A 286,390-nucleotide genomic window follows, 5' to 3' on the forward strand; every position below is an offset into this window, starting at 1 on the left:
CTGGTAACTTTTTATTGGATACCAGACATCGTGAATTTTACCTTGTTGGGTGTTGGATGTTTTTGTATTCTTACAAATATTCTTGAGCTTGTTCTGAGATGCAGTTAAATTACTAGAAATATTTTGATCCTTTTGGGTCTTACTTTTAAACATTTTTATTTTATTTTTTATTTATTTGTTTTTTTAAAGATTTTATTTATTTATTTTTCCCCCAAAGCCCCGGTAGATAGTTGTATGTCGTAGTTGCACATCCATTCTAGTTGCTGTATGTGGGACACGGCCTCAGCATGGCCGGAGAAGCGGCGCGTCGGTGCGCGCCCGGGATCCGAACCTGGGCCGCCAGCAGCGGAGCGCGCGCACTTAACCGCCAAGCCACGGGGCCGGCCCTTTTAAACATTTTTAGATGGGACCAGAGCATCATTTAGTCTAGGACTAATTATTTCCCACAACTGAGGCAAAACCCTTCTGAGTACCTACCCAATACCCCATGAATTAGGAGGTCTGGCTGAAGAGAATAAGAACTATTCCTGGCTCTCTGTGAGCTTCAGAGATTGCTCCCTCTAATCCTTTTGAGTGGTTCTTTCCTGAGCTTCAGGCTACTCTCCTTACACCCATGAGTTCCTCAGCACTTAGCTGAAGATTTGAGGAGAGACCCTCTGCAGATCTCTGGAGCTCTCTCTCTGTGCAGCTGTTTCCTCTCTGATACTCCGTCCTGTGAACCCTAGCTGCCCAGCCTCCTGAGCTCCTCAGCTCAGGGATATGAGGTTGGCCTAGGTTCCCTCTCCCTTTTAGAAAGTGTCATAGGGCTCACCTTGTTGGTTTTCTGTTTCCCAGGGATCACTGTCCTTCATTGCTTGATGTCCAATATCTTGAAAACCATTGTTCCATATATTTTGTTGTAGGAGTTCGTTGTTTTAGTAGTTTCAGATGAGAGGGGAAATCCAGTCCTTGTTACTTCATCTTGGCTGGAAGCAGAAGTTATGTTATTCTTTTAGTTTGAAAAACTCTTTGAAGTCCTCTGGAGCCCTTGACTGTACCCAGCCAAGTTGCTTGTTATCAGGCCAGAAAAAGGGATGCCTCTTGAAAAGGCGTTCCAACATAACTACAAGGAGTCATTCTAGGAGAGACAGGGCCCTCTGCTTTTCTTTTCTGGCTCTTGTCAAATCTTTGGCTTTTATTTTTGGACTCAACTTACTATTTCGCATTTCTTTGGTGGTGAAGGTTTGTGGTCTCTTCTACTTTGAAACAACACCTCTCAGCTCACTTGAAATCTTGCAGTTTTTACTTGGTTCCCACTGAGACCCTGTTTGTGTATTTAGGTCACCGAAGTCTTCTACATCTGAGGCAAATTAAAGTTTCTCAGTGGTATTTACAGCAACCAGTCTCTGCTCCTGTAGAGAACCACTAACCCAAAGACACTGTGTTCTACCTTGAAGATGAATTGCAGACATACTTTTAAAAGGCAAATCCCGCATTTCAAGGGTGAATAAAATACCACTTAACAAAGCAGTCCAGCTGGTTAAATTTAGGACAAGAAAAAAACCTGACCCAAGAATATTCTCTGGCTTTGAGCCCAGGGTATTTTTCCTTTTAGAGTGAACTTGGTACATTTTCATTCATGTGGAACTGTTGCCTCCCAGCATTTTATTCTGTGATGGAGGGTCAACAATGACTGCCTTGTTGCTAAATTCAGTGGACACTTCACAGTTATTAGCCTACCTGCCCTCTCAACAGTATTTGACACTGTCGACGATGATCTCTTTCTTAATACACTCCTTGGCTTGCTTTTTCTCTTTTTGGCCTTTCTTCCTCTGCTTGTCTTTTCAGTTGGTACTCTTGGTTCTTTCCTGAGCCTTCTTCTCACACTGAACATTCTCCTTGGGCTCTCTTATCCACACCCATGGCTTCACTGGGAAATTCTAAATCTATATTTCTAGCCTAAGTATCTTTCCTGAATTTCAGCCCAGTAGATTCAACAGTTCACTTGACATCTTCCTGTGGACAGCACATAGGTAACTCACCCGTAGCAGGCTCATAGTTGAACTCATCATGTCTCCCCTCAGTTCAGCTCTTCCTCCCATGTTCTCCATTTCTGTAAAGGGCACTTCTAAACATCTAATTTCTCAATCCAGGATTCCTTGCATTTTATCTTCCAATCAATCACTAGCTCCTGTTGATTCTGCCTCTTTCCATCCCTACTGCTACTACACTAGTTTGGCCACTATCACCTTTTACCTGGACTACTGGAAAAGACTTCACCTAACAATACTTTCTGCTTCCAACCCTCATGCCACCATCCCCCGCCCCCCCAAACCATTATTTCACACTCTAGCCAGAGGGATCTTTCTAAAACACAAATTAAAGCTTTTTGGGATCTTGCTTAAAATCTTTTGACAACTGTCCTTTGCTCTTAGGATAAAGCCCAAGTTCCTTTTAATAATATATGAAGCCCTGTATGATGTTTACCTTCTTGTATATTATTTCTTGTATATTACTGCCTCCCACACACTCTAAGTTCCCTGCCACACTTCCCCTTGTTCAATTCCTCAAACTACAATGCTTCTCTCATTTTCTGGCCTTTGCATGTTTTGTTCTTTCTGCCTGTAACCCTTCCTTCGCCTCCTTTGCTTGGCTAAATCATCCTTCAAGTCACTTTCTTTGAAAGGTCTTCTCTGACTTCCTTTATCATCTCCGTCTGCCCAGCTCCCCAGGCTAAGTGAGATGTTAACCTGTGTTTCCCAAGGCTGCCATGTTTCCTCTGTTGTAACACTCATCCAATCTCCCACTAGATTGTAAGCTCCATCTTGGTCACTTCTGCATCCCCAGTGCTCAGTGTAAGGCTCAGTACAACCTAGGTGCTTAGCTTAGCAAACATTTGCTGAAGTGAATTTTAATGTGTCAGTAGCCATGGAGGTCTCAGTCCTACTGGTTTGCCTAGCCACCAGGAGCAGGAGGATTGGTGTGGAACATGACATTCTGTGGTGGTTCTTTGGCTGGATTCTTATTTCTCCTAAATTTCTCTGTTTATTTACTACTTTAGCAATCAGATGCAGTTAACCGCTCTGAACATTAGTTGCCTCATCAACAAATACATATGCTTGAACTTCCCAAGGGCAAATGGTGGGACCAAATGATTTTTTTCTTTTTTTGTTATTAATATTTTATGCATTAGTCAATCACATTTCCTCTCTTGTGCAATGATCATTCATGTTCTTTGGTACATTTATATTTTTCTTACTGATTTGAAAGACTTCTTTGTACATCTATACATATTTGCCATATATTTTATAAATATTTTAAATTCATTTTTTAATTTAAAAAATATTTTTTTTATGGCTATAGAAAAGCTTTTAATTGTTTTGATTCCATTCTTAGTTCACTTGCTGTTCAAAAGTAGGTAATGGGCCAGATGTGGCTTATAGGCATAGTGTGCCAACCCCTGCACTAATATGTTCATTAAATTTGAACAATCTTTGCGTTCCTGGAAAAAAATACCACTTGATCATGAATATACTGCTGGATTTGATTTGCTAATATTTTATTTGGGATTTTTGTGTCTATATTTAGTTAGATTGGTCTAGCAGAGATTTCAAACTAGTTATAGGGCAGAAATATATTTTATTTGGCCTACATAATATTTTTTAAATTTTTGAATGAATAGCTAATGTTAAAAAAATTGGGAGATATTATACTGAAATTGGAGATGTCTTTAAAAAAAGGAATGTGGCAAAACTGAGAGAATATGGGCCCAGTTTTGTCACATTTTTAATAGATCTTCTGTATGTGTGTTTTCTATTTCATTAATTTCTACTCTCATTTTTATCTTTGACATTTGGTCTATAGTTTTCTGTTGCTAACCTTATCTGGTTTTTGTCTTTGCCTAGCCTTGTACCTAGCACTGACAAATCTTCCAGTTTTTTTCCAGTTCTGGAAAAGTTCAAATTACATAGGCATTATCTGTTTCTTGAAGGTCTTATGGAATTGGCCTCTAAAACTATCTGGGTCTTCTATAATTTTGTCAGGTAGAGTTTTGATTTCCTTTTGTATTTTACATGGTTAGTGATCTATTAAAAATTTCAAACTCTTGTATCAGTTTTAGCAATTAATGCTTTCTAGAAAAATCATCTATTTTTTCCCCCAGATTTTCAAAGTTATATAATAAGGTTGCAATGGTTTTCTCTTACAATTTTAAGAATTACCTTTGTTTTTGGCTATCTTTCTCTTTCCTAAACTTGTTTATTTGTAGTTTTCTTTGTTTGGCCCAAGTTCTATTTTATTGGTCTTTTCAAAGAACCAGGCTTTGGTTTTATTGTTGAAGTCTATTTTTTAAAAATAAATTTCAACTTTAACTCTATTATTTCATTTTAAAATTTTCATCTGAATTAACTTGTTCCTTTTCTAATTTTTTGAAATGAATTTTTAGTTTAAAAAATTTTGAAAACCTTTCTTGTTTTCCAAATAAAATCCTTTTTCCCCTTGAACTTCCTATTCTGTTCCATTGATCTCTTTGTTTTCTTTCTGGTACTATGTTATTATAATACTATTTACCATCTGGAAGTCCTAGTCCCCTTTATTATTATTTTTCAAAAATTGTTTGGATATCGGGCCAGATGATATCTTAAAGGCACTGATTCTTTGATAGCTAATATGAAAATGCACCCAAATAAATCCCTTAAGTTACTTCCCTCTGAACCCAAATAGTCCTTATTCTTCTAGATAGTCAGTCTTTAAAAATGCCTATAATCAATCTTTGTATGTGAATGTGGTGTATGATGTGGTATATTTAAGTGTTTTGTGTGTCATGTGTGTGTGCCTGTGGGGTGTGTGTTTATGTGCTTGTGCCTGTGCATAGGATGCATGTATAGTGTGTGGGGTATGTTTGTATATATGTGTGAGGTGTGTACAAAGTGTGTTTATTTGTGTGGTGTGTGTGTATGTATACGGTGTGTGTGTGCTGTCAACTTAAAAAGCAAATTTGCCTGTTATTTTATCCTCAAAATGAGTTTATTCAGGAATAGCCAAAAGAATTGCAATTCAGGACGTGCATGCTATGGCAAACCATAGGCAAATCCAGAAAAGAAAGGAGGGGAGCTGCCTTTATAGAGAAAAAGGGGGAGTAGGAAGGGCTGTTCTAAAGGAAAGTCCATTGAGGGAAAGGAGCAGTTCAGGGTGGCATTGGCTTCTTATTGGCTGAGCTGCAGCATTTCTCATTGGCTGGGCTGTTGCCAGGAAGGGAGAGAAATCTTCCTTCAGTAATAAAGTAGTTTTACTTCCTGTCCAAGATGCAAGCCTCTGTGGCTTCCTGTTTGGTATAACTGAAGATGTGTGATAGGGCATGAGAGCTCCCCCTACAGGCCTTCCCAGTCCAATTTAGTTAAGCTTTCTTTTATTACTTTCCACAGTATGTATATGATGTATCTGTGTATGTACCTGGGAAGTGTTATGGTATGTATGTGTATGTGTGCAGAGTATGTGCAATGTGTGTTTGTATTGTGTGTGTAGTATGTTTATGTATGTGGGGAGTGTGTGAGGTGTAAGAGAGATATCAAGGCCCATATCTAGCGGGTGCTAGAGTGCTCAGGGCATGTCAGAAAGCCAGGCTTGGTCCTCACACTCCCCTGCCTTCTTGGGGAAAGCAGGGCCATAACCTCCATCCTTTCTGAATGTTCCCTGTGGACAGCAGTGTGGGTTAATAGGGCCAGTCTCTCCTGGAGAGCCACTGCCTAGGCTCCCACTCACTTCCGTCCTCCCTCTCCTGAGAAAAGAGAGACCTGCCCCGTTAAGAGAAGGAAGCTTCCATTGCTCTACTAACTAAGTAAAGAAGGCCTTACCGTTGGTGATGAAGGTGGTGGAGATAGTGCCACTAGAGGGGTCAGGTCAGGATCAGGGTGGCAATGGGGTTCCCAAATAAATAGGTTAGCTGCTAAGTGGGGCAGAGGAGTCAGGAAGCGACATGCAAGGCAATGGGACCTTTGTCCCAAGTGGGGGTGAAGTGCCCACTGTGGGCCTCAGTCTTTTCTGCCCCAGGCCACATTCAGATAGTACAACTCTGTCCAGCTCTCCTGCCAGCTCCCAACCTACTGAGTGTGTACCTGCAGGTCGCTCACAGCTTCCTGAGCCCATGGTGGTCTTCCCCAGTGCAGGCTCTACAGGGGTCCCTGACAGAGCTGAGAAGGGGCCACTGTCACCCTGGGCACATCACTCTCTCCTTCCCTGTGGATCTCCCTTTGCCCTGGCTCTGGAACACCATGCTTTCTAATTCCTGTTGGGAGTGAACACCCCTCTCAGGGAGCATCCTCAGGCCCTGCCTAACTCATGCTCCCATCCTGCTCCTGCAGGTCTACAGCACCTCCAGCCTCAGTGTCCTGTCTGCATCCTGTGGCTTGAGCCTGAGGTTCCCACTTTCCCTGGCCAGATGGAGTGGCAGAGCCAGAATATCTCCATGCCCAGAAAGGATGCCTGCACTCAGACTTCCCCAGCCAGGAGGAGGATCCGGCATGCTCAAGTCCTGGGTGCAGGTAAGTCCATCTGCCGTTGGGTTGGGGCCAGAGGAGCAGGCTTGCCCCTGCCAAGGGCAGTGCTCACTCATGGTGTGGGGGTTGGGGAAAGAGCAGAGCAGGGTTTCACAAAGTGCCAGGATTCAAACGATCCACTGGCCTTTATGTGACTCATTTGCCCTTGACCACTAGTTTGCTGATTTCGGGGCGCCTTCTCCAGTTTCTACTCCCCACTGGTGGCCAGCTGGCTCTGTGGCATCTAGTTTCCTTACCTGCCTCAAGAAGGCAGGTCTGCCACCTCCACTTGCTGTTGGCCATGGGGCAGGTGTGGAGGCCAAGGAAGAACAGAAGGAGGATGGCTTTGGGGCAGAGGGGCCTGGGTTCAAATTTCAGCTCTGCCAACCTTGGACAACTCACCTTGTCCCTCTCTGCCTGAGGTTCAGACTTATCCCTGGTAAATTGGGGCTACTACTTCCTAGGGTTACGGTGAAGATTAAATGAGATGATGTGTGTAAATTGCCCAGCGCAGCCTCTAGTACTCAATATGTATAACTTTTCTCCCCATTTTCTCTCTTGCACCCCCAATCTCGTCTTGAGTGGATTACCGAGCCACAAACATCCATTTGGCAACTTCTGACACTTCCCATTGTTCGATTTACATAAGACCAGCAGCTTTCCCTCCCACAGCAGCAACAGAGATTTGCAGAGCAGATGTCTTGGTGTGAAACTGCTCCCGGGAGGCATCCCATGAATGTTTGCCGACAAAGCAGCGCAGGGCTGACTTTCCTTCCAGCTCTGCCTTCTCACACCAGGCTCTGGAGATTGAAGGCGCCTACCCACTCCGCGTCCTGTGTGTTTCCGTCCCAGGCCTCAGATGCTGGGGGCCTGTCCTCCTGTCCCATGGCACCAGGCTGCAGATGGAGAGCTGTAAGGCTGGCTGGAGCAAGCTGCTCTGGTCTGGACCTGTGCCAGCCTGCTCTCATCCAAGAGGAGGCTCACGAGGGAGATGGAGAGGGCAGGGTTCGGGAAGGGGCTGCAGCCTGGTGGGGGCGGCAGGTCCAAGTGTGGAGAACACTTTTCCAAATCCCTCTGCACTGGGCCAGGAGGATGCTCCTTTGTCCTTGCTTGGGTTGGGTGATTACAGGTCTAAGCTTCAAAGCATGTTACAAACCTGGCTAATTGCTGGCCTGGGGGAGCTGGGCGAGCAGGCCAAGCCCGCTGGAGTGGGCACGCCAGGGGCCGCGGGCCTCTCATGGGGCTGGCACTTCTAGCCTGGGGCCGTCCTGGAGCCAGGAGCCCTGGTGTGGCCGCCCCGTCCTGCTGGCTCCTCGGGGAGGGCTGCGTCCCTCGCCGAGGCCTCCTCCCCTCTGGCCCAGAGGCTGCTCGGTCAGGTGGAAGTCTCCCCATTCAAACCGGCGCGGGCCAATCAGGGGCCGGCGCGCTCGGCCCGTTCAAACGCGCGGCTCAGTCCGGCCTCCCGCTCCGGCCTGGCGCCCGCCTCGGAGACGCTGGCGCGGGGGGCGGGTGAACCTGCTGCCTCGGTTACTGGGGAGCAACACAGACGCCTCGGCTTACAGGCGCTCCTGCCCGCCGGGAGCGGGCCGCCATGGAGCGCTCCCTGCACCGCGTCTCCCTCGGGAGCCGGCGCGCCCACCCGGACTTGTCCTTCTACCTCACCACCTTTGGTAAGTGCCTGCCACGGCTGGCTGCTGCACCCTGCGCTCAGCGCCCAGAAAGGGCCACCCCGCGGTGACAGCTGAGGCCGGGAGCAGGAGATCCTTCTGTTTGAGGGGCACCGTCTCTGGCCCCTTCCTTCTGTGGTTGCCCAGGAGGGACTCAGAGCACAGGCTCAGGTGGGGCAAGCCGCCGGGCACCACCTGCTGCTTGGCCACTGGCACCAAGTGCGACTGGTTTCTGCCTCACTTGGCTGGAATAATTATGCCCCAGTTAATCTTTCAGAGACTCGGTTTGTCACCACTGCGTTTCCCATTAGCAAGCAGCTCAGGGTTGAATCAAGGTCTTGTTACTACATTTCAAGGTTTTCTCCGTCCTCTTTCCTTTGGCTCAGGGACAGGACAGGTGCCAGGTCAGCCCAGGTGGCCTTGGCTCCTTCTGGACTCACCTTGGAAGCCTGCAGTATGACTGCTTCAGTGGATATCTGACCCCCAGGAGAGATGAGAGAATTCTCTCTTCCAGGAGCGACCAGGCTCTCGGGAGGGTCACAGGGCTGTCGTGGGGGCTTGAGGTTGAATGAAATGGGCAGTAGGCACCTGCCCCTAAACCCTTAGATAGCAAGATGGGTTCCCCCAAATAACACCGGGCAGCAACTGCCCCAGCGGTCCAAGTAACCATAGTAAAGATAACAGGCCTGTCCTAGAACACTGCGCTTCCCAGCTCTCCCTTTCCTCACTGGTTCTGCAGCTCCCTGTGGAGAAGAGCTTATATTTCCTCTGTGAAGACTTGAGATGCAGAGGGAGGAAGGTCTCCCCGTGAGCCAGGGGCAGAGTTGGCACTGAGCTCAAGCCTGCTGAGACGACCTGTCCAGCACATTTTTCTCTGGAACTTGTATACAGTTTTCTTTCTGAAGGTTGGGCCAGTTACTGCAACATAACTGGACTTTGACCAGATTTCAAAGGCAGAGCACCCACGGAGTTAGGCTCTCCCTGGGATTCTGGGTCTCCGACTCTCAGGCCTGCCTCTCTCAGCACACTTGGCTCTTCACAACCTGCCTGTTTCTCTAGGGGCAGAGAGAGTGATGGAAAAGCAGTGGCTTGGCCCCTAGAAATGGCCTGTGGTCTGGCATCCTGGAATTCACTGGTCCAGTTGGTAGAAGAGAACACGGAGCGTAATTAACTAGTCACCGTTTGCTGAGCACTTACCAAGTGCTGTGCCTTGTGTCACGTGCTCTATCTGTGTTAATCCTCCCAGCCCTTGGAGGCAGTCCTTATTTATCCCATTGGGATGTGGGACTCTACCAGACAAGAGAGGTTTCTGGGATGATCTGACTTCATAGGGCTGGGGTGGTCAGGAAAGAGTGTCAGGGAGCTGTGAAGCCCCATTACCTTGGCTGTGTCCTGATTAAAAAGTAGAAATACATTTCATTGTTTTTTTCTCCTTATTATTATACGATATATTCATTGTTGAAAACTTACTGAAAAGAAGAAAGTGAAAATCACCTGTAATCTGACTCGCCAGAGAAGACCGTTGTTAACATTTGGGTTTATATCCTTCCAGAGTTATTTCTCTGTGTGTGTATGTGTGTGTGTCTAATTTTAACAAAGTTGAGATCCTATTGTATGCACAGTTTTGTAACTCATTTCTTTTCCTTACTGGGATGATGTGACTATTTCCTTGCATCAGTCCATATTCTTCTACTGAATTAATCTTCCTGCCAGATCTGGGAAGTCGGGGAGGGTCCAGCCCAGCAGGGAGTGGATGCCCTGCTCACTCCAGCCGTGGCCTCAGGGCTGGGTTGGGTGCGTATCAGTGAAGGTTGCTCTTTGAACCGGTGACTGTGACCTGAGTGTGCAGCGGGCAGGCAGGAACCTGGCGGGGTGGGGAGCCTCCTGCTCTTACATCTGCAGTCTCCTCTCAGATCTCTCCGAGGACACTGATTGACACTGGAAAAGTTCTCTCCTGTTTCCTGCATCAACTCTTGTTTCCCTGACAAATGCTGCTCCTCTGGCAGGCTGCTGATTTACACTGAGTGATCTTTGCTTGTCTGCTCATGAATGAAGATTCTTATCAGTGGTTACCAAACCTGGCCAATTATCAGAAGCAGCTGGGGAGCCTGTTAAAAACACAGATTCCTAGGATCTTCTCTCAGAGATTCTGGTTTAATAGGTCCGGGGTGGAGCCTGAGAATCTATAATTTTAAGAAGTCATAGAAGTATTTTGGCGATCAGCCAGGTTTGGAAGCTATGGATTCAGAGCTAACATGGAATCCCTTGTCTGTGAAGGTCTTTGCTAAGTTTTCCTCAGTTCGCTGGCCTTTCCCTGGCAGGGCAGGTAGCCCGCGGGCTTCAGCAGTGGGCTTTGCCCTGGTAGACCAGATGAAGGTGCTGCCCGGCTGGTAATTTCTTGAGAACAAACATTTAAAGGGAGCTTAAACATCTCTGGAAATATAAAGACACAAAATTGTTTTGGCCAAAATTCCCTTCAGCGAGAGTACTGTATGGCACATGTGGTTTATGTATTGTGTGTGTGTGCGCGCGTGAGTCCAACCCCTTGTTGGCCTGACTTCTAAGGTAGTGGCCTGGCTTCAGGGGAGGGGAGTATGTAAAGCAGGGCTAGAACCCAACTACTCCAGAGGGATTTTTTTCTTTATTTATAAGAACTGCTGTAATTTGAAGGAGCCATTATAAGGGTGCATAAGGTTTTTTTCCCCTTCAGGATTATATCTTTTAATTTTATTAATAGATTTGTTAACATGTTATTTAAAAAAATAGCTTTATTGGGCCGGCCCCGTGGCTTGGCGGTTAAGTGCGCGCGTTCCGCTGCTGGCGGCCTGGGTTCGGATCCTGGGCGCGCACTGGCGCACCGCTTGTTCAGCTATGCTGAGGCCGCGTCCCACATACAGCAACTAGAAGGATGTGCAGCTATGACATACAACTATCTACTGGGGCTTTGGGGGAAAAAATAAATAAATAAAAATAAATAAATAAAAAATAAAAAAAATAAAAAAATAGCTTTATTGAGATATAAATCACATACATATAATTCACTCATTTCAAGTGTACAATTGAATGGTTTTTAGTACATTCACAGAGTTGTGTAACCATTACCACAGTCAGTTGTAGAACATTTTTATCACCTCTAAAAGAAACACTGCACCCTTTAGCTTATTACCCCCAATCCCACGACTCCCCCCACCCCCAGCCCTAAGCAATCACTAATCTACTTGTGTCTCTGTAGATTTGCCTATTCAGGACATTTCCTATAAATGGAATCATATAACATGTGTTTTTTGGGGACTGGCTTTTTTCACTTAGGATAATGTTTTCAAGGTTCACTCATGTTGTAGCATGTGTCAGTACTCCATTCATTTTTATGGCTGAATACTATTCCATTATATAGATATACCACATTTTGTCTATCCATTCATTAGTTAATGGGCATTTGGATTGTTTCTGTCTTTTGGCTTTTATGAATAATGCTCTGCTATGAACATTCATGTACAAGTTTTTGTGTGGACAAATGTTTTCAGTTCTCTTGGGTATATACCCAGGAGTAGAATTGCTGGGTCAAATGGTAGCTCTATGTTTAACTATTTGGGGAACCACCAAACTCTTCTGAAGTGGCTGCACCATTTTACATTCCCATCAGCAGTGTACGAGGGTTTTGATTTCTCCCCCACCTCACCAACACTTGCTATTATCTGAGTTTTTGATTCTGGCTATCCTAGTAAATGAGAAGTGGTATCTCATTGTGGTTTTGATTTGCGTTTGCCTGATGACCAGTAATATTGAGCATCTTTTTGTGTGCTTACTGGCTGTTATTGTATTTTCTTTTGAGAAAAGTTTATTCAGATCCTTTGCCCATTTTTAAATTGGGCTATTATTTTTAGTATTGAGTTGTAAGAATTCTTTACATATTCTAGATACAAGTTACATATCGGATATATGATTTACAAATATTTTCTCTCCATCTTTAGGTTTTTTGATCCACTTTCTTGATAGTCTTCTTTGAAGCTCAAACGTTTTTAATGTTGATGAAGTCCAATTTATCTATTTTTTTCTCTTGTTGCTTGGTGTCATATCTTAGCATCCATTGTCAAATCCAAGATCGCAGAGATTTACCCCTGTTTTCTTCTAAGAGTTTTATAGTTTTGGCTCTTTCATTTAAGTCTTTGATTGATTTTGAGTTAATTTTTATATATGTTGCGAGGAAAGGGTCCAACTTCGTTCCTGGGTATTTGGCTATCCAGTTGCCCCAGCATCATTTGTTGAAAATGCTGTTATGTCCCCATTGGATGGTCTTGGCATCCTTGTTGAAGATTATTGACCACACATACATGGGTTTATTTCTGGACTCTCATTCTATTCCATTGATCTATTTGTCTATGCTTATGCCAATACCACACTGTCTTGATTACTGTTGATTTGTAGTAAAGTTTGATCAATTGGGAAGTGTGAATCCTTCAATTTTGTTCTTCTTTTTCAAGATTGTTTTGGCTGTCTTGGGTTCCTTGAATTTCCATATGAATTTTAAGCATCATATATATATATATTTTTTGTGAGGAAGATCGGCCCTGAGCTAACATCTGCCAATCCTCCTCTTTTTTTGCTGAGGAAGCCTGGCCCTGGGCTAACATCCATGCCCATCTTCCTCCACTTTATATGGGACGCCGCCACAACATGGCTTGACAAGAGGTGCGTCAGTGTGCGCCCGGGATCTGAACCAGCGAACCTCGGGCTGCCACAGCAGAGCGCGCGCACTTAACCACTTGCACCACCGGGCCGGCCCCAAGCATGATATTTCATATAGAAAATAAAAACCCAAGTTCACAAAAGTGTTCAGTAAATATTTAAAGAATATCTTCTTGAAGGGCCGCCAACTTATTAGCTTGCCTGAGGCAACAAATTTATTAACCTGCCTGGGATCTCTGGTCTGGGGTCTGGATGTGGTAAGTGGTCACAGGAGAGAAGAGGTTGCTTTTCCTCCAGGTGTCTGGGCCAGGAGGTGACAGGCAGGCTGGACCTGTTCTGAGGGCTGCAGGTAGCTGTGGACATTGGGTGACACAATCTAGTTCTCTTTAGAACTGTTATCCCCAAATGAACCTGCAAGGCGAAGGCTGTGGGGAGCAGCTCTACGTGCCGGCTCTGGAGAAGTGCCTGGAATCTTTGGTGTGCCAGAGAGAAGTCAGGAAGATGTGGTTCCAAAGGCAGAGTAGACTAAGGAATGTCATTAATTTGCTGGGCATTTTCTTTGTTTTCCTCTATTTGTTGTGACCGTAGAGTGTTAGCTGGGACCCCATCCCATTTCTTTCTCTGCCTCTCGTTAGAAGCCACAGAGATAAAAAATCCATTTTCTGTAGTGAGAATGCAGCTTGGGAACAGATGCCAGCCAGCTGCTCCGTGTGTTGGGCAGTGTGAGGGCAGGCCCTGAAGTGGAGGCCTGTGACATGCTCCTGCCAGCTGCCCCTGGCTTGCCCTGCTGCTCTGAGCTGGGAACATTCCCTGGGCTTGTCTGGGAAACCCATCCAACTGTTTCTCAGGAGCTCATCATGTGGTGGTCAGATTCCTCAGCATTTATTGGCTTATCTGTCATTTGAGGTCCATCTGCTTGGGAGCGTTCAGAAATTCCTCAAAGTTTCTGGCCTGTTGATAGCCTTTTGTTCTTTTTTTCCCAATTCTGCTATATATATATTTTTTTCTTAACCTTTCTTATTATGAAATATAACACATATTGAAAAGTATCTCCCTAAATGATGTGTAAAGTGATTTATCGTAAAGCAAATACCTGTGTAACTTTCACTGGGATCAAAAATAGAACATTGCCATTATCCAGAAGCCTCATGTTTGATAGGTAGTTTTTTTTTTCTTTATCATTCAGTTCAAATATGTTCTAATTTTCATAGTCATTTATTCTTGAACCCATGGGTTATTTGGAAGTATATTTCTTTCTTTTTTTTTTTTTTTTTTTGTAAGGGCGATCAGCCCTGAGCTAACATGCATGCTAATCCTCCTCTTTTTGCTGAGGAAGACCGGCCTATTGCCAATCCTCCTCCTTTTGTTCTTCCCCAAAGCCCCAGTAGATAGTTGTATGTCATAGTTGCACATCCTTCTAGTTGCTGTATGTGGGACATGGCCTCAGCATGGCCGGAGAAGCAGTGCGTGGGTGCGTGCCCGGGATCTGAACATGGGCCGCCAGTAGCGGAGCGTGAGCACTTAACCGCTAAGCCACGGGGCCGGCCCTGGAAGTATATTTCTTAATGTCCAAATATTGGGGATTTTCTAGTAATAGTTTTAGCCTTTATTTTATGTTTTGGTTAGAGAGCATGCTCTGCCTCCTTTTAGTCCTTTGGTGGCTCAGCATATAGTCAATTTTTTTTCTTTTTTTGGTAAGGAAGATTGGCCCTGAGCTAACATCTGTTGCCAATCCTCCTCTTTTTGCTGAGGAATATTGGCCCTGAGCTAACATCTGTGCTGGTCTTCCTCTATTTTGTGTATGGGACACCGCCACAGCATGGCTTGATGAACAGTGTGCAGGTCCGTGCCTGGGATCCTGGCCCGTGGAAGCGGAGTGTGCTGCGAACTTAACCACTACGCCACCAGGCCGGCCCCAGATAGTCAATTTTTATAAATGTTCTGTGTGTACTTGAAAACATCTGCAGTAGTTGTGTATAGTGTTCTTTGTATATATCAGGTTTAGGTCAAGTTTACTAATTACGTTGTTTAAATGTTCTGTATCCTTGCTGATCCCCCCTCCCCCATTTGTTGGATCAATTATCGAGAGAGGTGTGTAAAATTCCTACTATGATTGTAAATTTGTCTATTTCTCATTATAGTTCTGTCAGTTTTTCCTTTATATATTTTGAAGCAATATTAAGAGCATACAAATTTAGAATTACGAAGTCTTCTTTTATTGTTATGAAGTCTTCTCTTTATTTCTAGTAAAGTCTACTTTTCCTGACATTAACATAGCTACCCAGCTTTCTTTTGGTTAATAATTGCCTGGCCTATCTTTTTCCATCCTATTTCTTTCAATATTTCTGTTTCTTTATCTTTTAGGTGTGCTGTGTCTATTACAAACTGCAGGCACAGAGTTGTTGTGACCAGAAACCAGGCAAGGAAAGGGTTAATGAAAATCTGATCCATCACTAAACATAGTCTGTCAAATGTTTTTTAGAGGAGAAAACTAAATGTGCTGTTTTTCAGAAGATAATGTCCTGGTTTTTGCAGATGTTGCCATTCTGCAGTGAAACTTACATGGGTGCAGCAAGACCCCTGCAAATTGCTCCAGCTCTAAGTGTCCAAAAGTCACCTTGGACCTGCTATGCAATGGCGTGGTGCATTGAGCTCATTATGTAATTGCTTTGAACTCATTATGTAATGGCCTGCACATGCGCCCTCATTAGGCCCAGTTGTTACACAGTTGTAACACATCCTCTGCACTCCGGCGTGTAAAATCTCTAACTGCGCTAAGCTCGGCGTGGGGGGTGGGCACTGTTTTGGGAGCTATCCCTGGTGTTCTCCATTGCTTGTGCAAGCAATAAACCTTTTTTCTTCACTCGCTTCAGCCTTGGTTGTGCTTTTCAAATCCACACTCACCAAGAGACAGACCCATTGAGTTTGGTTACATTGTTATTTTATTTCTTAACGCAGACCTAGGATGCTATCTTCCTTCAAAAAGATCTCTATTTGCTTCTGTCAGGTGCTTGAGGTCACTAGCAGTCTGGGATGATCTTAATTCAGTGTTAGGGACTGAGATTATTGGAAGTTGAGATGCAGCCCCTTGAGGAACTCTGTCTGATCACGTTCACTCTGTTCCTAAGGAGCAACTCTTTAGGGTTCCAACCCAAAAAAGTAGGGGCTCAGAAAGACCAAACTTCTTGGCAGGCACTGGTCTCCAACTCCTGTTCCTCTGGCCCAAAGAGGCAGACAGGAACTCTGCTCAGCCTGTCAGCCTTTCAGTCACCTCTCTGGAATTTGAAAACACCCCTAGGAGAAAATTAGCACAGAAAAACATTAAACTTAATTCCGTGGACCTCCATCCCTCCCACCAGATCCTACTTGGTAGTTCCTCTCTATCTTGTTACACCTCCAAGAACCTGCTTTTAAATATTTAGTCTAGCTTTTCTAGATTCCCTCGGTGGGTCTGTCATCCCAGAAATAGGAGGTCCCCACATATGTTTTGTAATTTTTCTGAGTTGTTTTCTTCCTTCCTTCCTTTCTTCCTTCTTTCCTTCCTTCCCTCCCTCCCTCCTGTTTGTCATTTCAGTGGGAATGCTTTTTATTTGACAGGTGCTTCACATATATTAGTTCTCAGTTTTGCAACAGCCCTATTAGGACTGTATTATTATTATTCTTTCCACTGTACAGATGAGCAAACTGATGATGTAGTGATTAAGGATCATCGGTGGTGGAACCAGGATCCAAACTAGTTCTTACTGACTCCAAAACCCATGCTTCACTCATAGTTCTGTGCTTCCTTTCCTGAGTTTTCCATATTTAACTTGTTCTGCTGGAAAACTTTATTCGATAGTGAAAAAAATAACACGTGTAAAACATAATGAAAATGAATGATTGACTCCGTTGTGTGGCTTCAAGCTATCAGCAAGCACATAACAGATACTCATTATTATAACATAACATATTTGACTATGGAGAAAAAGTCTGTAATATGAAATAGATAAGGATACTGAGTATAAAATGTGGTAAAACTGACAATTTTGGAATTAAAATTATATGACTTATGTGATTTAAAAAAATCATTACAATAAAATCTAAAGGAAAATTGTGAAAGGCAGAATAATGTGAATTTTCTATATATGTTATAGTATTGTACACAAATGTATATAAAAGAAAACCATTTTCTCTGCAGGTGAAGCATTTTCATGAATGTGCTGGGTTGTCCATGGGGTAATATGGGACAGTTCTAGATTTTGCAGCTTAGTAGTAATGAATATGGTTTGAATCTATCAAAATTCTTTGTTAAGAAAATCAAGAACCTCAAAAACGTGAGATCTTCTGTTTCCTTAGTCATAATACACTGATTTATCTTAGAACTGTAATTTTCTTAATTTTTAAAATTGGAAAATTGCCTTAGAATTGAGATCAGATTTATGTCCCCCAACTGTAGAGGCAATATGGGTATATATTAGTTATCTATTGCTTCATAACACATTATCCCAATATCTACTGGCTTAAAAAAACAAACATTTACTCTCTCACTGTTTCTGTGAGTCAGGACTTGGGCAATGGCTTAGCTGGGTGGTCTTTGCTCAGGGTCTCTCAGAGGGGTTGCAGTCAAGATGTTAGCCAACTTACGCTGGCCAGCGCAATCTATTCCTGGAAGGAAAAACAGTGTGGGAGCCCACATTAATATCAGGTTTCACAGGAAGCAGAGAGTCAAATGGAGGGTTGAACTGACCCATCGTAATTTTTATCCCGCCACAGCAGCCCCCTGCTCGCTTTCGCTCTGTAGGTACTTCTGCCAGCGGGCACCCTCACAAGCCAGGGCCACTTCTCCAAATGGAACTCAAGATTCTCCCTCTTCAAAACAACAGACGCTTGAAATTTCTCCAGGGCTGTGTCCCAAGAGCTGTGTGGCTCCCGGTTCCCCAACACCACTGCAGCCTGCCGTTTCTCCCTTAGAGGGCAGAAAGTGAAATTGCTAAACATGTGTAACCCTCTCTCAGCCTTAAGCAGGCTGTTGGTGGGTGAGGCAGCTGAGGACCACAGAGAGAGGGGGTGCCTGGCAGCTGGCTAGGCTCCCTCCCTCCCTTCTGTACACATAGCTTAAGGTACAGACTTGTCCCCATAAATGGAGGGAAAATCTATGAGTGTTGGTGGCTGGATAGGCTCCATGTAGACCCAACCTCATTTGTATATTTGTCCTCATATCATCCCCCTCCCTGTGACTTTCAACACATGACCTTCTTAAGTGGGGAATTGGTTTTGGGGCAAATTGGCTTTTGGGATGACAGCTGCTTCATGCTACAGCTCATAGCTGTGTTCTCTGCACACCCCCGGGTGGCATGGGCTCCCTCTAGGACACATTCCTGCCCTCCCCTGAGTCCAGCAATGGTGTGCGGCCCCCATCTCCTTGCTTCATTTTCTGAGTATGTCTCTTCTGACTGTCCTGAGAGTCAGTCCACCTTCCTGCGGTCCTCTACTGAGTGAGGTCTGCCAGACTGGAGTTCTTTAGCTTCCATACTCTTTTTTTCACAGTGCCCCTGAAACTCCCAAGTTCTGTGCCCAGTGGAATGTGAGTTCATTGCCTTCTCTGCACTTTGTGAAGCTCACTCTCATCCAGTACTTTTCCTGCCATGTGGGGCCCTGTCTGTTCTCCCTTTGCCTCTGGGCCCCGGCTCCCTGGTGCACTCTTGCAGCCTCTCTGGGCACCTGTCACCACCACCCTTTGCAGACAGAGTTGGTGCCCAACTGCGGCCCAGGGGAACTGGGGACGTGCCCTCTTCGGGGCCCCTAAGCGCCCCGATGAGGATGACTTCAGGCCCGTTAGCATGAACGTTCCTGGGTACTCTCTGACCTGGGGAGAAAGTGGGGATATGGACAAGACCTGAGATTTGGGAGGCTTGTGAGGGGCTTGATTAGCTGGTACGTAGACCAGCTGAAGGCCCCAGGGGTTCGGCCTGCCTTCCCCTTCACCTGGTGGTTTATTTCTCTAGACTTGGGGGCATTTCTTGGAGCCTACCCTCTCTTTGGCTTCCTCTTGGCTTCTCAAGCAAGGCTGTGGCACTTGTCCTGTGTCTGATGTCTCACTCTGCTCCGGAACCCCAGAGTTGCGTGGGCAGATGCAATGGTGCGTATTAGAGGGCTGTGAGTGTTCTAGGAGACCACCTTGGTGCACAGCAAAGAGTGCTGGAGTTGGAGCAGAGTTCTGGTCGCCAGTTCTGGCTCGGCCTACCCTGGTCACTCTGGCCCAAGTCACCTTCCATCGCTGGGCGTGACTGTTCCAGCTGCCGCATGCAGAGGTTGGGCAAGATGGCTTCAGGAGCCTCAGACATTTGATGGAAGGGGCTAAGGGAGGAGAAAGAGAGGACAAGCCTGGCCAAGGGAAGGGTCTCATTCTCCATCTTGCCCTCATCTATGAGCCCGAGGATGGGCTGGGGTGGGGTGTGTCCTGCGCTGGGGGTCTGGAGCCTGGTCTGCTGGGTTTGCTTTCTCTGCTGTAACAGGGTTTAGGGCACCCTGACCCTCCCTAGGAGACCTGCTTGGCAGAGCCTGGAAGGGGAGCTGCGTGGAGCTGCTCAGACTCATCTGACTTCCGAGTCAGTCTTTGCCCCAGGCCCATGCTCCGCTCCAGCTCCCCCCCGGCCTTGCCCAGGCCCCTGTCCTAGCCTCTGGACTGTGAGTTCCCTGCGGGCGGGTGGGCACCGGGCTGTTCAGATCTGCCCTTCCTCACTCTGCCTCGTGCAGGTGCCCAGCAAATGTTTGTCAAATGAAATTAGTGACCATTTGCATTGGGAGATTTCTCCATCCTGATTTCTGGGACAGGGCTGTTGGTGGGTGATAGTGTTGTGCAGCTCAGTGGTTTCCATGGCTTTGGAAAGCTAAACGTGTTCGGGCCAGCGCTGGCTTTGCACTGGTAATAGTTTCAGAAATAATGTTTTGTGTTAAACATAGATGCTTTGGGTTGATGAGATGCGATCCATGACTGCTGGCCTGTTTGTCTGTTCCCAACCTCCCTCTCCCACCCCACCCTGGATCGGGCAGGTTTCTCAGCTCTAGGGAGCCCCAAAGTGGTAATTGCTCAGACCTTGAGCTAATAATACTGTGTATTCCCCTGGTATCTTTCATCCAAGGACTCCTCCCCCTCCAGTGTTGTCTGATCCCCACACACCTTGGCGAGTGTGATAACCCCTATTATTAGCAGCACCTCACAGCGGGCACGTTGTGGCTCTGAGAGAGAGCAGGGTAGTCCAGGCTGGCACTGGAACCGGCCTCCTCGGCTTCTAAGGTCAGTGTCCTGGGCAGGAGAGCCGCAGGGATTTCTGATGGGTCAAGAGCTGGACCAGGGTTTGCTGGAGCCTGAGTTGCTTGCGACTGTAGCTTAAATACCCAAAAGTGCACGGAGCAAATGGTTACAGGGTCACAGTGGTTGGTGGACTGCTGCAGAGTTATCAGATGCGGACCTTCCCTCCTTTCTGAACCCTGCCTGCCCTTCCTCCAGCCAACAACAAAGCACAGGCCCCAGCTACCATCCCAGTTTCGTGGGGCACGTCCAGAGATGAATGGTTGGGATGATGAGGGATGTCTCACTGTGCCATGAGGAACGGTGGAAGGACTGTAGACTTTGGTCTAGAGGAGAGAGCCCAGAGACTGCAGAATGAGGTCCAGTCAATGAAAGTTACTGAGGGGCCACTTTTGGCTCAATAAAGATGGAGCATTGAACAATCAGAGCTATCTCAAAAGGGAAAGGGCTCCCATTGCAGGAAGTGAGCTCCCCATCACTGGAGGTGATCAAGCAGAGGCGGATGACTGCTAGACAGTGTTGTCATGGACGGAGCAGCTGCAAAAGCTTTCTGGTTGATGTGTGGGGTCACTGCAGGCTGGGAGGCTCTGCCCTTCTTGCCTCCCCAACACGTGTACACTGGGTGGATCGAGTTCAGTGGCTTCTTGAGGTTCCAGGAAGAGTCTATTGACTGAGAGAAGATTTTTCAGCATGTCATTGAGGGAGAGGAGTGTGGTCCTCTCTCTCTTCTCTGTTAATGCGGAGGGCCATTGGATGTCTGTGAGGATGACCTGATGTTTGGTTTTGTTTTTATATTATCTTTTTTTTTTTAAAATAAAAATTGGAGAAGCTGGGGGAGAAGCCCCATCCAGCCCATCATTCTTCACCTGCTTTCCAGCCCTGGACCTTCTGTAATTGTCACGGTCATCACAGTCTCCCCTCGTCCCTCATCCTTCTCTTCCTCCTTTTCTCTCTTCCTTCTTCCCTTTCTCATCTTTCTTTGTCTCCTCTTTAGTTTATTGCTAGTTATAAGAGCGCTAGAGTTCATGGATATATTTGTATTGTTAAAACAGTCGCAATAGCAATAGATTGAAGTTCCTCTTGACTTCCCTTCTCTCCAATTCCCAGTCTCTTCCCTAGAGATGATCACTCTTTTAAATTTGGTATCCTTTCAGAACACACAATACATACACACACACACGCACACACACAGAAAAGTATATACCATTTGTATTGTTTTGCAATTTGCTTGTTCCAGTTAAAAACTCGTCTCAACCATGTTCCCAAGCCAGGACATACAGAGTTCCCCACACTATTCCATAGCACAGCTCTCGATGGTTCATTTAGCCATTTTCATAGTGATGGATCTTTCCGGTGTTTCCAATTTTTCACCTGCTGGAGCACCAGCATTTGTGCACACATGAGTTTTTGTCGATGATGGTTACCTAGAAATAGAATTGCTAGGTTGAAGGATATGCACATTTAAATTCTAACAGATATTGTGGGAAGTTACCCTCCATTTACACTGCCTCCAACAGGGTATGAGAGTATCTGTCTTCCTACATCTTTGCCTGTCTCTGACACTTTCTGTCTTTTAAATTATCTTCCGATCAGATTGGTGGAAAATGGTATTTTATTGTTAATTTGCGTGTCCCAGATCTCTATGAGGTTGAGCATCTTTTCGTATGTTTATTGGCCATTTTGTCTTCTCTGAATTTTCAATTCAATGTCCTTTGCCTGTTTTTTTTTTATTGTGCTGTCTCATAACTTTGTTTATAATACCTTTAATTGTAACAGACATTTTAAAAATCTTATGGCGGGGCCGGCCCGGTGGTGTAGTGGTTAAGTCCATGCACTCCGCTTAGGCGGCCTGGGGTTCACAGGTTCGGATCCCAGGTGTGGACTTACATGCTGCTTGTCAAGACATGTGTTGGTGGCATCCCACATGCAAAATAGAGGAAGATGGGCACAGGGACCATCATCCTCAGACAAAAAAGGAAGATTGGCAATAAATGTTAGCTCAGGGCCAATCTTTCTCACCAAAAAAAAAAATATTATGGAGTCAGATTTATCCATCTTTCCCCTTGTGGCCTCTGTATTTTGTGTCTTGCGTTTCTCCAGGCTTATAAACATGCTCAAAGGTTCTTCAGTGTGTCTAGTCCAGGGCTCCTCAACCTTAAATATGCATGCGACCCCCTGGGGATCTTGTTAAATTGTAGATTCTGATTCAGGAGGCCTGGATGGGGCCCGAGATTCTGAATTTCTAACTATTGTACAGATGCTGCTGATGCTGTTGGTTCTTGGACCACACTTTGAGTAGGAAGACTCTATGGCAAGGTCATAGAAAACCTCCTTAGGGCCGGCCCCGTGGCTTGGCGGTTGGGTGCTCGCGCTCCGGTGCAGGCGGGCCCGGGTTCGGATCCTTGGCGTGCGCTGGCGCGCCGCTTCTCCGGCCGTGCTGGGGCCGTGTCCCACGTGCAGCGACTGGAGGGATGTGCAGCTATGGCATGCAACTATTCACTGGGGCTTTGGGGGGAAAATAAATAAATAAAATCTTTAAAAAAAAAAAAAAAAGAAAGAAAACCTCCTTAGCTTTTCTTTAGGGAGGTCAGGATTCTGTGGAAGGGTTGGGGTGATAGCGTTGACTTTGAAGGATCTCTCTGCCTGCAGCTGATCTTTTTTCTTTTGCTTTTCCCCAAACTCCTTTGTCCCGTGTCCTTGTGTTGTTATTGCCTTCCTAGAACACGACTAGCTGTCTGTCACAGCTGGAGGGCTTTGGCTGACCTCCCTCTCTCCCCATGGACTCCTGACCAAGGCCAAGGATCCTTAACTCTCCAATCTAGGCTCACCGTAATGTGGATGCAACAACTTATCCAGCTGTCCAACAGTGAGAGCTCTCCAGCATTGACCTGGGCCGCATTGTAAAGTAGTGAGCTCCCTGTCACCAGAGAGGTGTAAGCGTAGGCTGGAGAACCACTGCTGGAGGTGTTGTAGAAGGGACTCCTGATGGGTGAGGAGGCTGACCTAGATGGCTTCTGAGCTCCCTTCCAACCCAGAGACTGTATGAATCTTTGAATCACTTCACTTGAACAAAAGAGCATTCCCGACACTGTGACTCCATTTATCACCCAACAAGGAGACGAGGTGAAGTTGTTTCTGTTGTTGTTTCCTTAGGTCAGCTGAAGCTGTCAATTGATGCCCAGCACCGGGTTCTGCTGCTCCACAGTGAGTATGGGGCCGGGCGATGAAGGACCTCTTGTGCCATCCAGAGGGTTTTATACTTCACCTGCCCGTTTATCCATTCGTTCATCCTTCCATCCAGCACACAAATAGTTACTGAGCTTCTGTCCTGGCTCCCACTTCCTGGATGCTTCTGTTTGGCCCAGCAGGCCCTGCCTACCTCTCCAGCCTCCCTGGCTCTGCTGCTAAAGGCATCCTCCGCCCCTGTTCTGTCCGGTTACGTGTGCCACTCTTGAATGCATCATGCTTGCTCGTGCCTCTGTGCCTTTGCACCCACTGTTCCTTGTGTCTGGAATAGCTGGCCTTCTTTTCTAACTCCTTTTGAAAAATGACTCTCCCTCCGTCTGATTTTGTAAGAAATCTGCCTTCCTTCATCATCATTAAGACTCAGGAAGGAAGGCTCATTTTGCCTGATGTTTTCCCCTCCAGGAATCACCCCTGACCCACCTGCCCGGCCTGACTGTGTTGCTTCCTCTCTGGGTCTCATCACAGCCCTGGCTGTATACACTGTGTCATCCTGGGCCGTCCAGGGTCTTTCTTCCCCACCACACTGGGAGTGCAGTGCGGGAATGGCCGTGTCTGCCTCACCTCTACTGGGGGCCGGGGAGACCCGGGGGTTCATCAGGCCTGGATCCTGCCCTCAAGAACCACGCCCTGGAGGGAGAGGATGCACACAGGAACGGTAACTAGGATACCAGGCAGAGCAGACCAGCAGGCGCCTGGGGTCCTCCGGTCCTGGCTTGGAGGGGCCCAAGGTGAAGTTCCCAAGGACCAGCAGAGGGGGGTTCTTTGCCCGCCAAAGCCTGACTCCAGCTGTGCAAACAGTTTTTGCAAAAATGCATGTTGGCCTCACCGCTCCATTTGTCCTGCACAGTTTGCTTTGGCTTCACCCCAGTCTCGGGCCCTTCATCCCTTCCAGCCTGTTCCCACTCCTTCCTTTGGCTTCCCGGGCCTCACACCTCAGGCTCCGGGAGCTCCGTCAGAGCCAAACCCTAGTGCTCCATCAAAACTGGACATAAAAGAAGAAAGGAAAGAGGCTCAGCTTTTGGCAGGTCTGCTGTCTGATTTCTGTAGACCTCAGGCACACAGGCTTGTTTCCGTGACCCGACCTGCACCCCACCCAGCCTGTTCCTACCCTTTATATGCCATTTCTTTCTTTAGCAAACTTTTGTTGAGCGGTGACTATTCGTCAGGCACTCTACCAAGCACTTTAGTCACAGTATTTCATTTGACCGACACAACCACCGTGTGAAGTGGATATTACTATTACTAACCCATTATTATCACTAACCCATTAAAAAATGGCAAATTCAGTCTCAGAGAGGTGAAGCAGCTTGCTGTGGCTCACATGGCTAGTAAGTGGTGGAGCTGGGGTCCATGTTTGGCCCTCTCTGCCTCTGGAACCCACGCTTTTGCCTGCTGTGCTGTATTGTTGGTCAGCCACGGCGCAGCTCCTGTGCAGGGTAAGTTCTCCAGCTTGGCCCCTCCATCCCAGGAGGCAGTCTTGTGTGGTGGAAGGAGCACTGGGCTGGGAGTCAAGAGGCATGGATCTAAACCTAGCTCTGTCATTCCATTGCTCTGTGACTTTGGACAAATTTCTTACTGCCTTTGGCCCCCCCTCATAGCCTCGTCTCCTGTTAAATGAAGAGTTGGACTCAATAAATTTTACATTCTCCTCCAGCTGTAAGATTTAGTGAATTGAATGCACCTATAATGCCTCGGTGAGGGTGCTGCCTGAGTGTGGGTGATGATGGGACCAGAGGGGGGTTAATATCCAATGGTTGTTATGCAGATTAAGGGCCTGGTAACGATCCTTCCCACCCCCCCAACCCCAACATTTTAATTGTCTGTTTAGTCATAGAAGGCAAGGGCCTGATGAGCAGAGAGCCGGGCGTCTGTGATCCCTACGTGAAGGTATGACGAGCTGGAAGTGGGGGTGGGTATGGGTGGGGTGGTGGGTGGTGAGGGACATGTCACTGGATTGAGTCCCAAGATCCTAGCACAACTGTGGGTCTGGGGCCATCTGAGGTGGCAGCTACTGCCTCATCATTTGGTCAGTAGGCATTTATTAGGATTAGGCCCAGTGATGAGGCCCTGAGCTAGGACAGACCCCTTGCCTTAGCCTGGCTTGGTCCCTAGGGCTTCCTGCAAGAGCTGGAATCTTATAGGTGATCTTGGTCATCCACATAGGTGAGCACAGTGAGCCTGTGGATGACGGAAATTCCTAGACAGTCCCAAGCTTGCTCATGGAAAGCAGTATCTTTATTGCACTCCTACCTAGAACTAGAGGCAAGATGGCTAGGTTTGGGTGGTGGAGTGGGGGGAGTGTCTCTGAGGGCTGGAAGATCCATCTGAGTGGGGCCCTTGCCGTGAAGACAGAGGCCCCATGAGGCGGGGGGCCTACTTCCAGCCAGAGCCAAAGGCCAGGCGCCTCTCAGCGTGTGGCAGCCAGGGTGCCAGGTGCAGGCCCCAGTGAACCTCTGCATTCTTCCTGAAGCCCCCAGGCTGGTCAGAGGCCTCTGTGGGTGTGGACATGATCAGGAGCAACGTGGGAGCCTGAGGCAGCGGAAGAACAGCATTAGGATGAGAGCATGGATTGGGGGCCTTGGCAGAGGCAGCCCTGGAGCCTCTTGTGAAGGGAGCGCTCAGCAGCTGCTGGGAACCGAGAAGAGAGGAGGCCTTGTGCTTTGAGGGAAACTTCTATGCTTGGAGGAAGAGCAGAGATGGTCAAGTTGTACCCCATCTCTGGCTGGGCCTGTGGCTGCCTACTTGGTACCACTCATGATGGGGCCCTGTCCTTTCCTCCAACCCGGGGCTCCCCATTCTCTCCCAGCATCTGACTGAGGACCCCACTCTGTCCTCTGCTGAGGCTGGGTTGAGGGACCCCTGGGAAGCCTTTAAGTTGGAGATGTGCAGAGTCAGCCGCCGCCCTAGGAGATTCCATGGCTCCGAGATCAGCTAACACTTACTTGTCTCCAATTCAAGATTTCTTTGGTCCCCGAAGATAATCGAATACACTGTCAGAAGACGCAGACCATTCCAGACTGCAGAGACCCAGTCTTCCAGGAGCACTTCTTCTTGTAAGAGTCTGGGGCAGCCGAGCCCTCGAGGGGAGAGGGCAGGAGTGTTTATCTGGAAACCGCTCTGCTTGCCAAATCTAGAACTAGATCTAAGCAGAAAAACAGTGACTTCTAAAGGATGGCTTTGTTTTCTCGTCCACTTGTGTCCTTGCATCCCTGGCGCCCAGCCCAGCAGCGAGGTCTGCAGTGATAAGGTAGTGCTTGGCTGCTTCTCAAATCTACCCTGCCCAGCCTGAGGCTGGCAGCCCTGACGAGCAGGCAGTTTCCCACTGTGCCCCGGCCAAGCTGTCTGCTTTAGCAGAAGGAATTTTCCAAGCTGAAGGATGTTTTGCCTTCCCACCTGCCTCCTCCCTTTTAAAACTTGCTAACATCTCTGAGCCCTGGCTTCCTTATTTGTAAAATGGGGCTAATAATAGGACCAGCCTCAGAGAGCTGAGGTGTAAATGAGACAGCATAACCCAGAGAGTTAGCCGTTATTGTTTTGTTGTTGTTATTATTTCTTTCCCTCATCCCTGAACTCTGGGGACAATGGGAAGGTAATGGACATTTTGTATTTGCCTATTAGTGGAAATTAATAATATTTTGTATTTCTCCTTACAACACAAGGTAATTTTGCTTATTGTAGAAAAAGAGAAAATAGAGATAAGCAAAAAGAAGAAAAAACACCACCAGCCCTACTACTCAGGGATGTACCTGGTTTTCTTTCTTTTTAGATCTTGAGTTTGTGTGGGTGTGTATGTCTATGTGTGTGTTTACAAAAATGGAATTGTTCTATAATATTGGGTGGTAACCTTTTTGTCCCTAACAATGTCATGTAAACTCTTTTATGTTTGTAAATACCTCCCAGGCTATTTGTGCTCGAGTTTATTTAACCAGCTCCTTACGGCTGGATGTTTAGGTTCTTTTCAAATTTTGCACTTATGACGGACTCCATGGGTCTGGCTTGGGGCTCAGCCCAGCTGACACTCTGACTGTCTGGTTTGCTCTGCAGTCCTGTCCAAGAAGACGATGAACAGAAGCGCCTTCTGGTCGCTGTGTGGAACAGGGCAAGTGGCTCCAGGTGAGGGAAACTGCTGAGCTGGAGGAGAGATCCTGCTCTGGGCTCGTGGGTGGCAGCCGGGCGGCCAGCATTCAGCAGGGGGCTCAGTTAGTGCTTGTGGATAAATGAGTGGTAGTGGCAACACTAAATTTGAGAGGCTGCCACCCCCGAGCAAGTCCCCGTCACTCAGGTGATGCCAAGGGTCCTGTTACCCAGGTGCCTTTGCTGAGTGCACTAGGTGGCCAACCGGGCTGCCAACCAGCCTGCATGTGATTCTGCTCTCGAGGCATCTCCTTTCAGGAGGGGACACCAGGGACAGCATGGAGCCAAATTACAGTAACGACGTGCACGAGCTCAGTTGCACAGGAGTAGAAGCTCCATGAAAAATGGGCCTGTTTCTGTCTTAGTCACCACTGTGCCCAATGCCTAGCATGTAGATGTTTAGTGAATATTGGCTGAATGAATAAAAGAATGAAATGAGTAATAGGACAATAAGTGTGGGAGGAGAAAGAGTTCACCGTGGGCTGAGGTGATCCAGGAAGGCTTCGTGCAGAAAGGGGGATTTTGAACTTGGGGCCGAGATCAAGAATAAGAAAAGGGAGAAGGTTGGAAGGGGCCTTCCAGGCAGGGGCACAGCGTGAGCAAAGGCAAGGAGGCAGGAATGCGCATGGTGGGCTCAGGCTGCCGCGAGGAGGCCAGTTTGGGAGGTGCAGAAGTTTTGTGTGGGAGAATCCAAACAGGCCGATCTGGCAGGCAGCGCAGGACACGGGAGGCCAGATACGGTCATTAATAACGGCGGCTGGTACAGAGCAGGAGGGCTGGGGAGGTGAGGGCGAGAATCGGCTGCTGAGGAGAGGAGGTGAGAGCTTGACTGACGGCCACGGCCGGCTGTGAGCAGCAGGGGCTCATTCGGCTGGCGCAGCCCGAGAAATCTGGGAGACCCTGTGGCCAGTAACATTTGCCGAGTAATCACAGAACCACATGGTGACCGAAAATGGTGAATGAACATCCGCTCAGCTCACCAGCTCAGACCCAGAAAATATTTTTCGGTTCAATGCTTTTTAGTACTCTAAATTTTATAGCTAGTATGCTTTTTAAAGTCGAGCCTTATTCAACCTTCGTGATGAGGGATTTACCTTTTAATAGAGCAGGGACTTTTTGTCATGGGGCTTAGAGTTCTGTAGACCTCGTTCACTGAGCTGCCATTTCCTGGGTACCAGTGTGGCGACTTGTAGGTGCTGGGGACACTTGGGGTCCCTCAGAGACTATCCTGCTCTTGAGAGGATCACTGATAGAGACTTGGGGGTGTGGGTGAGGAGGAGGGCATCACGTTGATCACAAGAGCAACCATTTACTGGTGTGGACCATAAGCCAGGGGTTAACCATACATTATCTCATTTAATTCTTAAAACAACTCTAAGAGGAGTATGTTTTTATCTTAATTTTTCAGAAGAGGAAACTGAAGCTAAGAGAGGGAGTGACTGGCCCAAAGTCACACAGCCAGTGAACGTAGAGCCAGGATGGGACCCCAGGCACTCAGACCCCAGAGTCTTTACTCTCAACGTTATACAGTACTGCCTCCTGGAAAAGAACAGAAGAAAGAACCAGTGGAGGACAGAGGGCAGGGCAGGAGTGGGGAGGGATCTTCAAACTCACTGGTGTTGCTGGAGGGTCAAGTACAAAGTAGGGTCTGGCAGAGATAAGATGAAGAGGTTGGCATAAGACATATCGGATGATTCTGTAGGTTTCCTCCGCAGTGTGGGTTTTCTCCTAAGGGCGAGTGGTTGTCAATCCTGGATATGCATCAGAATCACCTGGGACGCTTGTGAGGAACACAGGTTCCCAGGTACCATATCAGATTGAGTAAATCTGAATCTTCATGGGCAGGGCCTAGGAATCTGCATTTACATAAGTTCTCAGCCTGAACCTCATGGAGCCAGCTTGGTGTTTGGGAATCTGGTGATGGGGAGATACTGAAGGGTGTTGAGGAAGGGAATGACAGATGGGTATTCTAGATCTATCATTCTGGTAGGTCTTTGGAAGGTCGGGGAGGAGCTGGGAGATTCTTGTGATCTGTGAGAGAAATGGTTTAGGGATAGAGGGGAGAGAAACAGACCCAGGATGTATTTAGGAGATTAAATCAATAGTACTTAGTGGTGATTTGGCTGTGAGAGCAGTGGGAGAAGTCAGGATAACTCCTGGGTAGTGGGTGGTGTCCCCACCTAAGCCAGAGTGACCTGGAGGGAAGAGGGACCAGCTTTGGATGTGATGAGGTGCCTGGAGAGCAACCTGGGGAGAGCTGTGTAGGAGGGCTGTCTTTGCTGACCTCGAGCTCAGGAGAGAGGTGTGAGGCCGTGGTAGGGATGTGGGGGCCCTGACCATCAAGGCAGAGGGTGAAATTCTGAGCAGGTGAGACCACCCAGGAAGACAATGAGTGCCAAGGCCCGAGGGTCAGCATCCTGTGTTTGGAGAGGTGGACACAGGAAGGCAGAGCGCTGAAGGGGACAGAGGAGGAGTGTCAGAGAGACAGAAGGACTCTGGTGAGCCCACTGCGTGGAGACGAGGAGCAGAGCAGGCGCTGCAGACAGACAGCAAACTCGGGGAGCTGCTGTTCCCTCCACCGCGATCCGCCCTCCTGTGAGACCAGAGCGAGCCTAGCCAGGCAGAGAGCTGCTGGAGGAGAAGCCAGCAGTGCAGCTCATGGTTTTGGGAGGGAGAGCGAGGCTGGGGAAGGTGAGTCAGCAGCAGCTAGGCAGCGTGACAGAGGCAGCGTCTCCACTTGTTGCCTATTTTGGGAAAGTGAGAGTCCTTATTAAACAAAACACAGCGGAGCTCGTGGTCCCAGTCCTGACCCAGAGCTCGAGAGGGACAGAGTGGGCTCAGACAGGCCTGCTTTTGGAACAGATGACCCTGCCGAAGCTGCCAGCATCACAGGGATGGGCTCAGCCGGTGGGAGGCGCAGTTTGGATCCGTCCCTGAATGAGAAGGCCTCTGAGCTGGAGGAGGCGGACAGAGCGATGGCAGGCAACCTCTGCCCTGCCGGACACTCAGATCGAATTGTGCTTCTCTGAAGGACAGACATTCAACTGATCAACGTGCAAGACAGTTACGGAAGGAAGGAAACAAACATTTATTGAACTCTTCTCTGGGCCAAGCACCTACATGCATTATCTCATTTAATCCTCATAACAACCCCAGAGGTAGGAATTATTATTATCCCTCTTTGAGGGACCCTGAGGCTTGTGAAGGCTAAGGATCTTGCCTGAGGTTATATAACAGCTCCTGTTTATTAAGCACTTACTAGGTGTGGGCATTAATCTCAGCGCACTCAATGCATTATCTAATTTAGTCCTCACAACACCGTACAAGGTAGGTATTATTATTGTCACTCTTTTACAGGTGAGGAAACAGAAGCACAGAGACGTTAAGTAGCTTGCCCAAGGTTGCATTTGGTGAAAACTAGATGCAAGTCCAGGCAGTCTGGCGCCAAACCCGTGTCCCCGTAACCACATTGTAGTGCACTTGACCGTCTCACACAGGTGATAATGACTGCAAAGCCACATGCATTCTGTGTCAGTACATTTGTTCATCAGGCTGCTTCCCATAGCATTTATCGTGTAGTTTTATACAAATCGTCCAGCTGAGGACGTGGCGGTTACATTTTGAAACTGATGGGAGATAAAGGAGAAGCATCTGTTTCACGAATTCTCAGGGTCCTTCCAGTGATGGCTGTGAACTTGTATTAGAGAAACAAGATGATCTGCAGAAAAGTTCTGGGGTAGGGCTGGACGGTTGAAGCTTGTCAGGGTGATCACAGCAGGGACGGAGGAGAGCTGGGCTCAGGGAACTCAATTTTGGCTGGGCTCCGACTTGCTGTGAGGCCGTGGGTGAGTCCCTTCCCCGCTCTGGGCCTCCGTTTCCTCATCTGTAAGATGCAGTGATCTCTAAGGTTTCTTTCGGCTTGCAGGTTCTGTGAGGTTTTAGACATTTTCAAACATATGCAAAGGTAGAAAATATCATATAATAAACCCTCAGATACTCAGCGCAGCTTCATCAGTTATCAATATATAGCCAATCTTATTTCATCTATGCCCCCACCCCACTTTCCTCTCCTCCAGTGGATTATTTTTGAGCAAATTCCAGACATCATCTTGTTTCATCTATGTATATCTCTAAAAGATGGCTTAAAAAAACAACCACAGTGCCCTTATCACGCTTAAAAATTAATAGTAACTCCTTAATATCCTAACTCCTAACTATGAAACTGAACTATTTAAAAGCTTTGTTGAGCCAGCCCTGATGGCCTAGTGGTTAAAGTTCAGCATGCTCCGCTTTGGCGGCCTGGGTTCGGTTCCTGGGCACAGACCTACACCACTTGTCTGTCAGTAGCCATGCTGTGGCAGCGGCTCACATAGAAGAACCAGAAGGACTTACAACTAAATACACAACTATGTACTGGGGCTTTGGGGAGGAACAAAAAAAAAAGAAAGGAAGGTTGGCAACAGATGTTAGCTCAGGGTGAATCTTTCCCAGCAATAAATAAATAAATAAATAAAAGCTTTGTTTGATGATATAGTGAAATCCAAATTGAAGCTTTGAGTATCAGTTATAGCGTTTTCAGGACTTGTGGCCAGAGAACAATATTAGAGAGAATTGTAATGTTATGCACTAAGTTAAAACAAAACAAAACACACCCATGTTTGAAGAACATAATCATTTATGCTAATAGTTTCTACGTGTATGGAGAGTCTGCTTGCTATGTGTCACCCACTGTCCTGGGCCTCCTAAGTGTACTCTCTCCTTTAATCTATTTTATAAACGGGACCTCAGTGCCAAGTACAGTGCCATAACATTGGAAAGCTTGTGACCAGAGATGGGGACTGAACCTAAGGAAAGAAAAAATGAATGGAAAAATATCCATTCAATTTAAGCCATCAAATTAAAAATAAATTGAGCATAACTGGTGTAATCCTGTAACAGAAATAGTTTAAGGCCCCTGAGAGCGAGAATTAAAGTGCATTCCCTCAAAATAATGCATGTTCATTTTGCAGTGGGTCTCCGACCCTCTGCTCAAAAGTATACTGAGCCAAGTACTACTCCTCGTGAGTATTCCATGAAGCCTTGCCTCTGAGCCTCTGTACTGGCTGTTGCCTCTGCCTGAATGCTCTTCCTTTCATTCTCTCTGGCTTAACTCTTTAGGCCTTCTTCGAGCATCTCAGCCCTAAACTACCTCTTGTGTCCCCGAGCTTTCAGCATTTGTTGCCCGCACCGTTCATCTGTCAATGTTGCCCTGTCTAGTGACATCTCTTCTATTGCTGTCTTGAACTGCTATTTAAATTCCTGCATATTTGGCTTGTTTCCTTAATGCTGCGGCTCCTTGCCCAGTGCCTGCCAACCACGGGCATGATGGATTCATCCATTTGTCATCCATTTGTCCACTGAGTGTACCAGGCCCTGAGCTCAGGGTTCAGCATTCACAAGTAACCAATGCTTGGCCCCTGGGACTTTATGCTTAGCGAAATTTCAGACAGTCTCCAGGGCGAGCAGTGGTTTCCAAGTTTATAAGCTGACCAGTGTATTGCCGTGTTCTCAGGTTGCATATAAAAGAAGTCTTTCTTCCTCTAAAGATTTTTCAAAAGCAGGCTTAAGAAGTAGCTAATTGAAGAACACTTAGAGAGAGGTTCCTGCTTGTGGACATTAATTGTGACAATTTACTCTGCCTATATTATCATGAAATCGTTGGAGGCCCCTTAGCAGGAAGCAAAACTCATGGGAGGCTCTTAACCATTTAGCATTCTCTAAGCACCAGGGAATGAAAACTCCACTTACTGAAGAGTGGGGAGAGGCAGCCTTTATTACAGCTAAAGCAACGTGCCTGGAGATTTAGAAAGTTGCAGCCATACCCAGTGTGAAAGAAAACTGTAGCCAGGCAGTGTGGGCCCCTAGATACCAGCTGGGTTGACAAACAAAATCAAATCAGTGATGAGGACTTGGGCAAAGTCTTGACAAGGCTTTTCTGGAATGGCAGCTTAGATCAGTGTCTGCTGCTCGTGCTGGTCACTGCCCCTCCGTTAGTGCTGACCTGGCCACTTCCCAGGAGGGAGGAGCATTTGTTTTCGGTGGTGGGCTGGAAAGGTGGATGTGGAAGGGTCTCTTTACTGGGGTGACTGCACTGTCCTCTTTGGGTAGATTATTAATATGACCTTGTATGATGGGAGGGGGCAGGGAAGAGGGGGGAGCGGGTGGATCCCAGGGTACAGGAAATGGGGGCAGGGCGAGAGAGCAGAGGGGAGCAGAGTGAGAGTAGCTGGTGAGGCACAGCCAGGAGCAGGGTGTGCATCTGCAGGGCAGGTGCGCCAGCTCTGAGGGTCGGTCTCCAGCATCCTGCATCCCTGCCCCTCACTTGGCTTGGCTGCCTGTGAGAAGCCAGTTTTGCTTTGCTTAGGACTATCAGGTGGTAAGCTGCCACTCTTACCGGAGAATCCAAATAATATGTATTTATAGAGACCTTCTAGACCACTGGTCCTTGACTGGGGCAGGCATGGGCCGGTGCCCTGCAGGACTCCTCGGACAGCTTTCTCCAGACTCGCATGCCTGGACCCCACCTTGGACCTACTGGGTCTGGATACCCGGGAGCGGGCCCTGGGGCATAGGACATGGACAGGTTCTTCAGGGGGTTCTGTGTGCACCCCTGTCTGGAGCCACTGGCCTCGCCCAGGCCCCTTAGACCAGGTTCCAGGGAGGCACATGTCCAGGGAGTTCACTACCCATCCAGGCAGCTCATTCCATCTTTGGCTCTGACGTTGTGCCTTCCACAGAACACGGAATTCCTCATCTAGGTGGGTCCCTGAGATACTGAAGTCAACCACCAGGGTTATGCTCTAGTCTAAGTACCATGTTGTTTCTTGATTAATAGCTATTAAACCGTTCTCCGAAGGGGTCTGAGTTGGTGATGTGCTAAGAGGGAAGAGAACAGAAAAAAAAAAAGCGCAACTCTAGTGTTAAGATAAAGATGTGATAGAATAGAAGTACTTTCAAATACATTTACACCTTTTTTTTTAAATTACAAAAGTAGTGCTTGTTCCCTGTAAAAATTTGAAAACACTGAAAACCCAAAGAAGAAAACAAAAACTCCTCTAATCCCACCTGCCAGATACAACCGTTGTTAATATTTTCATGGGTGTCTTTTTCATTAACAACTATTGTTAATATATTTGTGGGCGTCTTTCTCATTAAACTACAAATTTGTGAACTTCCTTTTCTCTCGCAGTAGTGAGATTATTTTCTGCATTTCGTTATTGTTAATCTCTGCCATCATCATTGAAAGCTGCTGGGTGGCAGTGAGTCCTGGAGTGTTGGGCATTGACGCAATAGTGGACAGTCTTCAGGAAGTTTGAATTACTCTTAGCTGAGAAGGACCCGACAGAACTCAGGCTGCTGCCACAGTGTGACATCCCCACGAGGCGTGACCCTGGCTCATGCCACTTGCCCAGCTGGCAGCCAGGTCACGTTGGTCTCGATGATTTTTATGTTGATTTGGACCTTGGTCTGAAACTGTCTGAGACCTGCCCAGGTCCGACCTGAACCCCAGGCAAAGCTTCTTGAGCTTGAAGTCCTGTAACTTTTCTCCTCGATTGAGCATCACCAACTGATATGGGAGCTGAAATTCCCTCTGGGGCCCGGCTCTTCAGATCTGCCCAGCCCCAGAACAGTTAAAACCTTGGAGGTAGCTCCGAGCTTCTGTGGTTGGTGGAGGTAGTGCCCACGGGACCCTACTACTAAGTAGTCCTGTGACTTCGGGAAAGGGCCAACTCTGAGCCTCAGTTTTTTCCTCTGTGAAATGGAGAGAAGTTGGAAGGATCTTGTCCTAACTCACAGAGTTGGGAAGATCAAGTGAGATGATGCGGTGCTCACTTGATAATCGACCTTCCGGTATAGCCCAGTGACAAGGTGCTGACTCAAACCTCTGTTGTTCTCCCAGACAGAGTGGCCTCATCGGCTGCATGAGCTTCGGGGTGAAGTCCCTCCTGACTCCGGACAAGGTGGGTCCTAGGGAAGCTTCTGGCAGGGCCATCCCACCTAGGCCAGGGCTGGGACATGCAGGGGCCTTTGTCTGGAAGCCACTGGGCAGGGCTTCTGCCTGTGAGATGATGCCCCGCTGAGACAGGTGCCCCACAACGTGAATAACAACGCTGTGTTTTTGTCACCTGTGTGACCAAGAGTTTGGGTCTCCTTTTTGGTTCCTTCCTGTCCGAGAGCAGTTGTTAGGCAGCCACACGTCCTCCCAGGAGGCTCTGGGTCTGGTGTCTGCCATTGAGGACACTGGCAGGTCCCTTGGAGCTTGGAGCATCCTGGGCCTGCCCTGGAGGCGGAGGGCCAGCTGCTTCTCGTGGTCCGCTCCAGGGGTCCTCTGGACGTTGTCCACAGGCTTGTGTTTCTGGGCCTCGCAGGTGCTCTGGGATGGAGTGAGCATCTCCTCTGGAGCTTTCCTTCAGGCTGGGTGAGGACTCTTTGGGATCTAGAGGCCCCTCCCTCTGGGTAGCCCATCCCTTATCCATCTCTACTCTGCACTGCACCCCCCAAACTGGAGGCTTTTGAGCAGGGGAGGGACGTGCTTCTTTCGCACATCCCTGGAGATGTCCTGGTGGCCTGCTGCGTGGAGTTGCCAGGTGGCCCTGCCACCAGCAGCTTCGTGTCCTGGAAATGAAGTCTGGGGTAGGTGGCTGAGGACCCTGTATCTTGCATGTGGGTCTCAAATGTCTTGTCTTGACTGCAGCCTCAGCTTGCTTGCCTCTTGGGAGATGTTCCCCCCAGAGATGGCTCAGGAGCCTCAGGAGGCCTACTTTCTGGCCTCTCTATCCCTCCCTCACTCCTTCCCTTCTGTTCTGTCAACAAATTTATTGGGCTCCTACTGTATACCGGGCACAGTGCCGGGTACATCAAAGAGCCTGTGCACAGCCTAGTGGGGGAGGGAGGCATGCCAGTAGATGGCTTTCCTCCAGGACAGGAAGCTGCAGGAATTAATCAGAGGGGACGACCAGCTGGGCCCGGAGCATCAGGGAAGGCTTGCTGGAGGTGCAGGCATGCTAGCTCCCTTTGGGGCAGTGAGGCTGGAGTGTCTGTCTCTGCAGAAGTGCTGCTCCTGAGGGACGCTCTCCAGCTGCTCTTTTTTTTTTTTTTTTTGGTGAGGAAGATTAGCCCTGAGCTAACATCCGTTGCCAATCCTCCTCCTTTTGCTGAGGAAGATTGGCCCTGGGCTAACATCCATGCCCATCTTCCTCTACTTTTTATGTGGGACGCCTGTCACAGCATGGCCTGACAAGTGGTGCGTAGGTCCGTGCCGGGGATCCGAACCCGCGAACCTCAGGCCGCCGAAGTGGAGCGTGCCGAACTTAACCACTAAGCCACCAGGCGGGCCCCATCCAGCTGCTGCTTTTTGAGGGGGGTTGGTGGCTGCCTGACCTGTGCTCTCTGCCTCCTCTGAGCATGTCACACCTTCTCTCACGACAGGAGGTCAGCGGCTGGTACTACCTTCTGGGGGAGGCCCTGGGCAGGACCAAGCACCTAAAGGTGGCCCGGCGGAGACTGCGGCCCCTGAGAGGTGCGTGCGCACCAGCTTCAGCTTCTGCCCAGACACGCTGCTCCCCACGCCCCACCCCGCCCCCTGCCAGTGGCTTCACACTTCCCACCCTCCCTGGGTAGTACCATCGCCCCTGTGTTTTGGGGCGCCTGTCACCCCAGGCTGTGATCAGCCCAAGGGTTCAGGGACTTCTCACGAGCACCTGCTAGAATGCAGGCCGCCAGCAGCCTCTTGGCCACGACACCTTTATTTAAGTGGTTAGACTTTCCTCGCAGAGGGTTATGGGCCTGACCGCGCGTGGTTCAGCTCCCCGCCCCCCTAGCTTGTGCATGGCCCCTTCCCAGGCTCCGTGGTCTCACGATCCCCCGGCCTGCCTTGCTGACCTTGGGGCGCCCACCTCTGGGGACAGGGTGCGTGGGCCCTGCCGTGAGTCCTGAGGCTTGGATTTGTCATCCCCTTCTGTTCTGTCCTTCCCACCCATGGTCCTGACTCCCGAGCCCCTACCTGGCCTGAGCCTGGGTGTCCCCACATCCCAGAGGCCAGCAGTGACTTAGGTGGCCACGTGAGCCTGGCATCCTGGCCTTGTCCTCTGGGTAGTCTGTGGAATGGACCCTTATATGCCAGCAGAAGCTTTCTGACACTGCTCTGTCACCTTCCAGACCCCCTGCTGAGAATGCCAGGAGGCAGGGACACTGAGAACTGGGAGAAACTCAAGGTAGGTGGGGCCAAGCTTGGGCAGGACTGACAGGACCTGAGCGCCTGCTTCTGGTCACGCCTTGGCCCAGGAGACCCCTAAACTGGGCAGCATCTGGTGCCTGCGAATCAGGTTCACTTGGCGCTTGGAAACTCAGCAAGTTGCGCATTTTTGAGAGATTGTTGTGCTTTTCTCCGATTACTCATGCTCAGGGCAGGGGTGGGGAGAGAGCCAGGCCCCGGCCCCTGGAAAAGGAGGAGTCTGGATGTTACTGACTTTCAGTCTCTTGAAGCCGAGTCCTCCCTTTCCCACAGCCCCTTTGGGCCCTGGCTTCCCCTGGCACTGTGCCTGAATTACCTGCTCAGGTGAGGCCTGCTTGGTGTCAGGGAGCAGCCATGAGTCTCAACCTGAGACCGACAGGTTCCCACTCCAATAGGGCTTTGAATCTAGAGAGAGCCTTCACATGGGGGTTTTGGAGAAGTCCCCCAAATTCATTCCCTCTCTCTGTAGGACCTGCCAGGTGAGCCATGTTTTCTCTGACAACTAAGGGAGGGAGAAGCAAACTGGCAGTGACTGAGTAGCTGCCCTGTGCCTGGTGCTGTTGTTACCAAATTTCATCCTCACGGCCACCTCTGACATGGTTGTTCCTCCCCCATCTCAGAGATGAGGGGGACATGTAAGGTTCAGAGATGTTAGGTCACTCCCTGTGGCCACACAGCCAGCAATGGTGGAGGCAGGATCTGAAGCCAGGTCTGGCCGCTTCCTAAGTGCCCTGTCTGCCCTGCCTCCTACGTGTGGGTTCCTTGGGAAGATGTGACGTTGGTATTTTCCATGACAGTATCTTATATATAGGTGCATTAGAATCTACAAAACATTTTCTCCTTCCTTGACTCAATTCGTTCACTCACTCATTCATTCATTAAGTATTTATTGGACATCTGCACCGGCCAGGCCCTGGGTGCTGGGACACAGCCATGAACAGTCAAATGTTCCTGCCCTCATGGGGAGTACAGTCTCGAGCTGCACTGTCCACTATGGTAGCCACCAGCCACCTGTGGCTACCGAGCACTTGAAATGTGGCTAGTGTGACTGAGGTCCTGAATTTTAAATTTTATTTAATTTGAATTAATTTAAATTGACCCCACACATGTGTCTGGTCACTACCGTATCAGATAGCATAGTGTTAGAGAAATTTGCCAGGCCTCTGTTTTCTGTGGCTTCTTTAGGAGTTTAAAAGCTTTCTTCTAGCCTAGTGGGGGAGCTGTGAAGACCTTTCTCCCCCATTTTGTCCTTGCCAAGCATAGAGAGGATGGTGACCAGGGAGCCTCGCTGGTGATTTGTGGGAATGACACAGACATCCACACTGCAGGTTTCTAGGTAGCTTGAGAAAGTCCTCCTTTGTGCTGGATTCTGCACCCAGGTCCTGACCCCTGGGGGCGTTGTTCTGAGGTGCATTTGGTTTTCCTGGGCTTACAGACTCAGAGATGTCCATAGGACTCAGCAAAGTTGGGGGGATTGTCAGAGGCTTGGTTAGGGCAGGGGGAGAGCCCCCAGAGGTCACCTGTTCAACTCTCCCATCGTGCACATGGGGAGATGGAGGCCCAGAAACTTGGGTGACCTGCCCACTGTCGTGCAACCAAAACTGGCTGTACCAAAGGACATTCTCTGGCATCAAGGCCGTGAGTGGCTGGGTGGGTTTCCCCAGGGGCTCCGCGGTGGGTGTAAGGGGGGCTAGGCTCAGCAGGAACTGCTCTACACGGCAGGGAACAAGACCGAGTTCTAGTCCCAGCTCCGCCCTCCCTGCTCTGTGACCTTATCCGCTCCAGGCCCTACTTCTTCATCAGTAAAATGAGGAGGCTGGATTAGCTGGTCCTGGGAAGTCCCTTCCCGATTCGTCTATGTATCGTCAGATCCTTAAAGCAGTCCGCTTACGTGGATGAGGAAACTGATTTTTAGGTAGCTTCTGAGTGACAGGCGGGTCCTCAGACTCCAAATGTTTCGTGTCCCCTGTCTTGAGATGGGGTGTCTGCGGGTGCAGCCCCCCAAGGTGTCCTTTGTTCTTTAGGCTGGGTTCATCCCCTGGATTTGCTCCCTGGGACCCTGGGATTTGCAGGGGGAGGCGGTGTTGTTATAGAGCAGCCGTGTTTTCTGCCTGGGTTCCCCTCCAGCCAGGGGTGTTTGTGAGAACATTGGAATCACAAAGTGGCCCATGGCGGAGAATGCAGCCAGAACAAAGGCGCCCTCTCCCCGCCGGGGCCCGGGGAATACTAACTAGTTGACAGGAATTTTAATATAAAACTCTCCCTCTTCCTTGTCATTCTGAGGTTTCAGGAAGCCTTCGGGCTTATCGTGCAGAGGCACACGGCACAGACAGGGCTTGGGGAGGTGAGAGGTGATTTCCTGCCATTCTTCTGCGGGGCGGGCTTCCCAGGGCGGTCATGCCAGGCTGACGGGGCGCAGTGCGGGCTCCCGCTGCTGGGGGGGAGAGCTGGGTTTTCATGGGGCGGCAGCCGAGGCAGGACCTGCAGCCATGAACCGCTTCAATGGGCTCTGCAAGGTGTGCTCGGAGCGCCGCTACCGCCAGGTGGGTGCTTGGCCCCTTGTGGGGTGCGTGGGGTGTCACTGGGGGTCGGGGATGGGGGCTCACCAGAGCAGGACTTCTCTCCCTGCAAGGCTTTCCTTGCCCCCTCCTGCTCCTTGCAGGTTCATTTTGATCTGGGGGAGGATAGAGGCAGGAGCTGGACCCGAGGTCCATCCTTTACCTGCTGCCCGGGTCTGCATGATCCTAACCACTGACTGGGTGGTGTCCGGGGTGAGACTATCTAGTTGATTTTCTGTTATTTTTATTTCCGGGGAGTGTGGGTTAAAAAAAAGCATCCCAGGCCTGAGATTGGAAATGGCTAGGTTGCTGAGTGGCTGTGTCTTTTGCTGACTTTCCCTATTTCTAATGGGACGGCAGTGCCCGTCTTGCATTGTGAGTGATTATGAGTGTTTTTGCCTGTGCTGGTGTGTGCTCGTATGTGAGATAGGATGTTTCTTACACGCACGCGTGGTTTTTTTCCCCATAGCCTTGAGGCTTTGAGGCAGCCCCGGAGTCCTCTGATTCTGAAGCCCAACTTCACTGGGAGGGTCTGGCCTCTCAGCCTCCAGTCTTGGGATGTAGGGCAGTGTGGGAGTGACGGTTTTTTAGCCCCTGAGCCTCTTCTGGAACTGTGATGGACATTTTTTCTTATAAAGAAAGGCATGGGGTCAGGGAGGATGACAGCAAGGGATGTCCAGATTTTGGGAGGGACAAGCTGGAAGGGAGTTCAGGAATGATTCTGATTTTAAAAATATAGAAAAGTCCCTCTGTATGTTTTAGTGACCAGATTGGGATCTGGGTCCTGACTCCTTCAGACAGGTGGTCTTATGTCCCTGGGAGATAGATGCCCAGAGGGGCCTCCTCCACTGCGGCCCCGCTGCCGAGGGACCCGCCTGTTCTTCTTGCGGTCCCCCAGCTCTCAGCTCCTGCCCTGCACGGTCCTGCCTTGCATGGCCCCGCTCTGCCCTCCTCCCCCTCCTGGAGCTGGGCAGAGCCCCTGTGACACCAACTCGGTGGTGGAGTGGTGAGGCAGAGATGGCACTGGGTGGGAGGTGAAGTCCTTGGTCACCCTGGGACTACGGGCCAGAAGACCGGGGTACGCTGGGAGTCAGAGTGGGGCCAGGCGTGAGTGCGGGGTGGGCCTGGGGCTCAAGTTCAAGATGGATGCTGTGCTGGAAACCAGTGCACGGTTGAGAGCACCAGCTTTTAGCCGACCCGGGCTCCAGTCTAGCTCTGCCCCTCTTCAGCGAAGGCTCTTGAGCAGGACACTTCACCTCCCTGAGCCTCAGTCTCCCTGTCAGTGGGATGGGGATGATAATGCCCAGGATGACGCTGTGAGAGTAAATGGAAGGTTGTGGATAGAGTGCCTGGCACAGAGCCTGTGTGTACCCATAGGAAGAGTTCAGTAAATGGTGGCAGTGGGGGATTGAAGTCTGGGCATGACAGAGGATCAGAAACCAGGCAGGAGGGCAGCAGTGAGCTGTGGGCTTGGGTGAGATCTGGGAGCAGTGGCAGTCCTCGCCCTGGACAGGAAAGCTCGAGAACCACCCCCAGGAAGGAGGGCCTCTGCCAGGAGCCACTGAGGTCCCTGAGTCAGGGCGGGGCTTCTCCCCTCCCCTCGTGACCCTGAGGCCGGAGGTCAGAGAGGAGGACTGAGAGCTGGGGGCTGCCACTTACTCACTTCAGGCCTCAGTTTCTCTCTCTGTAAAATGGACGGGCTAAATCTAGCCCTGCGTTCCCCTCAGGGCTGTAGTGATGATCAGGTTCTTTGGACACTGTCCCCTCAACATGGTGAGTGCTCACGATGGACAGAGTGAAATTCTGCTTCCTTCACACAGTCCCACCCCTCACACTGAGCCAGGAGAGGACCTTGCTTCCTGACACCCTCTCCTCTTCCCCTCCTTCCCAGCCCCCAGCTGGGTGGGACTGTTGCCTGGACTGGCTCTTCTTAGGCTGGTGCTCAGGAAGGTGAGGGGGCTTCAGTCCACGGTCCTGCCTGGACAAGGAGGCCAGGGTGTGGGAGGGGGGGCTGTTTTGCTGGAGCACATGCCTTCTCTCCAGATTCACGCTGGGACCAGTCCCCAAACTGTCAGCATTTGGCTCACGGGCACTGGAACCTGTTTCCAGAGCCGGCACCCAGGCTGCAGGGGCTGTGGCCCTGGATGGGGAAGGCGTGGGGACGTGCCAGCAAGATTTGGAATCCCAGCTTCTGCTCGGGTCGAGGGTCAGGTTGCGAGGCCTCCTGAGATCCCTGCTGGCCGCACGGAGTGGACCCGGCTCCTGACATCTTCCTTCGGCCTCAGCCTGGACTTTCTGCGTTCACTCCAGAGTTTGTTTTTCTTTCTTTCTTTCCATTTTTTTCTCTTCCTGTCTTAGCTGTGTGTTTTCCCAGAATTCTTATGGGAACGGGGTATTTTCCTGCCCCCTCCCCCTTCCCCTTGTCTGTCAGATTTCCTGTTTTACAAACTCGCTTTGAATCCAGGCCCAGGGCTGGTGGGAAGCAGAACCTCAGGGGCCTCCCTGGCGGCTTCCAAGGCCTTGGTCACCCTGGGCCCTCCAGCCCGCCCCTTCCTCATGCCTGGCTTTTGGGACAGCTGACAGGTGAATGCCAGGTGCCCAGCCTTGAAGAGACAACCCTAAAGGAAGGAGACAGAAGTCTCCTGACAAGGTCGGTGGCCCTTGACCTTTTCCAGGCTTGCTGAGCTGGCTTCTCTCTCAGCCTGCCTGGGATACCCTCCCCCTGGCTCACCAGGGCCCCCTCCACGTCCACTTCTTCTGGGGAGTCTCTTGGGACTCCACTGAACCCCTTTTCTGACTTTTGCTCCCTGGTCTGTTGCTGTCGTACACCTGTTCCTGGCAGCCTGGAATGGCTCTTTGGGTGGACAGAGGCTGGGCCTCCTGCACCCCACCCAAAGCCTAACTGGGGGCGCACAGAGGAGGGCACAGCAGGGCTGAACTGGACTGAGCCAGCAGACCGCACTGCACCCTGATGGCTTCCGGCGGCTGGTGGGATGCTGCCAGGCCGTCCTCGCTACCTTAGTGTGTGCTGAGTTCCTGCCGTGTATCGTCCAAAGTCAAGCACAAAGGACTGTTCCCAGCACCGTCCTCGTGTTTTCTCCTAATGCTTGTCATGTTCTGCTTTGCTTTGGAGAGATTTGTGAATCCTCATGCCCTCTGGGATCCAGAGACCAAGGTCTCATGCCTTGGTACCTCAGCAGAGCCTGGCATGTAGTAGGAGCTTAATAATTGCCTGTTACTTTGCAAAGAGCATCCAGGTGGCAGGGCCCTTTCAGGGGACTTCTGAAAGTAGGGGTTGTGGACCTGCTGTGCCCATTGGCCTCAGCAGCTACAGTGAGGTCAGTGGCTAGTTGAGGTTCAGCGGGGAAGCCTGTGTCCTCACCTGCCCCCTCATCTGGGAGCCCTCCCTGGATGCCTTGAGACTCCAGCGATGGACTGCCCTGAGAACCCCAGCACTTGTCCCATGGCCCTTAGCCTGAGGTTGTGAGTGTGCGTGTCCCTGTCTTCCCTCCCTGTGCTCTGGGAGGGCAGCAATGAGGTCGACTTAATCTCCGGGCCCTGAGCACAGGGCCTTGGGCTGATGCTCTGTGAACCCTTCGGGGAGAGGAGGAAGGGACTGAGCAGGCAGCAGACCACAGGTGAGATGGAGACGTGTGGGTCCAGGGGGCCCTTTGATAAAGGGCTGGGCTGTATGTCAGCGGGGACCAAGGAAGGCAAGGTTTGCCCTTCCAAGGCTCTGTCTGTCCTGGGCCCTCCCACATGGGCCTAGGTTTGCCTCCTGAGCTCCCAGCCTTCCTGCTTGGCCCACAACCCAGTGCTCAAGATGCCTGGGCCGAGATAGGGACAGCAAGGGGCTGGCCAGTCTCCTTCTTGGCTCTAGCTCCCTTGGAGAGGAGGGTGGCTCTGGGGTGGGGCCTGTGGGCTTTGCAACCTTGGAGCAGAGGCAGCAGCCTCGTGCGTGGCTTCTGGGAGTAACTGGGCAGGGCTGTGTCCTAGATCACCATCCCGAGGGGGAAGGACGGCTTTGGCTTCACCATCTGCTGTGACTCTCCGGTCCGAGTCCAGGCCGTGGATTCTGGTAAGTGGCTGTTTCAGCTGATGCCAGCCCCGCTCGCCCGCCCTGCACCTGGGCTTTGCAAACAAGACATTGGAACTGAGAGGGGAGCCTCAAACTGAAGCAAAGTGTCCTGGTTTTTGGAATCGCAAAGGATAATATTTTTAAATGACTACAGATGAAAACTGAGGTTTATGAAAACATACCCACTCTTTTTTTTTTTTTTGTCTTTATCAAAATGAAAATAGATTTTTATATTTTGTTTCCCAATCATTTCAAACAGGAACTAAACCTATATTTTCAGTCATGGCTGCATGGGAAAAGGAGAGTCATTTATGAGCTCTATTTGTTATCGGTATTTTATCCTATTCCAAGCCTGATTAGCACTTAAAAATAGCCATTCCGTCCCTATTTCTCACAAAGAAAAGGCATCTCCTAATCGTAGAGTGAGCATCTTAAGAGGAGAAGCCAGGACTTGGTGATCTGGGTGTCCCCCTGTGCCTGCATGAGGTTGGCCTTCAATTAATGGTGTTGGAGGAATGAATGAAGTGTGTGAGCCTGGCAACAAGGAAGGGTTCTCAAGGGGGTGGGAGGCCTGGGGAGGTGGGGCACGGCAGAGAGGTGAGCCAGCACTGGGGTGAGCAGGCAGGGAGGAGATGAGGGCAAAGGGGTGCTCCCTTTCAGACCCCGAGAGCCACCAAGGTCGGCCCTTATGTCACAGATGAAGAAACAGAGAGGGGCAGTCCTGGTCTGAGGTCACCATAAGCAAAGGACCCCAGGTCCTTTGAGGGGGTCATGGGCTTCAGGAGCCCTTGAGTGGCTTTTCTTTGTCCCTGCAGGGGGCCCTGCAGAGCGGGCCGGACTTCAGCAGCTGGACACCGTGCTGCAGCTGAACGAGAGGCCCGTGGAGCACTGGAAATGCGTGGAGCTGGCCCACGAGATCCGGTGACCGGGGGTGGCGGGCGGCTGGGGCCTCAGGCTGACGGCACACCTCCCCTGCCTGGCCCTGGGCACACTGTCTTACCCCTCCCTCCTTTGCCCAGCTGTGAGCAATTCACCTTGCTCCTCAGGGAATCAGTTTCTTGTCCTGAAAATGGAAGGTTCAGGCCCAGAGCAATTTTGGATCCCAGAGCCACGCAGCTGGGAAGAAGCTCTCAAACAGACCCTGTCCCTCATGACGTAGCTCCAGGGGGTCGCTTTCTACTTCAGCTAGTTACTTCTGCTAACTCAGAGCTAAGCCCAGTGTTTTCTGAGGACGTATAAATGTTGCAAATGTTTCAATTGCACAATTAAAAAAATTATTCTTTAAAATGTCTGGGTCCTCTAAATTTTGACCCTCTGGGGTAAAGCCCTCAAGGCCCATTTTAGGTTTGCTTCTGGAATGACCCGATGACAGGTTGCACGTCGGTGGCTTGCTTGCTCCTCCTTGCTTATTCTTTGCCCACCACAGACATCGCTAATTGAGTTGGGTATTCTTTGTTGTTTAACCTGGCCTTGGCCTCAGTCCTTCTCAGCCTCTGCCAGTCAATTAGAGTTGACCTAAGGGGACCCCTCTGCTGTCTCTGCTTTAGAAGGCCTCTTCCCTCTCTTCCTGCCTTGACACTGGGGGCTTCTCCCCCATCCGCCACGCTTCCTCTCTGCCCCTGCAGGCCCCTACCCTGGCTGACTTGGGTCTCCCCCAAATTCAACTTCTCTCCGTGATCCCCAACTTCCAGGAGCTGCCCCAGCGAGATCATCCTGCTCGTGTGGCGCATGGTCCCCCAGGTCAAGCCGGGGCCAGACGGCGGGGTCCTGCGGCGGGCGTCCTGCAAGTCGACGCATGACCTCCAGTCGCCCCCCAACAAGCGGGAGAAGAACTGCACCCACGGGGCCCAGGCACGGCCGGAGCAGCGCCACAGCTGCCACCTGGTGTGCGACGGCTCGGACGGGCTGCTGCTCGGCGGCTGGGAGCGCTACACCGAGGTGGCCAAGCGCGGGGGCCAGCACACTCTGCCTGCGCTGTCCCGCGCCACTGCCCCCACCGACCCCAACTACATCATCCTGGCCCCGCTGAACCCTGGGAGCCAGGTATGGACAGCTGTTGGGGGAGGGTAAAGGGCACGGGTCCCTGTGCGAGGCCAGGAGGACACCAAGACTCAAACTTGTGTTGTGAGGAGCCTGCAAGGAGCTGGGGTGTGGAGCAAGGAGGCAGGGTGTGTGTTAGCTCTGGCCTCTGCAGGGCTGTCCTGGGTAGAGAGAGCAGAGGGGTCTTTGTGGCCTCAGGGCGCAGATCCAGGACCAGGGGCTGTCATAGGCTGGGAGGCTTCACCTCGAAAGAAGGAAGAGCTATCTGCCAGTCTGCGCTTTTCCACAGTGGAGTGGGCTGCGTGGTAGGCAGTGAGCCCCCTGTCATAGGAGGCATGAGAGCAGACACTGCATGATGGCAGGGTGGGATGATGGAGTGCCGGCCCCAAAACGTTAGTCCCATGAGGTACTCGGGGAAAAAGGTGTTCTGAGGTCAAATAAATTTGAGAAGTATCCCATGCTCTCTTCCTTTTCTAGGAGATTCCCAATGCATATTAGCCTATTCAGGGCTCTGAGGGCACTCTGTCATGAAGAAGGTGGTTTAACCTTGTGTAACTGAGTAGTTCCCAGACTCCCCTGATGGTGCACCCTTTGTGGCAGGGTTGTTAGCATCCCACAGTGCCAGGGTTCCATGGAACGCACTTTGGAACAAGTTGCATAAAGGAAGTTGGGGACTCAGCCAAGGGCTTAGACTTGATGACAGCTAAAGCCTCTTTCAACTCTACTATTCTGGAGGATTCTGTGTTCCCTCCAAGCCCCGCCCCCAGTTCCTTAGCAAGACTGCTGTTTTCACTCGTGCCCTGAGGTGCTCCCAGGCTTGGGGTGAGCAGCCTGCCTGGTTGTCCTGCCCCGTTCCTGGGGCTGAGGTGGGTCTCCTGTCTTTCCCTTGCAGCTGCTGCGGCCTGTGTACCAGGAGGATGCCATCCCTGAAGGTGAGTCTGGCCTCTGCTGCTGTGCCCTCGGAGCCCCAGAGAGATGGTGTGGTCAGTTGGGAGGCTGGACCCAGCCTCCTCCTCTGAGTTTGGAGGCCTTCCCAACGGAGTCAGGATCTCCCCACATATTGACACAGACTGTTTCCTCGTGGTACATATTCTTCCTCACTGAACCAGTGTCTTTCTTCCTGGGAGCCTGGACTAAGAAGGAAGAGAGGAGATCGTACCAGAGCAGCCTAAGAGGTGGTGTTCAGGGCTTAGGCATTCAGTTGACAGTCATCCAGTTTTACAGAGGAACCAGTATTTTAGGTGCTGTAGGCAACATGATCGGGCCTGCATGGAAGCAAGGCATGGAATTTGGAGATGGGAGGTTTCAAGTTGGAGTTCTAGCTGTGTGACTTTGAACAACTCATGTGCCCTCACTGAAGCTCAGTTTCTTCATCCATAAAATGGGCCTGATAATCCCCACCTCAGAGGGTTGCAGGAGGATTAAAGGAGAGAATGGTTGTGAGCAGTAGCCTGTGTACTGAGAGATGTGACACAGAGGGGAGTTGTCTTTGAAGTACACAGATGGCTCTGCTGTTGGAATGGATTTGATTCCTTTGGCCTTCAAATCCTGGACCTATTTTTTAAGAGCCAGGGAGAGAAGTTGGGCTCAAAACCAAGTCCTTCTCCCAGGCAGTCTGAGATCAATCTTGATGCTGGGTCTGGCTGGGCATTCCTTTAGGCCCTCTATGCACCTGCCAGAGACTTCTGACTCGTATCTGGAAGGTTGAGACCAGCCTTGCCAGGTGGTCTGCAATGCCTACCTTGGGCGTGCTGAGCCCTGCCGCTAGTGCCTCCGGAATGCCCTTTGACCTCCTTCCCTGAGAGTGGCCTTTTCCCAGCCACTTGCCTTTGCTTCCTTGCTGTCCCCCTTTCTCAGTAGTGTGGAGACCATGCTTGCTTAGAGCAGGTACTTGGAGGAATCCCTGTCCCTTTTGGGGAAATGGGCTCCCATCAGGCTCAGAGTTGCTGATGGAGAATGATGCTCCTTCTGTCCAGGCTAGGGCATTTGGGCTGTTGGGCCTGGTCTGTTGGAAACGAATCTGTGTTCCTTCTGGAGAGGAGTCTGATGGTGATTCAACACTGAGTTTTTAAAAAGCTTTTATTGGCTCGCTGCGGTAGAGTGGAAAGGCCACTGCTCAATGGTGACTTCGTTAAGGGTAGAGCCTGGGCCGGCTGATGTCTGTGTGTCCAGTGCTGGAACCAGGAATAACTCAGTGGAATTTTGGGTTCTCAGCTGATCAAAGGAGAAAGACTCTGGTTGCCTCTAAGGGTTGCAGGCTGGTCATGGAGTCCGAGGGCTGGAGAGATGTCTCCCCTGCGGTGGGCTAGTGGTCGAGGATTGATCCCCTCTCAGCCCGAGAGATGCCTCTTGGTGTCCTCCCAACCTGTATCCGTGTTTTGATTCCCCTCTGAGAATATAGTACTTGGCGAACCAAGAAGGGCACAGTCATCTAAGCTGTGGGGAGAGGGACAGTAAGGAAATGACGACGATGTTAGTAACAATGGTAACTTTTGAATGCATTGTATTAAGAATTTGACCTTACTTCGTTTATTCTTCATAATAATAATCCTTTTGGTATCCAAGGTCATCTTTGCTCTTTACCAGGGATCAAGTCTTCATAGTTCCCAGTCCTGGGGTTCAGAGGCAGGGGAGGAATTCAGGGCACGAAGCTTCCCTCGGACACACTTGGGGTTCTGCAGAGGCTAAGGCTGTCACCAGGGTGCCGACTTCTGTCCCCTCCTCTGGCTGGGCTGCCTGGCCCCCTTTCAGGAGGGAGGGTTGAGCCATCCTGAGTTGAATGGGGTCTGGTGCCCTTCTGGGGCCCGGGGCGCCTGCCGCCTGTGGTTGGCATGTTCCCTGGGGCCGCTGGTACCCTTGGCATTGTCCCCTGCCCTGTGAAGGGGGCTGGGTCTCAGATTCGCCACTGCTGGGGTGGGATGGCTGCCAGGGCTCGCCTTGGAAGCCAGAGCAAAGCCTAGTAATTACTGTGTTTGGTCAGTGAAGCAGGTGTTAGAGCAAAAAGGGGTGATATGGGGGTTTTGGCCAGAGGCTGTAAGTGGGAGCAGGTGGGGAGTCAAGGAGTTTGCCTTTACAGACTTCAGTAGTTGGGTTGCAACCTGGACTGTTTTAAAAAAGATACTTTAAAGTATCAGTTTTGGAGAGCCATGCCCACTTGCCCCACAGTATCAAGGGGTGCGTGGAGATGGGGCACTAGGGCATGACTGTCACCTACATTGAGTTGATCCTGCTTTGTACCATTTACTGGCCAAATGACCTTGGGCAAGTCACCCAACCACTCCAGGCCTCGGTTTCCTCATCTATAAAATGGAACTAAGCAGACCTTTCCCACCTGAGGACAGAGGTATGTGTCAGGTGGCTTATTCATGACTCTCCAGGCCCAAGGGTGGAGATTCTCTGACAGCCCTGTGCAGCTGGGCTATGGAAGGGAAGAAATGGACTCTCTTAAAAGTTTGAGAGCGGGGGACACAGGGCCCAGATTTTGGCATCGGCAAATTGTACCCTTCTTTAATTTTCCTCTGTTTTGCCTCAGTCCCTTGTTGTCAGTCCTGTGTGGTTTTGCCCTCTCTGGTCTAGGCTTGGTTGTGTTAACTCAGCCTGTCTAGCTCCAGGCTGACCTTGGGCCCCAATTCAGAGTGTGGTTTGAGGCCCAGCAGCCCTGTCCTAACACCAGCCCTGATGGGGGTTATTGTTGGCTTGGGTTTGTAATAATCCCTCCTGCACTCACACTCGGGTACCATTCACCCAGCCGTTTCCCATCAGGTCTCCCGTGTGAGCCCCCCGCCAGTCCTGGGGCAGGCAAGGCGGCAATCTGTGTTATTTCCACTTAGCAGTGGAGAAAACTCCGGCTCAGAGGGGGAAGGACCCTGTTCAGGGTTGCACAGCTTGTCTCTGGGGAAACGGGCTCAAGTTCAGATGCATTGTCCAACTCAAATCCATGCAGAGCTTGAGACCCAGGGTGGGTTCTTTCAGCAAAGGGGCCAGGGCCTGGCAGCACAGACCCCTCTGGGGCTGATGTCCAGGGCCAGATCAGATGAGCTGTGTAACTGCTTCCATGCCTCTGTCCCCCGACCCTGCCCTTGTCCTGGGCTCATCAGTTTTCTGCTCTTCTCTAAGCGACTCCCCGAGGAGGCAGGAAGTGGTTTAAGTTATCATGGTTTGAGTGCTGCCCCAAGATAAGGCTGTTATCTGTGGTCACTAGTGGGGGAGTCAGCTTGTTTTCTCACCCTGCTCGGTGAGAAGGGGCATAGGTGGGCGGAGGAAGCAAGTGTGAAACCTTCCGAGCTGAGTTTTTCCTCTGAGGCTGTGGACTTCACGTTGGTGGGGAGCTTCCCCGAGATGTAGCTCGGGTCAGGCCACCTGTTTAGCCCCTGGCTGCCAGGACTGGGGGCGGCGGAAGGAGACCTGGGCCCCGGGACGTGGGCTGGGCATGCGCGTCAGGGAGGGCTGGTCGGCTGCCCACCTGCTAGTAGGAACTCTTGGAGGGGGCCCAGGCACGTGCAAAGCCTGAATGTCCTGGATTTTGCCTCCTACCTGCTGCGTCCAAGAAGCCCCAACTTGTTCGCTACTCTGTGTTTTGCTCCTCTGCCCGTTGGATAGGACCTAATACAGACCTGTATGCCACCCCTGTTCAGGATGAGGGTGTCCGACCATCAGTGTCCCCTTAAAGAGGGACCCCCTGCAGCCTTCTGCTCTGTTCCCTGGGGCTGTTTCTCTCTCCCTCTCCTTTTTCTGATTAGAATAATTTGTGAGTTGGTGGCCAAGCTGGAGTACCTTCTGGATGCAATGAAGCCTAGGATTCCCGGAGTCCCTGGGGGCACCTGATACACTTGCTTTTCCAGGTGGAGGAATCACAACAGCCAGAACCACGACAAGTTTGCAGCTGACTTTTATTGCACACTGTCCAGGTTCCAGGCCTTGTGCTAGGGGCTTTACTTGCAGCATCTCATTTACTCTGCACGGCAACCCGGGGGGCTTGGTGCTATTGTTGCGGCTGGGGAAACCAAGACTCTGACGGGGGCAGTGAGTCCCTGAAGGTCAGCAAGCTGGTAACTAAGGGAGTGGGATTTGGACACAGCTGGTGCTCTTTCCCGATGCCTTAAGTGAGCCAGGCCGCGCCAGCTCCCTTGGCTAATAGAGGGCAGACCCCGACACATCCTAGGAGAGTCCACTGTCTCTGCTCCCACCACAGAGATGAGACGAGATCTCCTGTCCCTTTGTCTGTGGGACCTGGGAGGCGATGGAAGGGGCGAGCTGCGCTGGGCATGTGCAGGGAGCGCTGGGGATGGTGGCAAGGGGGAGAGCAGCTGCTCGGCCACCCGGGACAGTCGCTGCTCTGCTCCAACTGATTGCTTGTTCTATGTGGAACTGTGGGCCTGGTGAAGTCAGATCTTGTGATTTTTCAAGTAGGAGAGGTTGCCTGATTTTGAAAAGTACGAGGCCAAACTGATAAGTCTGACTCAGGCCCTGGGTCACCAGATGTGGACTGCTGCCTCCATCATAGTTGGTGGTTCCCAGCCCCGTCCTAGCCCTGGAGTGGCTTGTTTACATGTCAGTGTCTCTCTTGGAGTCTGAGAGGGTTCCTTGAGGCCCGAGACCCTTCTGAGGCCTCCGTGTCTTCTCAGCCCCTGCACAGGGCCTGGCACACAGGGGATGCTCAGTAATCAGCTGTTGACAGACTGAGGCTGTGTGCCCTGTCTCTGCAGAGGGGGTGCCTTTGCAGGGGTGACAGAAGTGCCTCACGGTCCCCATCTCTGTTCCCCAGAGTCAGGGAGTCCCAGTCAGGGGAAGTCGTACACGGGCCTGGGGAAGAAGTCCCGGCTGATGAAGACGGTGCAGACCATGAAGGGCCACGGAAACTACCAGAACTGCCCGGTCATGAGGCCGCACACCCCACACTCAAGCTATGGCACCTATGTCACCCTGGCCCCCAAGGTCCTGGTGTTCCCTGTCTTCGTTCAGGTGAGCTGGTGGCTGGCCCCAAGGGCTCCCTCTGGAGGAGGTGAGGAGGAGGAGGATCCTTCACCCTGGGACTCGGGGATGGTGCCTCACTCTAGAACCGAGGGCCTCCTTTTGGGAAAGACAAACAGCTTCAGGTGCTCAGGGTTCTGGGGGTTATAGCGAGGGAGCAGAGGTTTCCAGGAGGAGTAACAGGAGAGTGGGAGCAGGAAAGCTGACCACAAAGGTGTCCCCTCCCTGTCCCTCTGACCTCCCCTTTCTCTGGGGGACAGGCCAGGCACCCTCGAGCTGCTTGTTGTGATGTCCCAGGGCCTGTGTGCTGAGGCTCCTCCTTCCTGGCTTATCCAGTGGTCTGTTGGTTGGAAATGACCAAGAGAGCCTTGAGGTCAGGCCTCTCGTCTGGTCTCCCTGGTCTTAGCAAACCTGTCTGGCCAGTGTTAGCTGGCGTTTCCTCTAGATTCATTTAGATCTCCCTTCTCCTCCTCCTTCTCCCTCTTCTTCTTCCCTCTCTTCCAAACCTTTATTTATTCCATCACCCGGAAATAACCAGCGTGAGCATTTAGGTGTCTTTTCTGTGTGCACATATGCATTAAAAAAATCATACAGATCTTATGGTACATTTTATATCCTGTTGCCTTTTTTTTTTTTTGTGAAGAAGATCGGCCCTGAGCTAACATCTGCCAATCCTCCTCTTTTTGCTGAGGAAGACTGGCCCTGGGCTAACATCCGTGCCCATCTTCCTCCACTTTATATGGGACGCCACCACAGCACGGCTTGATAAGAGGTGCGTCGGTCTGCGCCTGGGATCTGAACCGGCGAACCCCGGGCCGCCGCAGCTGAGTGCACGCACTTAACCGCTTGCGCCACCGGGCCAGCCTCTCCTATTGCCTTTTTTAAGTGAAAAACGCAGCATGAGCATTTCCTACAGCATCAAATATTCTTTGAGCCTGTGTTGCGTCGTGGTTGCATGTGCTTCTATTATATGGATGTACCATATTTATTTACCCAGTTCTCTATTCAGAAACTTATGTTTTGTCCACTTGTTTTGCTGTTGTAAATAACTCTGTGATGAAAATCCTCGTGCATGAATTGCCCCTCTGATTATTTTCTTGGGAGAGATTCCTAGAAGTGAAACGACTGGGTTATGGGGCATAAACATCTTATTCTTTTCTTTTTTTTGTGAGGAAGATCGGCCCTGAGCTAACATCCATGCTAATCCTCCTCTTTTTGCTGAGGAAGACCGGCTCTGAGCTGACATCTGTTGCCAATCCTCCTCCTTTTTATCCCCCCAAAGCCCCAGTACATAGTTATATGTCATAGTTGCAGATCCTTCTAGTTCCTGTATGTGGGACGTGGCCTCAGCATGGCCGGAGAAGCGGTACATCGGTGCGCACCCGGGATCCGAACCCGGGCAGCCAGTAGCAGAGCGCGCGCACGTAACCGCTAAGCCAGGGGCCGGCCCCTGGAGCATAAACATCTTAAAGGCTCTTTATACATATTGACAAATTGCTTTCTAGAAAGACTCTATTAGTTTATCCTGTCATCAGCGTTATAGAGGTGACACGGCCCCAAGGGCTTCATTTCTGACCATGCCTACCTTCTCTGGTCTCCCTGGCATCCCATTCTGGGCCTGTCCCCATCCAGTGGATCTTAGAACTCACACTGCGTTAGGACGCGGTGCATCTCTGGCAGGCGGCCTCTTCCAGACAACTGTGTCGGCAGGGCCTGGCCTTGGCTTTGGCCTTGGTCTCTTCTCTTTTTTGGGATGTAACCACAAAGGTCTTAACATCCACGGGGGTTATTTTTCATTCTCATTTTAAATTTTTACAAAAAATTAAAGTTAGTTTTTAAAAAGTTATAAAAACTTTTAAATTGTAAAATACATAAACCAAAAATGGCATAACACTCAAATATATAGTTTAACAAATAAAGTGGGTATCCACGGAGATATAGACTAGGAATAGACCACTGCCACCATGCCAGAAGCTGCTTCTCTCTCTCCCTGATCCTGATGCCCACCCTCCCCACCAGACGTGCCCACCAGCCTGACTTGGTCATAACCGTGTCACTGCTTTTCTTTGGTTTTATTGTGTATGTGTACTTGCCTAAATGACCTTTTGTTGAATGTGGTTTAATGAAACCAGACCTCGTATGTTCTTTCTGGCCTGGCTTCTTTTGCCGCACGTTATTTGTAAGATCCACCTGTTGTTGTGTGGCTTTGAGATTTGTTTCCTTATCTTTCTTCCAGTAGCTTGCTTGGTGTCAGGTGCCTAGAAGCCGTGTCATAAATATGCATTCAGAAGGATAAGTCTTGCTGGGTAATCCAGATCTTAGGGAGCGTCCTTGGGGCTGGGGGTTGGGGGGTAGTGGGGGCGGGCTGGAGCTCCTCGGTGGATGGGGCAGGGAGATGGGATAGGGTGAGTTTTGGGTGAGAATTGGTCCCTGGAAGCTGACGGCTGAGAAGGACTCGGTGAACTCAAGTGTGTTACGAATGTAGAGCAGGGACTGGCCTCGCCTTGAAGGGACTCAAGTGGCCAAATCTGGGGACCTTCCGTGAGGCATGAACAGGATGGACGGGGGAGTGTGGGGGCTGGGAGGGCCCAGGAGCCGGTGTAGTGGGCGAGCTGAGAGGAGGCCTGCAAAGGTCTAAACACGTGGTCAGACTTCCTGCCAGAGCTCGCGGCTCTCATGGTGAGGCTGGTGGGGAAGGTGGCAGCAACAGTTCCGCCCAGGACGAGAGTGTCTGTCTTTCTGTTTCCATCTGTTTATGAGGGGGCGTGTGGCTTCTTGGGGTGAGGGGAGGGCTCAGCTGGTGGAGAGGATTCTTTCTCTGTGCCTGGCTTGGGCAAACTGCCTCCCCCCACCCCCAGCATTTCCATCAGCCCTCCTGGACCTGCCCACTTTTGTCTCTAGCCTTTAGATCTCTGTAACCCTGCCCGGACCCTCCTGTTGTCGGAGGAGCTGCTGCTGTACGAGGGGAGGAACAAGGCTGCTGAGGTAAGACTTACACACGCGGTTCCGAGGTGGGGTTTCCTGGTGGGCTTCGTTAGCCATCCTCTGAGCCCCTAACTTTTCTCTCTTCCTGATGGTCTTAGAATTCAGAAATGTCAGGGTAGGAAAAACCTGTAAAGTCTTCCATTCCCCTCCACACCCTCCTTACCAAATGGCTACCCAGCTTTTTCTTGTACATTCCCAGCGATGGGGAACTCACCACCTCTCAAAGCTGTTCAGTCCACCTTTGATGGTTAAAAAGTTTTCCCAACCCCGAAAGACATCCCATCGTCTATGCCGACTTCCCCTAAGGAGCGGAAGAGATGGCGGTTCACCCCAGCTGTGATGAATGACTTTGTGGGTAAGAAGATTAGAGCTGTGAGCCAAAGAGAATTTTTAGAGGAGCATCCGCTACCCAGATTTTCTGGGTCTGTGTTAACCCAAATCCCAAATCCTCTTCTGAGGGATAAGTCTGTGACTGCTCCTGGGCTCAGCTCTGCCAACAGAGGCCTGGGTGGGGAGACCATGTCATCTTCCTGGGAGCCGGCCCCTGCTTATCTCTGATGGGGGGAATTTCACTCACCCACACAGTCCCCGGAGCTGGCCAGGTTCCAGCACAGTCCCATGAGCTTAAATCTACTCAGGCACAGAAGTTGGAGCCCTGGGATCTGACTGGGCTACCTGGGGGCCTCAAAGAGAAGGTAGGGGGCTTGCTGCAGATCAGGCCCTGACTCAGTGCTGGCAGTGTGGCTTGGCGGAGCTGAGTGGCAGCTTGGGGTGGTCAGAAAGATGAGGAAATTTGGAAGCAGGAAGCGTATAGCCAGCTCCCGCTCTGCTGCTGGCTCACTTGTGACTTCTTTCTTCCTCAGTCTTCTCATCTGAACAGTGGGTGAGTGTGTATTGGAGGCAGCTGAGGTTGACTGATCTCTAGGGGCCCTTTCGGCCTCAACATTCTGGGACGTTACGTGTAATCATGGCTAAAGCAGGAGGCCGTTTTTGTTTTGTTTTTTAAACAAGTAGACCAGAACGCATATATTCCAAATGAGCATTGTCTTTTTCAAGGGAGCTCCCTGGGAGACTGCATGCTTATGTCTACCACACTCGCATTGCTCACTACATTTCTTTGGGAACTTTCTTAAGAACCTCGCTCGGCGTATCCTCTGAATTGCCTCCGTGGCAGTAAAACTTCATCTGTTGAGGGGGATTTGAGTTTTAGGAACAAGAAGTCACTTGGAGCTGTGCTTGGTAGTAAGTGTGGGGTGCAGCTAAGTCAAGTGGCCAGGGGGCAGAAAAGTGAGGTGTAGCTATAAATTCACAAGACTCAGAAGAAGGCAGCCACCCCAAAATACACAAATATGTCTAAATTTGCTCTTTGTTTGTCGGCTCACCAGTAAGTCTGTGAACGCTGAGCACTTACTATGTATCCTCACTGTGCATGCATTTTACACACCGGGTCTCAATTAGCTCGTGCAGCTCCCCCATGAGAGGCACAATTGTCCCTACTCTATGGATAAGGAAACTGAGGCTCTGGTGAGATGAACTGGGACCCGAGCGTCTCAAGGCTCATAAGAGACAGAGCCAGGATTAGCACTCGAATCTCTGGCCCAGCAGTGCTTTCCATGATCCCATGATGCCTCTGGCATGTCTGTTTCAAAACAAACTAGCAAGCACGAGCTGCAGCAATAGGCTGATTACTGTTACAGTCTGTCACAAAAATCTTTGCCTGGTGGATCTTTGGAGCCTTAGAACGAAGAGACCCCTTTTGAAGGTTGAAAGAAGTGGTTTGAAGACAAGTAAAGACATTTCTTTTTCTTGAAATATGCTGGGAAGCCGATGTGTGGATCTTGGTACCCTATCATGTTATTCAGGCCAAAAATATAAACCAATTCAAGAGGGGCTGGGATAAGTTTGTGGAGTAGCAGTGTTGTTGGGCCCTCAGGAGTCGTCCATTCTGATTGCTTCTCTGTAACTTTCTAGCTCATGGTTTTCCAGCCACTTCTTGAGTCCCTAGAGGCAGCCCCTCCAGGCATCCGTTTTGTTACCGGAGAGTGCTACATTGTAGAAAGTTCTCCCTTATGATGAGCAGAAATCTTTATTCCTGGAACGTTCCCCCTTGATTCTTTGTCCCATCTCTTCTCTGAGCATGCTCCCATTTGCTAATGTCTGTGAGCTGATCCAGCCCCACACTGTGAACGGCCCTCCTCATACCCCCTCCCAGAAGTCAGAAACTTGATTAATGTGCCCTGAGATCAAATCAGCATTTGGACTAGCCTCATTTATACATTCAAACAATAGTTACTGAGCATCTACAATGTAGTCAGGCCCTGTGCGAGAGGTTCCATACTATGGGGCACAAGACAGACACACCCTCACTTTATGCACTGACTCATTGATTTACCATTAATTGGGCACCAAGCTCTTTTCTGCAAACACTGCCCTTAGGCAAGATTCCAGAGGAAGCTTGGTGAGGGTTCCTTGGGAGAAGTGACCCTCCGACTCACAAGGATTTCCTAAGCAAGCGATCCCTCAACCCTTGACCTTTTGGGAAAACAGATGTGTCCTTGGAGCAAGTGTGGGGAAGACACGTGGGGGCTCCCATGGCCTGTTGTGGAAGGCAGCAGGTACCAGGGCGAGCAAGGCCAGCAGGACGCCAGTGAGATGGGAGAGGGGCCCACCTGCCCTCCCCTGGCATGCTTGCCCCCTGCCCTGCCTCCAGCTTTGTGCCAGCTCTGTCCTTTCCCTGACCCGACCTTTGGGGAAATTCTTCATTCATGCCTTAATCACTTCCCGTCTAGACCACACTCTCAACTCTGGGCCAGAGCAGCAGCCTGGGCTCTTTCTCACCTTGCCCGTGACTTCTCCATCCAGCCCTCTCTGGGCCTGGGCCATTTTTTGACTTCTAAGGCTCCCGACAGACTGTCTCCTCCAACCCTTCCCCTGCCAGCTTCCCTGTGAGTCCCCCTGGAGTGGCTCGAGGGAGCCTGAGGGTTTGCTTGTATTCAGAGCCTTTTCCTTTCCGCTGCGTGTTTTGAAGTCCTCTCCTCAGACAACCAACCCCTCAAATCCTTCTCAACTCTCCGATCATTTTCTTCCCCTCCCTTAACTTCACTTTTTTTCTTTTTTGGTCTCCTTGGCTCCTCTTTTTTTTTTGGTCCCTGCTTGGATTCTTTAACAATCAGGGACAGGACAGGTGTAGGCTATTGCTACCTCTCTGTACAGTGAGAGCTTTGGGGTCAGCCAGACCTGGGCAATGGTCCCTGGCTGTGTGGCCTTGGACAGGTCACTTAACCTCTCTGTGCTGCAGATCCTCATTTATAAATGAGGGCAATGATGTTGTTGACAAGTGAGGATCCACTGAGCAGAAAGTTAAGTGCTCAACAAACAGAGGCTTCTGTTGCGCTGTGTTGGGTCAGGGCTATGGTGGGAAGTGGGTTGGAGAGAGTCATGGCCAGGATCCCTCCCAGTCCAGGGTTCCATCGTGTTGGGTCCCCATTGGAGAAGCCAGGGCCCCTGAGAGTCTCGTGCTCAAGGATGCCCCCTCTTGGCTCTGTGGCCCAGATTCCCTCTTACCTCTTGTGTAACCCTCAAGAAGCCAAGTGGTCCTTTGAAAAACATTTATATACTTGCAAAACACAGATGTGACAGATCCTCATTGCCATATGATGCAAACTAAACAGAAATATATGCAGTAAAATTCCACTCTCCAGAGTGAAATGTGGTAAGTACCTTAGACATTTAACAAAATGTATAAATAAAAACAGATTTACAGTTTTATTTTACCAAATTTGGATTATCCTCTAGATATTTTTGCACATTGTGCTATTTTGACTTATGATGAACAGATTTCCATTTCTGCACACAAAGCTCTACTTTATTCTTTTAATAGTTGCATAAAATTCTACATATGAAAGTAACAATTTATTTGATCCATTCTCTCTTGATGGGTGTTTATGTTTTTTTCTTTTTTTTATTACAAAAATGCTGCTGAGGACATCCTTATGGGTTCATATTTATAAATCACTGTATTTCTATAAGATAGAGTCTCAAGCGCTGGAGGTGTTAGGTCATCTTTAACAGTCTGATAGCTGTATGTCGACGTATTGGCTTTTTAAACTTCAGCCACAAAATCACACCCCCCAACTGTGGCCCTTAGTGCAGGCCAAGCCCGCTGGCTGACTCTTCTTACTTCGGAAGAGATGAAGTGTCAGGTTTTGACACCTTAAAGGGAAGTTCACATCACATCATTAATAACATTTTGTTTTCTTCGGAGCATCTAAAATTGGATTTTATTGCTTTTGACTAAAGGCCATGCAGGATTTACAAAACAAAGAACAGTGTAATCTTTAGTGGCATTAGAGGATCAAGTGGATTTTTGTAGCATAGAAATATGCCGAGCATGCCTGTTGGTTTACCTATACTGTCTAAAAATAGCTTTGTCCTTTATTTTTGGAGCAGCTAGTGTATTAAAGAGATAAAAGTTATGTACATGCCTGTATTGGAGCATAAGTAACTGGCTTTTTCTTGAACCGATTGTACATTAATGCAGTTAAAATTATGCACAAGGAATTTGGTAATAATACCTCACATTGCATGATGCTTCGATTCACAGGCTGCACAGAGCTTGTGAAAGGAGCCTGGGAGGGAGCCAGGTGGGGACTCTCCCCCTGTTTGTACAGACAAGAAAACCGAGCCTCAGGGGACTTAACCGGTTCAGGGACTTAACCGGTTTTCATGGCTACGAAGTGGGATAGGAACCTCATGACTTCGGACTCCAAGCCCAGTGCTCTCTCAGCCAGACATTTAGGGGATGATACAAGCAAATGTGGAACATTCTGCAACTCAACAGTGGCTCTGAGCCAAGGGCGCCGGGCTGGGGATTCGGGGGGTGTTTGGCCAGAGAGGTCAGCCTGTGGGGTGTCAGGCCTAGAGAAGCTTGCAGAGGCCGTCTGCCGTGTTGGATGAGGGTCCATTCTGTTCTGTCTCTTTTTCCCTGCTGTGAAGAGTGGCCTGTAGAACTCTGTAGGGTAAAGGGGCATTTTCGACTACAGGTCAGGTCACACTGAGAGTCTGCCCCCGCTTCTGCCTGAGATGACAAGCACTCCTCACCGGGACCTCCAGGGGAGGTGGTGGCTCCTGGCCTCCGGGACAGCTGAGCAGCCAGTTCTGTTCTCTCCTGATGCAGGTGACGCTGTTTGCCTACTCGGACCTGCTGCTCTTCACCAAGGAGGACGAGCCTGGCCGCTGCAACGTCCTGAGGAACCCCCTCTACCTCCAGAGTGTGAAGCTGCAGGAAGGTGAGCTCGCGCTCGAGACGCCCTGCGCCCCCTCCGCACTCGCCCCGAGTCCCACTGCTCTGGGCGGCCTGTATGCTCAGTTTGGGTCCAGCCCCTCTGGCCGCTGAGCTGCTAGCCATAAGTGGGGCATTTGAGCATGTGTGAGCAGCCCAGGTCCTGCCCCTGGGCTGGTGGGCTCTTGGACACTGGCATTCCGTTCTAGGCTGGCCAGCCCCCCTATACACCCTGGGCTTTGCTGGGAGGTTTCTGTTCCAGAGTTGTTTCAGCGAGGGTATGGAGTGGAGTGGCAAGAGCTCTGGACTCAGACAGACCTGTGTTCAAATCTTGGACCTGCCCCTCACTGCTATGTGGCCTTGGGCAAGTGACTCAACCTCTTGAGCCTGCTCCCTCATGTGTAAAGATGGGATACTAATAGTATCTCAGAAGGTTGCTGTGAAGGTTAAATTAGGTCCTATATGCAAAAGGCCTGGCCCACACCAGGTGCCCAATAAATGTTAGTTGCCACCCTACTCACCACACGTATCCGGAACAAGAGACCACTGCTCCCTCTCCACTCAGCTGTGTCGCCCAGGCCAGAGCCCGAGGAGACTGGAGCATGTGTGGCTGGGGGCTGGTGAGCAGGAGCACGTGGGAGCGTGGAGTGAATCTCTACCCCAAACTTTCCATCCTGCTCTCCTGTCCCCGGGAACGGGAAGCCAGCTGAGAGTATCTGCCGAGAGGTTTGGTTTGGCGCCTGAGGTCTCCGCTGAAAGGGGCTCGATTTCCTCTCCCAGATTGTGAAAACAACACCAGACCTGCTGGAGCATGAGTGACAGGGGCAGGGAGGAAAATATTACCCAGCAAAAGAATTCTGTTTTGACGGCTTTTGCTCCAGGAAAACTTCCTGCCTGTTTGCAAACCGGTCCCATGTGCTGGGCGCCCTTGCTGTTCTTCCTCCTTAGAAACCAGGCGGTGTGAGAACCTTCACACTAGCCGCCCCACAGGAAGTCGCTTACAACTTCTCCTTCTTGGCCTCGGGCTTTCTCCTGCCCACTGACGGGGGCGGCCACTGAGGGGAAAAAGCAAGTCATCTCGCTCGCTCCAGGGACCAGCCCCTCCCTCGGGCGGGCTTGGCCCGATCAGGGTCAATGGTATGGAGCAGCGGCTCAGACCCTGGCGGTCCAGGGACGGGGGCAGGTGAGAGCGACAGCAGCACTGCCCTTGGCTTCCCTGCTGCCCTGCCCCTCCCACCTTCCCTCCACCCAGCTTCCCCTACATGCCCATACTCCCATCCCTCCCATCCCCCGGCATGCTTACTCATACACACACACTCAAATTGGGCAGTCCCTTTCTCTGTGGACCTGCCCACCCCCAGCTCAGACAGTCTAGGACCCAGTCCCTTTGAGGAATGCTGGGGGGCTGGTGCTCAATAATGCGCGCTGATTGGTTGTAGAACCAAACTCTTACTCTATTGTGTTCATCACTCTGGGGCCACAAGCCCAGGACCCTTGTCTGCTTAGCCTCCTGCTAGAAGGAGGGAGGGAAAAGAGGGGGCTCAGACTGGCTGTGCTTTGGGTGGGGGTTGGGATGGGAGCAAAAGGGGCAGTGGGAGAGCCGAGGGTAGTGGCTGGGAGTTTGAGTGACTGTGTGACATCGGCTGGCCCTTTCTGTTTTGAGGCTTTGGTTTCTCTGACTCTGAATCAAGGGTTGGGTCAGCCCTTTGTGTTCCCTCGCAGTCCTGACATCCCCAGATGGATGCTGAGGTTGCTGCGAGAAGCTGGACGGTGCCCGTATGTCCTGCCTCCACCCCTCAGGGAAGCCTCCACCGTGAATTGGTTGGATAGTCCCCTCCTGGAGCCCTCAGACCCGAGGTTTGAAGTTAGAGGCAGGGTGAGCTCCATCTTCCGCCGGGTGGTAGCTCTCAGGTTGGGTGGGGCCTTGAGGTGTTGCAGAGAAACCTTCCAAATGCTGAGCCCACGTGAGCAACAGCCTTGTGCCGGCATGGCTTCCTTGGGCTGGAGACCACATCCTTTCTCCGCAGACAGTGGGCTGAGGGTGGCCAAGGCTGGCACTCCCCAGGGGAGATGACCACCGCCATTAGAGCATGCTGGATTGGCATGGGAGATGGGTGTGTTTGAGCGTGTGCACGTGTTTGCCTCTTCTGGGCTTGCTGGGCAGACGTTTTGGTGCAGACAAATTGTCTTGCCCTTCTCCAGCAGTATCAGTCACCAAATACAGCGAATGTGGCTCTCCAAGGAGCCCGGGAGCTGCTGGGAGCGAAGGAAATGGCTCGGGGACACGGAGCACTCAAGGTGCACATTCCATCGCCAAGATTTCTTTCCAGGCGTTGGCAGAGCCCTGGCTTCCGCCCCCACCCCTGCTCCCCTGAGACAGGCTTGTGGGTCCCGGGGTTCGCAGAAGTCCAGTGACCCCTTCTCCTGCAGTGGGAGTTGGAGCCACAGGACCCAGTGTCCTGAGTCCCGGCGCCCCATTTCCTGCCTGCCTCCCGGGTGCCCCCAGAGACCCGCTGCGGCAGCGAGGGCCTGAGTGAGGCTTTTAAGAGGTGCATTTGGGGCCTCAGCTGGGGCTTCTAGTGGCTGAGTGGTCTCTGATGAACATGGCTCACAACTCCTAGGTTTCTAGTCTCTTTCAAATCAACATGTGTGGAGACGTCAATGTGGGGCAGAGAAGGTGGTAAACAAAGGAGCACAGCCAGCCTTTCCTGTGGGCTGGGGCTGGAGAGGCTTGTTCCCTGTCAGGGGCGAATTTGCCCCACCCAGGGACCAAAAGCTCCCTTGTGTGACTTGTCTGTAGGGTGCTTAGCTCTGCTGCTGGCCAAGTGTACTCCCAGGGTCTAGCATGGGGCACAGAACATCATGAGTGCCCAATGAATGTTTGTTAAGTGAATGAATGACTGACTGAAGAAGACTAGAAACACTGCCTCAGCTTGGGGGCCGGGAGGGCACTCCTCCCCAGGGCTCCGGGCTGGTGGACACTTAAACCATGCCTGCCCCCCTCCTGCCCAGCTCCTCCCAAGCTTCGGCGGGGCTGAGTGGCAGCGTAATGGGAACGGGCAGAGAGCTGGAGCTAACAATCGGGACATCTCCGGTCAGCCGGGGCCCATTGTGGCCTCTTCCTGCCTCTGCCGCCCACTGGCTTTGCTGCTCTTTGTGTTTCTGCCTCCCAGGCGGCCAGCAGCACGCCCACAGAATGTCTTCCTGGCCTCTCTGGTCTCTCAGGATGGCCTGGAAATGTCCAGCTGATTCTTGGGCTCTCCATCCACCCTGGGGAGCCAGGTGCCCAGTCTTGGAAACTCAGCTGCTTAGGTCCCAGCTGCTGGGATGCTTGGGGTTAAATTTAGTTGGTTACCATTTTCTGAGTGCATCCTCAGAGCGCACCTCACTGCTGGCTGCCCAGGCGATGGCAGAGGAAGAGACACATTCCCACCTCTGGAGCACATAGTCTGGTGGAATGATGGATGGGTCACCTGGTTGGGGGGCAGAAGTGTGACATAGTGGTCAGAAGCCAGGCTTCAGAGGCAGGCAGTCCTGGGTTCAAATCTCAGCTCTGCCACTTACTCACTGTCTGCCTTGTGTACGTTGTTTTCCCTCCCTGGGCCTCAGTTTCTACATCTGGAAAATGGAGACAACAACCTTCCTGGCGCGTCTCACAGGGTGGAGAGGGCTTGGTGAATGGTTGAGTTTGGGATGTCAGACCAGGCCTGAGACGGCTCTGGGAAAATGACAGAGGAGTCAGACCTGGGCGGGGAAGCCATCTCTGGGCCCCACCCAGCCCATGACTGGGAATCCCCCCCGGCACAGCCCACGCATTCCATGGCGGGAAGCGAGGCCCACCTGGGAACCAAATGGCTCCTTGTTAAATTTCAAAATGGCAAGAGCAGTTGGAGTGTTGGATGGAAAACCCGAATAGGTGCTGCCTCACTGTTTCTTTGCCTTTGCACTCACCCCCATCTCCACACTCTGGAAAGTCCAGAGCTCCATGGAATGTTCCAGAAGGGTTTCTGGTGGGGCTGAGGGTTCTCTCCTGGGTCAGCCACCTTGCAGCCTGCTTTTCCACAGCTGTGGCCCCTTCCTGGCACCCTTGGTTTCTGAGGCTATTGTCCTTTTAAGAGGCTCTGAGCCATACTGAGCACTGCCCCCATTCCGTCCTTCCCTCAAAGTGCTGCCAGCACAAGGCCGTCACATGGAGCAGATTCCAGTGAAGGTTTGGGGTAATGCAGGAGGGTGAGGGTGGGATGGGGTGGGGGGGTGTCACAGCACAGAAGAGTTGTCAAGGCAGTCCATCAACCATCCTTCGCCATTGGGAACATGTCCTAGGCTACATTCCCCCAACCTCAGCGTCCTGTCTCCCTGAGGCACCCATCTCCTTGGCTTTCCCCTCCCTTCTAGAACCTCCTCTTCTCCCACTGCCAGCTTCTAAAACGCAAATTTCTGTTATTTTCTTAAATAGATCTTTTTGTTTCTCCCTTGGCACTAAGGTCTGCTTCTGGAAAGTCAAGGAAACGTCCCAGTGTGTTTTCTTAAACAAAAGAAACCACCTCCCCTTGTCTTCACCCTCAGCAACGCAAGGAACTGGCAGAAGCTTTGAAATTAGAGGTTTCTTAAATGTGATGGACTTCTTAGGCAGGGCTCCCTCACCCCCAGCCTATTTCTAGGTGGGGAGAAGTAGAAGGATTTATTCTCTCTAAGTCCACAGTGAACCCCCATTTACTTATGGGCTATTTTTATCTGGCTCTGGCTGGCACCCCAGCCCCAGGGAGAGTTTTGCCCAGGAAACTGCCCTTTTCCTTGCTCCAAGGGGGCCTGGCCTTCACCCACAAGAGGTCCCTCACTCACTACTTTCCTTAGGAATAGTCTTGACCTACTGACTCTGTTTTTACTTTGCCACCTTTGCGACGCATTTTGGTTTCCTTGACGATTTCTTTGCTTCAAGTATGTGTTGAGGGGTCTGCTTTGAGCCCAGCCCTGGGCCTGGTTCCTTGTGGGAGCAGAGGGGCTGGGTAGCGCCTGCGTGGTGGGCATTTGAGAGGTGAGTATGGAGTGGGTGGAGCGTAGACTCTGGAGCCAGGCTTCCTGAGCGTAAATCGTGGTCCTTCCCCTTTCTGTCTGGGGCATGTTACTCAGCCCATCTGTGCTGAGTTTTCCCCCGTGAATCATGGATGATGAGAACCCCTGTCTCATAGGGGTTGTTGTGACGGTTGAGCTTATATGTGTAGAGCATTGGGCACAGTGGTGGCACATGGCATTGTGACACTCTAAAGGTCCAGGGCGCTTTAAGTGTTTCCTGTTAGACATGCTGTAGAGTTGCTTCCCTCAAAAATGACAGCCTGCCTGGTGAGGTTGCTTGAAATATAGGAAGTTACTAACCATCCCAGACCTGTGCCCAGATGAGTGCCTGGGTGGGGAGTGCTGCCAGGCTCTGAGGAGCAGCCTGCAGTGGTCGAGGAAGGTGTCCTGGAGGAGGGGGCAGGCTTATTCTCTGCACTTGCTACCCCTTGAGCACACCTGTGCTTCTCCATCTCCATGCCTTTGCCCATGCTCTTCCCACCTCCCAGAGTGCCCTTTTTTCCTGTTGACTTTAAGCTCTAAGGGTCCTCCTCCAGGAAGCCTTCCCCCAACAGCTGGGGGTCCTCTCTTTGTCCTTGTGTTCCAGAAGCACTCTGACCAAATCATCTTCTGTCTCGGGTAGGTATTCCACCTTAGCTCCTCTGCCGGAGGAGGGGATAGTCCCCCTCAGCTGCTTCCCAGATGGAGACGGCTTGGTGAATGGTTGAGTTTGGGATTCTAGACCTGGGTGAGATGACTCTAGGAAAACACACGGAGGGGTTGGACCTGGGCTGGGAAGCCACCTCTGGGCTCCACCCAGCCCGTGCTTGGGAATCCCCTGCACAGCTCATGCATTCTTTGGTGGAAAACAAGGCCCACCCACGAACTAAGTGGTTCCTTGTTGAATTTCAAAATGGCAAAGGCAGTTGGAGAATTTAAAGGGAAACCCAAATGTGTGCTGCCTCCATGTCCCTAATGCAGGGAGCATGGAAGGAGGACGCCTCCTGGGATGGATGACAGGCTGTGTGATCCATCATCCACCATCCACCATCCACACCAGGCTGTGTGATGCCCAGGGGGTGCTCCTGGCTGCGTCTCAGGGGGCGAGATCTCAGCATTCCTTGGGCGAGGCTGACCTGTAGGCCCTACAGCTGTGCCTCGACCTGCTTATTTACTAAATGGGCTTTCCTCCAGATATTTCCCTGTCCCCTGTGCCTGCCTCTTTCTTCCTCTTTTTCCAGGAAATACCATACACAGCCTTCTGGGCGAGACAGCTGGCTGTGCTGGAGCAAACTGTTGAGACTCTGTATCCAGTTCTAATGCGAGTCTTACTTTTTATTCCCTCCAAGGTTCTTCAGAAGACCTGAAATTCTGTGTGCTGTATCTAGCAGAGGTGAGTCCTGCTCTCTGAATTTGAGGAGAGACATCTGTGACCTGGAGCTTGAGGGAAGACATTGGGCTGGGTTCTAGGCCAGGGTTCTGATGCGGCCCCCTCACCATCTCATGCAGTGGTCCTGAGCAGGTCAGAATGGCAGTGGCCTGCTCAGTAGAATGGAAACAGCCATCCCTGCCCCTGTGGCTCCTACCTCTGTGTAGAAGAGCAGGGGACACGAAAGTACTTAGAGGAGACTGAAGAACGCTGCCATCCCCAGCTGGGGACCTCCTGGTCTCCACACCTGCAGGGGTCAGAGTGAGGCTGTGGCCTGACAACTGTACATCACCCTGTTTATTTATTAGATAGCCCTTCCCGTGGAAAGTGCCCTGCTTCTTGCGCCTGCCTCTTTCTTCCTCTTTTTCCCGGAAGTACCACCCACGGCCCCTCCTCCAGGGCCTTGTCAGTGTTTCAGACAGCCTGAGGGTAACTGTACCTTTACCTGGGCCAGATAATGCAGGCTAAAGGAAACACCAAGTGTCTATGTTTTGGGCTGGAATTGTACCCACTCAGTGTGGTTGGCGTTCCTGGTTATCTCAGTCTGATCAGAAGCTCGGATGGGCAGTGCTCGGCCTTTGCTGCGCAAAATCGGGCCAACAGCTTATTGCTTGCTGTGATTTGGTAGATACAATGTCATTACCAGGGGTTTAATCAAAGAGGTCCTTGGTGATGAAAAGTTGAGAGCCACCGAGCCATACAAATTCTTTTCAATTTTCAGCGAATATTCTTTTCCCAACCTTGTGTCTCTGCTAATATGAGCAGGGGTGTTATCTGTTCCAAGCAAGGATTCATTCGACCCATTCCTGCCCTCTGCTTTTGTTTGAGTCTGTCCCACCCAACAGTCCTGGGAACCTCTCTTGTGAGAGAGTCTACACTGGCCACATCTTGTGGGTGGGGCATGGTCTACACTGGCTGGCCAAGAAGGGTACACCTTTTTGAGAAGGGACATGTGTGTTGTTTGTGATTGAAAATCGTTCCTTCAGTTCCTGGCTAGGGTAAGAGGTGCAGGCCCTCCAGGGAACAGCAGAGAGTTCCACAGGGCAGTGGAAATTGTCAGAGCTGAGCTGGGGACCCTGCCTGCCTAGAGTGGCAACCCAAGGGCCAAGAGGGCATTGGAAGGCCTCCCCGGTGTCAGCACATCCCCACCGGCGCACGGGAAGTAGCTAGCAGAGGCGCTTCAAAGCCAGCGGGTGTTCAGTTACCCAGAGCCGAGGGAGCAGTTTAGAGGCTGTGAGCCAGGCTGGGAAGAGCCAGAGTGCTTGTCCCTACAGCCTCATGCTCTGGACTCGGACTCTCCAGCAGGGCCTGAAATGAGCCTCCGGATTCTTTAATGCCAAGAGAGCTTCCTGCCAGACTGCGTTTGTTTTGCTCAGAGAAAAGCACTTCGGCTCATTGGTTTCCAGGGAGCCGTGACCTCCTAACCCTCCTAAGATTGATGAAAGATTATCGACCTGTGGCCTTTTATTTCAGTAAAGTGCCAGGTGATCTGACCCAAGGGGCTGCGGGGTTGAAGCTCACGGGCAGGCAGAAGCCTCTCTTTTCTCTTAATGGGCTGTTATTTGGAAGATGCACGTCTGTTATGTAGGGAAGACAAGAGGCATGCTTGCTCTGTAGCCCCGAACACACTTGACGTGGTTTTGGATCCCACGGAGAACCCCAAATTCACATTTTGTTGGAACTTCCAACAGTGCAAGTGGTTTGTCTTCATTACCTAACATGCAGGTGGCACCCAGAGAAGAAAGCAGGGTGGAGACAGAGGGTTTGGAGCGGATTTTTCACTGCATCGAGAAAGCCACCATTGCCTGGGTGGCAGCAGCTCTGATTGTTCCCCAGCACGAGGTCCTGGGTGGGAGTCCTTGCAGTCCTTGGCCCTGGGGTCACTATTCCCCTGGACAGGTATCCCTCAGCCCCTGCAAATCCATGGGACAGATGCAGCCCAGGGGCATTGGATCAAAGGGCACGTTGACCAGGGCCATTCTTTAACTTAGAATCTGATCCTGGCTCCATTAATTTAAGAGTCTGCGCTTTGGGGTTAGGAAGACCTAGATTTGAATCTTGGCTCTGCCATTTCCTGAGCGATCTGGGCAAGTCACATGCTCATCTCTGAGACAAGGCTGATGCGGCCTACCTTGTAGGATTGCTGTAATGATTAAATGAGATTCAATAAGATACTGTGTCCAAGGTACTTCGCACAGAGCCTGGCACACAGTGAGAGCTCAATGAATGGTAGCTATTATTACTGTCAGCTTCATCACGGGGGGAGAGCTTTTCATATGCATTTACTCTCCATTAGAGACATCACCAATGATTTATTGATCTTTTAAAAAGAAAGCTAAGAGGAAGATCTCACGTGCTTTGTAATGTACAGATACAGTTATACAAATGGGGCAAGATCACAGGCTCTGGAGGAGGCAGAGGACAGACTGAATCTCTCCTCTCCAGAGACCTCCTGGCCTGCTGACTTAACCTCTCTGAGCCTTAGTTTTCTCATCTGAAAAATGGTAACAGCTGTGCCTTTCCTGCCTCTCCACGTCATGGGGTCATTAGAAGAATCAAATTACATGAGAGAATGTTTGTCAAAGCAAGTGAGGAAACTTAAACAGTAGCAGAAGAGGTTTCCCTTTTTACAAAGATACCATTAATTCAGGAACAAGGAGGTGAGGCAAGATGGCGGTTTTCAAGAGGCCAAGAGGAGCTGGGTCTCTGGCTGGCTTTGGGATGCTCGTGTTTGAACGCAGGGCCTGGGCCCAGTGCTGCAGCGTCTGGAGAGGTGTGCGCTTGGCTAACGGCCCTGCAGTCAGGAGGCTTGCCTCTGAGTGAATTAAGGATGTCTTCAGGGCGGCTTCCCCACTTGACCCTGGAGGCTGGGATTGGGGGCACAGTGTGCACCAGTGGTGAAACTGATGAGCCGGATCACACAGTGGACTGAGAGAGGCGGTCCACACGCGGGGGCAGCCAGGCGGGCAGTGGGGCTCCCGATTTTGACAGATTGAGGCGGATGGGAATTCAGCCACCCTGGAGGGAGCTGGCTCCGGGCTCTCTGTCTTGGCCAGGCCAGCCTCCAACGCTCCAGCAGCACATAGAGAGGGAGCCTTGGGAGCAAGGGCCTCCCTAAAATGTGTGCCCATCTAGGACTGCCAGCCCCGGGTTTAGGTCTTTGGTGCCTTAGAAGCCTTCTGGGTCCTGGACCATTGCAGGGCTCACAGCTTCGAGCTTTCAGAGCCAGAGGCCCAGCCCTGCTCTCCGCTGTTGAGACAGGCAATGTGGTTGCCATTCCGGGTGCCATCCCTGCTTGCTGCCTTGCAAGGCTGTTGAAAGAAGGATCGGGACACTGCTGGTGAAGTGCTTAGCACTATGCAGGGCCTGGGGTGTGAGGTGCATGTCTCAGTCCTTCACTGAGACGCCCGTTCAGCGTGGGGAGGCTTCCTTGCACTTCTGTAGGAGGGGACCACCATCCTGGAGCGCAGAGCAGTGCACAGTTGTACAAAAGCTGCCAGTGAACTCTGCAGCTGCTTTGAGACCCCTTGGCTGACAGACTTCTGAAGGCTTTTGAACTGTAGTTGCTTCCAAGCTCAGTCTGCAGTTGGGAGCATTCCTGCCAGCTGGCGGTGCGGCAGCCTCATAGGAGGCCTCCCAGGTTTTGGGGATGAAATCACAGCAGGTGGTTCTCTAAGGCTCTGAGTCTGTCTTCTGCTGCTCACTGGCAATAAGACCTCAGGGAGGCCCTTAGCCACCCCGAGCCTTGGTTTTTCCCTTCCATACAATGGGAATAACAATCCATGTCCTCCCTACCTGTTTACGGAATTGTTAAGATCAAAATGAGATCACGGAGGAGGTAGTGCTTTTACAAATTGATAATTAGATAAAAGAAATCATTCTTAAGGCAGAATTCCTGCTTCTGGACGGAAAGAGAGGAGGAAAGTGGGGCGCAGGGAGATTAAGGGATTTGCTGAAGCCCGTACAGCTGGGTAGAGGCAGGACTGGGAGGCTCAGGCCAAGGCCAGCTTTGTGGAATGATGGCTTTTCCAAGCTGGAAGGGACCACTGTCCACGCCTCACCCCTCCTCTCGCAGGGAGAACATGATGAGACAGGGAGCAGAGGCCCTCTGGTCAGCTCCTGCCCCACCTGGCTTCTCCCTGGGGAATCTTGGGGTCTTTTGCTGGGCGTGTCCTTCCCCTGCATGAGCTGGGGGTTCTGGTAAGTGGAGGGAACCTGTTGTTAAGTGGCAATATTGCACTTACCACGTTCACCCAGTTCCCTGAAGCCAGGGTGGGGCCTTCTTCCCTCTCTCCTCTCTGGGAAGATCAGCTTCTGAGCACTTTGGGGCAGGAGAGGAATGGCTGGCACCCTGGGAACACTTAGCGTGCCTCGCCCTGGAGGGTGGCATCCCTGAGGGCTAGGCTGGATGGCAGGGTAGAAAATGTCTCCAAATGCTATTAGACGATGCAATAACCACCCCAGCTCAGAGCCTTTGCATTGGCTGTTCCTTCTGCCTGGAACGGTTTCTCCCAAGCACTCTCCTTGCTGGCTCCTTATTGTTCAGGCCTTCGCTCGAGTGCTGCCCCTTCAGAGAGGCCTTCTCTGACCACCAGGCTCGAGTAGGTCTTCTCCTTTTTGGCCTTTTCACAGTTTCTAATTATATTGTTTCATTGTCCATCGGTTTATTGTCTCTGCCCCCAAGCTGAGGGCAAAAGCTTAGTTAGTCTCTTACTTTCCTCTTTACCCCAGGGCCTAGAACAATCCATGACACATAACAGGTGCTCAATAAATATTATGAAGTGAATGAAGTCCTGAGTAATAGCAACAATAGCTGCTGGTCGTTGAGGCCTGCGATGGTCCTCACTGCTTCCCTCCCCATAGCTCTGAGAGGCAGGCGATGTCATTAAGCATTCCCATTTTATAGACTTTCCTGAGGTCGACAGCTAGAAAGTGGCAAAGCTGGGATTCAAACCAGGCCTGCCAACTGCAAAACGAGGAGGGACTGCATAGAAACACTGTCTTTTTCTCTGTTCCGAGCCATCCTGTCACGCTCTCAGCTCCCTGGCTGAGTTCATCTAATCGCAGCCCTGTGGGGTTATAATCAAATTCCAGCGGAGTCAGAAAGAGCTTGCAATGCCCTGATCAGAGCGTCCTGCAGTGGATGATAACACTGGGCATGCTGTACTGCCCCGCCCCCAGCACGTTCTTACTGCTTCGGCAGGCTCCCTGGGTCCCGGCAGCTCCCCGGTGCTTGTGCCAAAGCTGGCCTGGCTTTGACGTCATCCCGGCAGTCCCTCCAGGGAGCCAGAGCTTCCTTAGGCCATTACTTGCCAAGCACTGTGCTAGGCCCAGCTGAAAAAGGCTCTCTTAGAAGGAGTTTCTAATCTGGTTGGGGAGACGAGACTGCAGCATTTAACAAGGGTAAAGAGCAAAGCAAGATGTAAATGACAGCCGTGCTGGAGTCCGTTGCGCTCTCAGTTGAGCTGAAGAATTGTTGGTCAGGCCCAGCTCAGGTGCCAGGCAGGAGTGGGGCTGCAGAGGCTGCGTGACTGTCCGCCGAAGACTTTCCAAAGGGACCCGAGTTTCTGTTTGAGTTCCTTTGGCATGTCTGTCCAGCCACCCATCTAACCTTGGCCTTGTGATCACATGGCGTGCTGAGGTCGGGGAGGGGGTTCTGGGAGCCGGGGGAGGGGGCCTGGCCCCACAGAGCATCAGAGGGCCGGAGACTTTGTGCCGCCTGTCCCCTGGGGTGACCTCACCATTTCTGTCCGGCGGCTCTCCACAGGCCTCCACTGTGTTGGGAACCACCGCCTCCCTCCCTTCCCCCAACCCATGGGCACGCGGCTCGCCAGCTGGCCCCCGAGCCAGCTTCCCTGCTCCTCTGGCTGCCTCGATGTCACTGGGGATTAGTGTGCCTTTGTGGCTTTTAGCGGGCACTCCCCTCCCTGCTGCAACCTCACCCTCTGGAGCCCAGGGGTGGGCTTGGGTCCAGGAGCCCCCTGAACCAGGGAGCAGCCCTGACCGTCCCTTTCTCTATTTTCCCTGACGTCAGAAGGCAGAGTGCTTATTCACTTTGGAAGCGCACTCGCAGGAGCAGAAGAAGAGAGTGTGCTGGTGCCTGTCGGAGAACATCGCTAAGCAGCAGCAGCTGGCGGCTTCGCCCCCGGAGAGCAAGGTAAGGGCCTCGCCAGTGGCCGCAGCCCTGGCTGCCTGGCTCCCCTCGGCCAGCCTGGACCCTCGAGCGTCCGAATTGAGCCTGGGACCATTCTGAGCTTAGGAGTTGGATCTGGGCAACGAGCTCTTGGCATGGAAGCCTGTGCTTGGATGTCTCTCCCTGTTGGCATTTCACTGGTCTGCTGAGTGGGTTTCACATTGCTCAGGTAGAGTGACAGAGCCAAGCTGATCATGACCCATCACTTCTCGGCTCTGTTCTGTGGTTTGCCCGTGGCAAGGTCTAATTTGGGCTGGCCTCCTGCTGCTGCCTGGCATGTGGTTCCCCTCTGCCATTGGGTGGGTCGTGCCCAGGGGCAGCACACTGGTGTTTAACACTGGCCCAAGCAGACATTATTGGGAGGGAATGTTTGTGGCAGAAGCTGTTCTAGTTTGATGCCGGCCACAGCCAAGTGGAGCCAAGTGGAGTTTGCTGGGGCCTGGGGGCTGACCAGCTGGAAGATTAGAGGCTCCCAGCTGAGGCTGATCTGGGACAGGTGCCCCTCAGCTTGTCCCGTGTCTGTGGAGGGGGATGGGATGGGAGCTGGACCACAGCCTTTCCATTTGTCACCAGGGTGCCAGCCACAAGGCACAGTTGTATTTCCCATTTGTGAGTCACTCAAGTCCCTTCTCTTGCTAAAAGTGTTGGCCATTTTTGGACTTGGTCTTGTTGGCTACAAAAGGAGCTGTGGTGGTCGGTCTGCTGGACTGGGGGGAAGTGGGTAAGTGCAAGTGAGTGGCGGGCAGCAAACTTGCAGGCCTTGTTGCTTCTTCCCCATGCATTCAGGCCCACTGGGCCACGGGCAGCAGGCATATGGTGGGGGGCAGTGGGAGCAGGCCTGATGAGGGCAGGAGGTTGGGAAGAAGTGGCTGGGCAGGCTCTTCTGGAAGGGCAGTGGTGGACAGCACCTCCCCAGCTGTTCCCTAAGGAATAAGAAGTCAGAGTCTGAGAATTATAGAATCTCAGGCTTGAAAGTTATCTGGTTTTACACTAGCCAGGGGCAAGAATAACTTTGATGAGGGAGGGCAGCAGGAAGATCATGGACTTCCAAGTCACACTCTACTGCTGACTGGCGATGTGACCTTGGGTGGATCACTATACTACTCAATGCCTTGGTGTCTCCATCTGGGGACAATAGTTCCTCCCCTAAAGGATTGTTGTAAGAATCAAATGAGATGCTGCATATACAGTTCATAGCATGGTGCCTGGTATACAGTAGGCGCTCAATCAACCACAACTGTGGGGAGTGCACTGCCCCCCCCCCCCGACGTCCACCCAGGCTGCTTGTTGCTACACTGGCTGGTTCCCACTGTCAGGTTCTTCTGCTGAACAGAGACCTGTCCCGAGGCTATAGGCTGCCTTGCCCCCTGGATCCCCGGTTGGTCACAGTCAGAAACCAGGCCACTCGCTCTTCACTGGGGCAGCCCCTGGGGTGTCGCATGGCTGAACTCGTGTCCCCAGCTTTCTTATTTTTGGGCTTAGCTCCTCTTAGTCTGGGGGAAAGAGTTCTTTCTGCCTCAGCTTCAGAGTTTGTGGGCTTGGGAGTGTGTTGGCAACAGCCTTCTCCATGCCGTGGGGGTCTCCCCATCTTCCGTTGGGAGGACAGTGTGAGCGACTGAAGGGAGGCTAGCTTTCTGAGACAGGCTCCGATCCCTGCAGGGCTGCGGGCTGGGCTGGCTGATCCTGGAGGGGCCTGAGGGTTTGGGGCCTGGTTTCAGGGCTACACCGAGATATGTGGGCATCCGGGACAGGCAACAGTTGGACGCCTCTCCAAATCAAAACTCTTTAAATGTGTATTTAATGGAGAAGCTGTGTGCTGGGTGGGAGAAAGGTAAAGATGGAGAGCCTGACCACTGAGACAGGCTCAGCATTGCCTCCTCGCCTGAGGACTGGGCCCTGCCCCAGCCTTGCACCATCCACTTGGCTCACCCTCCTCAGAAGGCAGTTGTGGAACCATCTTTTGTTTGGCAGACCCCTTGGGAGTCTCACCACCCAACCTTCCCCACCCCTACCATACACACTTAAAGAGTCTTAGCAACTTATTCCTTCTAGACACTTACAGAATGCTCTCTGAGAGAAGTTCCGGTAAATGATTTTCTCCAGCCCCGTGTAGGTCCACGAGTGCTTTGGCAACCTTAACAACTTGGCCCACATGGCTATCCAGCTGGCCACAGGTCGTCCACCTGTGCTCAGCTCCGTCAGGTCCTGGCCACCTCAGAGGCCACCAGGAACCTCCTTGCTAAGGGCTGGGCCACAGCCTTTCCACTGGGGTTGCCATCCTCCAGGGAGAGAGAAGAGGGAAGGCCAAGCAGAGCGCAGACACCGGCTTCTTCCTTTTCAAGCAAAAAGAGTCCTGTTTGACCAATTTGTTCGAGTCCTGACTGAGTCGCATGCCTTTTCTTTGTTCTTTCTGTGAACGCTCCGCCTTCTGCTGCACCATGGAAATGCTGCCTAACCCACTCCCCACACCCTCGACTCAAACTCCTCTCTGGGGAAAGAGGGGTTTGCAAGGCAGCTCCGCAAACCCCCATGCTGCCCCTTCCCAACCCCGTTCCTTTCAACAGTGTTTGCTGTCACCTTGGGATGGGGGATTCTTCAGACATCTCGAGGAATGTCAAGTTCTTTCCAAATTTGCAAAAAGTAAGAAAGGTGCTATGCCCTGAACATGAAATGCTTGTTGGGAAGGATGGAGGGAATTGGAGGAAGATGGGTTCAAAGAGCAACAGAGACCGGTGTGCCACAACCTGCTGGGTGACCTTTGGCAGCCGCTTCCCACTGTGGCCTCAGTGGTCCCATCTGCACATTGGTCAGGTGGCTCCTTCCAGCTCTGCAGGCTGGGTGACTATCATGAAAGCTGAGGGCCTAGGGTCATCCAGTCTTCACTGGGGAACTCCATCCTGAAGGTTTCTGTGTAACTTGACTGCCTGTGGAATCTGCTGCCCTTAGGGGTCAGGTCTGTGCCCCTCTTGGGGGCGTGGGGGAGGAGCAGGCACAGGCTTTTCTGGCCGCCGTCTGAGGTGCCTGCGGCCGGAGGGTTGCAGTGGGGGGTCCAGCTGTGGCAGGGTGGACACAATGAGGCAGGCAGCAGCCAGATGCATCCCTTCTCTGGGGGCTCCATGGCCTTGCTCTGGCTGACTCTTTTTTTTTTTTTTTTTTGTGAGGGAGATCAGCCCTGAGCTAACGTCTGTGCTAATCCTTCTCTTTTTTTTTGCTGAGGAAGACCGGCTCTGAGCTAACATCCATTGCTAATCCTCCTTTTTTTTTTCCCCCAAAGCCCCCCAGTAGATAGTTGTATGTCATAGTTGCACGTCCTTCTAGTTGCTGTATGTGGGACGCGGCCGCAGCATGGCCGGAGAAGCAGTGCGTCGGTGCGCGCCTGGGATCCGAACCCGGGCCGCCAGTAGTGGAGTGCGCGCACTTAACTGCTAAGCCACCGGGCCGGCCCCTCTGGCTCACTCTTAGCTGACCGTGGTAGGTAGGAGGCTGCTCTGGGTCGGCCTGCGCGCTCTCCCTCTTTCTGTAGAAATAAACGGCCTGCTTCCTCTCCTCTCCCAGCTTCCGTCTTCTGCTCACCACCCGCTTCTTCCTCATCAGAACGCTGCCCCCTCTCTTGCTTCACCATCTATCCTTGGAGGGAACCTATCTGTCTTCTTCTGCCTGGGATAAATTTTATTAAACTCCCTGCCCTGGGGAGTGCGGATGCTTCTAATCTAGAACAACTCACAGGTGGTCCTACCTGTGGCCATTGAGATTCTAAGCGAGTAGGGACGCACAGATACATATTATTTTAGGTATTCGATCAAATATACATAAGAAATGCCTGCTCTGTGCCAGACACTAGGTTAGGTCTTTTGGGGTCACAGAAATGAATGACACCTGGTCCCTGGCCTTACAGAATTCTCCTTTAATTTTAAGGACAGACATGACAAGGGCACTGCGTGGCGATCCAAGCATTAAAAGCCATGCGTGATGGGTTCTAAGAGCGGTCCCGGGGGCTCTTGGCTACACAGTCATCATCCGCTCAGTGAACCTCCGCTGAGCCCCTACCACGTGGGCAGCGCTGGCCTGGGCAACAGGAAGCCTCTGAGGAGAGTGGGCTCTCGATAGAGCCATCAGGGATGAGAAACGGGGTGCGGTGCAGCATGTCCTATGTGTTCTCTGGGTGTGCCCTGGGCCCGATGGTGGGAATGCATGGATGAATCTGTCACATTCTTTCCTTGGGAACGCATGGTCCAGCGTTGGAGGCAGACATGCCAACAGATTGTTCAAAAATAACGTAGCAAGTGATATGGGAGATGTAAGCTCTTACCAATCTGTGACCTCGGGTGACACACCGAGCCTCTCTGAGACTCAGGTTTTTCATTTCAATAAAGTGGATGGATTAACAGGGTTCTCGTGAGGATTAAACTCATGTAACGTGCTTAGCAAAGTGGCGCACAAGAACTCTGTGAATTAGTATTATTATTAAAGTTATGTCTATATAGGAAGATTCATCTAGTGGCCTTGTTTATTGAAGCTGAATGCTGCTGTTCTGAGCACATGTGACGACTGCTCCGTGTCACTTCCTGGTAGCCACCTGCCATATGCCAGGGCCCAGGCAGGGAAACTGAGGCCTCCTGGGTCTGCTCTGGCTGTAAGACTTCTCCCAGATGTGACCCCAAGGTGCATGCCACCTTGTCATCTCCACTGGGGCAGCCAGAGATGGGGCCCTGGAGATGCCAGGGTCTGTCTGAGCACCTTAGAAAGGAGCAGGGGCAGGTTCTGGCATCAGGCAGCCCTGGCCTGAGTAGACAGCGAGCTAATTCCAGTTCTGTCTGGTTCCACAGAAACTCCACCCTTATGGCTCTCTCCAGCAGGAGATGGGGCCGGCCAACTCAACCAATGCTACCCAGGATAGAAGCTTTACCTCATCAGGACAGACTCTGATTGGCTGAGCAAACCCAAGGGCGGGACTCTGCTTCTGGCAACTTAACCCTTTCTTGGGCGCCCCCTACCACACAGTAACCTCACCTCAACTGGACCCAAAACGGAGGACCAACATGGTGGGCCTAGGGTCACCTGAAGGCAGTGACCCCACGAGTGTGTGTGCACTGGCATCACAAGGACCGCGGTGGTGTGAGAGGCCCTGTGGGCACGTGGAGACTGGCATCAGAGAGTCCCAGATGGAGAAGACTCAGAAGCTTATTCCCTACAAGGAAGAAGGAGATGCAATAGCATCTGGGCTCCTAGTGGTTCCAGCACCTGCCTTGGGGCAGCAGGAGAGGTCAACTCTGATGGAAAACAAAGCCATGATCCTCTGCCACCGGAAGGCATCTTCGCCCATTCACTCATTTTTCATCTGTACTCATTCATTCATTCTTTCATTCAATGGATATTTTGGGGGCATCTACTTTATGCCAGGCTCTGTGCTAGGGGCTAAGGATACTGTGGAGAATGAGATGGATGTGGTCTCTGCTCTTGTCAAGATTTCAGTCCTAGTAGGGGAGTGAGCATTAAAAACATCAGCACCAACACACATACATGTGATTACAAACTGTGATAATCTATGAAGGAAAAGAACAGAGTCCTTTAAGAGAGAATATTATTTAGATTGCTATGTGGGGAGTTGGGCAGGGGAGGAACATAACTTGTAAGCTGAGACCTGCAGGCCAGAAAGGAGTTAGCCAGTCAAGGACTTTGGAAAGAGTGTTCCAGGCAGATGGAACAGCCTCTGGAGAGGATCTGAGGTGGGAAGGAGCTTGGCACGCTGGAGGAACGGAGGCCAGGCCAGTGTGGCTGGAACTCAATGAGGAGGCAGATGGGCGGGTGGGGGCCAGGTCATGCAGGGCTGTGGTGGTTAATGCTTTATTGATTTCCTTCTAGAAACAGTAGGAAGCCATTGAAGGCTTTTGAGAAAGGGAGTCACAGAGTCTCAGGTACGTTTCTAGAAGATTAGAGACCCCAAGGAGGGGCCCATGTGGGTGTGAGGAGATCAGTCAGGGGTCCCTTCAGTCCTCCAGTGAGGGGCGGTGGTGGCCCATCCTGGATGGTGGCTGGGGTGGTGGGGTATGTGAATGCCAGACTCTGGGATTTTGGAGGCTCTGGAGTGAGAAGAGATCCTTCTCTGTCCCTCCACCCGCCATGCCCTCACCCTCTGCTGTGTGCCACTCTCTCAGTAGATGCAAGTGAGGATGGGGGCCTTGCTCATAGAGCCCCCTCCTGGCCAGGCCTGGGCAGGGACCAGTGCTGAGTTCTAGGGATGTCTCTGGGAGTTGAGAGCTGTGGGGGCTTCACCTGGCCAAGGTAGGAAAGTTCACAGCCCCCAGGCCTCACCAGGGGCTGCCTGTGCTGGATGGTCTGATCAGAAACTGGAATTCAGCCCTCTGGAAACTGACTTGGTTTGCTTTCTGTAGAGCTTCTAAGGGTCAGGGACCGGGGCTAGGCATGGCTGAGCAGCTCTAGTGGAGACTGTCCTGCCACAGGCTAAAGAGAGACCTACCAAGGGGACAGTGGTTAGAGCTCAGCCTGCTCGCTGCCTGCTGTTGGAGTCCAGGGTCAGGCAGCTCTCACAGCTTTTCTAACTGCCAAGACCTAGAGGGAGGGAAGCCCAGGGCCACAGGTCTAAGCGGCATAGCTCATACACAAAGGTATGTATGGGATGAGGGTAAGAGAGGCTGGAGAGATGGCTCAGGCCAGAGAAGCCCCCAACTTTGGACACCTTCTGTGTCGTGTCCTGTAAGACCTTCTCAGTGTTTTTAGAGAGGGGTCTTGGGCCTGGTGTTGCTCAGCTGCTCTGGCCACTTGAACCCCAAGAAGGGTGGCGCAGAAGAGAATTCGTCCTTCACCTTCCACTTCTCCTCCTCCCAGCCTAGGGAAGACCGGACGTGTCGCATCGGCAGTCTAACGGGATGGGACGCATCCCCCAGTGACCAGGCCAATGCCCCCGCCCAGCAGGGGAGTAGACTTGGCCTGAAGTGGGACACGTGATCCACAGTGTCTGTCAGCCAGGACTCAGCCGCAGGGTTAATTCTGAGAGGCTGAGCAGCTGGGTCTGCACAGACAGCAAGCTGCACTTTGATTTCATTTGATTCCCTTACAAAATGACATTAAGGGGAATGTGAGGCACTGCAGAATCGCCTGTCTGGGAAGGCAGCAAGCTTGTCTCTCCAGGACCTGGTGACCTACCTCTGTCCACCAGACAGGTGCAGAGGACGGGAGCTCTGGCCACAGGGAAACGGAGAGTTGGGCTGCAGCACCCAGCCTCAGGGACGGGACTTTCCTCCAGCAAGCTGCTGAGTCGAGCGGACGTTCGCGTGGGGGTCCTAGGCCCGGCCGGCTGCTGGAGAAGCGGACATCAGCTCCTGGCAGGCCCTGGGCTTGTCCTCCCAGTGACTGTGGGGAGCCACAGCACCTTTGCTGCTCTGCCTCTCAAATCAATGAAACAATTCATTTGGCTTCGTGGCTTGAGAAGATGAAACATGACCGTGCGGCCACTGCTCCTCAGCGTCCCAGTCCATCCCGGCCGTCCAGGATAATGAACAAGCCATCGAAATTGCACTTGAGAGTCATAATCACGGGAAACATGGCCGAGCCCCTCCCTCCACATAAATCACGCTGAGAAGCACACACAATGGTCTCTTTCCTGAAGGGTCGATTGTCTTGGTTTGGTGTCCCGGGGCCTAGGAGCTGGGAGGATGGGAGCACAACCATGTATTGTTAAAAAGGCCATCTGTGCGATTTGAATACAAAGTGATCCTTTTAGTTCCCCGCACACCCTCTGATCCCGTTTTCATGTTTTCTTGTGTCTCGGGCTCTGGTCTTTGGAAACTCTCCGTCTCTCCTGTAAGCGGGCACGCCCAGGTCTCTGCTGGGCTGGGTCATTTGGCCCTTTGGGAGTTGGGACCTGTTGGAAATAATGATGACATTTATTTATGTACGTCTTGTTTTTTTTATTTTTTATTTTTGTCATATATCCCGCCACCAAAGCCCTCATTTCTCACACACGACACCAAGAGGTTTCTGCAGTGAAGGCACAGGCAACTTCACAACGGGGGAGGGTTCCCCACAGTGAGAGCATGGGCCTTGGAGATGGCAACTGGGGTCCCCAGGAATTATCTCCCCTAGTCCTCCTAGCAGCCTCATTTTACAGATGAAAGGGACTTAAGACTCAGAGAAGTTAAATGATTTATTCCGGGTCACACAGCTGGTAGGAGACTGAGCTAGTCCTCAAGCCAAGGCTTTCAGCCTAATCCATTGCTCTTTCCAGATCCAAAGGTTTGCCTTTTAGGGATGAAAGTAAGAGAAGTTGATCATCTCCTCCAGGAAGAGGCAGGAGGAGGAGATCCTGCGTGTAGAAGTTGTGGCCTTTTGAGCTCTAGAGAGAACACTTCAGGACGAATAAAGTGAGAGCCCTTATTCCCCACACAGTGGAACTTCCAGAGTCTATAATCCTGAGGGGTGGCCCAGGCTGAAAACATCAGTAGTTTCACACAAGATTTGAAAAGTCTGCTGTGAAGGACAAGGTAGACCTCCTTAGACAGGCTCTTGGGGGCACTGGGCCGGGCGGGGTATGCCTTTCCCCTTCTGAGTCTGGTGTTTAAGAGGATCAGCAGACACAGTCTTGGGGTACGTGGCAGCAATGGAACTGTGGCCAGAGGCAGAAAAGGTAGCTTCTGGTTCAGGCCCTGGTGCGCTGAGCGTGACTGGAAGGAGGCCTGTGACCTCAGCTCCGTCGAGGGTGGGGAGAGAGCCTGCTTCAGGGTCTGGGCCCAGATTTTGCTAATTGACTGGTTTCGAATCTCAACCCTAAGTAACTGGGAGTCAGCTCTACTGGATTTCAGATATCTCCCCCAAGAAGCAAACTCTTTTCCCTGAAAAGTTCAGCCATTTTCGAGTCTCTCCAGCTCTCCTGCCTGCCCCCGTGCTGCCGTCTGGCTGTGGATAGACTGCCTTCTTCGCCATCTTGCTCTTGGCCTCGGCCATCTTGCTGTTCTTTTTTTAGCTCTTAAAGAAGACAGCACAACCTTACCCTCTATCTGGTCTTGACCTCGTCTTCCTTCAAGCCTTTCTCTGACTAGGGCCACCATCCTCCTAATTGTTCCCAGATCCTTGGTTTAAGAGTGGAATAATAATAACACTAGATAATTGGGTGAGCACGTATGCTGTCAGCCTGGCACGGTGTAAGCTTTTTACCTACTTGTCTGTTTAATCCTCATGAGGGTCATTAGCCCTGTTACACACTTACTCTGTTTCTACCCAATTGATAGACAAAGACACTGAGTCTTAGAGAAGGTAAGAAACTTGCCTAAGGTCACACAGCTGGTGGGTGGGTAAGGTGGGAACCTGGGTGGCCCAGCTCCAGAGCACCTGCTTTTGATTGCTCTCCTCTACTGCTTTCCAGCAATCACAGACCATCCCAGCTGGGAGGGGCCGGGGAGGCTGAGCAGTCACGTTCCTGCTTCGAGGCCCTTGTCTTCAGAATAAAGCCCAGGTCTCTCCCTGGCTCTCCAGGCTCTCCCTGGCTGCCCTGCCCTCCAGCTTTGCGCCCGTAGCCTGGCCACACTGGATCATTTTCCCTTCTCCAAACTCCCTGTGGATATTCGTGTCTAGGCTGTTTCTTCTGCCTGATGTTGCCTGCCTTTCTCTGCTGTCCCTGCCGGATGTAATCCTCAACCTTCAAGGCTTGTCACCTCCCCGAGACACCTTTCGCAGGCATGCCTTGGAAGTCACTGCTTCCCGCTCTGTGTTCCCGTAGGATTTTGTTCATCCTTAGCACAGTGTGTTATGAGGCGGATTTGCCCTACCTGCAAGACTATGAGCTCCTTGGGAGCCAGTGGAAGTCATATCTTCTTTATTTCTGATTCTGTTACTGCCCCGTCCTTAGGAGGGGCTCAGTAGATGTTGCAGAATTGAATTGGGTCATCCGGTTCAACCCTCTTATGTTCTAGAATCTAGATGGGGAAACTGAGTCTCAAAAAGGAGAAGCGGCATGGCCAGGGTTATGGAACAAGTTAGTGGCAGAGTCAGGACTAGAAATCAGGTCTCGTGAGTCAGAGCGTTTTCTGTTTTGCCTTAGCTTTGTGAGACCAGAGCCCGGCTCCCCACTCGGTTTATTAAGCAACCTGGCCAGGTTCACTTCAGCGTCGTGGACACCACCATATTTCATGCTGACCCCTGGCATCCTTGGAGGGAAGGGAGACCCAATCAGAACTGTTCCTGTGGTTCTCTTCCCTGGGTTTGTGGGGCTCCCCTCTCACTGAGCCCCTTGCCTTCAGAGAAAACCAGAGTAGGATTCTGAAGAACTTGGTTCAAATCCTGATTTTGCTGGTAACTCACTGTGTGATTTTGGGCAAATTCCTTCACCTCTCTGATCATTTGTTTCTTTGCCAAGAAAAATGAGGGCGTTAAATTTAGATGATTTCCAGGGGTCGTCTTCAAAGCCTCAGCACTCTAATAACAGGTTAAAGGAAGAAAGAAAACAGACATTTTGGTCTTCACGTTGAAACAAGAGTGTATGTGTGCGGATGTATGCAAATGTGCATAGTTAATATTCATCATGTACTCATGACACGAGTACTATATATAGGTATACTCATGGATCTCATACAGGAAGGGGTCCTCATCATAGACCCCTCAAATTATAAGCACACTCTTGCCTCCTCCCCACCCAAAGGTGCCTCCTTCTAGGGTCCCCACAGAGAAGCCAGCACGAGGAGCTCTCCAACCCAGAATCTTCCCCATCCCTCCTTCCGTTCTGCTCAGGTGGTTGGGCACACACTGGACTCTTTGGTTTGAACTTTACAAATATATGCATGCACAATGTGTTCTTTAACCTTTCCAACTACTGCTCGATGGAATAAGGCTCACTTTCAAGTGGAAGTTGTGGTAATGCATCTGCAGTGCCTTCAGTTTCTAGTGTGGTCAGAAGTCTCCTTCACACTCTTCCCCGGAAGCTGCCGTTGACTTTTTAATTGCCTTTGATGTATATCTTCTTTTGCTCAAACACTACTCAAGGTAAATTTTCTAAAACAGTGTCTTTTAGATGTTAGTGGTTTTCCATTTGGTTAAATTCTGCTACAGTCATGTGCCACATAACGACATTTTGGTCGACAACAGATCGCATATATGATGGTAGTCCCATAAATTAGTACCATGTAGCCTAGGTGTGTAGTAGGCTATACCACCTAGGTTTGTGTAAGTACACTCTAGGATGTTCACATAATGACAAAATCGCATAATGACGCATTTCTCAGAACATATCCGTGTTGTTAAGGGACGCATGACTGTGTTGCCATATAGTTTTCTGCTGTTTCTCCTTATGGCAGAACACTAAGGGTTAAGTAGGTTAGCCTAGGAAGCTGACCACCATTTCTGACACAATTCTCAATGGGAAAATGCATTCCGAGACCCATAATCAACTCTCCAGTGGACTTTGGGAACACAACTCAACATACACCCCAAAGCAGAGGATATAATATTTATTTTATGAATGACTAGAATTTTGATAGAACCACAAAATCTTTGAATGTGGAGCTGAAAAGCCTCCCTTCTCCCCCACCGAGATCAATTGATTAACAAGCTGATTTATAGAAACCAAGACCAAGACGGGGCAAGAATGTGGCCAAGGGCACATGGTTGGTGTTACAGCTGCAACTAGGACCTGAGCCCCTACTTTCCAGGCCAACGCTCCTCTTCAGTGACTTTTGGAGTCTGCTGGTTTGAGGGAGGGGAGGGGCACAGGTCGTCTTAGAGACACTCTTGTCATCTTACTCAGCTGTGTTGTCATTAGGAAAAGTAAGTCACCACGTTGAGCTGTAATGGAAATAGTGAGAAATGACCCGGCTAATGGTGTGGGGAGAGGTTGTCTAGTCGGCTGGCCTGTCTATAAATCCCTGGTGGGTTCTCGCTGGAGTGGAATGAATGGGGCCGCTGTGTTTTACCTGGAGAACAAGCACGGCGGGACTGGTAGAGACGCTCCCTGTGGTCTGTTCTAAAAATAGTAGTGGGAACGGAGCTGAGGGGAAGAGGAGGGGGCTCCTTCGGGAGCTGGGTGGGCCGCCTCACCCCCTTCCTCTTCCTGCCAGGCCCCGTGTGAGGAAGCACCATAGATTCAGAGAATTGGGCTCTGGGAGGGTCCTGTGGCCATCAGCCCTCACACCCACTCCTCATCCAGAAGAGGAGGCCCTGGAGGCTCAGCGAGGGGACAGGACGAGCCGGCAGTCACCCAGCCCAGGGAGAAGGTCCCGGATGCGGGCTGTTTTCCTCCTGCTGTTTGAGCAGGGCTGTAGGCCTTGTGAGGTTTTCTCTAAACTGCCTCTGGGCGTGCACAGGGCCTGGGAACTCCTGGGGCCGGATGTGGTTGGGCTTCCTGCGAGTCGCCCAGCAGGCGAGGAGTCCCCGGCTAGTCTGCCCCGAGCCCTGACCTTGGCTAGCTGGCCTTCCAGCACCACGCCTTCCCTTTGCTGGTGTCCCCACCCTTGCTGACTTGTCCTTCTGTCGCCCCCTGGCCTGTCTGCAGGGAGGGAAGACAGGCTGGCATAGAACTGGCTTGCAGGACAGAGGGCTGGGAGGCTCAGGACCTCTCTCTGCCCTTCCCCAGGAACAAGCAGAGGCAGGTAAGGTAGAGGCAAGGGCCTGGGTTTAGAGGTGGGCAGGCCAGGGTTCAAATCCCAGCTCTGCTTCTTACTAGCTGTGGGATTACTGGCGGGTCACCCAGCATCTGTCAAATGACACAAGGACACCTATGTCACTGGATTCTTGTGAGGACTAAAGCAGGTGATCTGTGCAAAGTGCCTGGCGTGTGGTAGGTACTCAATAACGGTAGCTGTCATGCCTCCATCAAGCATGAACATGTACTTGACTCTCTGCACCCCGCTCCTTGGGGTCTCCCGCATGGGGGCATGGCAAGTGCTTTCTTTAATGCAGTTGACTTTTGTTGTGTTGTCGCAAAAGTAATTCATGCTTATTATGAAGAAAACCTTTAATACAGTTGAACGAGGAGAAAGAAATGAAGTTCACCCTTAATCACAACGCCCAGAGAGAACCACTGTGAACATTTTGGGGTGTGTCCTGTCAGGCATTTGTTTATACACACACATATTTTATTTGCAAATTGGGGTTACTAGTGCATACGATTTTCTAATTTGCTTTTTTCCGTTTAACAATGTAGTGTATCCGTGTTTCCATGTCAATAAATGTTCTTCTATAACATCATTTTTAGTGCCTGCAGAGTATTTCATTGTGTAGATGAAACAGACTATTTTCATAATCTCCAGTAGGCCAATATTTAGGTTGTTTCCAGTTTTTCATTGTTACAAATCCTGAGATAAAAATCCTTGTAGATCTATCCCCAGCATCCAGTATACATGTTTGACCCGCCACAAATATTTGTTGAATGAATGAACGTTGTGTTAGAATAAATTCCTGATAGTAGACTTTCCAGGTCAAAGGGTATATATTTGTACAAAAGGTTCTTAATACCTGTTGCCAAATTACTCTCCAGGATGGTTGTAATGATTTATAATCCCACTTTAGATTGGCTGGTTCATCCTGATTTGCCCAGGACTTTTGTTTTTTAGCACAGAAAGTCCTGCTTCCAGGGAAACCCTTCAGTCTTGAGCAAACTGAGACAGTCTGGGTAAAGGAATGCCCATTTCCCCACATCCTCACCAACGCTGTGCATTGTTACATTTTTTAGCAGATTCATTTCTTTGATTACTAGAGATGTTGAACATTTATTTATATGCATTTCAGGTTACTCATGTTGCCTGTTTTGTGAGTAGCCTGTTCAAGTCTTTTGCCCATTTTTCTGTTGGGCTGTTGATAGTTTAATTATTAATTCACAAGAGCTCTTTATATAGTTAGGATATTTGTGTGTTAGCCTTTTATTTTTATTATCTTTTTAAACTACAGATGTTTCTGATTTATAGGTGGTCAGAACTATAAATTGTTTTGGCAGCAGCTTTATTGAGATATTATTCACATATACAATTTGTCCATTTAAAGTGTACAATTCAATGCTGTTTTGTTTTTTGTGTGTGTGTGAGGAAGATTAGCCCTGAGCTAACATCTGTTGCCAATCCTCCTCTTTTTGCTGAGGAAGATTGGCCCTGGGCTAACATATGTGCCCATATTCCTCTACTTTGTATGTGGGACACCTGCCATAGCATGGCCTGATCAGCAGTGTGTAGGTCCATGCCCAGGATCCAAACCAGTGAACCCTGGGCCGCCAAAGCAGAGCGCACGAACTTAACTGCTACACCACTGGGCTGGCCCCATTCAATGGTTTTTAGTGTAGTCACAGATTTGTGCAAACATTGTCACAATCAATTTTAGAATATTTTCGTCATCTCCAAAAGAAACTTGTACCCTGTAGCTATCACTCACCAATTCCCCCATCTCCTCTAGCCTTAAGCAACCACTAATTCACTTTCTGTATCTATAGATTTGCATATTTTGGACATTTAATATAAATGGAATCATGTATTATTGGGCTTTTGTGACTGCCTTCTTTCCTTTAGCATAATGTTTTCAAGGTTCATCCATGCCGTAGCATGTATCAGTACTTCATTCCTTTTTATGGCTGAATAGTATTCCATTGTATGGATAGACCACATTTGTTTATCCATTCATTTGTTGATGAACATTTGGGATGCTTCCGCATTTTGGCTGTTATGAATAATACTGCCATAAATATTTGCATGCAAGTTTTCATGTGGATGTATGTTTTCATTTCTCTTGGTACACACCTAGGAGTGGAATCGCTGGTCAAATGGTAACTCATGTTTAACTTTTTGAGGAATTGCTGAACTATTTTGCAAAGTGGCTGCACCATTCTACATTCCCACCATCAGTGTATGAGGGTTCCAATTTCTCCACATCCTCTCTGACACTTGTTATTTTCTCGTTTTTTAAATTATAGCCATCCTAGTGGGTGTGTTATAGTATCTCATTGTGGTTTTGAATTGTGTTTTTTTTGATGACTAATATCATATCTAAAATTTCTAAAAATATATTTTGCCTTTGGTGTTGTGGTATTCACCTCAGGATTATACAATACTCACCCCCCTCCTTGAACTTTATGGTTTTATGTTTCTACTTTTAACATTTTAGTCATTCTGGAATTTATATTGGTATATAGTATGACACAGAATGCTTTTCATTTTTCCCAGTTATTTGCTCCCATGCTTGTTCATTATGTTAGGATAGGTACCCTCTCTACTTTAAAAATTGTTTTCTTTCATCCTATTCGCACATATTTATTCTTTTAAATGAAATTCAGTATAATTTTATTCAGTCCCCACCTCCTTCCAGCCCTTCCCCCAAAACCTCATTGAGATTTTGATTTTAATTATATTTAAAAATATACATCAGGGGCCGGCCCGGGGGCGCAAGCGGTTAAGTGCGTGCGCTCTGCTGTGGCGGCCTGGGGTCCGCCAGTTCGGATCCCGGGCGCGCACTGACGCACTGCTTGGCAAGCCATGCTGTGACGGCGTCCCATATAAAGTGGAGGAAGATGGGCACGGATGTTAGCTCAGGGCCAGTCTTCCTCAGCGAAAAAAGAGGAGGATTGGCAGATGTTAGCACAGGGCTGATCTCCTCACACACACAAAAATAAATAAATAAAAATATACATCAGAAAAGGGAGTATTGGAGTTTATACAATACTGTCTTCCCATCCAGGAATAGGATTGTGTCTCTTCATTTATGAAAATCTTCTTTGAAGATTTCTCAAATAAAGTTTTGAAAAAAAATTTTTTCGTATAGGACTTGCACATTTTTCGTTAAACTTATTTGAGGAAATTTAAAATTTTTATTTATATTATGAATGGGCGTATTTATTTAGCATTATATATGTTCTTGAACTGATAATACACTTGTACAAAACTTGTACAAAACAATCTTAAACATTACTGAACTAAATAAAACCAGATAAAGAAAACCCCCCATTCTCCAAGCCCTTTGCCCATCGATAACCACTACTATAAGTTTGGGGTGTTCTGTAGACATATACTATGTTTTATTTTACTAAATAGTATCGTAGTATACAAAAGTTTCCGTAAGTCATTTTTAAAAACTTAATATATTGTATCACTCTTTCACGTCATTATATCACTCTTTCACGTCAGTACCTAAAGTTCTGCCTTTTTCTTTTTAGTAGCCAATGGACCATAATTTAACTACTTCCCTATTGACGCACAATCAGGTGGTTTCGCTTTGATACTATGAACAATGCTGCAATAAACATCCTAAGAATGTCGTGTATGCTACATCTTGCTGCACTTTTCTGTGGGATAAACGTGACTTACCCCACAGTGCTCTACAAGTGCTTTCCTGCTGTTTAAACACATAATCTGCTCCACGCTACTGTTTTTATCCCGGTTTTACAGATGAGAAAACAAAGGCACAGAGAGGCTGAGTGGATGTGCAATTTCCATCTCTATTAACAGTGAATGAGTGCCTGTTTCCCTACACCCTCCCTAACACTGGATGTTATTGCTCTTTTAATTCTTTATTGGTATGAGAAGTGAAAAATTATTTTTCATTTTAATTTGCAATTGTTTGGTTATTAGTGAGGTTGGGCTTCTTTTTACATTCATTAGTCGTTTATATTTCCTCCTCTTTGGCTCATCAATTCATATCAATTGCCTGGTTTTCTACTGGGGCATTTTTTGTGTGTGTGTGAGGAAGATTAGCCCTGAGCTAACATCTATGCCAATCCTCCTCCTTTTTTTCCCTGTTTCTCCCCAAAGCCCCAGTAGATAGTTGTACGTCATAGTTGCACATTCTTCTAGTTGCTGTATGTGGGACGCCGCCTCAGCATGGCCGGAGAAGCGGTGCGTCGGTGCGCACCCGGGATCCGAATGTGGGCCGCCAGTATCGGAGTGTGCACACTTAACCGCTAAGCCACCGGGTCAGCCTCTCTACTGGGGCATTTGTCTTATTTGTAAGAGACCTGTATATGGTTAGAATATTAACCATTTGCCTGTTACATAGCTTAAAAATATTTTTTTCAGTTTGTCATTTGTCTTTTAACTTTATTTATAGTATCTTTTTATCATTCAGAAGTTAACGTTTTTTGGTAATCAAATATTTTTATAATCAAGCCTTTTTTTTGGGGGGGTAGGGGATATATTTCTAGGCCCATTCCCACTCCAAGATGATAACAAATATTCTTCTATATTTTATTCAAGTACTTTTATCCTTTTATTTTTTACATTCATATTTTTAATTCTTATGTGATTAATTTAGTGCCTGGTGTGTCAGATGGCACTCACATTAATTTTTTTTCCCCAAACGGTTAACTGGTTTTTCCAAACTTATTTTTTGATATAAAAAATATAAAATAATATCCTTCCTTTTCTCACTTATCATAGACCAAATTTCCACACATAAGTGGGCTGGCTTTTGACCTTTCTTGTCTCCCTCGTTAATCTGTCTATTCCTACATCAGGTTGGGACTTCACTACTGTAGTTTCGTAATGTATTTTAGTGGTCTTAAACGTCCCAAGGCTAACCTCCCATTATTCCTCTGCAGAATTCTCTCTGAAGTTATACACCCTAATTCAAGTCTGCTGGCGATTTACCCTTACCTTTTTCACAAACATATTTCATTATCAAGAATGACACCAGATCTATAATAGTTTATCCTCACCTGCTACAACTCATAATGAGCACTTCCGCTGGCCCGTACTTCTCTATGCTTTCCTCCTTGCCTCCTAAGTATTGTTGAAATCATCTGGAATTGTAGTATCTGAGAGTTACTATTTTAAACATTAGTTCTATTATGTTTTAAGAATCATTTACTTAAAATTGCATTTATTGTCTCAATTACGTTATCAGTAGTTAAGTGTATAAATGTTTCTGCCTTCGTTGCTTGCCAGTCTCCTGTTTACCACGTCAATTCATTCTTGACTTCTTGGTTTTGATTCCTTTTTGTCTGGAGAGCTTTCTTGAGTAATTTTTCCAGAAAGGGTCTGTGGGGGGCATGCTTCCTTATTCTCTGTAAGTCTGGAAACATTTGCCCTCCTGCTTGAGTCATCCTTTGCCTGAGGAGAGAATTCTAGGCTAACAGTTCTCCCCCTAGAAACCTCCGTCGTCCCAGCATTTGGTGTTGTAAGAAGTGCAGTACTCACTTGATTCTCTGAAATTTCTTTGTGGGAACAAGCAGGATTTCTCTTTCCAATCTTTGGAATTTAGAAATTTCACCAGATTGTTTCTAGTTGTTTGTTCTCTTTTGGTAATTTTTCCTGGTACTAGCTAGGTAAGCCCTTTCAGTCTGAAGACCCAAGTCTTCTCTTAGTTCAGGGACATTTTCTATTAATTTTTGGGATTGTTTATTTTCTATGTGTTTGATTCCCTCTTTCTGGATTTCCTACTACAACTAATAATAAAATTAATAATAATAATGGCACCTAATATTTATCAGATATGCTTTCCTTCTGCTAGAATATGTGATCTGCTCAACACTAGTTATTATGTCCATTTTATAGATGAAGAAACAAAGGAACAGAGAGGTTAAGTAGATTGTACAAGGTCCCACAGCTAGGGAGGTGTAGGTCATGATGCAAACCCAGGCATCTGGCTCCAGAGCCCTTGTTATGAGCTACTATGCTGTATTCCCTGCCTGTCAAATCCAACCCCAGACCTGACCCTGACCCTGACCCCGACCCTGACCCTGACCCCGACTCTGACCCTGACACCCTTCAGTAAGAATTTGAGTGTTCACAGCTAGGGACTCTATATCCAGTGTGAGAAAAGAGGAGGATGCTAGAATAATGGAGCTGAACCAGACTGGGAGACAAAGGACCAGAGAGGAGCTGGGGTCATCAAAGGTTCCCCAGTGAATTTAGAGTTGGGACTCTTCCCCTCCCTCTCTTTCCCTCTGTTCAGCCACCCTCTTCAGGCCTCATCTCTGTCCCTGGGACTACTGCATGGTGTCCTTGTGGATCTCCCCGTTCCTATTCCTATCCCTTTAGTCACCTCTCTAAACAGCAGCCAAGATGACTCTTCCTATAGAGCAAACCTGGTCACCTTCTCACCGCTGAATGTTTGTTGAATGACTGCACGAATGAACAAATAACTTCAGAGCACTTATTGTATGTCAGACGCTGTGCTAAGTACTGGTGATACAGTATGCATTAGTCAGGAACCTTCCAGTTGCAAGTGACAAGAACCCAAGTCAAACTAGCTTCAGCCAGGAAATGGAATTTATTGGAATATGGAGGGTGGCCTTCAGGCATAGCTTGATTCAGGGCCTTGAGCAATATCACCAAGAACTGGCCTCACCCTCTCCATTGCTTGGTTCTACCTGCTTATGTGTTGGCTCACTCGCTTAGTGGTGGCAGTATAGCTACCAGAAGTAACCAGGGTTATGGCTTCTGATGTGGTGGCCTGAGCTTAGGCCCAACCATCCAAGCAGGGGGTGGACTCAGGGGAGTGTGTGGATGAGCTACATCTAGCAGCCCAGGTCACAGAGCTGGCCTCCGCATACCTGAGTCAGTTGCTCTGTGCCGAGCACTTCCCAGGAACGCAGTCGTCAGGACACAGCCTGACCCTGGAGCTGGCATAAGCGCAGTGGGTCGAGGATTGCTCCCCAAAGCCTGGAATCTCAGGCCAGCATGTGGTTGGTTGGACTGGAGCCAGGGAGGGAGGTGGTCATGGCTCTTGGCCATCCTGGGCTGCTGCGGCCGCCCAAGGTCAGGCTGATGCTGCCGAGGTGACTGCGACGTGTGAACCAATGGCAGTTCTCAGGGCCAGCTCCCAGGGGCACATTTGGTCTCCTGGCTTTCACCGCATGTGGGCTTCTTGCTGCGATTGGGAGATACAGTTCCCATGAGCAGACTGAGAATCGTTTTTGCTGCCTGAAGTTGCCGAGGAAGAGGCAGATGGCAAGGGGAGAGACATTTACGGAACATGAGATGGGGAACAGAGCATAGGCCTGGGAGCCCAACAGCCTGATTGTCCATTGCTTTTGCCATGTAACCTTTCTGCACCTTAGCTTCCCCGTCTGTAAGATGGGGACGATGACAGTAGCCTGTTTTTCCATAAATGTTAATGATTATTGACTATTAGTACATGCCAGGTGCCATGTTAGGCCCTCATCTGTTAGATCCTCAACAGATATTTTCATATTTAACTTTACTCTTTACATCAACCCTCTCAAGGTCAATTCTGTCCTTTTTTTTGAGGAAGATCGGCCCTGAGATAACATCTGCCAATCCTCCTCTTTTTGCTGAGGAAGACCGGCCCTGGGCTAACATCCATGCCCATCTTCCTCCACTTTATGTGGGACGCCGCCACAGCATGGCTTGATAAGCGGTGCGTCAGTGCGCGTCCGGGATCCGAACCGGTGAACCCCGGGCCGCCACAGCGGAGTGCGCGCACTTAACCGCTTGCGCCACTGGGCCAGCCCCGCAATGCTGTCCTTTTACAGATAGTAGCAATACCGACGACAACACAGTGATGGCTCTTATTTATGGAGCACTTACCATGTGCCAGGCACTCCATACATACCACTGCATTTAGTTCCCACAGGGCCCAGTGAGGCAGAGGGTAATAGCCCCATTTTACAGATGTGGAAACTGAGACTCAGACACATTAACGTGACTTGCCCAGGATAATCCACACTCAGAAGTTTTTGGACTCCAAAGCCTGTGCTCTTCCTAAATACCACTGACTAACCCCATCCCTTTAGTGAGAGAGCCTGGAGGGGTCTGAGACTGACCATCGAAGGGGAGGAGTGGGACTGGGGCCACTGGACACCCCTCTCTGGTCTCATTCTAGAGATGGAAGACTGAGGCCAGGAAAGGGGAAGGGACTTGCTCTGGGTTCTGCAGACTGTAGGCCAGAACTCCCTGTGAATTTGAACCTGAGGACACCTGCTCTGTCCCATCCCACCTCCCCCCTTGCAGTATGCGCCCCAAGAAGAAGGCACGTGCCGCCAGGAAGAGCCAGGTGCGTGTCCTTAGCGAGCAGTGAGAGAGTGTCCCCTGCCCTAGTGTTAGGGTTATAGAGGCCAGGACACGCAGGACAGTCCCTGCTTGCAGCATAACAGGGTCAGCCGTTCTCACTCTCCATGTCAGATCCCAGGAACAGGATGCTTCCCTGTGTGTCTGTTCTGAGCACAGGCTCCAGAGCGTAGTAGGGAATCAGGGTTTATTAAAATAATGAATAAATTGTTTCTTGGCCAACTCTTCTGTGGGGAGGGTCTTTCTGCCTGGAGTCCATAGACTTCAAACCAGGGCTATGAGACTCAGCGAGTAAAAGTCCAGAACTTCTTTAGTGGTTTGGCAGATTCAAAGCTTGGGCTGGGGTAGGTATATACAGATAGTTCCAGTCTCACAGGGCGGCCCAGGGTCCTCACCCTCGTCTGTAGCAGGTTGGGGGTGGGACAGGGCTCTGGAGAAGGTGGGGCCAGTGTGTCCCACCCTGGCTTCCATTACCCCCGACACCCAAGCGCAGGTTTGGCCCTTTCATTGTCTGGGGTGCTGAAAGCCTGAGCAGCTGCCTGTGGGGGCTGAAGGTGGTCTTACTTAACCTGTCATATGCTCTGGAATTCCTGGGACCATACCTCTCCCTGGCTGGTGCTATCACCCTGCTTCCCACCCTGGAACAGAATCCCAGTGGACTTTGGATCAGAAACCAGGACAGGGAAGCTCATTAAATAACCTTTGGCAGGTACCCTCCTTTCTTTGAGGAGGGCATTGCCAAGGCTCGGCCTCCCCCAGGTGGTCTGCCGGGGGAAGGTGGGTGGGGTTCCGTCTCTGCAGGGCTCGTGACAGGATCTTGGGAACACAAGCCTGGGTGTGCCAGGCTTAATGCAGTGGAGGCAGTGAGTGCAAGGGGTGGAAACCTCGCTACGGTGTAGGTTGCAGGAGAGCCACCTGTCCAGGGTGTCTGGGCTGCATCCTGTTGCTACTCCATCTCCCTAGGGGCCTCTCTGGAGCCTTCAGCTCTGCCTGGGGGCGCTGCCCTGCAAAAATGGGAGGTACACACTGGCTCCCTGCTGAATCTCCCTGGTCCCAGCCCTGGGAGCTGCTGCCAGCCTGGCTGAATGGTGAGAAGTTTGCCTTTGTGATTGAGCCGATAGCCAGCTGGCTTCTCAGTATAGCTGGGGGTTCGTCTGTTTCATGGGTTGCCCGGTGCAGTGGTGCAGCACACAGAGATAGGCTTGATCCCTATCTCTGCACTTACTAGTGTGTGACCTTAAGCAGTTTCATAACCTCTCTATGCCTTTGTTTACCCATCCATAAAATGGGGGCATTAGACATCACATCTCATGGGGTTATGAAGATTTAATGAGTCAGTAATCAAGAAGTACTTTGAACAGTGCTGACACATAGTAAGTGTCAAATAAGTGTTTGTTAAATAAAATATCTGGATCAATGAATGGGCCCAGGCACCGATCCCTGTGGCCTGTGGGCCACCTAGATCTCGCTGTTCCCTAGGTCCCAATTCCTCCTGTTCTGAACAGCACAGTCATTTATGTAGGTCTGAGAAGCATTGGGATGCGATGGAAGGGGCACTGGACTGGGGGTTAGCAATCCCTGGTCCCAGCCCTGCCACTCAGTTGCTCTGTTTCCTTGGGAAAGTCACTTTCCCTCTCTGAGCCTCAGTTTCACTGGCCGTGAGTGGGGAATAGCAGTGAAAGATCTCCAAGAGCCCTTCCAGCTTAGATAGCCTGGCTGTCAGTGACTCCCCTATCCTGCCCGAGGCTGTGCACTGGGAGGGCCCCCCTGCTGATCTGTGTCTGGAGCAATGGGGAGGCAGAGGGAGGTGGCTGCCCTAGGCACCCCTGGGCCCTACATGCTCTCCAGCCTAGCCTGGCAGGCTCCTGGGCCTCAGGGCACTGAGCTGCTGTGCCGTTTCCTCATCATCCATGTGGTCCGGAGCATTGACGAATGCCTTTGGGATCTGTTTTGGACCCAGTGCCCTGGGTCCGCAGAGCTGTTCTGCCCATCATGACGCAGTGTCTAATTATGGACTCACTAGTCTCATTGTGCGGCTGATGTGTGTCTCCCTCACTGGACTGTCAGCTTTGTGAGTGCAGAGCCCGGGTCAGTCTGTTCTCCACCGCATCCCCAGGGCCCAGCACAGAGCCTGACTCGTGGTCAGTGCTCTGGAACTATTTGTTGATTGAAAGAAAGTAAAGACAGCAGAAGCTCGAGGGCTCCTCTCAAGTCAAGGAACCCCGTATTCTGGCTCTCCCCCCTAAGAAATCTTATCCCAAGCACCAGAAATTGCGTCCTGGGAACCAGTCAGCCCCCCCGGGAACTGGTCAGCCCCCTTGGAATTAGCCATCTCCTTAGTCTCTAAGGCTCATCTCCTTAGTTTCCCAGAACTAGGGGTCCCTGCCCCCCAGGAGCCTGCAGGATGACAACCTTCCAATCTGGAAGGTTCCTGGGCCCTGCAAGGACTGCCTTGGCTCTGTCCCCAGCGACAAGACGAAGCGTTGATTGGAGTTTGTAAGGGACCAACTCCGATGAGGACTGTTCTAGACTGGCCCTGATAAAGGATGTTTTCTTGTAGCAGCTCGCATGCGTATGCTTATATGTGTGAAAGAGATAGGAGTAGAGAGTCAGAGATAGACAGGCGCAGGGAGACAGGCAGAGATAGACATTCAGAGACATCAAGACTAATATAGTGAGAGTAAGAGGCAGAGGAATGGTGCTCCAGCCCCGGGAGGTTGAGGCAGGAAAGGAGGAGAGGGGCTTCAACCAATCCAATCCTTCGGATCCCAAGGAGGACTGGAGCCGAGCATGGGTTGGGCATCCCCAGCCTGGGCCCTGGCACAGCCCAGGGTGTGTTTGTTGCCGCAGCCAGAGCTGCGTCACCCAGCAGGTTTGCGCTGGCCAGGCAGCTTCCTGCAGTGGTGGGGTGGTGCAGTGGTTAGGAGTGGGCACCCTGGAGTTGGACCGACTGTTCTTCAGTCCTGGCTTCACAGCCAGCTAACTGTGTGACCTTGGGCAACTTCCTCTGCCACTCTGTACTTTGGATTCTTCCTCTATAAATGGGGTAATAATAGTCCCCGCCTCATAAGGTGCGGGTGAGGATTACATCAATGAGGGAAGGCCAAGCTCTCAGAACAGCGCCTGGCACGGGATCATTGAGTCCTCTGTTAATCCCACAGGTGGGCAGGTCAAGGGTCATCAGCCCCATTGTACAGATGCAGAAACCAAGGCTCAGAGATGGGCAGGGACTTGCTCAGTGATACACAGCCAACCAGTGCTGGAGCTGGAACTAGAATTGGGGACCCTCGCCTCCCAGTCCAGTGCTCTTTCCTCTGCCCCGCCGTGGTCCCTCTTTTGGGGATGTCTCCCTCACTTGTCCTGACTCTTGGGCTGTTGTAACATGCCCCTCTCAGCCATTGTATTGGGGCAGGAAGCCCCAAGTTGTCTGTCCATCTCTGATTCCTCAGAGTTTGGCACACAAAAGTGCTAAATAAAAACACGTGTGTCCGGCTGCGCTGGATGCTGCGGCCGGGAGGTGACTGAAGCAGCCGCTCCCCCACCCCGGGGGCGGTGGCGTTCTCAGAGTCAGAGAGGGTTGGCTGCAGGACCCTGGGTTACATTGTAGCCGCCCACTGGGATGAGAGCAGCATGGGGGTGGGGGTGTGACGGGGAAGCCTCGGTGATTGGCTCGGTCCTGCCTGGGAGCGGTGGCCAGTGGCTTTGCGCTTCCCCAGCCGGAGGAGCCCTCAGGATGTGTGTGGGGTGCAGCCAGCTGGGGATCCCAGTGCCTAGGGCTGCCGCCGTGAGTGATGGACGCCTCTCCCTCCAGAACGGGACTTGAGGGAGCCGGCCGGGTCCACGGGACTGGCAGCAGAGGAGCCAGGGCCCGCGAGTGTGAGTTTGTGAGCGTGTAACCCAGGAGCCGGCCAGCCCCTCGCAGACTGAAGGACGGGCTGCCGAAGACTCTTCCTCGAGACACCCCGGACTCCTTGTCGGATGAAAGTGGCTTGGGAAAGCACAGAGTTTTCTATTTGATGGAAGAAAGCAATCCAGCCTCTCTCCAGAGTGACGGCGGCCGGCTGGACGGGGTGTGTTTGGGAAGGGCGCTGGAGGAGGAGGAGGAAGAGGAGGAGGGCGAGGAGGAGGAGAAGAAGGAAGAGGAGGAGGGACGGGTGATGCAAGGGTTTTGAAAACGCTACCTAGATGTGGGAGGTGGAACCTGGTCATTTGGTTCTGCTTTTCCCAGCAGGTATCACTCCCTGGGGAACTTGGGTAAGTCCATAAATAGCTCTGCTGACACAAAGGAGCTCTGTCTGGAGAAGGCAGCCGCTTGACACGGCTGCCAGGAGCTGCCACAGCCACGGCCGCCCGCCCGCCTGCAGGAGGAGCCGGGCGGAGACCCGGGTGGGCGGGCTGGCAGGAGCAGCGGCCAGCAGTCGCCTGGGTCCCTGTCGGAGTGTGCTGGGTAGGTGCCTCAGTGGCAGAGTGTGTGTGGGGTGGGCGGGGGCCTCTTGTCCAAGCCACCCCGTGCCCCTGTTTCTATTGTTTCTTCCCCAGGGCAGCCATTGATGGGCATGTTGCAACCAAACCCTGTGTGTGTTCTGCCCTGAGATAGCTCTGTGTGTGTGTGTGTGTGTGTGTGTGTGTGTGTGTGTGTGTGTGTGTGTCTGTGCGCGCGCGCGCACCCGCGCCGGCCCGCCCGCCTGTCTGTCTCAGGAGGTGGGGGCCCTGGTGGGCTAGGGGCATGTTTCTACTGTGTGGTGCTCCCCACTTCTAGGCTGGCCAGCTGGCTTTTCTTTCTGGGAGAGACAAGGAATGTTTGGTGACCAGAAGTTGGGACACTGCATGGGAGGGAGCGCTCAGCCAGCAGTGTTGGCAATCACGTCAGAGATGCTGACCGCACACCGGGCACCGGGGATGGCTGCTCTTGCCTAGTTCCATGTCAGGGAAGGAGGTGGTCTTGAGGGGGGCTGGTCTCGGGGGGCTTGCCTCTGATCCCTGAGACTTGTCTTCTGCTGAAATGTTTGTTGAAAGCACAGGTGGGGATGCTCTGCCTCCAGAGCCCTTGGGAAAGGTCCTGCACCTGCTCCCTTAGCTCCAACTGAGACCCATAAGGAAGTGGGTAGTGGTTAGGGACCCACTCACCCCACAGAGCTAGCCACTGTGAGTGGACCGAGGCCAATTCTTTTATCAACTTGGAGGCTCCACATCTCTACTCTTGTCCTGAGGTGTCCAGGAAGGACCCTTGCACCCTGGGACCTCAGGGCTAAGGAAGAACCTGGGTCCAGAGAGGGGAGGGGCAGTGTCTACGTGGCAGGTCTCTGGCTGAGCCAGAACCAGGATGGAGGACTATGCCTCCTGGAACAGTGAGGACAGGATATGTGAGTGCCGTTACCCCAACCTGATTCAACTAGGTAATTCAGCTCTGAATCTGGCCCTCTTGGCTTGAGATGCCTAGCTCAGTCCAGGGCCACCAGGCCCCTCCCTGCAAACTTTCCTCATCCTGCTGCTCTCAGGCCTTCTGGCTGGGGGCAGTCTGGCTCCCCTCTCGAGATGGCTGGAGTGGATATCTTCTGGAAGGAAGGAGCTGCAGTGCCTGCCCCACCAGCGCCCGCGGGATCCCAGCCAGGGCACTGCGGCCATAGTCAAAGTTTCCACCAGGGCCCCTGGAGTCCTCCGTGCCCAGCCAAGGGGCACCTCCCCTCTTCCCCAGCCCTAGCACGTGGCATGGCTTAGCCCAGGGCCCGCCCCCAGGGAGCCAAGTTCCACAGCAGGGCTCGCTCTGGGCACAGCCTGGCATCTGAAAAAGCCAGGGACTGGTGAAGATGCAGGCAGCTGAGGTGAGTGACCCCACTGTTGGGAAGTCTCCAGGGCTTCGAGTGGAAATCATTGGTGGGGCTTCTGACTATAAGTACTTGGTCTCAATGAAACCACCCATCCCCACTTTCTTGCCTTTGCACATGCTGTTCCCTCTGCCTAGCAAGCCCGTCTCTTCTCTTCTCTCCAGGTCTTCATCCTACCCAAACTTCCACGGCTAGAGCAAATACTGCAGTTGGAATCTGTGTGTCCGTTGGTGGTGGCACCCGTGGTGGTTGCTTCCTGTTCTATTTCTGTGGGGTCTGGGCCTTTTTCATCTCTTGGTCCCGAGGGCCTGGCCTGGGGCCCCGGGCATGGTAGGAAAGGGTGAGGGTGGGTTTGTCCGAGTCAGCTCTTTCCTGCCCCATCTCCTACCTCTGCCTGGCAGAGAGCAGTGGGCACTACCACCTCAAGGCCTGGTGAGGAGTCCCTTTGGAGGGGCCCTTGCATGTCAGGAATGCCTCCATAGGGCAAGGGGATGGGAGGTGGGATTTGACAAGACGCGAGGCAGGGAGAATCTTGGCTTCAGCCTGGCTGAGGCCACAGGGAGAGCCCACTCAGGGGTCATGCTGGGCTGGGTGGTGTCCACAGCATGGCCTGGGCTATGGAGGGCGGAAGTGGCTGGTTTGAATGCAGTGCTCATGGTCCTTTGCACAGACATGGCGGCTTGGAGCTCGGCTTGGGCCCGCTTGGGATGGTGCCAACCACGGAGCTGGATCTGGCAGGGGGAGGTTGGTTCTCAGCTGGTGGTCTGCCTGGCTCCCCCAGAAGAGGCATAGCTGAGGAGGGAGTGCCCGTGCCCAGCTGGGTTCCTGGGCGCCTTAGAGCTTCTTCTCCTTTGGTCTCCGAGGCCCTGGAGATGGCTGAGTCCGTCTGCCTTCTGGACAGACAGGGGACTGAGGCTGGAGAGGAAGGACTTGCCTGAGGTTACACGTGACTCAGAGGTGAGGTAGAGACAAGAACCCAGGTCTCTGGCTCCCCAGCCCTGGCTTCTCTCCGCCACACCAACTGGATGACTCAGAGTACCTGGCTTTCGTCTTGGTGCTCCCTTCTTTTTTGGACTCCCCAGTGACACGTTCCTTCCTAGGACCCCTGGGCTTCCTGGCTAGAGCCCAGCTCTCCTCTGAAAAAGCAGAGTGTGCAGTGGAGACAGCCCTTGCTTGGCCAACAGGCTGGCACATTTTGTCTCTCCTCAGTGGATGATCTCAGGCAAATATGCTTTTTTCTCTGGCTCAGTTTCCCCTTTGGAGCAACCAGGGACTGGACCAGGTATTGCCAGGCCCCTTCCAGCCATCCGATTCTTTGATTCTCCGCAGACCCTCTCCTCTTCCTGGGTTCTGAGAGTCACTGGTCAAGGCCGGGGTCTGGCTCAGCAGGGAAGCAGCCCCCAACCTGCTACTCAGGTACTTTTGCTCAGAAGCCTTCTTGTGCAAGCTGGAACCCAGGCCAGGGCTGGGAGGTTTGTTGTTGTTTGTGGACCCAGGTTGTTTCCAAGATGTCATTGCTTTGGGAGAACCATCATTCCTCCCAGGGATAAACAAGGCTGCTTATGGCTCAGCCCGCTAAGCCCAGAGAGGCTGGAGCCACTCACAGTAGGCCAGCCCGGCTCAGCCGCAGGGAGCTGCCACCTTTCTCTGCACAACCAGCTGCACCCAGGCATCTGGGATCAGGGCAGAGGTGAGGGCAGGATTGGTGAGAGGGGTCCTGGGGCCAGGATGCCACTTGGAGGATTGGAGCTTCCAGGCACAGAGGAGACGGGAAAAGCTCCCAGGATACCCTTTTCCTCTGGCAGTGGGCCTAGGTCATCACTCCAGATGTGTGGATAACTGCCAGGTGTGCCCTCTGGTCCAGATGGCCCGGGGCTTCTCCCCTCTCCCTGCCTGCCATGGACCAGTCTGCTTGCACCTGGCGCTGTGGCTCAGGCTGCTGCCGGAGAACCGTCAGCGGCTCCCAACTTAGAAAAGCGGCGGGGGGTGGGGGGTGGGGGGCGTGTGCAGTAAGTTATTTGGAACTGGGCATGCTTTTCACCACGTAGCCAGGGCTCGCTGTGGTGTCCTCAGTTGCCCCTTGGTGGGGTAGCCTCAGGCTGGTAGCAGAACCTCAGACACTCACTCAGGGCAGAGTGGCAGAGGGTGGGGGGACATAGGGAGAGGAGGAGAAAGAGCTGGGCAGAGCCTCCGGGAGCCAAGTGGCTGGCACAGGCTTGAGAAAAGGCTGGAGGCAGCCAGTGGGGAGGACCATGGAATGGAAGGTGGTGTGGCTGTGCCACTCCTCTAGTCAAGGGTTGTAACTGACGTCCATCCAGGATCCTGAGGCTTCACTGCTCAGACCTCAATTCATGGAGCTCCTGGTTGATCCAAATTGCCTCCCTCCCTCCCTTCCACATGTGTCAAATACCTACTGTATATCATGCACTGGCCAGGTGCTGGAGGTGTAGACATGAAAGTCCCAGTCTTGTGCCAGGGATGGTCATGTAACAGATGGTAACAACCCAGCTTGGATGGGGAGGCTTGGGGAGGGGTCTGTGGGAACCCCGGGGAAGCTTCCCATCCAGCCTGGGAGCCTCATCGAAGCTTCCTGCAGGAGGTAAGGCTGAACCTGGTTGTGTAGACACTTGTTCATTGAGGAGCAGATCTCTATCCCGGTCTGTCCACCCCTCTGAAGTGTAGCCATGATTTCTGCCTGCCATAGAAATCGCCTCTGTGTCTCCAGCCACACGTTCCTTTGTATCCTAGGGGAGGCCGTGTCGTGTTGTGAGTAGGAGCGTTGGCTCTGGGCTGGAGGGAGGTTCTCCCACTTTGCAGTTGTTGTGTCTTTGGGCTGAATCTCTCCGTGCACCTCTGTTTCCTCAGGCAGTGGCCCGACTTCGTGGGGTTAAATGAGATGGTGTGTATACATGAGGTGCTCCATGCTCACTGACTGGGGGTCACGCCAGCAGCGGGAGTGCCACCCGCACCTCACCTCACGGGTGGCTGTTATTGAACGAGGTGATGGGGTGATGTGAGGCCCTTGGCACGGGGTCTGACACAGAGTAGGGCAGCAGCTTTTTGCAGGAGGGAATCAGTTGGAAGGTGCTAGCAGAGATGTGCACAACAGAAAGGGGCCCACGGAGGAAGGAGCCACTGCCTCAGCCCAAGGAGCAAGGGAGACACCGGGGTGGGGGCTTTTGTTTGATTGAATTTTAAATAAACTTTTAAATGGATGTGTGACATACTTTTAGAAAGATTAGAAGTATACAGCTGTTGAATTTTCACAAAATAAACACATCCTTCAGGTCAAGGAATAGAACATTCTAGTACCCCGGGACCCTCCTCTCCCCCATGCCCCTTTCAATCACGACTGCCTCAAAGGTAACCCATTTCCTGACTTCTCTCCTTAATCAGTACTGCCTGTTTTTGAACTGGTATACGTGGAATCGAGTGTATTCTTTTATGCTGACTGCTCTCAGTCAGCATTTTGATGGTGACATTCGTTGGTGTTATGATATGAAGTTTTGTTTTGTTGGTTCTCATTGCTGTATGGCATTTCATCTTGTGGATATAGCACAATTTCTCCATTCTACTGTGGATGGACATTGGGGTTGTTGCCAGTTGGAGGTTATAATGAATAGCGTTGCTGTGAATATTTTTGTGCATGTCTTTTGATGCGCTGTATATACTTTTCTGTTGGGTAAATACCGAAGGTTTGCAATTGCTGAGTCATAGAGTTGTATGTAATTAGCTTGAGTAGATACCATCATATAATTTTCCGAAGCGTGGCGCCAGTACAGCCTCCTCGAGTAGTGTACGAGGGTCCGTGTTGCTCCACGTCCTCACCAACATCATTGGTAGTAGATAGTGTGATGTCTGATTGTGGTTGTAGTTTGCATTTTCTTGATGACTAATGAGGGTCAGCACCTTTTCATACGTTGACTGGCCATTTGGGTAACGTTTTTGTCATGTGTCTGTTCAAGTCCTTCCCCTACTTTTCTACTGGATTGTCTGTCTTTTTCTTATTGGTTTGTGGGAGCTTAAAAAATATTCTGGATATGTGTTCATTGTTGGATGTACACATTGCAAGTATCTCCTCCCCCTCTGTGGCTTGCATTTTCACTCTGTTAAGGGTATCTTTTGAAAAACGGAAGTTTTCAATTTAATGCAGTCCAACTTGTCAATCTTTTTCTTTATGGAGAGTGCCTTTTGAATCTGTTTCTTTGCCTATTACAAAGTTGTGGATGTATTTTCCTGTGTTATCTTCTAGAAGTTTTTATGTTTCTTATTTAGCTCTAAAATCCACTTGAAATAGGTTCTTATGCACATTGTAATGTAGAGGTCAAGATTCCTTTTCTCTGGATGGATATCCAATTTATTTAAAAGACCATCCTTTCTCACTGTAGGGCAATATCACCTTTGTCAGATATCAAGCATGTCAGAAACGTGTGTGGGTGAGCTGAGTTTTGAAGGATGAGTAGGAGTTCACCAGGTGGACAAGGGAGGGGAGGGTGTTCTGGGTAGGAAGTACAGTGAGCACAGGTTTAGAGGTGCCCGAGAGTAGAGTGTGTTTGGGAAACTATGTATAGTTCAGACTAGCTGGAGGAAAGAGAGGAGAAATGGTGTGGTAGAGAGGTCGGTTGGCCGGGGCAGATCACACAGGGCAAGGAGCTGGGACTATAGAGGGACGGAAGGGTTTTAAGCAGGAGAGGAATAGAGTCAGGTTTGTGTGAGGGAGATGAGAGAAAGTCCCGTGACAGGAGGATGAGCGGAGGATGAGTTTGGAGCAGACTGGAAACCCAGCCAAACCCAGCTTCAGCGTCACGCCTCACCCCTCAGTGGAGACAGTGTGTCTGCGTCAGGGGGGCAGTGGTGGAGGCAGCCGTGTGCCTGGGGCTTCGGAGGCTGGCCTTTGGCTGCAGGGTTGAGGCTGAATCCAATGGCCAGATGTCTGCTCCAGTGTCCTCGAGAGGAAGAGCCTCCCCGCAGCTGACGCCCCACCCAATGCCCCCAGCACCGCGTGCCCTGAGGGAGGAATATCTTGGGAACTGAGGCAGACAGACAAGACTGAGGATCTCTGGAAAGGAGATGCTTTCTGCTTCTCCTGCCCTTGATACACCCACAAGGAGACCTAGCCATGCCTTGGGCCCTGAGAGCTGACCCCTCCAGGCTGGCTGAGGTTCAGAGCTGGACGGACACCCCTGGGAGAGTGAGGCCCAGAGGCAGAGTGGCTTGGCCCAGGCCACACAGTGAGCCAGACTGACCCAGCCTAGGGGAAGCTGACCACAGGATCGGCTACCTCCCCAGCCTCCAGCTTCCAGGGCCTCTGGTATGGGCCTCAGTTGCCCCCCGAAATGTACAGATAACTGTGCCCCCATCTCAGGGCTGTTGTAAGGGTCAGAATGGGTCACATGTCTTCTCCCAGAGTGGGGTGCAGGGGAGGGGACTGATGCTGTCGATGACAATGAGGATGAGAGTCATAAAGATGATTCCAGGAGTTGGAATATTTATTGAGCACCAACTGTATGCCAGGCCCCTTTGTGTGGACCATCTCCCAACAGGGCTTGGATGGAGGTACTCGGTATTTGGATCACCATTTTAGATAAGGAAATTGAGCCTTGAAGAGGTTAAGCCACCTCCCCAAGGGTACCAAGCTGGGAGGTGGCAGACCCAGGATTTGAATCCGGACTTGTCTGTCTCCAGACCCTAATTCTTCACCAGCTATAGGGTTCCCTCCACCACCCCTGGCTCCGAAAGTGCTCCCTGTTCTCTGAGCTGCTGCTTAGAGTTCAGCCGTAGGTTTTGGGTGGGTCCCTGGAGCCCGCGGTGAGGGAGAGGCAAGCAGTGGAGTGGAAGGACACCGCGTGGGCTGAGCGCTGCTGTGCACCAGGCCTGCCTCCGCCCCGTGGCACCCCTGCGAGGGAGGCGTCCCATTGACTCAGCCACACGCTTAGGAAGTGGGATTCAACCCCAGGCCTGCCCGATTCCAAATCCTGGCCTCGGGACCACAGTGCTGTCTGTGCTCTTCCCTGGGGTCCTCCTAGCTTGGCAGAGCTTGTTTGTTTGATCAGCCTAACGCAGAACATCACAGAGAAGCCACAGGCTTCCGGCTTTCCCCGCCCGGGAAGTGGTCCCTGGGAGGGAGAGAATGGGGAGGGTTGCCAGGTGCATGGAATTCTGCACCACCCCTCTGCACAGCAGGCGAGTTGGACACCCGCCCCTCAATCTCCCCTGATTTAGGTTAGGAGCAGAGCCCCTGCGTCTGGTATTGCTCACCACTGCCTACCACAGTGCCTGCCCCAGGGAGTGCTTGGTGGGGTCTTTTGAAGGAAGTGGGGTGAGGAAAGGCAGTGAAGGGGCAGGAAAGGAGCTCAGGGGGTAGTAGAAAGAGCAGGGCTTTGGAGCCAGGCTGACCATGGTTTCAGCTGGGCTCCTCTGTTTACTGGCTTTTGGATCTTGCACAAGTTACTTAACCTCTCGGAGTCCCAATTTCCTTATTTGCAAAATGGGGCCAATGATATGGCCTCACAGCGTTGCTAGAATGAGAGAGCACGGAAAGCAACTGCCCCAGTGCCTGGTGTCTAGTAGATGCTCAGTTAATGGTGTCTCTTCCCCTCTCCCCTTATCTTTTTCTTCCTTTCATCTCTAGCTCCATCTTCCCTCTCTTTACAGCACCAAGTAAACGCTTGCAGAGTCAAGTCCGAATTCCTTAACATAGCCACACTTCTGCTCCACGGAACCACCTGCACTTCCTCAGATGTTCCATGCTGTCTCTGGCTTCGTTTGGCTGTCCTCTCCCATCCCTTTCCCCATTACTGTCTCCAAGAGCCGTCTCAGTCTTTCCTGAGGCTTCTGTGTTTCCACAGCCCCCTGGGGCGGTGGTGGTAGGTGGGAGATTGACATGGGCCCCTTTCCTGGTTCTCTCCCCCACAGACCTAGCGCCTTCAGGGAAAGGAATGTCTTGCCACTGTTTGGCTCCAGTGCCCCGCAGGGCCCTGGCACACGACTGGGGCTCGGTAGGTATTTGCTGAGTAACTCGGGGGTGGGGGCGGGGGTAGGGGTGAGCAAGCCAGGGACACAGCCCAGATGAGCCAAAGCAGGGCCTGCCCAGGGCCATGAGAGCAGGGCAGGCCAGGCATTGGCGGGAGAGCAGAGAGCCCTCTAGCCAGGGCATCCCAGGGAGCTTTTAACTGGGCTCCCAGGGATGGGCAGGAAATGGACTTGAGGAGGTAGAGATAATAGGGAAATGAGATAGTGCACGCACACGCGGACCAGGCAGACCAAGAGGGTGCCAGGTGGGAAAGGGAGTTATGGTGGAGCCCACAGGTGAACTGCTCCTTGAGCAGAGAGCCCAGGGCTGGGGCAGGAGAGGCCCATGGGGCCTGGCACCCTCCTTCTAACGGAAGCATCAGTCACCACAGGGACAGGAAGAGGCTGGGGAAACCCTTGCTCTCAGCTCTCACGCCGTTCAGATGAGAAGAGAGCTGGAGGTGTGAAGGGGGTCTTTGGGGTGGTGGAGTGGGAAGCAGAGACTGTGAGTGCAGCCCTCCCCACCATACACATTGAAGCAGTGGTGTCTGAGACCAGGGAGGAGAAGGGGCTGGCCAAGGTGTGACGGGGAGCTCAGTACTGGAAACCCAGACCTTGGCAGCTGCTCCCCCTCCCAGTGAGAAGCTGGGCATCCAGGAGAGTGGGGGGCATCTCAGCAGGCTCCAAGGCCAGGCCTGAGGGCATGGTCTTCTGGCTTAGCCAGGGGACAGTGTCAAGAGGAGAGAAGACTTCTAAGAGGGGTCTCCACTCCTCTCTCTCCTCAGGGGCGCCTCTTCCCCGCTGCTGGCTTTGTCCTCAGAGCCTCTGACCTGAGTGAGCTGCTTCTCCTCTGTGTCTCAGTATTGCTTTCAGTAGAGTGCGTAGGCTCCCTGCTGTGGTGTGTTGCCCTCCTGAGCCCCTGACAGACCCATGAGTTGTGAGATCCTTTAGGGACAGAATTTTCAGTCTGCAGTCCCATTCCTTGGCCTTCCTCTCCTCCTGCAGCCAGACCTCTGTTGATAGGGAACATGGAAGGAGAGCTGACTCCAACGGGCTTGCCAGCTCCCCAGCCTGGACAAGGGGCTACTGAGCTCAAGCCCTTCTGCGTGAGCTTCCCTTTATAGAGGGAGTGGTGTGTGTTGTTGGAACTGGTCCCACGCTAGGTTCTGGTCTGGATTCTAGTCCTGATTCTGTTGTGTGACCTTGGGCATAGCCCCTCCCTTCTCTAGGCTCCAATCACCTTGTCTACTAACTGCGGTTGCTCCCCAGAATTATCTGGGGAGTCAGAAGAAAGTCAAGGTGCCTGGGCCCTCCTCTTGGGGAATCTAATCCCGTGGGTCTGGAATTGGCCTCAGATAGAGATATTTTTAAAATGCTCCACGGTGATGCTGAAGTATACCTCTCTGTTGAGAACCGATAATCTGGATCAATACTTTTCAAACTTTAATATGCAATTAATCATCTGGGATCTTGGTAAAATGTGGATTCTGATCTAGTAGGTGTGGATTGAGATTAAGATTCTGTGTTTCATACGAGCTCCCAGGTACTGGTGCTGCTGGTTCACAGGCCACGTTTTGAGTTGTAAGAATCTAGATGGTCCTGTGAGGTTCATTGGAGGGTTGCCTCTTCATTCATTCATTCATTCATTCATCAAACACTTAAGATAGGGAGTGGTGAGAAGTGAGGCTAGTGGGAGAGAGAAAGCCCAGAGTCTTCCAGGGCTACAGGATTTGGACTTTATCTTGAGGGCATTGGGTAGCCACATTAAGGTTTTAAGTGGAGGAGTGACAGGGTCAGACCTGCATTTAGAAGGCTCCCCTCGCGTGGCGCAGGGAATGACCAGAGGGGACTGGACTGTGCCAGGAGGTTGGCAGCAATCCCAATGAGAGTTGACAGTGGTCTGGAGGGGGTTGGTGGTAAGTGGAGATGGAGAGAGTGAAAATATTCTTTTTTTTTTTAAATTAATGAACTTTATTTTTTAGAGTAGTTTTAGGAATTGAGAGGAAAGTACAGAGTTCCCATATATTCCCTGTCTCCACACACACATAACCTCCCCCGGTGGATTCTTAAGATTTTACGAGGGATGATCAGGAAGGTTTGGTGATTGGCCAAGGTGGGTAGTGGTGAAGGAAAAGGAAAAGTTTGGGCATCTGGTGGTGGCATCATTGATACAGAGACTCCGAGAGGAGCCATGGCCTCGGGGGAAGATCAGGCGTTCCGTTTGGGGCATGTTAAGTTAGGGGCACCGATGGGATGTCCAGAGGACGTCTCCATCTCCGTGCCTGGGCTCCAGCCACACAGGCGTCTCTCTCTCCCACCTTAGTGAGCCCTCCCTGCCCACTGAGCAGATTTCAGGCTCAGTGTCCTTCCCCAGGGTGGCTTTTCCCACACGCCCCTTTATTCTCCCTCGCAGCACCTTACAAGTTTTCCCTCACATCATGGATCACACTTTGTCTTCATTACATCTTTATGGAGGCGACGACTTGGTTAGTGTCAGTTCTTCCTCTGTAGCCTGGAAGCTCCACCAGGACGGGGATCGGGTCTCTCATTCCCCGTCGCATCCTCAGAGCCTAGAACAGGGAGCAGCACTGTCCCATGAACACTTGCCTCTGGGATCTAGACTCCGGAGGCAGGTCTGGGCTGGCAGTGTGGACTGGGCGTCATCAGCGGCCACGTGGTGACTTTAGCCATCTACAGCGGAGTGGAGGGTGACGAGGGAGCGTGCAGGACTGAGACGAGAGGGGGCCTGGGGCAGGTTCTGATGGACGGGCTGAGGCCCGTGATGGAGTGGAGAAGGGGTCATCGGATGGGTCGGCGGAAATCCAGGGAGGGAGATGTGAAAACTGGGCTGTACCATGGTGGCCGTGGCTGCTGTTTATGGAGTGCTTCGTGCACCAGCGTGGTGCCGAGCTCTGGGTGTCTGTCAGCTCCATCACTCCTCCCACAACACTGTGGAGCTATTATTAATCCCATGTTATGGCTAAGGGAACTGAGGCGCAGAGAGGTTACGCCCGAGGTCACCCAACCAGTAAGTCTAGAGTGGGGATCCGTCTCCAGAGCTCTCCCCACTGTAAGTGCTGCCTCCATCCTCCTGGACTTTGCCAGAGCTGTCACGTTGAGGGCAGGGAAGAAGAGAATGCCTGGAGGCCCTGGAGCTGGTGGCAGAGGCAGGGTGGTGGCTCCAGCCTCTGGGTGTCAAGAAGCCAGGCTTGAGGAGCCGGACGGAGGCTGGGCTGGGGGAGCTAAGTGTCAGCTGAGCAGCTGAGGTTCCTGGAAGCCATCATCGAGCCAGGGACCCGGAAGCCAGGGAGCTGGTCAGGGACCCAGAACGTGCCAGACCTGAAGCAGCAGCAACCCCATCTTGAAAGTTGAGCCCGGAGGTCAGACGCTGGGCGGGAAGTCTAATAGCCTCTCCCTTTCTCCAGCGACTTTCCGGTTCACAGAGCACTTTCCTGTCCTTTCTCAGACTTGGCCGCCTCAACGCAGGGGGGCAGGAGGCATCCTCACCCCATTTCATGGCAGAGAACACCAGAAGGCATAGCCTGGGATCACACAGCTGGCAAATGATGGAGTGAGGATTCCAGCCCAGGTCGTCTGGCTTTATGTCCAGTGTTCTTTCCGTAAAATCCTAGCTGCGTAAGGGCCACCTGAGACGGGTGCAAACCCCACTTCACGCCCCCACCCCTCCCCCAGGGCAGGATGTGGTTTTTGAGGGCAGATGCAGAGCCTGGCATCTGTGGTGGTTGTGATGAGTCATCTGAGAGCTGCAGGTTGACTCTGGGGTCAGCAGACCTGGCTCCACATTTGGTAGCTGTGTGACATTGGGCAAGCCACTTCCAGCAGCCCGCTGCCACCCCCAACCCCAATAGCGGGTTGGGGTGTGGGGCCCAGGAGACACGGTTGATGTGAGCAGGCATCCTGGGTGTCACACCTGCCACCCTTCCCAGCCCGTTTGAGCCCTGGATTCAACTGGGGAGAGGATTTGATTAGATCCTAAACAGCGGCTCCATTTAGAGGGCTGGTTCATTTCCTGTGTGCTTCTAGCAGGCGAGACATGGACAGAATTAACCCTGGTCCGGCCAAGACAAAGAAGTGTTGGATGGGAGAGATACAGACTCACCACAGGAGGGGGCAGCCACATCGAGCCCTCTGGACCCAAGGCCCTGGGCAAGCAGGCTGTCTCTCTGGGGTGTCTTGGCTGGATTTTTGTCACCCAACCTGTTGCAACAGCTGCCTAGCTGAGTGTCCCCAGCTGCCTGCACTTCCTCCTTCAGAGCACTCACCATGCTAGTTAAGACCAATGGTCCAACCTCGTTTTTTCTGCTCAACTGAGCGCAGGGATTGTGTCTAACTTGTGCTCTGCTGTCCTCACTCAGTGCCTGGAGAGTGAATGAATGCATGCATGTCTATACACATGCACGTCCCTGTCCTCCCCCACCTCCACGTCCTGCTCACACTGCCCAGAGCAGTTTTCATGTAGCACGGCTCTGCATGTGTCATTCCGTTGCTCACAGGACAATCCCATGCCCGGCATCCGTTCTGTACCGTGGCTCTCATCTTCATCTCCTCTCCCGTCCTAATTCTCTCACTTGCCACCCCTACCCCCAGATTTCTGAGATTTCCTGTGTTTGCTCCAGAGGCCCCCTCCCCAGAAGGCACCCACCACCCCAACTCTCCCAGGAACCCCAGCCTGACCAAACCTGCCTTGGTGGCTCACACAAGCCCCGTCCAGGAGCACAGGAAAGAACCAAGGAACTCGGGTCCTTGTTTGCTAGTATCTGCCCTGTGTGGGATGGGCGAGGTGAGGGGCCTCAGGCAGCACTCAGCCTGCTCCCCTTCTCTCTAGACCCCTGGGGGCCCAAACACTTTAAGGGAGCAGGGAGAGACCCTTGGCCAGGAGACATGAGTTCTAATACTGAATCGGCCTCTGGTCTCTTAGGTAATTCCCTTAGCCTCTGGGACCTCAGTTTCTCCATCTCTCTAACAAGACTAGACTGACAATAGCCACCCTTTTATCAGATGCTTCTCCTGTGCCAGGCCCTGTGGGGAGTACTAAGGGCAGTCCTGTGAGTCCGGCGTGATGTCACAGCTCTGTTCCAGGTGAGGAAACAGGACACCGAGAGGCTGGGAGGCTTGGCCGGAGTTGCACAGCTGGAAAGTGACACCACTGGATCAAAACCAAAGTCTCACTCGGGATCTGAGCACAGACCCGCTGGGCACCCTGCGAGCCCTTCAGTCCCGCTGGTTTCTCGGCTGCCCGGGGTGGGGGCCCTCTGGGGACAGCGGCACTTCCCCTCCTGGCTTTGTTTGGTTTGGCCTCAGTTGAAGGCAGGATTGGCAGAGGCAGGCTGACTTGCATTTCTGGTTTTGGGTCTGTTGCTGCACTTTCCCGAGGGGTGGGCGGGCTCGGCGGCAGTCACTGCTGCGACAGGCCTGGGCCCCACCCCCACCCCCCAGGAAAGGGGAAATGCGGTCTGCTCCCAGCTCAGGGCCACTCCGTGCCAGGCCCCAAGGGCACCGGTTGCTGCTTCCTTCCATCCATCCTTCCAGGTCGGGGGGTCTGGCCCAGGGGGACGGGGAGCGAATGTGGGGCACCAGGGAGCTGGCTGCGTGCAGTTTGTTTTTCTTGATGGAGAATGCTCCCTGGTGGGTGGGGCGATGGGGGGTGGGGGACTGCGCTGCTCTGAGGACTGAGATCAGAAGTAGGCCTGGGAAGAAGGAGCCAGAGGCTCCAGCTCTAATCCCAGCCTAGCCCTGGGGTGTGCTGTGTGCCTTTGGGCAAGTCCCTAGGTCACCATCCAGGCTGGACCCTCAGTCTCCGTGTCAGTTCAGTGGAGGGTCTCTCTGTGCCCCTGGGAACAGCCTGATAGGGCTAAAGCACAGCCCTGAGTTTCCAGATGAAGTTTCTGGATTGGAGGGCCTGGCATCACAGTCGCCATCTTTGATTCTGGGAGTTTGACTGAATTTGCTTCTAGGGGTTCATGGGAAAGATGTGTCACTGTTTGAGGTCCGTGACCTCACCATTTCCCTCTAGATCCATTTTTTAAGTCACCACGACTACCACCACCATCATCATCCCGCTTAAGACTTTTATCCTTCCTGTGGGATATTTTCCTGGTTGGTCACTGGGGCGCATTGGTTATCCAAATAGGTGGAGACCTTGAGGCCCAGAGGGTTTAGTGACTGACTCTACCTGGCCCTGCTGTAATTCTAGGTTGGGCCCCGCTCCTCTCTGGGCCTCAGCCTCCCCATCTGTGCAATGGGAATTTGGGATTGCTGATGTTCCAGGGTCTGAGGCTATGAGGTTTGAGGGGTCCCTGGGTAGAGTCATCTCCCAGCTGCAAACAGGATTTCCAGGGCGGGAGTGAGTTGGGGACCTGTCTTTGGCTGTGCCTGGGAACCAGCCCCTGGTCAGATCATCCTGGAGTCCTCTGAGCTTCCCTCCCTTGCTGAGACACCCTCTCCACTCGGGGGCCCCCATTCCACTTTCATGTTCCCAGGCAGTGGCTCTTACCCACACCATCCTTTCACGTCTACTCTGGTGCTCCTCGATGGCCAGTGTGACCCCTGCCAGCTGAGTGAAGCTCCCTGCAGCTGCCCCAAGCCGTGGCTGGGCCACTTACTCCCCGAGGTGAGGCCTGGCTGGGACTTCACCATCTCAGCCTCCCCAGGGCTTAGAAGATTTCTCAGCTTTGGGCAGAGCCTTTCAGCTTCCGGGCAACTGTGCAGTAGTGGATAAGTTACTGCTCTTTGGGCTCAGCTTTCTCATCTGTCAAATGGACGTTATAACAGTCTCTACAGCAAGAGTTCTTAAGCTACCCCATTTCTGGGGGTATTTACACCAGAAATTCTCCGCCTGTGTGTGTATGTGTGTGTGCACACACGTTTCCATGTTTCTGTACAGTTGCCAGGTATGTGTGGCGTCTTTCTCTTCCACTAGTTCTAGATGGCTCTGGCCTCGTTATGGATGAAAACTGGGCTCTGAATAGTTCTAGCTTCAGCATTCAAGGCCTTAAGTGTGACGAGGGGCCCAGCCCCGGCCCGAGACCTGCTTCCCCCATGTGGCTGCAGCACTGCGGACACCTCTGATCTTCTCTGAGCCCCGATCTTCATGTGAGATAGCTGTTTTTCCGACTTCATCAAGGACACCATTTTTCCCTTTGCAAATAAAATCTGTAGGAATCTAGCAAAAACATCAAGGCTTCTGAGGGTCGTGTGCAACGCAGGAAATGCTCTCTTTTTTGTGTGGAACTCCTGAGGTTCCTCCAAACACAGTTTAGAAATCCTTGGGTGGATGATCCCTTAGTGAGGTTCCACGCGTCTATGACATCTGTTTAGTCCAGGTGTGGGCAATATTTTGAAGTTCCGGTTGTGTTCCGGTTTACTAGTTTCAAAGAGAGACTTAAACATTCAGAGCGAGTTCTTGTTTGAATGACTCACTAGGATGATTTTTAAACTTTGGTTCAGGTAGAAGATGCTCTTTGGCCAGATCCGAGTGTCTCCCAGTTAGTGATTGTTCTGGCTTGGGGCTTGGCTTGGTTCTGGTCCAAGAGGGCAGAGACTGCCTGGCTCCGCCTTCACTCATGGAGGGACCATGACACTGCCCTTAAAGGGCCATTGGGAAGACTGTATAAGAGGGTTTAATCTGGCGCGGCCCCTGGTGCACAAGAGGAGCCAGATAATAGCGGTTACCTCTTCATCTCCCCTAAATGATCAGCCATGTTTTTGATGGAGCAGAAGCTTCATGCAAGGAGATAATCGTAGAACCCACATGCAGCTAAGCCAAAGGGGCTTTCAGATTTCCGTCTGGGGCTTCGGCTTTCAGACTGTGGGGTGCTGGGTGTGGGGTTCAGGCCACTGGCCGATTTTGTTTCAGCTTCTGTGACGTTGGCTCGTGCACAGTGTCCTGCATCTCACAGCCTCCTCTTCTGAACCTTTCTTGTTTCCTCTTTGTTTCCCAGATGTTTGAGTCAGAGGCGGATGAGAAGAGGGAGATGCCCTCGCAAGAAGGGAATGGGCCGGGTGCCGAGGACCCCCCACTCAGCAAGGACCCCCCTCCTTGTCAAGAGCCTCCTCCAGGACAAGACCTTCCACCCAACAAGGACTCTTCTTCTGGTCAGGAACCTTTTCCTGGCCAAGAATCACTGTCTAGCAAAGACTCAGCTTCCTGCAAGGAACCTCCTCGAGGCCAGGAACCCTCACCAAGCAAGGACTCCCCACCGTGCCGGGAACCCGCTCCAGCCCCAGCCCTCCCTCCCTGCCAGGACCCTCCTGCTAAGCAAGAACGCCCTCCCAGCCAAGACCCTCCACTCAGCAAAGACCTCCCTGCCCAGGACCTTCCCCCCAGCCAGGTCCCCCTGCCTGCTGAGGCCCTTGCTGAGGAGCCCACGAGCTGTGCGGACCCACCAGCAGCCACCGGGGACCCGCCCGTGGTCTCCAGGCCGACCTTCGTGATCCCCGAGGTCCGGCTGGATAACGCCTACAGCCAGAACGCAGGGGCCGAGAGGGGCAGCTCAGGCGATGAGGAGGATGCAGAGGAGGCTGACGAGGGGGACGAGGGGGAGGAGGATGAGGACACGAGTGACGACAACTACGGGGAGCGCAGCGAGGCCAAGCGCAGCAGCATGATCGAGACGGGCCAGGGCGCCGAGGGCGGCCTCTCGCTGCGCGTGCAGAACTCGCTGCGGCGCCGAACGCACAGCGAGGGCAGCCTGCTGCAGGAGGCCCGCGGGCCCTGCTTTGCCTCCGACACCACCTTGCACTGCTCAGACGGAGAGGGCTCCACATCCAGCTGGGCCATACCTTCGCCCCGCACCCTCAAGAAGGAGCTGGGCCGCAATGGCGGCTCAATGCACCACCTCTCTCTCTTTTTCACGGGACACAGGAAGGTAGGAGGGCCAAGGGTGGAGGAGGAGTGGGTACACGAGATGGAGGGGTCCAGGAGCTGCGGGGAATGAGCAGTCACCATGTCCCACCCCTGCTCTTCTCTGAGCCTTCCAATGAGTCTTCTACCCATTTCACAGAGGACAAAACTGAGGCCTGGAGGGCCCAAGAAGGCAGAACCTGGACTTGAGCCCATAACTGTATGCCTCTAGGTACTGTGTTCTTACAGCTGTGTTGTACAGCTCGTCCCCACAGAAAGTGGGGCAGGTGTGGCCTAGCCCAGGACATTGTGTATTTGGATCTGAAAGATCCGAGATAGTAGCTGGAGAAAAAGTTACAATTTAGACTTGGTCTAGGCCTAGCCAGACTAGAAATCCATCAGCCAACGACAATGACAACACATATTTACTCTGGGCTGGCGTTATTCTCAGCGGTTTACATTAACTGATAATTCTCACAACAGCCCTTTGAAGTAGACACCATGGTGTGCCCTTGTTCCAGGTGAGGAAACTGAGGCACCGAGGGGTTATCTCCCTTGTACCAGATCGCACAGTTTATAAACGTCTGAACCTGAATTAGAGTCTGGCTCCAGGGCTGGAGCTCTTAGCCACAGTGCTGTTTGCCTCTTGCAAATATTTATAAATAGATGAATAAGTGTTTATTGATTTCCTGCTGTGTGCCAGGCCCCGTGCTCTGTGCCACAGCAGGGGCCACAGAGATGTGTGAGGCTGATCTTGGCCAGTGAGGAGTGAGTTGTCCGTGTGGGCTGGGAAGGTGGCCTCCCAGTGCAAAGATCGAAGCATGGCCTTGAAGGCCGTGAGCCAGCTTGAGTCTGGGCTCTGTCGCTTATTTACTGTGTGGCCTTGGGTGAATCACTCAGTTCCTCTGAGCCTTGTGTCCTTCTCTGAAAGGGAGCAGTTGATAGGACTCGTGTCCCAGAGTGGTTGGGGATGAACCGTAAGAGCCTGGTCCCTGATGGCATTAGTGCAGGAACCAGGTGTGTGCTGTTGAAGTGCTGACAGCCGGCGCAGTGTGAGGTGTTGTAACCACTGTTGTGAGGAGAACAGCTGACCCTCAGAGATCTGGGAGTTCAGGGAGAAGAGACCCCAGGGCCGAGGGCCACCAGGGAAGGCTTCTGGAGAAAGATGTCCCTCACCTTGGCCTTGAAGGTTGAGCAGATTTAGAATAAACAGAGCACAGGGCAGGCATTCTGGGAAAGAGGACATGGCCTGGACAAAACTGCCTGTAGAGGCTAGTTTGGCTGGAGCAGGGGATCCTAAAGGGCAGGGCTAGCAGACGCACGGCGCTTGTGCTGCCGTTTCTCCCTCCGCACCCATGGCAGACATGACTAATGGATTCCAGCACACTTCCCCACCGAGTTGGGACATGGCCTCAGAAGCTTCCTTAGCTTCTCAGCCACTAGCAATAAGGCAGACCTGGCACTTGGGAGGACACCCTCTTGCTGAAGGGTGGTTAGGCTGAGAGGGCAGGCTGGGGCCCTCCAGAAGAGGGCCTTAAACTTTGGGCCCAGAAACTGGAACTAAATCCCAAAGCATTTGGGACTGGATCTGTTTCCTCATCTGTAAGCACGTGTGGTTCTCAAACTGGGATTGCTCTGAAATCACCCGGAGGAGCTTATTAGTGTAGAGATTGCTAAGTTCCCAACCCCAGACTTCTGGAATCAGAACTTCCAGGGGTGGTGCCCAGACCCTGCATTTAAACAAGCCCCACAGAGATCACGCTGCTGCACAGGTTGAGTATCACCATCCCAGGCCATTGCTTGGTGCAGCTTCTACAGGAGATTCCAGAACCGCGTCCTACTGGGGTGAGCCTCAGGCTCGCTCAGGCCAGGCCTGACCACTCCTCTCCGGAGGGCGCTGAGGCCCAACGGCTCACCACCTGCCTTGAGCCTCCCAGTCCTGATCCCCCCACCAGACCCTGCCGAGTTCTGTCTCCTCCCCCCTTGCTCCGGTATGAATATTTGCATGCAGATCAATTCACACACATGCGTGCGTACACTTCTCGTTCCCCACCTCAGTTGATCGCAGCTCCTATTTCAGACAGATGCTTCCGCCTGGAGTCCAGCAGGCCTGGACCAGCCCTCCGCTCTCTCAGTTTCCTCCTTTGGGTGCCCAAGATTCCCACCGGCATCCTCCCCTCCCCCCGCTTTTGGCCTGTCCCTTCCTTTCTTGGGCTTGAGTGACCGAGCTGGCAGGGACGTCAGAGGCTGCCCCAGCCCCTTGGTGGCTACCCTTCCATGTGGCTTCCGCATCCCAGGCCTCGAGTCCTTCATCATCATTCATATCCTGCTCCCTCCAGCTAGCTGGCTTCAGTAGGAAGACTACCCTTGTCAAGGGGCAGTGAGGCTGGGACTGGACAAGCACCCTGGTCTCACTCTGTCCCTCACTGGCAGTGGGCCTTGGGCAAGTCCTTGCCCCTCTCTGATCCTCAGTTTCCTCATCAGTGAAATGGGTGTGGTAATAATACCTCCTTCATAGGGTTGCTGGGAAGATTAAATAGCCCGGCTTGGATGAAGTGTTTCGGGCACTGGCTGGCTCGCAGCACCTGGTGGGTGCTCCGTAAATGGGAACCATGTTGATGAGGAGGAGGAGGAGGAGAGCGTAGCAAGAGTAGTGACATCATCTCAACATCACGCAGGGCCTCCGGCTCCCTTTTCTAGCTTCACAACACTGCTGCCAGGTGGGACCCGTGGTACTCGTCTTATGGTGGGAGCCTGGGGCCCAGGGAGAAGTGTTTTGTCCCAGGCCACAGAACGAGTAATGATGGGGCTGGACAGTGGCCTCACCCTTGTCCAGTCCTCTCTGGCTCTACCCAGACCCTGTGCGCCTCATGCTGGCGAGGGGCAGGAGATGGGGGCTGGCAGTGGGGGAGGAAGTGGGTTCGGCCATGACTGCCATCTTCCTGGCGTTCCTGGGAGGGTCAGCTGATGCTCACAGGCCACTGTTTCCAGGCAGAGCCTGGTGAAGGGGAGAGGGGGGAATCTTCAGGTTGTGGAGTCAGACAGACCCAGGATCAAGGCTCAGCTCTGCCTCCTCCTTCCCAGTCCTGAGACCTTGGCCAACTTATGTCTTTCTCTGAGCTTCAGTGTTCTCTATAAAATGGGAGTGCCAGGTCTTCATGGAGGTGTCCTAGGGATTGAAGAAGGTGGCAGTGTGTAGGAAGCTCTGTGCCCATGGCACTAATCCTGGATGACATGAGACCCAGGAGGGCCAGACAGCGCTGGTGTGGCCTTGGGCTGGTCATTGTGCTGCTGTGTGGCTTAGCAGAGGGTGCCCAGAGTGTGTGCTGCCAGTCACAGAGGCGACAGTCCCTGAGTTGCCCCTCCCCCGCCTGTTATCCTGCCCCCCGTGCACTGAGCAATTTCTATTGCTAGTAGGAGTGTCCGAACCAGACAGACTTGTTAGATGGTCTGCTCAGCCGTGGTCATCTTACAGATGGGCTGCCTGAGGTCCAGAGAGGTCAGCCCCCCAAGGTTATCCCGTGGGTCACCCCCCGGGTCTGGCACCTTGTGCTGAGTTAATTGTCTCACAGTGCCCTCTGCTGCCAGACCCCTGCCTTGCCGGCTGTTCCCTGGAGGCCCTGCAGGGCAGATCCACAGGCCTGCGTCTGCCCTTTTCCTGGGGAGCCAGCAAAACCCCAGAGCATCTGGGCCCAGGACGCTGCCATTGAATTCTACCCCAGCCTGGCCCAGCTCAGCCTAGGGTCACAGGTCATTCTTTGACAATGAGGAGACTAGAGGCTATGGCCCCTGCCTGGCCGGGCTTCCTTCTCTCCTTCTCCTGCAGGAACTGGCTTGGGCAGAGGCTGTCAGCAGAGGGTGCCAGCCCTGCCATGCTAACCTTCTTTCCCAGGCCAGAGGTCAGACAAGAGGACCCCTAAGATGCCTTCCAACTCCAAGATGTGAGAACGCCTTCCAGCTTCCTATTTAAAAAACAGTCTAAAGAAGAATTATTTCCTATGTCTAAACAAATAAGTGTAGAGTTCAGATCCAGTGTTTCCACAAGCTTCCATGAGGCCTGCCAGGGTGGGCCGGGTCAGAGAGGGCAGCCAGGCATGGCCAGGTGGCCCCAGAAGTCAGGTCGGGACCAGTGGGGGAAAGCTGGTGACGCCCTGCTCCCAGGAGAGCCCTCCGTCCTGGATGGGCTCTGGAGCTAGACCTGAAACTCGCTGCTCGTTGCCAGCTGGGAGAGCCCAGGCAAGTCACTGACCTGCTGTGCGCCTCAGTTTCCTCAGCTGTAAAGTGGTGGAATTAACAGCAAATAGCTTCTAGAATGGTTGTGAAGATTACATTAGATAAAGTACATGAAAGCCCTTGAGCCCAGTGGCACACGGAGACTGCTCAATGAATCCCAGCAGTAAACACGGAGGCTGGCAGCCCCGAGCACTTCCCCTGCCAGGCACTCTGCTGAGCACTTCCCGCGTGTTCACTCCGTTAGGTAGGTCCACTTATTATCCTGATTTTACAAATAAAGAAACCGAGGCACAGAGAGGGGATGTAACTTGGCTGAGGTCCGTTAGCTCATAAGTGGCGGAGCTAGGATTCAGATCCCACCAGTTTAGAATCTAGACTCTTAACCATGACTCTTATTCTGGTTATAATTACAATAAGAATTATAATGATTATTCCACGAGGCGGTGAGCTCCCATCCCTGGAGGTGGCCGAATCAGGGCTGGGCAGGCCCAGGATTCCTGCCTGGAGTGAAGGGAGGGCTGGGTGGTTCTGGGCCAGCCCCCTCCTGCCTGTCAGCAGGGAGGGTCACGGAGTGTAGCAGACTGCGCTGGGAGCGGGCGGGAAGGAGAGGCCCGTCGTGTTCCGGGCCCTGGGCGGCCTCGCTGCAGCTCCTGGAGAGAGGAGCCTTGGGGGCCTCTCGGGCTAGGAATCAGAACCCCGACTCCCGTCTTATTTTCTTCTCTTTCTGGCCCACAGGCCCCCCTTGGTGCCTGGGTTTCCCTGGCTGCGCTGGGGCCCAGAGCCGCCCGGCCCCTCTATCAGACTGATTGGTGTGGCGGGTCCCTTCCGAAGATGACCCCCTCCCAGCAGTGGAAGGAGGAGCCCATTTCCCAGCAGTGCAGAGGCAGGGGTGGCGGCGGGGCGGGAGTGGTCCCCAGGCCCATTGTGTGGGATTGATAAAGTGCGGAAGCAGAGGTTAGAATGGGAGGAAGCCCAGGGCCCGTGGCCCTTTCCCACGGGTGGGGGCTCAGGGCACTGCCTAGCCAGGCCAGTGTGACCACAGCCTGTGTGTGTAACGGGGTGACAGCAGTAACACTCACTGGGCAGTAAACGCTGGCAGCCCCTGGTGGCTAAGGGCATCCTGTGTGCCAGGATTGGGCCATTGGGGCCCAGGAATATTCCAACAGCCGGGTGGGTGGCTGTCACCATGCCTATATCAGAGGCTTGGAAACTTCTCCAAGTCGGTGGAAGCAGGATCTATACCCAGGTCTGGCTCTGGAATCACACCCCACAGACGGGTGTGTGCCCATGTGCGCACGTACACACACGTTTACAACCTTGGTGGGGCAGCATTCTCAGGAAGGAAGCGGCATTTCCCGAGCCTTTCACTGAAAACCTTCAAAATGTGCCCTGTCCTTGTATTTGAGTGGCAGTGACCTCTAGTGGAGAAACACAGGCCTTGAATTCAGACAGCCCTAGATTCCAGCTGTCACATGCATGCTGGGTATCCTTGGGCAAGTGACAACTTCTTTCCGTTTACTTTATGGACTAGCTGTGAAGATTAATGAGACAGTTTCTAGATAATGCCCATTCCAGGATATGGCCTATAGTGCAAGCTCCAGAAGTGAAGCTGTAATCCAGCCATCCAGCCATCCATCCATGGGTGGGTGCCCCACTGCAGCTAGTAGCTCCCCCTGCTGGCTGTGTCTGGAATAAGGCCGCTTTTCTTTCCAGAATTAAGAACACAGTATTTTAAGGTGTAGCCTATCTTCCTTATTTTACAAAGAAGGAAACTGAGGCCCAGGGTGAGGCTCACGAGGAGTCACAGCTGAGATCCACACCTTCTGTCTTGTCTTGGGACAGAGTGTCCACACCCAGCCTACTCTGAGCTCTAGCTCCTCTGCCGTCTCAGAGCATCTCTTGGGCTCCTGTTCTGGGGTGGTACTTTTTGGGGCCTTGGGTTCCCCCTGGAGGAAGACAGACAAACACAGGGAGGGCAAGGGGGACAGAGGGCAGCCGCAGAAGAAATGGTGGGAGTCTGGAGTGGTCTGGAGGAGAGCGGGAGTGGCAGACTGGAGGAGTTGGAGACTGGGAGAAGAGGAGGGGACATTGCAGGAAGGGAGTGCAGCACAGGCAAAGGCGAGGAGCAGGGGTGGGGTGAGGTGGAATCTGTGGGCTGCCAGGGAGCACTTGCAGGCTCCCTTGAATCAAGCAGTGAGGGCCCCAAGATTCATCTTTCCCAGGCTGCTTTCCCTCTAGATTCATTGATTCATTTGACAAAATTTATTGAGCTCCTAATGTGTGCCAGGCCCCTGAAGATGGCCCAGGCAGACAGAGGCCATGCTCTTGAGAACTCAGTCAAGCAGAGGAGACAGATTCGGAACAAGCCATTTCGGATGTGGTGGGGACCTCAAAAGGGGCACAACTTTGGTCTAGGGGTCGGGGAGTGCTTCCCAGGTGAGGAGGCACTGAAGCGGCTTACCCGAGGTCTCGCTCTTTCCTGAGGCTGGGTCTTAGGAGGAAAGGGAGGTGGGAGAGTCACAAAAGCATCCCCCGTGGGAGGAATAGCACACACAAAGGCCTGCGGTAAGGGGACAGGGCAGGTAAAGATGTTCCATTTGGTTGGAGGGCGGGGTCGAGGAGGTCCTGGAGCAGGGGTCGGGCTGGAGATGTAACTGAAGGAGTTGTAACTGATGTTAAAATGGAACTTTCTGCCAAGATCCTAAGATAGTGGATGCTTTACATCGTGTTATGGAGTTTGAATGTTATCCTGAGGGCACTAGGGAGCCATGGACAGCTTTAAGGCAAGAGAGATGCTCTCAGGCCTGTGTAATAATTCATTTTACTCGCTGCTGACCAGTCTCAGGTCTCCTTCCAACCTCAGAATCCTGAGTGAGTCATTATGATCTGGATTTTGAAATTAGGGAATAGAGGCTCAGAGGGGGCAGTGATGGGCCGAGTCACACAGCAGAACCTGAACTGGTGCCCTGCTCTTCAGCCTGCCCTACTGCCTGCAGTGATGCCTCTGCCATCAGTGCTGTGTCTCTGGCTTCTCCCCTGCAAACTGGGTTCCTAGGTGTGCCAGGAAGAGACCCCTTTGGCTGGAGGCTCTGCCAGGCCAGGGCCACTCCATGGACAGGCTGTTCCCAGTATCGGGTCTCCCTCCCTCACTGGTTCTGTGAGGGCTGGGGGCTTCGGGGGTGGGTGGGCTGGTTTGCGGGAGCTGTTGGATCCCTCAACCTCTCTTTGCTCAGGCAGCAGCCCCTGGATGCCCAGACTGCAACATGTCTGTCTTTCCTCTGCAGATGAGCGGGCCTGACACAGTTGGGGACGATGACGAAGCCTCCCGGAAGAGAAAGAGCAAAAACTTGTACGTTGGAAAGATCCACAGGCCTCACCCTTGTGGTCGGGGAGGCTCCCTGCACCCCTCTTCCTCCTCTGCCCTCGGGCTGGTCTCTCCTCCAGGGGTACAGGTGGGACAAGGGTCTGCACCCAGTCCTGCCCCAGACAGACACCAGTGAACAACAGGAACTTAGGGCTTAGCAGTGGCCCCAGGGTGGGGTCACCAGGATCCTGAGCAGCCGACACTGCCCTCAGCATCCATGCAGAGTGAGGCAAGGTGCTGACTTGGTACCTGGAAGCCATGGGGAACCAAGCAGAGGCAGCCAGCCAGGGTGCCCTGGCCCCCACCCAGCCTCTGAGCCAGGCAGTGGCCGAGTCACGTCGACAAGTTCTTTGCTCCCTCTGAGAAAGGGCTGGACTGATGACGGTTCCCGGAGTTCCCCTTTCTCCTGAGCTCTTGAATGCTAGCAGTCCCGGACATTGCCAGGAGGGGGCGCCGCTAGTCCAGCTAGCAGATACCCAGCTCTCCAGCCTTGCTGGCCACATTCAGGGCCCCGTACACTTTCCTTTTGGAGGTTTGTTAGAAGTACCAATTAACTGGGTATGTGGAGGTTCTCCTCCAGTCTCCTTGTAGCCCTGCACCGGAGGCCCTGGAGGCTGCAGGGAGGTCCTGAGGAGGAGGCAGCGGGGCACATGGAGGCTCCTCCCCTCCAGGTCCTGTGGTGCCCACCCTTAGACAGGAATCGGGCCTGGGGGAGGAGGGCAGGAAGCCTTCCCAGGTGCCTCCCGCCACCTTTTCCCTGGCTGCGACCTTGGGCCCACTATCCTAGAAACTCTTGCCCAGCTCCCCTGCCCTCTCCAATTTCCTGCAGCAACTGTAGGCATCTCTCACTCTGCAGCCAGGAACAATCGCACTTTCTAGGGAAGGTAAAACTCACAAAAACCGTCCTTTGCACCAACCATCCGGTCTAGGCAGCGCCAGAGCTGCTGGGGGTGGCGCTCCCAGGGGGGAGCAGTGGAGGGCAGAGGAGGGCGGGCGTCCAGGGTGCTGGAACTGCCTTGGTCCCCCGACTGGTCCCCTTTCCTCTCAGAGTGGCCGTGGCCTTTTGAATGCCTGAAGCTCACATTCTTAAAATCTTAGTCAAGGACTCTTAGAATCTGTGATAATAATAAAGATAACTAATATTTATTGTGCTGGGCACTGTTCTATGTGCATGAGATATATTATCTCATTTCATCTTTACCATTATTTTTATTTTACTTTTCCTTTTTTCTTATTTACTCTGTTTTACAAATGAGCAAACTGAGGCAGAAGGAACTTAAGGTACTTGTCCAAGGTAACATAGCAAGTGAGTGGTACAGCTGAGATCTGAAACCTGGCATGCTGGCTCTAAAAAATCTATAAATATAAATACATATTTTTTTCTTCAGAGCCTGTTGTTTTTAAGCTTGGTGCACAGCATTCTGAAGGGGGTCCATAGCACCCCTGCTGAATAGCATCTGAGCTCCTAGTGAGGCAGCCCATCCCCTGGAGGCCACTCATTCCATCTTTTCATGGCTCTGAGTGGAGGAAAGTGGTCCTTGAGTTTCCTCTTGTGGGTCCCTGTTCTGCCCTCTGGGCCCACATGGGGACACATGGGACCCCTCTGACCTCTGCCATCCTTTCTCGAGTTGCCCATGTGGTAATCAGGGACTTCCAAGGACCTCTTCAGCTGTGCCCCGCAGCTGTGAATCTGCCTGGCTGTGCATCTGGGAGGAAAGGCTTGGCCGGGCAGGAGCCCCAGCCTCCTCCAGCCACAGAGAAGCACAGTGGGCTCTGGGCCAGCCCGGAGCCCAGGTGCATGGAGCAGCCTGTAGGTTGGACCTCAGGCTGGCCCCTCCCCCTCCCTGGGCTTCTGTGTCCTCACCTGGATGGTGGGTCCAGAGCACAGTGCCCCCAGAAAGCCGTGTACTCTCGCTCCTAGCCCACCCAGGGCTTTCTGAGGGTCCTGATCCTCACCCAGAGGCTGCAGATCCCTGGATTTCTGGCCTTATCTCATTGGCTTAGAACCTGCTAGAGCAGGGTCCCCATCCCTGGGCAGCTGCCCCAGACCCTTAGGACACGTGGGGCCTCAGCTCCTAAGCTTGAGCACTTTTGCCCCGGGGCACTGTGCTAAAGCTTTATGTGCATTCTCACAACGACCCCAGCAGATGGTAGGTACTATTATCATCCCTGTCTGACAGATGAGAAAACTTGGCGTTCAGAGAGGTTAGGGAACTTGGCAAAGGGCACACGGTGGTAACTGCTGGCGCTGGGATTTGAACCCGCAGCTGTCTGCCTCCAGTGCCTCAGCTCTTAACCTCCCCCAGGTACCACTTTCCTTAATTACACAGGGTGTCCCACAGGTCTTAGTGCCGTTTGAAGCTTGAATAACTTCAAAAGTCTAAACGCTGCAGATTTACAAAATGCATTTCAAAGTTGAATTATTTAAATTTCTTTTACACTTATTTAGCTTTGTGATTTTTAATAATACATTTTTAATTTTAACTTTTGGTTTCAGTCAGCATTTTTCGTCTTTAATCAGAAGGACAGGGACCAAAAATTAAAATAAAAAATTTGTTATTCAAAAATCGCAAAACTAAATGTGCGTAAAAACATTAATTAAATTTTCAAATGTTCCTAAAAGTTTCTAGGATTTGTGCTTCTGAAGTTATTCAAGCTTAAAACTGTGCTAAGTTTTTGGGACATCCTGCATATTCATGGGTGGATGTATCCAAAGCCAGTGACTGAGGCTGAGAGGCGGGCTGGCAGGAGCTATTCTCCGGGAGGGAGGTGCCTAGTGTAGGACGAAGGGGAGGCAAATATGAGCCTGAGACACTTAACCCTTTTCTTGCCAGCAGCTTCGCCCAGAGCTGAAATCTGTTGCCTGGGGAAGGGGGTTGGCAGGCTAAAAATGGGTCTTGGCTAAAAATAGCCAATCCTGCCACCCTGGTGGGCAGAGCCTCCCTTCCCACCCTGCTGTCCTCCCAGCAATTTGCTGACTTGCTGACTTGTTTTCTCCTCCTTCCCCGGGCGTTGCCATGGTAACGGGGAGGCCGGTCACAAATAACTGGGTCTGGCTTCCTGCCTGGGCGGGCCCCAGAGGCTGCCCCGTGCAGACACATGCCCCTTTCACGGGGCTCGCTGTCAGGGTTGGCCGGGAGGGAGAGTCTTTTTTCTGCTCCTCATCCCGGTCCCTCCCATTTCCTGGCTCCTCCTGTCTGAGTCCCAGCCCGGCCTGTGCCTGGGAGTCCAGTCATCCGGCTGGGATCCCAGCGAGCGCACGGCTGCAGCCTGCACCGTTGCTGCCGGCCGCCCGGGACGCGGGGTGGGAGCCAGGAAGCCGGGGGTGCTCCCTGCAGACCATCCGGGGCCCCAAGCTGGGGGGCCCTACAGAGATGCTCCGAGGCATGTACCTCACACGCAACGGGAACCTCCAGAGGCGGCACACGATGAAGGAGTAGGTGCCCCTCGCCCCAGCCCGCACCTCCCCACCCTGAATTTGCCCCGTGCGTGGAGTGTGCCAGGCTGACCGACTCCCTTCTCTGCTTCTGCCCCCAGGGCCAAGGACATGAAGAACAAGCTGGGCATCTTCAGGCGGCGGAACGAGTCCCCTGGGGCCCAGCCCGCCGGCAAGGCAGACAAAGTGATGAAGTCATTCAAGTAGGTCCTCCCTGGCACCCCTGGGACTCCTCAGGCACTCACTGGACCCCAGGGGAGCGGTGCTGGCAGTGGGGTTGATGGGAAGGGGTTTTGTCGGCTTGGTCCAGCTCCGGGTTGGATGGAGGCTCTGGTTGTCAAGGGAGCCGGGTACCCGGCAAGCAGCAGTCCTCATGGGGCACAGCCGCCCTGGGAAGGACAGCCAGACAGGGCCGGAGGTGGGCGCTACAAGTGATGCCAGCCCCAAGAAAGGGGGTGGGTCCTCTCCTGGACTCCCCAGCCGGGCTCGGCCGCTGCCTGGTCCAAGGCGGCTAACAGAAGCCACCCAGCCCAGCACCCGACTTCCCCGAGCCTCTCGGTAACCTCACTGTGCCCCTTCCTTTGCCCCTCAGGCCCACCTCCGAGGAAGCCCTCAAGTGGGGCGAGTCCCTGGAAAAGCTACTGCTTCACAAATGTAAGTGGGGGCTCCAGCCTGTTTCCCTCCGTGTGTTCTCTTCCTCCCCTCTCCTGTCTTCCTCCCCCAGACCCAGAGTGTGCCTGGTCCTGGAGAGTTTGCCTTGCCCCCTTTACAGGGCCCAGTCAGGTGTCCCTGCTGTTGGGAGAGGCTGAGCCTGGCCCAGGCCCTTGGTCCCGCCTTGGAGCCAGCTTCTGCCAGCCCCTCCCTGTCCGTGGGAGCTGGCACGGTCTGCTAGAAGCCTTTGGGACCTGTGTACTCAGACCTATACAATAAACATTTCCACGTACTGAGGGCTTACACTGGGCCAGTGTGCCCGCTGTCTCATGGGCAGGATCCCCTCTGATCCTCAGGGCTTCAGAAGATGGGGCTGATGATCCCCATTTTACAGATGAGGAAACTGAGGCACAGACAGGGGAGAGACCTGGCCAAGGCCCACAAAGAGGCAATAGCAAGGGTGGGACCACGTCCCAGGGCTCTTGGCTCTGGGGAGCAGGTCATCTTACTAAGCTGCCAGCAACTCCACCCAAAAGGCCCCAGGAGTGGAAGCTGGGGATTCCGGAGGGCAGAACGGGCTGGTTCTGCCTCTCAACCCCGGGGTCTGGGCTTCTCCTCACAGATGGGTTAGCAGTGTTCCAGGCCTTCCTTCGCACTGAGTTTAGTGAGGAGAACCTGGAATTCTGGCTGGCGTGTGAGGACTTCAAGAAGGTCAAGTCCCAATCCAAGATGGCAGCCAAGGCCAAGAAGATTTTTGCTGAGTACATCGCAATCCAGGCGTGCAAGGAGGTATGGCCCATCCCTGTGCCCAGTGGCCTCTCAGCGATTGGGGGTGCCTGGCAGCCTCAAGGAAAGCTCAGGAAGGGGAGAGGCCAGAGTGCCCTTGGTGGAGGGGAGGAAGCAAGCTAGGGCCCCAGGAAGAACCGAATTCCATAGATTAAAAAATGGCCTTGAGGCACTGTGTGCCAGGCAAGTGCTAAGCCCTTTATGTATGCGTTCTCGGGTTTAACCCTCACGACAACCTATAAAATAGGTTTTAATATTATCTTCATTTTGAAAATGAGGAGAGTCTTGAGAAGCCTAATCATAGTAGCTAACCTCTATTGAACGCTTACTGTGTGCCAGGTACTGTGTGCAAAGTGCTTTTAATATGGGTGATCACTGCTTGGTTTTCACAACTCTTTGAGGAATGTACTCTTATCTCTAGCCTGTGGATAAGACCGAGGCTCAGAGCACTTAAGCGATTTGCTTAAGGCCACACTGGTGTGGCACTGCTGGGATTTGAACCAGGCAGTCTGACCCTAGAGGTGGTGTTTTCAGGCCCTATAAACCCTACCACCTCTACAGTAGGTGACTGAGCCAGTCTGCTGGCCTGAGGGCCTGCACGCTGAACCGTAAGGTGTGGAGCAGAGGGGCTTCGAGGTGAGAGGCTGGATGGGTCCCGTTCCCGGCTCCCGGTCCCAGAGTCAGCCCCTACGGGCAGCCCTGACCGTGCCGCCCTCTGCCTCCGCAGGTCAACCTGGACTCCTACACACGGGAGCACACCAAGGACAACCTGCAGAGCGTCACACGGGGCTGCTTTGACCTGGCGCAGAAGCGTATCTTCGGGCTCATGGAGAAGGACTCGTATCCCCGCTTCCTCCGCTCTGACCTCTACCTGGACCTCGTTAACCAGAAGAAGATGAGTCCCCCACTCTAGGGGCTGCCGGGATAGAGCTCAGAGTTCATACTAGGCGGGCTGGGCCACCTCCCCACCTGCCACCCTCCCCCCTGCGACGGAGGGGGCAAGTGAGCCCCCAGAGGCTGCGTCTCTGGACGGACAGACGGACACTTGGATGCGAGGCCTGGACCAAGAGAGGCCCAGGCCACTGGAGGAGTAGAAGGACTGGCCCCGTTGGGTCCCCACTGCCCCGGTACGAGGGGGCTCAAGGGCCCTGGCAGGTCAGGGGCCCTGGCTGAGTGAGACCTGGAGCTGCTGCTCCCTGCTGCGGAGACTTCGCGTTGACCAAGTTCCTTAAAGAGCTGGCAGACGGGGCAGGGGGCGTGGGGCCTGGGCCCTGGGGCTCTCCACGGGGGCCGCTGGGGCTCTCGGCTCAGACCCCTGCCTTGAATTTTATTTATTTAATCAGTAGTTGGATGCTTGGCACGTCGTCCTGTCATAGGAAACCTTTGCCTCATCAGTTTTCTTAATTTACAAGTGCAATATTTTAACCAACGCCTTGTGAAAAGCCACCTTGCAGAGAAGGTGGACACCGTTTTCCAGTTTCAGGGGATTCGCTGGTCCCGGGCACCAGGAGTGGGCGGCTGGGCCTTCTGGACTAATGGGGCCCAGAGGGGTGGGTGCTGCCATCTGACCTTGCAGAGAAACCCAGCCCCCCCCCCGAGCGAGGTGTCCCTCGGGGGCTCCGGGAAAGCATGGCACCCTCAAACCACACAGCAGCCACGTTCTGGAGCAAATAAAAGACCCGTGTTATTTCTTGTTCTTGACCCTTTCTGTGTGTTCCTGGTTTTGAGCCTTCCGAGGATGACAGGGGCTGGGAGGGGTGGTAGCTGGGCTGTCAATCTAGTGTCTTCTCTCTTGCCATCCCCTGCCTCCCATCGTGGAGCCATGTACACGATACACCGGTGAGGGCTGCTCCCTGACAACGGCATCCCCTGTGCCGGGCACTCTACCATGCGCGTCCCATTTGTCATCTCATCCTCTCCACAAGCTGGGACGTGGGGGTTATCTCCATTTTACAGATGAGAGAGAAGCACAGGCTGGTAAGGTGACTTGTCCAAGGTCACACAGCCGGCAGGTGGCAGAGACACGGTTCAGCCTAAACCGATGGGTGGCAAAGCCTGTGCCCTGGATCGCTGTCCTCTGCCAGCTCCAGGATGGAGTCCTGGCTTGGCCACCAACTGGCTCTGTGACCTTCAGCAAGTTCCTTCACTTCTGTGCCCCACCACACCCTGAGACTCTAGTGGACCTCTCAGGTGGCACAGGGATGGTGGGTGGAGGCGGATGTCTTCAGGACAGAAGGAAGAGCTGGGCAGTGACGGGGTAGGGCTCCTAGTCCTGTAGCCCTAGGGAAGGCTTGTCTCTGTTCGTAACAGGAGGTGCAGATTTAGGAACGGCCTGGTGCAAAGCCGTGCTTCAAGGAGGCCCTGGACCAGTCGCCTAGAGGGGTGCAAGAGGGCCCAGAACCCAGGCCAAGCTGATGCCAAAGCTGCCCCCCTGATGCCCACATACAGCCTGCCAGGGTCCGGGGCAGGGGCCAGGGCCTGGCCTGGGGTGGGAACCAGCTTGGCTGGGCTGACTTAGATGAAGCTGGACGGAATTGGTGCTGGAGGGGCTGGGCCCCATCTCCTTGCATCTTGTTCCCTGCCTGGGGTCCTGGGTTCAGGTCTGCCCACCGGGCACTTGGAGATGCAAAGAACATGGGGCTGTGCAGCCACTCTCCTTCCTGCCTCCACTCGCTGGTCTCCCTGGGCAAGGGCACTGCCGTGTGCCCCCCTGCACAAGGAGAGCATCAGGAAATGGTGGTCTCTGGAGGCCTAACCTGGGGCCAGGCATACAATAGGTGCTCAATATATGTTACAGCCTTTTTCCCAACACCCCAGTGTGAGCGCCTCCAGGAGTGGGGCTGGGTCTCCTTCCAGGTGCCAGGGGCTTTGTAAACAGTGAAGAACGTTCTCACCACGGAGCCGCCAGTGCCGGGATGAGGCTAGGAGGGCGGGGGAGCAGAGTTGTGCTCCTAATTCTTAGCAAGGGTGCCTCTCAGGCTTCTTCCAGGCCTGAGATTTGGGGACCAGACAGCGGGGAAAACTGAGGCCCAGAGGGGACTGCCCTACCGCTCCTGTTCCCCCTAAAACGGCTAGGGGCCAAGTGGGCAGCAGAGCCAGGACTTCCGAGTCCCAGCCTGGCCTGGCCTCTCTGTGGCCTCTTCTGCTTGGAGGAGACACTGGGTCCAGAAGGAGACCCACCTTCCCCTTTCTTTATGTTCCAGGGGTTTAGCCTCCAGCCAAGCCCTCCACCTTCCCGCCCCCAAGTTGCCATGGAAACCAAAGTCCGGGAGAACAAAGTCAGGCAGATGGAATTCCCATTTCGGAAGGCCCCACTGCCTGGTTTCCATTACTCACACCCGGGTCCCTTGGCCTGTGAGCGGCTTTGGCTACCCAGAGCATCTGGAGAGCAGACGGGAAAGGCGCCCGGTCCTCCCCCCTGAGCCTCGCCTGGGATCCCGGGGACCTTGGACACAGCCCTCACCCCTTAGGCCTCGGTCCCCTCACCTGTACTGTGTTTCGGCTGGTCTCCATTTCTCTTTCACGAGAGGAAGGAGCAGGCCCCTCGGCCTCTGTCTGGGAACCCCAGCTGGGCAGTGTGGGATCTGAGAGCTGTGAGGTCACTGTGTCCGGCCTCCTCCCCATCCCACGGATGGGAAGGCTGAGAGGGAGGAAGGGAAGCAATACTGCATTGAGGGGAAGGGGCCAGGCCCTGGAGTCGGGCTCTGGGATTCGGCTCCTGGCTCCCCGACTTACAACCAGCTGCGAATCTTTGAATAAATCACGTAACCTCTCTTTGCCTCCCTTCTCTCGTCTATAAATTGTGCATATTGGCACCTACCCCACAGCTGCGATGACTAAGTGAGGGGGGGGGTGCCCGAGGCAAGCTTAGCCCAGTGCCTGGCACAGTGATGTGCTCCTGTGACAAGAGCTGCTGTTAGCGACATCATTATTCAGGGTCACAGGGAGGTGGCAAGGCTCCTTCTCCAGTGGTCCAGGCCTGGGCTCTACCCTGATCAGAGCGGACGGGGAGCCTTCAGTCTCAACCCCAGATCCCTGTCCTTCCAGGAACGGTTCTGCTGGAGGAGAAGGCCGGCCTGTTCCAGGGAGTAAGTCAGAAACAGCCTGTCCCGTGCCGCTGCCCAGTCCCGGCTTGGCTGGGAGCAGCTGGGGCAGCTGGCAAATAGCGTGTGAAAGGTGGAAAGGGGAAAGGCCGCAGCGGTGCCGCTCAGTCGGGTGCCAGTGGGAGGGGATGCACCCTGGGCCTGCCTGTGCCCTCTTCAACTGAGCCCTGCGGGCCAGACAAGTCCCTCACTCTCTCTGCCTCTTGGCCTGACTTGGGGCAGATATGGGTTCGCCAGCTTGAAAGAGCCCATCTGGTCCAATCTGCTGCCCATTGCCTGGGTCACTTCTTGGATTTCTGCTTGCATTCCTCTTGTGACAGGGAGCTCACTATCTCTCCAGGCAGCTCAGCGGGGCCTGGCAGCCTAAAGCTCTTTCCCCGTGAAGTCGGGACCCTGGGGTGGGGGTGCGGGAATGGAGGCAGGTCATTTGCCCAGGCAGCCCCCTACAGACTTGCCCAATTCCCCACCTTCAAGCCTTCCGGCCCCCTCCCCCTCACCAGGCTCCTCCGAGCTCCCTACCCCCACCTCTCTGCCTTGCTCCCGGGTCCCTTTGCCTACTATCCCCTCCCTGGTCCCTTCCACTGACGCCCTCCCCTTGATTCACCTCTCTTCCCGCTGAAGCCTGCCCCGCGCCCCTGCCTCTCCCTTGGGGCTCTCAGGCCCTCAAGCAACAGACTCTGGGCCTCAGAGAAGCTGCTTGCTCTGTGCTGTTGTTTTGCTTACAATCAGCAACATCTGCGAAACATCTGGCTTTGTCCTCTCTCTGGCCTGACAGGCGGGAGGGAAGGGGTTACCCTGGCCCCCTGCCGCCGGGGTGCCCCTTCCTTGGGCTGGAGGAGGCACTGGGGGGCTGATCGGGGCCTGCTCAGCACGGATGGGAGCGAGGCCATGGCGGGGTTGGGAGAGGGCCATGCCAGGTTGCAGATAAAAAGTAAGGGCTACGGCCACGGGAAGTCACAGACCAGGGGCGGTCCAGGCCTCATCTCCATCAGTCCTCACAGCAGGCCTGGAGAGGGTATTGTTTTCATTTTACAAATGAGAAAGTTAAGTTCAGAGAAAGTGGACAAGTATGTCAGGGCCAAGCAGGGACCGGGACCCTGAGCCCTAACTTCTAGGCAGCCCCGCCTCCAGCCAGTCGGAGAGATTCAGTGGCTTGGATCCGGGCTCTTAACTCAGGTTCTCCCTGGCCTGAGGGCAGAGCTTTCCTAAGGAAGGCCGACGAAGGCATGAGCTTAAGCGTGGGGAGATATCTGGTCCCGAGTTGAGTCTCGGGTCTCAGCAGAGCTGTGATAAGTGGCCTTACCTCTCTGAGCCTCCGTCATGTCACCTACAAAATGGCAATAAAGATCCCACGTCGTGGGGCTCACGTGGACTCGGTCAGATAATGAATACGTGTAAACCCTCAGCACAGGGCCAGCCACAGAGGGGTGCCCCACGTCGGGGTAGAGGGAGGGCGGCCTGGGGCTGCAGCTGAGCGATGCAAGAGGCGAGATCAGGTCAGGCCCCAACCAGCTGCGCAGCCACCCCCGCATCTGCGCCACGGCCAGTTTCTAACTGAGATGAGACAGCCAGCGACTTAACGACAAGGGCAGGGTCCCAAGGGGGTGGGGTTGGGCCCCAGGCCCCACGTGGGCTCAGCAGGGTCCCACCTGCCAGTTCAGGGGCAACTGAGTGCCACCTCTTCTGTCAGGCAGCTGGCCTGCCCCCAGATGTGTCCCAAACCCTCGTGTGACCTTGGATGAGATTCCCCCCTCCTTCCTGTTGGTTTCTTCTGGAAAACAAGGAGAATCAAGCTTTCCCTCCTGTCTGAGGACCTTCCAAAGGGGCAGATGGTGTTTTGTGTGATGTGAGGGGCTGGGATCCAGGCCAAGTGTGTCTCTATATGTGGCGTGTGTGTGTGTGTGTGTGTGTGTGTGTGTGTGTGTTGTTAGGACTCTAAAAACAGTTTAGCCCCTTCCCAGAGGACTGGAGGGGCCGACTTGGAGGGAGCAGTCTATTTACCACTTGCCCCGGAGTCTCGTGGGTTCACGCCCCTCGGGACGGGCCCTCGCTGTCCTCCAGCGGGCTGGGCTGAGGGAGGATCTGCTGGTTATTTACGCTCCTTCCCTGGAGGTAGAGTCCTCCCCCACCCTACCCCTGCCACACACACCGAGACCTGGAACCCGGGGCCAGAGCAGCCCCTCCCAGGGGTGAGCTCAGTTTGCAACCCCTGGGGAAGATATAAAAATAAGAAGGGGATGGACAGAGGCAAGGCCAACGGTCCCTGGCCTGAGGGGAAGGAACCCAGCACCTGGGTCCCCTTCTGCCGTCAATTTGTGGCAAGTACCTTCCCTCCCTGGGCCTCACTTGCTCCATCTGAAAAATGGGTAGGGGGCGTCCAAAGTTCTCTCCAGGACCCGTCTGACTCTGATACCTCAGGCTGTATTTGCTTCTCCCTCGAAGGTGTTCTCGCAGCAAGAACTGGCTAGATCCCGGGAGGCTGTCCTTTGCAAGGCAGTGGAGGGTGGTGACCAGCATTGTGGACTTTGGAGGCTGACAGACCTAGGTTTGAGTCCAGGCTCAGATGCTTATTTACTGTGTGACTTTAGGCAAGTCACTTAACCTCTCTGAGCCACTGTGTCCTCATTTATAAAGAGGGGGTAATAATAGTTCCCACTAATAATAATTGTTGTGAAAAATAAAAGCAGCCTGTGAGCTCTCTGCATACAGCCCTTCTGGTCGGTCTTCAGGTCCTCAGAAGCACCACACTCCGTTCCACCTCAGGGCCTTTGCATGTGCACTTCCCCCCACTTAGAACACTCTTTCCCTCCTCCGTAGTTATTAATGATATTGATGATGATAATGATAGATAAGTGATTGAGCACTTAATATCTGCCAGGCACTGTGCTAAGTACCTGACTGACCTTTTCTTATTTATGCGCAGAACAACCACAGGAGTAAAGAGCTAGTACTATGAACCACTACAGCCTAGTGTTCTGCGGATGGACCCTGGAGTCAGATTGCTTGGGGTGATTCCCACCTCTTCCACTTAGTTGTGTGACCCAGGACAAGGTGCTTCACTTTCTGGGCCTCAGTTTACCCATCTGTACATGGGGCTTGAAATAGTACCTGTACCATAAGGTAGCTATAATGAGAATTAAGAATTAATACCTGTAAAGTGCTTAGAACAGTGCCTGGCATACTGTAAATGCAATAGATGTGTTTTATTAACTAAATCTCTACTTCTCAGATAAGAAAAACGAGGCACAGAGAGATCAGGCCTTGCTCAAGGTGACACGGTGACAAGAGGGAGAGGGGATTTGAACCCAGCCTGGCTGGCTCCAGAGCCCATGCTCTTGAGAGCTAGGCTATATTCCCTTCCCCTTTACCCCAGGGCTCAACTGAGATGTCACTTCCTCCAGGAAGCCTTCCCTGATAGCCATCACTAGAGGAGGGCTCTGCTGTCTGCTCACAGAGTGCCTTGTGCTTTTCTTTCACGGCCCTTGTCACAGAGTGTAATAACTTATACATGTGCATTCATTTCATTGCCGTTTGTCTCTCCCTCTCAACTACAAAGTCCTTGAGGGCAGGGACCACGTCTGTCTCACTCCTCACTGTTTCCCCAGCATCATCACATCGCTTGACACGTAGTAAGTCCTTAACAAATACTTATTTAGTGGATGGAAAGCATATAGTACTAAGCATAGGATAAGCTTATGAAAAAAGGTAAGAAGCCACTGGATAAGTAAAGATGGAGATCTGTTGCGAGTGACAGAAAACATAAAATAGAAGTTCATCTCTCTCACATAAAGGAAATTCAGATATAAGCATCCTGGGGCTGATATGGCACCTCCATGATCAATAGGAACGCTAATTCCTTCTATTTTATTGCTTTGCCATCCTCAAAAATACAGCTTCCACCTCATATCCAATATGGCTGCTTGAACTCCAGCCATCACTTCTGCATTCCAACCTGTGGGAAGGGTAAAGGGGCTAAGAAAGAGGGGGCAAAAGGTGAATGTCTGTTGTTTCTTAGAGAAGATGCCAGGGAAACTATCACATGACATTTTCCCTTACATCTCATTGGTCAGAACTTAGTCACATGACCACTAAGTACAACAGAGGCTGGAAATGTAGTCTTAATCCAGATAGCCATATGACTAGATAAAAATCAGAGATACTATTACTCTGGGGTAACAGAGGGTAGGACAGATGTTGGGGGACAGCTAGCTGTCTCTGCCACAGTCACCAATGACAGACACGCATCCTCTTAGGGCTGTGGAGAGGAAGTGAGGCGAGAGGGCGTGTATTAGTCAGCTATTGTCACACTAGCGCTGCAAAACAAATCTCTCCAAAGCTCAGCGGCTTGAAGCAACAGTCATTTCTTCTCCCTTACGCTTCTACGGGTCCGCAGGAGTCAACCGACCCGGGAGGAGCTGGGCGGGACTGGGCTCCTCGCTGTGGGTGGGGCTCAGATCTGCTTGATGTGCCCCTCGCCTCGGCGGAGGGTCCGCATCTACCTGGGGAACGTTCTCACTGAAATGAAAGCAGTTTTTAAATTTTTAATTTTCAAATAATGATATATTTCAGGTAATTGCCAAGATAGCACAGAGAGGTCTCATGTACCCTTCAGCTTCAATAGTTACGTCTTACATAATTATAGTAAAATTTCAGACCCAGAATCTGACGTTGGTGCTGTGTGTGTGCATAGTTCCATGTTATTTGATCACATGTCTAGATCATGGAACCATCCTGCCATCAAGATACAGAACGATTTCACCACAAAGATCTCCCTTACTATTCCTTTATAGTTACACCCATCCCCGACCCTCTCCATCCCTAACGCCTGGCAACCACGAATCTGCTCTCCATCTCTATAATTTTGTCATTTTAAGAATGTTATATAAATGGAATCATACAGTATGTGAACTTTTGAGATTGTCTTTTTTTTTCACTCATTGTAATGCCTTGAGATCCATCCGAGCCGTTGTGTGTTTCGATAGTTTGATCGGAGTAGTGTTCTGTGGTATGGATGTACAACAGCCGGTTTAACCATTCACCTATTGTGGGACATTTTGGTTGTTTCCAGTTTTTGGCTATTACATATAAAGCTGCTAGGAACAATTGTGCAGAGAGTTTTGGGTAGACCCAAGTTTTCATTTCTCTGGGATAAATGTCCAGGAGTGTAATTGCTGGGTCATATGGAAAGTATAGGTTTAATTTTTAAGAAACTGCCAAACTATCTGTCCGAGGAGCTGGACCATGAGAGACGCAGTTTCTCTGCATCCTTGCCAGCATGTCATGTTGCCCTGTGTTTTATTTTAGCTGTTCAATTAGGTGTGTGGTGCAATCTCATCCAGGTCTTAATTTGCATCTCCCTAGTGGCTAGTGTTGTGGGGCATCACTTCATGTACTTATTAGCCATTTGTATATCCTCTGGTGAAATATCTCTTCATGTCTTTTGCCTATTTTCTAATTAGAGTGTTTGCTTTTTTACTGTTGAGTTTTGAGAGTACTTTATATGTTCTATGTATGAATCCTTTGTCAGACAAGTGATTTGCAAATAATTTCTCTCCATCGGTAGCTTGTCTTTTCATTCTCTTACCAGTGTCTCTTTCAAAGCAAAAGCTTTTAATTTTGATCAAGTTCAGTTTACTTTTTTTTTTAATGGATCATGCTTTTGGTGTTATATCTAGAAACTTTTCACCAAGCCCTAGGTTCTGAAGATTTTCTCCTATGTTTTCGTCTAAAGGTTTTATAGTTTTACATTTAAAATCTATGATCCATTTTGAGTTAATTCTTGTATAAGATGTGAGGTTTAGGTTGAGGTTCACTTTTTTGCATAAGGACATCCAGTTGCTTGTTTATTTGTGTAGATTTATATTTACATATCTGTTTATATAGGAAGTTTATTTATATAGGAAGTTGCCCTCTATTCCTAATTTTCTAAGAATGTTTATCATGAGGGGGTGTTGAATTTTGTTAAATGCTTTTTTTGCATCAATTGATATGATCATATGGCTTTTCTTCTTTATGCTGTAAAGATGGTGGGTTATATCCATTAATGTTCAAGTATTGAACCAGCCTTGCATTCCTGGAATAAACTTTATTTGGTGATGGTGTATAAATTTTTGATATGTTGCTGAATTCTATTTGCTAATATTTTGTTACGGATTTTTGCATCATATACATGAGAGATATTGGTTTGTGGTTTTCTTTTTTTTTTGTACTGTCTTGTTTGGTTTTGGCATCAAGGTAATACTGGCTTCCTAAAATGAATTGGGAAGTGGTCCTTCCTCTTCTATTTTCTGGAAGAAATTATGTAGAATTGGTGTTAATTTTTCTTGCAAATGCAAGGGAATTTTAAGCCTCTGTTTGAAACTTGTCTGCTAATATTCCATGGGCCAAAACAAGTCACGCAGCTGTGCCCCATGTCAAGGGTCGGGAAGAAAGGTCTACCACCAACAGGCAGAACTACAAACTCACACGGCAAAGGGGGTGAATGCCAGGAGGGGTGAAGAACTGGGACCAATGAGGCAACCACAGAGGCCTCGGGAGCTCACCTCTGGGGTGCATTTCACCCGAACTAAACTCTTCACTCCAGCCTGCCAGCACCCGCAGGCCAGGGCCTGTTGGGCTTTCCTCGAACCCATGTCTGCCTGACTGGACCCTCCCAGGAGGGACTTTTGGATGCCGTCTGTGCGATATAGGTGCACTCAGTTTAAGCACAGCTTATAAACCAAACCTCCAAGGTACAAATGACACAATGCCTTCCTTACAGAATAATCAGTGATCAAATTCCCAGACTCTGAGTTTAAAAAATAGGATTTAATCAATTCAGGGTGAAGGGAATTTTGTTGTTGAGGGTGGGACCTGGGGAGGGGCTAATGAGGCACGTGGTAGACCCCAAAGTAATGGCGATATATACATTTATGCTGGGCTTTGTGTGAGTGGGTGTTCATACGCTGTTATTCTCTATATTTTATGCTATTCAATGCTTAATACAAACGATCTATAAAACTCAACAGGGTGTTTATGATAGCTCTACAGAAAGCCCGGGGTTCAGCTTGTTCCAGAGTTCCATCTTTAAGGGCACAATGACGTCATCAAGGACCAAGAGCCTCTCCCCTCTTCCGCTAGCTCTGCTCTCAGTACATCAACAGTGCTCTGCTTTCTGCTTACTGGACGACCACAGCACTTCCAGATGCTACAAGAAGGCAGGAAAAGCATGGTGACTCCAGTTAATAACACTATATTGTATACTTGAAATTTGCTGAGAGAGTAGATCTTGTTCTCATCACACGCACAAAAAATGCTAACTATGTGAGATAACGTATATGCACATGTATATGTATATTAGCTTTTTAAACATATATTTTTATTTTTTTATTTATTTATTTTTTGTGAGGCGATCAGCCCTGAGCTAACATCTGCCAATCCTCTTTTTTTTTTTTTTTTTTTTTGCTGAGGAAGACTGGCCCTGGGCTAACATCTGTGCCCATCTTCCTCCACTTCATATGGGACGCCGCCACAGCATGGCTTGCCAAGCAGTGCGTCGGTGCGCACCCGGGATCCGAACCGGCGAACCCCGGGCCGCTGCAGTGGAGCATGCGCACTTAACTGCTCGCGCCACCGGGTCAGCCCCTGTATTAGCTTGATTGTGGGAATCACTTCACGATGTATACGTATATCAAAACATCACATTGTACCTCTTAAATATATACAATTTTTATTTGTCATTTAAACCTCAATAAAGCTGGAAAAAAATAAAAACATTACATGTTATAAAAAAAAGATAGGAATACATCCAGCAAAAGAAAAAAAAGGATTTAATCTACTCAATTTGGTTGATTCCCATTTTTCCAATAATTTCTGTGGGTGACTACTTTGTGTCCATGGGGGACTCAGAGAGGGATGGAATCTGGTGCCTGAAGACCTCTGCAGCCTCATTACCCCAACACCCATCTCCGCCCTGTCCCTGCCCCCTGACATACACCAGCTAGGCTCATTTGCACCCCAGAGCCTTTGCATGTGCTGCTCTCTGCCTAGAACACCCTTCCTGTCAGCTCACCTGGCCATCTCCTCCTTAATCTTTGAGACTCAGCTCAGGGAGAGTGTCCCCCAGGAATCCTTTGCTCCCGTCCCAAGTCTGGAGGAGGGCCCTTTTCTGGGCCATCCCTGCACCGTGCTCAGGTGACCCAGCCCTGGAGTTGCCTCTTCGCTTGTCTGCTTCTCCCCTAGACTGTGAGCCCCTAAAGGGCGGAGCTGAGTCACCCTCTGGGTCCCTGGCACCCAGCCCAGGGCCTGGCCCAGAGCCGGCACTTGAAAGCTGACAGCTGAAGGCCTGAGTGGCTGCAGGCTGACTGGCGTTCACAGCCCACAGGCACAGCCCTGGGGTCCACCTGACGTGTCTCTCGTGAGCAACCCCCTTCCTGAGGCCTGGAGGGGGATCCTAAGGCCACCTCTCTCTGTCCTCACCAGCGCTCGGCTCCTCCCTCGGGGCTGTGACACTCCTTAAGGAGGAGAGCTTGGAGGAGGCCCTGGAAGTGAAGGCGTCCATGGGGCCTGCTCCAGGCAAGGCGGAGCCTTGAAGATCAGGAAAGCCTTGCCTGGCATTCAAGGCCCTGCTCAACGGAGCCTGAGCTTCCCTTGGACTCACTTCCTGTTCTACAAATAGACTTCCTGCGGCCTCTCATTGTTCCGTTCAGCCTCATCCCTCATGCCTTTGCTTCTGCTGTTCCTGCCACCTGAAATGCCTTTCCCTGTTTCCCCGTTTTTTTTGCCACTTATGGACTGTTCTTCCAGGCCCTTGCTCCCAACATACCGCAGGCCGAGTCTGCAAGTCACCAAGGCTTTGCCCTCGGGGAATTGCAGCCGCCTCGAATTTTCCACTAAATATTTTGCGAGTGTGAGTTTGGACTCTCCCCTGAGGGTGACCTGGGAGCTGGCCAAACTGGACTTCGCCCAGAGTGGTGGCCGGGAAGACTGGGGCAGCTCCTGACCCCCAGAGTGAGATAAGCAGCTGGACCCCGACACTCTGGGGGGCAGGCTATTTTTAGCTGCTGGTTCCCGGCAGGCCTGGCCTGGTTGGGGCCTGGAAGAACAATGGGCCATTGAGCCTTGTCCAGCCCTGTGCCCTGGGAGGCCAGGTGGAGGGCGAATGACAATGTGTCTGCAGGGAACCGGGGGCAGCGCTCAGAGGCAGGCGGACAGAGGTGGCCTGCCCCCCAACACCGACCAACAGGAAAAGCTTCTACTGCGAGCTCTTTGTCAGACTTCCTGTGGGGCCAGGTGCTGGGCCTGCGGAGTGATTCCAGAAGACTGTCCTCAGCAGCAGCAGCCCCAGCACCGGCATTTCTTGAGCCTTTTCTGGGGGCTGACCCCGTGCTAAGCACTGCATGCGCTGTCTCATATCTATCAGCCTCATTGTGCACATGAGAAAACTGAGGCCCTGGATCAGAGAGGCCAGTAACTTGCTCACACACAGCAAAGCAAGAGAAGCCGTCAGGATTCAAACCCGAGTCCTCGCTGTCTCCATCCAGAGGGTGGGACACTGCAGAGCCTTCCAACCCCAGCTTTCCCCTTCTCGGGCCCTCCCTGGGGCCTGTGGGCTGCTCTCCTCCCTAATGGCTCTACTCCACCAATGACCTTGGCCAAGTCTCTTGCCTTCCCTGGGTTCACTCATCTGTAGAATGGAGGGGAGCCTTTCTCTCAGGGCTGTTGAGGGTCCCACCAGAGGCCAGGTGGGATGGCGCTTCACAGATGGCAGAGGCGTGTGGTGAAGAGGGGATGTACATTGTTGGGTCTCCCCCCTTTCTAGCATTTGATGATTCAGAGAGCCCGTGAAGGAAGATCTGTTCATCCCGGAAGGCGTTCACCCAGGAAATGCTCTCCGAACCTCTAGGGGTGTAGTGGGTTCAAGGCTCTGAGGGATGGACGCGTCAGATCGTCAGAGAATTCACTGTCTGGAAGGGGAGATGGGCCCATAAACAGTGATGACAACGCAATAGGTGATAAGGCCACCTGTCTCATCGGATTAGGGCCCACCCTAATGACTTCATTTTACCTTAATCCCCTCTTTACAGGACCTATCTCCAAATAGTCACATTCTGAGGTACTGGGGGTTAGGACTTCAATGTATGAATTTGGGGGGTGGGACACAATTCGGCCCGGAACAATGGCGCTTTAAAATAACTCACACAGCTGCTTTGCATGTTGGTGGAGAGTGAATCCGCTCAGGTGAGGCCCGTCCTGGGGTCTCCCAGGAGCCAGCCAGACGAAGTTCTCCATTGTAACAGGAGAGGAGAGAGGGGCTCTGGAGGGGAGAGGGAGGAGTTTCCAGAACACTTCCAGAGGTCGGGTTCCCCCAACAGCAGCTGGTGAGATTCTCTGGGGTGAAGGATGGTTGGCAAATTCCTAAGAATTGTGTAATCTGCCTCCGAATGTCAAGTTGTTTTGTGCTCAGCGCTGGAATTGCTCTCTGCCATCTTTAGAATGTCAGTAAGCTCTGTTATGCACTGCGCTGCAAGGCCTTTGGGATAAGGGGGGAGGTTGGGGTGTCTCCAGAATGGAGACCAGAGGGCCGTTGGGGCAGAGGGCAGCCACAGGGCCTGAGAGCAAGGACCAACAGCAGACATAAACCCCACCAAAATCCACAGGAACTGGGGGGAGGACATGTCAGGCCAGTGGTTGGGGACTGGAGCCATCTCATCCAGATAGGACAGCAATGACAGGAGGAACTGGAGACACCAGGCAGCTCTACTCGGGAAGAAGGCACCTACACTGGCCCGGAGGAGTGGGCATCAAGGAAGGCTTCCTGGAGGCGGTGAAGACTAAGGTGAGTCTTTAAGAGTGAGTCGGAGATTGCCAGAGAGGGCAATGGACCCCATGAGAGCATAAGCCCAGTGTCTCTGCAGACTGGATCACGTCTTGCTGAGCAGACTCCTGTGTGCCAGGCCCCAAACTAAGCTCTTCTCATGGGTAATGAAAGCAGGTGGCCACGCAGGACTGGTGAGCTGGCCGTAGCCGGTGTGAGGGGTGCACGGTGGAGAGGTGCAGGAGAGAGCACGGGGGGTGCCGGCCGCACTGAGAGGGGCCTGGGATGCCCAGTAGCAGGCTAAGGACGTCACGCCTGCGCTGGGGAGCCGGGAGAAGCGTTGAGCAGGGATGGTCAAGTGAGGCGAGCCCGGGGAGGGAAGAGCCTGATGGTGTGGATGAGTCCCCGGTGCAGGGGTAGACACGGAATGGTGAACAGGACCTCAGTGTGAGGAGCTGAGAGGTCAGCGGGGGCCACTCCAGGCCCGGCAGGTGGTGGGGCCGCCGGGTGGCATCTTGACGGATGGCCCGCCTGTTCCAGGGAGCGCTTGATGGTGGCTTTCCAAGAAGTGCTGCTTCTTTCTCCCAGCAGCTTCTGCTGAGGCCGGGAGAGAGGACTTGGGCCAGTCAAGTCCAGCTTGTGACTCGCGCTGACCAGGGCAGCCGGGGACAGAAACAGGACACGACATCAAGTGCCTCCCTGTGCCAGGCCTGTGCCAAGTACTTCACACACCCGCGCGTGGTCCTCCCCACCGTCCCAGGAGGCGGCTGTTGATGTTCTCATTTACGGAGGAGGACACCAAGGCTCGGGGAGGGAGGAGGACTCGCTCAAGGCCCCCGAGCCGGGAAGGTGTTAAATCTGGATCTTTCTACCAGAAAAGCCCATCTCCCAAGAAGCTCCCCTTGGCCCCGACTGGGCTCCTCAGTTTCCAAGAAGTAGCAACCCTTGCTGCGTGGCTGAGAGGGGATGCATGGGTAAGGGGAGGCCTGGCCTGGCTGAGCTGCCGGGGAAGGAGGGACAGATGGGCGGGGGAAAGGCTGCGCCCCTGCTGTGTCCAGCTTCATCCACTGCCCTCCCCCTCCAGGCTCCCACCCTGGGCAGAAAAGCAACAGGAGGCAGTGCCCCTTTGGACCTAAACCCCTGCAATCCTGCAAGCCGCCCCGACATCCCTGACTGATCCCCGAAGTCAAGAGGCCGCCCTCTGGGCTCCAGAGACTTCCCTTCTCCTCATGGCTGCCAGGGGCCTGCCTTCACCTCCGTCTCCCCTCTGAGCCTGTTTCCTCCTCTAAAGTAATGGGGCCATGATGCCCCCTTGATAGGTGGGTGTGCGAGGGAAGTGAGGCCCTGTTTGCAGAGAGCCCAGGCTCTGGAGTGCCGGCTCTGGGCACTGTCTCTGGGACTGCTGAGGTCTTTGCTGTTGTCACAGCCTTGCAACTTGGCTTGCTGGCTCTTTGGCCCTGAAGGCCCACCCGCCGCCATGGGGAGGAGGATGGGGGCTGGGCTCTGGCTCCTGTTCTGTGGGTAACACTGGGCCGTGTGCTTCTCTGCACTTCCGCTTTGTCACCTGCAGCTCTGTGGGCTGGGTGTCACCAGAGACAAGGTCCCGTTCTGACAGTAGGGGCAGGCCAGGCCTGGTGGGGAGCGAGTTTGTAAAATGGCCCCTTTCCCTTCCACTACTTTCTCTACCTGCTGTGCTCTCCCCAACAAATTGCCCCAGAAAGATCTCAGAAAGGTGCCACTTTGGAGAGTGTGCTCAGGGCAAGCAGGGACCCCTCCCCAACATGGCCCCCCATGTGCCTCTGGCCTGATTATAGCAGCCATACACAGCATGCATCAAATACACACAAAACGTGTCAAACACACACACACACACATACACACACCCCACCTACACAGAGCACACATCAGACACATCACACATACACAACACAAATCATACCACAAATACACACAATACACATCACGACATACACAACACACACACAATACACACACACCAGCAGAATTCTGGTGCGTTTCACATCTTTTGATTGAGAAAATATATTTCAACAAAAACTCCGTGAGTTCAGTGATGCTCGAAATGGTTTGGTATTTCGTGCATCTCCACAATATCTTCAGACAGTTGAAAAACAGCCATTCAAAGATGCATCAAACACATTCTTTTGTTTTTGGTGAGGAAGATTAGCCCTGAGCTAACATCCGTTGCCAATCCTCCTCTTTTTGCTGAGGAAGATTGGCCCTGGGCTAACATCTATGCCCATCTTCCTCTACTTTATATGGGACGCCGCCACAGCATGGCTTGATAAGCGATATGCAGGTCCACGCCCGGGATCCGAACTTACGAACCCTGGGCCGCCAAAGCAGAGCGCGCGAACTTAACCACTATGCCACGAGGCTGGCCCCTTTCAAACACATTCTTGATTCTGGTCCCAGCAATGCCCAGGTCTTATGGATCCAGGCACCCCAGTGGGAAGGCTGCACACCCCAGGGCTTTGGGGTGCAAGAGTGGTGACCCCTGGTTCAGACTACCATTTAGTCACTCCCTTCTGGTGGGACTTTGGGCTCCAAGTCCCTCGTGCTTCTCCACTGTCCTTCATCCAACGCATGGCTCCCCTCTCTCCGCACCACAGGCCCGAGGTTGCGTGCGTGTGTCTGAGTGTTGCAGCGTGTGTGTCTGTGTGTGTCGGGGGAGGGAGGCGGGCAGCGTGCCGGGCAGCCTGCGCCCTGCCATATCTATGAGCTCATAAACCGCTGTCCTGAAGGATCCTCCTGCAGAGAAACTCCCCCTCCGGCTCCACCCAGAAGGGAGAGCAGATGGAAAATTGGAACGGGCCCTCCTCTTGGGTCAGGGAAGAACATCTTTTTTTCCCCTTCTCTCTAAAAATATGCTCAGGCCTTTTTCGAGCCTTGATGCAATAAAAACCAGCTGTGGCTCAGAACAGCCCCTGTAGACTTTGCCCAGGAAAAGGAAAACAAAAACAGCTCTTGGAGGCAGGGTCAGTGCATGTCCAGGCGCTGGGCCCAGCCTCCAGCCACCTCTGACCTGGAACTGTGTCCTCAATGGCACGGAATAGTCCCTGTTTGTTTGTTCTGGTGTGGGCTCAGGGTGCCGCGGGTCACTTAGCCCTCCCTCTTTTAATTCTTGGTGCCGAGGATGAGAAGATGACAAGAGGTGGCCGTGACATGGACTCGGCTCCCAGGTACCTCCCCATCTCCTTGGGGAGACAGATGGGCACTCAGGTACCATAGACAACCTAAGGGAGTCCTCTGGTGGCCCAGAGGAGAGAGAGGCCATGTCCAATTTGGGGGGTGCCGGAAGGCTTCCTGGAGCAGGAGACATTTGGATGGTCTTAGAGGCAGGAGGCAGGGAGGGGTATTCTAGGTGGAGGGACCAGCTTCAACAAAGGCCTGGAGATGGGGACAGCGATTACTGTGTGGTGACCAGAATGTAAAGTAAAGGTGGGGGGACACAGGGAAATCAGCTTGGGGAGGTAATTTGGGACCCTGGATGCTGAGTGAGATGTTCGTTGGGTGATAGGGAGCCATGGAAGGTGCTTGAGCAGACGAGGGACTTGTCTAGAGCTAGGCTGCTTGGAGGCTATTTGGAGGGGAAGTCTGGTTGCCTAATTGGAGCTGAGGTTCTGTTGGGGAGTCCTTAAAGAGGGAGCCGTACCTTCTAACTGGGCTTCCTGGTACCCTTGCCTGTCCCCATGGCACAAGCCCCTCTGGAGGAGAGTGTGGAAAGGGGCCAGGGACTTGGAGTCAGAAGACCTGGCTTCTAGTTCTGACTCTGCTGTGGACTCGCGTCTCTGTCCTTGAATAGATCACTGTCCTTCCTAGGCCTCTACTTTCCCACCTGCAGAAAGGGACCATGTGGTCCTTACCTTTCCCTGGAGTATCAGTGCTGGGCAGGCTTGTGATGCCCTGTTGGACAGATGGGGAAGAAGATGGACCCAGAGAGGGGAAGGGATTGCCCGCTGTCACACAGCATGCCAGTAGCCAGCAGGGTGGGGACCCAGGCTCACAGGTTCCAGGCTCTGGAGGAGGGCTCCCTGGTGTGGATTTGTGGTTTGGGGGGCCCCCTCAGGCTGGCCCCTGGCCACAGCTCTGTCCTCAGAAAGCTGCCTCCTCCATCAGCCTTGCTAGATGAGAAGCCTGGGCTGGAGCTGGGGCTCAGGGGCCTGCTCCTCCCTCCTGAGGAAGGGGCTTCAAGTGAGGCCAAACAGGGATGCCCTTATCATCCCATCTCATTTCCCCCTCAGCAACTCCGTGAGGATGGGTTTGTCACCCTTTTGCAGAAGACAAAACCGAGGCTGGAGAGGCAGATGGACTTTCCCCCAGACTCACAGTGGACACAGAGCAGAGCTAGGAGCTGAGCCCTTGTCTGTGCCATGGGCTGCTCTGCCTCGGGACCTCTCCTTCCTGCCACCCCCTGCTCCCTCCAACTGGACTCAGCTCTTGTTCACCCTCAGACCCCTGGGCCCCAGCTGGGAACACAGTGGTGCTCAGAAAATGTTTGTGGGATGGATGGATGGCCCGGGGAGAAAATACAGGCTGGGCCAGCACGTCCTCACTCTAAGTCTTTTCCTGGCCAGGACAGCTCCCCCTCTTCAGGCAACCTCAACGCGATGGCCCTTCGACACCCTCCAGTTCCAGTGCAGCGACCGAGGGCAGCCTGGCTCCCTGCAGGCCTGCTCCTCCGCCCCCACTATGCCCGGCCCAGCAAGGTGAGTGGATGCCGGGGCAGACCCTTGGAGGTGAATGGAGGTGACCATCAGTAGTTACCTCAAGGCTGCTGGGGCTGCCAAGAGTGGTTGAGGACCCCTGAAAAATCAGAAGGGGCCCCGCAGTGGCAGATCAGCTAAAAGTCCCCACGGTGTGTGTTCCACACTGCTTTCTGGACCGAGTCTCCCACTGGCCTGGGTGCCCCTCTATGTTTTCCGGAGACTCTGAGTGGTGCCAGCTGCCAGCCAGCGGCAGCCCCTGGAGGCAGGTGCCTCCTGGCATCGTAGCAGGTTGGCCATCCTCTAGCCCTCACAGTCTTCCCCCAAGCCCCCCAGCCGGCACCGAATCCCCACCTTTCTCTGCCTCAGCCCGGACCTCTCCTACCTGCCGAGACTGTTCTCCCCTCTTACCTTGGATTTCGTCCTGATACCCATCTTGCCTCCTCTGCAGCTTTTCAGAGACTCTCGGCAACTTGGAGGCCCAGAGAAATAACAGTAATAAAGCCAATGATATTTTTTGGTACATTTTATCGAGCACTAACTAAATACCAGAAGGTATGCTAAATGCTTTGCATTCACTGTTCCTTTTACTCCTCACAATAAGCCTAAGAAGTAGTTAAGTATGCAGACTCATGACAAGAAACACATGGCCCAATCAGAGGATTTATTCAGTGGGTATCAAACTTGTGTGCACATTGGGGTCACCAGAAGCATCAAAACCCTGGTGCTTGGTCCTACACCCTGGGGTTGTGATTTAATTGTTTGGGGTGTTGGCTCAGGCTCTGGAATTTTTAAAAGATTCCAGAAGATTCTAACGTGCATGCACATTTGGGAACCACCGGTTTTCCTGGAGAGTTTAATGAAGGGATTTTTTTTTTAAAAAACAGCTTTATTGAGGTATAGTAACATACAATAAACTGCACATATTTAAAATATACAATTCGATGAGTTTTTTTCCCCCATCTTAATCATTTTTAACTGGAGGGTTCAGTAGTGTTCAGTATATTCACATTGTTGTATAATGGATCTCCAGAACTTTTCATCTTACAAAATTGAAACTCTGGATTCACTAAGCAAAGACTCCTCATTTCCTCCTATCTCTCCTCCTGGTAACTACCATTCTACTTTCTGTCTCTACGACTTTGACTACTCTAGGTAGCTCATGTAAGTGGAATCATACGGTATTTATCTTTTTGTGACTAGCTCATTTCACTCAGCACAATGTTCTCAAGCTTCATCCATGTTGTAGCATGTGTCAGAATTTCCTTCCTCTTTTTTTTTTTTTCTGGTGAGGAAGATTGGCCCTGAGCTAACATCTGTGCCCATCTTCCTCTATTTTGTATGTGGGACGCCACCACAGCATGGCTTGACGAGCAGTGCATAGGTCCTCACCTGGGATTTGAACCTCCGAACCCCGGGATGCCAAAGTGGAGCACAAGAACCTAACCATTATGCCATGAGGCCACCCCTGGAATTTCCTGCCTTTTTAAGGCTGAATAATATTCCACTATATGGATATACCACATTTTGCTCATCTGTTCACCCATTGATGGGCACTTGGGTTGCTTCTACATTTTGGCTTTTGTGACTAATGCTGCAATGGACATGGGTGTACAAACAGCTCTTTGAGACTCTGATTTCAATTCTTTTGGATGTATAAACCCAGGAGTGGGATTGCTAGATCATATGGTAATTCTATGTTTAATTTTTTGAGGATTCCATACTGTTTTCCATAGTGGCTGTGCCATTTTTCATTCCCACCAACAGTGCACAGGGTTCCCTTTTCTCCACATCCTCACCAGCACTTGTTATTTTCTGGTTTTTGGTAGTGGCCATCCTAATGGGTATGAGGGGCTATGTCATTGTGGTTTGGATTTGCATTTCTCTAGTGATTAGTGATGTGGAGCATCTTTTCTGTGCTTGTTGGGCATTTGTACATCACCTTGGGAGAATAATGAAAAGACTTTTTTTTTTTGTGAGGAAGATCAGCCCTGAGCTAACATCCATGCCAATCCTCCTCTTTTTGCTGAGGAAGACTCGCCCTGAGCTAACATCTATCGCCAATCCTCCTCCTTTTTTTCCCCACGGCCCCAGTAGATAGTTGTATGTCACAGTCGCACATCCTTCTAATTGCTGTATGTGGGACGCGGCCTCCGCATGGCCAGACAAGCGGTGCGTTGGTGCGCGCCCGGGATCCGAACCCGCTGCCAGTAGTGGAGCGCGCGTGCACTTAACCGCTAAGCCACAGGGCCGGCCCATGAAAAGACTTTTTACTGAAGGGTGGCCAACAGGTTAGAGGACCCGATAGGGGATGATAACAACCCAGAGGCTAGCAACGGCAGGAAGCTGTAGGCACCTTTAGGCCTAAAGGGACGAGAGGTGGGCATAGTGTTGCCAGAACCTGCTAGAGCAGGAGAAACAGAATGGGGGCTGCCAACAGGAGTGGTGACCTGGGGGAGGGACACAGCCACAGCCAGAACTGTGGCCCAGCAGAGGGAGTGTGGAAATTCCATGACCTCTCTCTCCTCCTGCCTGCCCTCTGATCTCCAGCCTGCTGAGGAGCAGGGCGGGGAGAGGTGAGAAGGAAGCCGGGGGCAGGAGCAGGGCAATCACAATTACCCCCAAAGAGGTATATGTTGCTAACTCCATTTTATAGCTAGGGAAACTGAGTCAAGTTCAGCACAACTTGGAGGCGGTTGGACCAAGATTGGAACCCTGGTCTAGGTGATGCCGGCCTGAATATTCTAACCATTAGGCAACACTGCCTTTCGGCAGCTGGCAGTGCTCAGTGCAGGGGGGAGGGGAGCGGTGCTCCTTCAGCCACAGTGTCAGCCCCTCCCTTGAGCTTGGCCCAGCTGATCTGCCTCCTTCTCCCTCCTTCCTCTTCCATTGAGAAAAATGGGTTGATGGGGATTCTGTGCTTGACGGGGTTGGGGGCGGGGAGGGAACTTGCACTTGCTGAAGACACCCAGCTCTGCCCCTACAGGAGGCTCCAAACTTGGCTTGTTCTTATCTGCTCCTGAAGCCACAAAATCCTAGAGCTGAAAGAGACCCCACAGGCTCTCTGGACCAAACTTCTTATCGTCCAGAAGGAGAAACTGAGGCCCAGTCTCACAGCTGAGCCTAGAACCCAGGCCTCCTGACTGTCATCCCTGGGCTCCTCCAGGGTAGTTGAGCCCACTCTGCTCATCCGAGCTGGTCTCTACAGTGGACAGATGCTGGATCTTGGGCCATTCTCATCCATCCATTAACTGTTAACTGCCACCTCTCGGCTGGTTCAGGACGCTCCATCAAACTCCAGACCAAGAAAGAAATTGGGTTGGTGGGGAGACACATGACCAGCCTTCCAGGAGGAGAGCTTGTTTTCAAACACTTTGGTGGCGCCAGTGGCCTCTGTGTGGCTCAGTCGGGCAGGGTGGCCTCTTTCCTCTCTTTTCAGCCCCCAATTCTGGGCTCCCTGTGCCTAGAGGGCCTCCCTTTGAGCACTTGCAGCTGCAGCCCAGAGGCCCCATGAGACTTGGCCTGGAAGGGTCTTGGACGCTCCCAAGGGGAAGTGCTCCTAGCAAGCCCCAGGTCCAGCCTCTCATTGTAGACATGGGAGGACTGAAGTCCAGAGTTGTCCAGTAACTTGTCCAGGGTTGTCTGCGATGCGCGAAGGTGCTGGATGCTGGCCCTGCCGGTGGTTGGCAAGCTCTGAGCCCTTTCTTCCCGCCCCTTCCTTGGAACTCTGCTCAGCAACCACCCACTTGCATTCTTGCAAAGTGATGTCATCTGCAGATAATGGTTTTTCCGTTCCTGGTGGAGCAGGAGTTCCAGATATCTCGCTTTGGGGGAGGGGCTCAGGAAAGCCAGTTGTCTACCCCTCAGGCAAGGGGGCTGAGTAGACCCGTCCCCTCTGACCTCACATCTGAGAAGCTAGGGCCTTTGCCTCAGGCCTCCTGGTCTCTTGGGCTCTGAATGAATAAAACTGCGAAGGCCCCAGACACAAGCATCTCTCAGTCTCTTCTTTGTGCCAATCAATGGGCATCTGAGGCCCAGAGAGGACGGAGACTTGCCCAAGCTCAAACAGCATGTTGAGGCACAACCTGGACCTGCACCCAGACTCCTAACAACCTGGGATATTCAGGGTCTCCCAACCTCAGCACTATTGACATTTTGGGCAAGGGGGGCTTTGTCGTGTGAGGGCTGTCCTGTGCATTGTAGGATGTTTAGTAGCATCCCGGGCCTCTCTCCACTAGATGCCAGTAACACCTCCTCTGAGTTGTGACTTCCAAAAACGCGTCCAGCTATTGCCAGATGTCCCCTCCCACCCCCAGGAGAGAGCAAAATTATGCCCCCTTGAGAACCACCACCATAGTTGCGGAACCTGGCAGCACTCACATATTCCTCCACCCTCCATTTTTAGATGTTTTCTTTGGGTGGGGGCAATGGAGGCTGGGAAAGTTCCTTTAGTCCCCAGGAAGAAAGTAACCCTCCTCCTCTCGAGCCCTTTAGTCACCGCTGTCAGCAGGAGAGGGTTCTGGAATCCGAAGCCCAAAAGATGCTTTGTCTGAGGAGCCGGCTCCATGTCAGACACCTTCAGGATGTGAAGGCAGGGGGCTGCGAAGGGCTGGCGAGGGTCCAGCACCTCCTCCTGGCTAGGAACACTGCTTCCTCTGACCACTTTTCTTGGAGCAAAACTGCCGATTTATTTTCTTGGGGAAATAAAAATAAATGCTGGCTTTTGTAATCCCATTCCCAATTCCATCTGGAAAAACCAGGCTCATGGAGCTTGGCTGCCCGAGCTCTGAGGGCTGTGTCTGGCAGGACCTGGAGTCACGATGGGCGCTCGAACATCGGAACAGGCACGGCTGACACTTCCTTTCCTGTTACAAGGTTCCCTGGAGTGTTAGCAGCCCTGGAGGCAGTCCGGGGGCCGGCGGAATTTGGTGGAAAGAAGCCCTGGGCAAGCCAGACGCCAGCTCAGCTTCTGACTTGCTGTGTGACTTCATGCCATTGCTCTTTTCCTCTCTGGGCCTCAATTTCCCCATCGGTGAAGTGGGAGAAGTAGTGTTTCTTAACCCAGTGGTCCATAGACCGCATGCATCAGAATCACTTAAGGAATGGGTTTTAAATGCTTGTTCCCAATTCCTCCCCCAGATGTCCTAAAATTTTTATGAGCTTCCACGTGATTTTGATGTCCTTAACTCTTGAGACCCACTGCCCTAAGGACCCTGAATTTTCCCTCAGGCCTCGAGTTTGAACACACTACCGTTCTGCAGGGTCTTTTTCTTTCTCCCTTCATAACCAAGTGTGAGGGTCTCGCCTGAGACTAGAGGATAAAATTATGTGGTGGTCGAGACTGGGCATCGCTCCTGAAAATTATCTGCTTTCAAGCTCTTGGCAGGGTCCCTGAGGTCCTCAGTCCAACTGAAGTCACTGTTAAAGCACTTTATTCCTGCATCGATGAAACTCTAGCTGCTAGTTACAGAGTTTGGTTTCAAAATTGTGCCATTTATTATTTTTGTTGGATGGGCTTGTAAACCCTTGTATAATCATACATCATTTATAACCGCATTATTCCACAAGAATGCATTTTCCAGATGAGATCTATTCCTCTGTGAAAAACTAAAAATGTTTTTTCTTTCTTTTTATATTAAATGGAAGTCTTGCACAATGTGGTACCTATTTATATCGTCTTAAATGGAGGTCAGGGAACATGATTTCACTCACTCTTGTCACTGTGAGCTTCAATGATTGTAGGCATGATGCTTCTAAAAGCATCCTAAACTGTCGGGTCACTGTGCCTGGGGCCTAAATGCCCCCCAAGATGCTAAATCCACGTGTTTGCTTTTAAAAGTTTTGTTTTGTTTTTATTTTTATATTTTTAAACATTTCTTCCCCGCAGCATGTCTGCAGTTACTCCTTCCCACTATTGTAACGCCCTCTAGTGGAAAACCAATAACGCATGCATGTTAAAATTGTTTGTATTCTAAGAGTTTATAAACAATGAATGAGAAGAGTCTCTGATGAGTTAAGGGCATGGACTTTTTACTTTTATTTTGGCAGCTGGGTGTAGCGGATAGTTTTTTTCTTTCTAATTTTAAGTCCAGTTTCAACGGCCCCTGATAGCTTTCTGGATCAATGAGGAATTAGTGTAGATAGATTTTTCCCTGTAACTAATTTACATTCCAGGTGCATTTGTTTTGTTTCTGAATTAGAGATGGCTTCCTTTCCTCCTCATCCACGCCTTGTTCTTGGAGAAGCTGCCCCACTCCTAGCCCACGACACAGGACCCAGCTCCCTGGCCATCAGATCTCACTCGGGCCAATCAGGTTCTCTGGCCGGGAAATTTGCAACTGGGGTTCAGAACTGGAAAAAGTCACCTGTGGGGAGCTGAACTTGCAGGCCACATGACTCTGGGGCTGAGACCGCTATGGGGAGCTGCCCTCAAAAGTCATGGGCAAGCCCAAAGTGAGCCCAGAGAACTCTGCCACACTTGCTCTGCTTTCCTATCCGGGCAATGGGCTCAGAGAGCCAATTTATCAGACGTGATAAATTGTGTCCTCTCTTTCTTTCGCCACATTCTCTTCTGCTGGGACTGTGAGGACTGGACAGATGCCGGCACGGTGTGATTTGCTCCAAGAGTCTCCCCAACAGCTGGGCACAGTGTCTCCAATTCCACCGTCTTCCATTTCCAGAAGCAGCCCTGGGCAAGTGAACACTATATGTCTTATTCACAGGAGGGATTAATGGTTTGAAAAGCCCAAGATAAGGAAATCCACATTCATTGAATCCCCAGGCAATTTATATCTACCACACAGCCTTATGAAAATAGCTCAATCACTCCCATTTTACAAGAGGGGAAACTGAGGCTCAGAGAGGGGAGGTGACTTGCTGAAGATCACACAGCAAGTCAGGAACAGGGCTCAAATCTGCTTCCAGAGCCCAGGCTCCTTTGTCTAAAGAGCACAGGTGCTGAGTTCTGGAGCCAGAGACAGGCTGAGGAGGTGGGTAGGTACAAGATGAACATGTCCCACAGAATCATTCAATGGAGAGAGTCCTGGCCTGGGAATTAGAGGCAGCTGGCTCCAGGACCTTGGACTCCTTTCCGGGCCTCAATTTCCTCACCTCCAGAGGAGGGTTGGACGGGATGTTCCCTGCGATCCCAGAGAACTCTGTGGGCTGAGAGAAGGGTGGGCTTTATGGCCTGAAGTGGGAGGGCCTAGTGGCAGTAGCTGACTGTCCACTCGTGGTCCGGATTCCAAGTGACCAGACAGTTAGAGCAGGGACTCTGGAGCTTGACTGCCTGGCTGCAAATGCCCCTGCTCCACCCACTACCGCCAGGTGGGCTCAAGTAGGTTAAATTAATGGCTCCAGCCTCGGTTTCCTCGTCTATAAAATGGGAATAATAATAGTATCTACCCCATAGAAAGGATTAAATACGTTAATACATGTGAAGTCAGAACAATGCCTGGCACTAGCTCAATGCGTGTTAATTATTGCTTCCATCCCTCACGCCCGTGGACCCCTTGGGGGTGAGAAGGTTGAAGCTTCCAGTCCTGCTGAACATCTCCCTCCTCCCAGATGGGGCAGCAGCCCTAGGATCCAGCACCCAGTCCCTCTGGGCCCGTTTCCTGGGCAGAGTGAGTCCATGATCACTCAGACATGACACATGGCCTGGCCACCCCCACGGGGACCGCAGGCGGCCTGTCCTGGGCTAAAAATATCACTTTCATGAATGGAGCCAGGGAGGGCCGTTTGGGACCCACAATTAGCGTTTGTGTTAAAACCGTGTCTCTGGCTCTCCACCCCTGGGCCTCAGCACCGCCCCTTCCGTGCTGCTGTTTCAGGGAGACTCACTCAGGGTTGGGGGGTTGTGTGTGGTGGGGGAGGGGCTGGGGGAGGGGTGGAGGGCACTGATGGGTCCTTCAACACGTAAGGAGCCCAAATCCCCTTCAACTTTGTGAGATAAGGCTGGAAATCTCCCTTTATGTGGAGGAAATGGAAGTTACCAGAGTTCACAGCCAGGAGATACATAGTCACATGTGGGCTCTGGATCTGTGCCCCCTCCCCAAATCTCTTCCCTCCACCTGCTGCTGCCACATGACAGCCCCTGGGGGAGGGATCCTGACAGGGCGGGGGGGTGGCCCGAGCAGGCGTGCTTCTCTCCCTGAGACCCGGAGGGGTGGTCATCTCATGAGGGACAGGGATGGAAAGGAGGGTCCAGCTCAAGAAGCCGCAGAACTGGAGCTGAAGCTGAGCTGGAGATGCCCCGATGGGGCACAAGGTGGAGCAGCGGGCCTGGGGAGGGCAGACGGAGCAGCAGGTCCAAGCCAGCAGGAAGCCGAGGTGGGCAACAGTCTTGGGGTGCCCACCAGCCTGCCACTGACTGAAGCCTCCAAGAGTCTTCCTCCCGAGGCAGGAGCCGAGGACTGGCATCTGTGGGATGTGACCTGGGAGCAGCCGGCAGGTGGGGAGGCAGAAAGGGGCAGGGCAGGAGCTCAGGCCCCCAAAAGGGGATCAAGCCTGGCCACGCCGCTGCCCTCCTGAAGGCCCCTCCAGGCTCCTTGCTGCCTGATCATCTGTGCCCACTAGACTGTGAGCTCTCTGAGGACAGAGTGCTGTGGAATAAATGGGGAGGTGAGACTTTCAGCCCAGGGCCCGAACAAAACTGTCTTTTCCTGGAGAAGGATTAGGGGCTCAGAGGGGCACAGAGAAGGACCAAGGTCCAACTTACTCCGCTCAGGGACCTCTCGGGCTCCTTGTCATGGAGACCACTCTGAACTCAGAAAACACTGCCTTCCTCTGACCCTCGGGGATAGCCGTGCCCAAAGGGGATGGCTGCAGCCCCTGGCCAGAGAAAAAGAAGGAGACAAAGATGGTGGCCCTGCTCCTTTCAAGTTCCTCCAGCTAGATTCCACATGCTCCCAAAGTGGAGTTTGGGGGGCTTTAAGAATTTGGGGAGTTGAGGCCTTTGGAACTTTAAGAACCTTGGAAACCTGAGAGCTTTCAGAATCTTTAGAAATCTCGGAAATTTTAGAACCTTTGGAATCTTAAATTCTGGAGCACTTTTGGAATCTTGGATTCTTGGAATTCCGGACCATTGAGGGGTTTAAACTGGGTCTCTTTCGATCTGAGAGTGGCAGGTTCCCTTGTGGCACAGACATGGACATTCACCAGCAGACCTGACCCCTCTCCTCCCACCAGCTCTCAGAGCCCAGTATTTCAAATGTCCTGGCTTGTGCAGTTTTTCATTTCAGACTTGAAAACCAAAAGTGTATTGATCATCTTAAATTTTTGATGTTGTGTTTCTTAATCAAATGATGACAATATTTGTTGGCTTATTGGATTTTTAAGATTCCAGATTTTTTTTTAAGATGATTTTTGCCTCTCATATCAGGGATTCACCAAATATTCCCACTGGGATGGGACGGAGGAATCACCTACTTTTATAGATGGGGAAACTGAGGCCCAGAGAGGGTGCAGATTTGTTCAGGGTTCTATGGTGATTCAGAGTCAGATCCTGGTTTCGTGTCTCCTGGATCTGAGCTGTGCCCACTGCCACCCCCCTGCCCACCCAGCACCCCTGTTCTCAGTAGCTGCCCCATGGGCTCAGGCTGAGGATTTTCAATGTCTTTCCACAGAGATTTCTCCCACTTCCAAGGCCCCCCTCTGCAAAAGGGGGTCGGGGATTCTTGAGCCAGGCCAAGGCCCACGTGCCTGGAACGTGAGACATGCGTAAGGAGCAGCGATACTGCCAGGTCACTTCCAGCAAGCGGGATACACAAGGAAATGAGGAGAACAGAATTGCCACTGCAGCTTGGCCGAGGTTCTTGGAGTCTGGAAATCCTGCTGGAGAACTGGAGAGCTGTTCAGATCCAGGTATCTGCCTTCTCCGTGGCCTTCTCTACTGCTCACTCATCAAGGCTTCTCGGCCCCTTTCTGCCTCTTCCTCTACCTGCCTCTGTAGCTACAGCATCTCCTCCTTTCCTTCCTGTCTCAGGCTTGCTGTTTCTTTGTGGCCTGTGTTCCTCATGGTTTCTCCTGCCCTGTGGTTCCTGGGAGCTCATGCCGTCTGCAGCCCCCTAGTTTCTCTTTGTCTCCCTTTGTGTATCTCTTAGCTTTGGCTCTCTCGCACTTCTCAACTCCCCTGCAGGGAGGACTTGACTGGTGTGGAAGTCCTCCCCGGGACAGGTGGTGGATTAAACGAGCTCTTATACACAGTGTCTGATTCTCCGCCACCAACTGGGTGTCCAACTATTCAATTTGCTTGTGACACTAACTCCCCAAGTTAGTGCAGACTCCACAGGTTTAGAGCTCAGTCCTGCAAGACTGTCCCCACTTCAGACGCCAGTTGCAAGTCCCAGGATACTCCTGACCAACTGGCTATGAATTTGGGGGTTCCTACAGCCCCCTCTCCAGGTTCCATAATTTGCCAGAACAACTCACAAAACTCAGGAACATGCTTTACTTACTGTTGCTGTCACTGACTAGTTGCCTGGAGAAGCTCAAAGGTGGGTTTGGAAGCGATTAACTGTTTTTCCAAGTTGTTTCTTTTCCTTTTGTGTGTTAAGGAGATGTAACCACCAGCCATCCTGAAACTGACTGAGCCTCACCACAAGAGCTCTGCCCATGACCTTTGCCTTATTTTTAATACAAAGATCTCTGCAGAAGGAGCTTAGGCCTCATTATGTGGAAGCATGTTTTCCAGCTGAGCCTGTGTTAGTGAATACCCGCCTCTCCCTTTTGAATATTCATTCCCCAACCGAAATAAAAGTTCTTGCTTCCCTTTGTTTGGGGATGCCATGACTTTGGAAATGATTCCTCATGGCCTCCTATTTGCTGCAAATACACTTTACTTTGTGAGACAGCTTCCACTGGTGTAGAGTCTTATTTAACTCACCAGGAGGCGAGCCCAATTGGTTCGGTAACATTACCAGTTTACTATAAAGGATATGACTCAGGAGCAGCCAAATGGAAGAGACGCATAGGATGAAATATGGCAAGGGTGGGTGGGATTGCACAGTTTCCACGCCCTCTCCAGGCAAGCCACCTCGCGCAGGTCCATATGTTCACCAACCCAGAATGTTGTTGTTTAGGGGTTTTTATGGAATCTTCATTATGTAGGCATGATAGATTTAATTCTTGGCCACTGGTGATTGAATTCAATCTCCAGCCCCTCTCCCCTCCCAGGAGGTTGGAGTGGGGGAAGGCACAACCAACCCCCATTCTGAACCTATCTAGGGCTCCCCATGAGTCATCTTATTAGCATCTGATTAGCATACAAAGAATATATTCCAAGAAATTTAGCACCTCTGTGCCAGGACCCAGGGACAAAGACCAAATATTTATTTTTTATTTATTTTTCATTTTTAATAAAAATATTTTTTATTTAATAAATATTATTATAAATAATATTTATTTTTATTTAATAAGAAGAATATTATTATTCTTCTCCTGGTATGGGAAGTGGCTATACTGGGCCACTTCTCTGGCCACTAGCCAACTTCATGATTGGCTCCTCTTAGGTCAATCACCAATTTTGGTCCAGGCAGCCCTGGCCAGTGTGGAAGGATCACGAAGCATAGTGTGTGGTGGCCCCTGTGTAAGCTGCTCAGGTTAGGCATGGACATGGCAGGTGACAGAAATGCCTGGGCAACTGATAGTTACTCAGCCTGGCTGGTGTAGGGACATACAGGACAAGAATCCATTCAATTAGATGGGCTGTCTTCAGAAATCCTCTCTCCCCTACTCTTTCCTTCTCATCATCTATCTTTTGTTATTATTATTATTATTATTTTTTTTTGTAAGGAAGATCAGCCCTGAGCTAACATCTGCCAATCCTCCTCTTTTTGCTGAGGAAGACTGGCCCTGGGCTAACATCCATGCCCGTCTTTCTCCACTTTATATGGGACGCCGCCACAGATGGCTTGCCAAGCAGTGCGTCGGTGCGTGCCTGGGATCCGAACCGGCGAACCCTGGGCCACCGCAGCGGAGTGCACGCACTTAACTGCTTGCACGGGCCCCTCTTTTGTTATTATTATTATTATCTTTTTTTTTTGATGAGGAAGATTGGCCCTGGGCTAACATTCGTGCCTATCTTCCTCTACTTTATACGTGGGATGCCTGCCACAGCCTGGTTTGATAAGCGATGTGTAGGTTCGTGCCCAGGATCTGAACCTGCGAAGCTCCGGGCCACCGAAGTGGAGCCTCGAACTTAACCACTATGCCACCCACCGGCCAGCCCCTCTCTTTTGTTATTTTAAATGACACATTGGAAAGGAAACAATTGTCTACATATTAGCCATCCTGCAGCTGGCTGTAAATCAGTACCATCCATCTTTCCTCCATTTTTCCCCGCTACTTCACCTCCCCTTCTCTCTCCCGTGATGTTCACCCAGTCACTCAGGTCTTCTGTTAGTTCCTGAAATAGGCAAAGCCTTTTCCCATGTTCTTCCCACCTGGAATGCTGTTCCCTCCCTCCAGCCTCCCCCTGGCTAACTCCCCTTCCTCAGGCCTTGCCTGGCCTCTCACTCTGAATAACACACTCCTCTTACAAGCGCCCCTGTATTTTCCTTAATAATACTCATCAGCCTTTTTAATGATAGACTTCTTTGCATGATCGTTTACTAAATCACTGGGCTTCTTGCTCCAGGAAGGCAGGGATCGAATCTGTTTTGTTCAGCACTGGGCAAAAGCACCTAGAATAGGTCTGGCTTAGTAGATAGCTGTCGAATGAACGAATGAATGAGTGAATGAAGTGGAATTGGAGATAATTACAAATACAAAGGCTAATGTATATGAATGAATTAGAAAAGTAGAAACAACTTGAATACAGTCACGCCTTGTTTAACCACGGGGCTATGTTCTGAAAAATGTGTTGTTAGGCGAGTTCGTCGTTGTGTGAACATCATAGAATGTACTTACACAAACCTAGATGGTATAGCCTAGTTCACTCCTAGGCTGTATGGTACTAATCTTATGGGACCACTGTTGTATATGCAGTCCATCATTGACCAAAACGTCATTATGTGGTGCATGACTATATTCAATAATAGCCAATTTAAAAATACATTATAGCTATCTACCATGGAATTTATGCGGCCACTGAAATCACAATTTAAAAGCATATTCATCCCCAACATCATTAGTCATTAGGGAAATGCAAATCAAAACCGCAATGAGATACCACTGTGGTATCTCACTAGGATGGCTATAATTAAAAAAAAAAAGGAAAATAACCAGTGTTGGTGAGGATGTGGAAAAATTGGAATCCTCATACATTGCTGATGGGAATGTAAAACGGTGTGGCTGCTGTGGAAAACAGTCTGGCAGTTCCTCAAAAAGCTAAACATAGAATTACCACATGACCCAGCAATTCTACTCCTACGTATATATCTGAGAGAAATGAAAACATTTGTCTGCGTAAAAGCTTGTATATGAATGCTCATAGCAGCATTATTCATAATAGCCAAAAAGTGGAAACAACCCAAATGTAGATCGACTTGTGAATGGATAAACAAAATATGGCATATCTATACAATGGAATATTGATCAGCCACAGAAAGGAAGTACTGTTACACTGTGCAGCGTGGATGAACCTTGAAAACACGCTAAGTGAAAGAAGCCAGACCCGATTCCATTTATATGACCTACCCAAAAAGGCAAATCCATAGGTAGCAAGTAGATGAGTGGTTGTCAGGGTATAGGGGAGGGGAGAATTGGGACTAACTGCTAATAGGTACCAGTTTCTTTTTGGGGTGATGGAAATGTTCTGGACTTAGAGGGGTGATAGGTGTACAACATAGTGAATATGTCACCCGGGGAAGTCCCTAAAACATTTTCCGTGTCTAAGGCTTTGTTTTTAAGTTGTGCTTGCTTATAGGAACCAAGGCAGAACAGTGCCGGATGGCCAAATAGCAGCAGCAATCCAAACCAGAAAAGTCCAAGATGGTGAGGGGGGGCCGTGTGCAAAAGGAAACGCGGGCTAAAGGTACTGTGCACAAGAAGGGAAGATCTGCGCGTGCCCCAAATGCCCCCGCCCTGAGTGATGATGCAGAGACCCCCTGCCCCTTCACATCCCATAGGAACGCTGCTCACCTTCCCTTAGGGGAGAAGGTGTTTTAGAGCACGAGCTTTGCCTCCTCCGTTCATTGATCAATGAGTCAAGTTTCTGCTCTGCTATTCCGAACCCGGTCTCATTCTATTGGCATGAGCTGCTCAGGGCAAAATGGCCCACTTGTGGGTCGCTGGTCCCTTAGGGCTCGCTAACACCTCCCATTAGCTCTCTTCCTTCAGTCTTGCTCAAACCCTGGCTGGGCGGAAACTGCAGCCTGGACTGAGGGGTGTGGCAGTGGGGGGAGAAGAAGCTGACCACTGCCCCTATGTCTGGACCAGAAAATTCTACATAAATCTGAGCATTCTCGTGATTGTCTCAGAAGGACTCTCCTTACCTAAGACTGCAAGGAAAGTGGCCCCTCCCGCCCCCCCAGAGTTGCCCCGCTGGCTGCACTTTAAAGAGAGAGTGTGACACAAAAATCAAGTTGTGTTTTTAATTCCATCACCAGTCCGGCTTATCCAACCTGCTCATTCCAATAGCTTTATTCTCAGCAGCCAGCGGGAGCCAGGCACTGGGCTTCTGCAACAAGCATACACCTCCTTTAGCCTCAGAACAATCCTAGAGGCAGGCATTACGCTCCTGATGATCCAGAAGGATAAGCTGAAGCCCAGAGCAGTCAGAATGCATGTCCCCTGTCACACAGTTAGGAAGTGGCAGGTCTGCGGGCCTCTGTGACGTGCTGCCTGGCAGGCCTGCCTCTGAGTCTCTGTCCCCTCATCTGTGAAATGGGGATGTGGTGGGTTACTTTGCAGGGTCATGAGTGGAGGTGCTCTGCGCACCGTAGGAGGTGCAGTAAAGGTCACGACCTTCTTGGGCCCACTCTCCGCCCCACCCCCCAAGGCGCTGTGTCTCTAGGTGGGACTGGGGCTGTGTGTTTGGCCTGGTGGGTCCTCGCACCTGGAAAGCATGGTGTGCTGGCATTTTTGGCTTTGGGATTCTGGAAATACCCCCTCCAGTCCCCTGCCCTCCATCTCTGGGCAGCTGACAGCAGGAATCCCTGGCAGGGCTGGAGGGGTCCAGGCTCTGGGGCAGATTACTGCCTCCCCTGAGAGCCGCTGAAGTCAGGTCTGGCTGGCTCAGCCTTTCTCAGGCAGCGCTCTGTGCTAACCTCACTTGACGTCGATGTTTCTGGTTTACTGGGAACCAGGAGGAATCCTCAAAATGTGAGAGGCTGAGGTTTTGTCTGCTGGTGTCTGCCTGGCATCCTGCTGGCCCTTCCAGGGGGGCCAAGGAATTGGATTTGCAAAGATCTGGAAATGAGGCACCTTGTCCCCCGGCTCCCAACCTGGGAGCAGAACAGCCTCAGCCTCCGCCGTGGGGCCGTGAGGGGACAGCTTTCCTGGGCCAGACCCTCTGTCTGGAGGCAGGAGTCCTGCCTTCCAACCTCACTTGCTGTGTGATCTCAGGCAGCACTGTCTGCTCCTCTGGGCCTCGTGATCCCATGTGTATGTAGGGGAGGAAAAAGAATTTTCCCTCCACCCTTCTGAGTTCTTAGCTGAGACCCCTGTAATAAGAGACAGATTAACAAGAGAAAAACAAACAGAAGTTTATTAACAGGTATACCTCGTGGGTACATGGGAGCTCCGCAGGAAGAGTGACTCCTGGAGGTGGCTTAGAATTCAGGATTAAAGACCACTTAATAGGGAAAGGGGAGGGGGGATGGAAGTCTCTTAGGGGACAGGAAATGATTTTTAGGGAAGATGAATGGGCTCCTAGATGAATAGATGGGAGGTGTGATAGTTTGTGACAAAGTTTGTCTGAGTGTGGCATCGACTTCTAGTCTCCTCTCTTGTCTAGAGTCAGTCCCCCTGGTTGATGTCACTCCCGGGGAGGGGACTGATGACAGTTGAGTTCCTTTAGGAGGATCTGTCTTTAGGCAGATATGGGGAGTTCAGACAAAGCCTCTTCCTATACTTGCTGGTTTTCAACCCTACAGCTCAAAATGATCAATATACCAAAGGGGCATATTTTGGAGTGGCATATTCTGTTACCTTTCACATAAAATGAGAGGAGTGGTTCTCCACCCAGTGTGTGTGTGTGTGTGTGTGTGTGTGTGTGTGTGTATGCACACGTATGTGTGTGCATGCTTGTGTGCTTGTGCGTGAGAAAGGGATGGGGGGCTTTGGAAATGTGGAGGGAGCATTTTTGCTTGTCGCAGTGATGGGGATGGGGTGCTATTGGCCTACAGTGCGGGAAAGCCAGGGATTCTAAACGTCCTGTGATGCACAGGACGGTCCCACACAATGAGGCTGGTTGTGCCTCATTGAGAAATTCCGGGCAAGATAATTTCCAAGGTCTGAGACTTTTTCTATTTTAGGATCATTTTTGGGAAAAAAGCTTGTTGTTACTTAATCTGAGGAAAAATTTCCTTGTGTTACTGTAGTTGTGATCACTGAGTCCACCAAGTATCAGGCATGGTGCCAAGGAATGAAGAAGCCCCTCAAAGTTCTTGCCCTGTAAGAGGGTGGGTCCAGTTGATCGGAAGGCCCCTGGTGGGTGTGACTGTGGGAAGATTTGGGATTAAGGGCTTGCTGCAGCAGAATTCCTATCCCTTACAGACTGGAGTTGGGGGCAGGGGGAGGAGGTGAGGGATGGGGAGGAGGGGAGGCAGGCGCCCTGGGAGGTGCGGGGTTGGGGAGAAAAGGATGCTAAAAGCAGGGGTGTCGAATGTTCAATGTAAAGTTGTGTTCTGCAGTGTCGACCTTTGTCCACAGTCCATCTTCATGTAATCCAGGGCACACCCTGGATTACATGAAGGCACAGATGCCTTGGGGAATGGGTTTTTCCCAGTAATTGAGGAAGGGGCTGAGGGTTGCATCTCAGTAGATGTGCCAAGGAACTGAGACAACACTCCTGGGACTATTGAAGGATCCACATTGAATTAACGCTGAGAAGGGTGGTAAGGAGAAGCAGCGAGACCATGAGCAGGCGAAAACCCTCCTGCGGAAATCTTGGAGTGGGCTTTCGACTGGGAGCGAGGGGTTCATGGCAATCCGGTAATTATAATCCTAACGATGACTAGCGTTATTGAAGGCTCACCCATAGCAGGTTGAAGAGGCCGTGTATTATAGCGGTTAAACATGCAGGTTCTCATTTCAGGTTACCTGGTCGAAATGCAGCCCCGCCCTTTCTACCTGAGTGGCATTGGCAAGTTACACACACCTCTCTAAGTGTTGGCTTCCTCATCTGTAAATGGGGGCGACCCTGGAGGTCTTTGCGAAGTTTAAATAGCAAAATCCACATCAGAAGGCGCTGAACACAGTCCATGACGTACATTGCTTAGTAAAGTCAGCAGTTATTATGACAATGGTCACTAAGCTCCTTTACCTCCAGGGGCAGGGAGAATGCAGCTGACATGGGGTTTCCATATGTTCTCTCATTTAATTCACACACCAGTTGCATAGGCAAATATTTTATTCCCCAGTGTACAGCTGGAGAAATGGAGGCTCAGAGAGGTGAATCAGTGTTCCCGGAGGCCACGCGGCTAGCAAGCACCGGAGTCAGGGTTTGAACTCAGGCCTCTCTGACCCCGTAGCCCTGCTCTTTCTACTCCGCCAGGCAGCCTCCAGGGTTGCCTAACTGTGGAGTGAGACGCCTTGACAGGTCATGAGCTCCCTGTCACTGGGCAAACTGGAAGAGGATTTTCTGCTCTGAGTGGGAGCACAGATGGTTTCTGGCTCTAGGATTCAACTCTGTGACTCAATTTTCGGCTTTGGGAAGGGTTGTGGGAATTAGTGGTGAGCATCCAGGCCTGGGTCATGAGGTTTGAGGGCCAGGGGTGCTATGAAAGCCCGCAGACCGAGAGGCCACTTAACACACACGGAGGTGGGGTGTGTGTGTGTGTGGAGGGGGTGTGCATGCGCTGGATTAACACTGCTTTCTTTCCTTCACCAAGAGCTCTGGCCCTGCTGGTGAGGCCACCTCACAAGGAATAGTCTGTTCTCAAGGCAACAGGTGGTGACACAGGATATGGGCACAAAATCCCAGGAGGAAGTTGACAAGGGAGGGCTGGAGGCTTGGTGACCACCGGGTCCCTGACATTCTTTATGCAGAAAGCCTGACTCTTCTGTCTCTGGGCCTGGCCAGAGGGGACCCTCCCCAGGAGATGGGTGACTGAGAGTCCCACGAGTGGTCCAGTGGCCTGGGAGCAGGAGACAATGAATCAGGAACCTGCTGTGCCACCAACTTACTGGGTGACCTTCCCCGCATCCATACCATAGGGGCCTGGGCTAGGCTCCTGTGCGGTGGGGAGGGTCTTGGATGTCTGACTCGAGCTGCCTGGAATTCCCCACGCTGGGAAGGCTCTGGAGCATTCCCCTAAAAGGCCTGGTGGGTGAATGAGTGGCCCAAAGAAGCATTATTGCATCAAAGAGAAGGAAAGCAATTTGGTGCAGAAATTTCCGGTAGGAAAGGTACCAGGGACATTCCTGGCTTGGGAGCGGAGGTGGGGGCTTTCTTCCTGCTTAGGGCACGTGATCTCGCAGAGGAAAAAGAACAGCTGCTCTCATCACCTCAGGACCAAGGGTGAGAAAACGGACTGGGAGTACAACATGAGGGTTTAAGGTTAGACACTTGGTTCAACCAGATAAAGCAATCACTTGGATTCCTTTACTCTGAGAGGGATTGGGCCTGAAGTTGTAAACAGGTTTCACGAGGCTTAGAGAAATCCACAGAAACTGAACAGATATGGGGAAGTATGAGGAAGGTAAGATTTCAATCAACAATGGAGTTTTTAGCGTCGGCCGTATTCCTGGTACCGTGCTGGGGGTCTTGGCAGCGGGCACGTGGCCGCTGTTCCCCAGAAACTTGTAGCACATTGCTGGAAGAAAGAATCTGAAAAGAAGTCAAAAGCTAGAAAAAAACCCGTCAAAGTTCAAATCCAGGAGGGCATATTTATTGAGCCCTCGCTGGGTGCTAAGCCGTTTGTGTGCGTGAGACCATGCAATGCATGAAGGAAATAGTATGAAATATCCCTATTTTGGGGAGGTGGGGGTGGGCTCAGAGAGGTTGCATCCCATGCCCTGGGCCACACAGCTGTCAGCAACAGACCTGACTTCCCCAATATGCCACATATACCCATGCTAGGGGCCGGAGCTGGGGGCCTCTTTCATTCCTTCTCTGTGCCAGGCACAGCGCCACATGGTGGGGGCTCTAGGGACAACAGGCCAGACCCCATCCTCATGGTTTACCCTCTATGGACGATTCAGAGGGAGAATTCCTGCTGTTTGAAACTCAAGGTCTGCAGACGCATTCCAGGGGCATTCAAGGCAGTGGAAACCCAGGCAGGGCTGCAGGCACTCAAGGAAGGCGGGATCAGAGAGGGCACCAGGAGGTCAAAGCTTTCTGTGGGAAGGTGGTCAGGCTAGGTGAGGACCCGCATCCCCAACTCCAGGATCAGTCACCCAGGAGAGGTTCACAGTGGATGGAGGTCTTAGCAGAGCCCTTGGCTGGAGCGCCTGTGTTCCCAGAGTCCCAGCCACACAGTGAACACTGCCCTTGGAGGCAGGATGGTAGGGTAGTTAGGGGTACAGGCTTTGGAATCTGGCAGCTCTGGACTCCAACCCAGCTCTACCTGTATGACCTTGGACAAGTGACTTGCCCTCTCTGAAGCCTAGTTTCCCCAACCGTTAAACAAGAATAAGACTTTCCTTGCAGGGATGTTGTATGTAAAGTATTTAGCCCAGTGCTTGGCACATCATAAGCGCCCCATAAATGGGGCTGCTTTCACTCAGTGTATGATCAGGCAAGTCCCATCTCCTCTGGCTCTGTGGTCTCAGTTTCCCCAGATAACAGGACGTCCTCTGAGCAGCTCTGAGAGGCCAGGGCTCCGTCAGAGACTCTGGGCAGGGGCTGACCAGGGCCCGGTCCCCACGGAGATCAAATTTCCAGCCCCTTGATGGAGCCAAGTAAACACAGGGGAGACAGCGTGGCTCCCTCAGCCGCCCACTAACAACCAGATTCCTGAAGCCACCGCAGCCGCGGCTGCTCACTCTGATTGTGTCTGGCTCCAGGGTCCCCGGGCGCTGCTGCTGTCACCCTCATGAGACCCTGGGGTTTGGGGTGGGGGTGTGGAAGAGGCGGTGTAAGCCAGTTTCGCGGTGGGGTGGTGGCCGGGGTGTCAGCCGCTTCCGGGAGCAGATGGCTCGTGTCTTGGAGTTTCCCTTCCAGCTCTCTCCCTGCTCTGTTGGTGACTTCACTGGACCGCTAAAGCTGCTGACAGCTGAGATAGAGCCCAGGATGCGAAGGAAACTCCCTCTCCCAGTCCCGAACTTGCTGCACCTCATTTATCTGAGACGGAGGCCAGTGGCCCCAGTTTTATAGCCTCTAAATTCTTCTTCTATTCTCTGACTTTTCACTTTCCAAGAGAACTCAGCATGTATTCACGGGGCACAGCTATGTACCAGGCATAGAGGAGGAAGACCCAAAATCCCAGCCTGCAAGGATTTTATAGTTTCTGCCTGGTGAACTCCTATCCACCCTTCAAAGCCCAGTTCAAATATCCTCTCCCACCTCTCCATGCTACTCATCTCATGTCACTTCCTCATTGGTTCCCTGCTTATGGCCACGTGGGATTTTCAGCAGCACCTTGGGGCCAAGCTACCTCCCTCTTCAGGATCTTTACTAGTGCTGCCCCCTCTGAACCTTCCCACTCACCATTCTTGGGCAAACCATACTCAGCCTTCAGATCTCAGCTCAGATGGCACCTCACACATACAAGAGCGAGGGCCCCTGGACTTCACCCACAAGGTCATCATTGTGACCTGTAATTGAAGCATTTACTGTCTGTTTATTTGATTCCTGTTTGTCTCCCTCCCTGGCATGTAAATTCCATGGGAGTCGGGAGTGTGTGTGTTTGATTACTTTTGTCATCTCAGGACTCCCAGTATGGAGGACTATCATTATGCCTCTGCTGAATGAGCCCCCTCTTCCATGAAGTCTTCCCTGATTTCCTCAGCCACAGATTCTCTCTCGTCTGCACATCTCTCATCACTTTCTTTCTTGTCTTACTTTATTCTGGAATATTTTATACATATAGAAAAAGTGCATAAAATATGCATGCAGTTTAACAAATAATTTTAAAGCAAACGCCCAGGTCAAGCTATAAACCATAATGAGCAAGTGGAACCCCTGGTGTGCCTTTCTCTCCCCACTAGAGTTAGGCACGATCTTGCTTTTTGATCATTTTCTTGCTTTATTTTATGGTTTTGCTATCCACATAGGCATTCCTAAACCACAGAGTCTCATTTTGCCCATTTTTTGAACTTTATGTGCACAAAATCACACTGCGCATATTTTGAGGTGTGTTTGGCTTCTTGGCTCAGTATTGTGTTGGTGAGGCTCATTCAAGTTGGGGTGTGTAATTGCAGTCCATTCATTTTCTTTGTGGTATAGTATTCTATTGAGTGCCATCATTTATCTATCCATTCTACTGCCGATAGACATTTTAAATGTGCTGCTATGAACTTTGTTTTTTGTCTCCTGGAGCACATGAGCACTCAAATTTTAGGGTACGTACCTAGGAGTGGAATGGCTGGGTCAGAGGCTGTGCGTGGCATTAATTTTATTAAATAATGCCAAACTATTTTCTAAGTGTTTGTACCAACTTACACTCTCTTAGCCCTGAAGGAGAGTTACCATTGCTCCACATCCTTGTCAACACTTGTTATGGCCAGATTTTTAATTTTTGCCAATCTAGTGGTACGTCATTGCGTCTCATGATTTTAATTTACATTTCCCTCATTACTAGTAAACTTGAACATTGGTTCATTTTTGGGGAAGTGTCTTTTCAAGTTTTTTTGTTCTTTTTCTTATTGATTGTAGAAATTTACTCTGGATACAGTTCTTTGTCAGATATCTTGCAAATATCCTCTCCCACCCTGAGGTTTGTCTTTTCAGTCCATTAATTGCATTTTTTGGTGATCAGACATTTAAAAATTTAATATGATGTGCGCCAAATTTTTCCTTTATGCCTACTGCTTTTTAAGAAATCCTTCCCTACTTTGGGTTCATAATATCTTTTAAAAGTTTTCTAGTTGCTTTTCATATTTGGGTCTGCAATCTACATGGAATTGTGGGGGTTTTGGTGTAGTGTGGGTAGTGGTCAAGTTTCATTTTTTTCTTCCGTGTGGGTGTCCAATAGACCCAAGCATCATTTGTTGAAAACACTGTCCTTTCCTCACACATCACCTTTGTCATAGGTCAAGTGTCTGTCTACGTCTGGGTCTGTTTCTGGATTCTGTCCCATTGGATTGTGTGTCCATTCTTTTTTTTTTTTTTTGTGAGGAAGATCAGCCCTGAGCTAACATCCATGCCAATCCTCCTCATTTTGCTGAGGAAGACTGGCCCTGAGCTAACATCCATGCCCATGTTCCTCATGTGGGACGCCGCCACAGTATGGCTTGACAAGCGGTGTATTGGTGCTAGCCGGGGATCCGAACCCAGGGCTGACGCAGCAGAGTGTGCGCACTTAACCGCTATGCCACCGGGCTGGCCCTGTGTGTCCATTCTTGTACCAATATCATCCCTCACTGTAGCTTTACTATACTATACTATAGCTCTGCATTACGTCTTGACAGCTGCTAAAGCAAGTCTTCCATCTTGTTAGTGTCTGTCCCTTTGAATTTCCATATACGTTTTAGAATCAACCTTTCAAATTCTGCTAACACACACATACACACACACACACACCCTCTGTTCATCCCTGAACTTTCTGCATCCATGCTTCACAGCACTTAGCACTGGGTTATAGACGTCTGTGTGTTTCCCCTGTCCAGACTGTGAGCACGCCCAGGACAAGGGCTATGGCTTCCCTTCATTTCTGCATCCCCAGGCCTTCCTTCCCTCTTGGATGGAGTGGAGGATGTACTCGTCTTACCCACAAGCAGCTAAAAGGTCTCAGAGAGTGAGAGCAAGAGAATGAGGATGAGGATGAGAGAGCACTTGAGTGTATTAAATACTGTGCGTGGTTCTGCCCTCCCTTCTACCCACTGAGTGCATGGCCGGGAGTGAGCATGAGATGGAGACCTGTGTCTGTGGTTCTTCCTGGAGGGGGCAGTTCCCATGTGCCACTCAAGGCCTGAGCATCTTTCCAGGCTGAGTGCGGTTCTGGTGTTTAAAAACGTTGGGCTGGCCCCATGGCCTAGTGGTTACGTTCAGCAGGCTCCATTTTGGCAGCCCAGATTTGGTTCCCGGGTTTGGACATACACCACTTGTCGGTGGCCATGATATGGTGGTGACCCACATAGCAAATAGAGGAAGTCTGGCACAGATGTTAGCTCAAGGCGAATCTTCCTCAGCAAAAACAAACAAAAAACAAAAACTATGTGTGTGTGTGTGTGTGTGCATATGTATGTGTAATGAGATCCCAGCAAGCCAGCCATCTCATCTTGCGTTCAACCAATGAAACTGCAATCTGATCCACACTGGAGGGAAGCTGGCTGTGTTAGATGTACTGAGAGGTGTTCTAGAATATTGGTTTCTAACATGGCACCTCCTTTATGGATTTTCAAGGATGATTTTAACTATGCCCAGTGTTCTTAATGTGCTGACTTTAGAACCACCTTCTGTATATGACAGGACTCCACCTAACCTTCAATGGCCCCAACCTCCCCAGTAACAACTCTTTTGCAAGTGCCTTGAAAGCAGGGTTCGTCTGTCTTCCCCCTAAAGCGTCTTTCACAAGAACTTGGCACATCTTAGGTCTTTAAATGCTGTAGTTATGATGAGTAAATGCTGCTAATTCTTCAGTCCTACCTGCCTTCCACAAATGTTTTGTTTCAAGAACTCTTAAAAAGCAACTCGGAGATATAGCTTCCATGCCATAAAGCGTATCTATTTAAAGGTATGTTTTGACAAATATATACAGATGTAACCACCCCCACTATCAAGATATAGGTCATTGCATTACCTCCAAAGATTCCCTCCTGACTCATCGCTGTCAATGCCTCCCACCCCTGGTCTCAGTCAACACAGATCTGCTTTCTATCCCAATAGATTAGATTTGCCTTTTCTAGAGTTTCACGTAAATGGGATCATACCGTGTGCAGTATTTTATGTCTGGCTTCTTTCACTCAGTGTAACGTTCTTGAGATTCATCCATGTATCAGCACTCTGCTTGTTTTGGTTGTAAAGTAGTGTCCCATTCGATGGCTATACCACAGTTTGTGTATATAGTCACCAGTGGATCGACATTTGGATTATTTCCGGTTTGGGGGTGTTAAGAATATAGTGACTACGAACATATGTGTACAAGTCTTTATGTGGATGTATGTTTTCATATCTCTAGGGAAAATTCCTAGGAGTGGAATTACTGGGTCGTGTGGTAAATGTGTGCTTACCTTTATAAGCAACTGCCAACCTGTTTTCAAAGTGTCATTTTACATCCACACCAGCAGTATATGAGGGTCTACGTGGATGTGGAGGATGCTCCACATCCTCATCAGCACTTGATATTGTCAGTAATTTTTAATTTTAGTCATTCTGGTCTGTGTGTCCTGGCATCTCGCTGTCATTTCTATTTGCGTTTCTCTAATGACAAATGATGGCAAGAATCTTATGTGCTTATTGGTTATTTGTATATCTTCTTTTGTGAAGTTTCTGTTCAAATTTTTTAAAAATTGGGTTGTCATCTTATTGTCTAGTGGAAAGAGTTCTTTATATATTCTGGATACAAGTCCTTTGTCAGAATGTTGTATTGTGAATATTTTCTCCCAGTCAGTCGCTTGCCTTTCAATTTTCTTATCAACGTCTTTAAAGAGCAGATTTCTCAATTTTGATGAAGTTCAGTTTATAAATTTTTTCTTTTATAGTTAGTGCATGTTTTTGCCCTGTATAAGAAATTTTTGCCTAATTCAAGGCCAAAAAGAATTTTTCCTATGTTTTCTTCTAGAAGTTTTATAATTTTATCTTTTATATCTAAGTCTATGATTATTTCACATTAATGTTTGGATATGGCAAAGGGCAAGGGTCAGGGTTAGTTATTTTTTTCACATTGATATCTAGTTGTTCTAGCACTATTTCTTGAAAAGTCTATCCTTCCCCCATTGAATTACCTTGGCACTTTAGTCAAAATCCATTGACCGTATATGTTTGGATCTATTTCAAGACTCGCTATTCTGTTCAATTGATGTGTATGTCAATCCTTTGGCCAGTAACACACTGTCTTAAGTACCATAGCTTTATCTTAGGCTTAAAATCAGTAGCTTAAATCTTTGTAATTTGTTCTTTTTCAATATTATTTTAGTTATTCTAGGTCTTTTTATCCTCTATGTTTTATAATCACCTGGTCAATTTCTACAAAAAAGCTTGCTGGGAATTTGATTGGGATTGCACTGAATCTGTAGATCAATTTGGGAAGAATCCATAAATCAATCCTAACAATATTGAGACTTTTTTTTTTTTTTTAAAGATTTTATTTATTTATTTTTCCCCCCAAAGCCCCAGTAGACAGCCGTATGTCATAGCTGCACATCCTTCCAGTTGCTGCACGTGGGACTCGGCCTCAGGATGGACGGAGAAGTGGTGCCTCGGTGCGCGCCCGGGATCCGAACCCGGGCCACCAGCATCAGAGCGCGCGCACTTAACCACCAAGCCACGGGGCCGGCCCAATATTGAGACTTTTAATCAAAGAATATGGTATACTTCTCCATTTCTTTGGGATTTCCTTAAATCTTTCACCAACATTTTACAGTTTTTCTCATACATATATTTTGTTAAATATATCCCTAAGTGTTTCATGTTTTTGATGCTATTGTAAATTGTATTTTTATAAATTCAATTTCCAAATTTTCATTGCCAATGTACAGGAATATAATTCATTTGTGAATATTGACTTTGTATCTTGCAACCTTGCTAAACTCATTTATTAGTTCTAATAGCTTTTTATGAGATTCCTCAGGATTTTCTATGTATACAATTATGAGTTTGGTTTTTTTTTTTCCCCAAATGAAGATTGTTTTACTCCTTCCCTTCCAACACATATGAGCTTTATTTCTTTATCTTGCCTTATTGCACTGGTTAGTACCTCTTGTACAATGTTGAGTCAAAATAGTGAGAGTGGGCATTTTGATTTGTTTCCAGTTTTAGTGAGAAAATATTCAATCTTCACCATTAAGTACAATTTTAGCCCTAGGTTTTTCATAAACATTCTTTATCAAATTGAAGAATTTCCTTCTATTTCTAGTTTGCTAGGAGTTTTGAATCACACATGTATGTTGAATTTTGTCAATTTTTTTCTGAATCTGTTGAGATAATCATGCAGATTTTCTCCTTTATTCTGTCAATATTGTGAATAATATTAATTGATTTTCAAACGTTAAACCAACTTTGCATTCCTGGGATAAATGTACTTGGTCATCTTATACATTGCTGGATTCAATCTGCTAAAATTTAAAGGATTTTTGCCTCTCCGTTAATGAGGGATATTGTTCTGTGGTTCCTTCCTCCCTTCTTCCCTTCCTTCCCTCCTTCTTGTCTCTTGCATTGTCTCTGTCTGGTTTTGGTATCGCAGGAATGATGACCTCACACAATGAGTCGGGAAATTCTTCCTGCTCTTATATTCTTTGAAAGAGTTTGTATACGATTGGTGTTATTTCTTCCTCAAGTGTTTGATAGAATTTACCCGTGAAGTCATCTGGGCCTGGAGTTTTATTTGTGTAAAATTTTTAATACAAATCCAATTCTTTAACAGATATAGGACTATTCAGATTTTCTATTTCTTCCTGAGTTTTGGTAGTTTGTGTTTTTCAAGGAATTTTTGCATTTAATTGAAGTTTTCAAATTTATTGACATAAAGCTATTTGTAATATCCCCTGTTATCCTGTTAGAATTTATATTCATGCCATTTTGCCTTCCCAGTATTGGTAATTGTGTCTTCTTTCTTTTTTTTTCTTGATCAGGCTAGTTGGATATTTACTAATTTTATTAGTTTTTTTTTCCCAAATAAGATTTTGGTTTTATTGATTCATTCTATTGTTTTTCTCTCTTCTAGTTCATTGATTTCTGTTCTCTAGTATTTCCTCCCTTTGGCTTTTTCCGCTCTTCTTTTTCAAGCTTCATCAAGTGGAAGCTTAGATCATTGATTGAGAACCTATCTTTTTTCTAATATAAACATTTAAAGCTATAAGTTTCCCTGTAAGTGCTGTTTTGGCTGCCTCCCACTCATGATAGCCCCTTCCGTGGGCTTCAGTGTCCCCACACGCCCACTCCATGGGGTTGGTGTGACTGGCACCTGACACTTGCTTTGCAAAGGGGAGAGCCCCGTAAATGGCCTTCCACTCGTGCTCCTTCCAGTCTACTTCCCTAGAACAGCAAGAAGGAGTTTTTATAATAAATTCATCAGATGCCTGCACAGCCCCTGCCTCTGTTCCACCATGTGCTTCAAACCTTCCACGGACCACACTCTACTTAGAAAAATATCCAAGCCCCTACCATGGCCTTCAAAGCCCTTTGTGATCTGGCTCCTGTCCAGCTCCCATCTCTCCCTTTCTCCCGTTCCTTCACTGCATCCCAGCCATGCTGGCCTTCTCTTCTGTTTCTCTCAACTCACTAAGCTCTTTCTTGCCTCTGAGCCTTTGCAAATGCTGTTCCCACTGCCTGGAATGCTCTCCCCCTGCAACAGTTAACTAAGGCTGGATGACAAACCATCCCCAAACCTAGTGACTTAACAACCATTCATGATTTCTTAGGAGTCAGGGAGTCAACTGAATAGTTCTGCTGATCTGGGCGGGTCTTGGTTGATCTTGGTCAGGGCTACTCATGCACCTTGGGTCAGTGGTGGGTGGGGTAGTTGGCTCTGCTCATCCTGGCTGGGATCCTTCATGTGTTGGTGATTCATGGGCTGTTGGCTGACCTAGGCTGGCCTTGGCTGGCATGGCTGAGACAACTTGGTTCTCCTCTCATTGCTTCTCCCACCTCTCCAGCAGGCTTGCTGGGGGAGAAGCAGAGTCCAAGAGAAAGGAAGACTCCTGCAAGCCTCTGCCTGTGTCACGTCTCCTAACAGCCTATTGCCAAAGGGAGTCCCATGACCCAGCCCAGGTTCAAGGGTGGGGAATAGACTCTGCCTCTTTAGTAAGAAGAACTGCAAGGCCACAGGGCAAAGGTCTGCACACAGAGAAAGGAGACAAATGGGGGCATCTTCATCCCTGCCCCTTTTTTTCTACCTAGTACCTTCTCATGCTCTGTCTCCTCCTTGAAGAAGCCTTCCATGACCATCCTGCGGACAACAGTTGTCCCCTGGTTTTTCAGCCGTAGTTTGCTTCCTCACAGCCCTTAGCACAACCCATCATTCTTTCATTTGTGTGTGTGCTCCCAATGGCTTGGCAGGGTGGGCAGGGCAGTCTGTGTGCCCTTTGTGTCTCCAGGCTCAGCCCCAGGGCTGGCACATGGTAAGCGCTTGGCAAAGATTCGTGCATCAACTAACGAACCATCATGGTCACATTCTTGGGGAGAGGAGAATGATGCTGTGCCTCTGGGTGTCCGTCTCCTTCCCTGAGCTGCCACATCCCAAAAGTGGGACCTTACAGAAAGCAGCTCCTATGCTCAGCCTGGGCACCAGGCTGCCCTCGCCATCAGGAATGAGGTCCACCAGACGGGCTGAAGGCTTGTTGACCTGGTGACCACGCCTTCGCTGGGAAGTGGCACTGCCCTGTTTAGAAGGTCCGGTCATTCTGCCCCAGGGGAAGCGCAGGCCTCACCCGCCGTCCTTCACTCTTAAAATAGATTTTATGAGCGCCCTGCGGAGGGAGGATCCTCTGGAGTCTCAGAACTGGAAGGTCAGAGCCTGCGGGTCCTGAATCCCAGTGGGGTCGAGGCGGGCTGAGACTGCTTAGTGGGGCCTCTGTGGAACAGGCCGGCCTCTGCCTCCCCGGTCTGATTCTACCCAAGTCCCCATGGGACTCCCAGCTCTGTCCCTCTGGACTGTGGCTACAGGGGCATCCAGGAGCTTGCCCAGCTCACAGTTTGGGGCAATGTATTTGAAGAGAGATGTCAAACTGGGACCTTCTTCATTCTCTCCAACATTAATATCAATAATAGTAATAGTAATAATAATAATAGCAACTGGGATTTACTTGGCATGTATTATGCATAAGACATTTTGTGTATCTTGGCTCTCGGTTCTCACAATGACCATGTGACTTGGTAACATTACCATCCCATTTTAAGATGAGGAACCAGAGAGAGTGAGGGGTGTGCCTGAGATTGCAGGGTAGAGATTCGAACTCAGGTTTGTCTAATGCCCTTGTCCACCATCAGGCCTTGGCTGCCCCTCAGCCTCCCCTCCAGCACCCAGGGCCCGGGCCTGACCTCTGGCTCTGCCCTTCCTCTCCGCTGCTTGGCCCCTGTAGGGTCCGGGTCTGAGTAAACCACTCAAGGCCTCTCTTAGCGCCTCCACACCCCTACGAACAGCCCCCCTGAGTCACTCAGCGTCTGCCCCAGCTGGCCTCCGGGTCTGGGCCAAGGGCAGGGAGAGCTGTATGGGAGCTTCAAGTGACGCCCTGTCAGGGACCTTTGTCTCTCCCGTAATTGGGACCCGGTGGTCTTTCCAGGCCCCTGAGAGCCCATGAGGCCATGAGCCAAGTCCTTGGCAGAGCGGCCAGCTGAGGATGCTGAGTGGAAGCAGATGTGCCCTGCCCCGTCTGGCCCGGTGCCAGAGGAGCCAGAGGCACCCGGGGGCCTGGGAGGATGCTTGGCTGTCAGAGGTGGGTGGAGGCTGGACTCAGAAGGAAGCTGCCACGGAGCTGAATATTTTAATCTGTTCAGTTTAAGAAAGGAATCAAGTCTGCATTTTTGTTGCATACTCCAGAGCTGGTTCTGAGTTAAAGGTCGTTAGAGATTGACTTCAACCCCTGGTGCATTTTGCAGATGGGGAAACGGAGGCCCATGGCAGGGACTTGCCCAAGGTCACCCAGCACTTTGTGAACTCTGACATGCCGTCAGGGGGCAGATCTGGGTGGGGTCCCCAGCCTTCTTTGTGGGCATCTTTCTTATCTGGCCTGAGTGTGGGCCTCAAAGCCATGAGGTTTTCCAGAAGGGACACCCCCACCATTCTAGAAAGAGGGAAGATAGCTGGTGTGGACCTTTGCAGTCAGGGTAACTCCTGCCCCAAGGCCAAAATGGGCTCCTTCACCATTTACTGGCAAGTGGACACTCTCTACAGAACAGGAGAACCTGCCTTTCTCCGAGGACCTTGCTCATGGGGTCTTTTGAGAGAGACAGCTCTGAACTGGGATTTGGAGCCCTGGGTTCAAGTCCTGTGTCTCTTGACATTCTGTGTGACCCTAGGCAAGCCACATCTCCTCTCTGGGCCTCAGTTTTTCCATCTGAAAAATGGGATAATAGTATACTAACGTCGTCTGGACAGCAGAGAGTATATTTTGAAAATCTGGCCCCTTGTCCATTTCTTGAGAGCTTCCAAAGCCCACCCTCTGAGGTAGGAAGAGTAGTATCATCACTCCCTGGAAGAGAATTGCAAGTTCAGAGAGATGAAGTGACTTGCTCGACAACACACAGCATCCACGAAGCAATGCTGTGGGGTTGGATGGAAGTGTCTTGGATGGAAGCTCACTTCACCTTCCTATTGGAAGGGGCTTCAGAGGCTCAGCACGGGGCTTGGCCTGAGAACCTCTTCAGCATCCCTGTTGAAGAGTGAGGTCAGCCAGCCTCTGCTTGGATAACTCCCTGTCAGGAAGCTCATCACTTCCTCGGGCGAGTTAGCACCGACTGTGAGAAAGCATCCCCGACCTGGACTGAGAGCTGACTCCTCGTCAAGGCCCCTCCTGCCCTTCTCCCTCCCACTCTGAGCTGTGCGCAGGTGGCTCCCCAGCCTGGGGAGGCCCAGCAGGCCCTGGACATGGCCCATCTGATGCTGCCTTGCTCTGTGAGCCGATAGGTCTCCTGGCCTTCCATCTCTCACCCGGCTCCCATCGCAGGAGAGCCTCCTTCCCCGAGACTGTGACTGCCTTCCCTGCACAAACAGGAGGGATTCCATCTCCTTCTGTCCCTGGGACACTGGAGGAGCTCCTGGCCCCAGGGAGCTCTTGTCCTGATGTTGTAGGGGAAGGGACGAGACTTCAGGGACAGGCCAGCAGGAAGACTCATTGGTCCGGAAGTCGGAACATCTGAGCCTGTGCAACTCTTCTGCCAGTAACTTGCTATGTGATCTTGGAGGAGTTGCTTTGCTTCTCTGGGGCTCAGTTTTCTCATCTGTAGGATGGGGATGGCTATAGGATGGAGACGGTCATGGTCCCTGACCAGTAGGGCGCATGGGGCTTGTATAAAACCCAGTGAGAGGCGTGATTGGAAGTACGACCTTCACAGACTGAAACACTGGACACAGGTGACGATTTTGCGGAGCGAAATCATCCCGTCCAAGTGTGACAAATCTGAGCCTCCCTGGCCCCTCCTGCAGCTGTGGGCGGGTCCCTCTCTGCCTCACCAGTCCTCAGACAGCTGTGACAATGACCTGAAGATGCCTGCTTCTCAAACTTCGCAAAACGCTAGGTCCTGGGGCTGCGTCAGGGAACGGCAAGGTTATGGGCTCAAAAAGGTAGAAAGCTTATTCACTGCTGATGGCAATTCAAAACATTTTTTAACATATTGAAACAAACATGGGTATATTATGGAACAGAAGGAGAATTTGGTGTGCATTTTGGAGATAAAACACAAGGCTTAGGGGACTCCAAGGCAATGGCAGGCTCTGCCCCACTCCCCTCCTAGCTCCTCGCAACACCCCCTCCAGCCCCAGCCCCCCTGCTTGTGTGCATCTCATTCTCTTTCTGCAGAAGAGGAACTTTAGGGAGAAAGTTTGTGCGGCTCTGTGATGGTACAGGTCAAGCCAATAGATCGAATCTCTGATTCATACCCCCTCAGGTCACTTCCCCCATCAAATTCCCCCATTCAGAATCCTTGGTTAAACGTCTGAGCCTGTTTTCCTTCCTTAGAAATGGTGGTTGTGTGGTCATCCTCCTCCTCCTCACCTTCCTGCATAAGTGGGTATTAGAATATGCTTTTCTGAAAAAGCCAGACCCGAGCAACCAGCCTGTTTGACCCACCATCTCAGGTGGGAAATCTCAGAGAGGCTGAGGGTGGTCCTCAGCCGGCCCTGACCAGACATTCGCAGGTGCACGGTCCCCCGGGGACCTTGCTGGAAGGCAGACTCTGACTTAGAGGCCTGCGTCTCCAGGAATCTCCCAGGTGCCTCGAAGCTGCTGGTCCTGGGGCCACCCATGGGCCCCACAGCCAGTTGGTGGTGTAGCTGGGGCTGGCACACCCCCCCCCCCGCCCCCTGCCATCAGTGTGACTTGGAAAGCACTGTGCAGCCTGGGACCAGGCTCAGATGATTACTGCCTCCAGAAGAAGAACCAGACTTCATCTGTCTGAAGAATTAGAAAATCAACATTTTGTAGCCTCCACTGTACCAAGTGATTCAAGCAAGAGTCGTCAATGCATGCTGAGACATGGGATGAAAGTTGCTGGGAACAGGATGTTAACACAGTCTTGAAGTGTCACCCCAAAGATTACTTTTTTTGTGTGTGTGTGTGAGGAAGATTAGCCCTGAGCTAACATCTGTTGCCAATCCTCCTCTTTTTGCTGAGGAAGATTGGCCCTGGGCTGATATGCGTGCCCATCTTCCTCTACTTTATATGGGACGCCGCCACAGCATGGCTTGACAAGCGGTGCATCGCTGTGCGCCCGGGATCTGAACCTGTGAACCCCGGGTTGCTGAAGTGGAGCGCGTGCACTTAACCGCTGCGCCACCTGGCCGGCCCCCAAAGATTACTTTTAATTACAGAGGCGAGTGTGCTTGATGCTGGAGAGGCCCTGTGGTCCCCACCTTCCTGGGGCTGTCAGGGGGCTTGGCCATGGTGAGCTGGGCTGACGGCACGTGCCACCCTTGCTGGAGACGTTTGGCCTGAAGCTAACATGGGAGTCCCGTGGGACATTCTGCGGGACATCTGAGCTGGGTTCTCAAAGGATCTCACGTCATGAGGAATGGAGTGGGGGAGACGTAAGAGCCGAATGCCGTACATGTGCTTTATTGGACGCTGGATCGGGAAAGAGAGAGAGCCACAAAGCGTGTTTAGGGGGCAACTGAGGAAATGTGACTGTGGACTTTGTGGTGGGGGATGTTGTCTAATTAGTGTTGATTATCTTTGGTGTGGCGCTGGTGTGGATTGTGCGGGAGAATGTCCTTGTCCCCCGAGAGGCACGCAGAAGTATTGAGGGATGAAGTATCATGACGTCGCACCTTACTCTTGGATGGTTTGGCAAAAGTGAAGTGTGTGTGTGTGTGTGTGTGTGTGTGTGTGTGTGTGTGTGGAGAGGGAGAGAAAGAGAGAGGTGTGGAGTGGGTTTGGCAAGATGTTAATAGTTGATGGCTCTTGGTGAGTGGCATTCATTCAACTGTTCAGTGGGTTAGAAATTTTTCAAAATAAAAAAATAAATGCAAATAATTATAAAAGAAAAAAGGCACTGAACAGCCATAAATCTTTACTGAAATCTCTCTAAGAGACTCAAAGGCAGGACTTATAGCACGTGATAGACAAATGTCTTAAATATCCTCTGTATCCATCTACCACTTAAAGTCTCACTTATTATAAAAACTGTTCCTTGTAAAATTCCCCTTTTCTCTCTTTTCAAATCCCTGTTTTCGAAGATCAGACACCTGGGTGTGTGAAATCTTACTCTTATTTACATGCTGTGTGGCCTTGGCCAAATTGCTTAAACCTTTCTGGGCCTCAGTTTCCTCATCTGTAAAATGGGGGAGAATATTGGTACCTACCAACAGTGTTGTTGTGGGGATTAAATGTCATAACGCCCATGGAGCTCTGGCCCATAGCAAGTGCTCATGAAATGACAAGTTGTCCCGCCCCAGGCCTAGCCTTGTGGGAATGCTTGGCCACGTGAGTGCCGGCCCCAACCGTGGCTCCCCAGGCCTCTCAGACCATCCATCCCACGGCGGGTACCAGACGTTAGTGCTGCTCATACCAGATCTCCTCATCTTCCTCCTGCACACGGATGGCCACTCGGAACCACTACCTTGAGGTCGGGCATCGCCACGTGACTTGCTGTGACCGTGATCGCCATGTGACTTGGTGGAGGCACTGAGCTGCAGATCCTCCCTTTGCCTATGCTCCCTTCCCGTGTTGATGCACAGGGCCTTGCTGAGCCAGCCTGAGTCCTGCCTGCACCCACGGTGGGCTCTGTGAGTGAGAAATACATCTTTGTGGTTTTAAGCCTCTTGGATTTAGGAGTTGATTTGTTTCCAGTACAACCTTATCTATTCCCACTGATAAAGCAGGGTTGGGGTTGCCCCATCCCCGGCTAAGCCTCCCTGGCGTGCTTATCTAGAGGCGGGTCGGTCTTAACTGGAACTTCCCGAGCTTCTCTGACTCCCAGCTGGTGCCCTCACCCTGCAGGAGCCCCACGCTCAGCTCTGCCTGCCCCCACCGCTCCCCTTGCCCTGGCCGAGGGCACCTGAAACACGACCACAGAGAAGGCCGCCTCACTTCCCCAAATATAGGCTCTTATGAGCCCATCTGGGGCAGGACATTTGGTCATTGTCTTAGTCTAGACATCAGAATTAAAATCTCTTATCAGCTCATACACAGGGGAAGTGGGGTCAGGCAGTATCAGGGCCAAAATTCCTCTGCCTCCAGCGCAGCTGCTGCTGCTGCTACACCAGAGATGAAGCTTGTTGGAAAGGAAACCGGGGACGAGGGAAGGAGCCCTGGACTGGGGGCCAGGAAGCCTGGGCTCCAGCCCCCGCTCTGCTCCCCACTGTGCAATCTCAGGGAGTCACTTTCTTTCTCTGAGCCGAAGATTAAACAGCACTGCATTTTCTTGCCTAAGGGCCTTTGCACAGGCTGCTCCCTCTGCCATCTCCCTCCCTCTTCACCTGGTTAACTCTTGCTCAGCCATCTCATCTCAGCCTGAAACACAGGGTCATTGTGTTCAATCCATCCCACATGCCGCCTTCAGAGCACACGCTTGTTTGCTTTAATTACTTGAATTAAAGTAATTGCTTTAATTACTTGTTTGGAGACTGTCTCCCCGCTGGGCTCTGAGCTCTGTGAAAGTGACAGTCTGCCTGTCCACCTTTCTGTGATCCAGTCAAGGCTTGGTGAGGAACGAGCGATGTGTGTGAATCTGACCTGTGAGAGCCTTGCTGGCGGCCTGGGCACGGAGGGTGGTGTTGAAAGGTGCTCAGCCCACCCCTCCCAGGAGCTGTAGGAGGGTCTGTCTCTTCCAGCTCCCCTGGCAAGGGTTAAGGGCGGCTTAAGTGACTGGTCCTGTGCTGCCCCCTGGCCTCCACTTCTGAGATAACAGTCCCAGAACCTCCCACTCCATGGAGGAAACTGCACCGGTGTGTCTGATTCACTCCCAACAGCAGCCCCGGGAGACAGGGGTTAGTATTCCCGTCTTAAATGAAGAAAGCCCACATCTGTTCATTGATTTGGCAGATATTTCTTGGGTACCCATTATCTGCCAGGCACTTGCTAGGAGCAGGTGCTTCGTGGTGAGCTTTCTGCCCTCACGGAGCTCACATTCAGGTCTGTGATGGGGAAGGACGTGTGTATTTATGTGTCTGTGCATGCATGTGTACGTGTGTGTCCAAGTGTATTTATGTGTGTGCATATGCGTATGTAGGTGTGTACGTATGTATACGTGTGTGTATGTGTGTACCTGTGCATATGTGTATTTGTGTGTGTGTGCATGAGTATTTATGTGTGCACATGTGTACATGTGTATTTATGTGTATATGCGTGTACGTATGTGGCCGGCACGTTGGTGGCCCAGATGGTAACTGACTTGTCCAAGGTCACAGAGATGCTGCTGGATTTGAACCCAGTCGTGGTGATCAGGGCTAAGAACTCTACAAGCCCTCACTGCGCGCCAGGTCTGAACTCCGTGTTCTGTACCTGTGTGTTAGCTTGTTTCATCCTGACAACAGCCCTGTGTTGTCCCCTGTTGGAGACAAGCACAGGGAGGCTAGGAAACTTGCCCAAGGTCACTTAGCTGCCATGTGGTGGGACCGGGACTTGAACCCAGGCAGTTTGGCTCCAGGGCCTGTCTTCTTATCACTGTGCTACACAAACTTCCGTGACGGTCGCCAGAAATCAGTGCCACCCTCTCCCCCCACTCCAGCCAAGAAGGGTCAGGAGAGCCCATTCTGGCCAGTCCCCTGTCTCCAAACCATCCAAGATGGCTGAGTAGCCTCCTGTGCCACGACTTGGAGAGAGTGGGGAGGAGGGGGTGCCGCGGATGGGCCCTGCCCTCCCTGATGGGTCGGCCAAGGGAGCAGAACCAACCCTGCTGGGCTGTGGGGTGAGGGGCTCTGGGTGCAGAGAGCCAGGGAAGTCTTCTCGGAGGAGGTGAGGGGTGGGCTGGGCCTAGAAAATTGAGTAGGACTCAGATGTGAGAGGGGCAGAAGCAGTGGGAATGGGGTGAGTTGAGGCTCAGAGGGAGCAAAAGGGAAGCTGCCTACAGGCTCCAAACCTCCGGGCCTGCCCCCCTGGGGTGAGGAGCTTCACTGCTGTGGGCCGGGGCCCTGAGGGGAGGGACAGGTCAGGTCTGGGCTCTGGAAGAGCCTCTGGCTGCAGAGTGGAGGGTGGGCTGGGGGGCAGTGAGACCTGAAAGAGCGAGACGAGGTGAGGGCTGTTGCAGGCGTCCAGGTGACGGGCAGGGGACAGCCAGGGAACAGAGATGAAGGACTCACAGAGGCGAAGCTGAAGGTGAGTTCTGGAATCGCATGGCCTGGCCCCCCCACTTGTCTGACTTCAATTCCTCCAATTTCCCCCTCCCTCTCTCCACTCTTTGCTCTTGCTTTGTTAAAGAAAAATTATTCTGACACTTGTTCAAATAGTTAAGACTCTATTCAGGACCATTGCAACAGGGCAGAGAGACTGAGCTCAGCTCTGAGTACAGCAAAGACAGCCGGGGATTTACAGACAAGGGGCAGAGTGAGGGCTCAGTGGATGGAGAATCACTAAGAGGGGACCTCAGCGGTAGGGAGGAGCCTGCCGAACTGGCCAAACAGGACTCCTGCTAAAGGCGGGCCAGGGACTCAGATAGCAAGGGCAGGGGGATTCTTGCTCGACTGACTTGGCAGGATTCTTTGCTAAAACACGTGCACCTACGAGTGACCAGCAAGCACACACAGACATACACAAACACACGAACTCATGCACACACCCACACACATATATACACACATGTACATGGATGCACACAATGCATACACCCACACCATGCACACATTTGCACACACATACGCAATGTATACACAGACATATACATATGCGCGCGCACACACACACGCACATACATGCACTTCTGATGCCCTGACTCTGACCCCGTCTCCTGTCGGGGCAGGGACCGCATTGCCCCAGGGCCTGGCACAGGGCTCCTTGCGTAAGGTGTGGATTCAGGGCCTGAGCGGAAAACCCTGTTGATCCTCTGCTGCCACCTTGTGGCCACTTCCCAGATGGCAGCACGTAGGAGGCTGGACTTTCCCCAGTCCAGTCCCTTTGAACCCCCAGGCCCAATCCACAGGGCTCCTGGGAAACTCTTAGCCATGCTGGAACCTTGCCCACCTCGGAGCAGATTGGCTCCGAGTGCAGTGAGTGATGAGTGGGGCCTGGAACAGAGTGATGGCCCAACTCTCCCTACTACCCTCTAACTCTTCCCATCCTCTCTCACCTGCAGGCCGTCAGGGTGCTGTTTCCTCTGCTTGGAGCACTGACCACTCCCATCTCCCCCACTGCGCTGTGAGCCCCCGGGGCAGGGACTTCACTGCGCTCAGCTCAGTGTCTGGGGGCCTCGCTGGGCCCTGGCACAGGTGGTGTTCCATGAGTGGAAGAGGGAGGGAGAGGGAAGGAAGCAAGAGAGAAGGGGAGAAGGAGAGAGGAAGCAGAGAGGGAGAGAGAGGAAAGGAGAGGGAGGGAGGGAAGGAGGGGCAAAGAGAGGGAAGAAGGGCGGAGGGAGGCAGGAGGGAGAGGGGTGGAGGGAGGAGGGAAGGGAGGGGAGAGAGAGAGAGAGGGAGGGAGGGAGAAAGAGAGAGAGAGAAGGAGGAAGAAAAGATGGGTGATAAGCTGTCCCCGGGAGAGCCGTGGGCCCTGCCCATCCCAAGAGATGACTGATGGACTGATTGAAGTTTTAACAAGGAGAGAGAACAAAAGCATGAGATTTTTTCACAATCTTTCTCTTGCTCTGAGTTATTACTAGTTTACTAACATTTTTATTAGGACATCGAGGGAGTCCTCAGCTCTAAATGCCCCCAAAAAGCGACAGTGCTGACTGGGTGTGGTCTCTCTCCACCATCTCCCCGTAGGAGGTAGGAGGCGGGTTCCCTCCCTCCTAAGGAAGCAGCAGGTCTGGGGAGTGGGGGCTGAGCCACACTGAACCCCACTTTCCCCGCTGCCTAAGCTGTAGCAGGGGAGGGCGGTCTTCACAGCTGAAACAAAACAGCGAGAGAAACCTCACTAGTGGGAGACTGAAATCTGAGTGCTGACAATATTTGATGACTATCTGATATTATTTGGAGTAGACGATAGAAGGAACTTTGTGGAAAGCCCCTTTCAACTGATGTCTCTCTCCAGGAGTTCTGGATCTTTCAATGCCTTATAAAGAGAAGCATTTAGGCTTTTCAAAGTCTGGCAAGGAGAAGGGCATCTTCTCTCAAATTTGGCCAAGAATTAATTTTAAAAATGTTATTTGGACACCCATTATGTGTCAGTTACTGTTCCAGGGTGCTGGGATAGAGCCGTGAATGACACAGACAAGAATTCCCGCCTCCGTGGGGCCCACATTCTAGAAGGGGAGACAGAGAGTAGACAAGTCAACAGAGATGTATCAAATCACGCCGGGCAGTGATATGGACATGAAGAAAAATAAAGCAGTGTGAGGGGATAGAGAGGGATGAGGGCGCAGTCTTAGATGGCATGACCCCAAATGCCCTCTCTGAGGAGGTAACGCGTGTGGATCCTGCTAAAACAAGTGGGCAAGGAGGCAGGACCCTTCGATGTGTACCCTGAACAAGATCTTCTCATTTTTTTAATTCTTAAGAATTGCACAAGTAATGTAGGTAATATAGACAATTTTGAAAGTGCAAAATAGCCAAAAAAAAAGTGCCCATATTCGCTTTACCTGGAGGCATACCCATGCCGGGATGGAGTGCGGACTCCTCTTGGTGTCTACACTGGACATAATTTAAGACTGAGTTGCCCTGACTTTGAGAAAGGTGCTTTGGAGCTACTGTGCTATTGTCTTTTTGAGCTGAGGGCCCGCCACGCCCGGGCGTTCCTGTCTTACACGGGTCTCCTGTTGTCATTTATGTTTCCTGGCCCCCATGGGACTCCGACTTGGTGACTCCTGTTGAGTTCTGGCCTTTCCACAAGAAGTGGGCGCAAGGGAAGCAGCAGACCCAGATTACGGGCCTGCATCCCAGCCCAACGTGAAAGGTGGCTGCATTGGTAGGACTGACTGTGGCCACTTGAATCCTTTAACCAAGGAGATGACCGGGCAATTCCCCAATACAGAAACTGGACCACTCGCAAATGTGAAGTATGAAGTGTTTGGACTCACTTGAAGTGCACGAAGTGCACATTAAAACAACACCACCCATCAGATTAGCAAAATAGCAAGTTGGATGGTACCAAGTGTAGGAGTGAATGAGGATAACAGCCGTGATGCACTGGCGGTGGATAGATACAAATACAAATAGCACTGCCATTCTGGAGAACAATCTGGAACCAGCCCCACTCCTTGATTTACAACCTGGAGACATTCTCCTCCAGGGCAGCACCATTTGGGATGAATGGTTAGTAGGCCGCATCCGAGGTGTCCTTCACCAGGAGAATGAATGAGTAAACACGGCAGACGCACATTATGGAATGCCACTTGGCAAATAGCAGCAACCGAGTCGATGTACTGACAGCACCTTGGAATAGGTCATAAAAGCAGGGTGAAGTGAAAAGATAAGAGACAGCACAAGGTCTATAGTGCAACACCATCTGTGTAAGTGGTAGCTCCTACCGTTTGGGTGTTTAGAATTGCGTAGACGATGCTGTTTGTTCTCCGTCCCCCACCCGCAGCCCACAATGTAGCTGCCTTTTCTACTTGGATACTTTTTAGGACTTTTCCTTTTTTTTCTACTTTGAAAATTTTGCCATGACATTGCCTAGAATGTTCTGGATCCTTTTGATCTGCACCACACCGTTCTTTTTGCAGCTCAGAAGTTTCTTTGTGTTGACTCTTTAATTATAGAGTTTGTTTCATTCTGGGCGCTCGTTTATGAACACCATTTTTTCATTCATCGGTTGTCCCTTCTTCCCCATTTTTCTGAAACGATCATATTATCGATAATAATTTTTATTTATTTGTCTCTTTCTTCTGCATTCTTCCTCCAAACCACCAGTTCAATGATCTGCAGCATCAATTCTGCTGTTTCCTGCTGTCAGTGTGGCTTGGGTCCTGCAGCTGTGCTTCTCATCTCCTTGTCACCCTCCCTCAGCTCCCCTACCCGCTTTTGCATCTCCTCTTGTTGCTTTCTGTAGGTTCCATGCCTTCTCTGGCTCTATGATGCCTGAAATGACCTGTGGGGGGCATTTCTGGAGGTTCACTCACCTCCTGGAGACTGCCCCATTTCTCTCTACTACAATTGTTTTTTCATAACTTCCACGTTGGTTTTTTCCTCCTTACTTATCCTCAAGTGAGGCCAGAAGACAGGTCTGCTCTCTCTTCACTGGGTTGGTGGTCTACTCCTCGGGTCCTTCAGCAGGAGGGCAAGTTGATGTTTGCAGATACCACATTTCCTGTTTCTAGCCAATTTTCACATAGTTTCTTTGTGACTTCCTCTCACTTCCACTGTCTGCTTTTCTGTCATCCTGAGCCATGTTGGATGGCAGAATTGTCCCCCCGAGGGCACTGCCGTGGGCACTTCCTCAGGCCTCCCTCCATCACCCCGCACAGGACCCAACCTCTCAGAAGCGCTGCATCATGGCCAACATTCTCCTCTTTCTTCCACTTTCGTGCAACGTTTGAAGGTTAGAGAGGACGGCTACCAGTCCTGGTTGGCACAGGCCTGGGTCAGGGAATGGAGGTCGGCAGAGCTGTGATGTGCCTTCCTGTATTTTCTCATCCAGATGGTTCTTCGCGCTGGGAAGCTATAAAGCAGTCTTTTAAAAACCCAGACTGGGTCGTGGGACTCCTTTCTCAAAGCAGTTTATCCAGAGTCCCCATTGCCCTGATGTTGGAGTCTGAATCCTCAATCTGCTTCCCACAGTCCTCTCGTCACGCCTCCCTGTCCAGTTCTAGTTCCCCGCACTGCCCTTGAACTTCGCTGGCTTCCTGAACACTCCGCGCTCTCCACAGACCTCTGTGCCCTTACACAGGCCACTCCCTCGGGCTGCAATGGCTTTCCCCTCCCTACCTCATCTCTAGCTGGAGGAGATGAATAAGACAGGGCTCCAGGGGCCGGCCAAGCAGGGTAGCGGTTAAGTGCGTGCGCTCCGCTGTGGCAGCCTGGGGTTCGTAGGTTTGGATCCCGGGCGCGCACCGACGCACCGCTTGTCAGGCCATGCTGTGGCGGCATCCCATATAAAGTGGAGGAAGATGGGCACGGATGTTAGCCCAGGGCCAGTCTTCCTCAGCAAAAATGAGGAGGATTGGCATCGGATGTTAGCTCAGGGCTGATCTTCCTCACCAAAAAGAAAAACAAAAAGATAGGGCTCCAGTGCATCTCCTCCAGGAACCCGTCTCTGATGTTCCCCACTGGATGAGGTCTCCACCCCCGCCCTGCACTGTGTTCTTTCAACCACTCATTCCCTACACATCTCCTGGATCCCATTTCATGTCAGACACTCTGACATCCTCACTGCACTGTATGGCGCAGGTCTTATTCACTGTCTCCAGGGCCCAGTAGTAGGCACTCAATCAACACTGGAGAAACTGAACAAGGCACCCAACACTACCATCGCGAACCTGAGCCCTGCCTCCACTAGAGGGCAGCACTGCACGAATGTCACCTTCAGACCCCGCGCCAGCAATGGTGCTAATGGGCTTCTGAGAAGAGGGGTCCGCAGGGCCCACAGCCTCCAGCAGGGCAGCTCCAGAATGTCCCAGCCTTCTGACCGAGGTCCTTCAGCTCTGCCTTGGCGTGCCCCAGGACCACACGTGCTGTCTAGTTCCATGTTGTTAAGAACATTTTAGAATCCAGGAAAGCATTTGAGGACAAAGGAAAGAGAGGGGCCTTCTCCTTGTCGAGGTAAAAGTGTGCAGTGGTGACAAGTAGAAGGCTCAGACTGAACCTTCAAGGGCTGTGTTTGGAAAATGCAAGGGTGGAACTAACATTATACAAATGGACATTTATTAAACTATCTTTTTTTGTTTAGCATTAAAAAAAAAAAAAAAACCCCAGGGGCCTGGCACAGTGGCGCAGCGGTTAAGTGCGTGTGCTCTGCTTTGGCGGCCCAGGTTTCGCAGGTTTGGATCCTGGGCGCGCACCACTTGTCAAGCCATGCTGTGGTGGTGTCCCATATAAAGTAGAGGAAGATGGGCACGGATGTTAGCCCCGGGCCAATCTTCCTCAGTTAAAAAGAAAAAAGAGGAGGACTGGCATCGGATGTTAGCTCAGGGCTGATCTTCCTCACACACACACAAAAAACAAACCCACAATGCCTAAATTGCTTTAGAAATCTGAAAAGATCTATGCATAATCTGTCTTTCCAAAGACAGGAACTCAATCCCCCGTGCTGGTGGCAACAGAATGTAAAAATAATCACTGGCGTTAGGGTCTGAAGGCCACCCTGACTGGGAGGAGGTGGGGTGCAGGGGGGCAGTGCCAGCCTCGCAAGGTGAGGCGGGCAGAAGTTAGCATCCCAAACTGCCCACTGCAGAATTGTCATTTAACCAGGTTAAAAAAAGCTATTCCCAAACAGGCTCCTTCTGACGGCCCCGGAGCTGATGCGGAAGCCGCCAAATGTGTGTATTTGTGGAGTGGTAAGTAGGTCAGATATTTCTGTCGCTAATTATTACTTGTGAAAAAATATGTCGTGAGCTTGCCGCAGGGAGAGAGTATCGGAAGCAGCATTGATCTTTGGAAACTCCGGGCAGATTTATCCGCATGGGGCTGGAATCCTGAGACCTGTCAAAAGAGGAAGAAATGTCCGAAATCCAGGTCCACATGGGGCAGTTGTAGGAACTCCAGCAGGAAGTCGGGAAACCTGGGTTCCAGCTGCTGATTTTCACTTCCCTCTTTTGGGCTTCAGTTTTCTCATCGGGTTAGATTTCATATTCAGTACAAAGACTTTGATGCCACGACCTCCTCAGTGGAAGGTCCTTTTCTGGGGACCTGGGATTTCCCTTCTGTTTTGGGACATGTTTTCCTGTTCTGGGAGGTATAGGCAAGGAATCAGTTCAGAAGTGAGATCAAAATTTTTTGGCATTGAATTTTAGCAGGAAGTTTTGCTGCACCTGGATCCGACCCACTTGCGTAAATATTTGCTGAGTGTTGAATATGTGTTGGGCATCGTGGCAGGCATGTTGGATACGCTAATGCATATATGACTCTGCCCACTCCTTTGTATGTCTGGGATTGGTGGCCCCTTATTACCCGGTTTCAAAGGGTGATATGATTTACCCGAGGTTACCCAGATAATAAGTGGCAGAGTCGGGATTCGAACCCAGCTTCTGGCTCCGGTATCCTAAACCAGCCCCCATAGCTGTGCTTGAGTGAGTGGTTGAGAGGATAAAGATGTCCTCTCCCCTTCTCCTAGATGCAAAGTCTAGATACCAAGGCAAGATGCTGTTCTAATTAGTTTCCTTTAAAGGCTCTAAGACTTGTCAATGCTTTATGCAAAGTTATGCAGAATATGCAAATCAGGGGCGGCTCTAGTAGTATCATAACCAGTACGGCACCTGTGATTCTCAGATCTGAAAAGTTCTACTTGCAGAGCTTCCTGGTGGCGTGGGCAGTGGGGAGGGTACTGGGCTGCTTTCCACAAAGTCACACTTGCTTGCAAGCCCCCTCTAAGAGTTGTGTCCAGGACCTGGATGTAAACGCCTCTGCTATATGGACAGTATTAGCCGCAAATATCTGGGCAGGGATGAATTTAGCTGATCTGAAAAGTTCTTTTTTTTTTAAAGCAGGTGGGCGTTGGTTTCCTCATCTTCAAAATGGGTGAGTTGGTCTCAATGAGCTTTAAGGTCCTGTGATAACCCTGAGTGTTCAGAATCCCATCTTGAGGCTTCTGGAAAGTACCATCCTCTTTCTTTTTCTTCAGTCCTCTGCTTATGATACCCCTGCCCCCTTCCCCTCTCCAGCACTCACTCCCACCACCCCTTGTTTGCACACCCCACAGTGAACTGTTTGGCCCTCCCGAACCTGCCAGGCCATGTCTTGCCTCTCATGCCTTGTACGTGCCATTTCTGAGCCCAGCATGTCTTTCCTTCTCTTCTTTATCCATCTAACTCCTTCTCTTCCTTCATGAGCCAGCTGAGATGTCACCTACTCCTGCCCCGCTCCCAGGCTAACCCAGGCATCCTTCCTCGTTAGCCCTCTTGATGGCAACTCCCAGCTGGTTACTTGTCTATCAGGGGTTGGTGAGCCCACTGAGGACAGAGACCCCCCCCAGGCACGTCAAAGTAGTCGCTAATCAACATTTAAGGAATTAACCAGTCGAAGAATAAATGTGCCCACCCATTTTAGTTTAGAATTGTCCAAAAGAAGCAGTTGCAATGAACCGCCCCCCCCACCATCACCCAGCTTGTGACTTTAGACTAAAAATAGGTATAGGGACATGAGGCTCCTCTAACTCCCTAATATGAATTTTAATTTTTAATAACTTGAGAAATCAGTGAACTATACCTATGGGAAAATGATGAGGAATCAGCCACATAAATTAATGGAAAGTATGTGTTCACATTATCTAACTATATTAAGTGTGAATAATAATTAATTATAGATTCCACATGCAGTCTTGTCTTAGAGAATTCAACGTGAAGGAATTTAAAAAGTCATTCATCACCCCCCTGTGCTCCACCCCAGGCCATAACAGAAAAAGCAATGGCCAAAGAATTTTCCATAATTTATGAAAATCATCATCTTAGAGAAAAAACTAACTCTCATTAGGAGCATAATAACTTGGAAAAAGAAGTTGCACCCAAGTGTGTTTGTGAATGCTTTTGTCATTATCTGACCCCCCTTCCCTTTCTCCCCTGCATTTATTCATTCTCCCACCCATTCACTGTACTCTGTGGGGTATGGTGGTCTAGCAAGTGGATATGCACATGAACTCTCAAGCTGTATTGTTTGAGTTCAAAGCCAAGCTCAACTCCTTTGCTGCTGTGTGGTCTTAGGCAAGTCGCTTAACCTCATTGTGCCCCAGTTTCCCTACCTATGAAATGAAGATAATAATAGTACCTATTGCATAGGGTGGGTATGGGGGGTAAATAAGTCAATGCACGTGAAGTGCTTAGCGTAGAGCCTGAGCAGTTAATAAATGCTGACTCTAGTTGTGGGCCTGGCGTTGTGCTGGGTCTGCTTAAGATGGATAGAGTTTCTGTCCTTGAAGAGTTTGCTGACCGGTGAGGGAGAGAGACAGACTGTAAATAAACAGGCTCATTTTGAATTACAAATTGTGTGTGTTACAGACGGAAGTGAGTTCGGTACTGTGATAGGGAATGATGGGGGCTCTCACATAAGAGGGGCAGGGCCACTTCTCCGAGGAGGAGACGTTTCGGTGAAGCTCTGAAGGGTCAGAAGGGTGGGGGCAGAAGGTTCTAAGTCTAGGCTTATGTGCTACACTCTTCCTGGGGTGCCCTTTCTCTGTCTCCATTTTTTAAAGCGTGGACCTGTTGTATCAGCTATTAAGACAAACTTTAGAGCCACAGGGATAAAAACCGTGAGGAAAAGGATACGGAAGCGTCAATAGACAGTGGCACAGACTTGACAATAGTTTATGGTAAAGAGATACCACAAGGCAATGCGGAAACGACAGATCGCTTCGTCTTTGGAAAACTGGCCTGCGATAGGGAGAAAAATGAAGCCAATCCGCCTTACCCCACCCAAAAGCTGGACTCCGCATAGATTAAAGACGTCAAGTTAAAACTCTAAAGGGAGTGGAAGAAAATGCGGGATAATGGGTTTCTGAGTTGGGGGAGGGGTGGAAAAGACTTCCTAAGGAAGACTAAAGGCACAAACAACGAGGCAAAACGTTGTTAGATCTCAGTATATCAAAATTAAGGATTTTCGCTCAGCAGAGGAGAGCATAGACAAGTAGGCAAACAGAGGCCAAGCTGGGGGAAAACTTATTATGTCTAAAACAGAAAGTGATGATCTGTAATGTACAAAGAACTCCTTCCAATCAATAGAGAAAAAAAACCCTGTAAATTCAGCACAAATGGCTGAAGGACACGACGAGGGGGTTCACAGAGGGAAGAGATCAAATGGCCAACAAGCTCATGGTCAGACGCACGAACCCGCTAATATCCAAGATACGCAAATGAAAACAACACACGGAAGCCTCCTTCTAAATGGCGACGCTCAGAAAGGTGGGCGATGCCCCAGGTGCAGGGGGAAGGGAATGCTTGCTTGTGCCCCGCAGGGGGCGCCATCCTTGGGAATGCTGAGGACAGCGGCACACGTCAGCCAAGGGCGTCCTGAAAGCCAGCCACTGCCCCCACATCAAGCCATGCCCCCTGCCTAGGGCTGGCTGTGCCTGGAGGAAGGGAACCCTCTTCTAATTCACACAAATCCATCCCCCCCACCCCCCGCCAGCCTGGCCAGGGCTTTGTGGGGCGGCATCCACCTGAAGGGGGCGCCTTTTGCTAGTTCACACAGAGGGACCACGATGGTTAAGAAAATTCGGTATTTCTGCATGACCCAGCAAGACGGCTCCTAGCTGTGTATCTCAGAGACATTTCATAGGACAAAAGGAAACCCCTGTGCTGCCAGAGCAGCAGAGTTTGGAGAGTCAGGGACTTGGAGGCCACCCACGTGTCCGTCACTGGGGAAATGGATGAGAAGAATGTGGTGGCTTCTCACTACGGAATACTGTGCGTAGTCAGAAGCAACTACTACACACCACTGAACACACCTTGGTGCTGAGCGGAAAAAGAAAGAAAAAAAGAACCATGCTGAGAGCTATAGCGTGGAATTAGAATTCGTCATGTTAATTAAAAGCATATACAAACACAGAACAGCACGACATATTTTATAAGGATTCATGCATATTTAAGAATATATATCAACGACATTAGTGAGGATGCCTATGGGCAATGGTAGCGTGAATCAGGGATGAAGGGAAAAAAAATTAAAAAAACAAAAAAAGCAAACCCACGAACGGGGTCCTGCACGGCTCAAAAGTGGGAATGTGCCGGGAGCCAGGAGATGGTACCTTAGCTCTCTGCACCTGAGTCTGAGAGAAGTGGAAAGACGACAAAAGCAAAATCCTCTCTGTCCTTTGTGGCTGAGCTGATACCCTTCTCCTTCGAGGATCTTGGTGCCGTTTCTTTTCTCCTCCAAGAACCCCTGGCACATGCTCCGCTCTGCTTGGGAAATAGTGAGCCGCTTCAAGATGGAAAATCATTTATTGGTCATCTATCTTTTTAGCAATTGCAAACAGCAGGCCCTACTAAAAGCTTGCTGGATTGATTTTCCGTTTCCCTGCACTTCAGAGCAGCCTGGCCCCACCACGCATTGATAAGTATGCCAACTACAGTGAAGGGGGAAGTGGGGTGACCTCAGAATCACGATTTTAGGATGGTGGTCTCCCTTCTGTCACCTACCTGATAGGTGGCCATAAGCAAATGAGTTTTCCTCTCTTCGTCTCAGTTTCCCAGGGGCAGTTCCTCAGTGGCAGAAATAGGCTGATTTTCCCTCAAACCTTTTCCCTTTCCTCCTGGGGTCACACAGTTGGCCTGCATTTTCCATGCTCTTTGCATGGAAAACAGAATGTGGACGGAAGTGAAATACCCTGCTCCCAGGCCTGATCCATGAAAACGTCCCCATGTGATTCTCCATCTGCTGGACAGATGCAGCGGGTCCCCCAGAGCCACAAGTTAGAAGAAACCTAGGTCCCCGGGTCACCACTTGGAAGAGAGCCACCCAGGAGAGCCTTTAGCCACAAACACTCCTGTTGGATGGTTGCATGGACAAAACTAAACTTCTGTTGTGTTTTTGCCATTGAAATTTTGGGTTGTTTGTTACTCCAGGCGTCCTCCTGACTTATCCATTTCCTTTTGGCCCAAGCCAGACGTCACCAGAGAATTTCTTAATTTGTGTCATGCTTCTCCATTTTTCCAATTGATGTTGTGTGTCCCGACTCCTTTATTCTACTCAAAAGTAGCAGAATAACCTGAAATAGCAATTGAGTATCAAAAAGATGAAGAGTTCCCCGTACATCTACTCCTTACACTCGATCCACTGTCCCGGAACCAAAGCGATGTCTGGAAAAAGCAAATCTGATGGTGTCTCTTCCTCCAAAATGTTTTCATGATCCCCTGTTCTCCTCAGGATGAAGCCAAGGAGCTCATGCCTACAAGGACCTACAAGAACTGGCTCCTGTTTATTTCTCCTCTTCTTTTCCCATCTTGAGTCTATGGTTCAGCTGAGAAAAGCAGTTCCTCTAACACCCCAACCTCGGAGCCCGTATGCAGGCTGTTCACTCGGCCCAGAACACTCTCCCACCCCCTCCTTCTCATCATAGGGGGCTTGGCTTACAAGTCACCTTCCCTTAGTGGGTGTGGACACCCTGACGGCCCCCTCCACTCTGTGCGCTGGTCCCATTGATGTGCTTGCCTTCTGCAACATTCATCTCAGTTGGAATTACTTGTTCAATCTATGTCTCTGCCACTGAACTGTCGGAGTCCCAATGGAAGGACCAAGCCTGTCTGGCTTCTTGCTGGACCCACATCTGGGACTGGCCCTGGCTCGCTGACAGTACTTTTAAATAAATGTCAAACAGATACATCAATAAAAGAACAAAAAACGAGCGAACGAATGAGTTTGCGTCTTTGGAGAAGAGGTCATATCCTGTGTCATTCTGGGGAGACACGTGTCTTTCTTGGAAGGAATAATGTCTCTCAAAGGAATGAAAAGGTCACCCTTTGATGCATCTGGTCCCTGTGGGTGTTCACATGAGGTCTGTGGCTTTCCAGAGCGAATCTGCAAAGCCGGGGCTCACTGTCCACAGAGAGAGAGCTGAGCACAGGCACCAGGTGGGCCACTGAATTCTGGATCTTGATCCGAACACCAAGACTGATTAAGCTACAAAAAGAAAGCCTAAGGTGTCAGGCTGGAAGGTATGATGAGTGTTTACTACGCAGACGGGCTGGGAGGGGGGACCATTCTCCACCCCCCTTTTCCTGTACACAAACTCATCTCCTTGGCGATTGTTTTCTCCGCAAGTTTCCTTGAAGCGACCATTTGTGTTTCTTGATTTCTACACAAGGATGACCTTGTTAGGTCCTGTTAGAGAGAAACAAGACGGATGCTCCAACAACACAGGCTTCTCGTGCCCAGTTTCCCTCTGGCTAATTACACCACGCGTGAGATGCCTCTTCAGGTGGATGACAACAAGAGGCCTAACGATTCATTTAAGTAAACAGTGTCAGCTCGGCCATCTGCTCCTGGCCCCCAACACTTCAGCTGTTCCCCATCAGCAAAAGCATCTGTTCTCTCATCTCAGGAAGATTATAAAGCCCAGGCCAAGAGACTCCCGGACTCCCCAAAATGCCGGTGCCCTGTGCAGTAAGGACGGGGCCTTTATTGTGACACTGTCATATCATGGAGTTTGATGAGAGCCTGCGGGGCGGGACCCTCTGCACAGCGTCCCCTTAAGCCTGGAATTTACTGATTTCATTCTTCTTCAGCCCTATTAAAGGAAACCTGTGTGCCCTGACCCATTATTGCTGCAGTGTTCATGATTGGTATGAATATTACCTTCCAATTACACAGAATTTTGAATTTTTTTCCCAAAGCATTTGCTTGTTTATTTCACTTTCTTGTCTTTCCAAACCACCCCTTTCCATTCATCTGAGATTTCAGCTGGGCCACTGTCTGGATAGTGAGAGGGAGAGGGATTCGATACTGATCTAGCCCGGATGGAGCAAGGGTCATAGACAGTGGTTGCTGGAAGAGCCTTATTTCTGGCAGGGAGACTGAGGCCAGGGGACGGCAGCATGGCGCTGCATTGGAGTAGAGCCAGGTTGGGGCTCACACTTGCTACCTACTTCTCCCAGGCTCCACCCTACACCCCAGTGACCCCCCAGGGCAGGAAGAGACGGCCAGGCCCCTGGCAGGATGGGAAACCTAGGCCAGCACCCATCTCCAGCCATGAACTGCCAGTCCTCTTGGTCTCCTCGGCTCCATTCCCACTGTTGTCTCAACTGGACCATCACAGCACTTCCACAACCCGTCTCCCCCTGGGGCGGAATCTGTCCACCCAGCCTTCCTGCCTCTGATCACAGCAGCCCCCAACTCCTTTCTCTAGGGGACAGCCCCGTTTTCACTTGATGTGGTTCAGGTAGGGCATCCCCAGATGTCAGGGTTTTATTGGTCTGGGGTATGGCTTAAGCACTGGGATTTTTAAGAATGCTCTAGGTGATTCTAGAACGTGTGAAAACCACTGCCTCCTCCCCTGGTGCAGAGATGGGCAGATGAAGCCAAGTGGGCCAGTCAGAGTCCTTCCCTGGAGTTTCGCTGTAGATATAAGAAGGTCTCTCTTTAAAGGCTGTTAGCGGGAATTATGTCAGCCTGTCTGCACTCGGCCCCCATCTGCCTCCTCCTCACACACACTTCCCAGACCCTCAGGATCACACGTAGCCCTCAGAACCACTGGGCTCCTCCTTGGATGTGCGTCTTTGCGTGTGGTATTTCTTTCTCTTGGAAGGGCTTCTTTCTCATGAAATTCTACTTAACCTCAAAGAACGGAGTGGGCACAATTAAATCTGGTAACCATCCTGGCTCGTGGGCTGGGTTTGGGGACAGCCACAGCCCTGTGTGCTCCACTGAGGACCTCATCACTGGACAGTCAGCGTCTGTCCACACACCTATGTTCCTGCCAGACTGGGCTTCTCTGAGGCAGGAACGGCATCGTCTTCCAGTCCATCCCCCTAGGTTTAGCTTACAACTGGGCACAGGGTGAAGGCTGGTGAGTCTTTATGAGTTTCATTAGCTCCCAGGAGCCTGGGGGAATCACCCAGCCACGGGCCTGGGGCTCATCCTCTTTCCCAGGACGCCTGAGAGGAGGGAGAAGATGAGAATGTCCAGATGTGGAAGTTGAGGTCACCCATATTCAAGGTCACCCAGGCAGAGCTGGCACTGGAGCCGCAGTCTCCTGACTCACTACACACGGCTCTTTTACACCCTTTCTCCTTGATCTCAGATTTTCTTTCTTGCTTGCTTTTTTTAATGTCAAACCTGGCTTTAGAATGCCTAAGATTTGGAAGGCTAAAATGAACTCAGATGCTTGAGATCAAGAGAGCTGAGAGCTCCCATGCTCTCCGAGGGGCACCCAGGCTGGAGTCTAGCAGAGACGTCAAACTTCTGACCATGTGGGTCATGTTCCATGACCTCCCCCGAGCCCAGCACCACGGTGGGAGCAGCTGTGCCCATCCCTTAGGAAAAGAGGCAAACTGGGGCATAAGAAGACAAATGAGACCGTTAGGAGAAAGGCCACATTATGAAAATACAGCCCACATCTCGGTGCTTGGGGAAACTGTCTGCTTTCTTGATTAAACCTACAGTGTCACCCTCCTCTGTGGACAACCTTGGGTACTCTGATGTCCCCCAGTCTGTTCCCTGAAGTATGGGGACCCTGCTTAGTGTCTAGAATCTGCTAAGAGCTTGCAATGTCCAGAGCTGTTGTTCATGCCGTGACCAGGCCAGCGGGTGAGGTGTTGAAGCACAGAGGCAGAAACTGAGGCACACAGGTGTAAAGTCACCTGCCTGATGTCATTAGTTTGTGACATCACTTGGTGGAGCTGGGACTTGAACCTGGGTCTCCCTGTCCCGTCAAAACCCCCACGCTCTTTGCTAAGAAGTGAATCTTCTTCAGGAGACTAAAAGTAGGAACAAGGACTCCAGCTCTGAGGACCTCAGATGGTTTTGGAGAAGCAAATAAGATACTATTTGTCAGAGAATAGTGACAACAGTCAAGTGAGGCGAGACAGCATTGACTTTATGTCTCAGACCCTGTTGTAGGTGCTTCTTAAACATCATTGCAATAATAAACATCACACTGGGGCCGGCCCCGTGGCGTAGTGGTTAAGTGCGTGCGCTCTGCTGCTGGCGGCCCGGGTTCGGATCCCGGCCGCGCACCAACACCCCGCTTGTCCGGCCATGCTGAGGCCGCATCCCATATAAAGTGGAGGAAGATGGGCACAAATGTTAGCTCAGGGCCAGTCTTCCTCAACAACAACAAAAAATAATAGTAAATAATAATAATAAACATCACACTTTGCTGACGAGGAAACTGAGGCTCATGGGGGTGAAACTGCTCACCCAGGGTCACCTGCAATAATGACAGAGCCGGACAGAGACCTTAGTTTGTCTGAGCTGGAAACTGAGTTCTCTCCACGGCCTCCCACGTCCAGCCACACCGCACAGGGTGATGGAGTTGTGAGCAATTACCATCCCTGAAAATAGTCTATAAACTAATCATTTAAGACTATAGACTGCCTTTTCAACCTGAAGTGGGCGCTCTTGACCTCCACAAGGGCCTGGCATCCTTCCCTTTCTGGAATTTTCCACTTCTCTCTTCCCTCTTGCCCTGGCCTCCTGAAGGCACTGAAACCTTATAATGAAATAGAACAATCGACTTCACCACAAACAACAGCCCCTTCACCCGGCTCCTTTTTTCTCTAAACGTTTCTTTAATATTGTATCTTTGATTTCAAGACATTTCAACAACTCCCTTTAAATGATCTTAACATTTTCCCTGAACTAGAAAAATAAAAAATAAAACACTCTACTGGGAAGAAAGGGGAAATTGTACGTTCTTTTGTTTACATGAGTGTACAGAAAATCATCACGGATCTCCACGCGGCCTTGGTGATTTTCCATTGCGATATGGAAAGATTAATGGTGAACTGGAGTATGCAACCCATCTCAAGGGATTTCTTTTCTATTTGAGTGACCCCTGAAAGGCTCCTGAGCATATAGCTATTTTTGAAAGAAAAGGAATTGCAGAAGGGTAGCCACCATTAGCAACAGTTCGCCCGAGTGCTAACTTATTCTGATATTTGCTTGTTTTTATTTTATTTAATCTGATATTTTGATGCAATTGTTGGCATTTTGCTTTTGACCTTAAACCAGGATAATTCATCTCTGGCACACCAAGAGTGGCAATGGAATATCGGTGACCAAGTTGCAGCCTGTTTTCTTTTTTTTTTTGTGAGGAAGATCAGCCTTGAGCTAACATCCATGCCAATCCTCCTCTTTTTTTTTTTTCTTTTGCTGAGGAAGACTGGCCCTGGGCTAACACCCATGCCCATCTTCCTCCACTTTATATGGGACGTCGCCACAGCATGGCCTGACAAGCGGTGCATCAGTGCACACCCGGGATCAAACCCCGGCCGCCAGCAGCGAAGTGTGCACACTTAACCGCTATGCCACGGGGCCGGCCCCAGCCTATTTTCTTAATGACCCAGCCGTGTTCATTCAAGTGATGTTGAGCAAGGTTATCTAGGGAGATGGGGACGTGGCACTGCTTTGATTTGATCTTAACTCACTTGGATCATAATTTGCCCCTAGGCTGCCTGGAATAGGAGCTTGTTTCCTCTCATCCGAGGCTTCCACCAAGAGGCCTTTACGTTTGGGGAAGAACTTGAGCCAACTCCTGACCTGTGAATTCTGAATGCAAGATGTGCAGATTCAGAATGAAGAACTGCTTTCCTAAAATTCTGAGCTATGTAAAGTCTAGGAATAGTAGACTGAGCACTGGATTGGGAGTCAGTTAATATAGTTCTCCCATAAACCCTAGGGGGAAGGTTGTAGTTATGCCCATTTTACAGATGAAGGTACTGAGACGTGGAGAGTTGAACTAACTTGCCCAAGCTAGCAAACAATGGAGCCTTGGATTCAAGCACGGGCTCCTCCCTGAAGAGTCTGGGATCTTAAGGACCAAGCACAGCGCATCTCCAGATCTGCTGTGTGACTTCAGGTCAATCCCCTCCCTTCTCTGGGCCCTAGTTTTCTCTTCTCTAAAATAAGGGAGCTTGGCTAGATGATTCCTAGGACTCTTTCTAACATTGACCATAGATAAAATTTTGTGATCTTCCCAGAAGTCCAGCAGGCATCCAGACTTGAACAGGCGTTCAAGCTTTCTCTCCAGAGTCTGAAGAAGGAGAATTTGGTATGGATGGAGAGAAGTAGCATTTATAAGTGACTCCTCTGTGTGGTATGTATTTTACACATGTGCTTGATCTCCCTTCAATCTTCACCATAATGGAATGAGCCAGGTACTATTATCATCCCCATTTCACAGATGTGGAAACTGAGGTTCAGAGAGGGGATGTGGCTTGTCCAAGGTCACACAGCTGGGGAGTCGTAGAGCCAGGATTAGCCTCCAGGTTCCCATAGTGCCTGTTCCTTCCCCACTGAAGTGGGCTTTGTAATCGCCTGATTATCTAGGTGTGTCCAGTCTAGACATGAGTTCCCAGTGGCAAGGACTGAGTTCTAGTCTTTTCCATGTCTCTAGGGGCCAGCACAGGGTCTGGCGCCAAACAGATAGTCAATAAACATTGTTGATTGAATGAATGAGCCCAACACTCCAGAACTCATTTGTCCACTGAGCTAACTCCCTGGGGGGCTCAGTCGGAAGGAAAAAAGTGGGTATGGGGAGAGGGGCTCAGAAGAGTCTTCAGTTACGGGATCAACAGCTTGAACTGTCAGTTCCCAAACCCAGGTGCCCACCCTCCTCCATGAGCTCAGAACTGAGCTCAAACCAGCAAAACGTTTTGCCAAAATGCTTTTATTCTTTCTAAATAAACCCCTATTGAACCAGGAGGACCATAACCTCATTCCTTTCTCCTGCTGGCTGTGACGTAGTTAGAAAGCTTACTCTTGAGTTTTGCTTTTTTCTTTGTGCTTTTTGATATTTTCAAAATTTTGTATAATGATTTTTAAAAAGCAAAATAAATGTTTAATTTTTTGAAGACAGGCTCAATAATGAGGTTAGATCTTCATCTTTCAATGCTTTTGAAAACAGCTAAGTGGTGATTTGGGGGTAGCACAGTCACAAGAATCATGGCACTGAATTAAAGAGTCCTTTAAAAAAAGGAAAGGAAAGGAAGACCACCTGGCCGATGGCAGAACAAGTTGCAAAACCTGCCGCTACCGCTGATGCCCACAAGAGGGCGTGTCAGGGTCATCAGGACGCAAAACAAGCCACAGATCCACCTCATCAGCTGCAAATGACCAAAGAGCAGGTTCTGGAATATCAGTGCTCATCTCGCCTCTCCAGCACTCTACAGTTTACATCAGGCTCTTTCTCCTTTCCTTGTCATTTGAGCCTCACAAGGCCAGCCCTCCCAGCAGTTTCCACTCTGGGGGCATTTGTGGTTCTCTTTGCCTAGTAGGCACGACTGGCTGTGTGTGTGTATGTGTGTGTGTGTGCGCACGTGCGTGCGTGCGTGCATGTGTGTGGCCTGGATGAGCAGAGGTGCAAACAGGGTGCCACAAGCTGTCCACCTGGGAATTCATTCATGAAGATATGGCGCTCCCCCCAACAGCACCCCCTCTTCAAAACTCTGAGTCTGCAATAACCATATTAAAGACATTTTTCACCACTCTCATCAAAAATCAACCTGGTTTTTCAGAGCAGAGGAGGAAACCAGTGAAGAGAAGCCTTGTACCATTTCTCCTGAAGAGAAGAGTCACCGCAGGGCCTGAGGTGGGAAAGCAGGGAGCACATCTTTTCTCTACGACACTGAGAAGCGACAGAAGGGAAGTCAGCTTGGCTGAAACCCACGATGGGCACTTTGCCTGTGTCGTCTCTTTTAGGGCCCATGGCAATCCTGGGAGGGAGGAGGTGTCATATCCCCACTTTACAGATGGGAAAACTGAGGCTCAGAGAAGTCAAGTCATCTGCCTGACACCATCCAACTCTTCAGGGACACACAGAAGCAAGATTCTAACCCTGGAAGGGCCCAGGCTCCACCAGCCCCACCACTGCCTCTACTGAGGCAGAGACAGGCCTGGGAGTGACTTTACAGAGAAGGGGTAAAAAGCAGGGGTGGGTTAAGGTTCAGGCCCCAGACTCAGGAGGCCAGATTACCCTCTCCAGAATTCCAGCAGGCTGCGGGGAGGCCCATCTCCGGTTCCAGTGCTCTGCGAGCCAGCGTGTGAAATCTGTTATTTTTCCCCATTAATGCATTCTGTACTTACACTTCTTACTATAATTACTCCGCAGTAATTAACAAGGGAAAATAACACATCTGGGTCCATACTGCAACTCCAAACAGATGCACGGGAGGCAGAGGCACATGGGAGTCCTTTCAGTTCTTTGACAAATGTGGACTGAGTACCCACCATGCACTAGCCTGTTGAGGCGCGAGGGGTCCAGCAGTGAGCCCACCGGGCAAGGTCTTCAGGGGGTGGCAGAGAGAGAGTGGGTGACACGTCAAAGATGCCAGTACATGATAAGTGCTGTGAAGACAAGGCTGCTGTGGCTGAAGCAGAGCTGTGCGGCTGTACAGGGTGGGAGAGGGGCCAGAGAAGGAGTGGGCTGAGACCGCTAGGGCTCTGGGAGCCACTGGAAGGCAGCTGGATGTTACTGGAAGCATAGGGAAGCCCGTTGCGGGGGCTTTAAGCAAGGTCACGGCAGAATCTGATTTTGCATAGTTCAAAAGGGCCTCCGGTTGCTCTTTTCATGTGTGTGGAGAATAATCTGTATGGGGGAGGACCAGGGAGAAAGAAGGGAGACCAGTTGGAGGCTGTTGCCATGAGAAATGACAGGGGCTTTACCGGGATGGGAGTGGTGGACTTGGAGAGGATGAATTTGATGCATATTTTGGAGTTAAAGTCCATGAGATTCATTGATAGATTGAATGTGGAGACGAGAAAAAGAGAGGAATCAAGGAACATTGCGTTAAGGTGTGACTGCACCATAGCTACAAGTCCCAGTCACCTGGAAGTCATACATTCATGCATGCACCACACACTCCTTCATTTATTCAACAAAGACTGAGGGTCTGCTGTATGCCAGGCCCCAGGCGAGGCAAGGGGGACAGGGCAGTGAGCAAAGGAGGATGTGGTCCCTGCCCACAGAGGTGATAGAGGTGACAGACACGACAGGTGTGAAATGACTAACTGGGGTGAGGGCAGGCTGCAAGGTTCAGGGGGTGTCAAGCTGCGGGGGTGGGGGAGCAGTCAGGGTCGCTTTCCTGAGGAGGTGACAGCTCTGCTGAGACCTGAACAATGGGCACACTTTAACAGGGGAAAGGGAAGAAAAGGGAAGAGTGTTTCAGGCAGAGGGAATAGCATGTGTGGAGGTGTTGAGCACAGAGGACGCATGAGGGTTGTTTGAAGGGAGGCTCTACAGCTAGAGTGAACAGTGGCGGGTGAGCGTGGGGGCAGAGGCTGGGGCCACACCATGTAGGCGCGGATAGGATCAGCCTTCATGCTGGAGCAACGGGAAGCAACTCACAGGACTGATTTAGTTCTGTCTCACATCCTCTGGTTGCTAGGCGGAGACTGGCCTGGACATGACTGTGGAGACGGTGGGGAGGGGACAGCCTGGAGATATGATTTTGGGTGCACACGACAGGATTTGGTGTCGGTTTGGACGTGGAGGAGAAAAGAGAGGGAGGAGGGGAGGGTGATTCCCCTATTTCTTGCTTGAGCAACCGCGTAGTTGGAGAAATGATTTACTGAGAAAGGGAAGACTCAGGATTTGGGGGAAAAGATTAAGAACTCAAAATTTGACAGCCATTTTGAGCAACAAGACGGAGAGATTCTCCAAGCCCAGGGAGGGAGCATGGGGCTGCAAATCCCACGGGTGCCGGGCTCCAGGTGGAACAGCGCCCCAAGTAAGCGTTAGTTCTGATTCTAGAAAAATAACGTGCTGTGATATTTCTTGCACCTGGAGTTTCTGGACTAGAAGTCACACCCACCATACACATAATGTATGAATAGAAAACTCTAGAAGGCTCCACACCAAATCCTCAGTGCTCTTTATCTCTGGGTGCTGAGGGTGTGGGTGATATTTTTCTCTTCCTTTTGGTCTTTTGTAGTTTTGCATTCTATAGTAAACATATTACATTTAAATATAAAACATATTACATTAAACTATATCACATTAAAATCTATGGACTACTTGCGTAAAAACACATCCTAATAAATTGAAAAGACCTTGCCATGAAGACAGTGGCCCAATGATCTGGAAGGCTCCTTACTCTCTCCTTTCTCCCTCCCCATCCTCCCAAAGGAGCCCACAGAAAGCCCTTGCCCTGTGGGCCTGGGAAGCGATTGCTTAGGGAAAAAAAGGCGGCTCTCACTCCACAGCACGTGCGCCTGCAGCACAGAACCCTGGGGCCTGGTTTCAAAGGCCCCACTGCAAAATGGCCAGACCCCAACAAGGCCTTGCTCTGCCCCCCGCTGTGAGGGGGTCCTGGGACATCTTTAGTTTGCAGTCACTGTGGAGGCATTCCAGGTAGAGGGCACAGCACATACAAACGCCTGGAGCAAGGAGAGAGCACGGAGATTAGGCGCCCCCACAGAGAGCGGATGTGGCTGGAACTGGGGTGTGAGGGAGAGCGTGGGGAAAGCTGAGGGAGGCAGGAGCTGGATCTTGCGGGCTCTTATGGGAATGCGGAACTCTCCCAAGGGCAGTGGGGGTTATTTACATGGTGGTGGTTATTATTCCCCTACACAGCTGAGGGAACGGGGAGTCGCATCCTGGAGTGACCTGCCTTTGCCGGGCTGAGGCTGGGAGCCAGGTCTCCCGGGCCTGGCCAGCACAGACTCTGAGGGAAGGAGAGCCCCAAGCCAGCTCTGGCTCAGGACCCTTCATCCTCTCCCCCTCCCGCCCAGCCCTGCCTGGACCTGGAGACACCCGCAGAAGCTTGCCAAGGCCACCCTTCTCTGCCAAGGGACTGAGCCGGGATTTCCAAAGGGGAGATCTGGATGGCAGTGGGAAAACTGGGACCTGCTGACAGGCAGTGACAGGGACAAGCCCTCTTGGAGCTTCTGTAAATGCCGTGGATGAGGGGAGAGGGAAGGAGGAAAGAGGAAGAGGGGGTGGGTAGGATGGGGCAGTCAGAGAGGATGGAGAAGGGACTGTGGGACTGGGCCCCCGCACGACCTTTCAAAGGAAGCACTAACCCCCTAGCCAGGCCACCAGGACCCTCAGTCTCTCCTTCCTGGGGTCTCAGTTTCTCCTGCTGGGCAGGCTGGGATCGGACCAGAGTCCTCTTCCAGTGCTTTCTGTTGGTTTTTCCATCTCCTCCCTCCCCTGCTCCCAGTTTGGGGAATTTCTTGCTTTTTGTATGTGTTGGGGGGGGTCCGGTAGGCAGACTGAGAAATGCCTCCCGGAGACACAAGTGGGGGTGAGGGGGGTCATTGCTCGCTTCTGGAGTGGCCCATGAGGGGAGTCATCGCGCCTTCCTGCTTCTAGAATTCTCTGCCCTATCCTCCCCGCCCCCCGACCCCGCTTGCTTCTCTGGGCCCCAGGGACCCTCTGCAATTCTCTCTCCTGCGCCCGGCTCCCTTATAAACGCTCCCCGAGGCCCTCGCTCTCGCCGCGGCGGGCGGTGCCACTGGGGACGTCCCCAGGCTACGCGGTGCCGCGCGCTCCCCGCTCCCGGGCAGGAGGCTCGCGAACTGCCCCTCAGCGCGGCCGCCGCTCCCTGCGGGTCCGGTGGGTGGGTGGGTGCGGGGGGTGATGGGGGGTGCGGGAGGGCGAGGCGCAGAGGCGGGAGGGGGAGCACCCCGGGCGGCGCGCCCCCGCCCCCTCTCCCCGCCCGACTCCCCGCCCGCGCGCTTCAGCCCAGGTACCCCCGCCCCCAGCGGGGAGAGCGCGGCTGGGAGACCTGACGCTGGCTTCACACCTGACTTGCTGTTGACCTTGGCCGCTCTGGGATCTGTTTCCTCTGTAGAAAACTACGGAGACCATAACAGCACTTACCCCCAGGGGAGTGAGTGAGTGCCCACAGCACTCGGTAAGCCAGGATTATGTGCAGTATTTATATACTGGAGGAGAGGGCTCGCTTCGTAGCCTTTTTGTGCGCCCAGGGTGGTTAAGATGACAGATTTGGAATCAAGCTGCCTGGGTTCTAATCCCGGGGCTGAATGACCTTAGGCGAGTCACTCCGTTTGTCTGTGCCTCAGTTTCCTCCTAGGTGAAGTGGGGAGGGTGTTGTAGCACCTACTGCGGTTAGTTTGAGAATCAACGTTTCACACATGTGAGGTGTGCAGCAGAGTGACTGGTACAAGAACTGCCCGTTGAGCATGAGCTATTGTTGTCACCCCATTTTGCAGGTGGGGACAGTGAGGCACAGATCCTCTGTGGCTTTGCTCAGGGCATACAGCTGATAACCCGCTCCCGCGGCAGCTCCTTCATGGTCTCCAGCCCACTATGAGTCCCGGTTTTGCTCTCCTGGTGGTCTTGGCTCCCAACCCCCTCCCACCTCCTCTCCAGGCTGTTCCTCTGAGGATGAGGTGTAGTCGGCAGGGGAAGCAGAGATGCCTAGTGGTTTAAGGGGGGAGTTTAAGACAGCCTGCCAGATTGAGACCCTTGTCTTGACTGTGCGGGGCAGTGGGCAGAACCCTGGGCTCTGAATTATCCCTGGAAGATCCTGTTGGCTCTGTAGAGTGGTGAAAAGATCCCAGTTATGGAGACAGACAGATGTGGGTTTGAATTCTGTCTCTGCTGCTTATGGTTGGTGTCCTTGGGCAAATTCTTCACCTCTCAGAGCTCAGTTTTCTTAACTGTAAATGAAACAGTCACATCTCCCTTGTAGGGTAATGGTAAGGCTCAGAGATAATTATGCAAAGCCCCTCCCATCGTGCCTGGCACCCGTTACAGGGTAACTGGCATCAGGGTTATTACCATTGCCAGCGACTTGCTATGTGAACTTGTGTGTGGGTCTCCTACCTTCTCTGAGCTTCATTTTTCCCAGCCTGGTAATGAGATGGCAGATCAGATGATCTTTTAATGCTGCAGCTGATCTAAACTTCTGTGATTCTTACGGAGGAGGAAGATGTTGTGGATACCCTGAGCATGTCCCCTCGGTACCCACTGGATCTGTACACACCCAGGGCTTCCTGACTCAAGCCCCTGGAACTCTCTGCCCTAGAGCTTTCTCTAGCTGCAGGAGAAAATTTGGCTTGCATGTGGGGATGGGCAGAAAAGTCAGGGAGTTAATGCCCCAGGAGCAGCCCTCAACCGCTGATGGATGAGCGCTTCTGGATAAATACCCCAACTTCTTCTCTCCCGGGTGGGGCAACTCTCAGGCCTTTCTATGTTATGCCTTCCTAAGTTGTGCAGCGGAGGGAGCCCCAGTCATCCACGGTGGTAACCTGCTCATGAATGCTGCCCGGACTGGCTTCTCCCTGGCCCTGAGTCACGTCCCCGCCCCTTAGCAGTGCTTCCTGCGATCACTTACCAATTAAACCATGAACTCCGCTCTAGAGCTTGGTGCCTTCCCTCCGTGGTCCTGGCAGGGTGGTCATTATCCAGCTCTGGAGGCTCTGAGGCGCCACGAGCCTGGGTGGAAACCGAATCTTTTCCCTTCCCTGAAGACCAAATCCAAAGGTCAACTCCATGGAGCTCTGAGGAGACGACACTCGGACTTGCTGGGTGCCAGTACCTGGATCTTAAGAGACCCTTGGAAATATTATCCTGAGTGAATGCACAGAGCTGGGAATGCTGAGTGCAGGAATGAATGAACGAATGAATGTGCATTTGCCCTCGGATCTCCTTCAACGTTGCTGCTGCCTCCAGGCTTATGACAAGGCCTGGTGACACTCTGGGGGAAGGGATCAAGTAGCATGAACAAGAAAATCATGATTCACACTCAAAGCATTGCTAAGAGTCCAGACATCATGACTTCATCTGTCCAGGTCACAAGGCACCTTCATATCCATGATCTAACTTGATATTCCCAGTGACCTAACCAGGAAGGTTTTATTGTAATTACTATGGTTATTATTTACATCATCATTACTATTTATCTCTTTTTACTGTAGGATGCAGCCACTCCCCACTCCTGGGTCCCTGGCAGACATGAATAATCGATCTCTTGGTGTCCTCAGAATCCTTCTCCATCTAGCACTGTAGGCAGTCACTGCTAATCGATTCAAGTTGCCAAGAAAGCTGAAGCCCGTTTTGCTTCCCTGGCTAGCAATTTTCCTAACAACAGTGAATTCTTATTAAATTAAATTGAAAGGCTCAAGGAGGAAGAGGCAAGCTACGGTCTCCTGATGCCCACCCAGTCCAGTGCTCTGCATGCAGACATAACTTAGAAGGCTGCTTCAGTGAACGGTTCCCTCATTTCTCTGACCTAATGAGACAGCCCCAGACACTGTGACATGTGCATACATACACACACACACGCATACACACATACACTCCCTTCATCCATGGCAGACTTCCCTTAAAATGTGAAAAAAAACATCACTGAGCAATGTTGGCAAGGAGATCAGGTAAGATGGAGTTTGGGGATGGACCAGTTACTATAGCCAGGTACACTGGCTTCCTAAACCACGCCATGGGGCCAGATACCGCAAGGAAACTCTGCACTGTAATGAATTAATCACTGATAACAAAGACTCAAATTTACTCTTATCTCTAAATGGGGAAATGCTTTTGACTAGCAAATTGGAAATTTTCATTTTCATCGCTGCAAAAGCATGAATTTTCTCTTGATTTGTCATTTCCCAGACAGAAAGCATTCCTTACAGAGCCCAGGACCGGCTGCAGGAAGCCCCTATTTCACGAGTCCCCAGTGGCTAGAGTGGGGAGAGGCCTTGCTGAGCCACCCCAGAGTAGGAGGCCTGGCCCCCATGTGACCTCCCTGACCCTCAGTCTCTTCATCTGGAGAATGCAAATGCCCGCCCCTGTCTGGCTGCCATGGTGCAGTGCAGTGGGTCAGTTACCAGCTGAGTAACTTTGGGTAAATGACTTTGCTTCTCTGGCCAGTTTTCTTATTCGCGAAAAGGAAACAAAGGCATTTTCTTTGACAAGATATTGAGCAGATTACCTTCAATGTAGATGGGAAAGAGATACCTGGAAAGCACAGAGCAGAACTGAATCTCTCAGTCTTGTGAGTCCCCTTTCCCTCATCTCACTAAACTGTTGTAAAATGAAGGGAGATGATTCCTGAGGAAATGCTGTTTACACCAGTGCTGTCAGTTAGAACTTTCTGCGATGACTGAAATGTTTCTTATCTGCACTGTCCAATACAGGTGTCGCCCCATGTGGCCATTGAGCACTTGACGTGCTGCTAATGTACTGAAGTACTGTACCTTTAAATTTATTTAATTTAAATCAATTTAAATTTAAAAAGCCGTATGTGGCTAGTGGCGACTAGGGTGGACTTGACCGATCTAAACATACATTGATGATCTCTGTTAGGAAGTACATCTCTTCTCCACCCCCCACCAAAGTGGACACTTTGGCACCAAGCAGTCACTGTGGTCCAACTGTACCTGAGTTCAGAAGCTAGCTGAGAGACTGGGAGCCTGAGAGGCCGTCCACGCCAAATCTGCTGTTTATTATAGAACAAATCAAGAGCCAGAGAGGGCGGCGTGACTCGCCCAACGACACAGACCCAGGTCTCCTGATTCCTGGTGGAGCGCTGTCTCCTCTCGCAGGGAGGGTCCCCCAAGCATGGTAGGATAATTCATTCTCCCCCTCCCTGGGGAGAAAGTCAGAGGTAACGTGGAAGATGGGCCCTGTCTGCAGTCTTGGACCAAAACCGCTCTAATTACTGTTAAAATTCGGAAATGCTGATTCCTGGCACAAGAGCCCATGTGGCAGACTAATAGTTAGATGTTTGTCGTTTCGCATTGCCAAGAGGGTCCTACAAAATAGCCACAGACCCCCCCCCCAAAGGGAAGATGTGTCAGAGTAAGGGGTTTTCCTATGACCTGGGAACCTGAGAGTCCAGTTAATGAAACTTTAGGTGAGTGACAGCCAACCTGGCCCCAGATGGGCAAAGCTCGGAGTTGCTCTGAATTTTATCGCCTCTTCTTAGAACCATGCAGAGGTCCTTGGGATGAATCTGGTCCAGTGAAGTCCCAACAAAAGAGCGTGGTCGGGGATAATGAAGATTAAGGGAGAAGTTTCTGCAGAGCCCAACAGAGAAATGGATTAACTGAGATATTATCTTATCAAAACCAGAGGCAGAAATAGCCCATCTAAAAGCAGAACCATTCACAGGAAGAGGATTGCCCACAAAAATCATCGTGTGGATTATCTAATCTAAGAGGGGTTTGGTGCTTAACACAAGACACTGCTCACGTGCTATCAGAGCACTTTCTGCTACTTTCGACCCGTCATGCTAGCATAGAAACACGAACCTTACCGTGTAGAAAATGCACCGTGTTCCTCCAGCAACAGCCTGGCTGCCAACCCCAGGGGAGTGCGGGGGAAGTGGGGCAGGAACAGGAAGCCTTGGTTGAGTGTGGCCACTGCCTCACAGTGCAGTGCTGGACCCCATACCTCACCTCCCTGGACCCCAGTCTGCCGTCTGTAAACAGGGTAAGGTTTAGGAGGTCCCTTCAGCCAGCCCCTGTGACCTCATGTCTCACCACAGCCCCTAACACCTGCTCAGGGCTCCAGGTTCATGGATCTACCTGGTTTCCTGGATGTGCCATGCAGTTTCATTGTTCAGGGCTCAGCACCAGCTCAAATCATCCTGTTTGTTTCTTTTCTTGGTTATTGTGTTTCCTCCACTGGATGTCAGCTCTTCAAGGACAGGGAGGTTGCCTGTCTTGTTCACTGATGTATTGAGGATACCCAGCCCTAGATCAGTGGTCAGCCCATAGTAGCTGCTCAAGAAATATTTATTGGATGCTCAAAATGGATCATAGATCTAAACGTGAGAGCTAAAACTATAAAACTTTAGGAAGAAAACATAGGAGTAAATTTTTGTGACCTTGGGTTAGGAAATGGTTTCTTAGATATGACACCAAGAGCACAAGCAACAGAAAAAAAATAGATAGATTTGACGATAGCAAAATTAAAAATTTTTGTGCTTCAAAGGATACCATCAAGAAAGTAAAAAGAGAACCCATGGAATGGGAGAAAATATTTGCAAGTCGTATATCTGATAAGGGTCTAGTATTCAGAAATATATTAAGAACTACTACAACTCAACAACAAAAATACAAATAATTGTGAAAAATGGGCAAAATATTTGAATAGGTGTTACTTTAAAGAAGATACACAAATGGCAATAAACACACGAAAAGATGCTCACCATCATTAGTCATCAGAGAACACAAACCAAAACCACAGTGAGATACTGCTTTACACCCACAAGGATGGCTAGAATCAAAAAGTCAGATAACAGCAAGTGATTGTGAGGATGTGGAGAAGTTGGGTTCCTCATACATTGCTGGTAGGAAAGTAAAATGGTGCAGCCATTATCCACTGTGGAAAACAATTTGGCAGTTCCTTAGAAAGTTAAACATAGAGTTGCCATATGACCCAGCACTTCCGCTCCTAGGTATATACCCAAGAGAATGAAAACATGTTCACACAAAAACTTGTACACGAATGTTCACAGCAGCGTTATTCATAAGATCCGAAAAGTGGATGGAAGCAACCCAAACGTCCATCAACTGATGAGTGGATAAAAAAATGTGCTACATCCAGACCACATGCCAAATGTTATTTGACAATAAAAAGGAATGAAGTATTGATACATGTTACAGCATGGATGAACTTTGAAAACATTATGCTAAGTGAAAGAAGCTGGTCGCAAAAGACCACATATTGCATGATTCCATTTATGTGAAACGTCCAGAATAGGGAAATCCATAGAGAGAAAGTGGTTTAGTGGTTGGGGGAGGAGTTTGAGGAGTGACTGTTCATGGTTGTGGAGTTTCTTTTTGGGGGCACAAAAATGTCCTAAAATTAAATTGTGGTAATGGTAGCGCAACCCTGTGAATTTACTAAAACCATCGAATTGTACACTTCAAAGGGGTGAATTGTACGGTATGTGAATATATCACTAGAGCTTCTTAAAAAAAACCCAGCTATGGAACCGCGAAGGCTTCCGGGAGGAGATGACATCTAAGCTGAGGCCTGTGGGGTGAGCAGAGGGGAGGGAGGTGAAGGTTGAGTGCGGTGTGGGGGTCACAGAGAGGCAGGTGTGGGGAGTGAGTGCTTTGTGAAGGAAGAGCGCCTGGTAAACGTCCGCAGGAGGGAGGAATGAATCCCGGAGCTGAAGGAAGGGCAGTATGGCTGGAATGAGGCGGGAGAGCCCGGAACAAGGCAGGAGAGGAATCATGGGCAGGAAAGACAAGAGAAGGAAATAAGTTCCCACTCTACTGGCAGAAAGTGGAACCCCACTTTCAACCCCTCATCCTAAACTCTTCAGTTCTTGGGGGAATCAGACAGTGAGTGCCCTAGCAGGAACTCAAGTTTTTAGGCTTGACTTAGTTAAATTTTAGCAACCACTGCATGCCACAGTAGCCCAGATCCCAAGTTTACGAGAAGTGTGTCCTGCTCCTGCACACCGATTTGCCACTCACATTGGCAGGGACAGGAAGACCAACGTGATGGCAACCTCCCCTAAAATGCACGTGTGCGTGACGCACATGTGCTCATGAACATACACAAGCGCATGTGTACATGAGCACGCACATGTGCAATGCACACATCACAGAATACATTAGCCCAAACACATACTCCCATATACACACACGTGCATATGCACACACACACATAAACTCACGGGCATATATATGTGCATAAGCACACAGACTCTCACACACGCACGTACATAGACACATATGCATCTATGTGCACACGTGTATGCACACACACTCATGCACACATATGCATATACACAGACATCCAGAATGGGGCACAGCATCCCCCTTTCGCTGCCTCTGGGAGCTCCGTAGGGGTGCCTGGGACCCTGTAGCTTCCTGAACAGCAAGCCCGCTCATCCACCTGGCTTCCTCTTCTGTCACTCTTCCCCGGCTCTGATTTTCTCATGTCAGCAAAATGTCTCTTTTAATAACCGTGTTGGCATTCTGCATTTTCTTGTAGGTGTTCTTGCAGACGGGTGGGTGATTCATGCACAGACACCAAGAGCACTGCTTTCCTTTCTAATGTGGTTTCTCTCTCATTTCTTTTCTCCCAACTTGGTGTCTTGTCTATAAATTGTGTTGATGGAAACATTCAGAAGTTCACTAACTTCTGGGCACATTGCCTTCCCCTCCTTCACCCCAGGTCCCATCAAATGGCAAGGCCTCCTTGCAGAGGTTCCCAATCTGATGGAATCATCTTCTTGACACTTGACCACAGGGCTTTGGTAAGTCTAGACATCTTAATCCGGAGTATTCAAAGCTCTCTGGTTATAATCCCAGCTCTGCTATTGGGACAAATTTCTAACCTCTCATAGCCCACATTTTTACCTCTGGATAATGGAGATGATACCCTCCATCCTACTGGGTGATGGAGAGAATTGATTAGGACCCAGCACAGGGAACTTGCCTAGCACAGTGTCTGTGGATGCCCAAGGGGACCAAGGCTCTTCTGCTCTTCAGTCCCCCTCCAGCAGCTCCAGGGCTGGGCTGAGACCTGAATGCCTTGGGAATGCTAGCAGTATGGCCATCCTTTCAAACAAAAGTCTTTAATATTTATTTGACATTTGTTCAAAGAAGGGATGGGGTGGCCTGGGCAGGGCAGACCAGACCCTCTGTTAGAACATAGACTATTGGGGAATTGGGCAATTCAGCTCTGGCCGAAACCTGCATATCTAACTCGTCAAGACCATTAACACCCTTGAGGTGTAATGACTGACCCTGCTCTTACTTGAGAATGTTCCTGGAGTGTCATCCTCCACCCAAGCATCTCTAAGAGTCTTCCTTCTAAGCTGCTCTTAGAGTTTTTGTCTTTAGAAAACCTTCTGGCTGGCCCATCTATCTGGGCTGTGGAGTGAGTGTAGCAGGAACATGGTCAGCATATTCCAGGGACGCTCGAGAGTGAGGTAAACCCACATCTTAATGATTTTATTGTTTCTTATCTATAGTACAGCTCTGCATCACTCCCCTCCTCAAACATCTCCAGGGGCTGCCTGCTGCCCACAGAATAAAGTCCCAGTTCCTTAGCCTGGCGTTAAGACCCCCATGACCTGGGATCAGCATGATGTTTTATGCTCTTTCTCAGCCGATGGAGGTTGAAGATTGCCTGTCCCCATGCCTACCTGACTGTATCTCTACTCACGTTGTGCCTCTGCACTGGGCTCTGTTGGAGCCTATCCACATCTCCTCATCCAGGCCACAGCAGTGCATATGTCTGACTTCTGGAAGCTGCATTGCTTCCCTGAGACTTTCTGAGGCTGCCAGGGCCCACTTTGCCTTCCAGGATGTGCAACAGGCTTGCTGAAAATTCATGCTTCCCGTACCACCATCATAGCCCTCAGTCAAGGACTGAGGAAGAGCTGGTGTATAAATACCCCAACTCCCTTGCCCTTTCATGGGATAAACGTGAGGCTATGGACTACGTTGACTCTGGAGTTCCCCAGGGAGACAAAGCTCCAGTTACCAACAGTGCAAATGAGCTTGAGAACAGTACTGAAGCTCTTAATCTCAAGTTCATGTGCCTGATGTGCAATAAGCCAATCACTGAGACACTGGTGCTTGAAGATGGAGAAAGGTTTATTTGAACTGGCCAAAATGAGAACGTGGGAGGATAGGTTCTTTCAAATATACCTTAACAAAAGAAGACAGCAGGGGGTCTTTATAGAGCTAAGGGGCTTGGGAGGAGGAGTTCTGGAGAAACAAGGGGGAAATCCATGTTTCTTTCACTGCAGATAAGCTCTTGGGCAATCAGACTTCTGGGCATCAGTGGCGTCTGGGGGCTGGTTATCTGGTGATCATAACTTCCTTAAAGGCCTTCTTTTTCTTCTGTAAAACAAGCTCATAAATCTTTGTGACCTTTGAGTCACTCTCAGGTTAAACAAAAAAACAGCAAATTAACATTAACTTCTTTTCATCTGTGCCTGTGTTGGGAACAAGGTCAAAGGGTTATCATGTTCTTATTGAATATTTACAGTAACCCTCAGGTACCTGGCTTTAAGAACACACCCTTCACTGGCTGCCTTCTCCTCTCACTTCCCCCCTGCCTGCCACTGTCTCCTTCACCTCTCAAATTAACTTGCACACAAATCCTTGCCTCAGGGTGTGCTGGGGGAACTCCAACCAAGACAGGCCCCCACCTGTCACGTTTGCCCTCAGCCGACTCCACACAATGGACACTCAAAGCCCAGCTCCAATAAAGGCCCCATCCATGGATATAGGAGTCATAGCTAAGACTAAACACCAGATACCATTCTAAGCACTTTACATGTACTAAATCTTCTAATCCTCACACCCACTCTATGATGAGGACCCTTATTACCACCATCGTACAGATGAGGAAACTGAGACACAGAAGGACTAATAATAGACGTCTCAGGTCCTAGAATATAGTGGAGTTAGAACACTGTGGAGATAACATCTGAGTTTGCGGGGACAAAACCAGGGTGAGCTCGTGGATTGGTTAATGCCTTTGCGTGCCTACATGCCATGTCTGCTTCCTTATGTCACTTCTCCCTTTGGGTCTTGGATCAACTCTATCAAGCAGAGCTTAAAGGCCTAGCCTGGAGCCCAACGTGTCTTAGGGCAGGAGAGCGTTCATTAAATGACACCCCCAAATCTATTTGCTGCTCGCATTGTGCCTCTCACAGCATCCTGCTAGTTTCCTTCGTGACTCTTATCACGAGCTGTATTTATTTTTATTTTGCTTCGTTTATTTGTTTCCTTTACAGCCAGTCTATTGCATGTAACAATAAGGCACAGGAGAGCAGGGTCCTTGTCTGCGGTGATTCTGCTGTATCCTTAGCACCTACCGCAGCGCCTGGCAAATAGCAGGCATTTAAAAATAGCTGTTAACGAGTGAATGACTAAATGAATAGTCAGAGGGAACTGAAGCCTTCTTGGCTATGTCAGGGTCTGCACCAGATCATCTTGTCTGTGACCTGGTTCATCCTCCCAGAATATGGCTCAGATTCAGTAGCCGTCTTGCCCAAGTCATCTGTAAATTAGTGGCAGAGCGCAGTTTTCTTTCTTCCTTTCTTCCTTTCTTCCTTTCCTTCCCTCCCTCCCTCCCTCCCTCTCTCCCTCTCTCTCTTTCTCTCTTTCTTTTTTTCCCCCAAAGCCCCAGTAGATAGTTGTATGTCATAGCTGCACATCCTTCCAGTTGCTGCATGTGGGACACAGCCTCAGCATGGCCGGAGAAGCGGTGAGTCGGTGCGCGCCCGGGATCCGAACCCGGGCCGCCAGCAGTGGAGCACGCACACTTAACTGCTAAGCCACGGGCTGGCCTGAGCGCAGTTTTCAAATAGGGGCTTTTTGTCCAGAATTTACTTTCTGGAAGGTGCCCCCAGATTTCAGCTTTGTCAATCCAGGGGCCAGACACCCAGGTTCCCAGTTGAAAAACAACAGCTGTGAATCCTAAATGAGACGCATGCACCGGGAGTCTTCGATTGGCAGAACGTGTATAAATTTCAATAATAATGGGGATGCATTCATCAGACCTATCAATCATTACCCTCTATGCTGCTAGGACATTTCTCAATGTCAGAAGCATACCTTGCAGACATATTCTCTAGAATCCAGCTGCATGGCCAAAGACCCGTGGCTCCCACTGTGGACAATCCCCTTACCTTCCCAGGCCTCAGTCTCCCTTTTTCCCAGGGCAGGGGATGTGGAGTGGATAGTCTTGCTCTGACAACCCAGATTTCAGAAGTCTGAGTACCAAGATGGTACATGACAAAACACCATTTCTTTGCTCTCTGTTCATCTGGTACCTGCCCAACTGCCTGCATATCTAATTATGTCTCTCCTCTCCTAAAAATGCCTGCTAGGGTTCCCTTTTGCCTGGAGAATGCAGCTCTAACTCATTACCGGGCCTCTGAGACCTTGCTTGGTCTGGTCATCAAATCCCTTCTCACTCACTTCGTGGTCCCTCCAGGCAGGAGCGCCCATCATGCCTTTCTCACCTCTTCTGCCTCTGCTCCTGCTGCCCCCTGGTCCTCACTCATCTCCACCCTTCGCCTCTCCCCATTTTGTTCATCCAGAGTGCCTGGCAAAGTGTCCATGACACAGCAGGTGCTCAAACATATGTGTTTTATCTTCCTTTTTAGGAGACTGAGGAAGGCTTCAGGGACAAGGTGACATTGAAGTTGTCTCATGATGGTGAATGTGGAGAATTTAGACAGGAAGACACTGATGACAAGACAGAAAGAGGACATTTTAGGTTGTGGACATAACAGACCAGAGTGACCACTATATAAGAAGGCAGAGTGAGGATGGAAGTCAGGGAGGGGAGTCTCATGACTTGGCAATTTAGGAATCCACCCCATTAGCACTCCCAGGACTGGATGAATTTCATAGAAACATTCACTGAGATTTCATAGAAACATTCACTGAGATTTCATAGAAACCCTCACTGGCCTTCTATTCTGTGCCTGGCTCTTGGTGAGTTGCTGGGGTTGGAACTTATAAAATGTATATAAACAATGAATTATAGTAAAAAGCAATGGAACTGTGTGCCTAGAAGGAGGATGGGGACTAACATTTGTTGGGCACCTGCCATGTGCTGGGCACTCTGCATTCACTCCTCTTGTGGTGGATTGTGTTTCCAAAGATATTGCAACGATATCCCATTCCACATTTGCAATGTGACCATACACTTGCCCATCAAGAATGGGTGTGTGTTTCTCCTCCCCTTGAATCTGGGTTGACTGTGTAACTTCTGAGACTGGGCCTTAAGAGATTGGCAACATGTCTACTTTCCTGCTTGGAACGCTCTTCTTGAGGGCCGTCTATGTCTGACCACCAGTGACCGTGCTGTGAGGAAGCCCAAGCTAGTCACAAGGGTAGAGGCTGTGTAGACAGGCCCCAATACTTCAGTCACGTGAGTGGAGCTGTCTTGGACCTTCTAGTCCAGCCCAATTACCAACCAGGAGAGTGACCCCAGGGGACACCTGGTGGACCAGAACCACCCAGGCCTGAACTCCCAACCGACAGAATCATGGGCAAATAAAATGGTTGTTTTTATAAGTCTGGGATCATTAGCTAGGCTGCAGGAGAGAACCAAAACACCTCTTCAATCCTCGGTCACAACTCCAAGAGGCAAGTGTCCTCATCTCCACTTCACAGATAAGAAAACAGGATGGGAGAGCTGAAATGACGAATCCAAGGTCGCATGGGAAGTCAAACGCAGAAGCAGGATTCAAACACAGGCCTCTGTGACCCAGAGACTTTGCCAGTTCCCTCAGTCACGGTGCCCTCAGAGAGCTGGGGATGGAGGCCTTTCCCTCTGGGGAGGGGAGCTGGGGGGCAAGCAGGTGGGAGGAAGACTTTCCCTCTACCCTTTGTACCTTTAAAATTTTTAATATATTACCTACTCTAAACTGAACAAATAAAGGTAACATTTTTATTTAAAAGAAAAATAATCGTGGTGTGTATGTAGGTTAGGGTGGGCGTAGATGAAAATGCAGAACAGAAACATTCGCACTTGGCTTAGAGTTGGGTGGTCCCACCCCTGGCCGCACTTGGAGTCGCCTGCGGAGCTTCAGATCTCTGATCCCGACTCCACCCCCAGAGCGGCTGGTTTAATTGGCCTGGGGCATTGCTTAGGCCTCAGGACTTAAAAAGCTCCCGAGGTGGTTCAAATGTTCAGCCCATGTTGAGAGTAAAGGGGAGAACCCGGATTCTTCAAGAGGCAGTGAAAGGCTGAGGAGGGGAGGGATGGGCTGGGCAGGGCTGGAGTGGATGATTTGTGTAGAAAAAAATGGAAAAGAATTGGTTTGGGATGTAGATGCTTAAATAAAACAAAACAGAACAGAACAAGACCTAACGGAGCAGTCTTGCTTTCTGTGTCCTGCTGTGTGTGGGATCCTGAGTCACTTCACGGAAATGCTCAACCTTCATGGCCAAATTGATCAGTCTCAGAAGGAGGTAATTTGAAGGATGGTAATAATTAGGTTTGGTTATGGGGAGAAATGCTAAACAGCGCAAAATTCATCACCACAAGGGTCTCCTTTCCTCGTCCCAGCTTTGCCAGGATCCTCAACCTGCCGCCAGCCATGGCCTGAGCATCCTTAACTGCTGAAGGGTCTGGGGCTTCCTATGAAGGAGGTGCAGAAAGAGACTTTCCTTGAGCTTCCAGGGAAGGAATGTCTTGTGCAGGTCAGGCCCTCAAGCCTTCAGGCTGGACGCACCTTCAAACCACCTGGGAACTTTGCAGACAGATCCCAACCCGGGTCGGGTGCCTTTAGTTGTTTGTGGGGCAGTGGGGTTGCTTGTTGAATTGTGGTCTTCTGGAGGTCCCGAGCAGATTAGAGCCGTGGTTCCCAGACATTGGTGTATCAGAATGACCTGGAGGGATAATAGAGAAGACAGAGGTCCAGGCTCATTGAAAGAGAATAGGGCCTGGGCCTCTGCAGGTTGACCAAGTTTCTGGATGATCCTTGTGGACATCAAAGTTGGAGAACCATCGCATGAGAGTGCTGGTTCTCAAACTTGGGGAGACAAAAACTGCTGTTACCTTGGTTGCACGCTAGAGATTTTGATTTAGTTACTTGCGGGTGTGGCCCAGGTAAGGAGAGTTTTTAAAAGCCCCCCAGGTGATTCTAATGTGCAGCAAAGTTTGAGAACTCTGCGTTAGGGAATCTAGAGACCCACTCAGGTAGATGTAGGAGTTTAGTACGTGATAAAAGTGAAATTTTAAGAATGTGGGAAGGGTGGATTTTGAGTGATGGGCTGGGTCAACTGGCTGTACATTTGAGACTAAAAACAGATCTTTCCTCCTGTCACAAATGATAATAAATTCTAGATGGATTAAAGGCAGAAATATAAAGGATAAGATAAGAAAATTGCCATATTGAAAGATACTTCCATAATTCTGGGGTGAGCAAGGGCTTTTAAAACTTGACACAAATCCCAGAAGTCAGAAAGGAAAAGATTGACACATTGGCTGCCCCCCAAATTTAAAACTCTATTCGGCAAAATGAATAACAAACAAAGATAAAAGACACGTGACACGCTAGGAGAAAATATTTGCAACCTATATAACAAACCAAAGATGTATATCCACAAGACATTAACTATGCTTACAAATTAATCAGAAAAACCCAATAAAATGGGCCAATGGTACAAATAGATAATTCTCAAAGAGAAGAAATACAGAAAGATATAGATTTATATGCCAAGAAATATATAAAAAGATACTCAACCTCATTAATAATCAAATAAACATAAATTAAATAATAGATATCTTTTTCACCCATCTGGTAAAAAAAATAAAACAGATTGATATTGTCTATATTGGAAAGGGGTGGGGGAAAGGGGGGGTCTCAAATATTGTTGGTAAAAGTGTAAATAGGAGTTTTGGGGAAGGCAACTGGCATTAGTTATCAAAATTTTAAATGTGCCTACCCTTTGACCTAATAATCCTACTTCTAGGGATCTGTCCTGCAAAAATACTAACAGCAGCGCACAAAGATACTGTACAAGGATGCTCAGGGCAGCGTTGTCTTTAATAGTGCGAAACATAGAAGAACCAAAATGTCCAACCATACAAGGGAATGGTTAAATAAACTGTGGTCCAGCTGTGCAGTGGATCGCTGAGCGACCATTGCCAACAATGAGTGCAGCTCTGGGTACTGATATGGCAAGATGTGCACATATGTTGGTAAAGTTAAGGAAGCAATTGGAAGACAGGACGAGTAATAAACAGTTACTACTACATGTAGCACTTGGGGGCAGTGACGGGTAGGAAGATTAGTCAATGATGGTTAACAGTTTCTACTGTTATGATGCACTTTTGGCACCACTGTCACCCTGGGCCCTCTAGGACCAGTTCGAACTGACCCCGTCTTATCAACAGAGTCATTAAGAGTTGTTTTTCAGGAACTGAGAGTTGACCCCTTGTCCAGTTTGGGCGGGTTGAGACCACCAGCCCATCAACTGGGCCTGTGTGAACGCCCCGTAGGTGACTGTTTGACGTCAGGGGGACGAAACCTCCACTTTCAGGCCATGCTAACACCGCCATTTTGTGAAGACGCGTCCTGTAAAGAGCCATGAGCCTTGACTGCACTTGCGCAGATCATCAGTTACCTCACCTCTCCTCACCTCCAATCATCCATCTCCACACTTCAGACCACCCTGCCCTTTTATCCCATAAATTTTGCCCAAAGGCCTGGATCAGGGAGACCAATTTGAGAGCTTTGCCTCCTGTCTCCTTACTGGTCAACCTTGCGGTAAAGCTATTTCTTTTCTCACAAGCTGGTAGCGTAATAGTTGGCTTTTTTTTTTTTTTTTTTTGTGAGGAGATCAGCCCTGTGCTAACATCTGCCAATCCTCCTCTTTTTTTTTTTTTTTTTTTTGCTGAGGAAGACGGCCCTGGGCTAACATCTGTGCCCATCTTCCTCTACTTTATATGGGACGCCACCACAGCATGGCTTACCAAGCAGTGCGTCGGTGTGCGCCCGGGATCCGAACCAGCGAACCCCGGGCCGCCGCAGCGGAGCGCGCGCACTTAACCGCTTGCGCCACCGGGCCGGCCCCTGGCTTTTGTTTTTTTAATGCCCATTGGACAGAGAGCTCCCCTTTTGTGCAGTAACAACGTGTCAACTTGAGTTTCCAGAATAATTGAGGTAACTTTTGGGTGACAACCATGAAGAGTCTTTTTAAAGAAACCACACTAGGAGACCCCTGAGACCCTAAAGCTTATGTCTTTAGGCTTTGAAATAATAATTAATAATAATAATAATAATAATAATAGACAGCATGGCTATAGTGCTTCCTGTGTGCCCGGCACTGTTCTAAGTCCTTTACATATATTAATTCAGACAGACTCAGGTTCAAATCTCAGCTTTGCCACTCACAAGCTCTGTGCCCCAGGGTCTCGGTTGTCCTGTTGGTGAATAAGGACACTACTTTCCATGAGGTGGCCGTGGTGGCCTACTTCATGCACACAGTAACCCTCCACAATTCACTGCCAACCTAAGGGTCACTTCCTTTCACTAACCCTCATAATGTGGATTCAAAGTTTAAACTTGGCTCATTTATGGGCTTCCTTTCTGTGCTATCAGCTTTCCTAAGATTTATTCATGATTTGGTTTCAAATGTTCTGTTCTCGACCTCTTAGGCAACTCTCTGGGTGTTGAAGTCATTCGGTGTCAATTTTATTACTTCCCAGTATAAATTGTCCAGCCCTCCATGACCCACCGAGGCCTCTGGCCGCATGTGACATTTTAAATACTGACTTTGGGGTTCTTGTCTTAAAGGGAGGAGGAATTAAGTTCAGACTGTGACTCTTTAGAAATACATAAAACATGAGCTGGGCTTTTAATGGAAAAGTCACTTTCTTATAACCTCTGCCGGGCATGGCTGGGACGGGCAGATTGAATCCCCTCCGTTTATCAAAATCAAGGGCAACTATTGGTTTACCCTTAACCAAGATGACCTCGGGCCCATTCTTGTTCCAGAAAAACTGCAGTTAGGTGTTCAGATGCAAAATGGAGCAGCGGCTGAGCCCGTGATTTGGAGTCATCTTCTGTAGCTAGTTAGGCAAACAAACACTTTCCAGTTTAAGTGGCCTTATCTCAGGAAAGAATCCTTTAGCCAAAGGAAGGAACACGGAAGTGTGGAATTTCAGCTGGGGAGTCCTTGAAGGCAGGGACCTCCTCCACATGTTTATGTGTTTAGCACTGGGCTGACCACACGAAGGAAATGGGTGGCTGAATGAATTGGATTGTCACATGATTAACTCAGTCTGGTTCAGAAGGTCTCCCCAAAGTAGATTCTCTGGAGGACGCTGCTCATCTGGCTGACTGTTTAAGAGACAAACGCTGAAATTCTGGCTGGACAGAACCAGGTGTGATGCCATCTTGGTGTTAGAGCATGGACTCTGAGGCCAGGCAACCTGGCTGTGTGAACTTGGGCAAGTTATTTAACCCCTCTGTGTCTCCTCTGTTAAAAGGGAATAGAAATAATAAGACCTCCCTTAGAGAACTGTTGTGAGGATCAAATGAATTAATTTTTTAAAAAAGATTAAAAGAGGAGAGGATGTGGAGAAAAGGGAACCCTCATACACTGCTGGTGGGAATGCAAACTGGTGCAGCCACTATGGAAAACAGTGTGGAGATTTCTCAAAAAATTAAAAATGGAAATACCGTAAAACCCAGCTATCCCACTACTGGGTATTATCCAAAGAACTTGAAGCCAACAATTCAAAGAGACTTATGCACCCCTATGTTCATTGCAGCATTATTCACAATAGCCAAGACATGGAAGCAACCCAAGTGCCAATCAACCGATGAATGGGTAAAGAAGATTTAGTGTATATATATATATATATATATATATATATATATACACACACACACACACACAATGGAATACTACTCAGCCATGAAGAAGACAAAATCGTCCTATTTGCAACAACATGGGTGGAACTTGAGGGTATTATGTTAAGCGAAAGAAGCCAGACAGAGAAAGACAAACACTGTATGATTTCACTCATATGTGGAAGATAAATAAATACATGGACAAAGAGAACAGATTAGTGCTCAACAGAGAAGAGGCTTGGAGGGTGGGCATAAGGCATAAAGGGGCACATTTGTATGGTGACTGACAAGTAATAATGTACAACTGAAATTTCACAGTGTTAGAAACTATTACGACCCGAACAAAAAAAGATTAAAAGAAACCTGGCAATATTTAAAAAAATAAAGCCAAAGATTAGCAAAATCTCACTCTGGGTGCCCTTCCTTGAGGTGACTTATTCCTGTCGAATCTCAGTGGTTCTTTCACAGATCAGGCCACAGGAAGTCAAATTCCCCTACCGACAAGAATTTTGATTTTGGTGGGAAATCTTAAGATGACTGCCTTCCTTTCCACGCACCATGGAGAACTTGATGGAGAACTTGATGGCCTTGACCATCACTGCGTAATTCGTGGGCAGAGAGAAGGTCCTCCAGCTCCAAAAATGCCCCTTCACCTGCTTCTGGATGCTGGAAGCCTCTCTCGGAGCCTCCACCTTTCCTTCCACCATTCAAGCACAAAGGATTCCCACACCAGCAAGGACCACGTGCTGTGCGTTCTCACAGAACCTTATTCTTCTGCCCTCTTACCCTCATTCCACTTATATTTATTTCTTCAGTTTCTGCCTTCCATGTTAGGCTGTGTATGGTTAATTTTACGTGTCAACCTGACTGGGCCGTGGGGTGCCCAGATATTTGGTCAAACATTATTCTGGACGTGTCTGTGAGGGTGTTTCTGGATGAGCGTAACATCTGAATGGTAGACTGAGGATAGCAGATTGCCCTCCCTAATGCGGGCAATCTGATCTGCTGAAGGACTGAATAGAACAAGAAGGCTGACCCCCCTCAAGTAGGAGGGAAGTCCTCGTGCTTGACTGCTTGAGCTGGGACATGGGGTTTTTTCCTGCCGTCTGTCTCGAACTAAAACATCGGCTCTTCCTGGGTCTTGAGACTGCTGACTTTCAGAATGGAACTTGTACCATTGGCTTTCCTGGGTCTCCAGCTTGCTGACTACAGAGCTTGGGACTTCTCAGTCTCCATAATCACTCGGGCCAATTCCTTATAATGAATCTATCTATCTATCTATCTATCTATCTATCTATCTATCTATAATCTGTCTATCTATTTCCTATTGGTTCTGTTTCTCTGGAGAACCTTGACTAATACAGACTGTAAACTCAGTGAGAACAGGGAATCTCTCTGTGCCTCAGTTTCCCCATCCTTAGAGCCTAGGGAAGGCTGGCATTCAATCAATATTTGTTGAAGGGAGGAGTGCCTGAGTGGGAAGGGACCCCTGTGGCAATGACCCTGAACCCTCAGCCCTTCCAAAGCCCCAAGGGCAGCATTCACAGGATCTGTGAAGTTGGTGGCTTTGACCTTTGGGTGTCTTTTGGCTTTCCTTTCAGCATCCTTCTCTCTGCCCTGGTGGATCCCTGGCTCCCAGGTTCCAAATCTATTCTCTGGTTGGGATCCACTCTACACGCTAATCCCTACTAATATGTGAGTGATGAGGAGAAGTGGGCCCTCGAGGGATGAAGAGCTAATGGAGGATATAAAGCATTTCCCCTGGGACTTGACATGTGGTGGGAACTCAGCTGCTATTTGTGATTATTGAGTCTCACAGGAAGCCTGAGAGAAAGGTTTCAGCCTCATCTTACAGAAGTGGTTGCTGAGCTCAGAGGGGTAGAGAGGCTTGACCAGGGTAGAGGTGGGATTCAAACCACCATCAGTGGGACTCTCAGCCCCATGCATTTCCCAAAGAGCTCTTGTGGTGATTGGGTCATTGCTCCCAAATCTTTACTTCCTTCCTTCACAGAATTATACATCCTCATGCCTGCCACGGTTTCATGGTAGGCAGAAGGCACTTTGCCATCCCTGACTTTGGGTTGGCCATGTGACTTGGTTTGGTCAACAGAATGTTAGCAGATTTGATGGTGCAGAGGCTTACACGTGCCAGCATGGTTTGGCCACTTGTGCTTCTCTAATCCGCCACGAGAAGAATACACCCGGAACAGCTGCTGATCCAAGGAGCAGATTGAATCCAACCCATCACCTGCAGCCAAGCCAGGCCAACCTGGAGCAACTTACAACCTGGAGCACGGCCATGCCAGTCACTCTACAGACTCGTGAGCAAGAAAAGTGAATGCTTATTGTCAATCACTGAGTTTTGGAGTGGTTTGTTATGCAGCATTAGTGCAGCATTGCTGACTAATACACTTCCCTAGATGAGTATCTTTAAAAACAGTTCAAGTAGAGGGGAGATGGAAAGAACCCCAATGTTTGGGTGCCTGGAAAGAGTGTAACGGACATTACTGGTGCCCATGTGCCCTTTTCTCCTTGGCGTACAGGAAACCTCCCAGCTCCCTAGCAGTTGTCGGGACTATGTAATGATTTCTGGCTTATGAAATGTGAGTGGCAGTGCCACGTGACACTTTCAGGCTGTGGCAGTGTAATTCCAGGGCAATTCCCTGCGCAATTCTCTCTGCCTCTGCCACAGCAATCGTGGAGGGGGCCTCAACTAGGATGCGAGCCATGAGATCAAAGCAGCCTGTATCACGGAGTCACTTCACTGGGAGCACAGCGGATTTTCGTGAGCAAGAAATAAACTTTTGTGGTGTTAAGGCGCAGAGATTTGGGGATTGTTTGTTACTGCATAACCCACCATCCTGACTAATACACAGAGACAGCAAAAGATGAGGGGAGGGCTGCAATTGCAATCTGCTCAGAGCCCCAATTCCTATTCTCCCCAGTGAGTGGGAAATGCTCTGCCACGAGCTTGCTGCAAGACCCAGGGACACCCCCCACCCCTCTTCCTCAGCTTGCTCAGGGGTCACATGGGGGGTACACTGCCCCTCCACCCATCCCCCGCCCCCCTGGAGCACGAGCTGGTGGCCCCTGGCTTGCCGTCGGCCGTCAGGCGGTGTGAATGTCTTCAGCGGGAACTCCCCGGGGAGGGCCGGCTCTGGTGCCAGCTGGCAGGGGCTCCGGGTGGGAGGTGTGACTTCGTCGGCTTTCATGACGTCTCTTTATGCAGGGAGCCAGGATCTGCAGGCTCCCTGCAACACTTGACAAACCTGTAAATATGTATTTGGAGTCACTCGCTGCCCAGCCTTTGCGTGAAATCTGCATTGCAAAGCCAAGTCCAGAGAACGGAGCTTTTTAATCAGGCCAGTGCGGCCTGGGCCTGGCTAGCACAGCCTCAGTTCTCTCGTTTGTGAAATGGGATGATCGTCTCCGCCCTGCTGGCTCTTGGGCAATGTTACGGATGAAAAGAGAGAAGGGACTTGAGGACGCTCTGGAAACTGTGAAGTACCAGGTGCCAGCTTCTCAAAAATGAACACAGCATAGATCCTGTCCTCTTGTTGCTAAGAAGCCAGGCAACAAAAGAAATGACCCACCACCCAAGGCAGGAGAGAGAGCTGTGGGATGCGGAGGGAGAGAGATCCATCAGCAAACGGATCAGGGAGGACTTCCTGGAGGAGGGGTAGTTGTAATAGGTTTTGAGGGGCGAGTAGAATGTTGACAGGAAAACTGGGAACAGCATAAGAAAATGCGTGCAACTGACAGCACATTCATGTGCACAGGGAGCAGCCAGGAGGTCGTTGTCCCTGCCTCTGCTCTGGAATACTCTGCGGGAGTTAAGAGCAGAGCCCCTGGGTAGACCAACCTGGGCTTGAGCCTTGGCACCATCAGTTCTTGCTCTGCGACTTTGGGTAAGTCACTTCACTTCTCTGAACTCTGGTGTATTTACCTGTAAAATTGAGCTAATAACACCTATCTTAAAGGATAAAACCATGCGCAGTGGGTAAAGGCCTTGGTACTTTGTCACATGGTTTGCACCCCAGGAAGGGTAGCTATGACAGTGGCCTGGTCCAGGAGGCTAGACTGACACGGGAGAGGAGGAGCTGGTATCACTGGGTGCAGTAGCCCCCTTGGGGAGCTGGTAAATCCTGTGCTGAACCCCAGAAAGGTCACAGCTTCTGGAATCAGAGGGTTCCGGGTTAGGACTCAGCTCTGCCGTTTCCTACCTGTGTGACTTTGCTCTGAACCTCCTAGAGCCTGCGTGCTCTCATCTGTAGGTGGAGGTGTTCTAGAACCGTGGTTGCAAGGGCTGGATGCTCCCGTACCATCTCAAGACAAGGAGGTTAGTGAGGACACTCATGGGCTGGGAGGGCATCGGGATTTGAAGGAGCTCTGGGATGAGCCCCTTGGCTCTCCATGTCATAGGTCACAGCCTGTGGGTGGGCCCTCCATGGGCCAACCGGCTCCCTGGACTGATCAGTGGTGGCCCTGCACAAAGGAGAACCCAGGTCTGTTTCCCAGCAGGGGATTGTGGGAGGGGAGGCTTGGCTGTTCAGTAGGGCAGCCCCCACGCAAGGGATGTTAATTTCCCCCTCACAAAGGGTCTTGAGGATCCAGTGACCAGTAGATATGAAGAGACCAGCCCAGAGCCTGACCAGGTAAGGGCTGGAAGGGTTTGGACAGTTTAGCCCCTAAGAACAGAGACCTGAAGAGAGACTGAGCATGACCGAGAGAAGCAAGATCAGCACTGCTGGCAGAAAGGAGACCTAGGATCTGTCCTTGGGAGCAGACCCTGAGGGTCCCAAAGGACTTGTGAGAACAGATGGCTGGAAGCAGTATGGATCGGGGGTGGAGGTGCCACCAAACCCAGTGTTGAGAGGTCTGGATTTTAATCCCATCTCTGCCAGAAACTTGCTGTGTGGACATGCCTGGTCACTTAACCTCTCTGTGCCTCACGGTCCTCCCAGCTGTAAAGTGGCTATAATGATGCCTGCCTAACTTTCTCCTGTGGCCGTTACTCAGGATGTGCATAGCTTTTTGTGTCACTGATGAGATGTAGCGATACGAAAGCAGAGACCCAAATCCCCACCGTAGAGAGATGTAAACTCAGGGCAGAAGATAAACAGCACTGTTTAAAATACGCTGCCTGAACCCATGCCACATACAGAGTCCTGGGCCAGGCATAGCAGCGGGAAAAGTGGTCCATCTACCCTCTTCACTGTAGCTGGAAAGATCTTTCTAATATGCACACTGGATCCTGTCATTCCCTTGCCTGAAACCAGCAGCTGGTGGAAACTCTCAGATGGACAAGTTATAAATATTTATCAAGAGGCTTAAAAAGGCAGCTGTGTAGGGTGTAGGTAGGAGCCCAGGTTTTGGAGTCGGGCACCTCCATGCTCAGAGGCCTCCTCTGATACTTACCTGTGGTCTGATGTAGGCATGTCAGCTCTCTGAGCCCCAATCATATTCCTCCCCTGATGGCTGCCTTGTAGAATTGTTGTGAAGTTTAAAAGACATAACACAGAGTATGTGTCTGGCTTATGGTAGGTATTGAATAACTGTGGATGCTATTGTTGGTACTATAACAAGGTGAAGACTACTTCAGCATCTTAACAGCTGGTGCTGAACCCCTCTTAGGGAAGGAACGGTCTTGTTGGGAAATGCCCTGAGGTCCTCTTCGGGAGGAGGAGAGCCTGCGGGTGTGGACTCGGAGGAGCCAAGGTGTCAGAGATGGGAGAGCTGCTCTGCTGGAGAAGGCATTTGCTGTTTTGGTTCTGGGGGGAGGGGGGAGAAGGGGAGAGGAGGGAAGAGGTGAGAGAAGGGAGGAGACACAGAGAGGGAGAGCTGCTAGGATGGTGAAGGGAAGGAGAGTAAAACCCACTGTGGGGGCGCCGGGACCAGCGGTCCCAATGGGGAGGCCTCCTGCTGCACTTTTCTATGCTCCTCTCTCCCCAAAATAAGTGCCTTATGTGTCCCCCCACTTTTTGGACTTAGGAAAGTCTACTGTGGTCATCAGTGCCTTTGGGGATGATTCTGACGGGAGCAGGACAGACTTTCACAACTGGGGTAAATGGTGAAGATCGGCAGAAGCAGCAGGGGCGGCCCTGGAACTTGCTGGAATCTTGAGCGGCTTCTGGGTTTGCACAGCTCCCTCCTTCCGCCCGCTTTGGGGGATGAAGCCAAGTTTGCCCTGAGGGGCAAGGGAGTACCCAGCTGACATCCAGTTTCCACTGGTGTGTCTATCTCAACAGCAATAATAGCTACATTATTGAATCCTTGGATGTGCCAGATACGGAGCCAAGAACTCTACACAAATCCTCCTACTTAATCCTCACAACTACCCTCGAGGATGCCAAAGTTCAGAGTTTAAGTGACTTGTCCAAGTCAGAGAGCTGGTCAGGGAGGGAACAGGCTCAAGACTCGGGTCATTGCAGCCACTGCAGTGAACTGGAGCTGGTTCTGTGAATGAATGGCCAGTCAATGCTACAAAAATGGGAAGCCAGAAACATATCCATATAGATTTCTTATATGATAACTATCATTTCCGTGGACAAAGGATGGGGTATGATTGAGACCAACTGGCTACTGGGAAAAAAACAAAATCGGCTTCTATCACACACTAAAATAAATCCAGATACTTATGAGACTTATATGTAACCAAGTAAATAATAAATGAGTAATAATTTGATCTTCATTGTGTAAGATCTTTCCAAACAAAGACAAAGACAAAGACAAAGAATGTGAAAGAAGAAAGATGGATGTATTATATGAATAAAACTTTTAAAATTCCGTAAGGCAAGAATACCTAAACAAATTTGAAAGTGCAACAAGAAAATGGGGAAAATATTTGTAATATATATGACAAAGACCAAAAAGCCTTTGCAAATTAATAAGGAAAAAGAAGAAAAGGTAAAGGATATGAAAAGGCAGTCCAAAGAAATACAAGTGGTAGATACATGTATGCAAATATTCACCTTTGTTAATAACAAAATAAATTCAGATTAAAATAACTATTTCTTCTCCCACCAATGGTCCAAAAGTAAACATACTCAGTGTTGGTGAGGATAGATGGGAATGGGAGCTGGTCACTGGTACAGCTGTTTTGGGGGTAAATGAGATATAATGCAGCAAAAGTCTTAAAACCATACCTACCTCTTCCAGCCAGCAGCTCTACGACGACAGCTTTATCCTGGGGAAATAATCATGGAGGCATGCAAGTATCCAGCAACAAGATCACATCGCAGTGTGTGTGTGTGTCTTTTTATGATGAGAAAATAAATGAAAACAACCGAAATATCTAATAAAAAGTAATTGGTAACGTAAATTACGGACTATCCGCATAGCCAACAGAATAAATCCTTGACTGCCATTAAAATGCACGGTGTAAATCTAGTTCCCAAAACAAGGACAGATGTTCTAATATTATTGTTTAGATGAATAAAGCATATTACAAAATGGTGTTAAATGTGACCCCATTTTGCAAAAATTAAAAAATCTGTATGTATAAATTTGCAAAAGATAAAATCTAGAAAATGTATACTAAAATATCAATATATCTCTCTGGGAAATGGGATTTCTGGTGATTTAGTTTTTTTCCTTTTTCTTTTTATGTTAGATTGTTTTTTTGTTGTTTGCTTATCACTATTTTTCATCTAAAATATCTCATTTACCTATAAAAATATATCTAGACCAATCAAAATAATAAATAGATGATTTTGCAGGATGTAGTCATAGCAGTACTTATAGGGAAATTCACAGCTTAAAGAATGTTATCATCAAAAAGAGAAAAGCAACCACCTTTCACCACTAAAAAAGAAAGAAAACCCAGAGGAAAATGTTAAAAATAATATAATAATAAAAATAAAATTAAAGTAAATAAATTAGAGAACAAAAACACTGGTGGAACTGATAAATAAAACCAAGAGCTAGCTCTTTAAAATGATTAATAAAGTATTCCAACTTCTGGCAATCTAATCAAAGGAAAAACGTCACAAACAAAATAAGAAAGGGACATAACCACCCATATAAAAGAGATTAACACAGATAAGAAAATGCCACGCACAGTTTCATGGTCATACATTAGAAACATCCTAATGAAAACAGCTCATTTTCTACAAATATATAAACTACCATGGGCCTCCAAACATGCAACTGATTCATACGACAAAAATCAGCCACCAAGGAGGCCCAGGCAGAGTGAACTAGCTTCCCTGTGAAATTGTTCTGAGAGTCAGAGTCCTTTCCTCTTGACAAAATAAAAGTTAATCCAATAAATAAATAGAAGAGGAATCATCTGCCAGAAGCTCCATCAAGCACGTCAAGATCGGCCTCGAGATATTATTAAGACGCATCAAGGTTGCTGGGCAAGTGACACCATCTGACAGAGGCTGTGATTTCCTTCCAAGCCACAAACCAGCTCAGCCATTTCTGGGGCGCTGGTTCCCCCAGGGCCTCTTGAGTCATGCATGGCCTCTTTTGCTTGGTGAGGTTTGAGACCTTGGAGCATGCTTCTAGGCGAGGCTGGTGTGTCCAGGCACACCTAAGTTCTGGTGAAGTCCCAGCCTTTACAAGTGAGCCTTCTTCTCCTTGAAAGACCCTGCACTGAGGACCACTGATACAATGGGCTCCTTTGAAGCCATTGGGTGCATTGGCTTCATGACTCAATGATCATGAACTCGCTCCACAAGAAGCCCTGTGCCCTGAGCATCCCAACACGCTTGTGGATGAAGGTAAAAACCTAAGAGTGTGGGTATTTCCTTGTACATTCTTTGCTCTGACATTTTCTAACTTAATCTGTGTCCTCTATAAACATTAACAGCTGTTCATAATCATCACGGCAGAGTAAGGCTTAAAGTCTGTCATTTTTAACATCTATTTACAGGAAAATATTGTAGACACTAAAACCCGATGATGATGATCAGATGTCACCTAAGCGTGTAGACTACTGCCCACCACACTGTACTTATTGAGAGAGAATATTAATTTGTCATAAACCATTTTTATTTAACTAAGACTAATTTCAAAATACAGTACCAGAAAGGAAATCAAAGAGAAAACATGAGTTAGAGCCTCTGGATTTAAAGTCCTCCCTTAAAGCTCATCTAATTCCAGGGAGCCGGAGTTAGGAATCTTGGATCTTATTCTATCCTCCCATGTCAGCCTAGCTAGGGGCACCTGCATGGATCCACAGGGTGTGGGAGCTGATGGAGACTGTGAAGATGGCTCTCTGCTTACAGATGAGAGGACAGAGCCCCAGAGATGTACAGAGACTCCCTCAACTCTTCAGTGAGTTAATATACATGACCAAATGGGGAGTGTATCCCACCGGTAGTTTGCAGGTCGTAGGTTGGGTTCTTGGGTGTATTAGTCAGAGTGCTCCAGAGAAACAGAGCCAGTAGGATGTGTGTGTGTGTGTGTGTGTGTGCACGCGCGTGTGTGATACAGTTATAGTTACAGATATAGATATAGATAAAGTGTAGATATAGATAAATTTATTTTAAGGAATTGGCTCACGGGATTATGGAGGCTGGCATGTCCAAAATCTGCGGGGTAGATGGGCAGGCTGGAGACCCACTGCAGAGCTGATGTTGCAGCTCGAGTCTGAAGACAGTCTGGAGGCAGAATTCCCTCTTCCTCGGGGACCTCAGTCTGTTTTCTCTTGAGGGCCTCAACTGATTATATGAGGCCCACCCACGTTATGGAGGATGATTTGCTTTACTCAAAGTCTATTCAATTATATGTTAATCTCATCTAAAAAATACCTTCACAGCAACATCCAGACTGGTGTTTGAGCAAATATCTGGGTCATGGGCATGTTGACACATAAGATTAACCATCACATTGGGGAACAGATTCTGAGCTGGAGAGGGGCATGCAGATGGTTCGTAGGGGAGTTCTCTTGGAAACAACACCTTAAACGAGTGAGGAAAACAGCATGGAGCAGAGAGAGAAGTTGGGCAGCAATGCGGTTGCAACAGAGCCTCAGTCCATCCCACTGGGAGCTCTGAAGCTGGCGTTCCAATTGAATCAGGGCAAGGAGGCTGGGCTTTATCCCTCCACACAGACCAATCACTGGATGTGGGCTGCCCCCAGGGAGAGACATATTCCCAGAGAGAGTCTGAGTTGAAAGCCATCAGCCACCAATTCTCCGGGCACCCTGGGCATGAATGCCCCCAGCTGGAAGGAGGATGACGCACCACAGCGTCCACTACACAGACAGCATCTCACTTTACCCCTCACAGAACCTTGTAAAGTGGGCTCGATCATCTCCATTTTATAGGCGAAGAAACTGAGGCTCAGACCAGTGGAATAACTGGTTAAAACGTACGGGGCTGGAAGGTAGATTCAAATCCAAGCCCGACAGGCCCTACATTAGCCTGAGGTTTGCGATCACTCAGCTCGGGGCTTTGGCTCTCCTGCAGGGGTTTACCTGTGACAGAGATTCTCACGTGGGGGTTTATCCTCTTCTCACTGGTTGGATTGGGGGGTGCCACACTTGGCAGCTGGGTTAAGGGACACATACGGCTTATAAGAAAGGGGAAAGTGATAGGAGGGTGGAAAGGAGGAGACCTTCCCTTTAGCCCCATTTCAGTACTTTTTGCCTTTACTCCAGCTGCCTCTGGTGGGGAGAGTCTGACCTCTCTCTGACCTCTGACCTCTCTCTGGTCAGGGTCCAGGGTGCAGCAGCAGCTTTGTCCCTCAGGGTCAACATGTAAAATGCCCGTAGTGAGTCATGTCCCCCTGGGCCCCCCGACATCCTGCAGGAAGTCCTCGGCAGGCCCACAGCCGGCTTCCACAGGCGCACCTTTTAAGAATATTTCAAATAACTTGTTTTTAAGAATTTCACAGCTTCTCTTAGGCGGGTGGGTCCAAGAGGGCCGCTGGAGGCTGCTGCTTTGGATATAAGAGCCAGCCCGTCCCTGGGCAAGTACATATGGGCTCCCACTGTGCGCCCACCGCTGTCCCGGTGGCTTTCGAGTCCCACGGCTTTGGGGTGGGGACGCCATCCTGCCACTCCTGGTGCCAAGATCTTGGGCTGGTTATTCAACCTCGCTGAGACTCGGTTTGCTCATCTCTCGAGTTGGGGTAAAAGCACCGTTTCAAGGGACTCCTGTGAGCGTTAGAGAAAATGTACATAAAATGCCTAGGACGGTGCCTGGCAGGTGGAAAGTGCTAACAAACGCCAGCTTCTCTCAGTCCCTGCAGGGGGGGATGTGTCCACGCTTAGGATGCAGTCCTTGCCATTTGAGAGCTTAATGTCACATACTGAGTAGTCTGAATAAGTGAAGCAAGAGGACAGGAACACCCTCAGAGAGAACCAGCCGCTCACATGTCCCAAGTGTCCCTGGTTTGGGTGGGTAGGGCGTGTGACCACAGGAAGGCCTGCAAGCCCGCTCTTCCTCAAGCTGGCTGGGGAACGAGCTGTCTCAGATGTCCAGCTCTCTCCTTACAGTCAAGTGACCTTCCTCAAAGGCAAGACAAAGGATTATTTCTAGAACTGCATTGGAAGCACAAAACATTATGCCTTTCCTCAAGGAACTCATCCATGTTGGAGAGAGAAGCTCTGCTGTTGCATGCACACACACACACACACACACGCACACACACGCACGCACACATACACCAGAGAAAAGTCCAGGAAACATGGACTTTCCAAGTAGTAGTGGCTACTGAGTGCTTCCCATTTGCCAGGTACTGTGCTAACACTTCACAGGCACTGTTTCACTTAATGCCCACAGCGGCTCAATGGGGTCGAAACTATTGTGAACCCTGGTTAACAGACGGGAAAACTGAGGCACAGAGAGGTTAAGTCATTGCCTGGACTCTGGCTGCTTGTAAGTGGTGGGACTGGAGTTGGACCCACACAGGCCGAATCCAGAGTCTGGGCTTTTAACTTCTAAACTCGACTGGCTGCCCCAGATGATGGATTACAGGTGCTCAGAGTGTGGGAGGTTGGGAGAGGCTGGGAGAGGCAGGGAAGGCTCCCTGGAGGAAGTGGCACTTAAGTAAGCAACAGCTAAGAAGGACTGAGTGTTTACTTGATTCAGGCTCTGAACGTGGAGTAGGCTGTGGATGGGCAGAGAGCACTAGACAAGGCATCATGGACAACAGCTCTGCAGAAGCAAAGGCAGGAGGTGGGGCCTGAGTGTGAAGCGCACTGAGTACGATGAGGAAAGTGAGCCAGCTGGCACGGAAGGCACACGTTAGGCCTGGGAACCTGGCAGGGCATCCGAGCGGTCATCCCCTGTCCCTCCATCACTGCTTGTTCCTTAGCCCTGGAAGCTGAGATCCATGGTTCCTCCTTCTTGGCTCTTTCCTGGCTTTGGCGTCTGACACGCTGACCCACATCCCAAGCCCCAGCACGCTCCGTTCCAGCCACCTCGGCAGGGCCTGTTGGCTTCATGGCTGCCGTCACCGAGTCTTACGCTTGGGCAATCAGGCAGGAAACCACCCCAGCCAGAGAACTCTGGGCTCCCCGATTGGCCAAGTGTGTCTGGCTCTTTCCACTGAACTTTCCTCAGAGCCTGGGCCCTGCTCTGGAGGCCCTCCACCGTCCCTGTATCCAGGCCAAGAGAGAGGCTATGATTGCTCTGGGCCCTGCAGCTGCCTGGAGATGAGGCAGACAGCTGTGTATCACTCCCTCATCCCTAGAGCTCCTCATAGCTCCTGCCCTGGGGTCTGCAGACTGGCCAGAGAGGTGATGGCTCCTGGAGAAGGTGGCTCTTGATGGGATAGGCAAGATTTAATCAGGTAAAGGGAAGAAATAAATGAAGGGAACAGAACAAAGTAAGCAATGTATCTGTGTGTGCTGGCAGTCAGCTGCTCATTTATTCAATCTATAAACACTTGTTGAGTACCTACTGAGGCCAGGCCATTTACAGGAAGGAAAGTAGGCAAAATAAGGCTGGAGCTGTCTTGTGGGACCTCTCTCCTCCTGGATGTTCCCCAGGACCCTCCACTTCTGTGTGTCCCAAACAGACCTCATCATATTTGTCTTCTCCTCCATTTGGATTCCCTGTCCCCATGAATGACACCACTGGAAACCCAACTGCTGAAGCCAAAATATTGGGCGATAGCCTTGACTTCTCTCTCCCTCACTCCCTATGTCCAGTCCATCAACCTCTCCTGTCGAGCTGCCCCTCTGAACACCTCTCAAATTCGTGTACTGTTCTCGATTTCTCTACTGCAATCATGGTAAGGAGCCATCATCTCTGGCCTGGACCTCTATAGCAGCCTCCAAATTGGTACCTATGCCTTCACTTTTGCCTCCCTCCTGTCAATTCTCTGCATCTTGACCAGAGGCATCAATCAAAAGCATCAAGTCCATCGCAGCACTTTCAAGCTTAAATCCTTCATTGGTGATTCTCCCACTGCCCTCAGGACAAAGTGTTCCAAGTCCTGTATGATCTCACCTGCCTACTCCATCCAGCAATTTCTCTCCATTTCTGGATGCCATCGTAGCTGCTCCTCGTGGAGAGCTCCCCTGATCCCTTATAGGAGATGCCATTAGTCTTCGTGCCACCTCCCTTCCCCCTGCCTCCACCTGCAGCTGTAGCCCAGGTGGGCACTTGCCGAGGACATTGCCAATGTCCTACCACCAGGCTTTCACCTTGAGGGCCTGTTGGGGCTGTCTGGTTTTTTGGCCCCACCCTCCTATCCTTTGGAAGGACAATTCTGAGGCATATTCTGTATAGTTCCTCAGGGGGTCCTCTCTAATTGAGTCCTGGTTACCCCTAAATGTACCCGGCTCAATTCCACACCCTCAATAGCTTTCCTTCTTTCCTAGTTTCATGCTCCCATGCCCTCACTCCTGGATCCTGGGATCAACAACAAATAAACTCCATGCTTCCCACCAAGTCCTTGCCTCAGGCTCTGTGTTCCAGGGATCCAAACCAAGACACTCTCCCTCTCACTCAGACAGGAGTAGACACCCTTCCATTCTTTTGCTGTTCAGATACTCACCATTCTGTGTTATAATTGCCTGTCTATGTATTCACCTCCCTCACGTCAGTGAGAGCTAGGAAAAAGAAGGGACCATGGTTGTCCCTTCCCAGCACACAGCTCGGGGTACCTCAGGAGGTGCCGTGAAACGGATGAATAAGAAGTAGGGTGTTCATGATAAAAACATGCAACAAACTGGGAATAGAAGGGAACTTCCTCAACATGATAAAGGGCATTTGTGAAAAGCCCACAACTAACATCACAGTCAATGGGGAAAGACAAAGCTTTTCTGCTAAGTTCAGGAACAAGATAAGGATGTCCACTCTTGCCACTTATATTCAACATGGCACTGGAGGTCATAGCCAGGGCAATTGGGGTGATTTCTTAGGTGAAATAAAAGGCATCTAGATTGGATAGGAAGAGGTAAAATTATTTCTATTCACAGAGGACATGATCTTATATTTAGAAAATCCTAAAGAATAAAAAAAATATTATTAGAGCAATAAACAAATTCAGCAAAGTTACAAAATAAAAGGGTAACATGCAAAAAATCAGTTGTATTTCTATACGCTAGCAATGAATAATCCAAAAAGGAAATTAAGAAAACAATTCCATTTAAAATGCCATCAAAAAGAATAAAATATTAGGAATAAATTTAACCAAAGGAGTGCAAGATTTACACACTGAAAACTATAAAACAGTGCTGACAGAAATTTTAAAAGATCTAAATAAATGGAAAGACATCCCATGTTCATGGGTTGGAAGATTTAATATTGTTGAGACGTCAGTACTCCCTGAAGTGATCTACTGATTCAATGTAATCTCTATCAAAATCCCAATGGCCTTTTTTTTGCAGAAATAGAAAGGCTGATCCTGAAATTCATATGGAATTGCAAGGGATCCTGAATAACCAAAACAATTTTGAAAAAGAAGAACAAAGTTGGAGAACTCACTCTTACTAATTTCAAAAGTTATTACAAAGCTACAGTAATCAAAACAGTGTGTTACCAGCAAAAGGATAGACATATACATCAAGGGAAGAGAATTGAGAGCCTAGAAACAAACCCATACATCTATGGTCAACTGGTTTTTGACAAGGGTGCCAAGTCCACTCAATGGGTGAAAGAATAGTCTCTTCAACAAATACGGAAGGGACAGCTAGTCTCAAAATGTAAAGAATAAAGTTAGACTCTTTTTCATATCGGATACAAAAATTAACTCAAAATGGGTCAAAGACCTAAGTGTAAGAGCTACAACTATAACTCTTAGAAGAAAATATAGGGGTAAATCTTCATGACCTTGGATTTGGTAATGAATCGTAGATATGACACCAAAAGCAGAAGCAATAACAACAAAAAAATAGATATGCTGGACTTCATCAAAATTAAAAACTTTTGTGCATCAAAGGACACTATCAAGAAAGTGAAAAGACAACTTACAGAATGAGAGAAAATATTTGCAAATCATATAACCAGTAAAGAAATATCTAGAATATATAAAAAAACTCCTGAAACGCAACAACAAAAAACAAATAACCCAATTTAAAAATGGGCAAAAGACTTGAATAGACATTTCTCCCAAGAAGATAGACAAATGGCCAACAAGCACATGAAAAGATGCTCAACATCATTAGTTATTAAGAAAATGCAAATCAAAACCACAATGAGACACTACTTTATATTGATAGGATGGCAATAATAATAATAATGATAATGATAATAATAATAATGGAAAATAAGTGTTGGTGAGGATGTGGAGAAATTGGAACCCTTGTACAATGTAAAATGGTGCAGCCTCTGTGGAAAATAGTTTGGCAGTTCTCCAAAAAGTTAAACACAGAACTACCATATGACTCAGCAATTCCACTCCTAGGAATATATCCAAAAGAACTGAAAACAGATATTCGAACAAACACTTGTACATATGTCCATTGCAGCACTAGTCACAATTGCCAAAAGGTAAAAGCAACCCAAAGGTATATCAACTGATGAGTGGATAAACAAAATGTGGTCTATCCGCACCATGGAATATTACTCAACTATAAAAAGGAATGATTACTGACGCATGCCACAACATGGACGAACCTCAAAGACATTATGCGAAGCGGACGAAGCCAGACACAAACGGTCACATATTGTATGATTCCATGGATATGAAATGTCCAGAACAGGCAAGTCCATAGAGACAGAAAGCAGATTTGTGGTTGCCTGAGGCAGGGGAAAGGGGAGAATGGGGGGACAGGGACTGCTTAATGGGTACAGGGTTTCCCTTTGTGTGATGAAAATGTTTCGGAACTAGATAGAGGTGATGGTTGCATGACATGGAGTATGTTCTAAATGCTATAGAACTATATACACTTTAAAATGGTGAATTTAATAGCCAAGGCTTGGAAACAACCTAAATGCCCATCAATGGATGAATGGATAAAGAAGATGTGGTATATATATACACAACAGAATACTACTCAGCCATAAAAAAAGATGAAACTGTGCCATTTGTGACAACATGGATGGCCCTTAAGGGTATTATACTAAGCAAAATAAGTCAGACAGAGAAAGACAATTACCGTATGACTTCACTCACATGTGGAAGACAAACAAACAAACACATAGATATGGAGAACAGATTGGTGGTTACCAGAAGGGGCGGGGGCAAAAGGGGTAAAGGGGCACGTGTATATGGTGATGAATGGCAACTAGACTTCTGGTGGTGAATATGATGCAGTCTATACAGAAGTTGAAGTATAATGATGTACACCTGAAAATTATATAATGTTGTAAACCAATGTGACCTCAATAAAAAAATAAAATAAAATGGTGTATTTTATGTTGTGTGAATTTTACCTCAATCAAAACAAACAAGAAGTGGGATGGATCAGCCCGTGGTGTCTGGCTGTCTCAGTCTTCCCAGCCTGCCTTGCACCTGCGTACAAGTCCCACGCAGACAGGACGCTCCTCCCAGGCCTTACGTGCTTCCCACAGAGCAGCCACCCAGGCCTTCAGAGGGGGAGCCCCCAGGACCTTTCGTCCCTCTCTGCCCTTTCCTGTGGGGGGCAGGGTGGTCTCACACTGTGAATCCTCCATTTCTCTGGGAGTGCCCATCAGAATTTGATCAGAACTGTGGCTCTGGAACTTCTGCCAAAGGTGTATGACTATTGAGGACTGCTCTTACGCTTTATGTTTACCATGTCAGCAGCACCGGTAGCATTCGTGCTGATAATAAAAACTCAATTTATAATAAAAACAAGCATTTTGTTGTGGAATTGGGTTTTAAGGATCGTATAAAGGCTTTGCAGGTTTATTTTATTCTAGTAAATGTCTTGCCCCAGGGTGAGACTTCAGAGCCTTCAAACAGTTCATTTTGAAGGATTTGGTTTTTAGAAAACTTTTATAGTCTCTTTAGTTTAATGGGAGAAGAATAACAAACGGGAGTGCCTCCAACAACAGTGGATTCTCCGTATCTGGAATGTCTTGCCATCCTAAATGGGCTGAGCTGTGCAAAATCACGGGGTAGCTGGGACATGGGAGACCTGGGTCCTAGGCTACTTAAAGGCTAAATGCTTTAGGCAAGTCCCTTCTCTTCTCTGGGCCTCCATCTTCTCTTTTGAACAATCTGGGGGGTTGAAATTTTATGTAACAAGAACTTTTGCTTCCATAATCTCATTCTCAAGAATTTTTCTTTAGGGGAAAAAAATTCAACAAAGGCAGAAAGTTATATGTCTAAAACTGTTCACTGCAGTATTATTTATAAAGGCAAAAAAACAGCAGTGAAAAAAATAACCCATAGATTGGAAATAGCTGATAGAATTAGAGAACAATTTATGACATAATAATAAACTGACATTAAAAATTGCCATATATACCCCCACCCCAACACCACCAAGACTGGGATGATGCTCATTAAAAGGAAAGAATTGTCATCCAGATGATGGGATTATGGTTGATTTTTGTTTTCTCCTTTTGCTTTTATGTATTTTTCAAATTTTCTGTAATGAATGTCATTGAAATAGCAATTAATTTTATAAAGAATAGTGACAAAGAAGAAAATGCTTTAGTTATAATGTGAAATGAGAAGGAAATAGAACATGAAATGAATATTGAGATTGCAACTAGGTTGAAATGGTAACAGACCAAATCCCTGAAAATTGCTTTGCCTAATTATCAATTCATCTAATAACCAATTCTCTGAAAATTCACCCCTCTGCCTTTACATGTTTTTGTGACTATTCAATTATCATATTCCTTTTCATTTTATCATCTTTTGACATGTTAAGTTGTTATCCAATTGTCTGAGGGTACTTCGGATAATTTTATTTCTAAGAGTTATTTTAAACATTGGTACCATCCCTTGATTGTGGGATTGTTTTTATCCTCCTGTGTGTAATTTGTTCCTTTTAAATCTACTTGTGAGTAATTTAAGGACTTGTTAGGCTGCTTGTTAAAAATCCTGTCTCCAAAATTTGACATTTCTAATACACTTTTCAATGGTACCCAAGACGCCCGGCACCATCAATTGTAAAGCCTCCTTCAGTGATGATCCTTCACTAGAATCCCATCACCAAAGTTATGGATCAAGCAAGACATGGATGGATGTCCTAAAAGATAAAAATACTGTTTATGAAATGCTGATGATTTAATCAGTATAAAATACCCCAAAATGCAAGTATAAAATGCAAGAAAAATTAAGATATCCAAATGAATTTAATGCAGGGTCAAATTGTAGGTGAATTCATCTTTGGGAAGTGGCTGTAGGTGAATTGATCTAAAACCTGCGGAAATTGAAGGGAAATTGCAAAAAAAAAAAAAAAATGCTGTGTTAGGGTGGTGAAATTTTTGGTATTTTTATTCAAAATTCTCTTTAATTTAGTTCATTTTCCCTCTCTCCCTCTCTGTCTGAAAGAAGGCATCTGAGTATCTTATTTTAATTTTTCTTTCAGCGTACGATTCCATTGAACACACCGAGGATGAGAACTTTTGACAAATTTTGCGGTCACTTAAGACTGTTCTTGTTGCGAAAGGAAAGAAGTCCATTGTTATTTGTAGTCCTTGCTACTTTCTATGAGAGGGCATCCTGGTACTGAGACCTTAAGTAACTTTGCAACTTTGCAACTTTGCATACTTAAGTAACTTGGCTGAGTGGGGCTATGGGGGTAAGTAATGGGCATTTTGGAAAGGCTGCAACAAAGCTAAATTGCCCCGCATAAGAAAGAGAAAGAGGCTAAGAGTACAGGCGTCAGGGAGCTAGAGTCAGATGCTGAGATGATTGAGAAGGAAGGAAAGGGTCCAGGGACATAGTGGCCCTTCCACCTCGATTGTGATACCAAAGAAGACACTTGGGGGGTGTCTAATGGGGATTTGTTAAGTTGTTTGTGGTCCAGTGTGCGGTAAGCACTGTCTCTCTCTCTCTCCTACCAAACCATCAACGATGTCTACTTGGCTCACAAATCCTTTGGAATTAGTGGAATTCTTAATGACAGACCTAAAGAACTCTTGGGTCCTACTTCAAGACTGGCCCAGAGCAAAAATCACAGCTTCCGTTAAGAGCAGGCAACATATGGATTCCATCTGCTTCAGCGTCTGCATGTGACTATACCAAGAAAGAAAGGAGGGAAGAAATGGGGGAGAAAGAGAGGAAAGAAAGAAAGAATTTTGTAAGCACAACTTTGTACTGTCCATGCTGGCTTAAAATTGAAATTATTAAATTTAATTATACCACAACTTAACAACTGAGAAAGAAACAGAATGGAACTTCAGATAAACATTTCTTCAAAAAAGTGATATTGGTTGCTAAAGATTCCTCTAAACTTAAGAGAAGAAAGGTATGAAAAACTTTAAGTGGTCAGAACCATTGTGATTTTATTTTAATTAAATCTGATCCTCTCTGTTGTTAACGTCAATTTAATCTGTTCATATTTATCGATCTCTGGTTTTTGGACTTATTTATGTCTTTTTTCTTTTTATTATTTTTCTTTGTTTCTTTTCTTCTTCTTCTTCTTCTTCTATTGAATTAATAAAATTTTCTATATATCTTCCCCCTTTTTGCCCCTGCTGATTAGGAAGTTTAAATTTTATTTATATTCCTTTACTGGCTACCTTTAAAATTTTAATGTATATATTTAATGACTAATTTCTCTAATATAGTCTAAAGTTATTCAGTATCTCTATTCACTTTTTGAGCAAGTCGAGGGTGTTGGCACACTTTTTCCACATTCATTAACCAATCTTCCTTGTTACTGCAATCTAGGTATTTTCTCTTCTGTTTAAATACAAGAAATGATGTGATGATTATTATGCAGTCAAAGGTTAATTAAATTTGCTAACATATCTAATCAGTTTCAGTGTTCATCATTCTCTTTGCATTCTCCTCTTCTCTTTGATTTCAAACTTCTTGATGCAAAGGTCAATGGGAGGTAAATGGTACAGCTGAAGGAAACATCTGTATTTTGCCCTCTCTCTGGAATGATAGTTCAGCTGAGTACGAAATTCTAGGTTGGCATTTATTTTCCTCAGCGCTGTGTGAGCTTTGAGTCAGGTCAAATAAAAGCAGCCTTTTAAAGGGGTATTTCAGGGAACCATGGTACAGCTCAAACGATGACAATTCTCTGGAATTTGAAGGAACTTCAACCCCGTTCTGCTCCTCTAGTGCTGCCAGGCTGCTAGGTTTTGCTGTGACTGGAGGCTGTTGATTTTCAAGGCTTTGCAGAGGTGGAGGGCACAAGATGGGAATAGGGGAACTTAAAATGCCACAACCCTCACTGTCCTTATCAAGATTTAGCTGTTTTTCTTGAATAATGCTCCTCAGATTGCTGTAAGCCTTTGATTAACTTCCAGAGTTCTAAAAAGTTGATTCTGAAATTTTTTTCAGTTGTCTCATTGCTTTTACGGAAGAGGGAATTTTTGGAAGTCTTTCCTCTGACATTTTCACTGATATCACGTTTTCACGTGTTTTTCGAATTTTGGTTTACAGATTCATCTTAAGTAGGAGATCTCTTTCTCTCTCCCTGCATCCCTCCCTGTCTAGCAGTTATGCGGCTATCTCTAGCCAACCCCTTGAGATCCTGAGTACAGAACAAGCTTTTACATTAGCAGCCTGGGGCTCCAGCCCAGTGATGACACTGAAGATACAGCAGACACTTTCATTGAATTAGCAGCTTGATTGAGGTCCTGGATGTAAGGTTCTGTCCTCCCTTGCCTCCCTAAGCTTGCGGTTCCGTATGAGATGTAACCCCTGGGAGCTGTCGGCAGACTTTTTCAGCTTCCTTTCAAGAGCAGACGGTACCCATTCGGACCCCTGGTGTGGAGCAGCGAGCCTGGCTCTGGTGCCCCACCTCATGTTGGGGGCTGTTACTCTCTGTTACATCCTAGGATCCGAATTCCCGCTCCCTCTGCTTGCTTCCAAACTTCAGCCCTGGAGTCTCACTGTTACAGCCCCCTCTTCCCACTTTTTATTTCTGGTCCATGGAGATGCTTCTCTTGATTTTGAACAGGCCCATGTCTTTTCAATTTTCTCTATATTTTATTTATTGTTTTTGTGTGTTTGGAGCAAGAGGGCTGGTGGTTGTGAGAGTAGACAAGGCGTGAATGAACAATGTCATCTGGGCTATACCTGGTGTAAGGTCTGCCATCATTTAAAATTTTAAACTATTTTTCAACCGGAGACTGTATCTATTGACTCTCTGCCCTGATAGAGGAGGAAATTAACCTAAAATGATTAAAAGTGACAAATACATGGCTCTGGCTCGCTTGCATACTAGGGGCAGTACGCCTGAGTCTGTTTTTCTAAAGAAACTACCTCTGCTGCTTTCAAAACTTTATAAACACACCAACCATCTATCTTGATTTTGCTTTCTAGGAAAACACAGAAATAAGGCACCAATCACTGTAACAAGGAATTTTTCCTTTTCTTTTGTCAAGTATGTTTTATGAGAGTGAAGTGGCTCTGTGGAGGATAGAAATAATCCCCAGAAAAACCATGATTCCATCCAATTATAACATTTGTAGGCATATGTATGAACTTGGATGAAATACTGTAATGCCCAATTGAGTAAAACTCCACTAACTAGAATTTTAAGGAATAGACTGACTTGATCCAATTTGACCAAGTTTTATTGAACTTCTACAAGTTGCAACGTGTAATCCTAGGCATTGAGGGGATTACAGAAATGAGTAAATACCAGGAAAGGGGGAGGGGAATTAAATAACCTGAGGGCATGCACTGCGGTCCACGCTGGCTCGCCGACCTTCAGTGAAGTTGTTTCTGAGCGCAGGCCTGAGTATCAGGTGCCTTGATGGCATCTGAATGTTTAAGAACAAACTTCACCATATTGTTGAAGGCCCAAGGATGAGGAAACAATTACTGCTTTTATGTGAAATTTTCCCATTGTTTTTTTATGGATCAACTCAGTGTTTTAGAAATGCAAATAATAACAATCAATTGGCTAGGGACATGGCTCTGAAGGGTACAGAAATTCAGTTATTTTAACGTTGAGATCTAGAGAGGATGCAGACATAGTTCCAGAGACACCTCTTTCTAACAAACAGATAAAATCAAATCTCTTCAGTCGGTGAGTTCTCTCTCATTAGGGGGTGGACCATGGAGAAGAGAGTGGGATGTGCCTCCAGGGGCAGGTGGGTAGCTCTGACCTGGCGATCAGGAGACCAGCTTTGGGGGCTCTAATCTGGCTCTTCTAACTCCCTGAATATTGGGGCAATCATTGTCTTTATAACCCAGCCATTCCCCTGTCTAAAACACTTCCATGGCTTTCCATTGTCTTCGGCATACAGTCCAAATTCTGTAACCTCCATAAAAGGAGCTGTGTGGTCAGGACCTCCCAGCCTCTTTTGCCTTATTTCTCACCGCTCTTCTGCACCCTGAAGTTGGTCCCAGACACACCAGCTACTTGCAGGTCTGCGAATTCATCCAGCTTCTGTGCCTGTGTCTATACTGTGCCCTCTACCTGGAAATGCATCCCTGCCTTTCCCTCCACCAGGAAGCCTTCCCCCAACCAACAGTGATAAGCAGCTAGTATTGGTTAGGATAATTCTGGCAGCATACGAAGAGATCAAATAACGGCAGCTTACATAAAATAACAGTTAATACCTTTCTCACCTATAAGTCCTAGTTGGTATGGAGGCTCTGCTTTACAAAGTTATCTATAGTGCAGAATCCTTCTAGATTGTTCTACATCCTGAGGGCACATCCTTTGTCCCCATGGTCCAAGATGGCTCATGTTTGTCACTGTTATGTGAGGGAAGGCTCCCAGGAGGGAAAGCAGGGATGAGTCTTCTAACATGGAAAGGACAGGTGAGCAAGAAGGGCAGGTCGCCCATCTTTAAGGGCGTGACCTAGAAGTTGTATGCATCACTTTCACTCACATCCTGTTAGCCAGAACTGACTTACGTGGTCACACCCAGCCACAGGGGAGGCAGGGAAGTGTAGTCTTCCTTGCGGGGATCCTCTGTTATTATGAGAGAGAAGAGGAGAACAGATATCGGGGAATGGCTGGATGTGGATGACGGCCGGGAGAACAGAAAGACCAGCCGGGTGGATGAAGATGAAGACTTGGCCACTCCAATAAGGGAGAAGGTGACAGCAAGGATGGGCAAATGGAAAGAAATGTTGAGGAAATGAGGAGTAGGAGCCAGGTTACAATGTACTGGAAAATGTTCCCACATCCATGTGGGTCATGTAGGTCTTCCTGTCTAAAATGCCCTAACATTTCTTTCCTCATCTCTCCGGGCTCAATTTATGCCTGATCTCCCCATGGAAGCCTCTACTGGCAACTTGAATCTTTGTCAGGTGTAAATAAAGAGCCTCCTCTCTGGGCTACTAAGTGGGCCAACATCACTATAATAATCTAGTATCGACGCCTTTTATAAGTAGATACTTTAAATACATATCTCGTTTTCTTCTCCCAATGCCATTAGTGGGCTTTTAGGGGTTCAATAAAAATACACTTCTCTCTTTCCCTTCCAAAATGAGCACCAATTAAGAAACCAGATCCAGGAGACTGGTGAACGGAGATGGATGTTAGCTGTTTACTGAAAAGCTGATTGGAGGGCGTGGCTTATCTGTGGTCAAAGGGCTTGCTAAGAATCTTCCCCGCACTCCACTTTTTCAATATAGACCTCTGGACCAGCCCACCAGGGGGTAAGCTTGGGCTTCAGAGTCACCACTTACTCAGCATTCTTGCCTTGCACCCGTGTGGAGCAGGGGCACAAAAAAAGGGACCATCCCCAGTCTCACAGCCTTTTAATAAATCAGCTCCACCCACTGAGAACCGTGGTCCAAAGGCTGTTGCTCCGCATCTGGTAACTCATTCTCCTCTGCCGGGTGGAAGGGGAAGGGGCGGGGCAGGAGGCCAGAGTGTCACTCCCCTGGGGTTCCGTCCACACTGAAACTCGAGGGAAGAGGAAGGAATGTTCTGCCATGACAATCCCTAATGGGAGGAATTGTTTTGCGACATTATAGACCCGGAAGCCAGCGCTGCGAGAAATACCATGACTTACCAAGATCACCCAGATATTAGGTGGCAGAGAATTTTGGAAGCAAGTCTGTCTAGTTCCAAACTCTGGCTTTTAGTCACTAGCTCTAGTAGCTTGTAAGCTCTTTGAGGGAGACGTTACAATAAAATATCTCCGCATTCCCACAGCGTCTAACAAAGTATTTATTCAACGACACATGGCAGTTTGGTGTAAAGGCCTGGGGTTCTGGCCCGTGTTTGTTCTTCATTGTACTTGTCTCATGTTCAGCCAAAGTTCTTTACCAGGGCAGTTCACTGGGGAGCAGGAACCAATGATGCTGCCTGGGGACCTTTTCAACTCTGCTGCCTGTGTATGTTTCTTTGTTGGATTTATAGTTTGAGGCACTTTGTCATACTTTTTTGAAATCTATTTTCCCCCTTGAGCCTCCTACTACCCGTGAGGAGGCAGGGACGGGGTTGGGAAGAGACTCACCTAAGGGCAGAGGGGGATTAAGGACCATGAATGGTCCAGGCTAGTGGTTTAGTGGGTAACCCTTCAAACTAATGTCCTGAAATATTTGTCTAACATCTATTTCAAGAGGGTGAGGCGAGACTGGCATTATAGTAATAGAAATTGTACAGACAAGGAAATTCAGTTACTAATTTGCCTCCTCGAGCAGAAGTGTTATCAACATTCTGAAAAATACCTGCATAGCAGTCCCCACTTTTCTGTGGTTCTTACTCTTTAAAGTTTCTTTTGCAATTTGCTGAACTGTACAACTTTTTGGCAGGCATATTAAAGGGTTTTATATTTAGATAATGAAATAAGCTACTGTTCCCAGTAAACAGCCCCACTCCATGGAAGAGAACTTTGCAGAATCGCAGGCCACCATGGTCTGTCCGCTGGAGACAGGGCTGTGCTTGGGAGAAACATTTTATTTTTATTTTCCACTGGAGGGCGCTGTCTACTTTGGTGGAAGTGGAACCATGTTCCATTTTACCAATTTATTCTAGCAATCCTTTAGCTTCCCTCATGGATTTGTGCCCTGGGCAGTTGTCCAGCTGTCCCCTCCTTAATCTGGCTTTTTCCAAAGTCCCACAGGGCAGCAGTGTCGGGGTTCAGACGGGACCCCCGTCAGTCTAATTCCTACTGGGCTAGGCCCCTGCACTCAGACTTCTCATCACCCAGATGAAAACGCCAGGGCTTGCCCCAGTCTCACCCCATTTATGTGTGTCTGCTACATGTCTCCGTACTATCTGTGACTTGATTTCCATGACTTTGCATCCTTTGCCTTTGAGAAAACGTAAACTAGGCATCTCTCACGCGGAACCTGCTTCCTAGGTCACAACTTCTCCCTCTGGATCAGCAGCACGATCCCTCCGGTTGTCAGCACGTGGCTTCAGAATATGGCTTCTCCAACCACAACGTGCAAAGGCATCACCTGGGCATCTCATGAAAACGCCGATTCTGACTCAGTAGGTCTTGGGAGTGGACCTGAGATTCTGCATTTCTATCAAGCCCCGAGTGATGTCACTATGGGTTGACGTACCACACCTCAAATGGCAAGACTTTACCTGCTTGTCCCATCCAGGAATTTTCCCACTCAGTTTTGCATATGGGGGTGGATAAACTCAAGGATGGAGGCTGGTCACTATCTATGTGGAGCTTTGCCTCTAACTTAGTTTCATAAATGGTTCCTGCAGGGTATCTCTCCCCAGCTTTGCTCCGTCTCATCTATTTCTCTTTCCCTAGTTGGACAACCATGAGGCAGTGTGTTGATGCTTGTGTCTGCCACATCTGTCCCCCGAGTTGTCTTTCACTGTCACACAAAGTAATTTCATTTTCTTTGATCTCTCCTTTTCATTGAGAACCTGAATCAAGATACAATGAATGATGTAATAATGGTAATGACAGGCCTCACATGTGCATAAAGCACTTTAATATCCACGAGACAGCGTAGATAGAGGCTATGAGCCAGGGCGCTAGAGTCTGCCTGCCTGCATTCAAATCCTGCCTCTGCTATGCTCTAGCTGAGCGGCCTTGGGGAAGTTACTTAACCTCTCTGTGCTTCGGTTTCCTCACTTGCAAAATGTAGCTAATGATGCTTCATAAGGTCCTTGTGAAGATTAAATGAGATAATGTGTGTGAGACATTTAGAATATGCCTGACACATAGTAGGCACTCAAGAATAATCAGCGATGTTATAATTCCTCAGTCCTGTGGGGAAGGTGAGGAACTAAAGTCCCAATGAGGAGAAATGACTTGCACCAAGACCCCACAGCAAGAATGGTGGCACAGCGGGACCAGATCTGACTCCAACTCCAGTGCTCATTGCACCCCCCTGCACTTCCCAGTGTGGAGTTTTACTACCATCAGTTCACAGCCTCGAGTGTGCTGTTTTCCCAGCATCCTGCTAATCATTTCTTCTCTCTTTCCTTCTAATGGAGCATTTCCAGCTGGGGTGATTCATGGATCTGGGACCGCATGGCTCCCATTAACTTCGAGGAAAGTCATAAGGCAAAATCCACATCATTCAAGCCTCCAAATTACTCATCCATCTTTCCAGGTGACGCATGGATTAAGATGAACAGGGAGTGAAGTGAGCATCATACAATAACTATTTAGATTTATGAAAATTGCATAGGAGCTTACACCAAGTCCCCAAAATTGAAGCTTGCTCTGTTTTCACAGCAAAGTTGAACTTCAAGGATAAGAGACAGGACGTCACAATAGAACGGCCTTGAAGCTTGAAGTCCGAGCCGCTGGGACTCCCAGCTTCACCACGTACTAGACTTGTGATCTTGAGCAAGCCTTTTAACCCCTTAGAATCTGTTTTCTCATTTTATTATTCATCCTCGCAACAAACCAAGGAGTTAGTTATTATCCATCCCCATTTTACAGATGTGGAAACTGAGGCACAGAGAGTTAAGTGACTTGCCCAGGGTGACATGAGTACCAAGGGATAAAACAGGGCTTAACACCCCTATATCTGAGTCCAGAAACCTATGTCTTTATGTTTTTATTTTTATTTTTTGGTGAGGAAGATCAGCCCTGAGCTAACATCCATTGCCAATCCTCCTCTTTTTGCTGAGGAAGATTGGCCCTGGGCTAACATCTGTGCCCATCTTCCTCTACTTTATATGTGGGACGCCGCCACAGCATGGCTTGATAAGCAGTGAGTAGGTCCTCGCCCGGGATCCGAACCTGTGAACCCCGGGCTGCCGAAGTGGAGCGCACAAACTTAACCACTATGCCACCGAGCTGGCCCCCCAGAAACCTATGTCTTTATATCACTCAATCTCACAAATGAGGTGGCAAGTCTAAAAGCAGCAGGCGCTGAATAGAAGCTTAATAAACATTTATGAATCTGAATCTTGAGGATAAAATTCACGTCTTAATCCCTTATTCTCTATAGTACATTTGTACCTAGTAGGTTCTCAATTAATAGAGTCAAGTTGCAGTATTCCTCCGTGGAAATGGTTCTGTTTTTATTTAATGATTGGCTGAGATGCATTTTAATATGCAGACCACAATGCTTCTTGTACATTATCTTCTGGACTGAGAGGCGCGGGCATTCATTATTTTACAAGACGCATATGTCATGAGTAGCACAAGCCCTTTTCTTAAACCAACACAACATGCAAATAGAAATTTCATGTAAAATCACATTCAGACAGTCTCAAAGTAGAAACAGATGTCTGAAAAATATGAACGCCAGGCTTATTAAATATTTTATCATCAAATATTTCATACATTTCAAAAATGTCATCTGTGAAAACACAGAAATACCGCCTCAGGAGAACCAAAATATTTAATCACTTTCAAGAAATTCTTAAAAATAAGTCTTCACCTCGGAACTATTCCAGGCAGAGAACAAATTTCCAGGTGCTGCAAGCTATATTTATTATATTTTCATCAAAATCAGTAACCTAGTTGAAGGAGATACAGTAATCAGTAAGGTCATTATTAGGGAAGATAATGACTTCTGAATGAATTCTCTCATTAATCTCATTACAAATTGGTAATGGTACCTGACTAATCACGCCGGAGGGGAGAGCTGTGTTGAATCAGAACAAAATTAAGGTTGTAATCACAGAGCTGGTCTCGCCATTTCTTCATGAAAGCCTTGCTCGGGGTTGGGGGACCAGCTTGAAGTTCCTCTGACCCACTGGACTGTTGATCTGAAGGCTGGGGCACCCGATGTGATGAGGGGCCAAGTGAAGAGCCCCCGGGCAGCAGCAATCAGGAGAACTGTTCCTCTTCCCACTTCTGTCCCCTACTTCCTGTGTGACCTTGGACAGGTCATGCCTGTCTCTGGGCTCCATTTCCAGTTTCCCTGACTTAGTCTTCTACTTCCACCTTTGCCCCTTAAACACGTAAGGCAGATCACGTCACTCCCAGAATGGCTGCCGCTCTCACCTCAAGAAGGATCCAGATCCTTACATGATCCACACACCCTACACGATCTGCCCCCATTGCTGTTCTGACCTTATCTCCCACCATCCTCCCCATCACTTGCTTCACTTCAGCCGCAGTGACCTCCTTGCTGTTCCCTGTGCCTGGATGGTCCCCACTCCCCACCCCCATACATCCACATGACTCACCCCCTCACCTCTTCCAAGTCTGCTCCAATGTCACCTTCTCAATCATGCCCACCCTGACAACCATTTGGAACCCTGCAACCTCTCTATCGGCACTCCAATCTACTTTTTCTTTCTCTACGTCCTTATTGCCTTCTAACGCACTATATAATTTACTAAGTTTCATGTCTGTCTCCCCACCCCCACCCCACTGGAATGTAAGCTCCACAAGGGCTAGGATCTCTGTACACTCGTATATATGCCTGGCACACGCAAATAGGCAATAACTCTTTGATGACTGGGGAATTTATCACAGGCTTGTGGGGTCCCAACCTTGCTGGACACTAAGGGAGGAAGCCAGTGTGTGAGACAGGTGACCAGGGATGACGAAGCATACATTCACCGCGGTGAGGCCTCTCTGGTGGTGGGGCTGGCTTTGCTTTGCCGTCTTGTTAGCAATCAGAGCCATGTCGAGTCTCTTTATTTCCATGAGGACTGGCCTGGGAACACACATGCTGAGTGGTAGCATCTGGAGTCAGAGAAACCTCAACAGCCTGGAGACATGGGCCAGAATGAGCAAGACGGAATTGCCAGAGACAAAAGGGGTGCCGTGTCCCGAGTTCCGACCCCAGTGTGGAGGTCCAGGGCCGGGGTGACAGGGCCCCACAGGAGCAGGCATGCAAAGACCTCGGGGTTTTAGCAGATGGGGATTCAGAATGTCTTAACAGACTCCTCATGACCAAAGTCAGAGAGGTGTCAATCTTACATTAACCCTCCTGGACAAACCACACAGAAACAGGGCAGGGCTGCCATCTCACTGTTCACACTGGTGCCAAAGAGGGAATCTGGAACATGGTAGGTCTCATTAACTGCTCAGTGAGTGAGTGAAGAGCTCTGAATTAAGGCTTGAATGTGTTTGTTTGCATGTGCCCCGTATTACAGGAGGGCAAGAATAAGCTGTCCACCACTAACAAGGAGTCTGGAAATCGTATTACTTAAGGGACAAGGCAAAAACCAGGGATATTTAACTCGAACCACAGAAGGCAGGATGAAAATAAGCTGAGTCTACAATAGCTGCAGGACCGGCATGTGAAAGCTGGATTACTTTTATTTTATGTGGCTTTAGAGCAGGGATTGCAGATAAGTGGCCCAAGTGCCCCCACATACCCCTCTCAAGTCCGTGGCAAACATCACTAATGGATCATCGGCACTTTCCTATAGAGCCAGACCAAGCCTCAGAATCCTTCTCAACACATTTCCTCAAGCTACCCCCACCAATTGAATGGAGCTGACACATGAGACAAAACATTTGCAAAACTTTGTCTAGAACATGGAAATAGGCCAATGATGGGAAGCCCATTAACACTAAGAAAAAGCATTGTGTTATAAGCAAAGATGGAGCAAGTTTCCCTGGGGGGCAGTGAGTTTCTCATCACTGCTTAAGAAGAGGCTCCTTCTCCCTCTTCTTTCCCATGATGGCGTCCAGTGGCAAGGAAAGCGTCTGAGTCCTCGTTGGTATGTGGTGGATGCATTTCCAGTGTTCAGAGTTCAGACCTGGAGTTACATCCAACAGGGCACTTTAAGAACTAAGGACTGCGACTGGTGCTTCAAACAGGAAGGATAAGACATCTCAATACAGGGGTAGTGCCCCGGAAATGCTTCATAGTTGCTCCCAGGAAGTTCCGCCATTTTTCCCTGTTAATCAAGTCCTTACTTCAATGGCTCTAGCTGGAACTACATCCATCCCCTGCATTTTGGCCCAAATACTATTTAACCTTCAGATTCAGTGGTTCATCCTGTAGCCCCCCTGCTATTGGGTCTTTTGCCCCTCGCTGTGGGCACCAGTGAGCTTACACCCCAGCATCCTCATCTGTGTTCCCTGCTAGGGCATGGGAACTTCTGGGTCCCCTACCTGATACACAGAGGGATCTGGGCTCACTTTCCCTAATTATACCACACCAGAATTCCTTACAGTGCCCATGTTGACGCAGGGCTGCTGTATAAAGCTGTGGCCTCCCAGAGTAACAGAAGATAAAACAGGCATAAGCGCACTTTGCTTCAGCCCTCGACCTGTAATACACATGGGACCTTTCTACCACATAGTGGTTCCCAGCCCCCATCTTGTGGATTTTCACCTGAAGGAGGAGCCAGACACTTGTGTCTCTCCTAGATATATTTTCTCCTCTCTCCTCTTCTTTCCCCCATTCTCTTTCTCTCTGATGGGAGATTGATACCCATCTTCTTCTCTATAATATGGCTTTATGGGAAAATTCCATAATCTGAGACCCCCAGTCTCTGTTCTTGGTAGTAAAAAAGCATTTAGAATTTAAAGAACTTTAATCTTTCTCAACAAAGCCTGTCTTTCAAGGCTACTGTCTTGCTATTGCCTCAAAACTCTAGTTTGATTTAAAGTGGGACAATGCCTTTTTTGGTCTAGGCTCTAGGTGGTACCCACGCCTCCCCGCTGAAGCAATAAAGGTCATTTATTTAATGGATGAGGAGTTACAGGACAACATGACTCACAGGAAAGGAAAAACATATGATTTTCCATTTTAAAAAGTTATATTTCTGGTTCTGGAGAACCAGAATGAACGAAAAGATTTGTGTTCAAGCGTGTTTGTTATAGTATTATTTGTAATTAAAAAAATTGGAAACAAATCAAATGTCCAACAAAAGGAGATTAAATTGTGATTTTAAATGATATCATGGAAGATTATTCATTTACATGTGTAAAATTTTATAATGTGTTATTAGGTGAAGAAAGCACATTATGAAACAGCATATTCAATGTGATTAAATTTTGTAAAAAGTATGTGACTGTCTATCTCTGGATGGTAAAATTATGATAAGTGATTTTTATTTTCTCCTTTGTGCTTTTACATCCTTTCCAAATTACCAGTGAACATGTGTTAGTTTTGTGGTCGGAAGTAAATAACAATAAATGCTCTGTTTGTTTGTTGGAGAAGAAAATGTAGGTGATCCCTTGATGGGAGGTGACGAGGGCCAGATAGAGGATGCTGGGACTGTTTTAGCTTCTCCAAGTCTGAGACTCTGGTTCTGTGAACTCCTCAACTCCTCTGGCCCAGTGGTGTGGCCAATGGGTGGGAGGGTTTCCCCAGGCCTCATGGCTCCCCAAGTTCCTTGGACAATGACCAGTGTGCCCCAACCAGCAGAGAAAGTGTCTACTCCATTGAAGCCTTCCCATCAAAGAAACACTCCATTTATTACAGAACCTTGGTGCCAAAAGAGCATCCTGCCTGCACTCAAACCTTGAGTACCCTGGAACTTCAATCTTTTATGAAATAGCTTTTCATTTTTCCATCTCTACTAAGGGCTATTACAAGTCACTGAGTGGTTCTTCGTACATCAATTTTTAATCTTGTTAAGGGTTTTTTTTTTTTTGTTCATTGACCAATGTGCAGTTCCTAAATAAAACATCAAAAATTTGTTCCAATTCCTTCTGTAGGTTTTGTTTTGGGTTTGTTTTAGTATGGTCTCCCACTGGGCAGGAAGAAAGTGGTGAACACATCACCATCTGATCATGTCCTTCACCCGTGTACAGACCAGCCATTGCTCCCCATTGCCAACCAGAGAAAGCCTATACTTCTCAGCATGGCGCTCAAGGCCTGCCATGACTTGGCACAACTACCCTTTCTAGCTCAGTTCCTCTCCTCATTCTTCCAGCACACTCCAGAAGCCATGAACAGCTGCTGTTCCAGAAAATACTCCACTTCCCAGTCTTCCTGCCACTGCTCACCCCATGCCCTCTATTGGGAGCGCTTGAAAAAGACTTGGAGTTATGTCAACTTAACATGTTTGTTTATGGTTCTCTCTGAGTTGGGTTTAAGTTTCTGCCTCACTCATTTGGCCTGGTTCCTTTGTAGATAAGGCTGCAGCTTAACAAACTCTGGTCTTGAGGTCAGGCAGATCTGGGCTTGAATTACACTTTGTGACACTAGTCAAGAATTGGTAGCTAAATTTATTTATTCATAAAATGGAGAGAGTAATGCCCACCTGACAGGGTGGTTATGAGAATTAAACACAATTGAATATATAAAAGTGCTGAGCAGTGGGTCTGGCATATGGTAGGCCTTCAATAATTGTGAAATCTGCATCTTAGGCAATATTTATGTATCAAACTACACAAATGTGTTTAAAACACCTGTATACTCACCACCTAGATTCAATAGTTGTCATCTGGCCATATGTGCTTTATCTATCTACCTATCTCTATCTATCCATCTATCCATCCATCCATTATCTACCTATCTATCTATGTACTTATCTAGATCTGTATAACTATTTATCTTTTTTTTTAGCTGAATCACTTGAAAGAAGTTGCAGACGTAATGATTCTTCATCCCACATATATCCAAAAATAAGAAAATTATCTTATATAACCAAATACCATTTTGCACCCAAGAACAGTAACAATAATTCTGTATTATTATCTAATGTCCAGTCCTCATTAAAATTCTCCAGTTGTACCCAAAATGTCTTTTATGGTCTTCCCCCAACCAAGAGCCAATCAAGATTCATATATTGCATTTGATGGTTATATCTCTTCTGTCTCTTTTAATCTAAAACTTCTCTCACACATTGGCCTTTATTGACTTTTGAAAATACTAGGCCTCTGTCTTGTAGGATGTCGTACATTTTGGGGTTTTCTGATTGCTCCCTTCCAGTATAATTTAACATTTTTTTCTATCTCTTATATTTTCGATCAACTAGTTGGCATAGACTATGGGTTCTCCCAAAGTGATCAAGTAGTGGCTTATCTTTTCCCTTTCATTACCAAGTTTCAGAGTAAGGGGTTGGAGTAATGATCACTTTTAGTGTTAATATCTGAGTCTCTCTCTCTCTCAGTATTCACTATGAGGATTCATGGATTTTTTAAATTAACACATTCTGTTATAATCCATTATTTTTATTATTGGTTTCAATGCTCAAATTGTCCTAATTTGGCAAATGGGAGCCCCTTCAAGCCAATTCTTGTATCTTTTTAAAAAATCTCCGCTGTTTCCCCCTAACATATCATTATGAAAATTTCAAACATCTAGAAAATTTGAACTGTTTTTCCAGTGAACACCCATCTACACAGCACCTAGATTCTACCACTTACTTTTTACTATATATGCTTTATCGGCTATCTATACTTCCACTCATTTTTCTCTCTATCCACTAGGTATAATGTTGGAATCCAATTTTATGCTTTCCCACATGACCATCTAGTTATCCTATATCATTATCTTAAATGTCTATATTTCTCCATGGATATGAGGTTCCTTCTTTAATGACATCAACTTTCCATGTGTAGTTGGTCTATTTCTGGTCTTTTAATCCTGTTCCTTTGATGTAGCTGTCAAATTGTATGTTAATACCATATTATGTTAATTTTAGAGGCTTTCTTATATGTTTTAACATCCAGGAGAACAAGTTCCCCTTGCCATTGAGTTTTTGGCATTTTCCTGGATATTCTTGCTTGTTTCCATATGAACTTTAAAATCAAGTTGTCTAGTTCCAGAAAAAAAAGTGTTATTATTTTCACTGCAATTGGGCTAAATTTATATATTATCTTTGGATATATTAAGTTGTATTACCTAACAAGAGCATCTGTGGAGGTGATCAGATTCTTTTTCTTATTAGAATTGTTAATATTTAGAATTATATTAATTTCCTAATATTGAACCATCCTTGAATTGTTGTGATAAAATTTGGTCATGTGTATTATTTTAAATGTGCTGTTTGATCTGTTGATAAAATTCTATTTAGGATTTTTGCATAGTCATTGACAAATGAGATTGGTCTGTAGTTTTCTTTTTTGCATAATATTTATCAGGTTTAGGTATCAATATTATTTTCACTTTATACAAAAAATTCAGAATTTTGCATTCGTTTTATGTTATTTGAATAGTTTAAATGGTATTGGGATTATCTGATTTTTGAAGGAATGATAGAAAGTATTTGAAAGCATCTGGGCCTGATACTTTTATGGGGGTTAGCTCTTTCATAACTTTCTTGATTTATTATGAAAATTGATCTATATAGCTATCTCCATTTATGTCAATTTTGGTAAATGACAGTTTTCCTAGAAAATTATCTTTTTCATCTAGGTTTTAAAATTTCTATGCATACAATTGTGCAAAGAGATTTAAACATTTCTTCTGTTTCAGTGGTTATTTCTTGCCATTCCTTACTTTGTGTATTTATTCTTTCTGCTTATTTTTCATAATCTAGTTAACTGTTTGTCTATCTGTTTAGTCTGTCTGTATTTATCTTTTATGGAACTCAGTAAGGTCTCCATTGTGACCTAAGGCATTATTAATTTTTGTGAATGTTTCATGTGCACTTCAGAAGAAGATGTATTCTCTATTATCAATCAGGATGTAAATTTTGACAGATATACATAAGATCTACCTTATTGATTATGCTGCATAGGAGTTCTATCCATCTTTATCTTTTGTCTACTTCATCTTTCCGGATGAGAGTGTATGTTAAAATCCCCCGTTCGTTTGTGGTCTCTGTACATTACACTTCGCATCTCCTGTAGTTTCTGCTTTATGAAGAGTGCTGTGTGTTATTTGGTACAATGACATTCACAACTGTTACATCTTCATTGTGAAATGCAGCATGTAACGTCAAGTATTCTGCTTCCTCTCAATTTTTTCTGGCCTCAATTATCCTTTGTTTTAGATGGAGGTATCAGCCTTTTGGGCATACTTTGGCCCAATACTTTATGTTTAGCTTTCCTGAATCACTTGGTTTCAAATATGTGTCTTAGTAAGCCAATCTGAAGATCTTTTTCTTTTAGTGGGTAAGTGCTATAGACTGAATGTTTGTGTCCCTTCAAACTTATATGTTGAAACTTAACCCCCAAAATGATGGTATTTGGAGGTGAGGCCTTTGGGAGGTGATTAGGTCATGAGGGTGGAGCCCTCATGAATGGATTAGTACCCTTATAAAAGAGACAGCAGAGAGCTCCCTTGCCCCTTCTTCCACGTGAGGGCACAGCCGGAAGACAGCCATCTATGAACCAGGAAGCAGGACCTCACCAGAACTGAATCTGTTGGCACCTTGATCTTGGGCTTCCAGCCTCCAGAACTGTGAGAAATAAATTTCTGTTGTTTATAAGCCACCTAATCTATGGTAGTATTCTGTTATAGCAGCCTGAACAGACTAAGACAGAAATGTTTGTGATGATTAATTTTTTGGGTCAACTTGACTGAGCTAACGGATGCCCAGATAGCTGGTAAAACATTATTTCTGGGTGAATCTGTGAGGGTGTTTCCAGAAGAGTTTAGCATTTGGATTGGTAGACTGAGTAAAGATCACTCTCACCAATGCGGGTAGATGCCACCCAATCTGCTGAGGATCTGAATGGAACAAAAAGGCAGAGGAAGGGGGAATTCTCTCTGCTTGAGCTGGGACATCCATCTTCTCCTGCCCTCAGATATGAGCACTCCTTGTTCTTGGGCCTTTGGACTCTCACTGGGACTTACACCATTGAGTCCCCTGGTTTTCAGGACTCTGGGTTTGGACTAGAACCACACCACCGACTTTCCTGGGCCTCCAGCTTGCAGATGGAGGATCACGGGACTTCCCAGCCTCTATAACCACATGAGCCAATCCCTCATAATAAATCTCTTTCTCTATATCTATATATATCCTATGTGTTCTGTTTCTCTGGATAACCCTGAATGATACAGTAGGTTAAGGCTATTTACATTTATTGATCTGATTTAAGTATAGTCTCAGGTCTATCATATTATTTTATGTTATATTTATTATGTGTATTTTGCTATGTATTCTATTTTCTTTACTTAAAATATTTTTGTTTTGTTTTATGTTTGCCTTTATTTTGGTGTTTAGAAATGTTGCATTTTTGTTTTAGTGGTTATGTTCATACTAATACCTTTACTGAGTGCCCTTAGTCCCCTTTTCTTTACTTGTGTTTTCTACTATTTGCTTTGTTAACTTTAAATGACATTCTTTAATTCTCATCTACTAGCTATGCAATAATAATGAACTTATTCCACTTACCTTTTCTCTCTCCTTTCCCCCTTTTTAGTTATATAATTTCAACTTTCTCAAAGTATATGATATGTACATTCTATTCTTCCACCTTTGTGGAAATCTAAGTTTTAGTCATAGAACTGTGGTTAAATAATCCAATGATCAAAATCAGTTCTTTGACCAATGTTTCTCCAATCATCTCCAGGTTGGATAAAGTTCTTCTTCTAGTAGATTCCTCAGGAGGGACTCATGAATACAATATTCTGTAAATTTTTGCACATTTAGAACTATTTTTCTTAGTTTTGATATTGAAGGACAGATGACTGGATATAAAATTCCTTCCTTCCATGTTTTTATATACTTGAGTTTCTTGAATGTGTTACTCTTGATGACTAGCTTTATATGTTGCCATTAAGAAATACGATGCCACGGTCATTTTCTTTCCTGGGTCTCTATGTCCGAAGGCTCAGAAGGTATTTTCTTTTACTTGAACATCTAATATTTTCACTAGGATATGACTTAGGGTTGACCATTCTGGGTCAATTTTCCCAGGCAAACAAGAAGATTTTTTGATATGTAAATTCATATCTTCTTTCATTTAAGGAAAGTTTTCTTGAATTATGGTTTTAATTAAGAGTTCTGGTCCACTGTTTTCTTTTTCTAGTTCAAGGACTCCAATTATACATGCAATTGGTCTTCTTTGCCTATCTTCTACATCTGTTGCTTTCTCTCTATTACTTATAACTTTTTCTTTTGGTTTTATTTTCTTGGCTCTTTTCATTTCCATCCTCTTGGTTGTATCTTGGTTGTGGGTTGGGTATCTTGTAATTTACTCTTTATTTCTCATATGATTTTATTTTTTCTTTTCATTTATTTCCAGAGTTCAGCAAGCTCCCATTTTATGTCTTCCTATTATTTATACCATTTATTTTCTGAGTTTTGAACTTGTCAAAATGTGTTGATCTTTAATATCTAAAATTTCTTGTTTAATTATATTTAGCTCCTATTGGAGTGTTGTGTTATAGTTTTCCTCTGTGTCATGTTTATGTGTGTTTGTTTTCATCTACTGAGAAGTTTTGATTCTCATTTTCTAATTTCTTCTTAAACTTTGTGTGAATTTTGTGTTCTTTTTAATGTTTATTGTTATTTATTTCCCTTGGGTTTTCCTACCAGGTAAGCATAAAGAGAGAAGGGAGGGGTTCGAGCGGATTATTTGGCTCTGAGTTCAAAATCTCCTTCCTTTGTTGCTACAGATAAGGGCAGATTCTTTAATAGAGTCTTTTTAACTGACTTATTCTGATTCTTTGACCCTCTCTTGTTTGAGTTTGATCATTTTTTCTTTCTTTTCACTACCAAGAAGCCAAGGGATACTCTCCTTTCCAAGAATCTTCCCTCTTTCTAGAAGCAGAACAGTTTCAAGGCTGCCACTTCTAGTACTGTCAACTTTATACACTTTATAGATCTCTTTCTCTCCCTCACTATTTTTTCACTCCCCATAGCCAATGTTTAAGCTACCAGGTCACAGACCCATTTTTGGTGGTGTTCTCTTACTCAAGATGGAGAAATACCTCTCTTTCTGGGGGTGAGATCTAGTTGGTGTCGTCTGCGTTCTGTCACCCTAGGACCTTGCTGCACTCTTCTTTATTCCATGCAGTCTCTGCCTGAAATTCTGCTCTGCTGTGGACTCAGAATCAACTCCACCAGCCTCAGATGTTTATTTTCCCACTTACATGTAAACTGAAGCTTCTAGTATTTTCCGACTCCTAGTTGTGCCATAGGCATGGGATAAGAGTAATTTTATATGCTGTCCTTTTGCATTGTGTAAGGTTTTCAGGAGGATATACGGGCAAGTTTGAATTTAAGCAGCTGCCATTATCCTTGGGAATATTGAAGGCCAAATATGAACCTCTGAAATTTATTGGTGAATGTAATGAGCGGTCTTAATAGGCCAATATTTGCCAGTTCAAATATTTTCATTCTTGCAAAGAAAGCACTGGATCATTAATCCACTCAACTAATATTTACTGAGCAACTATTATCTGATAGATAGTAACTATTATCTGAAAAATCTGATCTACCACTTGTCACTTGTTAAGGCCCTGAGAGGTAGCTAATGCAAATATTACCACACCCATTTCACACATGAGGAGATTCCTCCTTACCAATTATTCTGTAGGCACATTGGTCTTCTCTTTATTTCTCAATTATATATGCCTCAGGACCATTGCACTTGCCATTACCCATCTGCCTGGAACATTCCATCACTGGCTTTTTTGTATCCTTCAGACTTAAATATCACCTCTTCAGTATCTAAATAGGTTTATTCCACACTTACCTCCATTGTTCTCTCTTTCTATACATTATTCAGTTCCTTTGTAACTCCTATCACAACTTATATTTAGATATTTATTTATTTGGTTGTTTGCTGATGTTTTGTCTGTCTGTCCATTAGACTGTAAATTCTGAGAGGGCAAGAATCATGTCTGTGTTCAATCACCTCTATCTAGTATCTATCAAAGTGCTGGGAACATGGTAGGACTGCAATAAATATTTGCCAACTGACCGATGCCCAGAGAGAGTAGGCAGTTAGCCCAAGGTCACACAGCAGGTTAATGGAGGAGCCAGAATTAGAGTTCTGGTCTCCCCAAGCTAAGCGCTCTGTTCATTAGTAACTCTGCCTCTGCAGAGAGGATGTCATCCTCTCACTGGGAATAAAAGACAGATGTTCTCTATTTTTGCCTCAATTAACCTTCTAAAAAATCTCCATACTCATAAAATGAATATCGGGAAATTTTTTAAACTTTTAAAAATTACAAAAATTAATTAAACTTCAGGCCCCAGTGTTCCCAAGTCAGCCACAAAACCAAATGCCTGCGCCCAGCCAGGCCGCCTGAAGGAGTGACCAGAACGGTTCGGGGGAGGGAACAGCATGGTCCAGGGCTTGCCAACATTCAACCACTTCAAAATCAACAAGTTTATATTGAGCACTCACTGGGTGCCAGGCAGGTGCTGAGCGCTGGGGATCAAGGATAAACAGGCTGGCACTTCCCTGCCCCTGGCTGCTCCTCGTGTCTGAGTCACAGTGACAGAGCAACGTGTTGAGTGCCATGAAATGGAAAGGACGAGGGGCTGCGGAAGCCCAGAGGAGACCCCTAATCCCTTCTCAGGGCTCAGGGAAGGGGGCTTCCAGGAGGAAGGGACTTGAAGGATGAGCAGGAGTTAACCAGATGAAAGACAGCGGAAAGTAAGTGTTAAAGGGCCTGGATGCAAGAGGGAACAGAGCCCTGGAGATGATTCCAGGGGCTTCAAGATGGAACCTGGAGAGCTGGCAGTGTGGAGGCGTGGCAAGAGATGAGGCAGGGGCCAGGTCACAGAGGGCCTTGGAGGCCATGGCAGGAGTCACGGAGTGACCCCAAGTGCTATTGGGAGCCAGGGAAGAGTGTTGTGCAGGGGTGTGACCTGGGCAGACACTGAATCACAGCATCTGAGTGCAGACAGGACCCCACCAGTGATCTAGTCCAGCCCCCTCTCTGCACAGAAAGCCCTGCTGGAGGTCGCACACCTCCGGTGATGGGAAGCTCATCTCTCCTTGAGAGCCTACGTTGCTCTGACTAGAAGAGAATTCTTCTGAATAAAGAGTTGAAAGCTGCCTCCTTGTAGTCTCCACTCAAAACAGTTCTGCTTTTTCTTATCTTATCCTTCTCCTGGATGATACTCCCCAAGCCCCTTGACCGTGACAACACTGTGAGAGGTCCACGAGGCTGGAAGGTGCTGGCCCTGCCACAAATCCTAAACACGTTTCTCTCGGGAGCAGAAAACCACTGCATGGAGCTGCTTCACACTCCAAGAATTCCAGTGGAGACGGCAGCAGGTTGCTGTCCGCCAAGGACTGCGACAGATAAGCATCTTTGGCTCTAAACATAGTGGGTTTTGTGGCAGCTGCTGCCTCAAGCCAAAGGACGGAATGACAGCAGGTGCCTGGTCTCAGTTCCGCTCCTGAATTTGGTTCATCTCTACCCTCCTTTCCCACCTTTGCTTTCCTTGACTCTAAGTTTATGTGCTTTGTACCAATCCGGCCACCTCCAGTTCACCCCAGCTCCTGGATCGTGGATGATATGGAGACCCCAGTTTCCAGCTCCTTGTATGTTGGTCCAGACCTGATCCCACGGGCCCTCTCCGGGTCCTAGCCCTGGGTGTGACTTCATCTTACAGGTCTGCTCAGCTTAGCCCCGCATGGCACTGAGCTATTCAGCAAACTCCACCAAACGGAGGTATCTGCTGCCAAGTGCGTTTCACAAGGGAAAAGGGAATTTTCATCTAGCAAAAGCGCATTTATTTCCAGGGGGCCTATCACTCACTGAAATTCACAGGAGAGAGTCCCAAGAAAATCAAGGGCATTTGCATTACAATCCACCTCGATGGCCAAAAATATCCCGCTGAACATGCAGAATTTTAAGGAAGAGAGTGTGTTTTGCTTATTCGCAGGAAAGAAATGAATGTTCAAGAGAGGAGGAGCTGAGGTTTCACATCTCAGACACGCAAAGGAAAGCCTTTGGTAAACGTTGACCAAAGAATCACCTTTGACCTGACAAATACTGGAGCTGACCCTGGCCGGGCTGGCAAAGGATCCACATGCAGCACAGAGGGAAAGACAGCGCACTTCGGGATGGGTGACCTTGACCTCTCCGTGCCTCTGGTTCCACATCTTTAAGATGGAGGTGACGGTAGCAGGTCGTGGTAAAGATTCTATCTGTGCTCTGCAAAGTTGTCTCCCAAATTTCCCTAATGGTTGAGGAAAGCGAGCAAGAACTTGACCCCCACAACTCCCCCCAACCCTCTCCTACTCCCCCCCTACACCCCGGGAGTGTTTGGGGGCAATGCCCACATTGGCTATAGCTAAGGGGAAATGCCTTTGAAGTTTTGTGCTCGAGGCTAAAAATTCATGCAACTTGTACCCTATTCCACAATATCCTGTGTTTATAATATAAAAGTGCTTAAAATGATTCCCAACTGGGGGAAAACCAAAAATCAACCACAAAGGCTTCCGACCTGGCTCGTAGGTTACCAGGTGACTTGCCCTCGATAAAAGCAACTTGATACTTACTGGACCCTTCCTCTGTGCCAAGAGCTTGCCAAACAGTCGTTTATTCAGAGAGATGAAGTAACTTGCCCAAGGTCACATGGCTAGAAACGGCAAAGTAAGAGTCAAAATCAAGCCTATGTGACTCCAAAACCGGAGGATGGAAACAGTGCACTTTACCGCCCCGAGTCAGCAGTGCCGGGGAAAGGGGTCAACGTGAAGTGGGACGACATCCCTCAGCTCAGATGCCAGGCCAGTTCTCTTTTCTGTCTTAGAGCCACAATGTTTTAAGAATCCAGACTTACGCGAATATGTGGATTCAAGGATTCCCTTTTCAAGTTTATGTTATGAGCCTCATCAGTGATGTGCAAGGGGAAAGCCTCAGAAAGTGCTAAAGAGGTGCCTGGTGCAGCGTGCTGGGGGTGACCTTGGAAAATTCTCCACAAAGGCCCCATCCTGTTGAGAGCTCAGGTCACTTGCCTGGCTGACCCCTGGTCATTCTCTTCTCCCGTCTATGGGCAGTGCTCAGCAGAGGATGTTTCCAATGAAGAAATCTGACCAGTCTGAGGGTCTCTATTTTTACCATTAATGCTATAATTTTCACTGCCTGATATCCCTCGCCATCCTCAGCTTTCTTCACTGAGTTCTCAGACTTCTCTTGGGCTGTAGATAACTCGGTTTGCCCTGCAGTTGTCGTCTGCGATTGATCAGCTTGAAAAAAGTAGCAGCTAAATATTTTTAGATATTAAATACCTGTGAACCACATTTCCCAAGATTTTATCCCTTCTCCTTTTGTTCTTAAGTCCGTCCATAGAGAAAAGTAACGATTCAGGACTGTAGGGGGCAGTTTTCATTGGTTCTGCCCTCCAGCATCCGAAGCCCTTCCGCTGTGTGAATCTGCAGGACTACAGGCGTGAAGTGGGTTTATTGTCCCCCATGACTGCCCCCAACAGTAGATCCCTCACTGACATCTCAGAAAGTCCCCCTGGGTTTTGGGGCCCTCGTGGTTGCTAGAAGTCAATCCAGGTCCAAGCCCCCTTCTGTGTCAGGCTTTCCCCCACCCCACGGCAGCCAGACCCGTGGCCCGTGGACAGCAGTGGGCTGCGTGGGCTGCTTTCTTCTCCTTCTCTTGCTCTAGCGTCAGAGCGTGGGGGAGGAGGATCAAGATCCACTTCTGGGACACTTCCTCCTACTCTCCTTTTTGGACCTGATGCCTCTGGTGTTGCGGGCTGAGAGGAGAACAGGAGATGGGGCAGCCTTTCCTTTCCTTAATCATCTTGGCTGTGGTCCTCTTGTTTGGCCATTCCAGCCTCTCTGGCTAACCTTGATGAAGGTCAGTTCCCTTCCGGGCAGCAGCACCACCCAGTGCAGAGGGACCTCCCCACTGTCCCTTCTGGATGTGGGAGATCCAGCTCCAGCCTGATCCCCTCGGCTCCCTCAGCCCTCCCCCTGGTGGTACACCCTACAGCCTCCTGCTGTTGCCGGGGTCCCCATGCCTGGTGGGCAGACCTCTCGGGTGAGATCCTGGCTAAATGGGAGGACCCTGGCCACCATCCACAATGTGTCCCTGATCTACCAGAAATTCTAGAGCTCTCTCTCTCTATTCTACCCTCTCTTCTCTTCTCCCTGATCAAATGGAATCAAAGGGCAGATTAGCAAGTCTTCTGCCTGAGTAAATACCAGCCGGGGACATGAGATGCCCGTCTCTCTTCGCAGGCACCCTCAATCTCTATGATCGAATCTCTTGGTGGCCTGCCTCATCACTTGCCTTGGGGACGGAAGAGTAGCCCCCAGTTCTCTCCCAAAGCGTGAACGGGGGCGGGGTGGGGGGTGGAGAACACTGTCTTCCCAACTAGTCCAAACACATATATTCCGACAATTTCCTCTTCCTTCACCTTCCAAGGCTGCTTAGAGGGGGGTGGAGTGGGGCCTTTCCAGTCGCCTCTTAAACAAGCCCTGATTGGCGTGTCTTGCCCCCACTGTTCCCGGCTCTTTAGAAATCAGAGTGCTTAATGCTAACTCTTTCCCCTCAGTTCAGGGCCCTAATTGCACTCCACATCTTATTATATATAGTTGGAGAGTTTTCATTTTTTTGAGACAGAGTCCCCTTCTCACTAAAAAAAAGATGTGTGGCATAAACTCATTTTCCCAGCCTCCCTTGCAGCTAGGGTACATGTATGTTACCCAGCTTTTGGTGACCAGATACACAACTCCAGATTTTGAATTAGAAACCAGGAATATAAAGAATTAGGGACTTTGCAGAAATCCAATATGGCTGTGGTTGGCAGCAGTCACAGTAGCTGCACGCAGTTTCTAGGGGCACAGTGACAGCAGCACAGCGGTCTAATGTCACTGGGGTCAGCAGTGCAAGCCGCAGGGGTCTGTGCAGCAGCCATGTGGGTAATGTCTTCAGGGACCCCTTCTGCAGCCTGACTTGGGCCAATGCTCTGGGCTGCATCCACTCTGAGCCTTGTGCTCAGGCCCTCCTGAGATTCTGGGGGCTTCCCCAATATTCTTTAAGTAAATTTCTTTTTTTAAATCTAGCACCCTCCCCTGCCATTGCTAAAACAAATGTGTATCTGTGTAGTTAAGAGTGTTTTCAAAGTTACTTCCTTTCATTACATAGTCTAAAAAGATGATGAATCAAACTATGCTATTTTTGGCAAAAGTTGCCTTTTTTTATGTCTCTTGGAAAAACTGAGTGAAAAACGCTTCTAGGCAAAATATCATTAGTGACTAAGGCGGTAGCTACTGCTGCCCTCATATTTTGCAGTGGCTTTAATAAGAGTTCTCTTACTTAAGCTTTGACCGCTATAGAATTGATCCCATCTTCACAGATAGTCTTGATTTTTTCTAGTTGATACTGTCCTTGATTAAAAAAATAATCTCAGATAATATTAAAAATTTTTCACCAGTTATTTTACCATCCAGAAATTTTATCCAGAACCATTATAAATAAAGCAACCAAAGATGAATGAAATGGCCAATTATTAACACCTAAGATGTAAGGTAAATAAATATTGGTAATTGCCCAGATGTAAGGTAAATAAATATTGGTAATTCCTAAAAGTTTCACTGAGCACTTGCTCAGGGTTAGATCCCAGGCTAAGTATGTATTATTTCATTTAATACTTCCAACAACCCTGTGAGACCAGAAAGATCATGCCCATTTTGTAGATAAGAAAACTGAGGCTGAAAGATTAAGTATCTTTGTCTTTCAACCAGTTGTCCAAGTACATTAGTTATATTGATGATGTCATTTGATAGCAGCACCATCTCTGGTTTCTCTTTGACTCAAAAAGATTTGACTTTCTCTGCAGGGAAGGGCATAGTGTCTCCTCTCCATGCCTTCCAAGGCGTGTCTGTCATGGTTCCCCTGCAGAGAACAAATCCTTTCTAGCCAGTTGTGAACAGAAAGAGCTTGGTTACACAGTTAGAAGCACGCTTCAGACACATGCCACCTCTGCTACAGGCAGGAAGCTGCCCATGCCCAATCGTGACGCTGCTCTAGACCTATTTCACTTCTGCTCCAGTCTGCAGCGAATGGATGCCTGGTGCCTACCCCTCTCCACATTTAACTCGGTTCCCAAATCAAGTCTAGTACCATACAATAAAGATAAGACCAGTATTACTAATTCTTTCTTTTGCCTCAGGCTACAACATGGCTTGCCATGGCACCCTTATTGAAAATTTTGGTATTTTGTTCATCATGAATTTTTTGTAATAATATTGAGTTTTTAAAATACTGTGTTAAAATATTGTTTATCTTCATTACTGAGTATTTTGATGCTTCCTTACATTTGCGGCCCAAGGCGAGTGTCCAAGGAGCTGGCCCTGATAAATGTATCTAATTGGCATAACCTAAATCATGTTCAGAATCCTATTGCAAAGGAGTCTGGGAAATACAGCATTCAGCTTTCTGGCCTCTATAATATGGGAAAGTCTGCTAGAAGGAGGTTGAACAGATACCAGGGAAACCAATACTACATTTCAGCCACACATGGAAACTTTGAATCTGAGCTTGTGAAGGAAGCTACAAATCTTTTGCGTTTGTGCTTTTAATATTACATTTCACTCTGCCAAACTCTCTCTCTCTCTCTCTTCCTATGTGTAGGTGTGTGCTCATTTTCATTAAAAATTTCCACAATTTCCTTTTGAACTTCGCTGGATGAAAGATGGTTTCTTGCAGCTGTGTTTTTTTCCCCCCTCATACCAGGGACACCAAAGTTTTGATTCTTTTGTATCTCCACAATAAAAAATTATATTTAAGAAATAAACAAATAGATACATTCTATGTTTTTCTAGATTGGCTCTGAATGCTCATTGGCACTTCCTGGTTTATGGCAGCAGTGTTACTAGCAATTCTGAGCGACAATGTGGTGCCATCCAAACTCTAGCTCATTTCAAGGTATTCTAAATTTATTTCATTATATTGTGTATTTTCTTTGGTTTCTACATTATACATCAAATCTTTTGTTTTTATCTGTGGATCCACATACCCAGTTGAAAGTATAATTTTAAAAAATTTATACTTTATTTTTTATTTATTTTATTTATTTTTTAAATTATTTTATTTATTTATTTTTTTCCCCCAAAGGTCCAGTAGATAGTTGTATGTCATAGCTGAACATCCTTCTAGTTGCTGTATGTGGGACGTGGCCTCAGCATGGCCGTAGAAGTGGTGCATCGGTTTGCGCCCGGGATACGAACCAGGGCCGCCAGCAGCAGAGTGCGCGCACCTAACCACTAAGCCACGGGGCTGGCCCCTAAAAAATTTATACTTTAAAAGGTAGATAAAAAATGCTACTAAAACCACAAAATCTAGAGCTTGGGGCACTTTGTGTTATCAGGAAATTCATTGCAGCTTAAAGTGGAATCATGAATAGTTCCATGTTGTACATTTGGTAGAGTAACAATTGCATTAGTGGTTTACTGTGTTCTTTAAAAAGAAAAACAATACTGTGTTCTTAAAAAGTTAAATTCCCAAGGATTCTTAAAACGTCAAACTTGCTTTTAACATAGATGAAACTAGAAAAATGCTAGGAGAAAATATGAATATTTACCTTAGTAACTGAGCAGGGGGAAAGTTTTTCTAAAAATGACACAATTTGGAAGCCATAAAAAACTTTTAAATTCAACTAAATAAAAATTTTAAATTGCTGTGTGGAAAAACTATAAAAAAAAAGTCAATAGGCAAACAACAACAACGAAAAACTTTGTAGCACATATAACAGAAAAAGGCTAATTTCCTTAATACTTAAAAAGTTTCTACAAATAAGCAAGAAAAGGACTATCTACCCAATAGAAATGTAGGCAAAAGACATGCAGGAACAATTCCAACAATGAAAATATAGATATTTTATTTTTCAGTTCTAGAATCCCATTTGATTCTTTTTTATATTTTCTATTTCTCTGCTGAGATTTCTTATCCTTTCATTCATTGTTAACACATTTTCCTTTACAACATTGTGCATAGTTTTAATAGCTGTGTTTCAATCCTTGTTTAATAATTCCAGCATCTGGGTCATCCTGATCTTGGTCTTTTTTTGCCCATCATTTTCCCTTAAAAGTGGGCTGCATTTCCCTGGTTCATTGTATATTGAGCAACTTTAGATTATATCCTGGACATCATGAATGTTATGCTGTGGAGATCCCGGATCGTGTTACATTCCTCCAAAAAGAGTGTTCATGCTTCTGTATTAGTAGGCAATTAACTTGATTAGACCCAAACTGAAAACCTTACCCTACCTTTAGTGGATAGAAGCTCAAATCTCATTTCAGTTCTGTTATCTTTAGTTGGGCTGGTTGAAGTCTATACCATACATGCAGGGTTGAAAGGCTAGTTAGAGATGTGAGCAGAATTTGTATATGGAATTTGGGGCTTTCTCTTGTTACTTTATTTCCAGAATTCCCCCAGTTATATCTGTGGTTGCCTCAGAGCAGAAAGACAGTAAGTTTTCTGTAATTTAAAATACTTCCAGGTTAGTAGTTCTCCAGAATGCCTGGCAGAAGCAAACCAAATCCTCTCTGTAGAAGCACACCCTCAACCCAAGTCTCTCATGATTCCTACAGATTAAAACCAGCCAAATAAGGACTCCAGTTAAAAATGATCAAATATGTGAGGAAACCACCAGGATCAAGAGTCATCAGTCACCATAATCAGCTGTGTTTGTACCCAGAGTACTTTAGATATTACATATGCCAAATGTAAAATGAATATAGAATGTTTATAGAAATAGAAGAGAATTAAAAACATGAGCAAGGAACACAGAAACCATGAAAACGATGTGCCATAATTAAAAAAAAAATTCAAATAGAGCTCCTAGAAGTGAAAAATGTAATTAATAAAACTGAAAATTCAACAGGTGGATTAAACAGCAGATTAGATACAGTTAAGAGAGAATTAATAAAGTAGACTATAGATTTGAAGAAATTAGCCAGAATGCAGCATGAAGATATGAAACACATGAAAGAGAATGTAAATGACTAACATACATCCAGTTGAAGTTCCCATGGGAAAGAGAGAGAATATTCACAATATATGTTTTAAAACAATGGCTGAGAATGTTCTGGAATTGGCCAAATAGCTAAATCTTCATGCTAATTCTATGCAGGTCAAATAAAAAGAAATTACAGCCTGACACAGCATTGTGAAATTGCTTAACACCAAAAACAAAGATATCTTAAAAGAAGCCAGAGAAAAGATACAGGGTTTAACCAAAGAACTATAAGTAGACAAACTATTGACTCTCAACAGCAAGACTAGTAACCAGAAAGCAGCGGAATAATATCTTTAGTATCTGTTCATAATTACATTGCTGGTGAAACTAGGGTGCAAGAATAGGGATGAAATACAGACATTTTGAAGACTGAGTTTACCACAAGTAGGACTTCACTAAAGTAATTTAAAAGATGTGGTTCAGGCAAGAGAAGAATGACCCCAGAGGAGGGTCTGGTATGCAGGAAGAAATAGTAGCAAGAAACTGGTAAATATGTGAATAAATTGTAAAAAAAAAAAATTTTTGACTGCATAAATCAACAATAATAATAATGCCTAATTTGGAGGGTAGAGCTATAGGATAGAACTTAAAATATTGCAAGACAATAACATGTGATACGTGGCGGGTTATCAGAATTAAAGTGTACTGATGTTCTTGATATTTTGTAGGAGAAAGAGCTACTGAAAATTTTTAGATTTTATATCAGGAATACCTATTAATATCTTAAGGATAACCAATACAAGAGTAGAAGTAGTACACAAAAACTTAAATCATTAGAAGGAAAATGGAACAAAAAATACCAATCTCTTAAAAAAATAGGAAAGGAGAATAAAATAAGTATATAAAAAGGAAAAATAGAAAAAAAATTAAGATGCCAAGTAGATGAAAACAGTCTAGTACACAAGTTAAGAGACAGAGATTGTCATATGAGATTTTTAAAATTTGGCTCTGATCTTTATTAGACATATTTGGATTTAAGGATGCAGAAAGGTTGAAACTAAACAGATGAAAAAATATATACCAGGCAAATACTAACCAAGAGAAAGCTGAAGAGATTGTATTAATATCAAACAAGATAGACTTTTAGGAAAAAGAGAATTATTAAAGATAAATTAAGGACGAAAATATAAGATGATAGAACATTTATTTCATAAGGAAAACAAAATAATTCTAAATATGTATGCACTTTATTAAACTCTCCTTAACGATCCCATTTGAGTGTGTCATCTTTCCTGCCAATACAGCCTGATACACCAGGTACTGGCAAGAAGGGGAAACCATAGGAACCCTGGGACCGTGCCAGGAGCGTGAACTGGTGCAAGCTCTTCGGAGAACAATTGGGCAATATTCGGAAAGTTGGAAATGCGGATACTCCATGAGTCAGCAATTCCATTCCTACATGTAAACTTAGAAAAACTGCTTCTGTATGTTGAGAAACACGTATAAGAATGATCTTCGCAGCAATGTTGTGATAGCAAGAGACTAGAAACAACCTAAATATCCATCAACAGGAAAAGGATAAATAATAGTAGAATAGTCACACATTATAATACTACCCCACAGTGACCATTAGTGAACCAGGAGTTACATATATCTGCATGGAGGAATCTCACAGGTGTGGTTTTAAGATGACAGAAGAAAATGGCAGAACACATAGAGAATGATACTTCGAAGCTTTAAAACAATATTAACCATTGCTCAGGGACACAACATATATAACAAATGTATAAGGAAATGTGTGGAAATGTAAATATCGAGTTCAGAATAGTGGCTACCTCTAGGAGGGAGAGAAGATGAGGTGATTCCAGAAGGGTATATACAAGGAGGATTCAACCGTGTTGTCAATGTTTAATTTTTCAAACTGGGTAGTAGGTACGAGAATATATGATATTATTTTTAAATCTTTGTACAGTTCTCAGATAATGCATATATATTATAAAATTTAAATAATAAAAGAGAAAGGGGAAAAAACTCTCAAGTTTAATCATTAGAAGATAAAATGTTCATATGAGACTGCAATGTAGGTAGTAAGGATAAAATAAGAGAAATATATTTAAAGCATGGTTTAGAACCATGCATGTAATATCCTGGCATTTGTCTACACTTGTGTGTGCATAAATTATCTCTGGAGAGATACACCTGAAGCTAGTAATAGTGGTGTTCTGGTGAAGGGGGCTATGTGGTTGGGGGCAGGTTTTTATTTATGTTTTTATGTTTTTTGAATTTTATATCATGTGCATCTATTATCTATTTTTGTGTGTGTGTGAGGAAGATTATCCCTGAGCTAACATCTGTCTCAGTCTTCCTCTATTTTGTATGTGGGACGCCACCACAGCATGGCTTGACAAGCAGCGTGTATGTCCATGCCTGGGATCCAAACCCACCAACCCAGGGCCTCTGACGAGGAGCACGCGAACTTAACCACTACACCACTGGGCTGGCCCCTATCATCTTTTTTTTTTAAATAAATAAACTGTTTGAAAATGACTTGCTGAGAAACCACATAATACAGTCACTCTGCACCAGCAGACCAGCACTGGTCTTTAAAACAGAAGAGAGTACTGAGTACTGGTGTTGAATAGTCACAATCAAAAACCACATGGTACTCAAAGCCTGAAATATTTACTCTCTGGTCCTTTAGGAAAACGTGTGACGAGCTCTGATTTACAAGGATGTGGTTATGAGAGACGAGGGTGAGGAAAGTATCAAGAAAGACGTCCAGGTTTTGAGCTTGAGTTATGGACTGAAATGGTTAGGGGTGGTCCTCACTGAGCCAGAGCATACAGAAGAGTAATTGTGGTGGAGGGATGAGTTGGGGCAGGGAAAGGGTTGTAGAAGATTCTGGATCTTTTGAGTTTGAGATGCAGTGGGATGTCCCATTGGTGATGTCATTAGGCAGTTGGATATGTAGATCTGGAGCTAAGGAGGGAGATGGGGGCTGGAGATACAGAACTGGGAGTCATTGGCATAGAGGCGGAGTGTGGAGGAGATCTTTGAGGCAGTGAGAGAGAAAGGATTCAGGGAGCCACAACTCTTTAGACTGGGTGAGGGGAAGAGTTGAAAAGGAGCCTAAGGAGAGGTGGCCAGAGAAATACGAGGAAAACCAAGAGAGTACAGAGTCTCAGAACCTGGGGAAAGAGTCTTTCTAGATGGAGCAACTGGCCTGCAGATCAAATGCTGCTGAGAAGGGCTGAGGGGTGGACTCGGCAGATGACCTTGATAAGAACATTTCAGTGAAATAGCAGGATTTTGGTGGGCAGAGAATGAGAGAAAGGACATTCCAGACTGAGGAGACTGAATTAGCAAAAAAGGGAGCCAGCAAAGAATGAGCCATGTTTAGGGAAAGGGAAAGAGAGAGGTGAAGGCCCTAGAATTCCAAGTCCTGGGAATTCCAACTATTTTCTGTAGACCTTAGGGAACCAAGGCACGGTGTTGAGTAGAGAAGTGTAATTAAGGGAAGATAAACATTTTTTTAAAAAAAGAAGACTGCATGCATGACTCCTCTCTGGGAATACTGAGATCCAGCCAGACTTCTTTGAAAGTTAGCATTTCAAGAATTAGGACGCAGTGCTTCTGTCCCAGTCCTTGTTAAGAGTGAGCAGGGGAAGAATTCATTCCATGCGATTACACGGAACCCAGCCATTACCTGATAGAACTCCACTTGAGACTTGGGCAAATGGGATGTGGAAGATATGGGTACCAGTAATTCTGATGAGGATTTAATTAAGAACTCAATTTTCCCAGACTTCCAGTACTTGACTGCCTGATGTTTCTTTAATAGGAACTGTTGATATGTTCTAATTACGGCGAGTTATTTATGGGATCAGGTCTCATCTCTCTGCCCAATTATGTTTTGTTTGGGAGATTTGCGCTCTTGTATGACTCTGGTTTTTAATTGAGTCTATTGCCTTCCCCAAAGATGCACTTAGTCTGGGGACCCCTTCCTCTGTGGCTTTTCCTCTACCAGAGATCTCGCCACTCTTTGCCTTTCTCTTCCTTTCATTGATGCACTCTAGAGCCATAGCGAAGGTGAGACCCTCCTGCCCCATTCTCAGCTCTACCTGGGGCTGTGCTCCTGGCCCCTGGCTCTGCCCTGCAAACTCTGCTTAAAGTCTTCCTTTAAAGTTTGGAGACGGGATTCTTTAAAACTGTGCCTAGGTATTATATATCTTTAAAATTCGGAGAAAACTGCAAATGTCAGGTGCTTGGAGTTAAGCGACGAATTTGATATTCTGAATTTGAACTTATTCATAGATACTTCTTCATGGAGGAAAGACCTCTGGTTCACTATCTTGGAGATAGTCTCAGTTGTGGGTAAATTACAATGGAGTCCTAGAAAATTGTGATATTATATTATTTTGTAGGCTGGATTCCTTCTAGCATTAGAGGATGACTCTGTTTCCATAACAATAAATGTCGATATACATTATTTTGAATGGCTACATAGATATTCTGTGTTATGGATACATGATAATTTGTGTAACCAATTTTCTATTAGTGGATATCCAGGTGGTTTCCAACCTGTGATGAGTAACTCTGGACATGCATCATTGTATATATACATCCATAGTTATTTCTAAAGGGAAGACAAATGGCAGAGTCCAAGGGCATGTACTATGTTAGGACTTTTAAAGACTATAGATTGTCAAATTCCAACAGATTGGATTTCAACTGGAGCTGGAGTTACGAGTAGTAGATATGCATGATGGAGGACAAATGAAGATATGAAAGCTAGGAGGTATAGCGTGGGTTTCAATCTTTGCTAGTCTACTGTGAAAACACACTGGTCAGGATGAGATCAAGTCAGTGATGGAACTGACATGAAACCTCAGCTCCTCTGTGATTTTCTAGATGCCCTTCCCCTACTTCCTCCTTCCTCGTATAGTGGTGGCACACAGTGGGTGTGCAATAAATGTTTGTCAGACTGAACTGAGTCAGCGTAGAAGTCCATAACCCTCCTGCTCCTTCAAAGCCCTTTCAGCCTAGATTTGTGGGATAAAAATGCAACAAAGGAGAAATTGACGAATGGACTTGATTTATCACAACTTTCTGATTATGAAAGAGAATTTCATCCTACAAATGTTCTCTTTTTGTGGTCATTTACATTCCCAATTTTGATTCTACAGCCTTTCAGATGTGGAGGAAATATGTAATGGGATGAAAATAGGAAATACTAGTACCATCGTTTATCATGTTCGTTGAAGAGGGGTATTGATTCCCTGGGATGCTTGTGAACCCGGGGATGCTTCCAGCATGTAAAGATTGCTCTCCTGTGACATAGACACACCCCTTTCTGCCTACTCATCAGTGTCATCTCAAGCCCCCAAATGCTCTCCTTGGCGCTCACCCAGGTACTCTCTGGGGACTAGAAAAAATCCACCCCCCTCCCAAGGAGGGAGCTCCCCCTCCTCTTTTGTCTCCAAATCTGACTGATGCTTCAAGATCTGATTCCTGAGGAACACCCTCCACTAAGCCAGGTCCATTGCTGTCTTTCTCTGAACCCACTTCTCTGCACAATGTAGAACCTCATGAGGCCTTACACTGCCAATGTCTCTCATTGGTTTCAACCTGCAACAAGAGGTCTATATTTGTTTTCTAGTGCTGCCATAACAAATTAACACAAACTTAGGGACTTAAAAGAACACTCATTTAATATCTCACAGTTCTGTGGGCCAGAAGTGTGGGCACAATACCCAGCTGGGTCCTCTGCTAAAGGTCCCATATGGTGGTGGCTGGGCTGGGCTCCTGCCTGGAAGCTCTGAGGCCGATTCTGCTTCTAAACCCATTCGAGTTGTTGGCTGAAGACAATTCCTTGCGGTTGTGGGACTGAGGCCCCATTTCCCTGCCGGCTGTCAACCAGGGCCCGGTCTTTGCTGCCAGAAGCTGCGTGTATTCCTTTTTGCAGCTTCCCATGTGATCCCCTCCAGCAATGGTGGGTCACATCCTCTCACACTGCCAGTTTCTCTGCCTTCTTCTGCTGCATCTCTCCAAGTCCAGCTAGAGAAAGTTCTCTGCTTTTAAGGGCTCATGTGATTAGATTGGGCCACCCGAATAATCCAGGATAATCTCCCTAGTTTAAGGTTTGTAGCCTCAATTACATCTGCAAAATCCCTTTCTCATTGTAACCTAACATATTCACAGGTGGTAGGGATTAAAGTGTGGACATCTTGGGGGAGGATGAGCATTCTGCCCTCTTCAAGGGGCGATGGCAGGAGTCTAGCCCTCCCCACTGCTGTCTCTCCCATGAGGTCTAGCACGGGGCCCAGTATTCCATCACCCCTGGTTTCACCCTTCCTCACTCTGTGGAGCTCTCCCTGTGGTCCCTCATCCCAGCCACAGTTTAAGGGGAAATTGGCTTCTGTGCAAATTATGCCAATCGCCTTTTCCTTTTGTATAGCACTCTGAAATTGCTAAAGCAAGGTTGATGAGGAAACTGAGGCTCAAAGAGGGCACGTCACATGGGGAATGAGAGCATTGACAGGGCATGAGGTTTCTCTGCCAGGGCCAGAAGTAGTTCTCAGGTCTCTAGCCTGCAAGGCCATCACTCTTTCAAAATCTGGAAAATTCTTTGCAACCAGAAGCCAAATAGCTAAGGAACATATCTTCCAGCTTTCCAAGAGAATCCCAAGGGAGAAGCTGGCAAGCCAGTTGGAAGTTTGGCAGGCTGTTGCTGGGCTCCAGCTGCTAGGAATTGGCAAGCACAGACTCCCCCATGATTAACGGCACACTCTGGCCACTGGCACAGCCTAAATGGAGAGGCCAGTTTGAACAGGGCTTCCCTGGCTTTTCCAAGCTGACACATGGCTCTGACTTGGCCATGGTGCATCTCTGGGTAACAGTTTGAAAAACAGGAAAGAAAGTCAGAGAACCACAGAACAGCAGAGCTGGGAGACAGTTCAGAGTTCATCTGGTCCAAATCCTTCATCTGGCTTTAGAGATGGGAAACTGAGGCCCACAGGGGTAGATAGGTTTCCCGAGTGAGCAGCAGACTCATGACAAAGACCCAGCCACTCTGCTTTCCAGAGCAGAGCTCCATTCTCAACCCAATGAGATCTTGGTCCTTCTATTCAGCCATCCTGTGAGCCTACCCTTACAACCCACAGCATTATGGCTTATGTGTGTGTATACACACAAGTGCTTGTCTGTGTTCACCTACACACATACACACACCAGCAGTCGTAGCAGATTTAATGGTCGAGAGCCTGGACTCTGGAGCTGGGCTATCTGGGTTAAAATCCCTACAATGCTAACCTTGGGCAAATTACTTAACTTCTCCATGCCTCAGTTTCCTCATTTATAAATGAGAATAATAATAGTACCCACTTCATAGGGTTGTTTTGTGGATTCCCTGAAATACTATGTGTAAAGAGCTTAAAACAGTGTCTGCCGTATAGCAAGTGCTGGGAAATTGCTTGCTATTATTATTTCCAGAAAGGTTACTGCCATGCCTGCCTATTGTTCTCTTGGTTGGGAAATAACGATCTAATAAAAATAATAATCCCATACAACAATACTCACAAACTGAAATGCCTGGAGGGGCCAAGGGTAGAAGTGGGCTGAGTGTAAGAACAATTGTGTGACGCTTAGATTTTATTTGATTTTCCATTTGGAAAGAGAAATGAGCACAGGGAAATATTTCTCCACTATAGGAAAAACAAAAGTGACAGCACAGTGATAAGTGGTGACTGTGCCTTGGCCTCAGTGTTAGGGACAATAGGGAGTGGTGGGGACTGTGGTGAGCTGGAGGGCACATACCTTGTGTAAAGGGGTGGTTGCTACTCAGTTTCAGCTGATTGCCACCATGTGAGAATTCAAATCTAGTGTTGTCAGATCTCTTGATTTTTTTTTCAAGAGAAGCCAGAAATCTACATTTTTTATGTAAAATCTTCCAATTATTAAACGTTGGCTCAATTCTTTGAAAACATTGGATGAGCCAAACAAAACATCTGTGGACCAGACTCAGCCACAGCTGCCAGTACTCAATTTCTGCCTTATAATTGTGTGCTGTAGTCATCCTCTTACTTAAACCTATGTGAATGTCATCAGGTGGCCATCAATGGCCTCATCTGGGGACGAGATAAAGAAACTCAGAGGGTAGCAGCTCACTGCAGGTAACTCAGCTGGTTGTAGGGAAAAATCTGAGATTATAAACTGGGTTTTATTTTATTTTCCAAAGACAACTGCATCCTATTTCTAAGATAGGTCCTTTTCTTGTCTAGGCTTCAATTTTCCCATTAGCTAAACAGATAAAATAAAACCTGGGTGTTCTCCCAGTGCTTACTGAGTACTAACACCACTTCAAGCTACCCCTTATCACACTTACTAGCTGCCAGGCTCTAGGCTAAGAGCCTTTAGTGGTGGGACATCTGCTGTTTTTGTCTCCTTGCTTGCCTCCCATTGGGGAACATTCTTTCTTCTCTCCACGTGTTTCCAGTGGAGCCATTGATTACAGTACACAGTAAACCGCAGCCATTGACCACATGACCTGAGCCTGGCCAATCATGCATCTCCCTCTTCCTGCAACAGTGATACATTAGTTCAGGAGGTGGGAAGATGCCCCAAGGGCTAGAGGGGCATTCTTTGGGATTTCCATGCAGATGCTGAGAGAAGGAAGCACTTTCTTTCTTGGGGTTGCTAAGCCGGGGCTGCTTAGCCACGTCCCCGCCATATTGGGAAGGCCTCTCTGCAATGGGAGGGAAAGAAGCCAATGTGCAGAAAGGCAGAGACAAGCAGAGACATGAGACAGACGCAGAGGGAGAGCTGTGATGGTTCAGAATTTAGTCCTTGTCCCAGATCATCAGTTCCAAGACCCTGGTCCCTACAGCTCGTCCTCGGCTTCGATGGGCTACCTCGTCATGCACTGACCCGTAGGAACCAACCAACTCCTTAAGCAAATTGGGCTTCTGTTAATTGCAACCAAAAAATTCAGACAATTACAAAAAATTTTTTGCAACCCAAAATTCAGACAATTGCATTAGACTCTAAGGTCCACTGGAACGTAACTGTGCAAGAGCAGGGCCGTATGAGTCTTGTTCACTCCTGCATCCCCAGTGCTGTGAACAGTACCTGGTGCATAGTAGGTTCTCAGGAAATATCTGGTAAATGAATAAATAATACATGAGTATAACCTCGTAGAATCCTTACACAAACTCTGATAGAGAGGCATTATTAACCCAAAGTGCCAAATGGTGGAGTAAGGGCCCAGTTCACCCAGCTAGAAATGGGTAGTGGCTGACATTACTCTTAAACCTCCCAGCCTGACGAGCCCCTTCTAACTCGTCTCTTGCCTCCACTCATGCAGGGAATCAGAGGGATCTTTCAAAAGCACAGACTTAATTCAATCACCCCCTGTTTAAAACCCTTTACTGGTGTCACCGGTCTGCCACAGTCAGTTGCAGAGGCTGGAGTCCATCCCAGGACCATTCTCCACCATCGTCCACGCCTTTCCCACTGCCCCCCACTGCTTCGGCCTTGCCCTTCAGCTTCCAAGAGTTTTCCTGCCTGGTGGCATCCCCCCACCCTGCCCCAGCCAATTCTGTGAATCCGTTCCAAGTTTCTGGTGAGTTATTGGATCCTTAGTTTTAAATCTTTTTCATATGCAAGTAGTTTATTCTCATTAAGAGAAATCCTATCTTCTGCTTGTTTAACTCTGTCAGTTAAATCCCTTAAGTTTATTTGTGTTTGCCCAGTGGTAATTTTTATTGAGAAAACATCTGAAACCATCTGCAGGGAGGAAGTTGAAGAAGCCCATGGAGTAACTCAGCTCTGGTCCTGATTTTCCTGATTCTCCACCACCCGGAACAGCTCCTTCCGTCCTCAGGAGGCTGATCATAGAGTTGCTCATCTCTGGGTCCTTTGGGGTTTTGAATCTGCGCAGGAACAGCCTTGACTTTCAAGATTTCACGTTGTTGGAGGGGGTTTCAGACAAAGGTAGCCCTAAAAAGCCAGGTGTAATGATTTCTGATGCAGCATGTTAATGAGCAGTTTTCTGCCTTCAGGTGAAGGAGACAGACCCAGAATTGATGCCCTTGGATGTGATGGCGCCCTCCTCTGACCTCCTGCTGCATTTTGTACCTTGAACAGGCCCCTGGAACTTCTTCCCTCAGGTCAGATTCATCTGCCTTATTCCCCTTCTAGACTCTGAAAGCCTGGAGTAAGTGCTGTGTATAATTCGCTATACCCCTTGGTTTATCCGATACTGTCTTGAATACAGTAAACTCTTTTCAGTGTTTGATGAATAATGAACAAATGAATGAATGAGTCTATGAACAGCATCCCCTGCACACAGCCCCTACCTGCCCAGAACGTGTACTGTCAGAGACAACCACAAATGAATGGCCCTAAGAGCTCCAGGAAGGTGGGTTATCATTGCTCCTGTTTTATAAAGGTTTTTAAACATTTATTTTCTTATCTTCATTTTCTTTAAGGAAAAAAAAATTCCTCCTCTAGTTAATCGAAAATTTCCTGTGTTGATTCCTTCCATGCAAATTGCAATTTCCAAATGACGTAGACAAAGATAACCACAATTACAAAACCAGGCAACTCGAAAAGATAAACTGTAGATTTCAGAGCAGAAAAGAAAACTTGAACAAAACTTTGCCTGTCAACTCCCCTCATTCCCACCCAGGTTATTTTAGCATCTCATTTTGGCTTAAAAGAAGTTTGTAATACATTGAGCTTTCAGCTGTGAATTAATACTGTCAAGATAGATAGTGAGCTCCCCATCACTGGAGGCAGGCAAGTGGAGGTGGATGACTAATACTGGAGAAAACAGAACAGAAAAGTGACTGACTAGAATATAGTGAAGAGTTCAATAATGTGTTCTAAGAACCCAAAAATGACAAATTCAACTCCACAACTGACAGAAAGAAAGGAGCAGTGGAAAACTGCATAAGATTCAGGCTCAGACAGTCCTGAGACTGAATCTTGGCTCCAGTGATGACTAGCTGTGTGACCTTGAGAAAGTTACATCACTTCTCTGATTAAATGAGATATAAATTGTAAAAAAACCTAGCTGGCACAGCGTATGTTAAAATAAGCTTGCCTCCTTTATTTGTTCTTATGAGAGGAGGAGGAGTATGGCAGATTGCAAAATTGGTCCAAAATTTCTCCCATCCCGTAAGCATACCCATCTGCAAAGTGACATTACCTCTCCTCTCATCTAGAGGCAGAGTCTGTCTCTCTCTCTCCATATGGGCATCAGGGTGTGGTTATGTGATTTCCTTTGGCTAATGGAGCATTAGCAAATATGGCACAAGCAGAGGCTTGCCAGGTATACTTGAGAACCCAGAAACTATGGCCACGGGGGCGAGCCTGGTCTAGCCTGCTGGATGGCCAGAGACATGCGCTAGTTTCCCTGCTCGCTCCAGCCAATGTGTGAGCAAGGCCATTCCAGACCCACCAGCCCCCAGCCCACCCACCAGCTAACTGTCGAACTGCCCGGTTGATCCATAGACTCGTGCGCAATAATAAAATGGTTGTTTTTACAAGCCACTAGGTCTGGGGGTGGTTTGTTACACAGCAAAATCTAACTATTACAAGTACATTGGAAAAGTGATCTACCATTCCATAATGGGAATCAATGAGGAAATGGAATTTCCTTTTCAGAAACTCATTTATAGGTGACTGTGCCATAATGTAGATGCGTCTTCTGAAGCAAGAGCCGTCCTTGCGAATAGAACTGTCAAAACATAGCCGAATTGTTTGTCAGGCTTTTAGCCAATTTAATCTACAGAAATGCATGTTATGCCTAGAACAATGAATTTTAATGCCTGGACTGCTAAATGCAAAGAGAAATTTAAGCCATATTTACACAAGGGCTGCATTCCTGGGAAAACCCACGGGTCCTCCAGGAGAGGAGGCATCATTGATGTTCTTCCTCTGGGAGAGACTGCCCGTGATCCCTAGGAAAAGCAGAGAAATAGTCAAGCATTATTTAGAGCCCACTTTAATCTTCCCGAAAAAGCACCATTCACAGGCCTTGATGTCTTACAAATAAC

General features: G+C 49.4%; 1 protein-coding gene across 12 annotated transcripts; it reads left to right on the plus strand.

The window, feature by feature from the left end:
- Positions 1–8,006: 8,006 nt before the first annotated feature.
- RGS3 (regulator of G protein signaling 3) lies at positions 8,007–130,213 on the plus strand. 12 transcript variants are annotated; one of them, XM_058523832.1, is made up of 23 exons: positions 8,029–8,182; positions 23,310–23,360; positions 25,231–25,289; positions 26,361–26,455; positions 27,447–27,515; positions 35,476–35,536; positions 37,005–37,095; positions 37,734–37,789; positions 44,364–44,445; positions 45,261–45,366; positions 46,137–46,488; positions 47,378–47,417; positions 52,250–52,446; positions 55,357–55,440; positions 60,617–60,728; positions 67,123–67,166; positions 73,237–73,359; positions 115,141–116,067; positions 123,560–123,624; positions 127,177–127,278; positions 127,668–127,729; positions 128,349–128,515; positions 129,240–130,213. In XM_058523832.1, the coding sequence occupies exons 1-23, from the start codon at positions 8,104–8,106 to the stop codon at positions 129,423–129,425; spliced, it is 3,210 nt and encodes a 1,069-aa protein (XP_058379815.1). In that variant the 5' UTR covers positions 8,029–8,103; the 3' UTR covers positions 129,426–130,213. The 12 variants fall into 12 exon arrangements, with proteins under 12 accessions (XP_058379818.1, XP_058379815.1, XP_058379816.1 ...); XM_058523833.1 differs by lacking the exons at positions 8,029–8,182; positions 23,310–23,360; positions 25,231–25,289; positions 26,361–26,455 and having other exon boundaries at positions 27,500–27,515; positions 35,480–35,536; XM_058523835.1 differs by lacking the exons at positions 115,141–116,067; positions 123,560–123,624; positions 127,177–127,278; ... (1 more) ...; positions 128,349–128,515; positions 129,240–130,213 and adding an exon at positions 78,222–81,934 and having other exon boundaries at positions 8,007–8,182.
- Positions 130,214–286,390: the final 156,177 nt, after the last annotated feature.

This window comes from Diceros bicornis, chromosome 28 (genome assembly GCF_020826845.1).
Source record: "Diceros bicornis minor isolate mBicDic1 chromosome 28, mDicBic1.mat.cur, whole genome shotgun sequence".
NCBI classification, from domain to species: domain Eukaryota; kingdom Metazoa; phylum Chordata; class Mammalia; order Perissodactyla; family Rhinocerotidae; genus Diceros; species Diceros bicornis.

Coding starts and splice junctions, on each gene's coding strand:
- RGS3 (XM_058523832.1), top strand. CDS start 8,104: ATGGAGCGCTCCCTGCACCGCGTCTCCCTCGGGAGCCGGCGCGCCCAC. Junction 25,290..26,360: donor TCTGTGATCCCTACGTGAAG/GTATGACGAGCT, acceptor CTCCAATTCAAG/ATTTCTTTGGTCCCCGAAGA. Junction 128,516..129,239: donor CAATCCAGGCGTGCAAGGAG/GTATGGCCCATC, acceptor CTGCCTCCGCAG/GTCAACCTGGACTCCTACAC.